Consider the following 288,358-nt stretch of genomic DNA (forward strand, 5'->3'; position numbering starts at 1 on the left):
GAGGAAAAGTTTCCACACACTAGGAAGCCCCTTCACTGGTAGACATGAGGGGTGGACGGCAGGGAAGCTTCGGAGCCACAGAGGAGAGCACAGCAACAGGAGTGCAGAGGGCAAAGTGGAGAGATTCCCACACAGAGGATGGGTGCCGACCAGCACTCACCAGCCCGAAAGGCTTGTCTGCTCACCCGCCGGGGCAGGCGGGGGCTGGGAGCTGAGACTCGGGCTTTGGAGGTCAGACCCCAGGGAGAGGACTGGGGTTGGCTGCATGAACACAGCCTGAAGGGGGCTAGTGCACCACGGCTAGCTGGGAGGGAGTCCGGGAAAAAGTCTGGACCTGCCTAAGAGGCAAGAGACCATTGTTTCGGGTTGCACGAGGAGAGGGGATTGAGAGCACTGCCTAAACGAGCTCCAGAGATGGGCGCGAGCCGGGGCTATCAGCGTGGACCCCAGAGATGGGCATGAGACGCTAAGACTGCTGCTGCAGCCACCAAGAAGCCTGTGTGCAAGCACAGGTCACTATCCACATGCCCCCCCAACCCCCCCACTGGGAGCTTTGCAGCCCGCCACCACCAGGGTCCCATGATCCAGGGACAACTTCCCCGGGAGAACACACGGTGCGCCTCACACAGTTGCAAAGTCACACCAGCCTCTGCTGCCGCAGGCTCACCCTGCATTCCAGTTATAACTACCTTACCCCTCCCTCCCCCTGGCCTGAGTGAACCAGAGCCCCCTAATCAGCCGCTGCTTTAACCCCGTCCTGTCTGGGCAAGAACAGACGCCTGAGGGCAACCTACACGCAGAGGCGGGGCCAAATCCAAAGCTGAACCGCAGGAGCTGTGCAAACAAAGAAGAGAAAAGGAAATTTCTCCGTGCAGCCCCAGGAGCAGCAGATTAAAAGCCCCACAAGCAACTTGATGTACCCTGCATCTGTGGAATACCTGAATAGACAACGAATCAACCCAAAATTGAGGCAGTGGACTTTGAGAGCAACTGTAGACTTGGGGTTTGCTGTCTGTGACTGACTTGTTTCTGATTTTTATATTTATCTTAGTATAGTTTTTAGCATTTGTTATCACTGGTGGATTTGTTTATTGATTTGGTTGCTCTCTTCTTTTCTTTTTTATTACTTTTTTATTTTAATAATTGTTTAAATTTTAAACTTTTAATTATTTTATTTTATTTCATTTTATTTATTTATTTTTCTTCCTTTTCTTCTAAGCCATGTGGCTGACAGAATCTTGGTGCTCCGGCCTGATGTTAGGCCTGAGCCTCTGAGGTGGGAGAGCCAAGTTCAGGACATTGGACCACCAGAGACCTTCCGGCCCCATGTAATATCAATCAGCAAGAGTTCTCCCAGAGATCTCCATCTCAATGCTAAGACTCAGCTCAACCCATTGGCCAGCAAGCTCCAGTGCTGGACGCCCCAGGCCAAACAACTAGCAAGACAGGAATGCAACCCTACGCATTAGAACAGAGGCTGCCTAAAGTCATACTAAGTTCACAAACACCCCAAAACACACCACCAGACACAGCCCTGCCCACCAGAAAGACAAGATCCAGCTCCACCCACCAGAATACAGGTACCAGTACCCTCCACCAGGAAGCCTACACTAGCCACTGAACCAACCATACCCATTGGGAGCAGACACCAAAAACAATGGGAACTACGAACCTGAGGCCTGCAAAAAGGAGATGCCAAACACAGTAGGTTAAGCAAAATGGGAAGACAGAGAAATATGCAACAGATGAGGGAGCAAGGTAAAAACCCACCAGACCAAACAAATGAGGAGGAAATAGGCAGTCTACCTGAAAAAGAATTCAGAGTAATGATAGTAAACATGAGCCAAAATCTAGGAAATAGTATGGAAAAAATACAAGAAGCGTTTAGCAAGGACTTAGAGGAACTAAAGAGCAAACAAACAATGACGAACAATACAATAAATGAAATTTTAAATTCTCTAGAAGGAATCAATAGCAGAATAACTGATGCAGAAGAATAGATAAGTGACCTGGAAGATAAAATAGTGGAAATATCTACCAAGGAGCAGAATAAAGAAAAAAGAAGAAAAGAATTGAAGACAGTCTCAGAGACATCTGGGACAACATTAAACACACCAACATTCGAATTATAGGGGTCCCAGAGGAGGAAGAGAGAACAAAGGGACGGAGAAAATATTTGAAGAGATTATAGTTGAAAACTTCCCTAACATGGGAAAGGAAATAGTCAGTCAAGTCCAGGAAGCACAGAGTCCCATACAGGAGAAACACACGAAGACACATATTAATCAAACTATCAAAAATTAATTACAAAGAAGAAATATTAAAAGCAGCAAGGGAAAAGCAACAAATACCACACAAGGGAATCCCCATAAGGTTAACAGCTAATCTTTCAGCAGAAACTCTGCAAGCCAGAAGGGAGTGGCAGGACATATTTAAAGTGATGAAAGGGAAAAACCTACAACCAAGATTACTCTACCCAGCAAGGATCTCATTCAGGTTCAACAGAGAAATTAAAACCTTTACAAATGAGCAAAAGTTAAGAGAATTCAGCACCACCAAACCAGCTCTACAACAAATGCTAAAGGAACTTCTCTAGGCAGGAAACACAAGAGAAGGAAAAGACTTACAATAACAAACCCAAAACAATTAAGAAAATGGTAATAGGAATATACATATTGATAATTACTTAAACGTGAATGGATTAAATGCTCCAATCAAAAGACATGGACTGGCTGAATGGATACAAAAACAAGACCCGTATATATGCTGTCTACAAGACACCCACTTCAGACCTAGGGACACATACAGAGTGAAAGTGAGGGGACGGAAAAAGATATTCCATGCAAATGGAAATCAAAAGAAAGCTGGAGTAGCAATTCTCATATCAGACAAAATAGACTTTAAAATAAAGACTATTACAAGAGACAAAGAAGGACACTACATAATGATCAAAGGATCAATCAAGAAGAAGATATAACAATTGTAAATATTTATGCACCCAACATAGGAGCACCTCAATATATAAGGCAAATGCTAACAGTCATAAAAGGGGAAATCAACAGTAACACAATCATAGTAGGGGACATTAGCACCCCACTTTCACCAATGGACAGATCACCCAAAATGAAAATAAACAAGGAAACACAAGCTTTAAATGATACATTAAACAAGATGGACTTAATTTATATTTATAGGACATTCCATTCAAACACAACAGAATACACTTTCTTCTCAAGTGCTCATGGAACATTCTCCAGGATAGATCATATCTTGGGTCACAAATCAAGCCTTGGTAAATTTAAGAAAATTGAAATCATATCAAGTATGTTCCCCAATCACAATGCTATGAGACTAGATATCAATTACAGGAAAAAATCTGTAAAAAATACAAAAACATGGACGCTAAACAATACACTACTAAATAACCAAGAGATCACTGAAGAAATCAAAGAGGAAATCAAAAAATACCTAGAAACAAATGACAATGAAAACACGAAGACCCAAAACCTATGCGATGCAGCAACAGCAGTTCTAAGAGGGAAGTTTATAGCAATACAATCTTACCTCAAGAAACAAGAAACAACTCAAATAAACAACCTAAACTTACATCTAAAGCAATTAGAGAAAGAAGAACAAAAAAACCCCCAAAGTTAGCAGAAGGAAAGAAATCATAAAGATCAGATCAGATATCAAGGAAAAAGAAATGAAGGAAATGACAGCAAAGATCAATAAAACTAAAAGCTGGTTCTTTGGGAAGATAAACAAAATTGGTAAACCATTAGCCAGACTCATCAAGAAAAAAAGGGAGAAGACTCAAATCAACAGAATTAGAAATGAAAAAGGAAGAGTAACAACTGACACTGCAGAAATACAAAGGATCAGGAGAGATTGCTGTAAGCAACTATAGGCCAATAAAATGGACAACCTGGAAGAAATGGACAAATTCTTAGCAATGCACAACTTTCCAAGGCTGAACCAGAAAGAAATAGAAACTATAAACAGACTGATCACAAGCACTGAAATGGAGACTGTGATTAAAAATCTTCCAACAAGCAAAAGCCCAGGACCAGATGACTTCACAGGCAAATTCTATCAAACTTTTAGAGAAGAGCTAACACTATCCTTCTCAAACTCTTTCAAAATATAGCAGAGGGAGGAACCCTCCCAAACTCATTCTACAAGGCCACCATCACCCTGATACCAAAACCAGACAATGATCTCACAAGAAAAGAAAACTACAGGTCAATATCACTGATGAACATAGATGCAAAAATCCTTAACAAAATACTAGCAAACAGAATCCAGCAGCACATTAAAAGGATCATACAGCATGATCAAGTGAGGTTTATCGCAGGAATGCAAGGATTCTTCAATATACGCAAATCAATCAATGTGATACACCATATTCACAAATTGAAGGAGAAAAACCATATGATCATCTCAATAGGTGTAGAAAAAGCTTTCGACAAAATTCAACACCCATTTATGATAAAAACCCTCTAGAAAGTACGCATAGAGGGAACTTACCTCAAAATAATAAAGGCCATATATGACAAACCCAAAGCCAACATCATTCTTAATGGTGAAAAACTGAAACCATTTCCACTAAGATCAGGAACAATACAAGGTTGTCCACTCTCATCACTATTATTCAGCATAGTTTTGGAAGTTTTAGCCACAGCAATCAGAGAAGAAAAAGAAATCCAAAGAATCCAAATCGGAAAAGAAGAAGTAAAGCTGTCACTGTTTGCAGATAACATGGTACTATACATAGAGAATCCTAAAGATGCCACCAGAAAACTACTAGAGCTAATCAATGAATCTGTTAAAGTAGCAGGATACAAAATTAATGCACAGAAATCTCTTGCATTCCTATACACTAATGATGAAAAATCTGAAAGAGAAATTAAGGAAACACTCCCGTTTACCATTGCAACAAAAAGAATAAAATACTTAGGAATAAACCTACCTAAGGAGACAAAGACCTGTATGCAGAAAACTATCAGACACTGATGAAAGAAATTAAAGATAATACAAACAGATGGAGAGCTCTACCATGTTCTCGGATTGCAAGAATCAACATTGTGAAAATGACTATACTACCCAAAGCAATCTACAGATTCAGTGCAATCTCTGTCAAACTACCAATGACATTTTTCAGAGAACTAGAACAAAAAATTTCACAATTTGTATGGAAACACAGAAGACTCCAAATAGCCAAAGCGATCTTGAGAAAGAAAAACAGAGCAGGAGGAATCAGGCTCCCTGACTTCAGACTAACTACAAAGCTACAGTAATCAAGATGGTATGGTACTGGCACAAAAACATAAATATAGATCAATGGAACAGGAGAGAAAGCCCAGAGATAAACCCACGCACATATGTTCACCTTATTTTTGATAAAGGAGGCAAGCATTTACAATGGGGAAAAGACAGCCTCTTCAATAAGTGGTGCTGGGAAAACTGGACAGCTACATGTAAAAGAATGAATGAAATTAGAACACTCCCTAACACCATACACAAAAATAAACTCAAAATGGATCAAAGACCTAAATGTAAGGCCAGACACTATCAATCTCTTAGAGGAAAACATAGGCAGAACACTCTATGACATAAATCACAACAAGATCCTTTTTGACCCACCTCCTAGAGAAATGGAAATAAAAACAAAAATAAACAAATGGGACCTAATGAAACTTAAAAGCTTTTGCACAGCAAAGGAAACCATAAACAAGACAAAAAGACAACACTCAGGTTGGGGGCAAATATTTGAAAATGAAGCAACTGACAAAGGATTAATCTCCAAATTTTACAAGCAGCTCATGCAGCTCAATATCCAAAAAACAAACAACCCCATCGAAAAATGGGCAGAAGACCTAAATAGACATTTCTCCAAAGAAGGTATAGAGATTGCCAACAAACACATAAAAGGATGCTCAACATTACTAATCATTAGAGCAATGTAAATCAAAACTACAATGAGATATCATCTCACACCGGTCAGAATGGCCATCAACAAAAAATCTACAAACAATAAATGCTGGAGAGGGTGTGGAGAAAAGGGAACCCTCCTGCACTGTTGGTAGGAATGTAAATTGATACAGCCACTATGGAGAACAGTATGGAGGTTCCTCAAAAAACTAAAAATAGAACTACCATATGACCCAGCAATCCCACTACTGAACATATACCCTGAGAAAACCATAATTCAAAAAGAGACATGTACCACAATGTTCACTGAGGCACTATTTACAGTAGCCAGGACATGGAAGCAACTCAAGTGTTCATCAACAGATGAATGGATAAAGAAGATGTAGCACATATATACAATGAGATATTACTCAGCCAGTAAAAGAAACAAAATTGAGTTATTTGTAGTGAGGTGGATGGACCTAGAGTCTGTCGTACAGAGTGTAGTAAGTCAGAAAGAGAAAAACAAATACTGTATACTAACACACATATATTGAATGTAAAAAAAAAAAAAGGTTCTGAAGAACCTAGGGGCAGGACAGGAATAAAGACACAGTCGTAGAGAATGGACTTGAGGACATGGGGAGGGGAAAGGGTAAGCTGGGACGAAGTGAGAGAGTAGCATTGACATATATACACTACTAACTGTAAAATAGATAGCTTGGGAAGCAGGTGCATCACATGGGGAGATCAGCTCAGTGCTTTGTGACTACCTAGAGGGGTGGGATAGGGAGGGTGGTAGGGAGATGCAAGAGGGAGGGGATATGGGCATATATGTATACATATAGTTGACTCACTTTGTTATACAGTTGAAACTAACACAATATTGTAAAGCAATTATACTCCAATAAAGATGTTAAAAAATATGTATGATTTTATATAATGCACTAGGGACTTCAATGAAAACTGATTAATTCTGGAGAGTGGATGGGGATGTCACAGCAAACTACAGAGAAGAGGTGTGTATTAGTTTGTTTGGTTTGCTGTAACAAACTACCACAAACTGAGTGGCACAAACAATAGAATCTTACTGTCTCACAGTTCTGGAGGTAAGAAGTTTGAGATCAAAGTGTTGGTCGTATTGGTTCCTTCTGAGGGCTCTGAGGGATATATCTGTTCTATACCTTTCTCCTAGCTTCCGGTGGTTGTGGCATTTCTTGGCGTGTAGATCTCTGCCTTCATCTTTACATGACATTTTCCATGTGTGGGTGCCTATTTCCAAATTCCTCCACTAACCCTTTTTAAAAAATTTTTATTGGAGTAGAGTTGACTTACAATGTTCTGTTAGTTTCAGGTACACAGCAAAGTGAATCCCCTTTGGTAACCATAAGTTTGATTTTGAGATCTGGGAGTTGGTTTCTGTTTTGTAAATAAGTTCATTTGTATCATTTTTTATTAGATTCTGCATATAAGTGATATCATATAATATTTGTCTTTCTCTAAATTTCCCCTTTTTATAAAGACACCAGTCATTTTGGATTAGGGGCCCACCCTATTCCAGCATGACCTCATCTTACTAATTACATCTGCAATGACTCTATTTCCAAATAGGGTCACATTCTAAGGTACTGGGAATTAGGACTTCAACATATAATTTGGGGAGGACACAGTTCAACCCATAAGAAGATGGTACATTTGAGCTGGACCTCAAATCTTCAGTAGGAATTTGCCAGGCTGACAGTGGAGAGCTGAGATTATACACATCATGAATGACACATGGGTGCATGGAGCTTTGGAAATGTCTGGTTAATTTTAGGGAAGACCAGAATCTAGCATGGCTGGATAGTAGGGCTTGTTCAAGGCAGGGAGGAACTGACTGGAGATGATTGTGGCAAAGAGGTTGGAGGCTTCATGTGTCCCGATGAGGAGATGGTCCTTTATTCTGTAGTCTGTTGGAAGCTACCCAATGTTTGTTAAAGATTACTTCTGTTACTTCTTCTTAATTATAGAAGCAACTGGTGTGTGTAACTGACATGTCAGCTGGGACTTCCCTGCCACTTGGAGGGTTTAACATGGCTTGACCCCCAAGTTTACCACCTGTTAGAATCCTGGGCTTCCCCTACTGCCTCCCCAGCAACTTTATAATTCTCTTCATGGGGTGTTGCTTCCTACTACATCAATCTAGATGAGAAGCCCTGTTTCTCTAGTTTCCAATAAAAAAGACAACGACTAACATTCCAGTGTTTAGAAACTTTGAGAGGCTTTGGAGAGGGTTGCATGGCAAAACTTGCAGCTTTGCCACTTCTCCGACTTCATTCCTTCCTTATCTTCCTGGAGCAACAAATCGTTTCTCATTCCTCACGAGGAACAGTTCTGCCTACATTCAAATCCTTTGGGATCTCATTTTCTGTGCCAAGCACGCATTCGAGTATTTTTTCCCAAACAAATATAATTCTCTTCCCATCTCAGAAATAAAATTCTCTCATCTCATTACATGTATGTTTTAAAGAGCTTAGAAAACACACCAATAAAAGTGTAAAAATTACCCATCATATTATAAAACTGTTAATATTTGGTATCTTTTGTTTTAGCTATTAATATATTCTATAACTGGGCTCATTCTGTATATATTAATACATTTTTGTAACTGGATTTTAAAAAATTTTTATATTACATTACGGGAAATTTCCAATGTTGCCAAAATGTATTTGAAAACCTAATTTTCAATGGTTTTATAATATTTTTCATATGGGCTGAATCAATTTACTTAGAGTTTTCCCTATGGTTGGACAGTTAGGTTTCCTGATTTTTTTTTTTAATTAATTTATTTATTTTTGTCTGCTTTGCGTCTTTGTTGCTGTGCTCGGGCTTTCTCTAGTTGTGGCGAGTGGGGGCTACTCTTCATTGCGGTACGCGAGCTTCTCACTGCGGTGGCTTCTCTTGTTGTGGAGCACGGGCTCTAGGCACGCGGGCTTCAGTAGTTGTGGCTCGTGGGCTCAGTAGTTGTGGCTTGCGGGCTCTAGAGCGCAGGCTGGGTAGTTGTGGCGCATGTGGGATCTTCCCGTACCAGGGCTCAAACACGTGTCCCCTGCATTGGCAGGCGGATTCTTAACGACTGTGCCACCAGGGAAGTCCCAGGTTTCCTGATTTTTATTGTTGTAAATTATGCCATGGTAAATGTTTTGATACATGAATCTTGATCTGCATTTTTAATTATTACATTATGACAGATAACTAGATGAGAAATTATTGAGTCAAAGGATAAGAATATTTCAAGGCTCAAGATGCCTTCATTGTTTCTCGAAAAGTTTCTTGAAACAGGAGTGGCATGATCAGATACATGATCTTTATAGATAACTCGGGTTGCAGAATCTTGGGAAAAGATAATTAGAAGTTGAATGGCAAATGGAGATTGGGAGGGTGTAGATATAGAGATGCATTTTAGGGATATTTGTAAAATAGAGTCAAAAGGGCTTGCTGATTATGGAGGTGAGAAACCAAAGAAAACTGCCTTGCTTTCCAACCTGCCTAACAGGGGGAATACTGAAGTTGCTAATACAGAAAGAGAAGATGGCAAGGTATGTAGATGTGTAGAAGAGGATAATTTGGTTTGAGACTTTTTTTTTTACATGAATTATACACCTATTTTTAATGGCTTTAAGTGGAATCAATTAGGCATCTGGAAATATGTTTACTGGTGGGGAACATCTGTAATTTTTGCCTCCCCTAAATATGGAACTAACTTTAGAATTTTTTTAAGAGGAGGGCATTGGGGTGACAAGCTGGTGAGAAGAAGTTTTGTCTTAAAGCTGCATTTTTTTTTAGCAAACTCCTGTTTTTTGTTTTAATTTAGATAGCATGTGTATTTAGTTATGTAAATGGAGACTGGAGAACACTAAAGATTGTAAGTCAGCCCTGGATAGCCACCGCTGGCATCCATTCCTTCTCATTCTGGTAATACCACTTCAGTTTTCCTTGGGAGAATCACCCCTCTCCCACCCCCGCTTCCTGTGGTTTTAGCGCACCTGGCGCTACTCTAAGGATCCAAGGATGGGCATGTATCTCAAGTCAGCCAATCAGAGTCCATGGGGTTGAAGTCAAGGAGTTTCCAGGGGAACTGCTGAAATACTCTTTCCACAGGGATTGCTGAGAGAATAAGATGGTAGAACTGGAGCTGTTAGCAGCTATTTTGCTGGTCTGGCAATGGAGTCAACCCAAAGGAAAACAGAACTGAGTTAATTCTGATGACCTGGTTCTGATGTTATCTCTTGAGCCCTAGGATCCAAGTGCATAGTTACCAGTTCTAGTAGCAGTCCTTTTTGGCATTAAAATTCCATTTTTATCTTAAGCCATTTTGAGTGGGTTTCTGTAACATACAACTAAAAAAGTCCTGACTAATACAGTATTGAAGATCAGAAAAATGTTCAAGTTTTCAAAAGTTTCAACTATTCAAAATAAAACTAAGAGGAAACCTATTTTGACTACACATGCATTCTCTTTTATATTTAATGGTTGACAAATACGTATGGAACATTTACTGTATGGCCAGGCACTATGTTATGCTCTGTACATAAAACAGGTTAATTAAAGGTATGGTTACAGAAACATTTTTATGGACAGCATATTAAAAAATCATTATAATTCATAAGTTGGCTGAATTAGCTAGCTAGAATTAATAGCATGAATTTTGGCTTTTATGCTTTATATACTTTGCTTTTCATTTCTTTTGTAAAGACCTGAGGGTAGCTAAAACTAGTAGCCAGCAAAAAATTTATTTGCTTGAATTTTAATATTTCAAATGTTCGGAATATAAAACTCCATACTAGGAACTCAAGTTTCAAGATATAGATTACCGATGGGTATTGTAGCTTATATTTAAAATGCCTAAGGGAATTCCCTAGCAGTCCAGTGGTTAGGACTCCGTGCTTCCACTTCTGGGGCCAGGGGTTCCATCCCTGGTGGGGGAACTAAGATCCCACAAGCCACATCGTGTGGCAATAAAATAAAATAAAATAAAATGACTAAAAAATGCCCACCTGTTGATATGTAGAATTTGGGGGTCTTTCTCCTACATCCTTATTTGCATTACTTTCAAAAGGTACAGATGGTGAAATCACATCTAGTAATAAAAGCTTGATTAAGCTTTCTGATGTGACATTAGTAATAACAGATTATATATAAAGTTGTAGGGGTAAGAACTAATCAGGGTTTTTATTTTCCTCTCTAATATTCATGAATGTTTTACTTTTTAGCCACCCTTGTGCCTCAGGTGTCTCTTTTGGTCTCGAGTTGTCAGTTGAGGATGGTTTAATTAAAAATGTTTTTCCTTCACACTCCACCCTTGGGTCATTAAAAATTGCAATGGAAAATATGATAATGGAAAAATAAATTATTTCAATCTGTTATTAATGAGTACTACTTAAATATATATCATGGGATCCATAAGATAGTGTACTGAAAAAGCCTGAAACATAGAGAAAAGTATTTCTTATTCCTCACTATCCTACATCTCATAAAATTTACATGTAACCAGCAATTAATGTACCACAGTTGTACAGCAACAAAATATTTCATCTTTTCTAAGTTCACTGCTTAAATTTGAATAAGCAACAACGTTTTCTTTTTCTCACTAGGGGTTTTCAAGGAACTCAGTAGTGAGTTAGAAAACATATTCTTATTAAAAAACAAATACATGTGACAGAGAGAAATTGTATGTGCCTTTGTCCAGGGAACCCCACACAGGCCTTTCTATGGCTTCAGAGACACTTCTCAAGCCTGAGTTCTTTCTTTCTTCCCAGCAGGTGCCAGAAGCCTAATCTGCATTCCTCTTCTCTTTCTGCTAAGATTCTTGTTACCCAAAGCCAAAGACAAGCGGTTGAGTGTGGCACATTTCCCCAGTCTTGCTCTCCACCCCCTTCTAATTTTTGGCTGCCCTCATTACAAGAGTTTTGATGGAAGAAATTTTCACATACTGAGGTATGTGGAAGTCATTCTGGCTCATACATGATTTAACTTAAACCTTATGCTAACTAGAACAGTCTGTTTTGTGGCCTATTAAGCATGCATTGTACATCTGCTTCAACCATTAAAGAAAAGAATGCATTTAAAAATCAAAATGGAAAAACTGTGGTTCAGGCATCCCAAATGGAGCTGGGTGGCCATTGTGGATGTGGTTTCAGATATGTTGTGCATCACTTAGAACTTCTTAGAACTTGAATTTTCTGAACAGTATCAGCCTCAAGGACACTACCAGCCGTTCTCAAAACAATTATCTGCTAGCAGCTGCCAGCCACAGTCTTAGGGTCCCAAGGTCTCCCCTTGTAACTCTGCAATCATTTCGGACCCCAAAAAATTCTTGCTTAACAAGCACCCTTACTTCTTGCCAGATCCAATCCTAATTCTTGACAAACAACTTATGTAATTTTATGGTTTTTGCCTTTATAAGCCACCCCCTTTTTGTAGTCCAGCGGAACACAATTCAGATGCTTCTTGAATCTGTGTATCCCAGGCTATAGCCCTCAGTTCAGCTCAAATAAAACTGTTTTCTATTTCTATCATAGATTGGTTTATTGATTATTTCTATTGACAGTTTTATAGCTAATCACTCTGGGAATAGCAAAAATAATAAACTTTTTAAAATGTCTGAAAGCTTGGAAATTGCATAAAGCTCTTACAGTCAGTTTTTTCTGCATCATAGTTCCTCACTACCCTGTTAGATGATTATTCTGAACTACACCGGATTGGATTTCTACTTTCAGCCTTCCTGGTGGAGCTCACCAAATCTACTCACTCCTTCAGAATTTACTTTTCATGACATTTATGCAAATTCCTTCCTCTGAAATGGCCCTTCTTTCCTGCATGTAGACTAGAAGTCATAACTAAAACTGAAAAGGTATCCTCTTGTCTCAGATTGGTAATTTGCATCTTTGAGGAAGCAGAGATTGGGCAACATCCATTGCAAGGTATGGGTACCATCTGGGAATCATCACCTCTGTGCAGTCACATTTCTTAAAAGGATGCTGGTTTATTCTAGCTTTTCTCAGATTTCTAAGTTTTGGTGTTTCCCAGGGAAATCAAAACGGATTTTTTTTAGACATGAAAGATTCATATTTGTATTTTATAAGTTATTATTTCTCGTTGTAAACCTTATGGCTATCATTCTGCATTTAAAACCTTTTAAAATATGGATTTCAAATTATTTTACAGGTATTGGTAAATCCTGTGAGAGAGGGGGCACTTAGAAAACTGAGTAGGAGGGGAAGTGACAGAGGAAGTCGTCGCTCCCAGTACTTATGTTTACAGGCTCGTTCTCCAGAATTATGACTCAAGACATTTTCAACAACACTACAATGAAAGAAGTATCGAGTTCATTGGTGTTCAAAACAGTAATTTAAAAAAATCAGGTACCACTGCTATTTCTTAAGAAATTGGATCTGGCGTGTCATTTTACGATTTAAATTCTATGTTAAGCTTTGAGGTCACGTATACAAATAAGAAAATGTGCCCTTAGGAAGTCAGGTTTTATTCCCACTCAATGTCTGGTATAGTGAGCACTATGAAGCAGCTAGAAAACACACGCACACAAGGTATCAGGAAAAAAAAAAATGAGGTTAACATCCTAGTGTTGATTCTTCCATGCATAAGCGTAGCCCTGGCCGGGTACAGGGGCCTTGTGAGACAGGCGCTTCCCGGGCGAGACCTCCCAGCAGCAGGGGACGAGGGTGGCCCAGAGTCCCCCCGGGGCCTGAGCGGGACGCGGTCAGGGCGGCTGGGGTCGCTCGTCCTGGCCGAGGATAGCGGGACTAGACGTTAGGTGACAGCGAGAGCACGGGAACCGCTACCCGCAGACAGTACCCAAGGAGCTCCCGACGCCTCCGTGCTCCCCCGCTGGGCGGGGCGGGGCTGGGCGGGGCGAGCGCGGGCGTTGGCTGCGACGGCGGCGAGGGGGCGGAGCCGCGCGAGGCCGCGCGCTCGCCGTTTTCCTGCGCTCGGGGGCGCGCGGCGCGGGTCCACCGGGCTGTGGGACGAGGCCGCGGCGGGACGTGAACGCCGCAGGTGACCCGGGCGAGGAGCTGGGTGCCCGGGCGGTAGCGGAGGCGTGGAGGCGGGAGGCGGGCCCTCGCTCGGCTCGGCTCGGCTCAAGGCTTGGGCGCTGCGGGCTGAGGAGACAAGGCGACCGAGGTGGGCGAAGAGAGGGCGCGCGGCACCCTCTTGACGGCCGGCGGCGCCCGCGGCCCTCAGCATGTTCCGCGAGGCGAGGGTTTTCCTCCCGCCCGTGGGCTGAGGCGGGGCCGGCGGCGGCCAGGAGAAGCGACATGCACCTGCCAGGCGCGGCTTAGAGGACGCGGCAGGCGGCGAGTCCCGGCCGCCCGCGGGAGGGCTTGTTTCGCCCGGACGCCGCCGCCTCCCGTCTCGCGCCGCCGCCGCCGCGGGCCCGAGCGGAACGGCGGGGTGGGCGCCCCGACATGGCGGCCCGGAGCGCCCCGAGCTGCCACCTGCGGCTCGAGTGGGTGTACGGCTACCGGGGCCACCAGTGCCGCAACAACCTCTACTACACGGCGGCCAAGGAGATCGTGTACTTCGTGGCGGGCGTCGGCGTGGTGTACAGCCCGCGGGAACACCGGCAGAAGTTCTACCGGGGCCACAGCGACGACATCATCAGGTACGGAGGGGCGGGGGCGGCCGCCGTCCCCATGAGACCCGCGCGCCGAGTTTGCACTTGCCGGTCCTTCTGGGTGCCCGTGACCCGCTCCTTCAGGGCGCATCGCCCGGGAGAGAAACCCGCAGCCATCTGGTCCCGAATCCGCCCTGTTAACACCGGAGAAAAGCTTTTCCCCATCTTCGCGTTCTAGAGTCTCTCCCTCTCCGTCGGTGCGGTGACACCAAGTCCGCGGATCCACTGGGCGCTCGGTTTTCTGGCTGTGTACCCTTCTTCTTCCATCAAATTTGTGAAATGTACAAAAGGTTATTTTGGTAGCATTTTACTCCTTTAAATCCCTTCGTTGATTTCTTATTCAACGAATTCTTAAAGCGCCCGAGGGAAGTCCTTTACTTAGTAGAGGACTGATAAAAGTCCCCTAAGCTCTAGGCTGGTCCTGGGGAGCGCGCCCAGGATGGCATCCTGGAGGGCTCTCATCTCTTGGCCATAATGATTAGTTGAGGTTTCACTGCCTGCTGTTATCAGCAGATGGAAAAGAAACCCTGGCAACCTTCAGGCAATTCATTGGACTTTAAAATGTGCACACCTATAGGCAGTTTGGGGATAGGTTTGATTCGAAGAAGGTGCTAAAAATAATTCTGATTTCCAGTTCTGTTTCCTTTTCAATAAAGCAATGCTAAATAAATTTACTTTTGTATTTTTAACTTAAATCACAGTTTTGTCTTCATTTTAATTTTTTTGTGGGCGGCATCTTAAAGTTGGTCTCAGTGCTTGTTTACATTTCTTTAGTGAGGGGTGTATTTGAGATGTAATTTTCAATCAGTGTCTCAGCAGAACTTTTGTGGCAAATAAAGTTAAAAGCTGCAGAAATTATTCTAGGCCATTGATTATTGTCTCAAGCACAACATATTTGTCGTTGATGATGGAGAATGTGTTTTAAAACATTTTGAGACTGTGTGTGTGTGTGTGTGGGCACGCACTCACGCTTGCTTCTTCTGGGTTTTTTAAAAGAGATTCTATGATTGGACTTGGTTACTCAGTTTTATCCCCATGTCTATTTTCCACAGGATTTAAATTGTGCATTTCAAATCCAGTATCATGGTTTGATGTCTTGTAGGCAAAAAGCTCTGGCACTTAAATTCTGTAAATAAAGAAGATCTTCTATTTTGCATGTCTGTACATTTATGCTCTGTAAGAGGGAAAAGGAGGCCTAGGACAAACAATAGGTAGGGCAAGATGGAGTAAAGATAAGGAGACCAGAAACTGAGATTGTGGAGTAGGAAATGAGACAGTGTTTTGGGTTCATTTGTTTGTTGTTATTCACCCCAAGAGTAGAATTTACCCCAGTTCTTTGTCTTTTTCCCTGATCCTTTCCAGTTTCTCTCTTCCTTTCCATGTGTTAGTTCTCCGACAGTTCAGGGGATAGTAGCCTTATATAGTTGAAGCAGCCGTGACTGAAGCCCTCCTCCAGATATTTAGTCTCTTAGGTTCGATTCAGTAGGTGGGGTAGGTAGGTGTGAAGGATTTTGAGGTACACTTCTATTGTTTTTACTACTGGATAGTTGAGAGCAGTATGGTATGAAGATCTTCTGAAACTGGATATGATTTATTTGATGGGGTAAATGATGTTTTGTTTATTCTTCCAGCAGTAATTTGAAGCTATATTATGTCACACTGCTTGAATTTTTATAATTGTGTTTCAGTAAACTGTAAGGAGGTGATGCTTTTGCCTTCCTTTGGTATATACACATAGTTGCACAACCATATATGTAGTATCTCAAAGTGTTTCAAAAGTGAGATTACTCTAATTTTTGCCATAATTGGATACTTGCTTATGATTTTATGCAAAGGATTCACCCTTAAAATAATTTATAACAATAAAAAGTTTTCTTGAAAATTTCAATGGGGTAGTAAAATCTGAATATATAGCATCCTGAAATTGTGGGACAAATTTAGTACAGTACTAAGACTATAACTTAGAAATCGCTCAAAGTGTTTTGAAAATTTTGTTTCAAATATGGTAGAGATCATTCTTGTTTGTGAAATAGATCAGGAAAATGTTCAAAGCTTTCAAATTTGTTTCAATTCAATGTTTGAAATACAAATATAGTTACTACTCCAGTAATTTTTCAATTCTGTCACAGCAGAAAATGTAATATTCATAAATGTGATGGCATGGTGGAAAACTGTTGCTGTAATGTTAGCCTTATTAGTAAAAAGTATAGTTTTTATCATCTGTTTTGTTTTCATATTTGCTTGAAACTTAGGTAAAACATATTAATTGAATATAACTTAGTCCGAAGCTAAGACTATACCAGAATGAGCAAGTCGTTGTCTTTAGGTTTTGAAAGTGTAGGTGCCATATTGGTTGTAGACTAAATAATGATCAGTTGCCTACCAGTTCTGTCATCTTACTACATCTAGCATTGCCAATGGTGGTGCCACATGACTTTATCATTTTGTCTGTGTTGCGTGTAGTTGTCTTACTTCTTTTTATTAGGTATGTATATATATAGTAATTTGTCCTTTAGTTATATTTATTTCAGTATTACTGACCTATGTAGAAATTAGTTTCACTGTCAGAAATAACACAGGAATTTTAGAGTCACTTTTTCTTTCTTAATGGTTTTTTTTTCCTGTGTCCCAAGTTATATTGACAGAATTCTCTAGTTATTAAGTGTTTATTACAGGCTTAAGACTAAGTTATATAATAGACTACTAGTAGTTTTAATATACGATGAACATCTGTAGCTTGGTCTATATTTTGAAACTTTTGCCAGCTGTCTTCCCGAAGGATACAATAGCTTTTAAAATTAATTTTTCTAGATACTACCCATCAACACATTTTTGATAAGTTTGTGCTTGAAGTAGTGAATGTTATTGATAGTTTTCAAGTCATATATCACCAGTGAAGACCGTTGATGGAATGTAGTTAGCTTGGTGCATTTTGTTACTACTTTTTTTTCCTTTAGACAAAATGAAAGGTGTAGTAGCTCTTCAATTGTGGTAGGTGGTGTTTTTAAGAAAGAAAACTGATTGAGCTTCATCATAATCTAGTAAAAGTGGTTTTTAACAGCTCTGTATTTATAGTATGGAAATTTCATTTATTCAACACAAGTCAAAATTGCCTTGAAAAAGCGTTTCAGAATGTAAGATGTCTCCATGGTGGATCAGTATTTTTTGTGTTTATGGGTTGAGGGTAGCAACTTTTTAAGGTCTGGCAGGAATTGCTGCAAACCTACTTGTTGTCTACTTAATGTTTCCAGATATATGGTCAATATTTCCCAAACTTGACTGATCAACAGAATCATTTAAGGAGCTTTTTGCCAGTTTCTAGCCTTTTCATCAAATGCGCTAAGCTAGAATCCTCTAGAGCTGGATCCCAGAAATTTGTTTTTCAAACAGTGCCCCAGATGATTCTGTTTAGAAAACATGTTGCCAATCTGTATCCCAAAACATGCATGCATAGAATTCTTAAATAAGCAGTTTGAGAAATGGGTAGAAACCCTCCCCTCAAACCTGATACCAGAATTTTCTTAAGCATTGTGAAATATCTAGAAGCAATACTTCAGAAAGTATTAGATAACATACAGATTTAGTAAAATGTCCCTGTGTTTAAGTAACTAGAATTGGTGACCTGAACTTTCACAGACTATTTAATAATTCTGTTCTGTAAGATTTCACTTTATGTACTTGGATATCAAAATATTTATGGTTGTTTTTCAAATACTGCATAGTTTAAGAGATAAAATTAACATGTTTTCAGGCAAAGGTTGGAATTATCCAGAATAATAGTTCAAATTGTCATAAATGTACATTAAATGTGTCTTTATTATTTGGGGAAAATACAAATTTTAGGTTTGTGTTGTAATAACTATTTTCCTTTATTATTTTATACTCTCTAATATATAGATAACTAATAAAATATATTTGGATATAAATTAAGGAAAACATGGTAAATAAATAAATTCTTTGAAGCTATTAAGAAATAAGAATAGTTTCTTAGAAACGATTAAGAAATAAGAATAGTTTCTTAGAAACTATTAACTTACTGTTCTTTCAAGGTCTTTTCACTCATCAAAGAAATATTTATTGAACATCTTTGTGCAAGGATCTCAGCTTTAAGGTATTAGGAGTTTAAGAGACTATCAGTCAAGTAAAGAATCACTTAGAATACTATGTGTACTAGGGATAGCGGTATGTACATGGGCACATAACAGTTGCAGTGATGTTACCTAGTGAATAGAATACCTAAGCTGTCTGGATCTGTAAGGAAAACAGAGAAGTAGTCATCAGAAGAAATGAGTGAAGACATAGCATTTTGAGAAGAGGTAACATCATATGCAATCGTCTTATGTTAAGAAAAGATATCTGAAAAAGTTGTTTGTACTCACTATCTTCAGTTCTTTTTCTCCCATTCAGTCTTAGCTCTATTCTATTTCACCCTAGCAACTCTTGTCAAGGTCACCAGTGACCTCCACAGTGCTATATCCAGTGGTCAATTCTCTGTTCTAATCTTATTTGATTTATCCTCATCAATTGCCACAATTGGTTACACCCACCTTCTTATGAAACTTTTCTTTCTAAGATTTTTTTTTAATGTGGACCATTTTTAAAATCTTTGTTGAATTTGTTGCAATATCGCTTCTGTTTTCTGTTTTGGTTTTTTGGCCCCGAGGCATGTGGGATCTTAGCTCCCTGACCAGGCGTTGAACCTGCACCCCCTGCATTGGAAAGCGAAGACGTAACCACTGGACTGCCAGGGAAGTCCCTTAAGACACTTTCTTAATTGGTGTCTGGGACACATCTTAGTGTAAAAATAGGTATTTCTTGCTTTACTTATTCTTTCAACAAATATTTATTGAGCACCTATTAGTATTTACCAGGGACTATTTTTAGCACTAGAGTTACAGTGGTGAACCAAGCAGGTGAAATTCCCAACCCTCATGGAACCTATATCTACTGGGGGGAGATAATAAACAAGGTAAATTTCATATTTATATACATATATAAATATGTATATAGTGTGTACATATACATGTTATCTATTATTTTTGTATATATAGTGTGTATATCTATCTATATCTATATAGTATGTAAGGGCTAAGAAAAAAACAGGAATGTGAGATAGAGACTACTGGGAAGAGTTTAGATAGGTGTTTGGATAGGGTAGCCAGTAACGCCTCACTGTAAAGTATAAATTTAACACTTGAGTAGAGACTTGGAGGTGAGGGAATGTGCTATGTGGCTATCTGAGGGAAGGACATTTCAGTTAAAGGGACTGTCAAGTTCAAAAGCCCTGAAATGGAATGCCTCATGTGCTTGAGGAACAATATGAAAGAGTGGCTGGAGTGCAGTGAATTCACATGAAAGTAGTAAAGAAATGAGGTCTGATGAAGTACTGGTGGTGGGGGGGCAGATTGTGTACGACCTTACAGGCTTTTGAGAGGATTTTAGCCTTCCCATCTGAGGGAGATTAGAAGCCATTGGAGCAATTTAATCAAATTAGTGACATAATTTGAGTTAATGGTTTAACAAGGTCACTCTGGCTCCTATTTTGATGACAGACTGAGGGAGAGGGATAGGATGGAAGCAGAGAGACCACTTAGGGGACTGTTCTAAGACATATTGGTGGCTTGAACCAGAGTGGTTACAATGGAAGCAGTGAGAAAGGATTAGATATATTTTGAAGATAGAGGCAACATGATTTACTGATGGACCAGGTATAAATTGTGACAGAAAAGAAAGGTCAATGGTGATCACAGTTTTTGGCCAGAACACCTGAAAGAATAGAGTTGCCAATTACTGAATTAGCAAAGACTGTGGCAGAAGCAAATTTTCTGTTTTGGGAGAAAGGGAAGATCATGAGCTGTTTTAGAAGTGTTTTGTTTTAGATGCCAATAGACAACCAAATGGGGTTGTACATTAGGCAGTTGAACATACATAATCCAGGGAAGCATTCTGGGCTTTGAGTGTTATCAGCATCTAGATAGTATTTAAAGCCATGAGCCTGGAAGAGACTACTGAAGGAGTGAGTATAGATAAAGAATCTGAAAAATGGATTCCCACGGCCCTCTAACATTTAAATATAGGGGAGATGAAAAAGAACTGACAAAAAAGTGGCTAGAGGGTTTCCCTGGTGGCGCGGTGGTTGAGAGTCTGCCTGCCAATGCAGGGGACACGGGTTCGAGCCCTGGTCTGGGAAGATCCCACATGCCGCAGAGCAACTGGGCCCGTGAGCCACAGTTGCTGAGCCTGCTCGTCTGGAGCCTGTGCTCTGCAACAAGAGAGGCCGCGATAGTGAGAGGCCCGCGCACCGCGATGAAGAGTGGCCCCCACTTGCCGCAACTAGAGAAAGCCCATGCACAGAAACGAAGACCCAACACAGCCATAAATAAACAAATAAATAAACAAAAATTTAAAAAAAGAAAGAAAAAAAAAAAGCCAGTCACAAAAGACCACATATCATGATTCCATTTAAAAAAAAAAAAAAAGTGGTTAGAGAGGCAGGAGGAAGACCAAGAGAGTGTGGGGTCATGGAAGTCAAGTAAAAAGAGTTTTTCAGGGAGAAGGAAGTGATCAGCTGTATCAAGTAAGGTGAGTAGAGCTTCACATTAGTGGAGATGTTGGCTGTTTTGCAATAATTACATTGTAATCACAAGACTGTCCAGGAGACTGTGTATGTTCAGGTGATCAGGGAACAAAGAAAGAAGTCATCAAAATGAGTCATGTCATTATTAGTATGCAAAACTGGCCTCCTTGAAGATTTGCTCCAGCAGCTTCTAGTTTGCTTGGTTATTTAAAAAATGGCACATGGCTGGCAGCTCTAGATCCCTGCTGTTCAAAGATGTGGTCCTTATACCAGCAACTTCAGCATCACTTGGTAGCTTGTTAGAAATGCAGGTCTCAAACCCTACCCCAGGCCTACTGGATTAGACTCTGAATTTTAACAACGTTCTCAGGTAATGTTTTGGGTTTAAAATATTAAAGTTGTGGGTTTTAATATCAAAGTTTGAAAAGCACACTCTCGATCAGTGGTTTTCAAAGTGTGGTCCTTTAACCAGCAGCATTAGCATCACCTGCTAATGCTAGCATTAGCACCTAACTAGGTGTTAGAAATGCAAATTTTTGAGCTTCACCCCAGACCAAATCAGAAAATCTAGATGGGGGCCCAGCAATCTACTTTAATCACCTACATGTGATATTGATGTATTCTAAAGTTTGAAAACCATTGCTCTAGATTCTTGATTTTCAACCCTGGCTGCATATTAGAATCACTTGGAGAGTTAAAGCAAACATAATAAAACCACCAAGGGCTGAGTCTCATCCCTAGAAATTACAATTTAATTTATTTAGGGCGGGTCTCAGGTATAGTTTCTTTGTTGCTGTTTACTTCTGTTTTTAAGCTTCCTAGCTGATTCCAATAAGCAGCCAGTGTGGAAAACCACTGCTCTAGATATAGAAGTAATCCATGGTAGTGGGCTGGGAAGTCAAACTCAAAAAACTCAGGGCCTGCCCAAATTTATTCATTTACTATTATGCATTATATCACAATATTGATCATTTGCCAAGTATTGAGACCCCTTTAAAAATTTGGGCCTATTACCTAAGGTCCATTTGGAGATTTTTTATCAAAAAAAGCAACCCTTTGTATTGTTTTCCATTAGTGGATCTGCCCAGTGTCATCAGTGGCTGAAAACATGAAAAGACAGATACCTTGCATCATCAGTCCAGAAAAATGCTTACTCATTGGGGACTTGGAAGATTCACTTAATGGGCAAAATTATGTGCATCCTGGATGGTACCAACTGAGGTGTAACCCCATGCCCCAGGTGTTGATTTCAGCAGACTCATGGATCAGTTGTAGTGGGTTTGGGTCAATGATTTGGACCATGGAAAGCCCAAGATTGTCCATTAATAAATTTCCATTTTGGAGCCAGGATCTGCAGTCAGAAATAGACCAAATATCCAATATGTTAATATTTGAAGAAGCATCTAAATGCCCCTCAGAAGGACAGATCATCCCCCCTCTATGAAATTCTAAAGTGGACATATTCACAAGGACAGTCAAAATAACACCCTAGATTCATGTCCAATGAGGGCAAGGTAGCTGAGACTGCATGTTGCCACTGACAGCTGACTGGCTTCTCTTTAGGCCAGCAAGTGTCCTCCATTGTGTCTTCAGTATGAATCAGTATTCTGAAACAGTATAAGGACTGGCAAGGGGTTACACCTAGCCAGTGTGAACAAGCTGCCTTGGCTGCAGTGGTATCTATTCTAATTATAAGGTGGCACATGGTATCACCATATTGGCCAAAGACAGCAAGAACTTGTATGAAAGCGTTAATAGCTCCTGGATTTCCTGTCTACAATATCACCCACTGTTGATTAATGTAATTTTAAAATGTATTGGATTATTAAAAGATCAAGGGAAATATATTGCCCACCTTACAACGCTGGCATGCATATCCATCTGAATTAGTAAGCATGGCGGAAAAATACTAAAAGATTCTTGGACTGAGGGGATAGGCAATGGGACTGAAGATGGACATTGGACCCTGGATCTAGCTGTTTTTGAGACCACAGGCAGGCTCAATTAATCATAACACCACTAAATTCTAAAAAATGTTTTGTTTTGGGATGGGTGGCTCATAATGCTGGATTGGCTAATAAGAGGTTGTGATGGTAGGAGGTGTGAACTCATTTCACTCTAAAAGTTACCTTGTTCTTCACAATCAGGGAGAGATACCTGATTTTACTTTAATACAGAGGCTGGGGATATAGAGACAAAGCAAAGAGGTTGGATGTGAGGTGAGAATTCTGGATTGTATCATTGCCAAGGTATAGATGGGTGTTCAGCCTCTTAATGGAGCCCAAGAAAGGGAGAGGTCATAGTCATGGGTGCTGGAAACATGGAATGTGTGGCAGAACAGGAGGACCAAATTGAACTTAAAGGCCCAGAAATAAATTTTTGTTAAGAGAAGTGTATATAACCTGTTCCTCAAATCAGTTAGAAGAACTGAGACGCACGGTTGCCATAGGTCTCTTTGTTGAAGAAATCCTGCTGCTCTTTCTGTTTCTGGGAATCACGTACCTATTTCACCTCCCAACCAAAGAGGACATTCATTCTTTATCTTTTTTTCATTACTGTGAGAGGACTTTCTTTCCTGGTCAGGAATACAGTACTAGACACTACTGCCTCTGGTGTGGAAGCTCACATTACATATTCATTTCAATCTATGGAGAGTAATGACAATTGCCACAGGCAGTTACTCCTAAGAATTTTGCAATTTTTACTCAGTATGATGTTGCTTGTGATAATATTAAATTAGCCACAAGATGATGATGTAACCAGGTCTAACCACCTCAGTGTCCATATTTTTACAGATATTAAGGTTGATGAGGAAGCAGGGCATAATTCCCAATTAGGAGTGGAAAGTAGAAGGCTATTTTAAGTCTTAGAACAGAGGTGATAACTAATTACAGAGTCCACAGACTGGTCATCATTACCTGGTTGCAGTGTGACTTTTCTAATTATTAGTTAACCCGTGGACAATGTATATAACACACAAAGCACCATAGAGGGTGGCACTACTAACATGGTAAGAAGTTTTACCTGGAGTCTGGGTATTAGATTTAGATTGCAAGTTGACATGCACCTGCAAAAGACAATTTTTGCAGCATACAAAGAGACTATGTAGGAGTCTGAAATTGACATAATAGGGAATATGAGAGGTTTGGTAGGCCCCCTCTTAGAGGGTGGTTATTATATTTTAAAAATTATTGATACATATTTAGATTAGAAAATAGAAAAAGTAGAAAAATATTTACCCACAGTCTTGTAATCTAGAGATATTACTATTGTGTTTTAGATTATTTCTTTTGAACTCTTTATGATACATGTATCATAAGACTTTAAGACTTTATTTTTTTAGAGCAGTTTTAGGTTTACAGCAAAATTGAGAGGAAGGTACAGATTTCCTATATTCTGCTGCCCCCACACATGCATTGCCTCCCCCATTATCAACATCATTCACCAGAATGGTACATTTTATCCAAAGATGAACCTATATTGACACATCATAATCACTCAAAGTTTATAGTTTACCTTAGGGTTCACTCTTGGTGTTGTACATTCTATGGGATTGAACAAATGTTTAATGACATATATCCATCATTATCGTATCATACAGAGTATTTTCACTGCCCTAAAAATCCTCTGCTCTGCCTGTTCACATACTGCCCCTCCCTGCAACAACTGATGTTTTTTTTCCTTTTTTTAATTGGAGTGTAATTGCTTTACAATGTTGTATTAGTTTCTGCTCTACACTGAAGTGAATCAGCTATATGTATACATATATCCCCTGCCTCTTGGACCTCCCTCCCACCCCCGCATTCCACCTATCTAGGTCATCACAGAGCACTGAGCAGAGCTTCCTGTGCTTTATAGCAAGTTCCCACTAGCTATCTATTTTACGCACAGTAGTGTATATAATTACTGACTCTGTAGTTTTGCCTCTTCCAGAATGTCATATGGTTGGAGTCATATAGTATGTAGCCTTTTCAGATGGCCTTCTCTCACTTAGTAATATGTATTTATGGTTCCTCCATGCCTTTTCGTGGCTTGATAGCTCATTTCTTTAGTGCTGAATAATATTGTATTGTCTGGATTGACAATTGTCTTTGACATTGTCTTTCACAGAGCAGAAGTTTTTTATTTTAATGAAGCCCGCTTATCAGTTGTTTCTTTCATGGATCCCGTGTTTGATGTTATAACTAAAAAGGCATCACCAAAAGCAAGGTCATCTAGGTTTTCTCCTATGTTTTCCAGGAATTTTATAGTTTTACATTTAGGTCTCTGATTCATTTTGAGTTAATTTTTGTGAAAGGTATAAGGTCTCTGTCTAGATTCACTTTTTACATGTAGATGTCCAGTTGTTCCAGCACTGTTTGTTGAAGGAGACTATCTTTGCTCCATTGTATTGCCTTTGCTCCTTTGTCAAAGATCAGTTGATTATATTTATAGGGGTTTATTTCTGGGCTCTGTATTCTGTTCCATTGATATATTTTGTCTACTCTTTTGCAAATACCATATTGTCTTTTTTTTCCTTCTAATTTTATTAAGTTTTATTTATCTTATAAGTGGAAGTTTGTGTCTTTTGATCACCTTCATCCAATTCCCCCCCTACCCCACCCCCCGCCTCTGGTAACCAGAAATTTGATCTCTTTTTCTGTGAGTTTGTTTGTTTTTGAAGTATAATTGACCTGCAATACTATGTTAGTTCCTATTACACAACATAGTGATTTGATATTTCTATACATTTCAGAATGATCACCATGATAAGTCTAGTTAATATGTGTCACCATACAAAGATACTACATAGTTATTGACTATATTCCCCACACTGTACATAGCATTCTATGCATGTGTGTGTGCACGTGTGTGTGTATGTATGATTACTTGAAGTTACTGATCTCTTAAGTTCAAACTCATTTTAACAAACCTGCATTTTTACCCTCCCCCCACGTTTACTGTTTTTGACATCATATTTTACATCTTTTGTTTTATATCTTTTGTGTATCCCTTAACTACTTATTGCAGATATAGATGATTTTGACTTTTGACTTTTAATCTTCTTACTATGGCTGATTTACTACCTTTACTGTATATTTGTCTTTACCAGTGAGATTTTTTCCTTTCACAATTTTCATGTTTCTAGCTGTAGCCTTTTCTTTCTCACTTAGAGTTGTCCCTTTAACATTTCTTGTAAAGCTGGTTTAGTGGTGCGGAACTCTTTTAGCTTTTGCTTGTCCATAAAACTTTTGGTCTCTCCATAAAATCTGAATGCAAGCTTTACCAGGTCGAGTATTCTTGGTTGTAGATTTATCCCTTTTATCACTTTAAATATATCATGCCACTCTCTCCTGGCCTACAGAGTTTCTGCTGAAAGGTCGGCTGATAGCCTTATGGGAGTTCCCTTGTACATAATTTGCTACTTTTCCCATGCTTCTTTTAACATTCTCTATCTTTAATTTTTATGTCTTGGTGTGGTCCTCTTTGGGTTGATTCTCTGTGGGACTCTCTGTGCTTCCTGGACCTGGATGTCTGTTTCCTTCTCAAGGTTAGGGAAGTTTTCAACTATTATATCTTCAAATATGTTCCCTGCCACTTTCTCTCTTCTCCTTCTGGGACCCCTATAATTCAAGTGTTGGTATGCTTGATGTCTCAGAGGTCTCTTAAGCTGTCCTCATTTCTTTTTATTCTTTCTTCTGTTCAGCTTAAGTGATTTCCACTACTTTGTCTGCCAGCTCACAGATCCATTCCACTGTATCATTTAATCTACTGTTGATTCCTTTGAGTGTATTTTTCCATTTCAGTTACTGTATTCTTCAGCTCTGCTTGGTTTTTCTTTATATTTTTAAACTCTTTGTTAGAAACTTATAACTTCTCACTCTGTTCACCCAGTCTTCTCCCAAGTTCTTTGAACATTTTTTTACAGTCACTACTTTGAACTCTGTATAAAGTAAATTGCCTATGTCCCGTCACTTAGTTCTTCTGCACTCCAACAGCACAATCCCCCCTGGTCACCAGAGCTGTATGCTGTAGGGGTGCCTGCTGTGTGGGCTGTGTGGGTCCTTGTCTTGTGGCACGCTGACTACTATGGGAGTCTGGTAGGTGTGGCTGGCCCACACTCCAGTTAGTTGCCAGGCACTGCCTTGTGTAGAGGATGCTGGCCACTGGTGGGCAGGGCTGGGTCATGAGGCTGCTGACTGTGGCCCGGTGGTCCTGGGGCTAGTGCTAGCTCACTGGTGGTTGGAGCTGGGTTCTGGAGTGGGTATGGTGCTGGGGTCTTCCAGATATAGTGTTGGCCTGCAGGTGGGTGGGGCCAGTTCCAGACATAGCTGGCTGCAGGGTCTGGGGTGTCCCAGAGCTTGTGTTGGCCCACTGGTGAGAGGAGCTAGATCCTGGGGCAGCTGGCTGAGGGGTCCAGAGTGTCTTGGAGCTGGTATCAGTCAGCTGGTGGCAAGGCTAGGTCCTGGGGTCTCTGGCTGCAAGGCCTAGGGGTTGCAGAGCTGGTGTCGGCCTGCTGGTGGGTGGGGCAGAGGCCCAGGGGATTCCATGGCTAGTGCCTGTTTCCTGGTGGGCAGAGCTGGGGGTCCCAGAGTTTGTGTTTCTGCCCACTGGTGGCTGGGGCCGGGGCCCAGGGTATCCTGGGACTGTTGCCTATCCTCCAGTGGGTGAGGCTGGTTCTGGGGCTAGTGCTGCCCACTGGTGTGCATGGCCGGGTCCCGGGCCCTCTGGTGAGCAGGGTTGGGTCCCAGGGTGACTGTGGCTTAGGGGACCTTAAGGCAGCAAGCCTGCTGGTGGATGGGACTGTGTCTCCTCTCAGCTAGTTACTTGGCCTGAGGCATTCCAGTACTGGTGCTGAAAGGCTAGTGGGTAGAGTTGGGTCCTGGCACTAATAAGCTAGAAGTAGGGTTCAGAAATGGCGTTTGCCAGCACCAGTGTCCATGTAGTAGAACAAGCTCCCCCAAATGACTGCTACCTGTGTCTTGTCCCCAGGATAAGCTCCAGTTGCCTTCTGCCTCTCTGGGAGGCTCTCCAAGATCAGTAGGTCAATCTGACCCAGGCTTCTTTCAAATTATTGTTTGTGCCCTGGGTCCTCCTGAAGTGTGTGCGATTTTGTATGTGCCCTTTAAGAGTGGAGTCTCTTCCCACAGCCCTCTGGCTCTCCCAAAAGTAAGCCTCACTAGCCTTCAAAGCCAACGTTCTGGGGGCTCATCTTCCCAGTGCAGAAGCCCTTAGGCTGGGGAGTCTGATATGGTGCTCAGACCACTGGCTCCTTGGGCTGAACCTCTACAGTTGTAATTATCCCCCTGTTTGTGGGTCATCCACCTGGGAGTGTGGATCTTGACTATGCCACATCTCCACCCTTCCTACTCATCTCGTTGTGGTTCCTTCATTATATATTTAGTTGTAGAAGATCTTTTCTGCTAGTATTCCAGTTTTTCTTATCAATAGTTTCTGCGTAAATAGTTGTAATTTTGGTGTGCCATGGGAGGAGGTGAGCTCAGGGTCTCCTGACTCTGCCATCTTGGCCACTCCCCCAGTACCATACTGTCTTGATTACTATAGCTTCATAGTAAGTCTTGAAGTTGGGTAGTGTCAAGTCTTCCAACTTTGTTCTTCCTCTTCAATATTGTGTTGGCTTTTCTGGGTCTTTTGCCTCTCCATGTCAACTTCAGAATCAGTTTGTTGATATCCATAAAATAACTTGCTGGGATTTTGATTGAGATTGCATTGTTGGTTCACAACCTCAGGAGTTCCCTGAGTGAAATTCTAAATGAGCCCCCATACATAGAGGGCAAGGAGGGACTGAAGAAAGGCAGACCACTCCAGATTGGAAGGTGGCAGTTTTAATAAACAAGGGAACTTACATACAAGGCATGTCTTGGGCAGCTGCATGACAAGTAGATCTCTGTACCCACCCACCAGAATCTTAAGCATTTATCTAGAGACCTTAATGGGGTTCAGTCATGTTTATAGTCCAGATGGTCTCAATAGCACATTACTTTCTCAAGGCTGTGTCCTTGAAGTGGCTCCTTGTATGAGAACAGTGGGCAGAATGAACATCCCACGGAGAGGGTAAGGAGCCTCTGATTGCCTGGGTCCATTTCTCAGGTCAACTAGTGGTCATGTCCTCTCAATGACCTCCTCCAACATGCAGATAAGTTGGGAAGAACTGAGATCTTGGTAGTACTGAGTCTTCCTATCCATGAACATAGAATATCTCTTCATTTATTTGGTTCTTCTTTGACTTCATTCATCAGAGTTTTGTGGTTTTCCTCATATAGGTTTTGTATCCATTTTGTTAGATTTATACCTAAGTATTTCAATTTTTGGTGCTAATGTAATGGTGTTGCATTTTTAAACATTTGTTTATTTTTTATATAGCAGGATCTTATTAGTTATCTACTTCATACATATTAGTGTATATATATCAATCCCAGTCTCACAATTCATCCCACCACCATGACCACCACCACCTCCACTTCCCCCCCTTGGTGTCCATACGTTTGTTCTCTACATCTGTGTCTCCATTTCTGCCTTGCAAACTGGTTCATCTGTACCATTTTTCTAGATTCCACACATATGCGTTAATATACGATATTTGTTTTTCTCTTTCTGACTGACTTCACCCTGTATGACAGTCTCTAGGTCCATCCACGTATCTACAAATGACTCAATTTTGTTCCTTTTTATGGCTGAGTAATACTCCACTGTATATATGTACCACATCTTCTTTATCCATTCATCTGTTGATGAGCATTTAGGTTGCTTCTATGACCTGACTATTGTAAATAGTGCTGCAATGAACATTGGGGTGCATGTGTCTTTTTGAATTATGGTTTTCTCTGGGTATATGCCCAGTAGTGGGATTGCTGGGTCATATGGTAATTCTATTTTTAGTTTTTTAAGGAACCTCCATACTGTTCTCCATAGTGGCTGTATCAGTTTACATTCCCACAAACACTGCAAGAGGCTTCCCTTTCCTTCACACCCTCTCCAGCATTTGTTGTTTGTAGATTTTCTGATGATGCCCATTCTAACCAGTGTGAGTTGATACCTCATTGTAGTTTTGATTTGCATTTCTCTAATAATTAGTGATGTTGAGCAGCTTTTCATGTGCCTCTTGGCCATCTGTATGTCTTCTTTGGAAAGATGTCTATTTAGGTCTTCCGCCCATTTTTGGATTGGGTTGTTTGTTTTCTAATATTGAGCTGCATGAGCTGTTTACATATTTTGGAGATTAATCCTTTGTCCGTTGATTCATTTGCAAATATTTTCTCCCATTCTGAGGGTTGTCTTTTAGTCTTGTTTACGGTTTCCTTTGCTGTGCAAAAGCTTTTAAGTTTCATTAAGTCCCATTTGTTTGTTTGTTTTTATTTCCATTACTCTCGGAGGTGGGTCAAAAAAGATCTTGCTGTGATTTATGTCAAAGAGTGTTCTTTCTATGTTTTCCTCAAAGAATTTTATAGTGTCTCGTCTTACATTTAGGTCTTTAATCCATTTTGAGTTTATTTTTGTGTATGGTGTTAAGGAGTGTTCTAATTTCATTCTTTTACATGTAGCTGTCCAGTTTTCCCAGCACCGCTTATTGAAGAGACTGTCTTTTCTCCATTGTAACTCCTTGCCTCCTTTGTCATAGATTAGTTGACCATATGTGCGTGGGTTTACCTCTGGGCTTTCTATCCTGTTTCATTGATCTATGTTTCTATTTTTGTGCCAGTACCATACTGTCTTGATTACTGTAATTTTGTAGTATAGCCTGAAATCAGGGAGTCTGATTCCTCAAGCTCTTTTTTTTCCCTCAAGATTGCTTTTGCTATTCGGGGTCTTTTGTGTCTCCATACAAATTTTAAGATTTTTTGCTCTAGTTCCGTAAAAAATGCCATTGGTTATTTGATAGGGATTGCATTGAATCTGTAGATTGCTTTGGGTAGTATAGTCATTTTCACAATATTGATTCTTCCAATCCAAGAACATGGTGTATCTCTTCATCTGTTTGTGTCATCTTTGATTTCTTTCATCAGTGTCTTATAGTTTTCTTAGTACAGGCCTTTTACCTCCTTAGGTAGGTTTATTCCTAGGTTATTTTATTCTTTTTGTTACAGTGGTGAATGGGATTGTTTCTTTAATTTCTCTTTCTAATCTTTCATTGTTAGTGTATAGGAATGCAAGAGATTTCTGTGCATTAATTTTGTATCCTGCAAGTTTACCAAATTCATTGATTAGCTCTAGTTGTTTTCTGGTGGCATCTTTAGGATTCTCTATGTATAGCATCATGTCATCTGCAAACAGTGGCAGTTTTACTTCTTCTTTTCCAATTTATATTCCTTTTATTTCTTTTTCTTCGCTGATTGCTGTGGCTAGGACTTCCAAAACTGTGTTGAATAATAGTGGTGAGAGTGGACATCCTTGTCTCATTCCTGATCTTAGAGGAAATGCTTTCAGTTTTTCACCATTGAGAATGATGTTTGCTATGGGTTTGTTATATATGGCCTTTATTATGTTGAGGTATGTTCCCTCTATACCCACTGTCTGGAGAGTTTTTATCATAAATTGGTGTTGAATTTTGTTAAAAGTTTTTCTGCATCTATTGAGATGATCCTATGGTTTTTATTCTTCAATTTGTTAATATGGTGTATCACTTTGATTGATTTGCCTATATTGAAGAATCCTTGCATCCCTGGGATAAATCCCACTTGATCATGGTGTATGATCCTTTTAATGTATTGTTGGATTCTGTTTGCTAGTATTTTGTTGAGGATTTTTGCGTCCATATTCATCAGTGATATTGGTCTGTAATTTTCTTTTTTTGTAGCATCTCTGTCTGGTTTTGGTATCAGGGTGATGGTGGCTTTGTAGAATAAGTTTGGGGGTGTTCCTGCCTCTGCAGTTTTTTGGAAGAGTTTGAGAAAGATGGGTGTTAGCTCTTCTCTAAATGTTTGATAGAATTCACCTGTGAAGCCATCTGGTCCTGGACTTTTGTTTGTTGGAAGATTTTTAATCACAGTTTCAATTCCATTACTTGTGATTGGTCTTTTCATATTTTCTGTTTCTTCCTGGTTCAGCCTTGGTAGGTTCTACCTTTCTAAGAATTTGTCCATTTCTTCCAGGTTGTCCATTTGATTGGCATAGAGTTGCTTGTAGTAGTCTCTTAGGATGCTTTGTATTTCTGTGGTGTCCGTTGTAACTTCTCCTTTTTCATTTCTACTTTTATTGATTTGAGTCCTCTCCCTCTTTTTCTTGATGAGTCTGGTTAAAGTTTTATCAATTTTGTTTATGTTCTCAAAGAACCAGCTTTTAGTTTTATTGACCTTTGCTATTGTTTCCTTCACTTCTTTTTCATTTATTTCTGACCTAATCTTTATGATTTCTTTCCTTCTGTTGGCTTTGGGGTTTTTTTGTTCTTCTTTCTCTAATTGCTTTAGGTGCAAGGTTAGGTTGTTTATTCGAGATGTTTCCTGTTTCTTGAGGTAGGCTTGTATTGCTATAAACTTCCTTCTTAGCACTGCTTTTGCTGCGTCCCATAGGTTTTGGGTCGTCGTATCTCCATTGTCATTTGTCTCTAGGTATTTTTTTATTTCCTCTTTGATTTCTTCAGTGATCTCTTGGTTATTTAGTAATGTAGTGTTTAGCCTTCATGTGTTTGTGTTTTTTACGTTTTTTTCCGAGTAATTAATTTCTAATCTCATAGCATTGTGGTCAAAAAAGATGCTTGATATGATTTCTGTTTTCTTAAATTTACTGAGGCTTGATTTGTGACCCAAGATGTGATCTATCCTGGAATGTGCCGTGTGCACTTGAGAGGAAAGTGTAATCGGTTTTTGGATGGACTGGCCTATAATTATCAGTTAAATCTATTTAGTCTATTGTGTCATTTAAAGTTTGTGTTTCCTTATTAATTTTCATTTTGGATGATCTGTCCATTGGTGTAAGTGAGGTGTTAAAGTCCCCTACTATTATTGTGTTACTGTCGATTTCCTCTTTTATAGCTGTTAGCAGTTGCCTTATGTATTGAGGTGCTCCTATGTTGGGTGCATATATATTTATAATTGTTATATCTTCTCCTTGGATTGATCCCTTGATCATTATGTAGTGTCCTTCCTTGTCTCTTGTAACATTCTTTATTTTAAAGTCTATTTTATCTGATATGAGTATTGCTACTCCAGCTTTCTTTTGATTTCCATTTGCATGGAATATCTTTTTCCATCCCCTCACTTTCAGTCTGTATGTGTCCCTAGGTCTGAAGTGGGTCTCTTTTAGACAGCACATATACGGGTCTCGTTTTTGTATCCATTCAGCAAGCCTGTGTCTTTTGGTTGGAGCATTTAGTCCATTTACGTTTAAGGTAATTATCGACATGTATGTTCCTATTACCATTTTCTTAATTGTTTCGGGTTTGTTTTTGTAGGTCCTTTTCTTCTCTTGTGTTTCCCCCTTAGAGGAGAGGTTCCTTTAGCATTTGTTGTAGAGCTGGTTTGGTGGTGCTGAATTTTCGTAGCTTTTGCTTGTCTGTAAAGCCTTTGATTTCTCTGTTGAATCTGAATGAGATCCTTGCCAGGTACAGTAATCTTGCTTGTAGGTTCTTCCCTTTCATCATTTTAGATAAATCATGCCACTCCCTTCTGGCTTGTAGAGTTTCTGCTGAGAAATAAACTGTTGTATGTTATTTGTCATTTTTATATGACAAATGTTTGTTTGTATGTTGTTTGTCATATGTTGTACGTTATTGTATGTTATTTGTCATTTTTCCCTTGTTGCTTTTAATAATTTTTCTTTGTCTTTAATTTTTGTCAGTTTGATTAACGTGTGTCTCGGCTTGTTTCTCCTTGGGTTTATCCTGCCTGGGACTCTCTGCGCTTCCTGGACTTGGGTGGCTATTTCCTTTCCCATGTTAGGGAAGTTTTCAACTGTAATCTCTTCAGATATTTTCTCTGGTTCTTTCTCTCTCTCTTCTCCTTCTGGGGCCCCTATAATGTGAATGTTGGTGCATTTAATGTTGTCCCAGAGGTCTCTTAGGCTGTCTTCATTTCTTTTTATTCTTTTTTCTTTATCCTCTTCCAGGGCAGTGAATTCCACCATTCTGTCTTCCAGGTCACTTATCCGTTCTGCCTCAGTTATTCTGCTATTGATTCCTTCTAGTGCATTTTTCATTTCAGTTATTGTTCATCTCTGATTGTTTGTTCTTTAATTCTTCTAGGTGTTTGTTCTTTAATTCTTCTAGGTCTTTGTTAAACATTTCTTGCATCTTCTCGGCCTTTGCCTCCATTCTTTTTCCGAGGTCCTGGATCATCTTCACTGTCATTATTCTGAATTGTTTTTCCGGAAGGTTGCCTGTCTCCACTTCATTTAGTTGTTTTTCTGGGGTTTTATCTTGTTCCTTCATCTGGGACATAGTCCTCTGCCTTTTCATTTTGTCTGTCTTTCTGTGATTGTGGTTTTCGTTCCACAGGCTGCAGAATTGTAGTTCTTCTTGCTTCTGCTGTCTGCCTTCTGGTGGATGAGGCTATCTAAGAGGCTTGTTCAAGCTTCCTGATGGGAGGGGTGTTGATGGGTAGAGCTGGCTGTTGATCTGGTGGGCAGAGCTCAGTAAAACTTTAATCCGCTTGTCTGCTGATGGGTGTGGCTGGGTTCCCTCCCTGTTGGTTGTTTGGCCTGAGGCGACCCAGCCCTGGAGCCTACCCACTCTTTGGTGGGGCTAATGGCGGACTCTGGGCGGGCTCACGCCCAGGAGTACTTCCCAGAACTTATGCTGCCAGTGTCCTTGTCCCTGCAGTGAGCCACAGCCGCCCCCCACCTCTGCAGGAGACCCTCCAACGCTAGAAAGTAGGTCCGGTTCAGTCTCTCATGGGGTCACCGGTCCCTTCTCTGGGTCCTGATGCACACACTACTTTGTGTGTGTCCTCTAAGAGTGGAGTCCCTGCTTCCCCCAGTCCTGTCGAAGTCCTGCAATCAAATCCCACCAGCCTTCAAAGTCTGATTCTCTAGGAATTCCCCCTCCTGTTGCCAGACCCCCAGGTTGGGAAGCCTGACATGGGGCTCAGAACCTTCACTACAGTGGGTGGACCTCTGTGGTATAAGTGTTCTCCATTTTGTGAGTCATCCACCTAGCAGCCATGGGATTTGATTTTATTGTGGTTGCGCCCCTCCTACCATCTCATTGTGGCTTCTCCCCTGTCCTTGGATGTGGGGCATGTTTTTCATGAATTCCAGTGTCCTCCTGTTGATGATTGTTCAGCAGTTAGTTGTGATTCCAGTGCTCTCGCAAGAGGGAGTCTGGTATTGCATTTTAAATTTCAAATTCCATTTGTTCACTCTCAGTATATAGGATAGCAGTTAACTTTGTATATTAACTTTGTATCCTGCAACCGTGCTATAGTTGCTTTTTAGTTCCAGAAATTCTTTTGGCCGATCCTTTTGGATTTTTTTTACATAGATGATCATGTCATCTGCAAACAAAGACTGTTTTATTTTTCCTTCCCAGTCTGTATACGTTTTATTTCCTTTTCTTGCATTATTGCATTAACAAGGCCTTCTAGCACAGTATTGAAAAGGAGTGGTAAAAGGGGGCATTCATGACTTGCACCTGATCTTTGTGGGAAAGAGTTTCTCACCATGAAATATGATGTTAGCTGTAGGGTTTTTGTAAATACTCTTTATAAGGTTGATGCGAAGTTCTCCTGTATTCCTGGTTTCCCTTGAGTTTTTATCATGAATGGGTATTGGCATTTGTCAGATGCCTTTTCTGCATCTGTTGATATGATTGTGTGATTTTTATTTTAGTCCATCGATATGATGGACCACATCAATTGATTTTTTAATCATACCTGGGATAAATTCCACATAGTTGTGGTGTATAATTCTTTTTATACTTTATAAAATTCGACTTGCTAATATTTTGTTGAAGATTTTTGCATCTATGTTTATGAGAGATATTAATGTGTAGTTTTCTTTTCTTGTGATGTCTTTATCTGGTTTTAGTATTAGGGTAATGCTGGCCACATAAAATGAGTTAGGAAGCATTCCCTCTACTTCTGTCCTCTGAAAGAGATTATAGAGAATTGGTATAAATGTTTGGTAGGATTTACCAGTGAACCCATCTGAGGCTGATGCTTTCTGTTTTAAAGGTTATTAATTATTGATTCAACTTATTTATTAGATACAGGCCTATTCAGATCATCGATTTCTTCTTGTGTGAGTTTGGCAGATTGTGCCTGATACATGTATTCTAAAGTAATTAAGGTTACGTTATATTTAACTCTTGGATTCTGTGCTTTTTATTTAACATTATAGCATAACTTTTCTCCAGTACTGTGAAAAATCACATTTTTAATGACTGCATGAGAGTCCATCCTGTGATTGTACCATAATTTTTTAACCATTTCTAAATGTTGGACATTTAGGTGGTTTTCAGGTTTTTACTATTATAAATAAGGATTCAGGAACAAAAAAGCTATACGTAAAGATTTTTCTGTATTGAGGATTATTTCATTTTTTTAAATTTCTTTTAACACTAGCAGCTTCTTTGGAAATTCAGTTAACAAATACTGATTGAATACCTGCTGTGTGCTCATTATTGTTCTAGGCGCTTAGGGTATAATATGAAGAAAAAGGGGAAGCCTCTGTCCTAATGAAATACACATTCTAGTGGAGAAGAGTAAGATAATAAGTGCACAATAGTAATTTTAGACAGTGATAACTACTACATATAAAATAGGGTAATGGAGTAGAATATGTTAGGATGACTAGGAAGGCTTCTCTAAGCATGTTACATTGACCTGAAGCATGAATGATATGAATGAAGCAAGATTTGGGAGATCATTCTAGACAAAGACCTAGCGAGTATAATGAGTTTGGCCTTTTCAAGGGACAGAAAGGCCAGTGTGGCTGGAGTGTGGTGAACAAAAGGGAGAATAGTAGAAGTTGAAGTTCGAGAAGTAGGTGAGGGTATACCTTGTAGAGCCTTGTAAGTGCCAAGTTAGATAGTTTGGATTTTAGTCTAATTGTAATAGGAAGCTGTTGGGGATTTTAACTAGGTGAAATTTATATTGTTTTAAAAGATCACTCTGGCTATGTTAAGAAGGCCCTAAAGGGGAGCAATAGAGGAAGAAGGGCAGGTGGCTCAGATTAGGGTTGTAGCAGAGAAGATGAGGGTGATGATAGAGTCAGTAGGACAGGCTAATAGGTGTGTGTGATGAATAAGAAAGAGAGAAGTGGTGAGGATTAAATTTAGATTATTAGTCTGAGCAACTGAGCAGATAGTGATGCCATTTACTAAGATGAGAAGTGGATTGGGGGGTAATTAAGGAGGAAAAGAAAGCTGGATGTGTTAAATGTGAGTTGCCCGTGACACATCTATTGCTCTTGGCTGGAGATATAGATTTGGGTGTTATCACTATATGTGTGCTTTTAAAGACATGGGATTGGATGAAATCAGCTGGGAAAGGAAGGGAAGACAGCCAAGACAAGGCCCTCAGATGCTTTAGCATTGAGAGGTTGGGTGTGGAAGATAGGGCCTAGCAAATGAGACAGAGAAGGATGGGTTAATAGATTATGGAATCAGGAAAGCCTAGAGAGGAAAGTGTTTCTAAAAAAGAAAGAGTGGTCATTTGTGTTAAATACCATTGAAAAGTGTTGGAAAATAAGGACATACAATTGACTATTAGATTTGACAGGGTCACACATGACCTTGAAAACAACTATTTTAGTGAAGGAGAAGCGGTGGAAGCTTAGTTGGAATATGTGGAGAAAGTAAAGGGAGTGGAAAAATTGAGACAACTCTTTTGAGGAGTTTTACTCTGAAGGGTCAAGGGAGTGTTTTTCACTAAGTATATCTGAGTGTTAATAGGAATGACTCAGTAGTGAGGAAGCAATAATTCCAGAAAACATAGTTCTAGGAATAAAGTAAATAAGTTTCCTTTACTTGAAAGTAAAGGGAACGGGATCCAGAGCACAAGTGCAGAGTGTGTGGGTTAGAGACGTTTCTTCCATTTTACAAGAGGGAGGGCAGAGTCAGCTGTAACAGTTGCACTGAGGTTAGTGAATTTGTTGAGGGCAAAGTAATCTTCTCTAATTCCATCTATATTTATTCATTGAGTACAAGGCAGCCTCATCAGCTGCAAAGGAGGAAGTTGATGGTGGAGGACTGTGCTCATGAGGAGCTTGGAGGTTGAGAGGAAGAACGCAAAATTTATCAGCTAAGGGTTTAAAAGGATTATGTTATAGTGTAAAAATGCACATTTAAGATTTGTGAGCATAAATTTAAAGAAACACTGATGCACAATTGTATATAAGAAGGGAAATATATGAAGATAACTGCCTTGAAGGAGACAGCCCCCTTTATGTTTGTTTATTGTGTTACTACTTTATAGTTATGATAAATTTAGAGATTAAATGCTTAAAATAACTTATGTGATTGTCGGATCTGATGACAGTGCTCTTACCTAATTTCTAATATCCAGGAATAGTAATAGAAAAGGAACTTAAAAGAGAATCTGTTTTTTCCACGTATTTCAAATGATGATGTCACAATATGGATGGGTAGTCACCTAGTTAAATGTTTTAGGATAGGAATACGCCTTGAAATGGTTACTTCTGTCATCTTTCTCCCAAATCAATCTGTAACATTGTTGAGTACCCCTATATGTTCTGCAATTTAGTAGGCAGTATGTGGGATAAAACTTAACTATAAGATACTAAGTTAACTTCAAGAATATTGGAAAAACACTCATGCTTTCTTTCTCATTAAGAAACTTGGAGCTATCAGAAGAGAACTTTCAGATTCCACCCACCCATCAGCAATACATCCAGCTCCTTTCTCACATTAATCCCTCCACTTGTGCACAAATCCCACCCTTTTTTTCCCTGTTCCAGAAATTCTCCCTGTCTCCTGTATCAATATTTTTGATGATTTTTCTACTGGATGATTTCTGTGAGCATATAAAATATGCTCAAAAAATAGTCTTTTCAACAAGTAATGTTGAAAACAACTAAATATCCATATGTGGAACAAAATGAACCTTAGCTATATTTCAGCATATACAGAATTTAACTCAAATTGAGTCATATATCTTAAATGTAAAAGCTAACACTATAATATTTCTGGGAAGAAGTATAGGAAATAGGGCATAAAAAGCGTGACTTCCAAAAAGGAAAATTATGAATTGAGCCTCATTAAATTCAAAACTTTTCAAACTTCCAGGTAACTGAGGACAGAGGCAGGTATGTAGTAACCTCGCAGAATCTCTTCCCTAAACAATGCAGAATTCACTTCACAGCTATGTTGTTTCAATGCAAAACCCTAGTCTCACCATTATTTAAACAGAGAATACCAAAACTGAAAAAATAACTATAAGTAAAAATAGAAAAACAAATTCCAACCACAGTTTCACAAGCTTTCTCCTCTCCAGTGCTGGGCTTTACAGGGAGAAGCTTAACCTAAAAATCTGAAACAATATCTTGACTGGATACTGTAAGAATAAAGACAAAGATAACTGTAGATAATGTTATAATCTGGTTAGTTAAAATTGTTTCTCACAGGGCTAGCAATTCTGAAACAGCTTTATATATACTAAAATTAAATAAATAGACTTTAGATTATGAGAGCCTAATAAGCCTTCCACTCTTGGAGGAAGAAATTATACAGGCATACCTCAGAGATATTGCAAGTTCAGTTCCAGACCACTGCTAAAGCAAAAACAGCAACAGAGTTGAGTCATACGAATTTTTTAGTCCCCAGTGCATATAAAAGTTATGTTTATACTATACTGTAGTCTAAGTCTGTGATAGCATATGTCTAAAGAGACAATGTACATACCTTAATTTAAAAATAATTTATTGCTAAAAAACGCTAACCATTGTCTGAGTCTTCAGTGAGTCATAGTAGTAATATCAAAGATTGCTGGTCACAGCCCACCATAACAAATATAATAATAATGAAAAAGTTTGAAATATTATGAGAATTGATAAAATGTGATACAGAGACACAAAGAGAGCAAATGCTGTTGGAAAAGTGGCACTGATAGACTTAACATGATGCAGGGTTGCCACAAACCTTCAATGTGTAAAAAATGCACTATTGATGAAGCACAGTACAACAAGGTATGCCTGTAAATAAGGAAAGGAGAAGTCTTAAATGAACCCTGTGGTTTTGGATTAAAATCGGAGGTATTGAGATATCATCTCACACCAGTCAGAATGGCCATCATCAAAAAATCTACAAACAATAAATGCTGGAGAGGGTGTGGAGAAAAGGGAACCCTCTTGCACTGTTGGTGGGAATGTAAATTGATACAGCCACTATGGAGAACAGTATGGAGGTTCCTTAGAAAACTACAAATAGAACTACCATACGACCCAGCAATCCCACTACTGGGCATATACCCTGAGAAAACCATAATTCAAAAAGAGTCATGTACCACAATGTTCATTGCAGCTCTATTTACAATAGCCAGGACATGGAAGCAACCTAAGTGTCCATCAACAGATGAATGGATAAAGAAGATGTGGCACATATATACAATGGAATATTACTCAGCCATAAAAAGGAACGAAACTGAGTTATATGTAGTGAGGTGGATGGACCTAGAGACTGTCATACAGAGTAAAGTAAGTCAGAAAGAGAAATACAAATACCGTATGCTAACACGTATATATGGAATCTAAAAAAAGAAAAAAAAAATGGTCAGAAGAACCGAGACGCAAGACGGGAATAAAGACGCAGACCTACTAGAGAATGGACTTGAGGATACGGGGAGGGGGAAGGGTAAGCTGGGACAAAGTGAGAGAGTGGCATGCACATATATACACTACCAAACGTAAAATAGATAGCTAGTGGGAAGCAGCCGCATAGCACAGGGAGATTAGCTCCATGCTTTGTGACCACCTAGAGGGGTGGGATAGGGAGGGTGGGAGGGAGGGAGATGCAAGAGGGAAGAGACATGGGGACATACGTATATGTATAACTGATTCACTTTGTTATAAAGTAGAAACTAACACATTATTGTAAAGCAATTATACTCTTATAAAGATGTTAAAAAAAAATAAAATAAAATCGGAGGTATCAATATGAACTCACGGGTTTTTGTTTTTAAAGGTTATATTCTATAGTTATTATAAAACATTGACTATATTCCCCATGTCTTGTAGCTTATTTTATACCCAATAGTTTGTACCTTTTAATCCCCAACCCCTATATTCCCCCTCCCCACCTCCCTCTCTCCTCTGGTAACCACTAGTTTGTTCTCTGTATCTGTGAGTCTGTTTCTTTTTTGTTATACTCACTAGTTTGTTGTATTTTTTAGATTCCACATGTAAATGATATTATACAGTATTTGTCTTTCTTTGTCTGACTTATTTCTCTTAGCAAAATGCCCTCCAAGTCCATCCATGTTGCTGCAAGTGGCAAAATTTCACTCTGTTCTATGGCTGAGTAGTATTCCATTGTGTGTGTGTGTGTGTGTGTGTGTGTGTGTGTGTGTGTGTGTGTAAAACACCTCTTCTGTTGATGGACACTTAGGTTGCTTCCATATATTGGCATTTGTAAATAACGCTGCTATGTGAACATTGGGGTACATGTATCTTTTTGAATTAATGTTTTTGGTTTTTTTAGATATATACCCAGGAGAAGAATTGCTGAGTCATACAGTAGTTTCTTTGTAGTTTTTTGAGAAACCACCAAACTGTTTTCCACAGTGGCTGCACCAATTTACATTCTGACCCACAGTGTACAAGGGTTCCCTTTGCTCCACATCCTTGCCAATATTTGTTGTGTTGTTTTTGATGATAGCCATTCTGACCAGTATGAGGTGATACCTCACTATGGTTTTAATTTGCATTTCTCTGATGATTAACAGTGTTGAGCATCTTTTCATGTGTCTGTTGGCCATCTGAATGTCTTCTTTGGAAAAATGTCTATTCATGTCTTCTGCCCATTTTTTGATGGGGTTGTTTGTATTTTTTAATGTTAAGTTTATATATTTTGGATATTATCCCCTTATCAGTCATATAATTTGCAAATAATTTCACCCATTCAGTAGGTTGTCTTTTTGTTTTGTCAGTGGTTTCCTGTGCTGTGCAAAAGCTTTTTAGTTTAATTAGGTTCCTTTTTCTCTTTAATTTAAAAAATAAATTTTTATTGAGTACAGTTGATTTACAATGTTGTGTTAGTTTCAGGTGTACAGTCCATTTATTTATTTTTGGTTTTATTTCCTTTGTTTTAGGAGACGGATCCAAAAATATACTGCTGTGATTTATGTCAGAGTGTTCTGCCTATGTTTTCCTCTAGGAGTTTTATGGTATCTGGTCTTACATTTAGGTCTTTAATCCATTTTCAGTTTATTTTTGTATATGGTGTTAGAGAATGTTCTAATTTCATTCTTTTACATGCAGCTGTCCAGTTTTTCCTAGCACCACTTATTGAAGAGACTGTCTTTTCTCCATTGTATATTCTTGCCTCCTTTGTCATAGATTAACTGAGTATAAGTGCATGCGTTTTTTTCTGGGTTCTCTATTCTGTTCCATTGATCTGTATGTCTGTTTTTGTGCCAGTACCATAATGATTTGATTACTTTAGCTTTGTACTATAGTTTTGAGTCAGGGAGCCTGACTCCTCCAGCTCTATTCTTCTTTCTCAAGATTGTTTTGGTTATTTGGGGTCTTTTGTGTCTCCATACAAATTTTAAAATTATTTGTTCTAGTTCTGTGAAAAATGCCATTGGTATTTTGATAGGGATTGCATTAAATCTGTGGAATGCCTTGGATAGTATAATCATTTTAACAATATTGATTTTTCCAGTCCATGAACATGGTATCTCTTTCCATCTGTTTGTGTCATCTTCAATTTCTTTCATCACTGTTTTATAGTTCTGAGTACAGGTTTTTTACCTACTTAGGTTTATTCCTAGGTATTTTATTCTTTTTGATGCGATGATGAATGGGATTGTTTCCTTAATTTCTCTTTCTGATACTTCGTTGTTAGTGTATAGAAATGCAACAGGTTTCTGTATGTTAATTTGTATCCTGCAACTTTACCAAATTCATTGATGAGCTCTAGTAGTTTTCTGGTAGCATCTTTAGTATTTTCCATGTATAGTATCATGTCATCTGCAAACAGTGAAGTTTTACTTCTTCTTTTCCAATTTGGATTCCTTTTATTTCTTTTTCTTGTCTGAGTGCTGTGGCTAGGATTTCCATCACTATGTTGAATAAAAGTGGTGAGAGTGGGCATCCTTGTCTTGTTCCTGATCTTAGGGGAAATGCTTTCTTTCAGCTTTTACTATTGAGTATAATATTATCTGTCAGTTTGTCATATCTGGCCTTTATTACGTTGAGGTATGTTCTCTCTATGCCCACTTTCTGGAGTTTTTGTCATAAATGAATGTTCAATTTTGTCAAAAGCTTTTTCTGCATCTATTGAGATGATCATATGGGTTTTGTCCTTCATTTTGTTAATGTGGTGTATCACACTGATTGATTTGCAGATATTTAAAAATCCTTGCATCGCTGGGATAAATCCCACTTGATCATGGTTTGCTAATATTTTGTTAAGGATTTTTTGCATCTATGCTTATCAGTGATATTGAGCTGTAATTTTCTTGTTTAGTCATATCTTTGTCTGGTTTTGCTATCAGGGTGATGCTGGCCTCATAGAATGGGTTCAGGAAGTATTCCTTCCTCTTCGATTCTTTGGAATAGCTTGATAAGGATAGGTGTTAACTCTTGTCTAAATGTTTGGTAGAAGTCACCTGTGAAGCTATCTGGTGATGGACTTTTGCTTGTTGGGAGTTTCATTATTGGTAATTTCCTTGGGGGAAATGTTTATTCAGATCCTTTGTCCACTTAAAAAATTAGGTTGTTTGTGGTTTTTGTTGTTGAGTGGTTTTCTTTTTTTTTGTATTCTGGATGCAAGTCCCTTATCAGATATATGCTTTGCAAATATTTTCTCCCATTCTGTGGGTTGTGTTTTTATGTTCTTGATGGTAGTCCTTTGAAGCACAAAAGTTTTTAATTTTAATGAAGTCCATGTTATCTGTTTTTTCTTTTATCACTTCTGCTTTTGGTGTCAGATCTAAGGACACCTTTGTTTCATCCAAGTTAAGTAAGATTTATGCCTATGTTTTAGCTCTTATATTTTGAGTAGATTTTTGTATATGGTTTGAGGTATGGGTCCAGATTCATTCTTTTGCATGTAGATATTCAGATGTCCAGCACCATCTATTGAAAAGACCTTTCTTATTAATGGAAAGGCAATTGACCATAAATATATCAGTTTACTTTTGGACGCTCAATTCTGTTCCATTGATCAACATGTCTGTTTTTATGCCAGTGCCATACTGTCTTGATTACTGTGGTTTTGTAGTAAGTTTTGAAATTGGTATGTGTGACTCTTCCAATTTTGTTCTTTCGCAAGATTGTTTTTACTGTTCTGAGTTTTAGAATCAGCTTGTCAGTTTCTTCAAGAAAGGCAACTAGTATTTTGGCAGGGATTGTGTTGACTCTGTAGATCAGTTTAGAAAGTAATATCATCTTAACAATATTGCCCTCCAAGAACACGAGATGTCTTTCCATTTATTTAGATCTCTTAACATTTCTTTAATGGTATTGTGTAGTTTTTAGTGTATAAGTCTTGTACTTTTTTGTTTAATTTATTCCTAAGTGTTTTGTTCTTTTTGATGCTGTTATAACTGGAATTGTTTTCTTGATTTAATTTTTAGATTGTTGCTAGTGTATAAAAATACCATTTGTATTTTTATATTGATCTTATATCCTTCAGCCTTGCTGAACTCATTTATTAGCCATACTTGGGATTTATTCTGTTGTTGTTTGTGGATTCCTTAGGGTTTCCTATGTATGAGGTTATGTCATTTGCAAGTAGAGATAGTTTTACTTCTCTCTTTTATTTCTTTTCCTTGCCTAATTGTCCTGGCTAAAATATCCAGTATCATGTTGAAGGGAAGTGGCAAGAGCTGACATCCTTGTCTTGTTCCTGTACTTATAGGGGGAACTTTCAGGCTTTCACCATTAAATGTGATATTAGCTGTGCATTTTCATAGATGCCCTTTATCAGGTTGAGGAAATTCTCTTCAATTCCTAGTTTGTTGTGTTTTTTATTATGAAAGAGGTTGGATTTTTGTCAAATGCTTTTTCTGCATCTATTGAGATGAACACGTGTGGGGGTTTGGGTGTTATTATTAATATGATATACTTATTACATTGGTTGATTTTAATATGTTGAGCCAACCTTCCATTCCCGCTTACCTTTTCTCTCCGTAATTTCTCACTGAGTATTCCCTGACTTGATGATACCACTCCAGGCCATCCAGATGCCCAAGCCAAAAAACCCAAGAGTCATCTTAGACTGTTACCTTTCTGTTACTCTGTACATCAAATCTGTTAATTCTGTTTTAATGCCCTCCTAACTTTTCCCTCTTTCAGTTCATCTTCCACCCTGATGCTGGGAGTGATTTTTTTTTCTCCCAAAGGAGAAGTGATCATCTAAATATACTTGTGGAAAAATTTATATTCATTCCTTGCCTTCTACTGATGTACATAAACCATTACCAACTGTTTGGTATTTGTCTTGTTTTTAAAGACTTAGAGACTACTTTCTGTGAATTATGGGTGACCTTTCTGTTTTTTTAAATGGGATTTGTAATTTAATATTAATGTTATAATAGGAGGGCTACTCAATGCTATTTTTGGACACTAACATTTGGTCTAACTTTATACAATAAAAGAGTAAATGGGAGAGAGGGCTTAAAACAGATGAGATGAATACCAAATGAGAAGATGGCACGTGGTAGGGTTGCTACTAATTCATTGCTGTGGTTCAGTTGACCACTTGTGAAAATTCTTTTTTTGAGACGTTTACACACACTACATCATATTACAAGATTATGAAGTCTATCATAACTGTTTATTACATATACCATTGAAGTAGTAACTCTTAGCATGGATTTTTATAGAAGTTATTTTAAGGCCAAATTATTTTAAGTAAATAAGTAACTGAAGTCTAATTTTCACATTGATAATAACAGCTCTGTAAGCAGTTTTAAATATGTTTATTTATTTATTTATTTTGCAGCCTTGCATTGCATCCTGAACGAGTATTGGTGGCAACAGGACAAGTTGGGAAAGAGCCTTATATCTGTGTTTGGGATTCATACACTGTGCAGACCATATCAGTTCTAAAGGATGTTCATACACATGGTATAGCTTGCTTAGCATTTGACTTAGATGGACAGGTATGTGATAATTTTTTTTCTTTTTCTAAACTGTGTTTTTAAAGTGTGTACTATAAGAAATTATTATAAATCTGTAAATATTAAATTGGAAAGCATTTGACAAAAAGCATTTATTCAAGGTGAAGGTGGGTAGAGGGGGTGGGTGGTAGATATATATAAGAAAAATAAGAATAATAATGAGTTTTTATTTCATTGTGTCAAGAACTTTTCAGTTGAATTAATTACTACTATTAGAGCCAAAGTGATTCTGACTCGGTGGAACATTACCTGGTTGTTCTCGAAAATTTTACATATAACTCTTTTCCAGGTATCCTATGTTAATAGGAAAGATGGAAGATATCTTAGGAAAATTCACTTTCTCTAAGTAGCGCTGTAAACATTTTAATTTTTAGTTATTTTAAAGGTTTCTTTTAAAATTATATTTTTAATTGAAAATAATGAGGCAGTTTTTATAATATGAGCTATTTTATATAAAATCAAAGTTCATAACAAAAGATGTAATCTTTGTTCCACTTACTAATCAATTCCCAAATTATTATTTACTTCTAGTCATCAATTTTTAAAAAATTAAGCCAACAGCTCTTTTGTGGTGCTTTCATGAAACTTGTTGTACCGAAAACATATTTAAGAAGTGATAAGAAGTTGGGTTTTGCAGATTTAGTTAATTTATAGTCTTTAAAAGTTTTATAGTGAAATTAGACTTTAAAAATTATTTTAACTTTTAGAAGAATTTTAGTTGTCTGCTTTTTAATTCTTAAAATTAATTTTGTAGATCTATATTTTACAGAAACAGATTACATTTTGTTCTAGTCACTTGAAAATGATAGCCAGTAGATGTTTTATTTACAACTCTGAGAAATAGCTTCTTTGAGTAGCATAGATTAATATACTTTCTGATTAGTGTCTGGTAAGAGATCTATAAAGATGTAACTCGAACTTCTCATTTGGGGAAAAAATGTGTTTCTAGGTTTAGAACCACTGTGTAGCAGTGATCGGCAATTCCAAAACCTTAATTCATTTCCCATTTTTGCTGTTATTTTTCAAGTCCCTTAATGTCCTCATATCAAAATTTCATTTTCCTTTTTAAAAGGAAGAGAATAATACTCTATACTTACTTCACGGGAAATTATATTTTATGAAACAAACTAACAAAGTTGTTTTTTAAAATTATTTACCAAAGGTATTATGATATCAATGTCTGTATACTTTAAATATAGATGTTTTCTTCTTAATTTTAAAATTGCCCTTTCTAAATGCAGTGTATTGCATGGCTGAGGAAATTCTCTTATATACAAGGAGAAATCATGCCCATAGCTTTTACTAGTTGAAGCTTTTAATTTTGCTTACTTTAAGCAACATATAAGAAAAGTCTTGGGTACATGCATTTTATTGTCACATATCTTCATAAGAATGTGCTACTTTAAAATGTAAGCTTATAAAAACAGAATAGCTAAAAGTTATTGAGCACATACTAAGTGCCAGGCATTGTGCTAAGCCTACATTATCTCATTTAATCCTCACAACAACCCTATGAAATAGATACTATTATTATCTCTATTTTACAGATAAAGAAACTGAGACTTAGAGAGGTTAAATAACTTGCCCCAGGTTATACAGCTAGTAAATGGAGCCAGAGCGGGAACCCAGGTCAGTCACACTCCAAAGCTCATGTTTTTAACCACAATGCTCTACTGCTTCCCAAACATGGAACTTAGGAGGTGGTTATTTATATTTCAGAAGGAATTCATCCATCTTAAGTACAGTTAAAACTTGTAAGGAACTGCTGCCAATTGAAGATTAAGTTAAGAGTATTTCTGAAATTATGTTAATGAGAAGATGCTTTAGTTAAGAAATATATTTGGGAACATTTATATTTATTCACTAATATCTATAAACTGTTTATGAAATACCAATTAGGAAATACTGTATAATTTTTGCATTTTCTACTAAATTTGAAACTGTAAATGATCAATTAAGCTTTATCCAATGAATGAGTCTCCCTGTTGGTAGTATGCTGAATTTTCTTTCCTCAGAGGGTTTCTTCTAAATGGATTGACTATCCATGCTAATACTGGAAGTCTACCTCTTTGAGAATAATTAGGGCATGAAAAGGCTATATAAATCCACATCAAACAGAGATTAAAATTTCATAGTAAATGGTAGAGAGTGGGTAGGAGGAGGAGAATTTGATACTTTATCTTGAAAACACAACCATAATTTATAAAAACACATTCCCATATTTAACAAAATCTAAGTTATAGTTAAAACTCTGCTAATTTATAGAATGAACTAAGAATAAAATGTTAATTTTTTAGCCTAATTTTGTCAATTATATGCTGGTACATAATTATGAAGAGTCGTATTTGCAAAAATATTAAAGGAGTTCACTGATTTTTCCAAGGACCTTTTAGTAATCTCTTGATATCTAGACATATCTCAAGTGCCTGTTGTATTATTTTTGAGTTTTCATCTCTTCCATTGCTCTGCCAGATCCTAATTTCTGATGGCTTTCTGTACGAATTGACCACTATTTACTACATTAAGTCCTGGATATTTTGCAAAATTTGTGATTTTTACTTTGTAACATTTGGAACAACTAGTCCTCACTTAATAAATACTGAGATCACAAGGACCCTTCACCCCCATATTGGAATCTTTTATGTTTGTCTATTATTTGAATATGTTTCACACTTGCAGGAACTCATGGAATGCATCTAGTTGTGCCTATTAAGATACTTTTCTCATTTATGTATTTAGTGTGCTAGAACTTTTTAATAAATGCAGTTGACCTTTGAACAACGCAGGGGTTAATCTGCATATAACTTATAGTCGGCCCTCCATATTCACGGTTCCTCTACATCTGTGGATTCAACCAACCGTGAACCTGTAGTACCGTAGTATTTACTGTTGGAAAATATCTGTGGGTAAGGGGACCCAGGAAGTTCAAATCTACGTTGTTCAAGGTCAGCTGTACTTCGGTTTAATTAATGGACACAACCCAGATTTTGTTTGGGAATAGGATCAGGGAGGAATTTGGGAAGCTGGATAGAGGCTTCTTTATCTGGTTTTCTTTCTCCCTATCTGACTGTTAGTTCTTAGTTATCTTGAAAGGAGCTGTTCCTTCTGTCTGCTTCTTAAATGTCAGTGTTCCTAGGAGTCTGTAGCCTTCCTTCCCCCAGCCCTCCTCACTTCACTTATTCTCTTTAGGTGATTACTAGATCCATGACTTTAACTCCTGTATCAGTTAACAGTGGCCTCGGCTTCTCTCCTCAACTCCATATATTCTCCTTGAATGTCGTATAGACATACCATTTATTCCATGTTTAAAACTGAATTCTCTCTTTATTCTAACTCATTAAAAAACAAAGCTTATTCTTTCTCCTGTTTCTGGCCTACCTCTCCAGTCTTGTCTCCTGCCACTTCCCCGTTGGCAACTCCTCGCTTCAGCCACACCAAAGTACTAGCTCTTTCCTGAAAGCACCATGAGCTGTCTGATCTTGGTATCCTTTGGTCTTAAATGCATTTTCTCTTATTTTTCTACCCGACTGTCTCTATCTTCTAAGATATGGTTCCAGCATTACTTTCACTGGAAAACTTTCTTTATGCTCTTCCTCACCTGTGAGAAAGGATGATGAAGTAAAAAATGATAGAAAGCTAAGAGAGGGGGTAGTATTTGCTTGGTTATTTTTATCTTTTCCTCTCTGCTGTTACTTAACCTGTGGTTAGGGAGGTTGATTTTGGCCATGATATGTTTATCAGGGGTACAGAGGAAGTGCTCCCAGGTCTATTTTGTTACTGCCTGTACAGAGCCAGATGCTCTGGGGCTCTACTGGGGTATATGGAGTTTTAAAGCTTTTGGCCAGTTGTGGTTCACTTTGTGTGTGATGAACTTAGCCAGAGAGAAGAGGCATTGATAGAAAGGGCAGTGCCTCTCTGACTATTCCTCACTTTATATTTGTCTTGTGAAATTTTAATCTCTACATAGTATACTATAGCAAGAGGTAGATATCTTTGTTTTAGCTAGATATTTGCTGATTACTCTCTAGTTCCCAAATATTAAAGACTCTTAGGAGGAGCAAATCATCTCCTCTAGTTCATTTGGGCTTTCTGCAAGTGTGACTTGATGGAGAGCCAGATACAAAATATATTCTGTATCTTTTTATGTAAGCCATTCATTCTACCCATTTGGGGACTTAAATAGTAATTTTACTTCGTAGAAACTTTCTAGCTAGGTACTAAATGACATTTCTCATTCAGATGGGTGGAGGGCATGGGTTCTTAAAGTTAATTATGGTTATGGGAACATAATAATAATGATGATGATAACAAACATTTATATAACATTAAGGATATGCCAAGCACTCTTCTAATTCCTTTATATATGTTAACCCTATGAGGTTTTTTTTTATTATTCCTACTTAGGAGGTGAGGAACCTAAGGTACAGAGAGGCTAAATAATTGCCTAAAGTCATCCAGTTAGTGAGAGATGGAGCTGGTGTTTAAACCTAGGCAGTCTGGTACCAGAATCTGTGCTGTAAACCAGAGATTGGCAGAACTTTCTACAACATGTCAGATAGTAAATATTTTAGGCTTGTGAGCCATGCAGTCTCTGTCACAGCTACTCCAGCTCTGCATTGTAGTGTGAAAACAGTCATAGGCAGCTTATAAAGGAATAGGTGTGGCTGTGTTCCAGTAGAACTTTATTTACAAAAAACAGGGTACAGGCCTGAGGGTTGTAATTTGCCTGCCCCTGCTTCTAAACCAGTGCTTTTCAAAGTATGTGTTGTGGGTGGGTCCTTGTGATTTCTTCTTTAACTCTGTCGTTACTTAGAATTGTACTGATAGTTGCCAGATATTTGGAGGATTTTCTGCATAACTTTCTGTTATTCTGATTTAATTCTGTCTTTGTCAGAGAACATACTCTGTATTTTAATTTTTAAAAATTTGTTTAGGTTTATTTTGTAATTCACAATTTTGTGATCTTCATGAGGTTTCCTGTGCACTTTGAAAAAATATGGGAAAATATGTATTCTGCTATTTCTTTTTTCTCCTCCTGTTTGTTGTGCTATTGTTGTCATTCATTTTACTTCTTTCATTTTCATTCATTTTACATGCTTTGTAAACTCCATTATAACTTGTGATTTTTCCTTAAACAGTTAGTTTTCAAAGAAAATTAAAAGTAAGAAAAGTCTTATTTACATATTTACCATTTGGGTACTCTTCATTGATATGTGTAAATTAAGTCTCTCTTTGGTATTATTTTCCTTCTGCCTGAAGAAACTTCTGGTATCGTATCTTATAGTGATGATTTGTTGTTGATGAATTTTCTCATCTTTTGTTTATTTGAAAAAGACTTAATTTGGCCCAGTTTTCAAAAGATATTTTTTGGTAAGTATATAATTCTGTGTTGACTTTTTTTCCCCTCAGCACTTTAGAGAGGTTATTCATTGTTATCTGATATGCATAGCTTCAGATGAGAAGCCCGGGATTATTTTTAAATCTTTGTCCTTACACACCAAAATTCTCTCTCTTTTTTGGCCACTTTTAAGGTTTTCATCTTTAGCACTGGTTTCAGCAGTTTGATGCCTATGTGTGTGGATGTGTTTTTTCTTTGTGTGTGATTTATCCTGCTTGAAGTTTATTGAGCATCTTAGATTTGTGGGTTTATGTTTTTTATCAAACTGAGAAATTTTTGGCCATTATTTCTTCAGTTTTGTTTTTCTTTTCTTCCATCTTTCTTTTCCTTTTGGAATCACAATTACCTGTACATTAGACCACTTGAAATTTTTCTAAAGGTAACTGAGGCTCTGCTAATTTTGTTCCCTTTTTCCTTCTATGCTTTATTTTTGATAGCTTCTGTTGCTATGCCTTCAAGTTCATTTATTTTTTCTTCATTGTCTAAGCTGCTGGTAATCCTTTGGAGTGAATTTTCATTTCAGATAATTTAACATTTATATTTAAAGTTCAACATGTTTTTCTTTTATATCTTCCATTTCTCTTTTTATTCTTTATGTGTTTGTTTTAAAATAATTCTGGAGCATCTTGAACATTTCCATCTTAACAGCCAGTGTCTTCTAATTTTAATCATTTCTGTGATTCCTGGGTCTATTTCTAGTAACTGATTTTTCTCCTGGGTATTGGTCACATTTTCTTCTTTTTTAACATGTTCAGTAATTTTTTTTATTGGATGCTGGACATTGTGTATATTACATTCTGAATGCTGGATTTTGTTGTATCCCTTTAAAGCATGTTGGACATTGTTTTTATAGGTAGTTAAGTTCCTTGTGGATCAGTTTGGTCCTTTTGAAAAGCTTGCTTTCAAGCTTTTTTTGGTCAAGGCTAGAGTAGCTTTTCCTCTAGGACTACTGGTTTAACTTCACTACTATGGTGTGACCCTCCTGGAATCTCTACTGAATACACAGTGAATTCGAGGATATACCTCCATTCTTGCTATTGGGAATTTGAGTGATCCTGACCCTTTATGATCTCTGGGAATTGTTTGGCTTTAGCTCCCCAGTAATTGTTCTTTTTTCAGAATTTGTTCTTTGCATGGCCTCATGGATTTCACCCTATACTTGCAAACATAGGTGTTCTCAAGGGGACCCGTAAACAGATTTTCTAGAGTTCTTTCTCTGCTCTGCAAATTCTAGCCATCTTGGCCTCTCTGAACTCCAGGCTCTATCTTCTCAAATCAGCAAGTCTTCTGGGCTCTGTTTGGATTCCACCTTTCTGTGCTATAGTCTGGAAAATGCCACCTAAATGAAGGCTGGGGCAATTGCAGAACTTACCTTGTTTGCTTCCCCCTCATTCAGGGTTTACAGTGCTTCACTTCCTGTTAAAAATGTCCAAAAATATTTGTTTTATATATTTTGTACAGTTTTCTAGTTGTTTATGGCAGGGGGGCAAGTTCAGACCCTGATACTCCTTCATGACCAAAGGCCATCTTTCATGTTTCCTAACCTCTCTCATACTTCCCATCTCACTGTCCCCTCTTTTCAGCTCAGTCTCTTCATCTCCCTCTAATCTCCTATATAACTCTTCCAATGAGGATTTTTTTTCTTTTTTCCACTGAGTTTTTAATTTCATTTATTTTTCATTTCTAGAAATTGTTTGCTTCCTTAAATTTGCTGGGATACTTTTTATAGTCTCCCATTCTTGTCTCATATGAAGATATTTTGAAGCCTTAATTTTATTTCTCTACTCACATTAAGCTTATTTTATATTATCTGATAATTCCAATGTCTGATGCTTTTCAAGACTGATTTTGTTGTTTGTGGTGACTTGCTGATTCTCACTCATGGTCCCTTATTTCCTCTGGTTATTAGGTGTGGGGGTTGTTTGTTTTAAGTTTATTTTTATTGACTTGCTACTTGTGGGAATTCTTCGAGGGATGGATTGATGTATCAGTCCTCCATATAGGATTTATATTTGCCTGTGCCACATAGTTGAAAATGCTTGAAAACTCTGCAACCCTTAGGACCACTCTGAATGAAATTTTTCATTTGAAGGATTCATGATTCATGTGGATATAGGCCCTACAACCATGTGAAGGTTGTTTGTGGCTACATATTTTCAGGAGGGTTTTTTCCCCCTTCATGCATCACTGCCCCTTTCTTTGAAAAGGCATGGTTTCTTGTTCTCCCTTACTCTGAGGAGTTACTGCTTTAGTCAAATGTCTGCAATTCAAATCCCTACCTTGGGCAGGCCCTAAACTTTATCTCCTATTCCTCTTCAGCCTGAAGAACAAAAATCAGGCTTACCAGGAGTTAGCTGATACCTTTAGAGTAAAGTGGGTATAGGAGCTCTCTTACTTCCAGGATTCCCATAGGAAATCACTTTGTTTTTGTTCTCATATTTCTTAATTCCTTGACAGCTCAACAGTGCATTTAAAAAGATGTTTTTTCATTTTATCTAGCATTTTTAGTTTTTGGCAGGAGAGATGTTTAGGGTGTTCTGTCAATCCTACTGTTAGAAATGGAAGTCTTCTTTTTCTCATATGAAGAACTACACATATATGCAAATATTAACAAGATGAAATACATCCAGCCTTTCTCTATGAGGCCTATAAAATATAAGTGTGTAAGTTTTGATGTTTATAATACCCATGAGTAGAATTTGTTTGCCATTTATAATTTGGTTCCTTTTTTATTTGTTTACTTTTTTATTCCCCCTGCTCCCTGGTCTTCTTGGACATAATTCAGCGCTTGGTTTCAGTTGGACTTGATTCAAAGAATGCAGTTTGCGTTTGGGATTGGAAAAGGGGAAAAATGTTATCTATGGCTCCAGGTCACACAGATAGAGTAAGTATTCTCCTTTGGAGTTTCTAATGGGTACTGTGTGGGAAAAAGGCAGAGAAGAGTCAGGGGATTTTATGTTTCTGTGTTTTGTTATTGCCAATTGCTCATGTGTAATTAAAAATTTTAAAAGCAGTTATAAATACTCATAAAATTTTAGAATGCATATATGTATTGTAGTACTCAAAAACATGACTTGATATGTATAGTTTTAGCATAAAACCTTTAACCCAGTGTTTGCTTTGGCAAAAATGATGAGTTTTAAGTTATTCAAATCTAAATTTAAAAATTGAATGGTTCATGCCTAGGCTCTATTTATTATTCAGTTTGATTTATCACTGATTTATTACATATGCATCATAGTTAAGGTGAATACTGTTGCACGTATGAATTTGAAATTATGTTAGAGACCTAACATTTTTCACTTTGGAAACTTGTTAAAAATACATTCCTTATTCCAAGTTGTATGAAATTAATATAACGAATACTTTGTCTTAAACTCTTTAAAATGTCTGATTTTTTGGTGTATCTGCTGTATTCTGCTATCTGGTAGTCTTTACCATGTTTCTTTGACACCTGTCTGCATAATCACCTAACCTGAACCAGCACAGGAGCTATAGTCGTTGATTCTATTTGGGGAAAATCTATGAATCTGTAAGAGTTGTATAAAAATTTTTAATGTATTTGCATTTTGGAAAATAAACTTGGTTTTCAGCAGATTCTCAGAGGGGCCTGTTATACGCAAACACAATTTAGATAATTATTAAAGTGTTAGGTACACTTTATTAGACAGTTGTGTATTCTGACTTACTTAGATCAAAGCATTTCACACATTAGTACTTTGGACTTAGTAAGTAGACTGATTACTGTGAAAAATGGTACTGTCATTGGAATTTTTGAAAAGTATTTTTGTGGTTAGTATTTTAAAGGTGCATCAGTATGTTTTTCATTTAATCTGTATTATGGTGAGTTGTGAAACATTAATTTATAAGATGTATTCTTTCTTCATTATCACTAAAGACTATCACTTGGTAAATTTTTAGAGGTAGTAGGCATATTAGGTGATTATGCAGGCAGATGTCAAAGAAACATGGTAAAGACTACCAGATAGCAGAATTGTTTTTTATCTGTTATGAGATTATTTTTCAAATATTAATTTTTCTTTCATTTATTATTAAAGTATATATTTCTGATGCATATTTTATTTCAGCTGGGTTTTTTCTTGTTTGATTTTGTAACAAAAATTGTTCGTGTATTTATAATTTATGGAATCTTAGAAAAAAATGAAGCCTGGGGATCTCCAAAATGTAAGTTAGTTTTGTTTGACCCATAAACAATTAAAAAAACCTGAAGACTAGAAACAGAGTTTTTACTGTGAAATAAATGTTTGGATCTTTTATGTAAGTAATTCTGTGTGATAGAAAGCTACAAAAATGTTCTCTATTTCTGGCTGTATAAGTGTTGTGTATGTTCTATTCATTATCTTTCCTCTTTAGAAATTACGCACTTACCTGCCTCATTCCCTGCTTCTGTTGAATCATTCTTGTTATTTATAGACCAAATTTTTTTTTTTAATTAGAAAGAGGTGTTGATTTTCACTCCACTAGTTGCTTCATATGGTTCATAGAAACTAAGAAATAGTTTTTATTCCTTATCATTTACATACTTTATTTCTCATATGATCTTGAAGTGTAGGATTCTGATTATTATTTATTGAGGAATATTGTTTTATGATATGTAGGTTTTGGGGCTATTTGGGCTTTTGGACAGGATTCTTAAATGATTCTGAAAATAAGTATTTTAATCATGAATCTGATTTGTTTACAGATATTTGATATTTCTTGGGATTTGTACCAGCCAAATAAACTGGTCAGCTGTGGTGTAAAACATATCAAGGTACTAGAAGGGTCTTGCTTTATAATAGTCATGATTACTTATTCTCTGCCACTAAGCACATATCATACTACAATTTAGGATATATATATATATATATATATATGTATATACACATACACACATACATACACACACACATATTTGTGTGTGTGTATATATACGTGCATGGGTATATATATATGTATAGAGAGAGAGACAGAGTGAGAGAGAGACACAGAGTGAGAGAGAGACAGAGAGAGAGGGAGAGAGAGACAGAGAAAGAGGTAGATGAAAAAAAGATCAGTATGTTGCTCTCTAATATTTTTGAAGCTGAGCAATTCCTTTACTCGTAAAGCTTAAAAATAAGAGAGATACACATTTGGAATGATTTGTTCATTTTTGGAAGAAGATAGGGAAGTCAAACATAAATCTTCATGATGAGGGTTTTTGTTCTTTTATGTGGATTCAGGTAAATTTAATGTTTGCAGAAAGAAAGAAATGAATATGGGACAGGGCAGGAGTATACACATTAAATAGTTCTGCATAAAGAAATTAGGCCCAGAGAATAAGTTCAACTTTATAATAAGTAAATTACCACTTAAAATAATATAATTTATTAATATTATGTACTTAAAAGATCTTACCTGATCTTCAAGATCTTATTCTAAGACCTAAAGATCTAAGTTTAAAATCTGAAGCCTCAAAGAACTAAAAATGATCACTTACCCATTCAAATAGCTCATGAATGCTTTAATCAATGTATGATTTTTAAATTTAAAAATCTCTGTGATTTCTGTGCATAGGTATAGCTGGTTCTCTTCCTTTCAGTAAGTCCCAATTTCAGTCTATTTTTTTCTTCTAAATCAGTGATTCTCAACTTTGGCTGCATATTAAAATCATCTGGGGGAAGTTAATGACACAGTATACCTGAACCCCCACTGAAATAAATTGAGACAGAATCTCTGGAGAGTGAAGCCCAGGTATCCAAATGATTTTTATGCTCAGCAGGAGTTAAGAACCATTGTTCTAGAATCCAGATCAGTGCTGTCCCATAGAGTAACCACTAGGTAGATGTGGCTCTTGAGCATTTGAAATGTGACTGCCAGTGTGACTGAAGAAATGAATATTAGTTTCATTTTCATTGCTAACCCTTCCCAACTTTTTAATCTGTCTAAAAGATTATGTAGTTTTTTTTTCAGAAACCTAAGGGAAACAGCATATTTTTAAAATAGTTTAGTTCAACCCCCCCTTATTCTTACAGTAAGGATTGAAACAGTGATTTATCTGCTGTAACATAGCTAATGACAACACTAGGATGAGGATGCGACCATTGAACGCTATTGTATCATAAGGGAGTTTCTTAGGTAATTTCTAGTCTGCTGCTCTAATATAGCATCAAAGTATTGGAAATGTTTTTGGTTATATTATGAGCATTCTTTGGTAATTCGATTATACTATGTACTTTTTAGTTCTGGAGTTTATGTGGAAATGCTCTGACCCCAAAACGAGGGGTCTTTGGTAAGACTGGTGACCTTCAGACGATATTGTGCCTGGCCTGTGCAAGGGATGAATTAACATATTCTGGTGCACTCAATGGGGATATATATGTTTGGAAAGGAATTAATCTTATACGAACAATACAAGGAGCTCATACTGTAAGTATATTTAAATATTTTAAACACTTTTAGGTATTAATTACTTACCTTCTTGTCTTAGAACAAAAGGTTCCATAATATAGCAGACTTTCTGTTCAATTCAGTAACTTGAAAACTACTATTACAATTGAATTAATTTGTCTGTTTGTTTTCAAGATTTCAATGAAGAAACATTATGCAATTAAATTAGTATAATTATTATTTTGTTCAAACCATTGCTTTAGTATGGTGTCTTTTTCATTGTTGAAAAAAAGCTTGTTAAGTTTAACCTGAAAGTATCCTAGATTAACCACATTAGAATAAAACTAGTGCTTTTTTAGCCAATTTACCAGTGGGAAATTTGGGGATAGCTCTAGGATAAAATTAACTTTTTAATTTTAATATCATTGATTCATTAAGTGAGTGGCAAAGGAATTTAATTTTTGTACTTCATGAGATTTTCATATAAATAAGTTATCAGGAAAAAAAAAAAAAGCTGTTGTTGAAGGCTTTTAGTGTTTTTAGGGACTTCCCTGGCTGTCCCAGGTTCGATCCCTGGTCGGGGAACTAAGATCCCACATGCCATGTGGTATGGCCAAAAATAGTTTAAAAAACAAACAAACAAACAAAAATCTTTTAGTGTTTTTTGATTTGGGCTTTTTTAGCAGTTGAGTCCCTCACATAGTGAGGGGAGCTAGAAAGCACAGAGCTGCCATATTGGTAGCAGGACAATCTCAAGTAGAAAAGCGATTGCATATATTAATATGAATCACTATTAAATATATATTACATATTAAGTATATTAAAGAACCACTTAGAGCAGGACTTGCTTTAAGCAAAATGCCTAAAGACCAGAAATAGCAGACTCTAACAAAGGTTGTGGCAATTCACATTTTCACCATCAATATATAAAAATACCAGTTTCTTCCTCATACTCATCAGCACAGGTTGTGTCCACTATTGTAAATTTTTGCCTGTCTTCTGGGTGAAAAATAATAACTATTTGTTTTAGTTTTCTTTCCTGTCTATTTGTGAAATTTCATGTATTTATTGACTAGAGTTGACCCTTGAACAACATGGGTTTGAACTACAAGGGTCCACTTGTATGCAAATTATTTTCAATAGCAAATACTGTAGTACTACACAATTTGTGGTTGGTTGAATCCATGGATACCGCAGAACTTGCAGATATGGAGAACTTTGGATGTGGAGGTCCAATTCTAAGTTTTACTAGAATTTTCGACTACACAAAGGTCGGCACCCCTAACACCTGCATTGTTCAAGGGTCAACTGTACTTGAATTTCCTTTTCTATTAATTGGCTTTTCTTATCCTGTACTCTTTTTTTGTTACTGTTGTTGTTGGATTTTCTTTCCTTTATTCGTTTGTATATTAGGGATATTAACCTTTAAACAGTCATACACATTGCAAATATTTCCCCAGTCTGTTTTTTTTTAACTTACGATATCTTTTCTCATATGAAAAATTGAAAATTTTTCCTTTATGCCTTGGTGGGTAACCTGCCATGCTTAAAAAGTTCTCTCACAGCCCAAAGTTACATAAGTGTTCTGACTCTTCTAATATATTTGTTTCATTTTTCACATTTAGAATTTGGTCTTTATGTTTTTGTTTTTGTGTAATTCATTTCTATATATGGTATAAGGTTTGACTGAATTTTCTTTTATGTTATGCCCATATCATTAAATACCACCTTGGTCATATACTGAGTTCCTATATATGCATAGATTTGTTTCTAGATTATCATTTGTGTTTTCTGATGTATTTGATTATTCCTATGCCATATCAAAAAAATTTTAAGTGGATTTCTACCATCATATATAGTGTATTTTCTTAAAAAGTATATATTGTTAAATTATTTTATTCCCTCTTCTAGGCAGGAATTTTTAGCATGAATGCTTGTGAAGAAGGCTTTGCTACTGGTGGCAGAGATGGCTGTATTCGTCTTTGGGATTTAACTTTTAAACCAATAACTGTGATTGATCTCAGGGAGACAGACCAGGGGTACAAAGGTAATAACAGAACAAATATCTCATTACTAGCCAAATTCTAAATGTACCAAGGGTTGTCGGTTTCTTTCACTAAACTTAAAAGTATATTTTGTAAAATAAATGAGACTTATATTTGCTCCTTCATACTGTATACATTTTAATTAAAATCCTTCTGCTGAAGAGGGGAAATTTTGCCTGAAGACCATCTAGGTTTACTGTTGCGACAGAGATTCTTTTCATGTCTAATGCCTGTTTTAATGGGACCCACAGAGAGATTTGATAGGTACTTACTTTGGTAACCTTAAATTTTGAAAATATATTACTATTAGAACGCTAAATGTAACTGTTTAGCAAATAAACTGTTGAAAATAGTGTGTTGAGAGCTAGGGGAACTTTTGTTTAGGATTATTTAAATTCATGTATATGTGTTTTTCCTTCATCCAGATTTGTCAGCAATCAGGATATAATTTTTCCTTTGGGGGGGGTTTAAAAATTGATGTAATAAAACAGAATCTTTTACTATAAAATTAAACGTATTATCCACTAGTGTGGTATTATAAGAGTAGGATTGGAAGTTACACAAGTCTATGTTTAAGCCATATTTCAGTCACTTATTAGATGTGTGACCTTGAGCTGCATACCTCATCTGTAAAATGAGAATAAGAGTAACTATTTCATAGAATTAAATGAGCTAATATATGTAAAATATTTAGAAGAGTGTCTGGCACATAACTATCATCCAGTAAGTGTTAACTGTTATACTGTTTTCATTAGTTTTGCTGAGCATTATTGTACTTTAAAGTTTACAAAATAATTTGACACTTTTTCTTATTTGATTCTTACATTGTAAGTTACACAGCAGCTTAATGTTGACCATACTATATAGATGAGAAAACTGAGAAAAACACTAGCTTTCCTGAGGTTACAAAAGGAATTGTATATAAAAAAAAGTAGAAGTCTCTCTTCTTAATGATTTTATGAGCACATTGAATAAATGAAATATAAACACGAGAAAAGTCAGATTATTATAAGAGAAAAATAATACAGTTCTTGAATTGTGAATAATTTCTCTGTGGATGATGCACACTATTGTTATAAGCCTTTGGCTGAAGAAGTGATCAGACTATGACTGATGTTGTCCAATAAGGAAGAAGAGTGTATGCCCTGAAGAATGGGTAGAAATTAGGTATATAAAAATAGAAATAGTCCACATAGAAAACAGTACAGATAAATGAAGAAAATGTGTGGATCCAAGACTTTCAGATTCCTTTTATCTTATATCTAAGGTATAAAAAATAACAGTGGTTTAGGCAGATTGGCATTCTGTTATTACAGTACTGATCTTAAATACAATTCAATTTGACTAGGTTTGTCTGTAAGGAGTGTTTGTTGGCGAGGTGACCACATTCTAGTTGGAACACAGGACAGCGAAATTTTTGAAATTGTGGTGCATGAAAGAAACAAACCTTTCCTAATTATGCAAGGGCATTGTGAAGGTGAACTTTGGGCACTTGCCGTCCATCCTACTAAACCTTTGGCCGTGACTGGAAGTGATGATCGTTCAGTCAGGTAAGCAATTCATAAAGTAATTGCATAGGCTGGAATTTGAATTTGTCCTTAGAGAAGCATAAGAAAAACTTAAAAAGAAACCCTTAGTTTTAAATTTTATCTGCTTATGGTATAACAAATGAACATAATGGGTGCTTAAAATTAATAGAATTAACAACTATTTATAAGATTTGGGTTTTTCTCTTAAAAACCTAAGTTGGAGTTTGTTGCATATCAAAATGTACAGAATTACCTTTTTAACAGCTATATAATATTCCACTGTGTATTGTAACTTATTCAATTAATCTATCATTGATGGGAGTTTAGGTTCTTCCAGTTTTGTGCTTCTAAATACACTGCTTGCAGCGAATGTCTTTATACCTTTGCCATTTCGTACATGTGTAAATATGAATATTTCTATGGTAAATTCTTAGCAGTGTTCAAAAGACATATGCATTTAAAATTTTGATAGATAATGCCTTACACAGAGGCAATAACAATTTACATACCTTACAGCAATGTGTGACAGTGCCTGTTTTCCCACACCCTTGCCAGCACTAATTATTATCCCAAAAGGTGAAAAATGATATCTTGTTATGTTTTGAAAACATGCTTTTCTCTCATACTGAGGGGTCTTGAGTATGTTTTCATACGTTTGGAGGACATTTGTATTTTCTTTTCTTTGACCTGTCTGTTCAAGCTCTTTGCGTATTTTCCATTAGTACACTGGTCTTTTTCTAATTATTTTAATATAGGATCTAATACCTGTCTACATATGAAAGCAGCAATTAGCCTTTTGTCTATGACAGTGGTTTTTAAAGTGTGATTCCTGGACCAGCAGCATCAGCATTACAGGGGAACTTGTAAGAAATGCAGATTATCGTGCATTATACAGGACCTTGTATCAGAAATCCACCAATTTGGGGTTTTCCAGGTAGCTGTGATGTACACTAAAGTTTGGGAACTACTGGTCAGTGATGTGAGTTGAGATATTTTTTCCACTTCGATGTCTTTGTTACTTGCTTTTTTACTATGTTTAGGTTTTTTGCTATGAAGAAGTTTTTGTTGTTATTTTGTTTTATGCAGCTGAATTTATCAGCATTTTCTTTTATGACTTCTGAGTTTTCTAGCATAGAGAAATCCTCCCTAAAGTTAAAAAGTTTTCCAGTATATTCTTCTAGTACATTAGTGGGTTTATTTTTTATGTTTAACTCCTAATCTGTGTAAAGTTTACTTTAGTATAAGAAGTGAGGTGGGGATGCAACCTAATTCTTTCCAGATAACTACTGATATTTTAAATGGTATGTTAGTCAATCATGCCATTTACTATCTCTGTGTTACTTAGTTTTATGTAGGTGGGAGATGCTATAGCTCTGGGTTCACGTAGGAACTCGCTGTGGGGCTACACTTCACACACATGGTTTGCTAGGAACTATTGTTTAGTTTCTTGCATTTTAGGAGGACTGTTGTCATTAGCTGCTGCATAACTATGAAAAAAGGACAACTGGTCCTTTAAAAAGTAATTGTGTTACCTGTAAACTGGGTTCACCTCTTGGTGGGTGTCGAACCAAAAGACACAATCAAGCCAAAGATTGGGAGAAGGATTTATATTACTTGAAGCAAGTAAGGAGAACACCAGGGATCTTTCCCAAACCAGTGTCTCCCCAGTAGCAAAACTGGGGAGGTTTTCAGCTAAGGGCATATATTCATGAAGGGGCTTGGGCAGAAGAGAATTCAGCATAGAATTAGGGCAAAAGTCAACAGTCCAAGCTTTAGTTGATTGAAATCACAAGGGTCAGAAAAGGTCAAAATCATCATCCATTAGGTTCCAGTTGATCTGGTAGTTGAGTACTTCTGGCTAATCTTTACCACTGAAACAGAACTGGGAGATTTTACAATTGATTTATTATCTTTGCTATTGATAACAATCATTTGATTCTGCATCCTTTTGTTTCCTTAAGGTCATTAATTACTGAGACCTGTACAAGGACAAGTGGTGTGGCCAGGCTTAGATCACAAAATGACCTAGGCCAAAAAATGACTTCTGTCAAGAAAGCCATGCCTGGTTCTCTTTCTCTGGAGGCTCCCTACTCTATCTGCTTACAATTGCTCAGACTTCTGTTTCTATTACTGGTGGGCAAGTTATTCAGAAAGAACTCTTCCATTGAAAACAACTAAAAATGCTGGTTAAAATGTAAATCACCTTTAAACTGTTCTTTGAACAGTTTAAAGGAACTATCAGACACATTGCGAAAAAAAATGGGAATTTAGGAGCAGTTGTGGGCCAAAGCCACTTTTGCACTGAGGGCATTTTTCTTCCATTGATTAAACTTGGGCTCTTTATGGCTTTCTACTGGGGCATAGGGGCAGAAGTCAAGACCAGGGCTTGCCCAAGGGGAGTAGTCCAAAACACCATGCTAGAACTATAGATTAAGCTATGAAAAAATATCCCCTGCAAATTTATGTGGGGATGGAGATCTTGCTTCTTGTTTCAAGTTTTGATAGCACAGGAAGTATATAAAGCAGCTTGATGTTATTATTCAAACAACATTAATAGTTCCAATAACTTTACCACAGTGTTGTTTACAAAACAGAATTCAGCTGAGTTAATTTGAAGACCTAAATGGCTTTATCAAATGATTCATGAATTGGGCAGCATCCCATCTAGAAAGTAGAAAAGTGCTCTGAGGAGCTGTACAAAATGAGAGGTTTTTAAAGGCAGAAAAGGAGTGGAACAAGAAAGTCAAAAACAAAAGAAAGGATTATTTCAGGCAAGGTCACCTTCCTTTGAGGGAAGGGTAGGGGAGGTGGTCCATCAATCTGTCATGCAGATTACCTCATTACTGTGGATCGGAAATTTCAGAATGATTGGTTTAAAATTCCACTCCTGGGAGAAGCTGAAACTGCAGTTAGGTTAGTTATTAAGTTTTGGTTTGTTGATGTGAGGCTTAGCACAAGTGACTCCATTTTGGGCCTGTTGTTTCTTTTCTTTTCTCCCTTCCTCCCTTTCTCCCTTCGTTCCTTCCAACAGTTTCAAATTAGTTCTGCTTTTGCCTTATAATTTTAGGTTCAATTTATTAAGAAACAGTATCAAATCTGCAGCAAAAGCTAATTTCTAAAGCTCTTCAGTGTTTAATAATGGTAGTTGAGGGAGTTCCCTGGCAATCCAGTGGTTAAGACTCTGTGCTCCTGATGCAGGGGGCACAGGTTTGATCCCTGGTCAGGGAACTAAGATCCCGCATGCCACGCAGCACAGCCAAAATAATAATAATAATAATAATAATGGTAGTTGAGGGCAATTTTGATCTGGAAAGATTTCAGTCTTGGCTCAGAGCAAAATATCATAATAAAACTTTACCATTGCTAAGCCATTAACCTGCTGTGTAGTAGGGCAAGTCAAGATTTTTAGCTACTGTTCCTGATAAAAACTCAGAACCAGTAATGGGTAAATCCACTGGAGAAAATGAAGTTCACCTTTAACACTATTGGTTCTAAAACACATGATTCAAGTGTGTGTGGGTGTGTGTGCGCAAAATACTTGCAAAAGAATAATACAGTGAATACTCATAGGCTTTAAACAACTTACATTTTCAAGTAAATTTGTAAATTTGTCTAAGCCATTTTTCCCCATACATATTTTTATACCCCAATGTGATTCTACTTTGCATTGTATTGGATTACTGTTTTCTCACTAATGTCTTTGAAAATACTCTAGCCTGTAGTTGTTTCATGCAAACTATTTGTAGAAGCTAATTCTTTATCACTTCAAACTTGCCATTGACTCCTCAAATAAACAACTGAGTAGTATTAGTAACATCTGTTGACTTATCAAGACTCAAGGAAAACCACTCAAAAGTATTTGCCTTGTTTTTAATTAACTGTTGAGGTTGTTCCCAACACACTCAACTCTTTAAGCAACTGTTCTTGCCAAAAGGCTAATTGTCTTAAATTTATTTTTTCTGGACACATTTCTTCAGCTACTGCAATGTAAAATTATTTAGTTAATCCATTACGAATAGATAGCTTTCTTTGCTTGTCTAACAAATGAGCCACTCGAAAACTTACTTGTGTAAGTAAAACCTCATTCTGCTGTAATTTTAAATTTCTGATTTTTCTGACCATTGCTTTCCTGTGAGTTGAAAATATTGTGATGAGTGCTTAGTCTGGTAATGTTAATGTATCTTTGTATTCTGTCATTGCATAATAAACATAATGCATTACCATCTAATTCAATAGCAGTGTAATCCACACTCTACTGTGCCTTAAAAACGCAACATTCGAAGTTCACTTTTCTCTTGTTTTGACATGATGGGTATCTGCTGGAAATAAAAAATAATAAAATGCCATGATGTGACAATACACATAGGACTCGAGATTCTATCAGGTTATAATTGTGTCACTGCAATTTGTAGTGCACCAAAATAGTGCAAGGTGATCTGTGTCACATACCATCTACTATCTGTTTTGCAGGCACTCAAGTCCACCTCTGTAGTATGAAAGCAGCCATAGACAATATGAAAACAAACCGGTGTGGCTGTGTTCCCATAAAAATTGATCTGTGGACACTGAAATTTGAATTTCATATAATTTTCTCATGTCTCAAAATGTTATTCTTTGAAAAATTTTTTCAACCGTTTAAAAATGTAAAAGCAAGGAGGGGGATCAAGATGGCAGAGTAGGAAGACATGGAGCTCACCTTCCCCCACAAACACGTCAAAAATACATCTACATGTGGAGTAATTCTCATGGGAAACTAACTGGAAACTGACAGAAGAACTCCTATACAACCAAAGCTGCAAGAAATATTTTCATATAACTGGGTAGGATGGAAAAAAAAGATATCAGGTCAGGACCTGCACCCCTGGGAAGGATCTGAAAGGAGAAGGTCTGCATGGAAGGACCCTTGCCCTGGAGAGCAAGCAGCTTGAGCTACAATCTGGGCATCCCAGTCCTAGGATCCTACGCAGAGGAGACAAGCTCCCTTACCTTCTGGGAGAACCACTGGGACAGACAGAAGGGCTAGAGCAGCCTAGACTCTACTTGCAAGGAGCGTGCACATGCTGACTTGCCAATACTCAGGGTGGAGAGAGCCCTGCACTGGTGGCTGCCACCTCACCATACTCCCCAGTCTGAATGGGGGAAACACCCTGGCCCCGCTCACTCCATACCACAGCCTGACATGAGATCTGGGCCAACCAGGCCCTGGGAAAAGACGCAGAGACAGACCGTGGGCCTGGGGTGGCGGTGACCCTTGTCAGCACACACAGGAGCATGCAGCAGTTGGTCTCCCAGTGAGAGTGCCCTGTTCCTACTCACTGCACACTGCAGATTAGCGTTAGATCTGGGGCAGACAAGTCCTGGGAGAAGACTGCCAGAGAGATAGCCCAGGTCTCTGGCAGCAGTGCAGCCTCAATTCCTGCAGCCACAGTACCCTGACCCCCAGCCCCAGCCTACTCCACACTACAGCCTTGTGCTAGATCTGGGACAAACACAACAGAGGAAGGGATGCAACCTCGGCCTGCTTCTAAGTGGAGCCGCAGATGCCTACACAGGTGGCATGTAGGTCCTCTGTGAGTGCACAGGCCTCATTTGCTTCAGCACTCACTTCCTTTGGGGCAGGGCACACACTCAAGGGCAACAGAGCCTGGTCAAGCCCGACCCTCAGGGCTTCTACTCCAACAACTGAGGAGCAGACCCTGTCCCTGACAGGGTGGCAGTAGCCATGGAGCAGAGAGGGAGTCCTGCCTTACGCCCTGAACAGGCTTTAGATCCTCCAACACCAACTGCCACCCCCCTCCCCACCACCACCAACCCCTCCCGATCAAGAGGATAATGGCCAGCATACCCTGAGGAAAGATGTGGCTGGCATTCACACCAAAACCAGCCCTTGCACCAAAGGCATTGGACACACATAGTCTGCACAGGGACACTCCCACATAAAAACATCCCTATAAGACTGTAGTCAATAACAGTCTCTCCTAAATTCATAGAGACAGAGAAAGTTAAGTAAAATGAAAAGGCAGAGGAACTACTCCCAATTGAAAGAACAAGAGCAATTCCCTGAAAGAACAAATAATGAAAGAGAGCTCACCAGTCTACCAGACCCCAAGTTCAAAAAGGTGATAATAAAAATGCTAACTGAATTAAGAAGGATTATTGATAGGAAAGCAGATCGCTGTAACAAGGAACTAGAAACCATAAAGATGAACCAGTCAAAAATAGACAATTCAAAAAAAACAATAGATAATTGCTGAGGTAAAAACCAATTTAGAAGCAACGAATAGCCAACTAAATGACACAGAAGAATGAATAAGTGATCTGAAAGATAGAATAATGGACATCACCCAATCAGAACAGCAGACAGAAAGACAAATGAAAAAAAAAAGCAATATATGAGACCTATGGGATAATATAAAATGTGCCAACCTATGCATAATAGGAATTCCAGAAGGAGAAACGGGAGAGAAGGGGATCGAAAATGTATTTGAAGAAATTATAGCTGAAAACTTCCCAAACCTAAAGAAGGAAACAGATATACAGGTACAGGAAGCACAGAGGGTCCCAAACAAGATGAACCCAAACAGACCCACATCTAGACATATCATAATTGAAATGGTAAAAGTTAAAGAGAGGGTTCTAAATACAGCAAGAGAAAAACAAAGAGTCCGTTACAAGGGAACTTCCATAAAGATAACAGCTGATTTCTCTGCAGAAACTTTGCAGGCCAGAATGGAATGACATGATATATTGAAAGTCCTGAAAGAGAAAAACCTGCAACCTAGGATACTCTACCCAGCAAGATTGTCATTTAGTATAGAAGGAGGGATAAAGAATTTCTCAGACAAGCAAAAATTAGAAGATTTCAGCAATACTACACCTACCCTGAAAGAAATATTGAAGGATCTTCTCTAAATAGAAGAGAAGCAAGAATCTATAGGAAAGGGAAAAATCACAATAGGAAAGGCAATATATAGTAAGGATTAAAGGTCACTTAAATTAGCCAGATGTAGATGAAAAAACAGTAAAAAAAAAAATTATATAAGTGATTATGATTACAATAAACGGTAAAAGAATAAGCATGAAGATGTAAAATAGAACATCAAAATTACAAAATGTGGGGGAGGGGAACATAAAATGTAGATCTTGTAGAATGTGTTTGAACTTGAATGACTGTCAGTTTAAAGCAAGTTGATATAGTTATGAGTCAACATACTAGAACTCTGTGGTAACCACAAATCAAAAACACATAATAGGGGGACTTCCCTGGCAGTCGAGTGGTTAAGACTTCACCTTCCAATGCAGGGGGCCCGGGTTCGATCCCTGGTCAGGGAACTAGATCCCACATGCATGCCACAACTAAGAGTTCACATGCCACAACTAAGGAGGCTGCATGCCACAACTAAGGAGCTGTCGAGCTACAACTAAGGAGCTGTCGAGCTGCAACTAAGGAGCCGGCAAGCCGCAACTAAGGAGCCCACCTGCTGCAACTAAGTAGCCCACGTGCTGCAACCAAGGACCAGGCAAGCTGCAACTAAGGAGCCTGCCTGCTGCAACTAAGACCCTGTGCAACCAAATAAATAAAAAGAAAGAAAGATAAAGAAGGGCATTGTACAGGGATAAAGGAATCAATACAAGAGGAGAATATTATACTCGTTAACATACATGCTCCCAATATAGGAGCACCTACCTATATAAAACAAATACAGACATAAAGGGAGAAATTGACAACACAATAATAGTAGGAGACTTTAACACTCCACTGACATGAATGGACAGATCTTCCAGACAGAAAATTAATAAGGCAACAGAGGTTCTAAATGACATAGTAGATTAGTTGGACTTAATTAATATCTACAGGACACTACATCTAAAAAAACAGAGTACGCTTTCTAGTTGTGCATGGAATGTTCTCTAGGATGGACCACATATTAGGTCAGAAAACAAGCCTCAGTAAATTTAAGAGAATAGAAATTATTTCAAGCATCTTTTCTGACCACAACAGTATGAAACTAGAAATCAACCACAGAATGAAAAACAGGAAAAGAACAACCACTTGGAGACTAAACAACATGCTACTAAATAACCAATGCATCAATGATGAAATCAAAGAAGAAATCATAAAATACCTAGAGACAAACAAAAATGAAAACACAACTTTACAAAATCTATGGATGCAGCAAAAACAGTTCTAGGAGGGAAGTTCATGGTGATACAGGCCTTATTCAAGAAACAAGAAAAATCTCAAACAACCTAACCTACCAACTAAAAGAATTGGAAAAAGAACAAACAAAACCCAAAGTCAGCAGAAGGAAGGAAATAATAAAGATCAGAGAGGAAATAAATAGAGATCAAAAAAACAATAGATCAATAAACCCAAGAGCTGATATTTTGAAAAGTTGAACAAAATTGACAAACCTCTAGGCAGACTCACCAAGAAAAGAGGATCCAAGTAAACAAAATAAGAAATGAAAGAGGAGAAATAACAACTGACACCACAGAAATACTAAAAAATCATAAGAGCATATACTATGAACAGTTACATGCCAACAAATTGGACAACCTAGAATAAATGGACAAGTTTCTAGAAGCATAACTGCTATAACTGAATTAAGAAGAAACACATAATTTGAACATACCAATCACTAGACGTGAGATAGGATCTGTAGTAAAAACAAAAACAAAAACAAAAAAACAACCTCCCTGCAAACCAAAGTCTAGGACCAGACGGCTTCACTGGGGAATTCTACCAAACATACAAAGAATTTATACCTGTCCTCAAACTATTCCAAAAAATTGAAGAGGAGGGAACATTCCCAAATTAATTCTGTGGGGCAACCATCACCCAGATACCAAAACCAGACAGAGACACTACAGAAAAAAAATTACCAGTCAATAATCTTTGATGAATACAGATGCAAAAATCCTCAACAAAATATTAGCAAACCGAATCCAGCAATACATTAAGAGGATCATACACCATGATCAAATTGGATTCATTCCAGGGTCACAAGGATAGTTCAGCATACTCAAATTAATCATTGTGATGCACTATGTTAACAAAAGAAAGGACAAAAACCACGTGATCAACTCAATAGATGCAGAAAAAGCATTTTAAAAAATTCAGTATCCATTCATGATAAAAACTCTCACCAAAGTGGGTATAGAGGGAACACATCTCAACATAATAAAAGCTGCTTATGACAAGCCTACAGCCAACATAATACTCAACAGTGAAAAGCTAAATGCTTTCCCACTAAATTCAAAATCAAGACAAGGATGCCCAATCTCACCACTTCTATTCAACATAGTATTGGAAGTCCTAGCCACAGAAATCAGACAAGAAAAAGAAATAAGAGGTATCCAGATTATAAAGGAAGAGATAAAACTGTAACTATTTGGAAATGACATGATACTCTACATAGAGAACCCTGAAGTCTTCACACAAAAACTATTAGAACTAATAAATGACTTTATCATGGTAGCAGGATACAACATTAATATACAGAAATCTGTTCCATTTCTTTATACTAATAATGAAATATCAGAAAGAGAAAATTTTTTTTTAAATTCCATTTAAAATCACATCAAAGAAAAAATAACTAGGAATAAACTTAACAGAGGAGGTGAAAGACCTATGCACTGAAAACTACAAAATACTGAAAGAGGAAATTGAAGATGATTCAAAGAAATGGAAAAATATACCACGTTCCTGGATTGGAAAAATTAATATTGTTAAAAATGTCCATACTACCCAAAGCAGTCTACAGATTAAATGCAATCCCTATCAAAATACCTATGACATTTTTCACAGAACTAGAACAAACAATCCTAAAATGTATATGGAACCACAAAAGACCCAGAATTAGCAAAGAAATTCTGAGAAAAAAAGAACAAAGCTGGAGGTATAATCTTTTCAGACTTCAGACTATACTACAAAGCTGCAGTACAGTACTGTACTACAAAACAGCATGCGACTGACACAAAAACAGACATATAGATCAATGGAATCGAATAGAGAACCCAGGAATAAACTCATGCACCTGCGGTCAATTAATCTACGACAAAGAAGGCAAGAATATACAATGGAGAAAAGATAATTTCTTCAACAGGTTATGTTAGGAAAGCTGGACAGCCACATGTAAATTAATAAAATTAGAACATTCCCTGACAACATATACAAAAATAAATTCAAAATGGTTTAACGACCTAAGTGTAAGACACGATACCATAAAACTTCTAGAAGAGAACATAGGCATAACATTCTCTGACATAAATCAGAGAATCTTATCTGTTTTCTACTGAGCCCGTGTGCCACGACTACTGAAGCCTGAGCACCTAGAGCCTGTGCTCCGCAGCAAGAGAAGCCAACGTGATGAGAAGGCCTTGCACCACAACGAAGAGCAGCCCCCACTCACTGCAACTAGAGAAAGCCCGCACACAGCAACAAAGACCCAATGCAGCCATAAATAAATAAATAAATAAATTTATTTATTTATTTATTTTAAAAAAAAGAAGAAAAGAAGCTTACAGTCACCAAAGCGGGTGGGGGAAAAATTAGGAGTATAGTATTAACACAAACCACTCTACATAAAATAAACAATAAGAATTTACTGTATAGCACCGGGAATTATATTCAATATCTTATAATAACCTATAATGGAATATAATCTGCAAAAAATAATAACTGAATCACTACGCTGTATACCTGAAACTAACACAATATTGTAAATCAACTATACTTCAATTAAAAAAATGCAAAACCCATTCTTAGCTTGTAGACTATACAAAGACAGGCAATGGACCCAGTGTGGCCCACAATCTGTGGGCATAGAAAGTCATCAGGAAGTATCATGTTTAATGTTGAAACACTGAAAGTTTTTCTTTAGAATGAGGAAGAAGAAAATGGTGCCCACTTTCACCATTATATTTTTCATTATTATATTCCTCACCATTATATTCAGCTACAGACTAGAAGTGTTTGTCAGCGCAGTGATCCCAAATATATATATATATATATATATATATATGTATGTATGTATATATGTGTGTGTATATATATATGTATATATGTGTGTGTATATATGTATATATTTTCAATAGATGTATATATAGAGAGAGATTTTTGAATAGAAAGGAAGAAACAACTCATTTGCAGGTGTTATAATTGTATATGTAGAGAAGTAAAAGGAAAATACAGAGAAATTATTGGAATTAAAAAGAGAATTTAGCAAATTTCCTGGATATAGAAACAATATACAAAATCATAGAAAACAGCAAAAACAAACAATTTTTTAAAATAAGATACTGCTATAAAACATTTAAAAATATACTTAGTTTTGCTGATCTTTTCCTAACCTTTTAGAGTAGATGCTGGTTCATTAAGTTGTAGCCTTTATTTTGATAATATCTGGATTTAAATTTCTCCCTAAGTGCTGTCTCAGCTATACCCCACAAGTTTTGATATGAAATACTTCTGTTATAATTTACTTCGAAAATGTTACTGGTTTTCATTAGAATTTTGGTCTTTGTCCTTTAGGTTATTTGGAAGTGTAATACTTAACTTTCAAACAATGGGCATTTTTTACTTCTTGTTACAGTTTTCCAACATTAGGGTCTGGAAAAGACTGAATTTGCATAATCTAAAGTGTTATTCTTAAATTAAAAGACTAAATATGGTGTATACCATACACCACTGTACTGTATATGTATCTCCCCTTTAATCAGGGTAGAAATCATCCACCTAAAATAAATGATTGGAAAAAATTAATGTTATTACATCGTCTTAAAAATAAAAGATTCTGATATTCTGCCCACCGCTCCCACAGTAGGAGCTGGTTCCAAGGACTCGCCTTTAGAGAGTAATGTGTTGTTGAGACCACCTGGACCGGAGACTCTGCTTCATTATCTTCAAGGCAAGAAGAGGCAGCATGACAGTGGCCCTGTTGGTAGAGGACTTGATTTGGCACCTGAGTCTGCTTCTTACTACCTGTGTACCTGGGGCAAGTTTTCTGGTCGCTGTCAACTTCAGTTTCCTCATCTGGCTAATTGGGAGTACAGGGCCCTGGCTCATCCTCCCACAGCCCCCAGTGAGGAAGGCAGAACATTCCTAGAGCTGGGGAGAGAGCAACGTTCTCCAGAGCCAGGCAGCTCAGAAACAGTCAAACTTTTCTCTAGGCCAAAAGGTCAGAATCAGAAAAGTCTGAATGAAAAATTCTGGAGCAGAAATTCTGAGGTGGAGCCCAGCAGCCTGTGTTTTCACAAGCCCTCCAAGTGGTTCTGATGCCCTAAAAATTGAGAGTCACTGATCCACTCCATTCTGTTGCTTTGCTCCATATTCGGCTGAGTCCAAAATAGCCATATGACTGACAAGGTCTTGGTGCTCTGACTGGCTGTCAGACCTGAGCCTCGGAGGTGGGAGAGCTGAGTTCAGGACATTGGACCACCAGAGACCTCCCGGCCCCGTGTAATATCATTTGGCAAGAGCTCTCCCAGAGATCTCTGTCTCAACAATAAGACCCAGCTCCACCCAACGACCAGCAAGCTACAGTGCTGGACACCCCATGCCAAACAACTAGCAAAACAGGAACACAACCCCACCCATTAGCAGAGAGGCTGCCTAAAACTGTAAGTTCACAGACACCCCAGAAGACACCACCAGACACAGCCCTGCCCACCAGAAAGACAAGATCCAGCCTCATCCACCAGAACACAGGCACCAGTCCACTTCACCAGGAAGCCTACACAAGCCACTGAACCATCCTTACCCATTGGGGGCAGACACCAAAAACAACGGGAACTACGAACCTGCAGCCTGCGAAAAGGAGACCCCAAACACAGTAAGTTAAGCAAAATGAGAAGACAGAGAAATATACAGCAGATGAAGGAGCAAGGTAAAAACCCACCAGACCAAACAACTGAAGAGGAAATAGGCAGTCTACCTGAAAAAGAAATCAGAGTAATGATAGTAAAAATGATCCAAAATCTTGGAAATAGAATGGAGAAAATACAAGAAACATTTAACAAGGACCTAGAAGAACTAAAGAGCAAACAAACAATGATGAACAACACAATAAATGAAATTAAAAATTCTCTAGAAGGAATCAATAGCAGAATAACTGAGGCAGAAGAATGGGTAAGTGACCTGGAAGATAAAATAGTGGAAATAACTACTGCAGAGCAGAATAAAGAAAAAAGAATGAAAAGAAATGAGGACAGTCTCAGAGACCTCTGGGACAACATTAAATGCACCAACATTCGAATTATAGGGGTCCCAGAAGAAGAAGAGAAAAAGAAAGGGACTGAGAAAATATTTAAAGAGATTATAGTTGAAAACTTCCCTAATATGGGAAAGGAAATAGTCAATCAAGTCCAAGAGGTGCAGTGAGTCCCATACAGGATAAATCCAAGGAGAAACATGCCAAGAAACAAATTAATCAAATTATCAAAAATTAAATACAAAGACAAATTAAAAGCAGCAAGGGAAAAGCAATAATTAACATACAAGGGAATCCCCATAAGGTTAACAGCTGATCTTTCAGCAGAAACTCTGCAAGCCAGAACAGACTGGCAGGGTATATTTAAAGTGACAAAAGGGAAAAACCTACAACCAAGATTACTCTGCGCAGCAAGGATCTCATTCAGGTTTGACGGAGAAGTTAAAACCTTTACAGACAAGCAAAAGCTAAGAGAATTCAGCACCACAAAACCAGCTCTACAACAAATGCTAAAGGAACTTCTCTAGGCAGGAAACACAAGAGAAGTAAAAGACTTACAATAACAAACCCAAAACAATTAAGAAAATGGTAATAGGAACATACATATCAATAATTACCTTAAATGTAAATGGATTAAATGCTCCAACCAAAAGACATAGACTGGCTGAATGGATACAAAAACAAGGCCCGTATATATGCTGTCTACAAGAGACCCACTTCAGACCTAGGGACACATACAGACTGAAAGTGAGGGGATGGAAAAAGATGTTCCATGCAAATGGAAATCAAAAGAAAGCTGTAGTAGCAATTCTCATATCAGACAAAATAGACTTTAAAATAAAGACGATCACAAGAGACAAGGACACTACATAATGACAAAGGGATCAATCCAAGAAGAAGATATAACAATTGTAAATATTTACGCACCCAACATAGGAGCACCTCAATACATAAGGCAAATGCTAACAGCCATAAAAGGGGAAATCAACAATAACACAATAATAGTAGGGGACTTTAACACCCCACTTTCACCAATGGACAGATCATCCAAAATGAAAATAAATAAGGAAACACAAGCTTTAAATGATACATTAACCAAGATGGATTTAATTGATATTTATAGGACATTCCATCCAAAAACAGCAGATTACACTTTCCTCTCAAGTGATCATGGAACATTCTCCAGTATAGATCATATCTTGGGTCACAAGTCCAGCCTTGGTAAATTTAAGAAAATTGAAATTGTATCAAGTATCTTTTCCGACCGCAACGCTATGAGACTGCATATCAATTACAGGAAAATATCTGTAAAAAATACAAACACGTGGAGGCTAAACAATACACTACTGAATAACCAAGAGATCACTGAAGAAATCAGAGGAAATCAAAAAATACCTAGACACAAATGACAATGAAAACACGACAACCCAAAACCTATGGGATGCACCAAAAACAGTTCTAAGAGGGAAGTTTATAGCAATATAATCCTACCTCAAGGAACAAGAAAAATCTCCAACAACCTAACCTTACACCTAAAGCAATTAGAGAAAGAAGACAAAAAAACCCCAAAGTTAGCAGAAGGAAAGAAATCATAAAGATCAGATCAGAAATAAATGAGAAAGAAATGAAGGAAATGACAGCAAAGATCAATAAAACTAAAAGCTGGTTCTTTGAGAAGATAAACAAAATTGGTAAACCATTAGCCAGACTCATCAAGAAAAAAAGGGAGAAGACTCAAATGAACAGAATTAGAAATGAAAAAGGAGAAGTAACAACTGACACTGCAGAAATAAAAAGGATCATGAGAGATTACTACAAGCAACTATAGGCCAATAAAATGGGCAACCTGGAGGAAATGGACAAATTCTTAGAAAAGCACACTCTTCTGAAGCTGAACCAGGAAGAAATAGAAAATATAAACAGACCAATCACAAGCACTGAAATTGAAACGGTGATTAAAAATCTTACAACAAACCAAAGCCCAGGACAAGATGGCTTCACAGGAGAATTCTATCAAACATTTAGAGAAGAGCTAACACCTATCCTTCTCAAACTCTTCCAAAATATAGCAGAGGGAGGAACACTCCCAAACTCATTCTATGAGGCCACCATCACCCTGATACCAAAACCACACAAAGATGGCACAAAAAAAGAAAACTACAGGCCCGTATCACTGATGAACATAGATGCAAAAATCCTCAACAAAATACTAGCAAACAGAATCCAGCAGCACATTAAAAGGATCATACACCATGATCAAGTGGGGTTTATCCCAGGAATGCAAGGATTCTTCATTATAAGCAAATCAATCAGTGTGATACACCATATTCACAAATGGAAGGAGGAAAACCATATGATCATCTCAGTAGGTGCAGAAAAAGCTTTCGACATAATTCAACACCCATTTATGATAAAAACTCTCCAGAAAGTACGCATAGAGGGAACTTACCTGAACATAATAAAGGCCATATATGACAGACCCACAGCCAACATCGTTCTCAACAGTGAAAAACTGAAACCATTTCCACTAAGATCTGGAATAAGACAAGGTTGCCCACTCTCACCACTAATATTCAACATAGTTTTGGAAGTTTTAGCCTAGCAATCAGAGACAAAAAATAAATAAAAGGAATCCAAATCGGAAAAAGAAGAAGTAAAGCTGTCACTGTTTGCAGATGACATGATACTGTACATAGAGAATCCTAAAGATACTACCAGAAAACTACTAGAGCTAATCAATGAATTTGGTAAAGTAGCAGGATACAAACTTAATGCACAGAAATTTCTTGCATTCCTATACACTAATGATGAAAAATCTGGAAGAGAAATTAAGGAAACACTCCCATTTACCCTTGCAACAAAAAGAATAAAATACCTAGGAATAAACCTACCTAAGGAGACAAAAGACCTGTATGCCAAAAACTATAAGGTACTGATGAAAGAAATTAAAGGCGATACAAACAGATGGAGACATACCATGTTCTTGGATTGGAAGAATCAGTATTGTGAAAATGACTGTACTACCGAAATCAATCTACAGATTCAATGCAATCCCTATCAAACTACCAATGGCATTTTTCACAGAATAAGAACAAAAATTTCACAATTTCTGTGGAAACACAGAAGACCCCGAATAGCCAAAGCAATCTTGAGGTAGAAAAACAGAGCAGGAGGAATCAGGCTCCCTGACTTCAGACTGACTACAAAGCTACAGTAATCAAGACAGTATGGTACTGGCACAAAAATAGAAACATAGATCAATGGAACAGGATAGAAAGCCCAGAGATAAAGCCATGCACATATGGTCACCTTATCTTTGATTAAGGAGGCAAGAATACACAATGGCAAATGACAGCCTCTTCAATAAGTGGTGCTGGCACAACTGGACAGCTACATGTAAAAGAATGAAATTAGAACACTCCCTAGCACCATACACAACAATAAACTCAAAATGGATTAAAGACCTAAATGTAAGGCCAGGCACTATCAAACTCTTAGAGGAAAACATAGGCAGAACACTCTATGACATAAATCACAGCAAGATCCTTTTTGACTGACTTCCTGGAGAAATGGAAGTAAAAACGAACATAAACAAATGGGACCTAATGAAACTTAAAAGCTTTTGCACAGCAAAAGTAACCATAAACAAGACGAAAACACCACCCTCAAAATGGGATAAAATATTTACAAACGAAGCAACTTACAAAGCCTTAATCTCCAAAATATACAAGCAGCTCATGTAGCTCATTCTCAAAAAAACAAACAACCCAATTGGAAAATGGGCAGAAGACCTAAATAGACATTTCTCCAAAGAAGATAAACAGATTGCCAACAAACACATGAAAGGATGCTCAACATCATTAATCATTAGAGAAATGCAAATCAAAACCACAATGAGGTATCACCTCACCCCGGTCAGAATGGCCATCATCAAAAAATCTACAAACAATAAATGCTGGAGAGGGTGTGGAGAAAAGGGAACCCTCTTGCACTGTTGGTAGGAATGTAAATTGATACATCCACTATGGAGAACAGTATGGAGGTTCCTCAAAAAACTAAAAATAGAACTAGCATACGACCCAGCAATCCCACTACTGGGCATATACCCTGAGAAAACCATAATTCGAAGAGAGTCATGTACCACAATATTCATTGAAGCTCTATTTACAATAGCCAGGACATGGAAGCAACCTAAGTGTCCATCGACAGATGAATGGATAAAGAAGATGTGGCACATATATACAATGGAATATTACTCAGCCATAAAAAGAAACGAAATTGAGTTATTTGCAGTGAGGTGGATGGACCTAGAGTCTGTCATACAGAGTGAAGTAGGTCAGAAAGAGAAAAACAAATACAATATGCTAACACATATATATGGAATCTAAAAAAAGAAAATGGCTCTGAAGAACCTAGGGGCAGGACAGGAATAAAGCTGCAGACGTAGAAAATGGACTTGAGGACACGGGGAGAGGGAAGGGTAAACTGGGACGAAGTGAGAGAGTGGCATTGACATATATACACTACCAAATGTAAAATAGATAGCTAGTGGGAAGCAGCCGCATAGCACAGGGAGATCAGCTCAGTGCTTTGTGACCACCTAGAGGGGTGGGATAGGGAGGGTGGGCGGGAGATGCAAGAGGGAGGGGATATGGGGATATATGTATATGTGTAGCTGATTCACTTTGTTATTCAGCAGAAACTAACACAACAATGTAAACAATTATGCTCCAATAAAGATGTTTAAATGAATAAATAAAAAATAAAAGATTCTATTAACCCTTGTCATTTTAAGCATTAAGAATACTTCTGTTTCGTAGATAAGAATTCCCGGCCACAAGCATACAGTTAAAAATATAGGTTTATCTTGCCTCCTTAAAATGAAATTATTATTTTAACCAACAGTTTTTTCATAGAGTCTATCATTTTTTAAGTGTATGTTTGTTAACTATTCTTTTATTTTAATTAAATATTACAGGATATGGAGCCTAGTTGATCATGCACTAATAGCAAGGTGTAATATGGAAGAACCAATTCGTTGTGCAGCTGTAAATGTAGATGGGATCCATCTTGCCCTTGGAATGAAGGATGGCTCATTCACTGTACTTAGAGTAAGGTATGTATTAGGGTAGAAGTAGAAAGAGAGTAAATTTCTGTTAAGTGAGATAGAGTGCATAGTACTTATTTTTATCTATTTCCTTTCTCCCTCCCTTCTTATTAATATATATTTTTTCAGATATTAGTTTCATTAAGTATAAAAAATATGTTTATAAAAATGGCTTTGTCAGAAAATTAACTCAAAAACCTTGGTTTGGGGGATCAAGAATGCTTAGTAGAATAATGACTAAAATTTTGAGTTAAATTTGGGTCTTGATTTCCATTTCTTGGTAGTATTGATTTTCAGTAATGATCTTCTGACATGGAAGAGAGAGAAGGAGACCTTGAAACTGTTAAAAATGAGTGAATGGTTTTGTTGTTATTTGCAGATTTATGCTTTGAAGAAAATGCCTGCGTCTCTTCCTTTGTTTGGGTAATTAGAAAAGTTTAAAGAATTTGTTAAAGCAGTTAACATCTTTTGTTGGATTATGGATATGTTGGATTATTGTGTTCAGCTGAATTCTATACAGCCATTTAAAAATTTGCTGTAGATCCACACGTGTTCACGAGGACAAGTGTCTATGAAATTTTTCACATCTAGTTTAATGAATCGTAGGACCATCCACCCAGTTGCCCAATCCAGAAACCATTGATTCATTTCTCTCCTTTGCCTCTCATGTCTAGTTAATCACTAAATTCTGGAGAACCTAATTCCTAAATAGCTCTCAAATTAATCTACTTCCTTCCACTCTCACCATTGTACTCTTGTATAAACTTTTGCCATGTCTTACCTGGATTGGTGGAATAGCATCTCAGCTGGTCTCCTTACCTCCTATTTTGCTTCCTCAAGTCCTTTTTACACTCTACAGTTATAGTGATGCCTTTTAAAACACATTTGTTTGCATCCCTCCTCTTTCTAAAGTATGATAAAAGCATCGCACTGTCCTTAGGATGAAGTTCATAATTCTTAACATAGCGTATCCTGCCCATATCTCTAGCCTATTTCTTTCTACCGCAATCTCTTTCTTTTAGCATGTATAAAACATCTTTCACTTTTTCAGATACATCATGTTCTCTTGTACTTCTGAGCTGCTATAGATATGACTCTTCTTTCTGGGACAGGTTTCTATAATGAGATACACTGAGATTTTTCTCTTAATCTAATTTTTTTATTGTGATAAAACATACATAATATAAAATTTACCATTTTAAACATTTTTAAGTGTAAAATTCAGTGTCATTAAGTACATTTGGGTTGGTTTACAACCAAGAATTTAAGATGCATGTAAAACACCTGAGAATTTCTATCAGATAGTTGGTATGCATTAAAAATAGTGATTGTTATTTTTTCGTTTGTACATTTACTTGTCCTTTCAATTATTGTATGCAAGAAACTGGGTGAATAAGTTATCTCTAATAAGTCAATATTTTAGCAACTCAAAAATATTCTTTTTTTGGGGTAAGGGAGGCATGCGTCGCACAGCTTGCGCGATCTCAGTTCCCTGACCAGGGATTGAACTCTGGGCCGTGGCAGTGAAAGCCTGGAATCCTAACCAATAGGCCACCAAGGAGCTCCCTCAAAGATATTCCTAATCCTTCTTAATTTACCTGGTCACTGTTTCTTCTTGGTTCACTGTGTATATTCTCCGTATCATAGAGCAGAATTCGTAAGTATAGCAGTAGCAAAGTACCCTCACAGGAGTGGTTATGTTATGATTAGAGGAACATAGCATAGATTAGAAACTAACACACTGATTCTTAAATTGGGGTACAAGGTGATATGCCAGGGCAAAATCATATAACTTCTTAGAACATCTCTTTTCCTTGTTACAAAAATGTTAATTTTATACTAAAAGAAACACTAATATCATGGAATCAAATGAAAAATTGCAAATATTTTTCAAATTAGAAGATATATATGAATATATATAAAACTTTGACTCATGGTGGGCTGCATGGTATTATCAACATCAAACTCTTCCAAGGCGCTAATTCATTCTCATAAGTAATTAGGGAGACTTCAGTGGAAGAGCCTGGTGAGCATGGTTAATAAATTATGCTGAAGATGGAGTAAGGTTTCCTGCAGTGTATGGGGTAGACTTTAGTTGTGAAAACATTAACGTTGCCATTTTAGATTCTACCAGTCGCTAGCCAGTTGTCTTTTCTGACAGTGTCACTGCTGAGTTATATCAACTTTAAAAGGATTAGGACAGTTTTCCACCTAACTAATCACACATTCATTTAAAATTTTTTTCAACATATTTATATTTTGTCTGCCTCATTTCATGGGAGTAATAAGTTCTGAAAGTTGTTTCCTGGCTTTCAAAAAGTAACTCTTTGTATATGTCCATTACTTTTTCACATCAAAGTTTTTTTTATCTCTCTGCCCCCACCAAGAGCACTATTAAAAACATGCTCAAATATGTCTTATCTTAAAATTCCTACCTCGAGCCTGAGGCCCTCTTTGGTTATATCACATCTCTACTCTCTTCTCTTTCACAGTAAAAATCTCAAAAAACTGCCTATTTTACTATCTCTCTTTCCTTCCAATTAACTTATCAACTTTCTACCCCTATTCCAATATAGCTTTTGCCTTCATCTTTAAATTGGAAAACCTTCACTAATAGTGCCCTGTAACTAAAACCAGGAGATATTTTTCAGTTCTCATCTAAATTGATTCTCAGCAGTAAATTTGACCCCTTTAACAACTTGCTCCTTCTCAAAACATTCTCTTCCCTGGCTTTAGATGTTAATTCTTTCTCTTTTCAGCCTCTGGCTCCATTTTCTTTGTAGGCTAATTATCTTCTGCCTACCCAGTAAAATTGAAGTGCCTCAAAGCTCAGATTCTAGGCTTTCTGCTCTTTTTGACTCTATTATCTTCCTAGGTAATCTCATCCTGCCTCTAGCTTCAGTTACTACCCATAGCCTGATGATCCCGGATGCATAGTTCTAGCCCTGTTATCACCTCTAAACTCCAGTCATGCATATCCAGTTGCTTATTTAACATCACTTGGGTATCTCAAAGATGTCTGCAATTCAGCATGTCCAAAGCTGAACCCAGCATCCCCCGTCCCAAACTGATCTTCTGTCTCTGGGCCCTATTCTGTCCATGTTCTTGTATAAGCCAAAAACCTAGGCATTATCACTGATACCTCTCTCTCTCTCTAACCACCATTTCTTTTTTTTTTTTTTTTTTTTTTACATCTTTATTGGAGTATAATTGCTTTACAATGTTGTGTTAGTTTCTGCTGTATAACAAAGTGAATCAGCTATATGTATACATATATTATCATATCCCCTCCTTCTTGAGCCTCCCTCCCACCCTCCCTATCCCACCCCGCTAGGTGGTCACAAAGCACTGAGCTGATCTCCCTGTGCTATGCATCTGCTTCCCACTAGCTATCTATTTTACATTTGGTAGTGTATATATGTCAATGCTACTGTCTCACTTCATCCCAGCTTCCCCTTCTCCCCTCCCCTGTGTCCTCAAGTCCATTCTCTACGACTGTGTCTTTATTCCTGTCCTGCCCCTAGGTTCATCAGAACCTTTTTTTTTTTTTTTTTTACATTCCATATACATGTGTTAGCATATTTTTTCTCTTTTTGACTTACTTCACTCTGTATGACAGACTCTAGGTCCATCCACCTCACTATAAGTAACTCAATTTCGTTTCTTTTTGTGGCTGAGTAATATTCCATTGTATATATGTGCCACATCTTCTTTATCCATTCATCTGTCGATAGACACTTAGGTTGCTTCCATGTCCTGGCTATTGTAAATAGTGCTGTAGTGAACACTGTGGTACATGTCTCTTTTTGAATTATGGTTTTCTCAGGGTATATGCCCAGTAGTGGGATTGCTGGGTCATATAGTAGTTCTATTTTTAGTTTTTTGAGGAACCTTTCTCCCTTGCTGCCTCCCTCTTCTCCGCCTCTCCACCAACTCCACATGTTTGGAAACTCAGTAGTGTTTAACTAAGTGTTTACCCATTTTTATATAATACCCTGTTATTATTCTGGAAAATCAGTTATAAGGCATCATTAAAAAAAATATTTAACTTTGCTGGCTGACATGGTCACTAATTGGGAAGAATTTATATTCTATTAAAAAAGGTCAAAGAGATTGAAATAAAAGTAACTAGTGGTATCTATATAAAGATATACATTCAAATGTATTACTGAAATAATACAAATCAATTTCTCCTTTCTTTATTTCCTGGATGCAATTTTGTACATTTGCTTCATTACAAAAATTTAATTTGAAAATCATGGCTTTTATAATTAAGCATTTTTCATAAACTCAGTACTTATAAGGAACTTCATCATAAAAATCCATGACTTTATTTCCTTTATTGTATGACTCCAGAAATTTAGTATGAATCTCTGAACTACTTAAAATTGAGTAATTTAGGAACTGAAATTTAGCATTTTTCTCTACTTCCAGCATATATTGTCCTCATATATTTCTGTTCAGCAAAATTATTCCTGAGTTAATACTACTTGTCTCATTTACATTTGTTTTATGGTTTATAAATACTTGATATAGCCTCATAGTCATTTTAGACACATTTGAAAACTGAACTAATTCTGTAGTGACTTCTTTGCGTATGGTCTCATTTTTTTTCTCTTTACAGAGATATGACGGAAGTTGTACATATTAAAGATCGGAAGGAGGCAATTCATGAGTTAAAATATTCACCAGATGGAACTTACCTTGCTGTTGGATGCAATGACAACTCAGTTGATATTTATGGAGTTTCTCAGCGTTATAAAAAATTTGGAGAATGTGTTGGATCGCTTAGTTTCATCACTCACTTGGACTGGTCCTCAGACAGTAGATATTTACAAACAAATGATGGGAATGGTAAAAGACTTTTTTATAGGATGCCAGGTAAAAATTTCCTATAAATTATTTATAATTTGTAGATTTTTAGTTCCTTTAAAATATCTTAGAATTTCACTAGAGGCAGAGTGTAAGTTACATTTGATTATAGGAAATCAAAGACGATACAAGCTAATATTTCAGCCATTGTGATCTTTTCTCTATGGCTGCCTTATCATTTGAAATCCTTTTGGTTCTTAATTAAAACTTAATTGCTTGGAGGATCTAAGGCAGACTTATTTTATGTTGAAGTCCATGCCATATGAGTAGTATATGGTAAAGTCCTAGTGCATATTAGAAAGTCAAAATGCCATTTTTAATGGGTGCAACTAATTAACTAAATACAACTGATACAAATGTCTGACTATAAATTGTTTGGGTTTTTGTTGTTATCTCAGACTTTGCATAATATTAATAATATAGCTAACAAACTAATTTTGAAAAACAGAATTTTTATCAAAGATTTAAAAAGAGAAGAATAAAAACAGAACCATCAAAATATTATCTCTCAGCCCTTTATTTGGTATGATGCTTAGTGAATTAGTCACTATATTAAAATAACTTATTTAAGAAGAGTAGCTGCATATTTAAATTAATGCATCTCTCCAAAAGTTTTCATTAACAATCTGTATGTAATGAAGATTGACTGAATACTGAAGTCCTGTTACCTAACATAAATGTATTCCTTGTCACTCATCCTTCTTTTGTGATCCTTTCAGTTATCTTTCTCAACCGTGTATCTTCTTCGGTTTCTTTTTCAATACCTGATTTGCCACTTTCTTATAGCTTTTACTTTTCCTTCTAACTTACCCCATTGTGACTGATCTGTAGCATGATTTTAATAGGGTTCAGTTTTACTGTCCATATGGACGAACCTGCTAAGCTACATCATCATCAAATCTATATGTCTCTGAGTCAGCATAATTTTGGTAGTGGCTTTTTAACAACTCCTTACACTTAATTTTCTCCTTTCCTTACTATATTCACCTACCTATTCATGTCTTCTCCTTTAACAGGATGGAGAAGATATTTAAGTTTTGGAGTTTACCATGTTATCAGTACAGTTTATGCTTGAGTAAAAATCAAAGGAAATAACTTCTTAAATTAATACTATGATTTATTTTTAGGAGGAAAAGAAGTGACAAATAAAGAAGAAATAAAAGGTGTTCATTGGGCTTCATGGACATGTGTTTCAGGCCTTGAAGTAAATGGAATTTGGCCCAAGTATTCAGATATCAATGATATAAACTCAGTAGATGGAAACTATATTGGCCAAGTTTTAGTTACAGCTGATGACTATGGAATTATAAAATTATTTCGATATCCTTGTTTAAGAAAAGGTATCTTTTCTTTCAAAATATTATTAATTAACCTCTGTCTTTTAAAAGACTTCTAAGTTCTTACAGAAAATTAGTCTTAAGATAAATAAGAGGGTTTATACTTTTTAAAATATGTGTGCTGTTGGTTTGGTGAAGGATTTCATGAAAATGAATAGAATTAGTTATAGTATTTTGATAATTCAGAAATTATTGTCATATGTTACATTTATTTTTGAATATGAAGTTTGTATTAGAAAATTATTTTTGAATTCATATATTATGAATGGGCTAGTACTTTACCTCTTTCTTTTTAAAGAATCATTTTTCTCCCCACTTCCAGAATTGCTTCATATAGTTGGGATATACAATGATAGTTATACTTTTCTTATGGCTTATTATCTTTAATCATTTAACTTGTTGAACATATATCTTTTAGGAGACATTTTTCTTATGTCATTTTCTCAAGAATTCTGATGAAGTAGTCAGCTGTGCAAGTGCAGGTCACAGTTTGGAATCTATTGGTTTGTTTGTTGGTTTTTATCTGAGAGTGTGTTTTTGCTTAAAATCCTTAGCATGTATTGTTTTGACATTTATTTTTCATAACTGGGGGTGGGAGAAAAATAAGGGGTCTTATCACTGGTTATTTTCTATATATAATATGTATCACCTCTTTTTCTTGGATCTTTTTTTTTTTAATTAATTAATTTATTTATTTATTTATATTTGGCTGTGTTGGGTCTTCGTTTCTGTGCGAGGGCTTTCTCTAGTTGCGGCAAGCGGGGGCCACTCTTCATCGCGGTGCGCAGGCCTCTCACTATCGCGGCCTCTCTTGTTGCAGAGAACAGGCTCCAGACGCGCAGGCTCAGTAATTGTGGCTCACGGGCGCAGTTGCTCCGCGGCATGTGGGATCTTCCCAGACCAGGGCTCGAACCCGTGTCCCCTGCATTAGCAGGCAGATTCTCAACCACTGCGCCACCAGGGAATTCCCCGGATCTCTTTTAAAGTGATGATATTAATCATTCTGTTAATAGACCTGAGAATAATTAAATGAAATGCTCTATTAGTCATTTATTTGTTCCATGCCTTGTTCCAGAAAGTATTTGAGTCAGCTTATAACAAGTCCATAAGTACTAAAATAATTATATGAGTAAAGAATTCATACCAGGGGAAGTATAAATAGAAATACTATATTAAAATCAGGTAAAGAAAATGTTTGACATTTTCTTCTTCAGTAGTCAAACATCAAAATTGAATCTGAGCTTCCTGGAAACCAAAAATAAAATAAAGCAGGGCACAAAATAATTTTCACTTTAGCTATTAAAAAAAAAAAAAAAAAAGCATACCTACTACTCAGAGAAAGCCAAGTTTCTTCTGAGATTTAATTTTCAAAGAACTCTCCCTTATAATATAGGGCCTTATATTAGGTGCAGTGAGTGTATTCATAGAGTATCAACATCTATAGCAGATGCAGTCATGATTTTCACCCGCTTGTTAATAAAAGCTGTCGGACAAATGTTAAAATGCAATTTAGTAAAAAGGTAATTTTGGAAACAGTAGAAATAGTTTTATTCAAATAGTTTAGGTAGTCCCCTTGATGTTAAACTTAAGGGCCCAAGTTTCCCAGAAGTCTAGACTGGTAATTGCTATACCTCTACAGTAAAGTAGTGAGTTCCAGATCCTGCCAGCTATGCCATGTTGTCAGTTCCTGCCTGCAACATGTCAGCTTCCTAGGTGCATGTGGAAGTGCCTCCATACGTAATGCTAAGGGTGTTAATAAAGGCTAACTAAATCTCTAGCAATTGAAGTACGGTATTTCTGGATCCCACCACATAGCCAGGACATGAGAGTCACCAGGCACAACAAATTTTATTGTGACACAAAATGATACTTGCCTAGTTAGAAGGTGTGAGATTTAGTAAGATTAATCATGGTGTTATTAATCTTAGACTTTGCTTCTACTCACTGTTTCATACACTGACCTCTCTGCAGAAAAAAAGTAATTTTCTGAGTTTTCTTAATCAAATGAATGGGAGTTACTCACAAGCTTTATCTTCTGCAACAGGGAAGACAATATTTTTGTTGCTCAATAATTTTGTTTCATTTATAAAATGTGCAGTAGTCTTCTGAATTGCTGTAGGAATATTTTACCAAAGTCTTTAAGAAAAGTTAGTCTTGTTCAGTTACTACTTCAAGAATATAAATTGTTTTTCTTATTTTCTGTTTTTTTTAGATTTTTGTTAGACATTTATTTTATGATAAGGGTTTTTATTTCTTGTGAGTCAGCTTGAGACTATGGGTAGGTAATCGGGAGAGAAGAAGACAAAGGTTAGGAGAAGTATTTTAAGATTCTGTATTTATTGAATTTACATACTTGCATAAAGCTAGTAGTATTACTGGAAAAACTCTCTTTTAGATTAGTTATGAAGTTGTACATTTTTTCATTACAGTAAGTTGTACTATTGATCCAACTTAAGTTTGGGAAAAGATTGTGTCTGATGTATTAATGTATTTTTGATATCCACTTAAGTAATATCCATAAGTGAAGCTTTTACAAAATGTGGAAAGAAGTTAAATAATAGAAGTAGCTTACGTTATAGAATCATTGTAATTGCAGCACAAAATGTGTGAGGTTAGCCCAGAATGTTCCTCTTCCACATTTAGCCCCCTCAAATCCCAGGCCAAAGGAGCATTACTCTTCTTTTTTTTTTTTCTTTGTTCATTGTTATCCTCTTTCTCTCTAGATTCTCCTGCTCTTGACCATAATCTCTCTCAAATAATCAGACTGTTCCCAGGCAGCAGCACAGAGGCTATGGTGGTGGGTGAGAAGGCGGGGTGGGGGAGGATGGAGAGGTGAGGGCATGGTTGCTTTAATCTGACACCTTCATCACTGTTAATAATTGCCAAGACTCTTTCAGTACTTATTGACAAATGAACATTTCTATTTGGTAAAAATAGTTTTTAGATTCCATAAGAAAATTCATTGGAAAAACAAATATCAAACAATAAAACAGATTTGTGATGGGGACTTATTCAACACCGCTTTTCTAAGATTCTGAGATTTCTAAGATATTGTTGCATGTAGCTCTAGTGTATTTGTTTTTCATTGCTGTAAAATACTTGTGAAAATGTGATACAGTTCATGTGTTTATTCTTCTGTCAGTGGACATTTGGGTTCTTTTCAGTCTTTTGCTATGATATACAAGTTTCCAAAGATGTATACTTAGGAGTGAAATTGCTGGGTCATAGAGAATTTATAAGAAAATGCCAAATTGTTTTCCACAATGGTTATACCATTTTACAAACCCCGTTGATCTACATCCTCTTCAGCACTTGGCATTGCCACACTTTTTGTTTTTGTAAATCTAGTTGGTGTAAATGGTGTCACCTTGCCTTAATTTACATTTGTCTAACTACTAATAAGATTGACCATCTTTTCCAATATTTTTTGATTTTCTGCATTTCCTCTTCTATCAAACACAAGTTCATATCTTTTGCCTATTTTTTAGAGTTGTTTCTTTTATTGTTTTATGAAAATAATTTCATATACTCTAGATACAAATGATTTGTAATTTTTATGGATTACAGATGCCTTTTTTTGAGTTTGTGAGTTATTTTCCTAATGATGTCTTTTGTTGACTAGTTTTTATTTCAGTGTAGTCAAATCAGTTTCTCTTTTTTTTTTTTCTGAACAATGCTGTTTTATGTATTAAGGAATTCTACTTTTTACTAGGGTCAAAAAAGATATTCTCATATATTTTATATCTAGAAGTTTTAAGGTCATCAAAACATTGTTAAATGGGAAATAAATCTTTTGTCATATTGCTACAATTTATTGAAGAGATTTAGCTCATATTAACTTTCTGTTAAAGTATACCCTAAAATAAATTAGAAAAGACATGGGATCATTGAAACATAAATATTTCAGTCTATTGCTTTATCCTCACCAAGAATTATCATTCTGTTCTCATTTAAATTAGGAAAGCTTCTATGACCATTCTAGCTTGCTTTGATAAATCTTTTGTCTGAGATGTTAGTCCTAATTGATGACAGACTGTTTAGGCCTTAACTGTTCTTTTATCATTTCCTATCATATGTCAGTTTTTAATAATGAAGGGACTTTGAGAGCTTATAATCCAATTTATACTAAAATGGAAATGGAGTCTAAGAGAGGTTAACTGATGTGCTCAAGCTCCTGTGCTATTAAGTAGTCAAGATGACACTCAAACTCTAGTCTTTTGATTTCAACTCTAATATTCTTTACATCAGACTTTTTGTCCCCTTTAATGAATTGTAAGCGTTGGAGTTCATGCCCTCTCAGTCTCCTTCACTACTCTTCTTCCCTCCTGTACAGTCTAGCATTTCAACTCAAGTGTATAGGCAGAGTGAGGGAAAATATGATCTTTCTTTTTTTTTTTTCCTTTCTTTCTCTTTCTTCAAATACCTAATGAATGTTTGCTATGTATCAGGCATTAGGGATGTATGGTAAACAAGATACAATCCTGTCCTCAGGGAGCTTATAGTTTATTAGAGGAGTTAACAAGTAAATAGACTATTACATTTGAGTGTTATAATCACATGGGGTAATAACAGGGAATTCTGGAAGCATGATAAGAGGATATGGTTGGTCTTGGTGAGTCATGGTCACTTCTTAAAAGATGTGATATCTAGGTTTACTTTTAAGATAAACTGTTTATCATAGTTAGATAAACAGTGCTGGTTATTGAATAATTATTAATAAAGTCACTTTGATTAGAAATAACTGGCTTCCCTTAGACTTATTCCATAGCTTTCTTGTTGAATTGCCTTGGTTCTTCCAGAGGAATTGATCTTTGAAAAGTCACAGAAAAAAATCATTTGGAAGGCCTTACAGGATTATCTACACCTCTCTTGGAGCTATCACCCAATATAGTCAATTAGAATAGGTACTCAGATAACTCTTCTTCATTTGCTCTAAACATAACAAAATTAGTACACCTTAAAAACTTGGAATTTTATTTGCTGAAATTTCTGGTTTTACCTTGTAAGTCTCTCTGTTGCCTAAGAGTATGTACAGGGTCCCATCAAAGGAAGTAATAGCCAGAGTCCTCTTGACAGGCAAATAATGCATTCTCTTATAAGAGGGATGGGACTAAATCTTACCTTATTGGACTTGTGGAGTGAATTGTGGCAAGTTACCCATCTAGAAAGTTACTGACTTCTGTTAAGCTACATAAAAAATTGATTCTTAAAAAAATAACATTACTGTCAGGTAGCAGTAAATTGTAATTTATATAGTTTGGGTCAAATCTTTTATGCTTTGATTAGATGGCTATCCCTAAATTCATGGCCAAGGTGAAGGTTTTTCTCCAGTTTGTAACTGATGGATCTTTGCCATCCTGAAATACAAGCCTTCTGTAACTTCAAATAAAACTTCTAAAACATTATCAAAATGAAGCCAAACATTATTGTGTTTAGTGTACTCTAACAGGAACATATACATGTTGCCAAATATCAAGTTTATCTAAGCAGGATATAGAAAATGTATTCTGAACTTAGAACCACAAAAATGGTTCCTATCATTGCACAGATTTTTTAAAAATTAGGCAGAAAGTTAAACAAATCCTTTACAGTTGGGGAAGTCTAGTATATAACACCTTAACCAAATGCTGCTACTTAACATCACTAGTGATAGAACTGTGGTGCCCCTTAAAATGATGTATCCAAAAGGACACAACATTGCCTGTGCAAAAAACACATCTGAATCTAATCATGAAGAAACATCAGACAAACCCACATTGAAGGACATTATACCAAATATATAGGTTTAAAAAAATGACTATAAAAGATAGTTGTTGGGACAACTGGATGTATTTTATTTTGGTTAGTATGATTGATTTTTGTATATTGAACCAACCTTGCATTCCTGGCATAAATCCCATTTGGTTATGGTGTGTAGTCCTTTTTATATGTTGCTAATATTTTGTTGATGGCTTGAGCTTTCAAAGGATCTTCGGAGCTAGGGCTGAGAATAGTGGGGGGAGGAGATTGGTCAATGTCACTTAAGATCAAAGGCGTCAGGCCAAAACATTCAAATATCTGAATATAAAAACAATTGATCCCCTTGTAGCTGCAGGCTTTTCTCAAAGCAATAAGATAATGCTTCACAGCTCGAGGTTCTTACCAAATTATATTGTGAATCAGTAGAGCAAAGATTTACATCCCTTGATGTACACTCATTCATTTGCTCACTCAGTGAATTTTTGAATTAACATTTTTCCCCTTTGATCATAAGGTAATAGAAGTAGGATGCATTGGTTCAGGTAAAGATATTGTTGTTTATAGTGTTTTTTTTGTGTGTGTATTGGCATTTGTTTATCAACATAAAGGTATATTTTTGTTATAGGGGCCAAGTTTAAAAAATACATTGGCCATTCAGCTCATGTAACTAATGTCAGATGGTCACATGATTATCAGTGGGTTATTTCTATTGGTGGAGCAGATCACTCTGTCTTTCAGTGGAAATTTATTCCTGAAAGAAAACTAAAAGATGCTCTTCACATAGCACCCCAAGGTGAGTAACACACACTGTCTCAACAATTTCTCTGTCAAATAACTCTTCAGTAACCCCCAAATAACAATTTTACTATTGAAACATACACAAACCTCGTATGTTAACAGTATAAATTATTATTATTAGTGGAAATTTTAAATAAAATATTAGGTCTATATGTTTAAACTCAGATGTCACAGAGCATGGACTACAAAGTACTTTTGGTTACACTTTATCAAATGATGAGTAAAAAACATGCATTAGTAAAACAAACATTTAATGTATTCTCTGGGAGATGGGTATCTAGGTTTCAGTATGGTTTTTTTGACAAAGAAAAATTATCTAATGTCAGTTCATCTGTTGCATATAGTATTTTCTAGCTATTTTTCATGTTAATTATAGGTTATATTCACTTATATTTGCACAGACATTTAAATTTGATGTAGCGGTCATTGGGGAGCCAGTGAAGGGATTTAAAGGAACTGTTGAGTTTGCAGTGAGTGGAGAGGAAGATAATCTGTAGTACAGTTTACTGACATCTGTGTCACTTGAATAGGTAATTTCATTTGCTTGTTTTATGGCTTGTCTCCATGTCAGTTGGCACAGTCAGCTCTTAATCATTAATTTTATTGTGCTGTTTTGAAAATGAATCATCTTTAAACAGGTAATGTTTCATTTTTTTAAATTACAGAAAATCTGGCTGACTCTAATAGTGATGAATCAGATTCAGATCTGTCTGATGTTCCAGAACTGGACTCTGAAATTGAACAAGAGACACAGCTCACCTACCGTCGGCAGGTAATTTTTATTACCACATGATTTTTTCCTGAAAAATTCTAGTTTCTTCTTTATCTTGCTCCCTGTTGTTTACTCATCTATTGTTACCTTTTGCAGTTTTTAATTTTCCAAGAAATGTATGGCTGCTTCCCCCTTTAAGATTTAAAGTATACTTGTGTAAAATGTTATTTATATTAAGTGCTTGATATACTAACTGTGCCTGTATTGTATTTTATTATATATTATATGTGCTTTTTGTCGCAGTACACTTCCATTTATTTCCTTTAAAATACTCTCTTACGAAGTATACAAATTTCATGGAAACTAAATATGTATTTGTCAGTGTGATACTTAGAAAATGTAAATACGTTTGTCTTTCCAAGGAAGTAAATTTCATAAAGAATCTTCCTATTGAAGACAGTTGTTAAAACTTTAGCGATCTTAGTAACCACAGTGTCTGAAGTTACATTAGGAATCTATAACACCTTTATTAATTTATGTTCTAAGAATATTTCTACTTATGTACATTATTTAAAGGTTTACACGGAAGATCTACCTCAGCTTAAAGAACAATACAAAGAGAAACAAAAAAGTGGTACTTCTAAAAGAAGAGAGCGGGCTCCAGGAAATAGTATTCGATTACACTTTGTTCACGGGTACAAAACGACTACTTTTCATTTATGTGTTTGAATTTTGGTTCCCATTTACTAGCTATGTGACTTTGAGCAAGTCACTTAACCTCTCTGTGTTTCTGTTTTACCATCTGTAAAATGGAGATAACAGTACTTTACTTCATAGGGTTCTGGTGAGGAGTAAATAAGTCAATACTTGTGGTGACTTAGAATGTTGTCTGGCGCTATAAGAGTTTATTAAATAAAAAATTAATTTGTCTTATGAAAATTGTGTTATATTTATAGAAATGGATCTCTTTAAACAAAAAAACTAAGTGAAATGTAAGAGATTATTATCTCCCCTAAATATGTCTAATTTGTAATGATATTGTGGCTTGTTTTGGCCTAAGCATTTTGGCCTATATATAATTTCAATAAAATACAGTTTCTGGATTCTCTTAGAATATCTGGCAATACAGGGCTCACATTTTATCCCGGGACAACAGAGTCTCCAGTCCAGCTCTTTCCTTCCCCTAACCTAGTAATCATTGTCTTACCTGGCTTATAATGTTTTCAAGAATTTGAAAAAAACCAGATTTATTTAGTAAAAATATTTTTCCTCCAGTGTTAAAATAGACAGTATTTCTTTTTGTTTTTTTGTTTGGAAGCATTTTTTTTGTGTGTGTGTGTTTTTAATTGGAGTATAGTTGATTTACAATGTTGTGTTAGTTTCAGGTGGATAGCAAAGTGAATCAGTTGTACATATACATATATCCACTCTTTTTTAGATTCTTTTCCCATATAGGCCATTACAGAGTATTGAGTAGTGTTCCCTGTGCTGCTATTCAGTAGGTCCTTATTAGTTATCTATTTTATTTATATTGATCATTTTTGAGAGGATTTGACTACTTGTTTTCTGGATGTGTATAATATTTTTAAATTGTTTAAACTTATTTTTGTAATATATATTGATATATTTTATTCTCATGGTTGAACAATGTGTATAAAAGGATACACTCTGAAAATCTTCTTCCCACCTCTGCCCTCCCAGCCATCATTTCCCCCCTACCCAAAGGGAATCACTGTTACCTAGTTTCAGAAATATTTATGTATAATATAGTACAAACAAATACAAATATATATTCTTTTCTATACCCTTTCACTAGTAAAAAAGCAACTTTTTGCTTTATAGTATACGAATTTAGTATTATGCAAATATTAGTGTACAATATACACTTTTCTGCACCTTTTTTCATTGAGTGTTGTAGCTTGGATTTAGCTATTTGTAATCAGAGCAGTTCACAAAAGTTTATGGGATCTGAGATATTTGTATTTTTTAAAATTGTTCAGTATCTTGTAAAACTGGAAATTGAATGTCCTCTGTATAGTCCATATTTATCAGTAAAAGGCCAAAGTTAATGTTATATGATTTTTCTATATTTAGTTACAGAGGTTATGACTGTCGAAGTAATCTGTTTTATACTCAAATTGGTGAAATTGTGTACCATGTGGCAGCAGTGGGTGTCATTTATAATCGACAGCAGAACACACAGCGCTTTTACCTGGGTCATGATGATGATATTCTCTGCCTGGCTATTCATCCTGTGAAAGACTATGTGGCAACAGGCCAGGTAGGTCCTTTGAAAGACTATGCAACAACAGGCCAGATAGGTTAGACCTTCGTTTGGGTTTAAAGTTAAGTTAGTCCATTTTTTTCCTTATCTTTTGTATTCTAGGAAATGAAGAATTCTTTAGAAGGGGATTTTATTTTCATATTACAAATGAAACATTTTTCTTATAGTTTTCCTTAGAGTTTTATTGTTTTACTTATTGTAATTTGAATTTGGAACTATGAGCTCTGGCTTGACACCTTTCTGTCACGATAATATTAATTTTTTAAATTTATGAGTAAAAATTACAAAAACCGTAAAGACTAGAAATCTGGTTTTTAAATTATTTAAAATAATATAAGTTATCTAAGAAATGTTCTGTGACAAACAGGATGACTATGTTTTTATTTTACAATCATGATAGTAACATATTCGGGTTTACCAAAGTGGAAAACACAGAGAAAAGTCATAACTGATACCTCTCTATATGGATGTTCTTAGAGAAGGAAGGGAAAGGGTGATATTTATAAATTCTCACTGTGTGTAAGCACTTTACTAGGTTCTTAATGTATATTATTTTATTCTCACCTCACCTCTATGAGAGTGAAACCATTTCCCCCAGTTTATAAATGAGGAAGTTTAGGTTTAAAGAAATTAGATAATTTTCTCAAAGATCTCTCAGCTAATAAGTGGTAAAGCCTAAAGCCCTTAGTCTGTTTGGCTTTAAATACTGGGTAAGTATACCTTCTGGGATATACTGAGGGTGGGAGTAGGAAACTAGCATCATCCTATGTAGCTTCCCTGAAAGGAGAGAAAGCTCTTCCCTTTTTCTTTCTCCCATCTTCCCTCCCTCTGTTTGTACCTCCTCTGACTCTTTCCTTTTCTCCTTCCTTTCCTTCCCTCCTTTTCTCCCTCCTTTCTTCTATTCATTCAAAAACATTCATAGAGCATGTGCTGTGTACCAGGAAAGACTCTGGGAATATAAATAAAACATCTTGCCATGGTAAAACATTCATACTCTGTGGGGGAAGACAAACACGCAAGAAAATTGTGATACAGTGTCATAAGTATAGATCAGGGCTTCTTACCTTGGCACCGTTGACATTTTGGGCCAGATAATTCTTTGTTGTAAAGATAGTTGCATTTTTGTGTATAATGCCATCCTGTGCATTGTAGGATGTTTAGCAGCATCTCTGGCCTCTACGGACTAGAGGCCAGTAACACCACCCATCCCAGCTGTGACAACCAAAAATGTCTCCAGACAGCATTTGGGAGGCAAGTCACCCGCTGCTGAGAACCACTAGGCTAGAGATATGTATAAAGCGCTCTTGAAATATTATAAAGGACTGATATATCGTGCCTAATGGAATCAGGGAAACCCTCATAGAGATGATGACATTTGAGCTGAGTAGTTTACCTGACAGAGGGGAGGTTGGGGAATGTATTTCAAGTGTGTCATATCACGTGTAACAGTAGGGAAAAAAATTAAAAAATAAAAATACAACTTCTTTAAATAACTGTGAGCAGCGCAAAGTATTCAAATCTTAGAGTGCATGATGGACATTAGCGGAAGAACTAATTAAATGGGTTGGCAGGGGCCTCAGGGGCACCATTTACTTTCACCTTTAGTTTATATAAATGGTTCCTCTTAAAACAGAATTATGTACCCATTGTGCTGTGGCAAGGAGTTTGGACATTATTCTGCTACTACTGGAATGAAAACTGTAAAAACTGGTCATTTACTACCATAATTCTGGAATTTTAGGGAGTTTGGGCCAAATTAAACTAAAAGTCAGTATGCCCACAGGACATCCCTGGATACCCAATGACCTCTTCCTCTGCTAGGCTTTTAGCCTGAACTCTAACAGAAAGACAGATTAGGGGAATTCTCTGGTGGTCCAGTGGTTGGGACTCTGCGCTTCCACTGCAGGGGACCCGGGTTCGATCCCTGGTTGGGGAACTAAGATCCTGCAATCCATGAGGCACAGCCAAAGGAAAAAAAAAAACAGATTAACAAGAGAAAAACAAAAAGTTTATTAATGGGTGCAATTCATATCACCTGGGAGAAACCTACACCAAAAGTAACTCAAAATGGTGGTTTAGAACTCCAGCTTATATAGAAAACAGTAGATCTGTAGAGAAATGACAGGACAGAGGAAAGCAGTTAATAACTTAGTGAAATGTTGACTGATTGCAGTATTGTTTTTTGTTATGTCTTTATATAAAACCAATCTCAAAATTAACAGTAATTGGCAGCTATAATTAGTTATTTCAGGAGTTGCCTTCATAGGCAAAGTTATTATATCTCTTAATCTGTATAAAGAAAGTGATTACTTGGGGGCTTCCCTGGTGGCGCAGTGATTGAGAATCTGCCTGCCAATGCAGGGGACATGGGTTCGAGCCCTGGTCTGGGAAGATCCCACATGCCGCGGAGCAACTACGCCCGTGAGCCACAATTACTGAGCCTGCGCGTCTGGAGCCTGTGCTCCGCAACAAGAGAGGCCGCGATAGTGAGAGGCCCGCGCACCGCAATGAAGAGTGGCCCCCACTTGCCGCAACTAGAGAAAGCCCTCGCACAGAAACGAAGACCCAACACAGCCATAAATAAATAAAATAAATAAATAAATAAATAAATAATTTTTTAAAAAAAGAAGTGATTACTTGAGTCTAGAGGAATAATTAAGAATTAAGTCTTGTTAACCTGCTTGGTGCTTTAACCCCTCTGTATCTTGTTTACACCATTATCCTAGCCTAGAATATACTTGCTTGCTTCTGTTTTTATCTAAGACCTACACTTTTTGAAGGCCCGCGTCAAGTAGCATCTCTTCCATGAAGATTTTCTCTACAGCCTTTTCATCCCCATTAAGCATGTATTACCAGATGTTCTTATTTTAATGGAAAATATCTCGTTTTCCCAATGAGTTTGCAAAATTTGTCTAATTGTCTTAGTGCTCATTGTACCTAGCATAGTAACGCTGCCAATAATAGATGCTTGGTAAGCATTATCTTTATTGATGAAGTATAGGATGAGGTTTAGGAGCTACGTAGTTGTAGAACATTCCTAGAAACACTGAGCCTAGTCTCATTAGCTTTTCAACAAATGTAAGGGAAAAGTGTTGATCACATATACAGTCTGCTTTATACTTTTTATTTGATAAATATTTATAGCAAATATGACAAAGGCTGTTAAATCTCCTGTTTTATTTCCTTTTATAGATATGAAAATAAACAATTTAATTGCATAAAATGACTTTTATAATTCTTTCTATTTTAGGTAGGTAGGGATCCCTCAGTTCACATATGGGACACAGAGACCATTAAACCATTGTCAATATTAAAGGGCTACCACCAATATGGTGTCTGTGCTGTTGATTTCTCAGGTAAGGCAGTTTTCTATCTCAGTAAGAATGATCCAAATGCAGAGGCAATACATAGCATTTTAGTCTAAATTAGTTTTGCCTAAACTTGTCATTTAATAGTGACCTTCACGATTTTTAATCAAATGTGCATACTGTTGTCCTAACCAATCAAGGCTCTGAAAGTGTGGGTTTGCTAGCTGGTTTATAATAATAACTTAATGAGTGTAATTTTAATACCCATTATTATAAAGATGTTTCTATTAAAATAAAAAATGTTTGTCTACATAACCTCTGAAACTGTCTCAGTTACCACTAGTGGTATGTATTTCCCACCTTGGGCAAACCCTGGTCTCATTTAATGTTTTGCAGCCACAGAGTAAACTTTGAAAATGTTTAGGGTGAAAGCTAAGAAAGAGGTGAGAACTGAAATATTTGTTGTATAACATTTCTATGAAGTGACAATTCCAATCTGTCTTATCAAAATAATTTCAGATCACGTTAACTCTTTGCTACATATATAAAAGTTTAACAACTACAGATAGATCTACAGTGAAAGCTGGGGTATGGATTGGGAAGAGTGGGGAAATACCATTAATAGAGAATTTTATATTAAGAAACAGTAAATTTGTGCTTTCTGCTGCTCTGACTGAAGTGATAGTGAATTGCTATAGTTTGTGGGGGGAAATGTATATACACATACTAATATCTGCCAAAGGTGAAGAAACTGAATGGTAAAGGAGTCAACAAGAAAAATACCACTGGTAGCGATAACAAACTAATTGAGGTTTGCAAAAAGTGTGGCAGAGTGGCAAATGTTTTATTATAGATTGCCTTTACAACCTATAAACATATGCACACCTGCCAGCATGACTGACTTAGCGCAATCTCTTGTCTAATAGTCATTACTTGTTGCTTGATGGTAGTAACAACTAGAATAATTGACCTTCACTACAGTCATATTAAACAGCAATATGTATTTGTAACCTATGTCTTTTGCATTTGATTCACTTTTTGTAATCCCTATGACTTCTTACATCACAGTAGAGTTCCTATGGTGAAATTCATTGGTGTATATCACTTCTTCCTTCCTTCTTTCTTAGTTTTCCCTTTCCTTCTCATCTTTTAAATATCTTTTTTCTACTTTTCTTATCTTCCTCCTTTCCCCTATCTTAAGCTGGTAGAAGATGAGGTAAGTGAAGTCAGAGGAAGAAGTCAGCAGATAGGTTTAGATGCATTGAGAAACTATTCTTCCCCCTCCTCATAAATTCTGCTTTTTGTTTCATAGCTGTATGTGTGCCTAACATTTAACAATATTTTATAAAATTTTAAATATAGTGTTGTGGTATCAGAATATGTACTGAGTGTTTTTTATCTTCTGAATGTTAATGATCAGTCTGTCTCTGTGATTAATTTTCATAGCGGATGGGAAACGTTTGGCTTCAGTTGGAATAGATGATAGCCACACTGTTGTGCTGTGGGACTGGAAAAAAGGAGAGAAACTTTCGATAGCAAGGTAGGGAAAAAACTTGATATCACATTGGCAAAATACTGAAATTACCTTGGACTTAAAATTTTTTTTTTACTTATAACAGTTTTGAAATCAAGCAAATATAACTTTTTAAATTGTTGCCGTCTTTATTACCATTGAATAAATAGTATAATCGTGGTTAAAAAGACAAATGATTTCATGATTCATTTGTAGGTTTATCCCTTGTGAACACACTTTTTAATGTAACTGTAATATGATATTCAAAGTAGTGATTATCAAAAATCTCCATTTATAGGTAGAGTGAATTCCACTGTAAGATAAGCTATTCTGTAGTCATTGAAAACATTATAAAATACTCATTTTATATATTTGAGTGAAAGGAGATACATACACACATGTATCACAAAGAAGTTATAGATTATTTTTATTTTCTCTGTTATAGTTTTCATTTTCTAAATTTTCTACAGTGAGCATTATTATTTCATAATAATAAAAAATATTAGCAATTGCTTTAAAGGAGGAAATAGTTAACAGTTTCAGAGACTTATTTTTTTAACTTCCTATTCCCTAAAGTGATACATAAAAGCACTTTTAAAATATAGATAAATGCTTTTTTCAGAGTATATAGACAGGACCCAAATAAAAGATAGTTTAAGAGGATTTTGTATTTGGAAAGACTATATTAAGCTGTAACAGAGTACTATAAAATTTTATTTTTCTTTAACTCATTCATGCCACAAATGGCATTCTCTATGTACAGTACTATAGTAGGTGCTATCCAAAAGAAGTTCAGTTCTCACTGTTCCTATCTTTTAAGATTCTGTTCAGAGAAGTTAATAAATTAAAATAATAACAAAATAACAAATGTACAAACGCATGATTATGTAGCCTAAACCTAAGAGACAAGTGGGCCAAGCATTTAGTAATGGAGTAATCAAGATAGGGTATGGATTAGGCAAAAGGTTATTACAGGAGAGATTTATCTTCAGAGTTAAAACATTTTGGTATTTATTTCAGAGGAAGTAAAGATAAGATTTTTGTTGTAAAGATGAACCCGTACGTGCCTGATAAATTAATTACAGCTGGAATTAAACACATGAAATTTTGGCGTAGAGCAGGTAAGGAAGTGCTTCTTTTTTGCTACTTTGAAATTTAAGAAACTATTACTTTTTTTTTTTTAACGTCTTTATTGGAGTATAATTGCTTTACAATGGTGTGTTAATTTCTGCTTTATAACAAAGTGAATCAGCTATACATATACATATATCCCCATATCTCCTCCCTCTTGCGTCTCCCTCCCACCCTCCCTTTCCCACCCCTCTAGGTGGTCACAAAGCACCGAGCTGATCTCCCTGTGCTATGCGGCTGCTTCCCACTAGCTAGCTATTTTACATTTGGTAGAAACTATTACTTTTAAAAGCGATTTGGTTAAGTACAGTGTGGTATCCTAAATTGGATCCTGGAACAGAAGTTTCATTAGTTGAAAAATAGGTGAAATCTGAATGAATTCTAGAGTTCAGTTAATAGTAATATATCAAATATGTCGGTTTTTTAGTTTTGACAAGTAGTCTGTAGTATTGTAACATGTTAATGTTATGGGAAACTGGGCGGGCGAGCAGTATATGAGAACACTCTGTGTTACTTTGCATCTTTTATGAAAATCTAAAATTCTCAAAAGTGAAAAGTTTATTTTTTTAAAAGAATGATTCACAGTTGTCTTGATACATTTTAAACAAAGTTAAGATTCATTTTATCATTATTTATTGGCTGCATTGATATAGTATTCATATTTGCAAAAGAATTTAACTTATGAGATTAATCAAGTGATGTCCAGACTTCATTCTTCTGTTGAAGACATGTTTTTTAGTCTAAACTAAAAATGAGAAATTGTGTCAAAATTCTTTATGTGCTATAAAATGATATAGAAATGGAATGTTATATTACTTTAGTCATTTAGTAAATTAGTGACTGTAGAAGTTCATATTTTAAAATTAAAAAGTCTCTTTTCCAAATCAAATAGCATACTTATAAATTCCAGCAATTTGACAAAGTCTTAGTACACTTAAACCTTTCAGATAAAATACATAGCTATAGAGAGAAGTGAGACATAGGTTAGAAAAGAATAGGCTTAGTGAAGATATTTCCCAAATTGAATTAGCTTTCAAATTGTAAACTACATAGGACATGAGTCGATTTTCAGACTTCTTTTAATACTTTATCACAGACTCATCAGATCATAGTGTATATACATTTACAAAGTAAAAAGAAGTATCTTCACATTTGTAATTTTCATTCGCATTCATTTAAACGAAACTTTTGAGTATCTTAGTCACTTGGAATTGCAAATACCCAGCAAGTAATGCTATTATTGCGGTTTTGAAAAAAAAAAAAAAACTATAAGTTTGTCTGAAATAAGAGACTTAAAGAAAGTAAATAGCCTTAAAATGAAAAGATTTACAATTGAATAACTTTTTTCCTTGATTTTGATTTGTCATAAAGTAGACCTGAAACTGAACCATAAAAGAATAAATGTTAAGACTTTAGTGCATTTCAGCATTCCTCACTTTGAGATTCTGATCCAGAGTTCAGTAGTCAACTGGGAAATAAGTACCCACTTTATTAATCTGAATAAATGCCATCTGTCTACCCTCTAAATGCATAGCTTTATGTAAACTAAGTTAAAGATGATGTAGGACTAAGGCTGAAAGGGAGCTTTGTACCTCCTATCCCAGATATAGGCTTTGAGAATTGCAAGTTATGAATTATTAATCTCTAAGGAATTTGAACTCTATTCCATGGCTGGTATGACCTTGTACAATACAAACATGTTATGCTGTGTGTATCAGAAAACTCAAAAATGATTATCTAAACCAGAGGGGAAAAACTCTGTAAATGGCCAAATAGTAAATATTTTAGACTTTCCAGACACAGAGACAAAATCAAGAATATTATATAGGTACTCAGAGAACAAGAGAGAAAACTCCTGCCTTGCCGTACCCAGTTTGCACCCAGTTGCCGTTAACTGGAGACATTCCATCCAAGATCAGACTGCTGCAGTGAACAGGACTTGCAGGTTGGGCTCGGGGGAGACCATAGTCAGCCTCACTCTGCCCTAGCAACACACTGATTCTAGTGTGTCTTCTCCTCCTGGAGAGCCCTACCTTCTCAACTTGGGCAGATGGCCAGAGGCCAGGCAACTCCTGGACTGTGATTTCACTGCTGGGTGCCCAACAGTTGCCATAGCAAAGTCCTCAACTTGTGGATGGTGACCAGCTCGGGCCCTAGGCGGCTGCTACTTGGCAGCCAAAAGTCAGGGAGGCAGGCTCTGGGAGCAGAGAAGAGAACCGACATAGCCACTGCAGCTGTGCTCCAGTGGGCATTGAACAAAAACAGGTGATGGCAGGATTTGGCCTACAGCCCATAGTTCGCTGACCCTGCTCTGCATGGATAATCTGTGCTCTAGTGAAACCCAGTCCCCTCCACTTGTGCACTAGATCCCATCTCTCACCTATTCAAGGACATCATTCCAACTCTTCTTCCCTTTCTCTCTTGCATTATCAGTTTTCCCTCTCTACCAACTCTTTTCCTTCAGTATATAAATGTGGTGTTATTTCTCCATCTTAAGTAAGTAAAACCAAACAAAAACGCTCTTTGAGCTCTACCCTCCAGTTGCTAATCAATTTCTCTTCTTACCTATGCACTAAAACACATCCACACAGTTGTTTACACTTTAAATTTGTGAGTTATCTTCTCCTTCTTTTGAGAGAAGTCTAACCTGTTTTTTCCCCTTCACCACTTGACTTAACTGCCCTTCCAAGTGCACTAACAACTCTGGCTGATATGTTAAAAGACAGTCTTCTGAATACATTTGGAATATGACTCCTTTTCATCATCTTCTATGTTATCACCAGACCCATGTCACCCTTATCATTTGCCCAGATGATTGAAATAGCCTTCTAACTCTTTTCATCCTTGCCGCTATTCAAATTACCCTCAACCCAGAAATCACAATGAACCTGGTAATAAGTGATATGCCAAGTCTTGTCATTCCACCACCCAAATGTTTTTCATCTCATAAAGAGTAAAAGTTAAATCCTTACAATGGCCTGTAGTGCTGCCTTTGACCTCTCTGACCCCATCTCCCATTACTGCCTCCCTTACTTTCTTTGCTACTCCATACTGGCCTCCCTAGTTGTTCCTTGAAGATTCTTGTCACATTCCTGCCTTGGGGCCTTTGCGTTTGCTGATTGCTCTGTCTTGAACGCTCTTTTTGCATGGCTTGCTCTTGCTACCTCCTTCAGGTCTTCATGCAGATACCACCTTCTCAATGAGCCCTTTCTTAACCACTCTTCTTAAAATGGACCCCTCTCATTTCTTATCTCCCTTTTATGCTTACATTTTCTCCATAGCACCCGTCATCATCTAACATCCTGCACATTTTACTTATTTGTCATATTTATTGACTGTCTCTCACCAGGAAGCTCCATGAAAGCAGGGAATTTTGTTGTCTTGTCTGTTTTGTTCATAGCTCTGCCCCCATTGCCTTAAATAGTGTCTGGTATCTATATATATTTCTTGAATAAATGAATGAATGAATGAGTTCATTTGGAAAAATGGGCAAAAGATATCAATAGATAATGAATGACCAATAAAAATAGGAAAAGATGATAAAGCTCATGAATAATTGGAGAAATGCAAATTAAAACCACAATAAAATTCGGTTGATATTTCACATCCCCCAGTCTGATAATACCAAGTGTTCTGAAAGGTGGGAAACAACAGGAACTCCTTTCACTATTAATGGGAATATATGTTGGTGTATCGACTTTAGAGGACAGTTTGGTCACAGAGCTGATACCTCTCATCTACATGCTGTTCTTTTGCAAATACCCTATGACCATTCCTAGGCATTCCTAGAGAATCTCTTGCACTTTTATAGAAGAGGCCCTTGCAGGAGTGTTTAAAGCAGCATTGTTTTCAATAGCAAAATCTTGGAAGCAACTTTATTAAGTCCCCGTTAATAGGAAAATGTTGTATTTATATAATGGAATGCTATATAGTCGGGAAAATGAGTTTTCTAGGGGTACAAATCAACATGTATAAAACTCCACAACAAATTGTTGGTGAAAAAAGCAGGTTGCAAAAGAATACATATAGGATATGTATTTATAGAAAATTTTAAACATGAAAAATAATGACATGTTACCTAAGAATTCAAAAATAAGTAGTAAAATATGTATAAGGGAATGTGTGAGAATAATCAAGATCACATTCAGAATAGTAGCAGGTGAAGAAGGGAGATGGGATTGGCATATGTTTTGATTGTTTAGTAATTTTATGTAAGTTGATAATGGATATAGAAGAGCTTATTGTATTTTTTTTACTTTTTGTATTAAATATGTCATAATATAATTTTTAAAATATTAATCAAAAGACTGATTTAAACTAACTTAGTACATATTTTTGTTTATCCAAAAAGCTATGACCTGAAAGCAGCCATGGGTATGCCTGCCGTAGCCAAGCAAGGTGTTGCCCAAGTCACTGACTGAGAGACCTTTAGTTTTCTTTTTAACTCTCCTTACTGTTACATGTCTTTCTCTTTAAACAAGAACAACAGCAGAAGAGAAATTTTATTGCTTTGAATTTTATACGTTTTGAAAGTGGTACTTTCATAATGTTTTTTATGAACCAGGGGGAGGATTGATTGGAAGAAAAGGCTACGTAGGCACACTGGGGAAAAATGACACAATGATGTGTGCAGTATATGGATGGACTGAAGAGATGGCTTTTTCTGGAACATCCACAGGAGATGTGTGTATCTGGAGAGACATCTTTCTTGTAAAGACAGTTAAAGCACATGATGGACCAGTGTTCAGTATGCATGCATTGGAAAAAGTAAGTAACCTAATAAATTTTAAGTTAAACATAGTTTGATCATGGAGTGCAGAACATTTTCACAAGTACAGGGACACTACCTTTCTACTTAGCTGAGCTACCCAATAATAATATGTGAGCTAGAGTCTTCCTGACCGTATTTTATTCCTCTTTTCAAACTCCTGAACCCAGAGTGAAATAGGTCTGCTGTTATTAAAAAAAAAAAGTTTAACTTAGTATTTATTAATCGCTTACTATGAGTCAGAGATTGTTTAAGTACTTTATATGTTATCACCATATCCTGTGAGGTAGCTATCATTTTTTCTTCAATAAACTTATTTGTTTTATTTGTTTATTTTTGGCTGTGTTGGGTCTTCGTTGCTGCGCACGGACTTTCTCTAGTTGTGGCGAGCGGGGGGCTACTCTTCGTTGCAGTGAGCAGGCTTCTTATTGTGGTGGCTTCTCTTGTTGCAGAGCACGGGCTCTAGGCGCGTGGGCTTCAGTAGTTGCAGCACGCAGGCTCAGTAGTTGTTGCTCACGGGCTCTGGAGCACAGGCTCAGTAGTTGTGGCACATGGGCTTAGTTGCTCCGCGGCATGTGGGATCTTCCCAGACCAGGGCTCGAACCCGTGTCGCCTGCATTGGCAGGCGGATTCTTAACCACTGAGCCACCAGGGAAGTCCCGTAGCTATTATTATCATCCCCTCTTTTTTTAAAGGATGAGATTATGAAGCCTCCAGGAGAAGGTGCTGAAAGTGGTAGAGCTACTTTATGGTTCCAAATTGCAAACTGTGTTTTTAAAGTCCTATTCTAAAAGTAGAATGTTTTGTGTCACTGTAAATATTTTTGCAAATTCCACGTTGATGTTTAAAAAAACATAATGGATTCTATGCTAATTTCTGTTTTTTACAAGCTGTAACTTTTGGCTATAAATATTCTTTCCTCTAGAGTTTTTCAATATAAAAGAAGGTTATTATTTTTTAAATATTTAGATCTTCATTAACTTAAAACTTTTACTTTTGTAGGGATTCGTAACTGGAGGGAAAGATGGGGTAGTAGCTCTTTGGGATGACTCCTTTGAAAGATGTCTCAAGACCTATGCTATAAAAAGAGCTGCTTTGGCCCCAGGATCTAAAGGTGATTTGAGATTTTGAGATATGTGGAAAAAAGATTAATTGCTTATTAACATGGTGGGCACTGAGGTGGAGCACCTGGGGTATATTTTTCCTTCTTTACTAGACTGGCATCAGAATTCACTAAGAGAAGCCGCTTAACTGGATGCCAGAATCATTGCTGTCCTTTCAAAATCTATTTTCAGTGATACACATAGTAAAATATAAACAAATACAAGATTATCAGTGTTAATTTTTAACATTTTTAATTTTTCAAAGAAAATCGCCATGTGAGTGTCACATTTACCACCAGTCAGGGAATTGTTTTCAAACTTGGCCTTTTGTTTCATCTTAGTGTTTTGTTGACCCTCCCTCTCTAGCCTTGCAGGCCCTTCTTCCTTTACCCTTTCTCATAGTGCGTTAAGGCACTACAGCGCTCTGTCTCTGACCTCCAGGCCTTCCTGTATGCTGTCACTTTTGCCTAGAATTTCCCCTTTCTCCTCCCTCCTGCTTCCTCCAGTTACCTGACCATATGCTTATTTTTCAGATCTCAAACACTGTTTCTTCTAGAATGATTCCTTACACTCCCATCCCCTCTCCCCCTCACAAAAGGTTAAATTCCCTTTTGTTCCGTTTTCAATATGCTCCTCACACAAGGTCTGTTTTCCTCTTTGTATGCTCTTTGAGGGCAGAAGCTTGGCTCTATCACGTTTACCAGTATATCTCTGAAGCCTGCCTAGGGTACAGTAAACATAAATGAATTAATCTTAAATCGAATTGAATTAAAATTACTAACCAGAATATTGTACATGCTCTAAGAGGGTCAGGAGGTGGATGAGGGGCAAATGTAAAAGGAAAAGAAACAGTTGTCAGACTGGTAGTAGGGGATCTGGAATAATATTGAATTATGGAATTGTAGTATATAAATGGTACTTACTTTTGAGATTAGTAAATTGAATGATTGGGGAAAATGTGGTACATTTATTAGAATACTTAAAATACAGGAGAAAACAACCGTGTAACGTGATTTGCATCGTCAAAATAGCATCATTGGCAGTATATACACCCTTGTATTATAGTAACTTCATACCTAGAAGAACATCTCTGTTTAACATTTTAGGTCTTCTCTTGGAAGATAACCCATCTATACGTGCCATATCATTAGGACATGGTCATCTTTTAGTTGGCACAAAGAATGGTGAAATACTAGAAGTGGATAAAAGTGGCCCAGTAACACTTCTGGTCCAGGTAATTTTAAATGTTAATATGCTTTCTTTTCCCTTTGTATACAGTTGATTCAATACATAAGAGCCAGAAGTTGGCAGTGGTGAAAAATAATGTTAAATTATTTAGGGAAATATTTGTTAATGTTAATATTTACAAAAACATAAATTTAATCATAGTTAAATGAGTAGTATCTGTAAATAATATGCGCATTATCATATAGAATAATTGCCAGTATTTTCAGTAATTTCTTATTGCAAAGCAAGAAACCAGTAGAAAGAAAAGCCAGTTGTAATTAATTTAACACAGTCCATTTATTTCATATTTAATTTTATTTCTTTGAAGTACATTTGTTGAACCTAAGGCAGTTGTTTTTCTATGAAACTCTTCAGTTTAGTTCATTCTTTCTAAGTTTCTAACTTAGAAAGGTAAAAAATGAATGTATGCTAAAATTTTACTGCTGAAAACATTTATCCATGAAAATATGTTAGTGATTTTGAAAATCCAGAAGTACAGACTTTGTGTGGTAGAAATATAACATGAAACAGCAGGATTAGCTAATCCTTAACATTTCCGTCAAGAATGCTGTATTAATTTTTCAGGTTTACATTTCCTATGTATATTATGGTTTTTGATACTATAAAACACAGCAGGTGAGGTAGTGTTTACTCTAATGAAAAATTGTCCTCATGCAACTCTGTATAGTAACACATTTTGGGTTTGCCTTTTACCCTGAAAAAGAATTATGTTCTTTCTTAATACAGACTGATTTCTTCACCAGCCCCCACTTCACTCCTGTTAAGACACCAAAGAGTACATGTAGATGAGAACACTGCACATGCTTTAAGGTTAACATAATATCCTGATGTAACAAGGAGAATTTGTAAGCAAATAACAAAACATTTTATATTAAATTAACTGTCAAACTTTCATGTCTTACTCTTTAATTTCAGTCACATGATATTCCTTTAAAGTAAAAAGATGTTAGAGTCATGGTGTTTAACGTATTTATGATCTCTTGGAAAATATAAACACAAATACACTTTTATAGATGAATCCATAGATGGACCTATTCAAAAATATATTTCATAATTGTAGGAAAAGATTTTTAGAAGTCATAAATAACATTATTTTTTTAATATTTATTATAAAGTTTAAGATTTCAAATATCTACTGTCTCCTAAATGTCAGGAACATGACAGGATACCAGGTCTCACCATTACTGTCCAATATTGTATGTGAGGTCTTAGCCAGTCCAGTAAAACAAAACAAAACAATTAAAGGTGTACATGTTGGAAGCAAATGGATGACACTGGATGGATATCAGTATTTGCGGATATTATAAACCTATGCCTTGAATATTCAAGAGAATAAACTGAAAAATTATTAGAACTAATTAAGGAGTCCTACAAATTGCATATATGCAAAGTCAACATGTAAAAGTCAGTAGTATTTCTACATATCAGCAATGACCAGCTAACACATATGACATAAAATGGTACTCACAAAGAAAACTATATAGTAACCAGAAATAAAGATGGCTAAAAATATGCAAGACGTGTATTAAGAAAACCGTAAAATTTTACTAAAGGCATAAAAGATGTAAATAAATTCTGTATGATCATAATCCATATCCTAATGAGATTTTTCACAAATTCTGGAAAGATTTTGTTTAATCATCTAGAAGAAAAGCTATTCAAAAATAGTCAAGAAATTTTTGAGAAGCTCTCTGTGCTAGAAATAAAGATAATATAAAACTATAGTAATTAAAAGTGCGGGAATGTATGTACACAGTAGAAGTGCATTCATGTATATACCAAAAAAAACCACGTACAACAATGTTTGTAGCAGCAGTATTCTGTGAATCAGTTTGGGGACTGGCGCCTCTTAACAATATTAAATCTTCTGATCCATGAACGTGGGTCTCTCCATTTATTTAGATCTTCTTTAACTTTTTTCAACAATGTTTTATAGTTTTCAGTGTACATGTCTTGTAGTTATTTTGTTAAAATAACTTACCTCATATATTACTTCTAATAGTTTTTTGGTGATTTTTTTAGGATTTTCTGTATACTGTAAGAGATTATGTCATCTGCAAATAAAGATAGTTTTACTTCTCCCTTTACAATCTGGATGCCTTTTATTTCCTTTTGTTACCTAATTATGCTGCCTGGAACTGCCAGTACTATGTTGAACACAAGTAATGAGAGTAAACATCCTTGTCTTGTTTCTAATTTTAGGGAGAAGGCATCCAGTCTTTTACCATTAAGTATAATGTTAACTGTGGATTTTTCATCTTTGCCCTTTATCAGGTTGAGGAATTACTCTTTTATCCCTAGTTTGTTGCTTATTTTTATCGTAAAAGATTGTGTCACATATATATGGAATCTAAAAAACAAAAATGGTTCTGAAGAACCTAGGGACAGGACAGGAGTAAAGAGGCAGACATGGAGAATGGACTTGAGGACACGGGGACAGGGAAGGGTAAGCTGGGACGAAGTGAGAGAGTGGCATGGACATATATACACTACCAAATGTAAAATAGATAGCTAGTGGGAAGCAGCCGCATAGCACAGGGAGATCAGCTCGGTGCTTTGTGTCCACCTAGAGGGGTGGGATAAGAAGGGTGGGAGGGAGACGCAAGAGGGAGGAGATATGGGGATATATGTATATGTATAGCTGATTCACTTTGTTATACAGCAGCAACTAACACAACAATGTAAAGCAATTATATACTCCAGTAAAGACGTTAAAAAAAAAAAAGATTGTGTCATTTGTCAACAGCAATTAGTATATTGCATTGATTGATTTTTGGATTTTAAAGCAACCTTTCATTCCTGGGATTAATCCCACTAGGTCATGGTATATAATTCTTTTTATATGTTGTTGGAATCAGTTTGCTAGTATTTTGTTGAGGATTTTAGCATCCATATTTATAAGGGATATTGGTCTGTAGTTTTTTGTGGTGTCTGTCTGGTTTTGGTATCAGGATAATATTGGCTCCATAAAATGATTTAGGAAGTATTCTGTCCTCTTTGATGGCCTCTTTCCCTAACCACATCCAGCTGTTAAACTCTATTAATTGCTCACTGATTACTCTATTGTTTTCAACATTTTCCTGGAGAATAAAGTCCTTCACAGGCTAAACCAGTCAAATTCAGGCTTCTTAAAAGGGACAGTTCCCTAGGTTACTGTTTGAGATTAGTCCTGAAGTTAAGCAGTCTCTTCCCATTGTCTATGAGATTTTCCTGTTTTTCCTAGACAGACTAGCTGGCCTTCATTTTAGCCATGTCCAGTTGAGTCTGTCAGTTGCCTCCCAATTAACTTTCATCACAACCTCCATTGTTTTCAAGAGCATCTTTAGGCTTCAACTTTTCCACATTGTAGTAAATGAAGTCAGTTGCTTTGAGAAGAGGCTAGGAGCTGTTTTATGGCTTGCTTCTCTCTCTCTCTGGGAAAAATTTCTGATCCAGGGCTCTGTAGTTGAGGGTGAAAACAGTGGAATGCTTCCTTTTTCTGAGTGTCCCTTGCTTTACATCTCAGTGCTCAGTTGGTGGGGAGGGAGCAAGTAGCCTCAGGTCTTCTTGAGTTGACATTGAGGCCCCAGTATTCTTACTGGCCACTGCACCTAAGATAGAGCCTCCATCTCAGAATAGGGGGTGGATAGAAGGAGGGAGCTCCCACCTCTCAGCAGCAATCACCAAGAATTTAGCCTCAATAGCAGGTAGCTGGGGGCAGGATGAGACATGCTGACCCCTGCCCCTTCTGGGAAGAAAGCTCCCCTAGTGGCTGGGGAGAGAGACAGCCCTTGTTCTTGGTTACATCAATCTGGTATGGAGTTTTCATGTCAGTGAGTGGGGAAGAGGGAGAAAAGGGGTGTCTCGGTTCAAATACAGCAAACTCACTGTTCTTACTGAATTTTAGCAGATTTTCTTGAGTAAATGTTTCTTAATTTGTTCTATTTCCTCGAAACCATTTCCAGAGACTTAATTTTTTTTAAATAATTTCTACCAGTTTCACTGGTGCACAGGTCTGCAGTACTCCCGTGCTCTGTCATGCAGGAAGTCCCTCCTGTATGGCAATTATTAGCATTCCAGGGCAGCCAATTCCTATTTTCTCCACATGAAATGTTGTAGGATTTTGAAGCTAATTTCAGTAGTAACTTGATTATATTGTAACTGTGGAGATAAAATTGTTACGAAGGTATTTTAAGGTATATTCCAAAGATAAAGAGAAAAGTTTTATTAGATTTATCTATTATTCATTATCCTATCATTATTATATATTATTGAATGTTGTCTTTAGTTTTCTTCTAAATACAAGTATCTTTAGGTTAAATTGATCTTAACTATGTTTTATTTACAGGGACACATGGAAGGAGAGGTGTGGGGTTTGGCTACACATCCTTATCTGCCCATCTGTGCTACTGTAAGTGATGATAAGACCTTAAGAATATGGGATCTCTCTCCTAGTCATTGTATGCTGGCTGTCCGGAAACTTAAAAAGGGTAAGTGCCTCTCAGACTTGAGCATAGATCAAATTGTCACAATTATTTAACCCTCACAAATGTAAGAAAGCAATAGTAAATATATAAAAAAGACTTAAAATATTTATTCTATGTCTACTTGCTCATGATAGTATATGAAGAAAATTAATTATACCCGGTCTTTGCTTTATGGGACCTACTATGATCATGCCTACCCTGAGTCAGTTTTTAATATCATTTTGGAAAAAAGAATATAGGATGAAAACAGAAGCTAAGTTTTCTACCCTTTATGACTATGGATTATGTATAATTCAGAATCAGAAACCAGGAAGGCCTTAACTTAAAAAGGGGTAGCAGAGTTGAGAGAAGGATATTTTAGGATGAAACAGAACTGAGCACATTTCTAGGAGGTAAATGAGGCTACCCTATCAATATAGAGCGACAAGAGCTTCAGTTGTTGGAACAAGACTGTTACTATTAACTTAGGCCAGATGAGGATATACAAATAGCTTCAAATTTCTTAGTAAGTGGTAGGGAATATTATTTTATAGCATGAGGATATTGTAGGAGGCGCTCTGGCTGAAAAAGTTGGGAATTGTGACTGAAAGAAATGTGATAGCTTAAGCAGATGAAAGTAAGAATTGCTAGCAATGTAAAGACCAAGTTGAAGTTAGGTAACATGTTATAATTCAATCAGTTGATTTATTTTTGCTTCCTTTTATTGACTTAAAAGTCAATAGAAGTCTGTTCTCTTTTTCTAGGGCTGTTGTTAAATATTTACCGTGTATGCTTAACTAAAACCCTGGAGTTAATCACAAGCTCCAGAACTCTAGAGCCCTAGTCACTGTCCTTCCCTTTTTTTTCTTTTTCTTTTTTCTTTTTTTTTTTTTTTTTTTGAGTTATTGATGTTCAGCATTTTCATTCTCTGGGGGTGTGTGTGTGTGTGTGTGTTGTACTCCTTTGTTTTTTTCTGAAAAACTGGAGAGAATTACCAGTGGTTTTGTACATGAGCTTTCGGTGTGAAGGGTTATAGTAAGATTTCAAAACCACAGTCACACCTCTTTGTGCACAGAAAACCACTGTGTCAAAAAATTCTTTCCTACCCAAGTCCATTGGAAGTCCTGACCAGTCAGATTTGGAACACACTTGTTTTTATTACCTATCAGATTTTCTTTCTTTTTTTAAATTGAAATATAATTGACATAGAACTTTACATTAGTTTCAGGTGCACAACATATTGATCCAATATTTGTAAATACTGTGAAATGATCACCATAATAACATCACTATACATACTTACAAATTTTTTTTTATTGTGAGAAGAACTTTTAAGATCTACTCTCTCAGCAGCTTCCAGGTATGCAATACTGTATTACTAACTGTAGTCACCATGCTGTACATTATATGTCTATGACTTCCTTACTTTATAGCTGGAAGTTTGTACCTCTTGACCCCCTTCACCCATTTGCCCACTCCCACCACTGGCAACCACCAGTCTGTTCTCTGTATCTTTGAGCTTTTTTTTTTTAGATTCCATATATAAGTGGGATATAGTATTTCTCTTTCTCTGTTTGATTTATTTCACTTAACATAATACCCTCAATGCCCATCCATGTTGTTGCAAATGGCAAGAGTTTATTCTTTTTTATGGCTGAGTAATCTTACAGTGTGTATGTATGCATATATATGTATATACATACAGACATATCTATACCACATTTTCTTTATCCATTCATCCATTCGTGGACACGTGGGTTGTTTCCATATCTTGGCTATTGTAAATAATGCTGCAGTGAACATGCAGGTTGATATACCTTTTGACTTAGTGTTTTTGTTTTCTTCGGATAAATACCCAGGAGTGTAATTTTTTTAGGATCTCTGTTTTTTTAAACCTCCCTTCAATTGGACATTATTATTGTTTCATGCAGTAAGTGTTTATTTAGATTTATCTATGCTTATGCATTTCTTTGTTCACCTTTTCTTCTTGTATCTCAAACTTTTTCTTTTGTCATTTTCTTCTAAAATACAGTTTTAGAATATCCATAGTAAGGACTTGTTAGAAATTCTCTCATCTTCCTCTGGTTGAACCAGTGGCATATAAGAATAGGACAGTGGGAGTGGTCTGTTTTGGCAGCAGAAATATTTTATCACTGACATTGCAATTCTTTAAAAGCAAAAAAATTTTTATTCAGTTTTATTATTGTTGTTTTAAAATTTTTGATTGGCAATATATTGCCCCTCAGGGGGAACTGTTTCCACTGCCCTGCCCTTGGTATACTACTAGTCTGAACATGTTTTCATTTTTTACTCTCATTCTTGAATGCTAATTTAACTGCTTCTAGAGTTCTTGATTCAGAATTATTATTCCTATTGTTTCCATTGTTCTCTTTTACATCGTTCTACAGTTCTGAGGTTTAATAACATTGTGCATGTATGTGGTTTATTATTTATTTATTCATTTAGGATTTGTTGTGTTTCCTGAATCTTTGGACTTATGTCTTATATCAGACCAGAAAAATTGTCTACCAGTATTACTGGCTCCTTCTAGGAGTAGATCTTTATATTAGGTTGTAGAGAAAAGTCATGATTCTGTATTTTTGTTTTTAAATATTCTTCTATACTCATTTCATTTTTACTTCATCATCATTAATTCAAGAGGAAGACAAGTGGATTTTCATAACCTTAAAGGGACACATGTATGGTTCATAACCTTAAAGGGACATACTGGTTGACGTAATTATAACAAAATACTGAAGTCATAGTGGTTTAAATATTATAAAACACAGTTATCTCTTTCAAACATTCAGTAAGTAAATACTTTTCTTCAGAAAATGAACATGCAAGTATTATGGTCCTGAGGCTTAACATTTTATAACTAAGTCATTATAGTTTTTTTTTTAATTAATTTATTTTATTTATTTATCTTTGGCTGCATTGGATCTTTGTTGCTACACGTGGGCTTTCTCTAGTTGTGGCGAGCGGGGGCTACTCTTCATTGTGGTGCTCAGGCTTCTCATCGTGGTAGCTTCTCTTGTTGCGGAGCACGGGCTCAAGGTGCGCGGGCTTCAGTAGTTGCGGCATGCGGGCTCTAGAGCGCAGGCTCAGTAGTTGTGGCACACGGGCTTAGTTGCTCCGCGGCATGTGGGATCCTCCCAGACAAGGGCTCGAACCCGTGTCCCCTGTATTGGCAGGCGGATTCTTAACCATTGCGCCACCAGGGAAGCCCTAAGTCATTATAGTTAATGTAAACTATCCTATGAAAATATTGCCAAATAATCCAATTTTATGGTAACTAGTTATAGAATAACCAAAGTATAAATATACAACATGAATTAATGTCTGTATTCTTAATGTATGTAAAGTCAGTATTTTCCAAATATTTGCCAGCCTTAGCACTTTTCTGTATAATGACATATTGGAAAATTCCTGTTAAAAACTCATATTTGTGGCTTTAGCTTTTAACTATAATCAAACCTGAATTTTTTCCTCCACCCCCACCCCCCACTACCCTCTTGCAACCACTAATCTGTTCTCTGTATCAGTTCATGTACCTTTTGGCCATTTGTATGTCTTCTTTGAAAAAATGTCAATTCAGATCTTTTGCTCATTTTTAAATCAATGTGGTTTTTTTGCTGTTGAGTGCTATGAGTTCTTTATTTATTTTGGATATTAGTCCCTTACCTGATATATGATTTGCAATTATTTTTCCAATTCAGTAGGTTGCCTTTTCATTTTGTTGATGGTTTTCTTTCCTGTGCAGAAGCTTTGTAGTTTGATGTAGTCCCACTTGTTTATTTTTGTTTTTGTTGTTCTTGCTTTTGCTGTCAGTCAAAAAATCATTGCCAAGATCTGTGTCAAGGAGCTTATTTAACACCTAAGTTTTCCTCTAGGAGTTCTGTGGTTTCATATCTTATATTCAAGTCTTCAGTCCATATTGAGTTAATTTTTGTGTGTGGTGTAAGATAGTGGTCCAGTTTCATTCTTTTGCATGTGGCTGTTCTTGTTTCCCAACACAATTTATTGAAGAAGCTCTCCTTTCCCCATTGTACATTCTTGATTTCTTTTGTAAGTTAATTGACCATATGCACGTGGGTTTATTTCTGGGCTCTCTATTCTGTTCCATTGATCTGTGCGTCTGTTTTTATGCCAATATCATGCTGTTTTGATTATTATGACTTTGTAATATAGTTTGAAATCAGGGAGTGCGACGCCTCCAATTTTGTTGTTCTTTCTCAAGATTGCTTTGGCTACTCGGGGTATTTTGTAGTGCCATACAAACTGTAAGATTATTAGTTCTGTATCTGAAAAATGCCAGTGGAATTTTGATAGGGATTACATCGAATCTCTAGATTGCTTAGGGTAGTGTAGATATTTTACTAATCCATGAGCATGGATTGTCACACACCTGTTGATAGACATTATAAATTTCCATAGGAATTGTGGGTTCAACTCTGTGCCTTCCAGGCCCTCAGCCTCTTTCTCCTCCAATGTAGTGTGTTTCAAAATAAGAAATCATCATCATACATATTTTTTTGTATTGTGTATGTCAAACCAAACTGTCAACCAGTTATTTTATCTTTTACAGCAAAATTGCCTCACAGTCAATTAGTTATGTACCAAAAATGTTTGCGGCAAAATGTCTATGGCAAAGAAGCTTACAGCAAAAATACTTGATATGATTAGATATAATAGTGAGAAGAACCACTCCCACCTCCATCTCTTGATTTCCAGACCCATGTATTCTGCCTGTGAGGTAGACAGCACCATATAATGGTCTATGCTGTGAAGCATATACCACATCCTGTAAGACAAAACTCTGGTCTTTCAGGATACTGTTTCCCAAAAGGTGCTATAAATTAGTTTTCAGTAAGCCATTCCATCATTCTGTTAGTAGCCCTCTGTGGGCGATGAGGGTATGTGATAAAACTTGTTAATTCCATGGGTACGAGCTGAATGCTGCATATCCTTCGCTCTGAAATGAGTTCCTTTATCAGAAACACAGAATTCGGTGATGGTGGATAAGGTATCCTGTGTGTCCACAGGTGGTGGTGCTAGCAGAAGCACTGTGAATAGGGAAGGTGAATCCAAAATTCATGTGTATTCCAGTGAGGATGACTCTTTGTCCCCTCCATAATGGAAGAGGTCCAATGTAATCAGCATGCCACCAGGTGTCTGGCTAGTCTCCCTGGGGAGTGGTGCCATATCAGAGGTTCAGTTGGTCTCTACTGTTAGCAGGTTGGACACTCAGCAGTAGTGGTAGCAAGATCAGCCTCTGTAAAGAAAAGTCCATGTTTTTTTAACCCAAGCATAGACTCTGTCCTTGCCACCTTTGGCTCACTAAGCAAGTGCTAGCTGGCTAGGAAAAGAGGCTGCCTGATGTCCATAGAGCATATTATTTTGTCTGTCTGATTATTGAGAGCCTCCTCTGCAGTGGATGCCCTTATTGGGCTTTCCCTAGGCCACAGAAATCTTCACAGCCTATGCCCTTTCTGAGAGTTTTACGCACAAATCTATTTTCTAGATTTCCTTGTCTCTGATCTTCCAATCCTGTTTCTTCCCTCCCTAACTGTTCATTCAAATAGTTAACAGTGGCTAATGAATCAGTGTAAATCTGTCTATCTAGTTGTCTCTCACTACAAAAGTGGTAAACCAGATGTACTGCTTGAAGGGCTGCCCACTGGGAAGTTTTACTTTTACTGCTGCCCTTCAGGGTCACCCCTGAGTGGGGCTATGATGCTTTCAGGCAGGTACCAACATATTGTGTAGGAACATCTGTAAGTCTGGCTCAAATTTTTTCTTCCTCAGTCAGCTGATCATAATGAACACCTATGAGGCCATAGGTGTAGATTGAGAGAGAGAAGAGGCCTTGCACTATAGGATTTATTGCTGGAGGATTCTGAGCCACCTGTTCATATAAATTACTTGTAACTTCCAGATCTCTCTAAGCCTGGTATTTTCTATTCTGTGTCCAGTTGATGATAGATTGCTGTTGTGCACACCCAGTCAGTGGCTAGGTTGGTCATGTAACTTTCAGTTCATGAAAGGAAGCTCAGGACATACAGTCACCTGATATCCCATAGTTAGGCATTTACTTACTGTCTAATAAGACCTAGTAGCAATCCAGAAACTACTTCTCAAAAGGAAAATAGTTATCTGTAAAGGAGGGCATGGAATTTCTCCCAGTCCGAAGTATGCTTCTTTGGTAGCTTTCCATAGGCTCCATACAGCATCCCTATTTACCATAGACACTTGGAGTGTCATTGAATCTGCTTGATCATAAGACCAAAGTGGAAGATCAGCTTGCCTTCTTTTGTTCTGGTCCCCACTGAAAGTTTATAAGTGGCTTGATAGATGGAGAGAGCAGCTCACTCAAATGTGGTACGTGTTGCTTCCCAAAAGGCCTACCAAGCATTCTGCTCCTTTTGTTCGTGGTAGGTGATGGGAGGTGTAGCAACTTGTCTTTCAGTTGGAGGGAATGTCTTGGCATATTCCAGATCATTGGATCCCCAGAAATTTCACTGAGGTGGCAGGGTTCCTGCATTTTTGTGGGAATTATCTGCCACTGTCTTGATTCACTTCTGTCTTACTAAGGCATCTAAAGTATTATGCTTGTTGCTTCCTGCTTCCCAGATCCATTCAGCATAATGTCATCAATGTAGTGGACCATTGAGATGTTTTATGGAATGTCAAGATGATCAGGATCTCTGTGGACTGTATTATGGCAAAGAACAGGAGAGTTGAAATAGCCCTGAGGCAAGGATTTGAAGGTGTCCACAGATACAAGCCAGGTAAAAGCAAACTGCTTCTGGTGGTCTTTACAAATTGGTATGGAGATAAAAGCATTAACCAGGGCAATAGCTGCAGCGAAATGCTAGGGACTGTGTTAATCTGTTCTAGTAAAGATCTGGAAGAGTAGCTTCAATTGGAATCATAACCTGATTAAATTTATTATCCAGAGTTATTAGCTAAAATCCATCTTATTTCAGCACAGACCAAACAAGCAAAGATGATGTGATAGGTATTCTTACCCCTGCATATTTCACGTCCTTGGTAATGTCACTGATTTTTGCAATTCTCAGGCTTATGGTTTTGTTTCTGGTTGTCTTAGTAGAGAGAGGAATTTCCAGGGCTTTTTACTTAGTTCTTCCTGTTGTAATAACCCTTACCCCATGGATCACAGAGCCAGCCGTAGAGCATTCTACAACTTGCCAAGTATATCTATTCAAATTCAGGAATTGGGTGGGGTCCACAGACCACCTGGGTCCACTATGATTCAAAATTGGACTTAGATTCCATCTATCACATGATCACCATAAGGCCCCACTTCTACTGCTTGTACAACAGCAGGTTTTAGTGTTCTTAAGAACTAGTGTCAGTTCAGAGCCCATGTCTAGTAATTCCTGAAAGTTTGGATCTTTCCTTTCCTTCAGTTCACAGTAATTCTACTAAGTGGCCACAGATCCTTGGAGAAAGATTTATGTTATGCACTTGTGACAGTGCTACAGGGTTCTTCCTCATTGGAACTTGGTCTGCCTTCAATCAGTGGGCTCTGAGTATATGAATTGGCTTAGGTCTGAAAACTGGTTGAGAAACTGTGACTCTCCATTGTGGTGATTTAAGTCAGGTGTTTTAGCCACCAGGTCTGGAGTTTTTCCTACTTATAGATCAAACACTAATCTAGTAAGTTACTTATTTCGTTCCTGGAGACACCATGATTAATTAGCCACTAACAGAAATCTCCACAGGCCAACATATTCTGATTATTAGTACATCCCTGCTGCCCTTTTTGGTAAAAGAATCTACCTTGTTTTTGTTGGTTAAGTGCTGCTGCTTGACCTCTGCTTCTCCAGGATTATCTTTTGAATCAGGGAGCCCATATTAATGGTGACATTTCCCATTCCTGACCTATATGGGAGGACAGTCACAGAGCTTTTCAGTGATGCAGGTGCTGCCCTTATTTAATGTATTTCTCAATGCTTTCATGAAGGGACTATTTTCTAGACTTTTTCAGGGGATGTAATTGATGGGAGGGTATGCAGTTTGCATGTGAAAAATTTACTCCAACATTCTTACCTCCCTAGGGTTTTGGATTTCTTCCTGTATATCAGAGGTCAGCGCATACATCAACTCCAGCCCACCTCCTGATTTTATAAATCAGGTTTTATCAGAACACAGCCATGCTCATTCTTTCATGTGTTGTCTAGGTCTGCTATTGCACTACAGTAGCAGAGTTGAGTAGTCTGCAAAGCTGAAAATATTTACCCTCTGGTCCTTTAAGAAGTTTGCCAACCTCTGCCTTAGGGCATGCTGAGACTTGATCCGAGTTAGGGGTCTAGTGACAGCAAAGGAATGATTGTGATGGTTCTTCAGAAGGTTAAGCATCCTCTGCAAGACATCTGTTTCAGAAGGTGAGTCTTCTCAGACACTGGAGAGGAAGCTATTTGCATTGGCCAGTGAAACTCCAAATAACTCAGAGGTTCAAGATTCTCAGTTTTGTCTGAGTCCAGCCAGATGCTCCCACTCCACGGTTAAGGGTTCTCTTCCCAGTCAGCGGCCTAACTTTCACACAAGAAAACTTGGTGAGTCTGTGAATTCACTTGACATTGTAAATTTTCAGCAGTATCAGCCCTGTCAGAAATTCTTTTAGGTTTGTCATGGAAGTTCTCTACTCAGACCATGACTCGTGCTGAGAGTTTAAAGAACCTGGGCTTGTTACTTCTTTCTGTAAATGCTCTGTGTATTCAGTGTAATCTTTTGTACAAACACAGAACTTGTGGTCACCATTATTGTTGTAATGGTCAAGGGCAGCAGCCTCTTGGACTCCCAAGGCACTCAGCTTCAGTGGATACTTCACAATCAACCACAGGAGATAGCTTAGTTCATTGTTATGCCAGTGCATACCTTGGATTGCTAGCATCCCATTTCCCATTGGCAAGGGCTCAGCACTATGCTCAAGCCCAAAGAAAGGCATGACTAAACCAGTTCTGCAAATCCCATCTTTAATGGTCTGTCTCCTGTGACCACTTCAGTACCACTTCAGTATCAATCAGAGACAGAAACCACCCCAGTAATTTGAACAGGGAAAATTTAATATGGAGTGTTAGCTAATGAAAGGTGATTTAACTACTAAAAGGTGTGAAAGAGGATTCTAAGGGGTGTAGAGGTAGCAGATGCAGAAAGCAGCTTCCACCCATAGGGCTAGTGGACAGAGATGAAGGAATGAACTTACAGGGCGGACCCTCCCCTCTTCCCCCAGGCTGAGATTCATATCTCTTTGGAGGGGGCGTAGGTGCCTCAGGAACATACAACCTGCCAGTGGAAAAGAAACTTGCCGGAGGGCTGATCTAGGAGATCTGCTGTGATGGCAGAGAAACCCCTCTGTTCCTGTCCCCTAATTGATCCACTGGTTACAGCACAACAGAAGGAAGGAAAGTCCCTTCCTTCTTCTTTGGCCTTGCAGGAACCCTCCAGCACCCTCTACTGGCCAAAACCAAGTCAACTGGCAATGGAAAAATGTCTATAGGGTCCTGCTCCAGTAATCATATAGCAGGAAAAAGAAGGATGGATTTGGAGCTGAGAGGCAATAAATTCATATCAGGCCTTCTCCAGTTTCATGGCTATAACTACTATCTGTGTGCTACTACCTCCCTTATGTATATCTCTAGCCTGTATATATCTTTTCCCTTGAACTCCAGAGAAGTATTAATGTATCAAACTGGCTCTTTGATGTCTTCATTTGAATTTCTCACAGGCGTTCATAACAGGTACAAACACTTGTACCTCCCCTAGTTTTTCCCTTCTCAGCAAATGACATCATCAATCAAACGAAAAAATAGCCTCTACTTTTCTCTTTTTTCCTACTTTACTCCCAGTTGGTCAAGGTCCTGCCATCTCTTTCTTCAAAATATATACAAATCCTACCATTTCTCGCTACCTCCACTACTGCTACCCTGCTTCAGGTCACCATCATCTCTTGACTCTTAAATATCAGAAATCACATCCTAGATTTCTAATGTATGCTTGATAATTACATGACTGCTTATTCTCAATTCATTCTATAACTTTTCATTCTATAACAGGTGTACCCTATCCCTCCCACTCCAAACTTTATGCAAGACTCCAAAAGCCTTAGGGCTTTGAATATGCCTGCTACATCCCTTGCCATCAAGTTAAGCCCATTTTTTGTGTTTGCCAATACAGCGTTCACCCTTATTTTTTTTAAATTAGTAATACTAACATCACTGTTTCTTCATGTATAGTTTTGAAACATGTATAGATCTTCCAAGCTTAAATTGATAATTGCCTATTGTCAGATTTTTTTTTAATTTGAAAGCGTTTTTATAAAGATGGCCTTATTTCTTAAATTTCTGATTTGTTGGATAGAAACTACTAAGGTAGCAAACTCCCCAAACAACAACAACATTTCCACATATATGATTGACTTTTTATGTTAGTCAAAATCTCTCATTCTTTTCATCAGCTTAATTCCTTTTAAGGTAAATATCAGTACTCACTTTTGTTACATTCAGAAAAGGAAATGGTTTGTATTAACTAATGCTTGGAATGCCATACCACTGATCTCAATAGAAAACTTTATTATCTGCATGTTTCTTTCTTTCTAATATTGATTAGAAGCCATAATAAATATAGGAATCCTCTTTGAAATTAAAGTTTCCTTAAGCATATACTTTTTTCTTTAATAAAAGAAAATTACCTGATACATGCTCTCTTTCTCTTTTAGGTGGGAGATGTTGCTGTTTTTCTCCTGATGGTAAAACTTTAGCTGTAGGTCTCAATGATGGAAGTTTCTTAATGGCAAATGCAGATACTCTGGAGGATCTTGTATCTTTCCACCACAGAAAAGACATTATTTCAGATATTCGATTTTCACCAGGTAAGATTTCATTGAAATCATATTTGATTATTAACTTGAGTATGGCAATGAATGTATCAATGTGTGATTTTTATTAACTGTTATTTTATCTCAGAATTTTAGTTTTTTACTAGAAGAGGCAGTATAGTGAGAGGTAAAAGCCCTATATTAGATCAGTGGCAAAATATCTGGCTTAGTGCCAATTCTGTCCCTAAATTTTCTGTGTGACTTGGACCAAGGCATTTCTTTGAGCTTCATTTTCCTCATTTGTAATATAAGACGGATTGAATAACTGTTTTCATTATATTCTTAATGCTTTTGAAATTACATTAATTTTGCTTCTTCAATTTCCATATAATCATTACCAATGACAAAACCTATAATACAGGATTACTACTGTTAAGGCAAAATTTACTTATGTTGGCTTACTTATATTTTTTCTAAATTTAGAGATTTTCTTTATTTTTCAGTTAAATGCAAAGAATATGAAAATTACTTTGTATATAATTTTTGATATTTTCTTTCCACTGAACTACCTCACTACATTAAAATTTTATTTCATTGTGTTAATTATAATATACATGAATATGTTACCATTTGTCGTTTGACTCGTATGTCTTGTTATAACTTAGGAAACACCTAAGAGTTCCTCCAAAAAAAAAATTAAGAAAATTGACTCTAGTTGTAGAGTGTAAAAAATATTTCTAAGGGTAGAAAATTTCAAGCAAATATGTTTCTATTACAGGTTCTGGGAAATATCTTGCTGTAGCATCACATGATAGCTTTATAGATATATACAACGTAATGAGTAGTAAACGAGTAGGAACATGCAAAGGCGCTACCAGTTACATAACCCATATTGATTGGGATGTTAGAGGTAAGACTCTAAATAACTTACTATTTGATAAAAGTTTCATTTGATTTAGTATAGCTATTTTAGAGAAACAAGTAATTCAACAGATGAGTTCAAAAGCATTGTGAAAAACAAACGTTATTCTCAAAATGATTTCCACTGCTTTATTTCACACCTAAAGATGAATGCTGTGAGTTTAGACTTTTCAATACTTCTTCTAATGTAATTCAAATGATAGTACAGTAAGTGATAAATTCTTTAATTTGTAAAGTAGTTTAAATATTGTACAAATTCTTTTTAGTCATTTGTCCTAGTTTTGTCAGATAAGCTTGATATAAATAGTAACTGAAATTTTGGAAAATAGTTATGTTAATGAGGATTTTTTTTTAATAATAGTATTTGCCCCCGCTTTTTTTTTGGCCTCGCCCCACAGCTTGCGGGATCTCAATTCCCCAACCAGGGATTGAACCCAGGCCACAGCAGTGAAAGCCTGGAATCCTAACCACTAGACCACCAGGGAACTCCCAGTTTTAATGTAATTTCCCCAGCATTCAATAAAATACATTCCCTAAAATTGTCATAGTTGTATAACATACAGAATTTAATGAGTATCTGTTTTTTAGCAGAATGCGTGGCATATGGCAGTGTTTAATACTTTAGATAAATGCTAAATATTTTAAATGCTCCATTTTAGGAATTTTTGTTTCAGATAGTCACCTATATAAATCTAGTATTGTAAATTACAATTTTTCCAAAAATAGTTTAACAAAATACTCTTTAAAAAAAGGTTTCAAATTTTATTTCTAGGATTTTTACAAATAGGAATATGCAAAGGCACTACCAATTACATAACCCATATTGATTGGGATGTATAACAACAGAAATAGTTCACATATACACACACATACACAAATTAAGCCATTTATGAATTTAATTACGTTATTATATATATGGTTGACTGCAGAGGAAAATGGTTTTTCTGTTTAAGCTTAATTTTTCCCATGAAAGTAAAACATCATACTAACTGTATATGTATTTATATTTTATATATGTGTATATTTTAAAATTTTTTTTTAAGGAAAGCTTTTACAGGTCAACACTGGTGCTAAAGAACAGTTATTCTTTGAAGCTCCCAGAGGGAAAAAACAAACCATCCCCAGTGGAGAGGTAGGAAGATAGTAGTGTTTGTAATGTTGATATGACTAAAAGTGGTTAGAAAGCTGATGCCTATCTGGGTAAAGGAAGAGATTCTATATTAAGAAAAGGAATAAATTGCTTGCTTGTATGTCTAGCTCTTCTCTAATTACTTTCCTCAAAGGATAAGAAGCATGCAATAGCATGTAAAAGACATGCCATCTAAGATTGGAGTACTGCATGTCTGTCAAATCTTTTGGAACCTGTGTGCCCAAGATGCTTATTGGCAAATTCCTGTTTAAGGGGGGAAAAAAAAAGAAAAAAATGTGTTTGGTTTTGTGGCTGACAATATTAGCAAAATTTTTTGACATGGTCAAGGAAGAGAAGCTAAACAAATATAACATGAAAGTAGCTTAATAAGGAGAGGGACTGTAAGTAAAATTCTTAATTTCCAGTAATGATTTATTGGAAAATATGCTTATAAACTATTAGTAGAAGTTTAGACATGAAGTGTAGGAATAAATTTCTTGATTATTCTAAAAGCAGAAAAAGTCTTATAGATTATCACTGTACGTTCCGCATCTAGAACACACAGTGGATATATAATAAATACATCTTGAATAATGTTATGTTAAAATTTTTCTGTAGGAACTAGTGGACTTGGGAAGGTACAAAACCAAGACAGCTAATAATTTGTTTAACTGTTTTTATTAAAATTTTAATTTTACTTGTGACATATATAATTACAAAGAAAAATATTCAGATTTTTTGTTGTTAATTTTTTAGGGTTAGATGTAATAACCTTAGAGCATTTTTTTTTTCTTTTTTAGGTAGAAAAAATTGGTTGGGCATCATGGACAAGTGTGCTTGGTTTATGTTGTGAGGGAATTTGGCCAGTAATTGGAGAAGTCACAGATGTAACTGCCTCTTGCCTCACCAGTGACAAAACAGTCCTAGCTACTGGGGATGATTTGGGATTTGTGAAGTTATTTAGATATCCTGCTAAAGTATGTGTTTTTCTTTAATTCTCCTAATGATCATAATTATAAAAATGGTTAAGGTAATGCCCTTTCACAGCATTTCTTTTTGTAATATGAATATTACACATGGAATACGTAATATAGTATGAAAGGTTCAGAATTACGTTTCCTATTCTTGACATCATATTTATAGCTTTTATGTAGAAGTAGTATTATAATTTATGATCCTATGCCTTAAGTTATATATTATATTGTACAGTTTCTCAGTATTGAGTAGTATCCATAGCCCTTTTAGAAGAAACATTCTTTTAGCTCTAATATTAAATAATTTTAGTATTCTTTTGATTAAATATATACCATTAACAGTAAATATAAACTTTTGATATTTACAGCTTTAACATTTAAAATGTTCTAACAAATTAAATACAAAATACTATAAATTACACTACCTATAAAATCAAAATAACTTTGGTTTAATGTGATGAGTGATGTTATTTTCCTAAAACTAAACTGTAGAGATTCTTTGGAATGTGCATGCCCATGCTACTGTGCGCTGTGTGATGACTAAATTCTTTTATTGCTTTCCTTTATTCAAACTATTGGGAAACATTAGGCTTTCACTTAGCACAAAAATAAAATTCATATATCAAGTATAGATGCATTCATTTCTTAATTGTCACAAATTCAGATATATGTTGTAATCTAGCATCAACGTGAATATAAATATAAATTTGAAATATGGCACTGAAATCATGATATTCAGTGCATGGTGGTCTTAATTAACTGCTCATATGAATATTTTTAGATCAACATCGAAATGAAAACACAAGTTTAAAAATCACCGTAGAGAACTCAGGCACCCAAGAAAATATTTCACAAATCCTTGTTTTAGATACACTTAAGTAGTAGTACCTTCTTGATAAGAATGTGTTCCAATAAAACATTTATTAGTCAGAAACTTCATTCTCAATATTCTAGATGGTATAGGAACCTTAAAAATATGTTCTAGGATATTGGTCTGCAGATTCCTTCTTCACCTTACTGTAGCAAGAACCACAAAATCTTAGGGAAGCTACCTTCTTACAGTGTTTTGATGACAGATTCCCCTTCTATTTCAGCTAATTTTTATTAAGAGTCTTCATTTCCAAAGAATTCACTGATTTAGCTAGTACTGTGTTTTGTATATTTAAGACATTTCTTATTTTAACACACTTGAAAAGATGTCCATCTAAAACCTGCTTATGATATGTTGATCTGAAATTTACTTATGAAATTTGGTAATGCTAGTGTTTAGATTTAAAAGTTGCCAGTATCTGTAACTTGGATTTTTCTTTATATTTACAAGAAAAATACATTCCTATGTGTAACACCTGCTTATAAACAAAAACACTAATGAACTACGATGAAAGATATTTACATGGGTATACACCGAAATGTTTGCTAGTTACTTTTTGTTAATATGGCCGTGCTGTATGTACATAGGCATTTATATCCTGATTTTCCCAGTTATTGTGTCTATTTCCAACAATATGTCTGCATAGCCATTGTTTTAACAGATATGTACTATTCCAAAGATATCCACCGTAATTAACTGTTGCTCTATTGAATATTTAAGGTATTTAAAATGTTTCACTGCTATAAGTAAATACTGTGGCAACTACTTTTTGCACAGAAAATGTCTTAGCATAGATCTCTTAAAGTGGGATTGGTGAGACAAAGGTCAGCATTTTCATGCTCTCAATGTAGAATGCCAAGTTGATTTCCAAAAAAGTTATGCCCATAGTACTAGCAATGTGCAAAACTACTAGTTTTATCCTGTCCTTGTCAGGTTTGGGAATTGTTATTTTTTATTTCAGTGAGTTTCAGTATTTTCTCTTTTTTTTTTTTACAAGGTGCCTTTGTAATGATTAATTTCCAATCATAGATTAAGAAAGAAATTCAAAATTATAACAATGTTTTCAAGTAATAAAATTTCTCAGAAAGATTTTTTGAATTTTTTTTTTACCTTTAGGGAAAATTTGGAAAGTTTAAGAGATATGTGGCCCATAGTACACATGTCACAAATGTGCGCTGGACTTTTGATGACAGCATGTTGGTTACCTTAGGAGGTACAGATATGTCTTTAATGGTTTGGACAAATGAAATGGAGGGCTATCGAGAAAAAAGGCCTTGTGATAGTGAAGAATCTGATATAGATTCTGAAGAAGATGGGGGTATGTCGTTTTAAAATATTTTAGTTTAACAAAAACATAGAAAAAATTTAGCACAACTGATTTAAACTGTGGAAGTTAAATAAGTAATAATAATGCTTGAATAATTGTGGTTTTAGTCCTTTCAGTCTATTTAACAGCAGAATTGGTTTTGTGAATCAAAAACAACAGGCTGTCATACACTAATAACTTAGATATTCTTCATTTACCAATGAATGATAATCATACTTTAAATTAGTACTGTTAAAATAAATTTATAGCATTGAGCCTCATACTTTAAAATAATTTTGTTTTTTTCCTAATATACCAGTAATACCAGCTCATTACAGAAAAATTAGAAAGTATGTTTTGCAATAAAAAATAAACACAGCATCCATAATTTGACCACTTGGAGGTAACCTCTGTTTAACATTTGGGGTATACCCGTAGGGGTATGTGTATTTATATACATTATATTTTTTTAACAAAAATGACATCATATTGAGTTTATTTTTTGTAGCTTGCTATTATCACTTAGCAATACTTTGAGAACTTTATCATTAAATATTCTTCTACATCATTTATACTGGCTGTATGTTATTGCATAATTTGATTATAACACAATGTATTAAACTTATTTCATATTGTTGAACATCCTTGTATCCAATTTTTAAGATCATAAGTGAGGTCCTCAGTTATAACATAGAGAATAATTCTTATATTTTGATGTTAGGCTATGACAGTGATGTCACAAGGGAGAATGAAATCAGTTACACCATCAGAGCCTTATCAACAAATATTCGCCCAGTGTTTGGAATCAAGCCTCATTTGCAACAAAAGGAACCCTCAATTGATGAGAGGTAACAATCAAGTTTAAAACTAGATGAAGAAAAAGATATTGGTATTAAAACTTGAATTGACTGTTTAACTGAATGAATTTTTGCAAAAACTCAGTAACAGTGGTACTCTTGCATTTTACAGTTCCCAGCACCTCTTAGAAGGCGTGTTTGTCCTTAAATACTTTTTGGTGATGACACTGTCTTTTGCAAGTAGCTTAGGGAATGATGCTACATATAAAGTCTATATGATTAAAGGAATCTTATTTGCTCACTTTTATAAATACATGTGATAGGGTTTCAAGAAGTAATACAAATTGAATCCAATACCTATTATATTTTAGGAAGCACATGAGCAGAGAGATGATTAAATTTTTAAAAGGCCTTTTTATCCATGTGCCTTTGATCAAGGATAGAAAGTCATTATTTTAAAATTTTTCCAAAAAGGCAGGTTGAAGTATAGCTTGTCTCTAATGGGAATTATTGGTCTTTGTATAGAATCAGCAAATCAAAAATAAGGCTATGTGCACTGCAGTTTTATGAGGAAAGAGAGAAACTGTGAGCCTGATGCTTTTGAAATCATTAGAGAAGATAGAAAGCAATAAAGAGGCATATGGATCAGTGAATGGCATGGATTTCAGAAATGAAGAGGTTTTAAGAAATGATAAAGGAAAAATTATTCAGAAACTACATTGAAGAACGAAGAAGCAGTGGGAGGTAGGAACAGCAGTGACCTCTTCTGTAGAAAGCTGTGATGAGGAAAACGTTATTTTAAAAAGTTAGTATTTGAGAGAGAAGCTAAAAATGAAAGGGAATTCATTCACAGTGAACAGAATTTGTGGAAAATTCAAGTGAATGTATAGTTAGTGAGGATAGTGCTAAAGACCATTGGAGCTCAGCTAGATAGAAATGATATTAAAAGAAAACATTGGCACAGGAATTTGAGTTTGCACCTATGGATTTAGTATTCAGGGAAAAGAATGAAGTTGGAAGGGTGAGATACATGTTATTGATGGAGAAGGGGAGAACTGGAGATGCTGTTGAACTGAAATTCTAGGTAGAATGTTGAGGTCATGATGCCTCCACAGCTCCTCTTCCAGGTGCCCCATTTGCTGATGGTGGTATACCTCAGATAATAGCAGTGGTGGGTCACCTTACAGAAAGAGGGTAGACAGTGATTATCCGTTTAGTCATCACTTATAAAGAGGCAAGTTATTAAACTAGAGGTGTGTTTTTTAAAAGCTGAGCAAGGTTGAAATGACTTGGTAGAAGGCTACATCATATAGTGCAACCGGCATGGTTTTTGGAGTCAGATAAATGGGTTAAAATATTCATTTTTATCATTTGCCAGTTGTGTGACCTTGAAAAACCATTCTCTCTAAGCCTCAGTTTCCACAAAGGTAAAATAAGCATTATAATCCCCAGTTTATGGAGTATTTCATGAAATGAAATAATGTATATAAGAATTTAAGTAGTAAGTCTTCACCCGCCCCTTCCTTGGAATAAAATACAAGGTAACCTAAGGAGATACCTGGTTAATACTGACACACTTCCTTTTTTTTGAATTTCATTTCATTTCATTTCAGGCCGCGCCGCATGGCTTGGGATTGAACCCAGGGCCACGGCAGTGAAAGCGGCAAGTCCTAACCACTGGACCACCAGGGAACTCTCTAACAATTTTTCTTTTTGGTACTGAAATTAAATATCCACAAAGTAATGAACACTACCTATATATTTATTAATCAGAAGAGTACATATCATTATGCAAATATAGATGTTCATAATTAGAATATTTGCAGTAGAGTACTTAATATTACCTAAAAGAAATTATACCTCACAGGTAATGAAAAATGTAATATAAGGAAGAAGGAACTCTAGACATTCCCATTAATCTTTTTCATTTATTATATTGATTTTTTAAAGAAAATATTATCACTTATCAGATAAATTTGGTATGTCAGAAAATGTGACCTAATTTTAATCTGTAGGCCATCTCTCATGGTAAAACACTTAAATTTCCTCCTTCATTGCTGAAGAGACTCGAGTTCTGATAGATGGAAACATTTTACTGCTCACAAAGAATGGTTGACACTGTCATAATTGTAATCTTTGCTGTCAGCTTGCATTTTTTATAGCTAACGTTCTCAAAATTATTTTTTATTTATTTTGCATTTTGTTCTCAAATTATTTTACAATTCAGCTCTACTAAATTCTTCTGAAAATGCCAATGCAGAAGAAGTCATTATTGTGATTCATAGTTAGGAGCCTTCATTTTCATAAAATGCAGGAATCAAAGGAGATAAAAATGAAGAGATATTTCTTTCATCAGCTTTGAATTTTTGTGAGGAGATAAAATGGTCTGTATACATAATTGTTTTCATGTTTTAAATAAAGTATATTGTCATATGCAAAACAAAGCACTTTTTAAACATTTAAAGCAAGTGCTTGTCAAATATCTTATCCACTTAAAAGGAAAATATTTCTTCTTTTTTTTTTTTAATTTATTTTTGGCTGTGTTGGGTCTTCGTTGATGCGCGCAGGCTTTCTCTAGTTGCAGCGAGCGGGGACTACTCTTCGTTGCGGTGCGTGGGCTTCTCATTGCAGTGGCTTCTCTTGTTGTGGAGCACAGGCTCTAGGCGCTTGGCCTTCAGTAGTTGTGGCGCAAGGGCTTCAGTAGTTGTGGCACATGAGCTCTAGAGCGCAGGCTCAGTAGTTGTGGCACACGGGCTTAGTTGCTCCGTGGCATGTGGGATCTTCCCGGACCAGGGATCGAACCTGTGTCCCCTGCATCGGCAGGCAGATTCTTATCCACTGCGCCACCAGGGAAGCCCAAGGAAAATATTTCTGATGACAATTTGACAACTTTATTTAGTTGACACTTTCGTGGAGTCTTTTTCCTAAATGACATTAATAATTTTATGTTTTTCTATAAATACTTTTATAACTAATCTTATGTATTTTAAGTAGTTACTTGTCAATCAAATTTCCAGTATTTTTGAATAAAAATATTCAAAACAATGTGACATAAAATTTAGGCCTTTTTGTATTTCATTAGAATTCTGTTGATATATTATCTTTATTCTGTTTAGTAAACTGCTACATTTTATTCATCATCAGTTTTCATGTATATCTCCTTACTTTTTTCCTCTTGCTCCTTTTGAAGGCAGGGAGTAGTAAGGTAAGTATTTTAGTAAAGAAAATACTTTACTCAAAAATTTATTCTTCTATTTTGGTCTTTGTGGTATTTTAAGGTTTCCTCCCCCCCCTATAAAACATTGAACTACATTTGTTGAGAAAGAACCAGAAAGTGAAATAGGACAAATCCTACAGAAGAGTTGCATTTATAGGTACAATATGTGGGTGTTGTTATGAGGGTCTTCATTATAATCAGTGTTTTTACAAATGACTTTTCACAAACTCCTATACTCTAATAGTTTTAGTTTTTCCTTAAATTTCAAAGACTCATAAAAACAGTCACACATATTTATCAGTGAAAACTTTTCCAGTTGATAACAAACCTGTTAGCCTCATTTAATGCTTGTTTAATGTATTCATTAATTTCAAAACATTCACATAAGGCAGTAATGATATTTGTATGTTTAATAAAATGATATGTGCAAGAAGGGACTCTTTGGAGTGCTTTTGTAGCTACCTTTAGTGAGATAAAAATGTCTTCAGACAGTTTCTGAAACAGGACAGTATGAAAAAGCCTAGTCTGTTTTAGAAGTAAAAAAGGTACCAGTAGGAAAATGCTGGCAGATAGGATGAAAAAGTAGATTTGAGATCAGATTGTGCAGAACATCAAATATTAGGCACTCCTTAATTAATTTGGCAGATAGCAGGAATTCATTATCTGTTTTAAGCAGGAGGTGATGTGTGCAAAGATATGAGTCCATACTGTGATGTGACTTCTAAAAAAGCCCTCATAATCTTATACTATTTTAAAAGAAATAAAACATTCAGACCTAACATCAGATCTGGAGTAGCTTATTCAGGACTGATCTCTGCATTTTAAAGGGACATTGACAGTTTACAGTGATCTAGAAGGAAACAGAGGGTAAAGGAATGTTGGGAGGCCACTTTACACAAAGAATAATTCATTGCTTTGGGAATCACTAGTTTCAAAAAAAGAAAACAAAGTGGAGATATAATTGCTGTCTTAGGTATGAATGACTTTTCTGTAGGAGTGACCTCCTTGTGACGAGCAGTGTTCATGCAGAGTTTAGTAAATGACCACTTGTCATCAGTGCTATGAAGGGATGTTCTAGACATGTAAAGACGATTCCTGGTTTCACTGGGAGGATGGGTAAGATTAACTTCTGTGATCCCTTCCAGTTCTGTTCAGTCATTATGTTGTTAAGGGGAATTTTTTTTCTTTTAAGTTACTTCCTTTGCTAGAAAGTCCCAAATCCAGCATGGTCCCGAGACTCACTCTGCCTGCTTGGTTAGACTGGCTGACTGGGAATCCCTCTTGGGTCAGAGGAGGGGGAGCTTAGTTAGGTTCCTTAGGCAGCCCTTAATAGCAGCGCCAGTGCTACCAGCCGTTTAAGTTAATAAACATTAAGTAAGCTTAAATATTTTGTTTGAAATTCAGATTGCACTGTGGAAAAATAAGAATGGCAAGCTTTAATGTTTACAACATAGAACATGTTGAATTCTTTTCTTTTTCATCTTCTTTCTTCTGATTTCCCTGCCATGAATGGAGTAGCCCTAAACCTAAGCCTTTACTTATATATAGCAGTAAATAAAAACAATAGCCCTTTACTATATACAATATAGTTTATCTGCATTAAACTTGTAAAAATATTTTATTACAGGAAATATTGTACTACTATTTTAAATGCAAATCTGTGTTGTAATCTTTTCCCTTTTTTATCTGCTGCTGGAAAGAGGTTCCAGGTAATCCTCTCTCTTTGCTATGCTCTATGTGGCCCAATTTTGTATCTTTGTTATCTTTCATATTTACCATTAATAATCTATGTTACTTGGTGTTCTTTACCTCTATTCAAAGTTTTCCATGTTTTTCTCCTTTAAAATCAGTATCCCTGAAATGACTACATCTTAATTATTGGATTCATACTATATAAGTAACTGCTTTACTAAAACTTTATTCATTCAACTTGTATAATTTTCCAAGTTGTAGAATTTCAAGCAATAATATATCTTACATAAATTATCTTTACAAAAATTAAAATGTGCTTAACCGTTATACAGGATTTATAGATAAAAATTATACATTTATTAAAGCTGTCAGACAATAACATTGAATAAAGTTCAACAAAACTGACTTGGAAGAAAAGCCAAAGCTGCTGTCATTCTTTAAAATGATTTTAGCAGAAATATTTTTAAATGTTAAATATTATAAAGTCAGTTATATTTATTACTTACAGATATTCCAAAAAGTATATGAAAAAGGTTTGAAACCAAAAATTTTTGTGATGATTTGAGAAGTTCTTCATAGAGTGTTGCAAGTGCATTTAATGTTTATGTCACCAGTCATGCTTCTATACTTCTACATACTGCTTCACATTATATATGAAAATACACATTTCTTTTATATTACATGTTCAAGATATAACACTTCATTTACTTTTTATAGATATATAACTTGAAAATCATTTTGAAAATGCAAATATATTGTAATGCCTTTAATTTTATGGATTTATTCAGAAATGTTGGAATTTTTTCCACTGGAAAGTTAATTTACATCATTTTCTGATTTAGTTGTTACAAAATTAATATTAAAATTTGAAAAAGGGAGTTGATATATGATTGATTTAGATTCAGGATTTAGGTTACTAAACATTTGAATAACGGCTCTCTGAGTTAAAACTAAACTAAATGATGTGTGGATTTTTAAAAAATTAAACAAAGGGGTTTTTTTTAGGGAAGAGTCTCCATGTTTAAATAATTCAAAATGGGAACTCTATACACCTAATGACACATTCATTATAAATAGATCCTGAACTAGTGATGGAAACAGAGAAGGAGAGGGATAGATTTGAGAGCTACTATGTAGGTAAAGTTGAAAAATATGTAGTTAATAGTGAGAATAATGGAAGAGAAGGAATTGGAGACAATAGTAATAACCTTTTACAGAGTGTTGTATGGTTTACAGTGCTTTGTAATGTGATGCCATAACCATACTAGGGACTTAAGAAGAAGAGAAGATAAAGGGCACAAAGGAGCAGGTAAAGAGTACAGGTTTGAACTCACACATGACTTAACGTTGCCAACAGTATGGAAAGTTTATAGAAATATTTTCAAAATTCAAGAAGAATATACTGAGTACCTGCCATGTGCAAGATACTGAGGTAGCTACTTTAGAGCAGTAATCTAGGCTTTGTTGATAATGTACCCCATCTAGAAGTTTTTGAGTGTGTAAAACTAACATTTGTATATTTTTATCATCAATCTGTTCTTGTGCTATTATATTAGTTACATTTATGAAACATACACCAAAGAAATTAAAAGAAAAATGAATAGAAGTTCTAGTATTTTCTTTCCACCTTTCTGCTTTAGAAGATATCAAGATACAGAGGGTGGAGTCTAGTGAGAAACACAGATTGGGTTCATTTTTGTGAAGGTGTGTCAGAGACATCTGCCTCTGGAGGGCAGGTGAGAGAAGCTCAGTGAAGGCACCCAGTGATGGGTTCCTTTCCTCTTTCCCACTTCCCTGTTTCAGGCCTCCTGTGAGCAGGGCCCCGCCACAGCCAGCAAAACTCCAGACCAACAATGTCGGCAAGAAAAAGAGACCCATAGAGGTGAGGAAAATCCCACTCCCCGGTGTTAATTGGTACCTTAAAATGTATCCAGGGTTTAGTTTGTTTCCTTTTTGGAAAACATCTAAATCTTGTCATTATTCTTTATGAAAATAAATGTACTGATGAATATTCTTTTTTGTTTGGTTGTAAAAATTGATTGCTTAACTGTCAAATCTGAGTCTTGGATTGATATCCTCTGTTCCTTTTTTTTATTAACCTTTCTTTTAGTTTTCTATGAATAATACCCTGAATTGAACTGTATCTCAGAGAACTCCTAAATGTAAATGTATGGAATGATCTGTGGTTTATGGAAGCATAGGCACTTTGGCACTGTCTTATACTTAGCAGTTTGAATTTATAAGTTAAAAGTTTAATACTTACACCAAATCAAGAACTTTTACTCCATGTGATGTATTCACTGTAGGGTTTAATGAAGGTTCTGCTTCCAAGCAAAGAAAACTTTGCACAATAATTGAGCAAAAAAGGAAGGCATTTCATAATCTCAGTATCAGCAGCAACAAGCAAACTGTGCTAAGTGAGGTCAAAAACAAGGCATAAAGCTGTGGGAGGGTGATTGTTGTACTTCCTACCCCACTCAGCCTCACAGGGTCAGTGAAAATGCACACTTTGAGTAGCAGAATTATCTGCTAGAACTTTAGCATGAGTTATCAGAGACGGCCTGCTTAGTGCACAAAGCTGATATACTGTCTGGATCCTTGAAAGTACATCACTTGGACATAAGTTATCCAGAGTTACGTATGCAGATCAAATATTTTGACTAACAGTTTAACACAAATCGAAATATTCTTCTTTTGGACACAAGAAATATCTCAATGTTTAACACATGAAATCTTAAGAACTAAAATTCTTGGAATCAGATGACCTTGTGGTTCTCCTTTCATTTTCATGACTTCATGTAGAAAAGTATGGAATGTGTGTTTCAGCTGCCCAAAATGGGTTACATAGAGAGGTATATCTAGGTTAATTTTGTGTTTGAAATTTATAAAACATCAAAAATGCATCCTCCATTTTGACTGAAGACACTAGTATTTAGACGTGAGGAATTGTATAATGGTTTTATCATTGTTATAGGACCTTGTGTTGGAGCTTGTTTTTGGCTATCGAGGCAGAGACTGTAGGAATAATGTTCATTATTTAAATGATGGTGATGATATAATTTATCACACTGCATCCGTGGGAATTCTGCACAACATTGCTACAGGTAGGAAACCCTGATTCTCCATTCCCCACTTTTTAAAATTTAGAATTTTTAATTTAGCATCTTAAAACTCTTTGTTAAAAATATAAATAACCAAAATATGTGAATCTAGAATGTAAATATGTCATACTGTAGAACTTTCTAGTAATATTTTAAGTAACAAATTTACAGTCTTGAAGACATTTAACACAGCAGAAAAGGATTTCATAACGCAAAGCGCTCAAAGATCTCGATGAGAAGTAAAGGATTACTGTATGTTGAAAGCACGTTTTATAGCGAAACCATTGGTAACTTTATTCTATTTCCCCATAACCTAAACGCGAAAGTGGATGGTTTGGATGGTTGTCTTTGATGGTTAGTGACTGAAAGCAGCACGTTGGATGAGTGATTGCTAGGGAGCGGGGTGGAGCGACAGTGTTCATACTGAGCCCTCGGAAAGCCAAGGAGGTTAACTAAGAAAGCTGCTTGCCTGTGCCTTGACTGATGATACCTTGTTAGATTCAAGAAAATGAGAAAATATTTCCTGATTTCTATTGAACTGATTGGATTGTTGAAAAGCAGAGAAAGTTCTCTGAGCATCATTTGATGACCAATGATGTGATAATTCTACTAGTAATACTCAGGATTAATTTTTAATTCTATTTTATTACATATAATTGTAAACTTCATGAAAGTCTAAAAGTCAGAAGTAAAGATATAGATTATCTAGTCCAAACATTTCTGGCTTTTTCCTCTGGTAGCTTCATTCTAATTAGGTAGAGTGGGTTATGTGAGTCATAATCCCCCAACCCCTGGTCAGTATTAATAATTAATATGATATTTCTGTTTTAGTTGCCCTAAGAAAAAGATTTATCAGTATTACACAAATCAGTGGCAATTTTCCATTTAATAATTTGGGTCATTTAAAAAAAATACCTCTTAGAAAGAAAATCCTCTTTGAGGCTTCACTTATCCTTCAAAGAGAATAGAGAAGATAACAAAAGACAAATTACATAGGGATGAAAGTATAAATACACTTTCATATTTATACTTGTAATTTTCTTTATTTTTAATTTCCTGATTTTTAATTAATCACCTTTCTAATGATGGGATGTAGAGAGAGATGGCAGAGGGAAGACTAAGCACCTGCTCCAGTTCTGGTTATTTGGCCTCTCACCATTATGGGGATACACTGCTATGTTTACAGTCTAAGAAGTCTTGACCTATTAGCTGATCTACTAATTTAGCCAACAGCACATATAATTACTTGTTTGTTCCTTTAACTGATCCCTCAGCCCTGGGAAATATGAAGCCCATTTCACTTCGAGAAGTTGTGTTTTTTTTTTGTTGTTGTTGTTGTTGTTTTTTTAAAGTTGTTTTTATTTATTTATTTATTTATTTATTTATTTATTTATTTATTTATTTATTTTTGGCTGTGTTGGGTCTTCGTTTCTGTGCGAGGGCTTTCTCTAGTTGCGGCGAGCGGGGACCACTCTTTATCACAGTGCGCGGGCCTCTCACTATCGTGTCCTCTCTTGTTGTGGAGCACGGGCTCCAGACGCGCAGGCTCAGTAGTTGTGGCTCACGGGCCTAGTTGCTCCACGGCATGTGGGATCTTCCCAGACCAGGGCTCGAACCCGTGTCCCCTGCATTAGCAGGCAGATTCTCAACCACTGCGCCACCAGGGAAGCCCTGAGAAGTTGTTTTAAAGTAATGTTAGATATGTTAAATGACATTTCTAAAATGTTTTCTTTGGTTTTGTTTCGCTTTTCGGAGGACCTAGTATTGATGGTACTCTATCATCTGGACCCAGTCTACCATCCTGACCTCACTTCCCACCTCTCCGTTTTACTTGCACAAGCCTACCTTTACTGCCTCCTGCACAGTCATAGTCTGCTAAGGTCTCTTCACTGTCACTACTGCTAGAGGAATCACATTACTTCTTTGATCAGGATTCTTCAGTACCTCCCCACTGACTACAGAATAAATATGAAATTTAATAATAGGCTTGTTTTCAAAATCCTCTGTAATTCTAGTTTCAATTTGCCTGCCCAACCTGTTTCTTACTTTTCTTTTTTGTTACCCTACACTTCAGCCAAATAAGCCATCTGTATGCATACCCAGTACTTTCCTGCCTTTGTACCTTTGCTTCAAGTATCCTTCTCCCTGGAAGACCCTTCCCCATTCACGTTCACATTTACAGAATCTGTCATGTCAGTCCAGAAGTGCCATCTGCTCGTAAGAAGAATCTGCTACAAATTCCCATAGCATTTTGATCTTTAACTCTCTTGTGGCACTTGATGTCTTCAATCTCGTATTACATGGTTTATGCCTTTCAGAGTTCTGTTACTTTAAGGATTTCTTGGTCATGTTTCCATCCTTAGGATGAAGTGTATATGTTGTGCTCAAAAAATATGTGTTGGGACTTTCCTGGCAGTCCAGTGGTTAAGACTTGGCGCTTCCACTGCAGGGGGCACAGGTTCAATCCCTGGTGGGGGAGCTAAGATCCTGCAAGCCGCACGGCACGGCCACAAAAAATATATACATGTATGTGTGTTAAATAAGCAAGTAAGTTAAAAACAGCAGTTTATTACTCTGTGTAAGTGCATTTGACTCTTTCACCTTAAAGTTTTCAGATTTAATTCTCAAATTCTTTTTTTTCTAGGGACTCAGAGTTTTTATCAGGAACATAATGATGATATTCTGTGCCTCACTGTAAATCAGCACCCCAAATTTATCAACATAGTGGCAACTGGCCAAGTAGGTATGTTTCTATATTTTAAAAAGAAACAATTTTAAGTAATTGTCTTGTTCAAATTAATTTAATATCTTAGGAAAAAAACTAAAATATATTTGTGTATTGTTCAAAATGCATTTATACCTAGAGCAGATACTCAGTTTTACCATACTATTTGCTTCCAGGTACCTTTCTCTCACTTGGGTTATCTGAGTTGGTTCAGATGGTTCAGAATTAAGAATAAGCTATTTTATGGCAGTTGAAATAGTTGGATTTAGTCCTTTAGCAGAAACTTCTGATGAGCAAAAAGTTTTAGTTCAATAGCATCTAAAGCAGAAAGGAAGAATTTGAGGAGGGAATGGTAAATAAGAGGAGCCGAAAAGTATCTAGACTGAGAGGGAGAGCACATCTGCCTCAGCAGGGCATAATCTAGAAAGAAGAGAGAAGCCGAGTCTGTTCCATGTTAGTAGAGCCCTTCTGCCCTTTTCTTTGGCAGTGATCTAATTTGCCAACTGTTTTTGAAATCCCCTATCTTGCTGTCTTCTTTCAACTCTATAGAAAACTTAAATGAAGGCTGTAACTCCACAAGCAAAATGTTGAGAGGATAGTAGGTCTCTTTAGGACATATCTACCAGTCATTGATCACTATGACTACTACATAATAGACACGGTCAGTCACATCTTCACAACCCTGGTATAATTTGTAAAAATGATCAAAATCATTGGGTTTATTGGATCTCAGTGGGCCTCAGTTGCTAAGCCAGCTTTCCGGATGTCTTTTTCTTCTTGAATAAGATAATTTATGCTTTTAATATCTCCATTTTTCATAAATTACTAAACTGATCAGTTAGAAACTTGTTCTCTGGATCAATTAGTTCTACAGTTATGCCACAAAGACCCTTGCAATCTTCCTTTCTGTAAAGTTTTCTACTTTTAAAAAGAAAGTAGACCAATACTTCACCTGTTATATACAAAATATTCTAATCTTTGAATATATATATATATATATTTTTTTTTATCAACATATAGTTGATTTACAATGTTGTGTTAGATTCTGGTGTACAGCAAAGTGATTCAGTTATATATAAATGTATGTATTCTTTTTCACATTCTTTTCCATTATGGTTTATCACAGGATATTGAATATAGTTCCCTGTGGTATACAGTAGGACCTTGTTGTTTATCTGTTTTATATATAGTAGTTTGTATCTGCTAATCCCAAACTCCTAATTTATCCCTCCCCCACCCCCTTTCTCCTTTGGTAACCGTAAGTTTGTTCTCTATGTCTGTGAGTCTGTTTCTGTTTCGTAAATAAATTCATTCGTGTCATATTTTAGATTCCACATGTGATATCATATGGTATTTGTCTTTCTCTTTCTGACTTACTTCACTTAGTGTGATAATCTCTAGATCCATCCATATTGCTGCAAATGACATTATTTCATTCTTTTTTATGGCTGAGTAGTATTCCATTGTGTATATATACGACATCTTCTTTATTCATTCATCTGTTGATGGACATTTAAGTTGCTTCCATGTCTTGGCTATTGTAAATAGTGCTACTGTGAACATTGGGGTGCATGTATCTTTCCGAATTAGAGTTTTCTCTGGATATATGCCCAGGAGTGGGATTGCTGGGTCATATGGCAACTCTATTTTTAGTTTCTTGAGGAACCTCCATACTGTTTTCCATAGTGGCTGCACCAATTTACATTCCCACCAGTAGTGTAGAAGGGTTCCCTTTTCTCCACATCCTCTCCAGCATTAATTATTGGTAGACTTTTTGATGATAGCCATTCTGACCAGAATCAGGTGATACCTCACTGTAGTCTTGATTTGCATTTCTCTGATAATTAGTGATGTTGAGCATCTTTTCATGTGCCTGTTGGCCATCTGTGTGTCTTCTTTGGAGAAATGTCTGTTCAGGTCTTCTGCCCAAGTTTTGATTGGGTTGTTCATTTTTTTGTTATTCAGTTATGTGAGCTCTTTATATATTTTGGAAGTTAAGCCCTGTTGGTCAAATCATTTGCAAATATTTTCTCACAGTCCATAGGTTGTCTTTTCATTTTATTTATGGTTTCCTTTGCTATGCAAAAGCTTATAAGTTTGCATAGGTCCCATTTGTTTATTTTTGCTTTTATTTCTATTGCCTTGGGAAACTGACCTAAGAAAACATTGGTACAATTTATGTCAGAGAATGTTTTGCCTGTGTTCTCTTCTAAGAGTTTTACAGTGTCATGTCTTATATTTAAGTTTTCAAGCTATTTTGAGTTTATTTTTGTGTATGGTGTGAGGATGTGCTCTAACTTCATTGATTTACATGCAGCTGCCCAGCTTTCCCAACACCACTTGCTGAAGAAACTGTCTTTTCTCCATTGTATATTCTTGTCTCCTTTTCTAAGATTAATTGACTGTAGGTGTGTGGGTTTATTTCTACACTCTCTGTTCTGTTCCATTGATCCATATGTCTCTTTTTTGTGCCAGTACCATGCTGTTTTGATTACTGTAGCTTTGTAGCATTGTCTGAAGTCTGGGAGGGTTATGCCTCCTGCTTTGTTCTTTTTCCTCAGGATTGCTTTGGCAATTCTGGGTCTTTTATGGTCACACATAAATGTTAGGATTATTTGTTCTAGTTCTGTGAAAAATGTTATGGGTAATTTGATAGCGATCACGTTAAATCTGTAGATTGCTTTGGGTAGTATGGCCATTTTAATGATATTAATTCTTCCAATCCAATGGCATGGTATATCTTTCAATTCTTTAAATCATCTTCAATTTCCTTTATCAGTGTGTTATAGTTCTCAGCATATAAGTCTTTCACCTCCTTGGTCAGGTTTATTCCTAAGTATTTTATTTTTTTTTGATGCGATTTTAAAAGAGAATGTGTGGGCTTCCCTGGTGTCGCAGTGGTTAAGAATCCACCTGCCAATGCAGGGGACATGGGTTCAAGCCCTGGTCCAGGAAGACCCCACATGCCGCAGAGCTACTAAGCCCATGCGTACAACTACTGAGCCTGTGCTCTAGAGCCCGCGAGCCACAACTACTGAGCCCGCACGCCTAGAGCCCATGCTCCACAACAAGAGAAGCCACCACAGTGAGAAGCCCACGCACCACAACGAAGAGTAGCCCCCGCTTGCTGCAACTAGAGAAAGCCCATGTGCAGTGACGAAGACCCAATGCAGCTATAAATAAATAAATATATAATTTTTTTAAAGTGTGTTTTTACTTTTCCTTTCTGATATTTCGTTGTTAATGTAAGAAATGCAACAGATTTCTGTATGTTAATCTTGTATCCTGCTACCTTGCTGAATTCATTTATCAGTTCTAGTAGTTTTGTTTAGAGTCTTCAGGGTTTTCTATATATATCATGTCATCTGCATATGACAGTTTTACCTCTTCTCTTCCAATTTGGATACCTTTTATTTCTTTTTCTTGTCTGATTGCTGTGGCTAGGACTTCCAATACTCTGTTGAATAGAAGTGATGAGAGTGGGCATCCTTGTCTTCTTCCAGATTTTAGCAGGAAGGCTTTCAGCTTTTCACCATTGAGTATTATGTTGGCTGTGGGCTTGTCATAAATAGCTTTTATTATGTTGAGATATGTTCCCTCTATACCCACTTTGGTGAGAGTTTTTATCATGAATGGATGTTGAAGCATCCAAAAGCATTTTATCAAATGCTTTTTCTGCATCTATTGAGGTGATCATGTAGTTCTTTTCTTTTCTTCTCTTTTCTTTTCTTTTCCTTTCCTTCCCTTCCCTTCTCTTTTTTCTTTTCTTTTCTTTTCTTGTTATGGTGTATCATGTTGATTGATTTGTGTATGTTGAACCATCCTTGTGACCCTGGGATGAATCCACTTGATCAAGGCCTATGATCTTTTTTATGTGTCGTTGGATTCAGTTTACTAATATTTTGTTGAGAATTTTTGTATCTATATTCATCAAGGATATTGGCCTGTCGTTTTCTTTTTTTGGTATTGTCTTTTTTTTTTTTTTTTTTTTTGGCTGCATTGGGTCTTGGTTGCTGCACACGGGCTTTCTATAGTTGCAATGAGCGGGGCCTACTCTTTGTTGCAGTGTGCGGGCTTCTCATTGCAGTGGCTTGTCTTGTTGCAGAGCACGGGCTCTAGGCATGCAGGCTTCAGTAGTTGCAAAATGCAGGCTCAGTAGTTGCAGTACACGGGCCTACACGCTGGCTTCAGTAGTTGTGGCATGTGGGCTCAGTAGTTGTGTCACATGTGTTCTAGGGCATGTGGGCTTCAGTAGTTGCAGCTTGCGGGCTCTAGAGCACAGGCTCAGTAGTTGTGGCACACGGGCTTAGTTGCTCCATGGCATGTGGGATCTTCCTGGACCAGTGATCGATCCTGTGTCCCCTGCATTGGCAGGCAGATTCTTAACAACTGCGCCACCAGGGAAGTCCCTTTGGTATTGTCTTTGTCTTGTTTTGTTATTAGGACAATGACAGCTTCATAGAATGGCTTTGGGAGTGTTCTCTCCTCTTCAGTCTTTTGGAAGGGATTGACAAGAATAAGTATAAATTCTTTGCATGTTTGGTAAAAGTCCCCAGTAAAGGCATCTGGTCCTGGACTTCAGTTTGCAGAAACTTGTTCTTCTAGGTTTTCCAATTTGTTGACATATAATTGTTCATAGTATTCTCTTATGGTTCTTTGTATTTCTGCAGTATTGGTTGTTATTTTTCCTCTTTCATTTCTTATTTTGTTTATTTGGGTCCTCTCTCTTTTCTTCTTGGTGAGCCTGGCCAGAGGCTTGTCGATTTTGCTTACCCTTTCAAAGAACCAGCTCTTGGTTTTATTGATTTTTTTTCAATTGTTTTTTAAAATCTCTATTGTATTTATTTCCTCCATGACCTTTATTATTTCCTTCCTTACACTGGCTTTAGGTTTTGTGTGTTCTTTTTCTAATTCTTTTAGGTGGTAGGTCAGGTTGTTTATTTGAGTTTTTTCTTGTTTTTTGAGGAAGGCCTGTATCGCTATGAACTTCCCTCTAAGAACTGCTTTTGCTGCATCCCATAGATTGTGTTTTCATTGTCATTTGTCTCAAGGTATTTTTTAATTTCCTCTTTCATTTCATCATTGATCCATTGTTTTTTTTTTTTTAATAACAAGGTCTCCTGTATCCATTCTTTTTTTTTTTTTTTTTTAATTTATTTATGTTTGGCTGCGTTGGGTCTTCATTTCTGTGCGAGGGCTTTCTCCAGTTGCAGCGAGCGGGGGCCACTCTTCATCGCGGTGCACGGGCCTCTCACTATCGTGTCCTCTCTTGTTGCGGAGCACAGGCTCCAGACACGCAGGCTCAGTAGTTGTGGCTCATGGGCTCAGTTGCTCCGCGGCATGTGGGATCCTCCCAGACCAGGGCTCGAACCCGTGTCCCCTGCATCGGCAGGCAGATTCTCAACCACTGCGCCACCAGGGAAGCCCCGATCCATTGGTTTTTTAGTAGCATGCTATTTAGTCTCCATGTAATCATTTTTTCTCGTTTCTCTTTCTGTGGTTGATTTCTAGTTTCATGCTGTTGTGGTCAGAAAAGATGGTTGAAGTAATTTCTATCCTCTTAGATTTGTTGAGGCTTGTTTTGTGTCCTAGTATGTGGTCAATCCTAGAGAATGTTCCATGTGCACTTGAAAAGAATGTGTATTCTGTTTGTTTGGATGTAATGTCCTAAAAATATCAATTAAATCCAATTGGTCTATTGTGTCATTTAGGATCTCCATTGCCTTATTGATTTTCTGTCTGGAAGATCTGTCCATTGATGTGAGTGGGATCTCCTACTATTATTGTACTCCTGTCAATTTCTCCCTTTATGTCTGTTAGTATTTGTTTTACGTATTTATGTGCTCCTATATTGGGTGCATATATGTTAACGAGTGTAATATCCTCCTCTTGTATTGATCTTTTTATCATTATATAGTGACCTTTTTTATCTTTTTTTATGGCCTTTGTTTTAAAGTCTATTTTGTCTGACGTGAATATTGCTATCCTCGCTTTCTTGTCATTTCTGTTTGCATGAAGTTTCTTTTTCCATCCCCTCACTTTCACTCTATGTGTACAGTAAGTCCCCTACATACGAACCTTCAAGTTGTGAACTTTCAAAGATGCAAACATGCATTCCATCAGCGTCAGGTGTGAGTGAAATTGCAGCTTGCCCTCCATCTCCTGTTGCTGACGATCCTTCAGCTCTACTGTCTCCCACCTCCTCTCTCTCCTCCAGTCAGTAACTCTTCTTGCCTGTTTACTCGATGTCAGCCCCTGTATGCCAGCTGTTGTACTGTACTACTGTACTTTTCAAGGTACTGTACTGTAAGATTAAAAATGTCTTCTTTATTTTTTGTGTTTGTTTGTTTTTTATGTATTATTTGTGTGAAAAGTATTATAAACCTATTACAGTACAGTACTATATAGCCAGTTGTGTTAGTTGGATACCTAGGCTAACTTTGTTGGACTTACGAACATGCTCTCAGAACAGAACTTGTTCGTATATAGGGGACTTATTGTATTCTTCACCCTAAAGTGGGTCTCTTGTAGGCAGCATACTGTAGGCTCTTGTTTTTTGTATGCAATCTACCATTCTGTGTCCTTTTTTTTTTTTTTTTTTTTTTTTTTAGTATCATGGAGACTTTTCTTATGTTTTTCACACTGTTTTAAGGCTTTGGGTGAGATTTTTCAGGCTTAGGAGCATAATTACTATTTACAGCTGTACTTGAGAGTACATATGATTTTCTTTTTTTTATTGAACTATTGATATAATTGATTTACAATGTTTTGTTAGTTTCAGGTACACAGCAGAGTGATTCAGTTATACATACACACATATCTATTTTTTTTCAAATTCTTTTCCCATATAGGTTATTATAAAATACTGAGTATAGTTCCCTGTGCTATACAGTAGGTCCTTGTTGGCTATTTCATATATAGTAGTGTATATATGTTAATCCCAAACTCCTAATTTATCCCCTCCCCACTGTGTCTTTTGTTTGGAGCATTTAGTTCATTACATTTAAGGTAATTATTGATAGATACGTATTTATTACCATTTTAAACCTTGTTTTGCAGTTGTTTTTGTATTCTTTGTTCTTTTTTCTTTTTGTTTTCTTTTTGTGGTTTGATGATTTTCTTTTGTATTATGCTTATGTTCTCTTCTTTTTGGTTTTTGTGACTCTGTTTTATGTTTTTGATTTGTGGTTACTCTGTTTTTCACTCTGTTTTTCAAGTATGTTAACTCATTACTATATCTTTTTGCTTTAGACTGGTAGTCCTATAGACTCAAACACATTCTAAAAAAAAAAAATCGGGAGTTCCCTTGTGGCCCAGTGGTTAGGACTCAGTGCTTTCACTGCCAGGGGCCTGGGTTTGATCTGTGGTCAGAGAACTAAGGTCCTGAAAGCTGTGCAGTGTGGCCACAAAAAAAAAAAAAAAAACCCACTTGACATGTCTCTAGCATTTCATAATAAAGAACGAGCAAAGGAATAAAGAGACTTTGAGACAAACAAACAAAAAATCTACAAAAAATCTACATTTCTTACTCTCCTCCCCCACATTATATGATTTTGATGTCATCTTTTACATCTTTGTGTTTATCCTTTTGATGTTCATTGTAGTTATTGCTTTCACAAATTTTTTTTTTATTTTTAAAAAATCTGTCTATTGGCTTATTTGATTTACTTTCCAATTGTGATTTTCTCTTTCCTGTAGATTCTTGCTTCTTTTCTATTTAGAGAAGACCTTTCAATATTTCTTTTAGGATAGGTTTAGCATTGCTGTATTCTTTTAGTTTTTGCTTGTCTGAGAAATTCTTTATCTCTCTTTCTATTCTAAGTGATAATATTGCTGGGTAGAGTATCCTGTTTTGCAGGTTTTTCCCTTTCAGGACTTTGAATATATCTTGCCACTCCCTTCTGGCCTGCAATGTTTCTGTGGAGAAATCAGCTGAGAGCCTTATGGGTGTCCCTTTGTCATTAACTCTTTATTTTCTCTTGCTGCCTTTAGAATCCTCCCTATGTCTTAAACTTTTGCCATTTTAGTCATAATATGTCTTGGTATAGGTCTGTTTGGGTTCATCTTGTTTGGGACCCTCTGTGCTTTCTGTACCTGGATATCTGTTTCCTTCTTTAGGTTTGGAAATTTTTTAGCCATAATTTCTTCAAATATATTTTCGATCCCCTTTTATTTTTCTTCTTCTTGGGATCCCTCTTATGCATAGATTGGGATGCTTTATATTATCCCATAGGTCTTGTATATTGCTTTCATTTTTTTTTCATTTGTCTTTCTGTCTGCTGATCTGATTGGATGATTTCCGTTATTCTGTCTTCCAGATCACTTATTCATTCTTCTGCATTATCCAGTTTGCTATTTATTGCCTTCAGCTCAGCTTTTGTCTTGGCAAATGAGTTTTCTAATTTTAATCGGCTCCTCTTTATAGTTTCTAATTGCTTTTTTTTTTTTTTTTTGGGATAAGGAAGCATTTTTCCCATGTATTAGCAGCCATCTTTTTTTTTTTTTTTTGGCTGTGTTGGGTCTTCGTTTCTGTGCGAGGGCTTTCTCCAGTTGGCGGCGAGCGGGGGCTACTCTTCATCGCGGTGAGCAGGCCTCTCACTGTCGCGGCCTCTCCCGTTGCGGAGCACAGGCTCCAGACGCGCAGGCTCAGTAGTTGTGGCTCATGGGCTTAGCTGCTCCGCGGCATGTGGGATCTTCCCAGACCAGGGCTCAAACCCATGTCCCCTGCATTGGCAGGCAGATTCTCAACCACTGCGCCACCAGGGAAGCCCCTCTAATTGCTTTTTATAGTAATCTGCATTTCTATCAATAGCCCTTCTTCATTCCTTCAGTATTTTCATTACTTCCTTCTTGAACTTGGGGTCTAGTAAACTGGAGAGGTCTGCTTCAATTTTTGTTCTTTCAGGGGAACTCTCTTGATCTTTAAATCGGGAGTGGTTCCTCTGCTTCTTCATTCGCCTCATATTTCTCTGACTTTATGAATTTAAGAGAAACAGTTATCTACTGTGGTCCTGAAGGGCTTTTTATGTGGAAGTGTCCCTGTGTATGCTCCATGAGTCTAATATTTTTAGTGCAAGGGCTGTTTTTACTATGGATACCTGCCACATCTTTCCTCAGTGTGTGTTGGCCATTATCCCCTTGATAGGGGGTGTAATTATTGTTGTGGTGACCAGAGCCTGCACTGGATGTTGAATGGGCCCTCCTCTTTGGTCTGTGCTTGTCACAGCCCTGTTGGGGGCAAGGTCTGCTCCCCACTTGTTGGAGTAGACACCCCCAGATCCGTTTCTGAACTGCAGTGTGAGGTAGGTGGGGCTGGAGCAGGGACAGGAGCCACTGAGTATTCCTTTGTAGGAGCTGTCCATCAGGAAGGGCACTCTGTGATGTTGCCTGTCACCCGTTGTGTGGATTCACAAAGGACACTGTTTTGGCACTGCCCTCGGCCCCACCTCAACCATGGGAATTCAGGCAGTTGTCCCGGGTGTCCCTCAGGTGCTGTGCTCACAAAGCCACTAGCACAGATCCCTTGGTACAGAACTGCTGAGATCAGGTACCGGGACTGCCAGAGTCTTGCACCTGGACCCATCGTAGAGCTACTGAGTCAGCCCAGACTGTGGCAAAGCCCACAGCCACTATCGCTGGACCCGCCCCATCCACGAGATCACCAGTAATCTGCTTGGATGTCCCACGGGCACTGAGTTTACAAAGTGCCTAAATTCACAGATCCCACAACCGCTGGGACACTCAGATTTCAGCCCTGCTTCCAAAGTCACATGGCCCCTGGGGATCGGTTTGGATTTCAGCCCTGCCTCCAAGTATGGACAATCCTCTGGTGCTTACACTCTCCCAGAGCTCACAGAGGCAGAGCTGCGCCCGCCATGAGCACTCCAAGAATAGGAGGCTGCTATGGCAGGGGCCCTGCCCCTCCCTTCAAGCATTAACAGTGGGACTTCAGTGGCAGACCCAAGCTCCTTCCTGCGCACACCCCTGATTGTGGCTTGGACCACACTTCAGCCCCTTCAAGTTGTCTCCACACAACCAACCCCAGTCCTCTCCCCAGATCTGTCCTCTGAAACCCAAGTTTCAGCGCCCAGCCCCCCCCCCACACACCAGCAAATGCGCATCTCAGGCTGGGGAGGGCAGGGAGGTGGCCAGGACCCTCTGTGTTGGTCTCTATCTGTTCCGCCTGCTGTAAACCGGCTGCTGTACTCTTCTCTGAGCCTCTGAAGCTCCCTTTCTGTCCCAGCTGATCTCACCACCAGTGAAGAGACTTCCCAGGGTGAGGGAATCTTTCCTCTTTCATAGCTCTCTACCAGGGGCACAGGTCCCGTCCTGATTCTTCTTTTTTTTTTTTTTTTTCTTTCATCCTACCTGGTTACGTGGTGATCTTTCTTGCAACTTTGGTTTTATGAGATCTGCCGGCGTTCAGCAGGTATTCTGTGAGAAGGGTTCCACATGTAGATGTAGTTCTGATGTATTTGTAGAAGGTGAGCTCCACATCCTTCTATTCTGCCTCTTGATCCAGCCTTTCTACTCTTTGAATATAAATACGTAGATCTAGCCCGTTTTCACACCAAGTTTTTGAAATTGAAGTCTTCTTTTCACTTTGCATGAGGAATAAGAGACCAAGTTACCATTTTGGTCATGAAAGCATCATGTTTAGTGCCTCTTGGCATATAGTTATTGATCAGTTAATTTTTATTAAGTTCATTTATTCAACAAATTTACTGAGTATCTGCCACGTGCAAGGTATTGTTCTTGGTGCTTGGTGCAGCTTACAAAAAAAAGACAAAATCTCTGTTAGTGGAATTTACATTCTATGAATAGAATCCTAGAAGGCATGGTTCCTCCATTTCCCAGCTTTGCTCCTTCTCCTTTTCTTTCCCCTTTTCTCCCTTTAAAAAAGCAACTTTGTTTAACATATTAGGGCTATAGTTTTCTCTTTTGATTAAGAAATATTGTGGTCACAAATTAATCTTTCATGAAATTTGACCTTCTCTACTTCTTTCCTTTTTTAAAATTGAGATATAATTGACATAAAATATTATGTTAGTTTCAAATGCATGATTTGATATTTTTTGTATTCTTTCCCTTTTGTTGAAAGGCAACACTATAGAGAATGTGGAATGGCTAATTATCTCCCCCTCTCTGTCCTTCCAAGTCAAAGTTCAGGCAGTACAGAGGTGGATTTTAGATCATGTATGTAGTTCTGTGCCTTGCCCTACTTGTACCATTCCACAAGACATAAAATTCTTTACTGATGACTAATTAAGTGTAAGAAAGACTCAAGAGAAGATCAAAGAGTAAGAGACTTTTTCTCTTCTGAACCTAAAGAAAACTGAATCAGTAGTTACTTTGCCTGCCAGGCTTGTTTAAAACCCACAAAGTATGAAAACACTTTATAAAATGTATATGGTTCTCTTTGTTAAAAAGTCATATAAATCATAGAGGTACTGAAATATTTGCTTTTGTGGTATTTTAGCCAGTTACATTCAAACTTTTCTTTTTTCTTGGAATCTCAGAGCCAAATATATCATTTTATCCATCCCTAGCTGTCTATCATTAGATGTTTGAATTTCCTTTGTTACATATTTGATTAAGGATCCTCCTACATGTGCTTGAACCCCATTATCACTTGATGCCTAACAGAGTAACCTAACCTCTCCTTAGGAAGCTCTGGTTTGTTTTTTTTAATAAACTTATTTATTTTTGGCTGCATTGGGTCTTTGTTGCTGCGCGCAGGCTTTCTCAAGTTGTGCCACTTTCTCGAGTGGCGAGCAGGGGCTGCTCTTCGTTGCGGTGCGTGGGTTCTAAGCACGCGGACTTCAGGAGTTGTGGCATGCGGACTCAGTAGTTGTGGCTTGTGGGCTCTAGAGTGCAGGCTCAGTAGTTGCGGCACACGGGCTTAGTTTTTCCATGGCATGTGAGATATTCCCAGACCAGGGTTCGAACCCGTGTCCCCTGCATTGGCAGGCAGATTCTTAACCACTGCGCCATGAGGGAAGCCCAGGAAGCTCTGTTATAAAGTGCTTCTTCATATAGAACCGAAATTTGTTTCTCTTTCATTGCAATTCACTGGTCCTCATTTTGGGGCACCCAGAATATTTAGACCTGTGATGTTTAGGTCTTTATCTGTACTCTTAATTGTCCCAGGCCCTGCAGATATTCTGGGATAAGCCTGATCGCCAAAACCAAACACCCTCAGTCTTTAAACCATTCTTCATGTGACATAGTGTCAAGTCCTCTCATCATTTGGTTGTTATCAGAGCATGTTCAAAACTAAAAGTGGTATATCCTGACTGGTCTGTTCAGCAGAGTCAAGTACTTCATTACCTTTTCTCTTGTATTCCAGGTCAGGATACGATAGGTCTACATATGTCATTGAAATAATTATTTCATAGGGATATAAAGCTCTACCAAAGCACAGAACAATCATCTATCTTGAAAAGATTCCTAAATTTTTCTGCTTTCTTTCTTGCAATAGACTATTGCTTCTAAAATTGTGGTTAATAAGTATTTCCACTGCAAATATAATGAGTTTTGTGTTTTCTTTTTTGGCAATCTTTTACTCATACAGAAAATGTTTAATTAAAAAAAAATAAGAAAGGGGTTAATTTGTGGCCTGAATTAAGAGCTTTTTTTTTTTCTTGAGTTACATGCTAACTTTTGCCATCATTTCTCTCAGAAGGTTTAGATCTAATTCTTCCCTGCATGTAGAGATCCATTAAAGCCCAAAGGATCTATTAACAGGGCATTTTTTAAACCAAAATAAAGTCAGATCAATTTTAAACCATATCAATATTATTTTAAGTTGTTATATTTAAAATTTCATGTAACTCACTATATATAAAGAAAATATTGATCCAAAGATTGAAAGGTCATATGCATAGAATGTTAATATGCATATATAATTGAAATTAGTGGCTTTACTTACAGTGTACTCAATTTTGCATAATAAAATTAATTTTGTATATAACAATTATTTAAATTACTTAAAATTATCATTTTATGATAATTGAGTTTTTACAAATTTTGCTTATAGTATTTATGGATAATTATTATTCTGCTATTTTTCCATTATAGGTGATTCAGCAGACATGTCAGGTAAGGAAATTAATCATTTTCTATTTCAGTCATATTGTTAAGTAATGATAGCCCAAATTTTTATAGAGTAATAAGATACTTGAACCTATTTTGGATTTTTTTAAAATTAAGAACACAGCATTTTAATGTCATGATGCTGAGCCCTGTCTGCAATAATAAGTTTTTTTTAAAAAAAGCTAATATATTTTGACCTTCTTAGTGTGCCCAACATTGTTGTAAGTCATCACAAGAATTCTTCATAGTAGATATTAACTCACCAATATCACATAGCTGGTAAGAATAAAGGTGGGGCTAAAACTCGATCTTAAATGTGAATCAATAAATTTTATTGCCTAGAAATAAAATTTTTTTTAAATTTATTATTTTTATGTAACCATCTTAATTATTGCACATACTAGATCAACAGAGCATTTAAAGATTTGAAAATAACTTTTTATTATTGATTTTGACCGTGGCTTTGTGAAGTTAAAAAGCTGTTAGATGAGCAATGCATGTCTGTTGTTTTTAGATATTATAATAACTAGGCTTTTCAACTGTATTTCAGTTTACCTAATATAGTAAGAATTAGCAGTTTGATAAGAAAACATTTATTTGATTTCTACCAATTTATGTGATTTGTATCCATTTCCCTCCCCTCTTCCAGGGTAAAGCATGATTTTGTGATTTGACTATTTAACTACAAATTTATTCAACACAGCAGGCAAGGTCCTTGCTCTCTTGGTCTATACTCAAGAGCAGGGGTTAGCAAACTACAGCCCTTGGGCCAAATCTAGTCCAGCACCTGTTTTTGTACAGCCCATGATTGAGTATAGTTTTTATTAATTTAAGTCGTTGGAAAATAACACGGGAAGAATAAAATTTCACAAAACATGAAATCAAGTATATGAAATTCAGATTTCAGTATCCATAGATAAAGTTTTATTGGACACAGCCATGCTCATTCAGTTACATATTGTCTATGGCAGCTTTTGTGCTTTAATGGCAGAGTTGAATAGTTGCAACAGAGACTGTTTATAACACTCTCATTGCTTTCCACTGCTGCTTAGCACACTACAAATTGCAGTGATTCTGTTTTAAAACTTGACAGGTTTTGAGTGCTGCGTGTATTGCTATTCCACAACATTTTTTTGTTGTTGAAGTATAGTTGATGTACAACATTATATTAGTTTCAGGTGTACAGCATTGTGATTCATTTTTTTACAGCTTATACTCCACTAAAAGTTATTACAAGATAATGGCTATAATTACCCTGTGCTATACAATATATCCTTACATATTTTATACAAAGCAGTTTGTATCTCTTAATATCGTACCCCTAATTTGCCCCTCCCCTCTTTCCTCTCTCCTTAGGTAACCACTGGTTTGTTTTCTATGTCTGTGAGTCTGTTTCTGTTTTACATATACATTCGTTTGTATTGTTTTTTAGATTCTACATATAGGTCATGTCATACCGTATTTGTCTTTCTCTATCTGACTTACTTCACTAAATATGCTATTCTCTAGGTCTATCCACATTGCTGCCATTTTTTTGTTTTTTAACCAGTGTATATCTATCATGTCAAAACAAGGGAGGGGAAAGGAAAATAGACTTTGAATGTCAAACTCAAAAGGCACAGTGAAGTGTGGATTATGTTGTTATGAAATTAGTTGGTAAAACATTGTGTTTATTATGCAATGTTACTATAACTGTGCTGAAAGAATACAATATATGTCAACATTTTCACACTAAACTTTATCACAGTATTCCCAGTTCACAGGAAAGCAAAAATCAGAAAAATTAGAAACTTTAAAACAATATCTCATCACAACAGAATTTCTTCAAAAAATAAATAAAATAAAATGTGGCTACATCCTAAGTAAGGTTCTGAATGACTCATTTGTTAGCTAATCAAGAAAAGCTGTTTATTACTGTGAGTTAATTAAATCACGTTTGATTGCAACGAACAAGTGTCCAGAGAAAATAAACTTAAGACTATTAGCTTTTTGGCAAAAAATCATTGCTAAAAGAACTGAGGACATTGGGAACAACATCAGTAGTCACTAAAAACAAGACCAAAAAAAGGCAGATGATTTTTAATGGTTTCCCTTGGCTCTTGATGGGTTGACAAATGTTGCCAGTTGTTTATTTGAGGAATCAGTGCAGACTTTTAAGTGACTGAAGTTTGCCTCTATGAATGGTGCCCATGGAACAACTACAAAAGATAATATTTTCAAATAAGTTAAGAAAACATGAATTCAGTACAACCTGAAGTGGAATCTGCTAAGATGTATTACAGCTGATGGTGGTAAAAATATCTGTGGAGCTAGAGCAGAAAAGGGGATAGGTGATTAAATTTAAAAGGCTTATAATCATTTAAGGCATTTATGGCTATTCATTGTATTATTTGTCAGCAGGTGGTTTGTGGAAAATATTTCAATCTATCATGTGTAATTGAACTTCAATATTTTGTTATTGAGAGTCAACAGTTAATTTTGTTAGCTCTCATAGACTTAACCATCATCAGTTCCGTTAATTTATGTTAGAAATAGAAGGTGAAAGTCCTGACTTGCCCTATCCCCACAGCAGTTCAGTGGTTTAGCAGTGGTAACATTTTGGATTTTTTTTTTTTTTTTTTTTGGCAATTTCTGTAGCTCAGAGCCAGGACTGAAATTTTTCTGAGTGAGAACTGCCCTCAGTCTCTGTTATGGAAAACTCAGTGGCTTTGGAAATTAGTTTTTGCTGCATACTTGATAATGTTTCTTAACGATTCAACCTGAAATTACAGGGAAATTACAATTACAACCTGAAATTTCAATTACAGTGCTTATATGTGAAACTTATACTGCAGGAAAGTCATTTGATGACAACTAATCTTTGAATCACAAGTAACGCCAAACTTCTCTATATACTTCTCATACTGTCAAAAATTAAGACAAGAAGTGAGATTCCCATTCCCACACAAATTTGCAGCAAATGTATTTTCTGGGCTCAAGTTACAGTTCCAGCAGCATTTTTTAGATCTTGATACAAGCATAGAGAAAATTTCCATATTTAAAAAATCTGTTTAACTGTACAATTGAGGAACTTCCACCTAACCTTCAATTTAAAGTTATTATTCTGCAATGTAATAAATGCTAAAAGGCAAATATCAAGATAAGACTCTAATAGAATTTTCTGAATGCCTTCCAAGTGATTAATATGCTCAATTAAAATCCTATGCTTTTGGATGATATTCATATTTGACAGTACCTATCTGTGTGAGACATTTTCACAGTTGAAAATTATTATAGATCATTATCAGATGGACATTTGTAATTTTTTTAAAAAAACAAACTCTGATTTTGAACCCCACTTAAGTGAATTATCCCCCCCAAAAAATTTCATTCTCATTAATAGATCTATATTATAAAAATTTTCACTCAATGAATTTCATCAATAAAAATTTTGTGAAAATTTGTTTTCTTTTATTACACAAGTACCTGCATAATACCTTGCATTTTGTCTCTTATCTGACCCTTTACAGTGAAAGTTGCTGACTTCTGCTTTAGAGGGAGACAGGCAATAAATAAGTACTTTGTTTTTAAATAACATGATCTAAGATGGTGATAAATGTGATAAAAACAACAAATAGGGCGATGGCAACAAAACAGAGTGTTTTTTCAGAGGTGGTAACATTTAGCTAGGCCAAGAATGATACAAAACAACGATACCTGAAGGGTGATCTGGGGGCTCTAGGCTGAGGCCTGGTTGGGAATCCTACGACCACCCACACATTCAGTGATTCACTAGAAGGAATCACAGGACCCAGAGATAGTTATGGTGCTGTAGCTTATTACAATGATCAGCAAGGGAAAAAGACACATCAGGTGGAGCCTAGAGGATCGAGGCACAGGCTTTCTATGTCTCTTCCAAAACACTCCTCCAGGGGTCACACAGAACCTGCTTCTTCTACCAGCAGCCAGATATATCAATGCAGGTGCAGTGTTTCTGCCCAGGGAAACCCACTGAAGACTCGGAGACCAAGGTTTTTACTGGGGGCTGGTCACATAGACACAAAGCCACAACTACTAAAATACCATAGTCCCAGAAGAAAGCAGGTATTCAGTGCCCCCCGTGGACAAAATAACCTTATCAACATAGGGAACATTTCAAAAGTCAAGTTCTTACACACTAGCAAGCAGGCCATTCTAGTGATAGTCACCTCAGTCCTGCTTCTGTTAACTCCCTCCTGGGGAGGCCCTAAAGCTGAATCGAGAAACAGGAAGGTCCGTGTGACTGCAGTAAGGCCTCTAAGTTGAACCTAGAGAGGGGCAGGAGTCGGTCACGTAGGGCTTTGCCAATCACGGAGAGGAGTTTGGATTCGTGCTAAGCACAGAGTCCATCATTGGAGAGTTTTAAGCAAGGGAGTTATGGGATCTAATTTTTATTTATTTTATTTTATTTATTTATTTATTTTTGGCTGCGTTGGGTCTTCATTGCTGCGCGCGGGCTTTTCTCTACTTGTGGCGAGCGGGGGCTAGTCTTCGTTGCGGTACGCGGGCTTCTCATTGCGGTGGCTTCTCATTGCGGAGCATGGGCTCTAGGCACGCGGGCTTCAGTAGTTGTGGTGTGTGGGCTCAGTAGTTGTGGCTCGTGGGCTCTAGAGCACAGGCTCAGTAGTTGTGGCGCACGGGCTTAGTTGCTCCATGGCACGTGGGATCTTCCGGGACCAGGGCTGGAACCCGTGTACCCTGCACTGGCAGGCGGATTCTCAACCACTGCGCCACCAGGGAAGCCCTGTGATCTAGTTTATCCTTTGAGGAAATCACTCTCTGCACTATTAGGAATATAAAGGGGAAAGAGCCTCAAGAAAACTAGGAGGCTATCATAGTAGTCCGAGCAAAAGACATTTTAAACTAGGGTGTTAGGAGTGAAAATGAAGAGAACTAGATAAATATGGACTGTATTTTAGAGGTAAATCCAGGTTTTTTTTGATAAATTGGATGAGGGGGCATGAGAGAAAGTAAGGAGTCAGGACTAAATTAATTTTTTGCTTGAGCAGCTGGCTAAATGAGATGGGGGAATACTTTGGAAGAAATAGATGGGCAGGGAGAAATTGCCTACAGTCATAAGGAATGAAGGGAGTGTAGGTTCAAATGCAAGAAAACTGGTAGATTTGGAGGTGGGAAAATAAGGAACCTCCTCTCTGATGGCTTTTATTTCATCAGCTGAGAGTGAGGAGATGGTGAAGTAGGTGGGGGAAGAGTTTTGGAATCATCACTTTGGAATGTGGGAGAGAAAATATATATATTAGAAAAGATATGGTATAATTACCATTTGAATACAGTAGATGTGTTTTGAGTAGACACTAAGGGAATATCTTTTGTCTCTGACAAAGTTTTTTCAGCCCACTCAAGACTGTGTCAGGAGGTAAGAATTTGACATTTTTGATCCTTAAAGCAACTCAAGGAGACCTCTCTCTGGTCTAGGTTACTATTTGTCCTGATAGGCAGTTGTCCATTAAGTGACTTTAGTGATCTTCCATGAGCCCTCTAATGACAGAAAATAAGGAAATTTACTATCACACAAGAGTGGAGTGGGAGGGCGGTCTCCTGCATTTGCTGATTCAGGAGCTCCACGGTGTGCTGCTTCCTATCTCTTCTGCTCTGCCATCCTCTCAGCATTGGCTTCACCCATAAGGCTGTGGTATTTGTGTTATAAAAGGGCTGCCAGTAGCAGTTGGAGTTACATGCTTCCTTGCTTTTTCATCAAGTGGGAAAGAGGATAAAAACTTCTTTCGAAACTATGACCTAAAATGAGTGCTTCCTTTTAGCCTGATTGAGTCATTTTAAGATGTGAGCAAAGCCCTGTACTAAGAAGACCCCGATCTGGGGATACTGTGTGCTCTTGGCTTGAATCTGGATTACTGAACTGAATCACTAATGTCAGGGGCGGGGGAATGGGAGGGTGAGGGTTGTGGGGTATGAGGGGGTGTTATCACAACGGGCTCAGACAGTTAGCTGAGCACGCAGTGTCTTTCCCCTGAATCACTTGCATTGCATGAGGAAGGCATGGATTCCTGAATAAAACTGGAGCTTTATTAAGAAGGAAGGAGGAATGGATGCTGGGTGTACAGAAAAGAGTTGTCCACTATAGGAACCAAAGGGCAAAATACAGTTGGCACACTTAATGGTCCATATTAAAACTTTGTTTTTAAAATATAGTGTTTTCTATGCCGCATCGAAGGCAAACTAAGGGATGAAAAAAGAATATCCTTTAAAACTTTGATTATTATGAGATCCATTTGTAATTTTAAGGGACCCTTATGGCATCTCTATACTGGAGACTAAGAGTCAAGAATGGTTATGAAAAGTTCGTGGGATTGATTTTCTGGAGACAGGTTGGTGTGGAAAGAGTGAGAATAGAACCTGGGTGCTGACAATAGCACACCTCTGCTGGCTCTGCCAGCTCTGAGTTGTGTGACCTAGGCCAAGTCACTTAACTTCTCTGAGCCTGAGTTCATAGGGAAACATAACTGCCTAGAAACAGGGATCAGAAAGAATGAGATGTCCCTGGTAACATGCCTTGCCCATGATGGGCAGTCCTGTCTGGTAGCCTACAGGAAGGCGAGAAATAAGAGTAGTATCTGTGTTACTCTAGCAATGACCACTTTCAAATTACAGGAGAAAATAAAATATACTTAATGAACATAATTCAGTCTTTCTTTAGTAAGTTAGGCCTTGAGAAGGTCCAGTAATTTAAATCTTAAATATTGTTACTGATGTAAGTTTTGGACACTCTAAATGTGTAACAATCCCATAACATTGTCATACCTATATGTTTTAAGATGTAAATTCTTGGTATAAGCTTCTTACCATCTCATTTGATTTTTTATAGAAGTTTGAAAAGCTCACTAATTCAGTTTACTTAAAATTACTTGCTATTTAAATTTTAGATAAATGTAATTCTTTGTAATTTGTGGAATATTAAATTTGGAGAATATTAAATAAGTGATATTTCTTGAAAATTCATTATCTACATCATCACATTTAGACAAATATAGTATATGGGTTGCCCAGAGGTTCTTTTTGTAAATATATAAAAATGTTTCTGTATTACAGAAGACCTATATAATATTTAGCACTGACAAAATATTATAGAATGATCTCCAGCACATATGTATATATATACATATTTTACATTTAAACCATCTGGCCTTCCTTACTGAATTAAGTTTACCCGTCCCTCATATCCTTTGACATTTATTGAATGAGGAACATTCTAATTTTAGTCCAGTGCTTTAATTATTGTGGTCAATTTTTCACACATAAATACTCTATTATATGGTAAATTTTTATGTCTATTTCCATGTAGTTTTGATTTTTTTTACAGTTGCATAAATCTTTGAATGATTTTTACTTAATGATACTTAAATTTAATTCCCTGAGTTAATATATCGTAACAACTTTGTTTGAAGAACTGTCAGATTTAATTTATCATGGTATACTATAAATTGTAGATGGTACATAATATAGTCTAAATTCATCAGAATATTTTCTTTAGAGACCACAATTTCTTTCTGCATCGAATGATTTTAAGGGGGCTGGCTCATCTTTTCGTAATATTTCTCTATTTTTGCAATATTTGTACCAGATTTATAATTTGAAGCAAATGCACTTCCATATTTTGATTATTTTACTAAAAGTACTTATGTTCTGAGACTGAATTAGCTGCTGAATTGACTTACCTATTCCTTTTTATAGGGTGCAATTCATGAAAAAAGGACAGTCCAAAGCTATGGTTTTTTAACGTAGGAAATACAGAGAACTGGGAAAACTTTTTAAGCAGTAGAAACAGGCTGGACAAGATAAATTTAAAAATCTAAAAAAGAAAAAAAACAACAAATATAATTTTTTTAAAAGATAGCAGTTTAATTTCTTCCATGAAATCCTGTTTAAAAAAAAAAAAAACTACTGTCTTATAAAGTGATATGAACTTATTAGTTTTTTACCAGATATATGCCTATCCAGTTGAAGATTTGCTTTGTGATCTATTCAGGTGGTTTCCTACCTATTGCCTTTCTCAGTTTGTATTTACTTTCTATCTCTCCTTCATATAACATAGGTAGTAAATATATCCTGGTATTTCATAAGTGTATAATGTTTGTATATTTCTGCACATAATTATATAAAGATTTAACGTGTATCTAAAACATGCATTATTTTTTGAAAAGTTCTTTAAAGTTGTGATTGCCTAATTTGCTTGTCTAAATGCTATTTTCTCAAAAGTGCAATTTGGACTATAGCCTGAGGAAGTAGTCTGTATTTTTCTCCCTTCCTTTCCTTTCTCTTCCCTTTTCTTTCTTTCTTTTTAATTCAGTCTTAGTTTTGAGCTACTTTTTATTAAGTACACTGTCTTTCTTTGGTACATATTTTTCCTGTGTTTCAGAGATGAGTATGCATCAGCCTTAGAAATGGAAACATTTGTAATAGGTGTGTTACAACTTTTGGATTTTATCTTTGTTTAGCTACAGCTCCTTCCATCCACATCTGGGATGCAGTGAACAAGCGGACTTTATCGATACTAAGATGCTACCATTCAAAGGGAGTGTGTTCAGTCAGTTTCAGTGCTACTGGTAAACTCTTGCTATCTGTGGGGCTAGACCCAGAACATACAGTTACCATTTGGAGATGGCAGGAAGGTAGGATTTTTTTTTCTTTGTAATTTTAAAAAATAAAAATGGGGTGATAGGAATTTTCTGTTTCATATTTGTGTTAACTTGGTGATTGAAACCATTATTCACTATTGAGCCCTACTCAATACCCATACACAGTTGTAGGTATGTTCCACTTTCAAAACCCAGTGAAATTGTAAACAAAGTATAAACTAATGAAAGTTATTAATATTATAAATGATTCACTGTTCTTTCCTTTCAGTAAGAAACTATGCATGTAAGTGTCTTGCTAATTATTATTTGGTTGGTTATAGAGGATCTTACTCAAGAATGCGATGAATTATATTGTTAAGTGATAATGGAACAGCAATAGGGTAATATTACTTTAACACATTTCGGACAAAACTTTTCGGTTACATAGCCATTATAAAAAGTGAAATTCATAGAACTACACAGAAAAAAATAAGATATGGTTTCTAAAATGCCCCTTAAATTATAATGAAGCTTTCCATAAATCACACATCACTTGCAAAAATATGTAAAAAGGACCCTCTACACTAGTAATTGTATGTCATGTGATTGCTAGGTAGCAGTGCAAGGGACATGCCCTCTCTCTTTTTTGGGGGCCGTGCCGGCGCAGCTTGTGGAATCTTAGTTCCCCGATCAGAGGGCCCTCAGCAGTGAAAGCGCTGAGTCTAACCACTGGACCGCCAGGGAATTCCCTGCTCTCTCTTTTTATAAGCATTTATTTTTTGAACTATATATTTTCAATAACTGTTTGATCCTGTAAAAATTAGCTTAGTTCTTATACTAACCTAGAAAATTTTGTTGTATCTTTTTTATCAGGTGCCAAAATTGCCAGCAGAGCTGGTCACAACCAACGTATTTTTGTGGCAGAATTCCGACCAGATTCAGATTCCCAGTTTGTCTCTGTGGGAGTAAAACATGTTAAGTTCTGGACATTGGCAGGAAGAGCTCTTCTTAGCAAAAAAGGGCTACTGAGCACACTGCAAGATGCCCGGATGCAGACCATGCTTGCTGTTGCATTTGGTGCAGTATGTTTCTTAAAATGCGTGTGGTAGTATAACTGTGAATTACCCAAATTGGACTAGTTTGAATTTTCTTGCCTTAGATAGATGAACCACATGAATGTTGTTTATATGGCACTCTAGTCCACTAATCCTTACATATGTCCTGGTCATGCATATATTTCATCTTTCAAATTCTGATACTTTCAGAAATCAGGGACTGGGAAAGAAAGTTAACGAGGGAGAAGGATTATAAAACATCTGAGTCCTTGGGCCACTGCCATTCTCAAAAGCCTTCATTAATTTTATAACTGTCACCCTAAATCTCCTAGGTTCTAATAATTTGTCAGAATGGGAGAAAGATAAGTCATGAAATGTGATTTTTCTAGTATTTAAGGTGGTACTTGGTTTAGGATTTCCTTTGCTTCCTATCTTCTTAACTCACTGCTTATTATGTAGTTGGAAGTGCTCTTGGCCAGTGTCTCTCATTAAAGGGAAGAAGTCGAGCACAGTTCCTGGTCTAGTTTACTAGGAAGAGTGTTCAAGAGCCATTTCCTCCCCTCCCCTCCCCCATTCCACCTGGGCTTGTGATTTACAAGACACATCTCTTTCCTTTAATACCTTGCCCTGGCCAGGCTTTTTAAATCCTTTGGTGCATCAAAAAACTAAGTCGGTTTTCTTACTAAAGTGTTTATGTGGGTATGTAATACTTGAAGGAAGAAAATTATAATTCTAGATTCTTAAAGAACACTTATATTTTTGAGACCATTGAAAGTGCTGGTTGTGCTATGTCGAACTTCAGTTAAATATTGTGGAGATTCTTAATACAAGACCAGTAATTCCTTTCCAGAAGAAAAACTTATGCATTCAAGTGTTTGACATTTAATATGCCCATGTACATTAACTTTCTTTGTGTATAAAATTCCTTATTTAGTCAATTGCCCATTCCCAATAGAAAATAAACTTGAAGATTAGACTGTTAGTCATATGTGAGGAGCCTTTAGAAATTATAAGTAAAAGAGTGATACTATTGCACGTTCATTGTTCTTTTGCCTAAATAAAAGCCTTCTCAATATTTTCATTAAAAAAAAGAATATTAGTCATAATTGACTTATGTTTGAAGCAACAGTGCAATCAGTGCGAATGTTTTGTCATATAACAAAATGGGTTGATGTTCAGTTTAAGCCTTTTTGAGCATCCTCTATGCTAGGGGCTATGAAAGGAGCAGGCGAAGTAAAATGTTAGTTTTTACATTCCAATCGCAGATAAGGCATGAATTAAAGATGCTCCTATATGACAAGTATTGAGTTGGCCAAAAGGTTCGTTCAGTTTTTCCTGTAAGATGGCTCTAGTAGCACTTAGCTGTCTTTAACTTCATTAGAAACAATTTTGTTAGATTGTATGTGACAGCTGTCATATCAGCGTGCATTTAAAAAAAGACTTATCAAAATTGGTGAATTTTTGTGTAGCCATTTTAATATTGAAGATGGAAGAAAAAAAGCAACATTTTCGGCCTATTATGCTTTATTATTTCAAGAAAGATAAAAACGCAACTGAAATGCAAAAAACAGATTTGTGCAGTGTATGGAGAAGGTGCTGTGACTGATTGAACATGTCAAAAGTGGTTTGTGAAGTTTTGTGCTGGAGATTTCTCACTGGACAGTGCTCCATGGTCGGGTAGACCAGTTGAAGTTGATAGCGATCAAATCAAGACATTAATTGAGAACAATCAACGTTATACCACGAGGAAGATAGCCGACATACTCAAAATATCCAAATCAAGTGTTGAAAATCATTTGCACCAGCTTGAATCGCTTTGATGTTTGGGTTCCACATAAGTTAAGCAAAAAAAAACCTTGACCGTACTTCTGCATGCGATTCTCTACTTAAACATAATGACAATGTTCCATTTTTTAAAATAAATTGTGATGGGCTATGAAAAGTGGATATTGTACAATAATGTGGAATGGAAGAGATCGTGGGACAGACGAAATGAACCACCACCAACTACACCAAAGGCCCGTCTTCATCCAAAGAAGGCAAGGTAATGTTGTGTATATGGTGGGATTGGAAGGGAGTCCTCTATTATGAGCTCCTTCAGGAAAACCAAACGATTAATTCCAACAAGTACTGCTCCCAGTTAGATCAACTGAAAGCAGCACTCAACGAAATGCATCCAGACTTAGTCAATAGAAAACACATAGTCTTCCATCAGGATAACACAAGACTGCATGTTTCTTTGATGACGAGGCAAAAACTGTTACAGCTTGGCTGGGAAGTTATGATTCATCTGCCGTATTCACCAGACATTGCACCTTCAGATTTCCATTTATTTAGGTATTTGCAAAATTCTCTTAATGGAAAAATTTCAATTCCCTGGAAGACTGTAAAAGGCACCTGGAACAGTTCTTTGCTCAAAAAGATAAAAAGTTTTGGGAAGATGGAATTATGAAGTTGCCTGAAAAATGGCAGAAGGTGGTGGAACAAAAAGGTGAATATGTTGTTCAGTAAAGTTCTTGGTGAAAATGAAAAATGTGTCTTTTATTTTTACTTAAAAACTGAAGGCACTTTTTGGCCAATCCAATATAATCACTGTTTTCCAAATATGAGATATAGAGATTAAGCATAAATGCTGAGGAATTTGAAGTAATATTAAATTGTAGGGAAATTAAGTGTACAAACTAGTATTCTCAGAAAGATTCAAGAAAATCTGTTTGTTTTTGATACAATCCAAAATCTTATTTTCTTATTGGTTCTTTCCATATTGTTTTTGGTGAAGGATCTTATACAAGTTGCTCTAAAAGTGAAGCTAAAATGAGACAAAAATAGCACATAATGCAGGATTTGATTTCTCCAGTTTTTGCATAAATGAACTATATATGAGGATTGCAATTCTCAAAGTCACCTAAATCATTCTTAAATTTTTGGTACCTTAACAGATTTATCTTATTTTGGATTCATTGCAGAAATGCATTAACTTTTGCTATTTTGATTTTAAGAAATCATGGCAAATATTAATTTTCATACACAATTTCTGAAAAACTACAACTTTGCTACAGATAATAGTTTTACTTTCCATGACAAAATACTTTATCAAACCTAATAAAAGTTATTTTCATTTCCTATTCCTATTCTTATTTTTAATCTCAGTTACTAATGACCTTTAAGTTATTTCTTGGGCAGCTAGAGGGAAGCAATCCAAAGAGATGATATAAACTAGAATTACAGCATTTTTGAATTGGAAGGGACCTTAGAGACCTTAGGGACTTAGAAATCCCTCATTTTACACTGAAAAAGTTGATACTCATAGAGGTTAAAAGTCTTGACCAAAGTTATTCCAGCTAATAAGCAAAAGATCTGGAAAAGGAAACGGCCCTAACAAAGCTAAGCCTTGAGTTCAGGTTTTCAGACTCTTGACTCTACTGTTTTCCCGCCATCCATGCTCTCTGTATCAAAAAGGTGACATAGCGCGACTCTCTCTCTGAGTCCACCCATGTGTCTCTCCACACGTACCCTTTTTCCTCCTAATAAACACTTTACTTGTTTCACTACCAAAAAAAAAAAAAAAGGCGACATAGGCTCACACTTACATAGAGAATTGCTGTTTGAACTCTATTTGAACTTTTCATGAGTTTATCTCCCCCTTCCCCACTCCTTTTCAGAATAACTTGACGTTTACAGGTACCATCAGTGGAGATGTCTGTGTGTGGAAAGACCACATATTGTGTAGAATCGTGGCCAGAGCTCACAACGGGCCTGTGTTTGCCATGTACACCACCCTTCGAGACGGACTTATTGTCACTGGTGGCAAGGAGAGGCCGTGAGTCCTCTTTCTTTTCACAGCCTTACTGAATATTCATGCGTTGTGATGCCTCTGGTTTGCAGTTAGTTATGTCTAGGCCACATGGATTATCCTCTGACCTTCCTCCTCATATGCGTCTCCTTTACTGCCTTTTATGCACCTTCTTGTTGATTTTTATTTCTGGTCTTAAATCCCTCCCAGTGTTTTTCACATTGTAGATAAGTCTAAACTCCAACGGGGTGATCATTTTTCTGAGGTATGGATAGGTAGCTATCCTGCAGGTTAGGAATTGATTTTCTTAATGTCTCTCTGCCTGTATAAATATTGGCTGAGTAGTAGGTGGTGATCTATGGGGGAATCTTTGCCATTGGACTCAGGATGCATCTCGACTGCCTGCTTTCTTTTTGGTTCAAACTGGATACTAAGGGATAAAATTCATACTGCTGCATTAGAAAAGGATGAGAGGATACTAGAAATAAACTTTGCCTTGTTTGCTTTTGCTTGAGGCAAACTTGTTAGATAAAATTAAGACCTCAAAATGTGTGCAGAGAGGCCTTTTTCTGAGTGGTTTTCAAATCTCCCAGTGGAAACCAGATACTTATCATTGATTTCCTACTAACATATTCATATGCATGTTAAAATGGAATGTATATGTGACCAGGAAGTAAGTACATTCCTATACAGCATTGAAAGAACCCACAGATATGCAGCAGCTTTTGCCTTTCACATAAAGGAAGACTGTATAAGAGAAAAAACCATAAATGGGCTATATTTATCTTTTGCATATTACTCTGACACTCGTGTTTCCACACCTCATCTAGTCTTGCACACTCCTACTCACTAGTAACCTACTAAACTGTTCAGTAGCATATTTAATAATAATGGTTGGAAAGAAATGTGCTGCTCTTTTGGCCCTGAAAATATATTCTGTAGCACAGCATCTGTAATCCTATTATCTAGCCTTGCATTTCCATTATCCTCTTAACATTAAGAATCATTTTGGGGACTTCCCTGGCAGTCCAGTGGTTAGGACTTGGCACTTTCACTTTTGTGGCCCAGGTTCAACCCCTGGTCGGAGAACTAAGATCCCACAAGCCACATGGCACAGCCAAAAAAAAAAAAAAATTCACTTTGCACGTTTCCTCAGTCAAGAAGTATTATGAGAGAGGATATATGATGTATGGGCAGGGGGCGGTGCTAAATAAACTTATGCTAATGTCAGAAAAATAAGTGTTCATAAAATAAAATTTGCTTAAACTGAATGTTTGAGACACTGTATCTTAAAATTACCATAGAAAGTTTATAAGAATATAAAGATTGGAGCTTCTTTTTCTGTTCTGCTTATAATTTAGTATTTGTTTATAATAAACATTATTTGTAATAGCCAATAATAAATGCTTCTTTTGGTTTGGGTTGTTATTTTCTTAGGTCAAAAGAAGGAGGAGCAGTCAAACTGTGGGATCAGGAACTGAGGCGATGCCGCGCCTTCAGGCTTGAGACAGGACAAGTCACAGATTGTGTCCGTTCTGTGTGCAGAGGCAGAGTAAGATGTTTCTTGAGGCATTACAGTGCAGCAGACAGTAGAAAACAGTTATTCCTGTGATTCTCTCACCTTTCGCAACTTGATGAATAATAACTTAAAGATGGACTTGCTTGCCAGTTTTCCTCTGCCTCTTCTCTGCTGCTTTCTTTGCAGAAAGACAGGAAGCTGTTCTCCTAAGCACTGTATCTAAACCTCCTTATTTTCTTGCATCTGCTAATTCAACTCTGGTAGACAGTTGAATTTATTTGCCAGTTGACTCGTTTTGATTAAAGCAGCTGTCTCCATTTGTTTAAAAAATACACATTGCTCTAAAAAATTTGACCATGCATGCACTCACAATAAGTGTATTTATAAATTACATACATGTATTATCCTGTCTGTGTATTAAATATTAGTTAAGCTTACTTTTATTTATAGTTATTTTTAACTAAAATCCGATACTTTCTTCCTGTATCCCAATGCACTTACACCTCTTTGGAGATCTTCAGACTAATATATCATAGTCAAAGTCAAAACTTTGATGACTGGAGAAGCGAGGTGTATTATCCTTAGCGTGGGCTCGCACATGCAGCCTGGCTCAGTGCTCTTGCAGATGCGCCTCTGGTCATAGAAAGCTTTGCATGAGCTAATGGCTGGCTTGCTACTAAATTAGTCAAAGCAAAAAATTCTCTGAAAGTATGTTATTTTGGTTTTGGACCCAAATCCAATGTGTGTATGTTGAGTTTGAGGGTGCTTCCCACACACCACCAAACAATTCTCCAACACCAGCAGCGTGTCCAAAAATTCAACTAAGTTCTGACAGTATCTACCAGAGAAGGCATTGGATTCCACAGGTTGAAGGTTCAATCCTACAAGACTGCTCCCCTCACCACCACGTCGGATGCCATGTTCTTACCTAGGCTTCTGACCAGCTGTAATTTGGAGTTCCCAGCAACTCCTCGTTGGACTTCAGACACCAGTCAGTTACCTGTCCTCTGACCCACTGCCTATAAGTTAGAGAGGGTTGTAGACCCCTCCTCAGGTTCAGTTATTTTGCTAGAGTGGCTTACAGAGCTCAGAGAAACACGTTACTTACTGGATCACCAGTTTATTGTAAAAGGATATAACTCATGAACTGCCAGATGTAGAACTGCACAGGGCAAGGTATATGGGAAGGGGAGAGGAGCTTCCATGACCACTCAGCCTGCATCTCCACGTGTGCACCAACCTGAAAGCTCTCCAAACCCTGACCTTTTGGGTTTTTATGGAGGCTTCTTATATAGTCATAATTGATTAAATCTTTCACTATTGGTAATTGATTCAACTTCTAGCCCCTCTCCCATCCCCGAGGTGGGGCGAGGAGAGAGTGAAACTGCCAGCCCCTAACCCCTAATCACATAGTAGGGTCTCCTGGCAACCAGCCCCCATCCTTTGGTGAGGTCCATAACAAAAGATACCCCTCTTTTGTTCATCACTTAGGAAATTCCAAGGGTTTTAGGAGCTTCATGCCAGTAAGCGGGGACAGACCAAATATATAGGCCATCCCCAAGTTAAAGTTTTTCGATTTTAAGATGGTGCAAAAATGATACAAATTCAGTAGAAACCATATTTCGAATTTTGAATTTTGATCTTGCCCTGGCTAGTGATGTGCGGTACAATCCTCTCTCGCGATGCTGGGCAGCGCAGCAAGCCACAGCTCCCGGTCAGCCGCAAGGGCCGACAATCAGTTCTCTTACAGCCATGCTGTCTGTACCGAGACGACCGCTGTGTTTTTCACCTTCAGGATAGTATTCAATAAACGACATGAGGTATCCAACACTTTATTATAAAATAGGCTTTGTGTTAGATGATTTTGCCCAACTGGAGGCTCAAGTAGGTGTCCTGAGCATGTTTAAGGTAGGCCAGGCGGTCATGTTTGATAGGTTAGGTGTGTCAAATGCACTTTTTACTTATGACATTTTCAACTTATGATGGACTTATCAGATGCAACCCCATCATAAGTTGAGGAAGATCTGTATATTTCTTACTCTTAAGTCACAGTATCACATAGGCCAGTAGGTCGTTCTCATATTATTAAGAAGAGCAACTGTGGTATCCCATTAAAATATATTGGCCCCACTTGTGTTTCAGGGCAAGATACTAGTAGGGACAAGGAATGCTGAAATAATTGAAGTTGGAGAGAAAAATGCAGCATGTAATATTTTAGTTAACGGTCATGTGGATGGACCTATATGGGGACTGGCGACACATCCTTCCAGGGATTTTTTCCTTTCTGCTGCAGAAGATGGGACAGTGAGACTCTGGGACATTGCTGATAAAGTAGGTATAATTTTTTTAAAAGATGTTACAATTTCTAAAAAGCAAAGTCCTAAATTGCTAGCACTTAAAGAACTATCTCAGCATTGTGTTGAGAATTTGGGGGAGAAACTGGTTTACTTTGTAAGTACTCTGCTTAATGTAGTTCTCTATGACTCTTTTGGTTCTTATGCAGAAGATGTTGAACAAAGTGAATTTGGGACATGCTGCTCGTACTGTGTGTTATAGCCCTGAAGGGGACATGGTGGCTATTGGAATGAAAAATGGAGAATTTATTATTTTACTTGTGAGCTCTCTAAAGATATGGGGAAAGAAGAGAGATAGACGATGTGCAATCCATGATATCAGGTTAGTCAACAAATGGAATGGTATGTCAAGGGTACTCTTTAAATGACCCAGCTTGCATTTGGAAAAAAGGTCCTTAGTGCCTGTAGCATTTCAACACATCATAAATTGTATTCTGAAATATGGCTGTTTGTATACTTATCTACTTCTCCTTACTAAATTATGAGTCCACTGGGCACCAGCCACAGTGCCTTATAATAGCAAGTATTCAGGGAATGTTTGATGAATAAGTATCACATTGGACATGTCCAGTAAGTTCATCCTGCCAAGAATTATCTTCCATCTTCCCTTAAAAGTCTGGAAAATTAGGGAGTTCCCTGGCAGTCCAGTGGTTAGGACTTGGCGCTTTCACTGCTGTGGCCCGGGTTCAATCCCTGGTCAGGGAATTAGGATACTGCAAGCCGCACGGCATGGCAAAAAAAAAAAAATCCTGGAAGGGCTTCCCTGGTGGTGCAGTGGTTAAGAATCCACCTGCCAATGCAGGGGACACGGGTTCGAGCCCTGGTCTGGGAAGATCCCACATGCCGCGGAGCAACTAAGCCCATGCGCCACAACTACTGAGCCTGCGCTCTAGAGCCCATGAGCCACAACTACCGAGCCCGTGTGCCTAGAGCGTGTGCTCCGCAACAAGAGAAGCCACCACAATGAGAAGCCCGCGCACCACAACGAAGAGTAGCCCCCGCTCGCCGCAACTAGAGAAAGCCCGCGTGCAGCAACGAAGACCCAACGCAGCCAAAAAAAAAAAAAAACCTGGAAAATTAAAGTTATAACCCCAAACATCTCTTAGAAAGCCTGAAAAATTAAACTTATAACCCCAAACGTCTTTTACTTCTCTTCATCTCCACTGAATATATAGTTCATTCATTTAATCCATAGTCATTGAACATCTATGCCCCAGATTATGAATTAATTAAAACTTTTCTTGAGCCTTTTTCAGTGCTTAAGCTTATATTAACAGTGGTTACCATTTACTGAGCACTTCTATGTGATCAAGATAGATTATTAAATCCAGGTCTGTCAAAAGCTTGCACTGTTTTCACCAGTAAAACCGTTTTTACAAATGAAACCTTCCTCAGATCTTCAGTATATAAAACAGTAATTATGGCTTCCCTCAGCTCTCCAGTTTCCCAAAGGTACATCAGCAAGACTTATGGAGCATTTTCAAAAAACTGAACTGTCCCATCCTGCTTTGCATCATCGATAGGCAAATAGTACTTTTATTATTTTAAAATAACTTCTTCAAGCTTCAAGTAGTATCACTTCATCTAATAACGTGGCATGCGTTAAGCTGGTCTGTGTCCCTTGCTATTAAGACATGATCTTTCCAGATGAAAGGCTCCTATCCTACTGAATTATGTAATTTAGGAATATATGTAAATAGTGGCTTTTTAAAAACTGAGCTATTTTTAAAGAAATTAGGAGATGAAAATTCAGGAACCACTTAATGTTGAAGTAAAATATAAACCTTTTGTTTTATGTAACACAGGCAAATATCAGTATACACAATCTGTTGTGCCTATCAGGTAAATCTGTTTGAGGCCATATCACACATTATTTATCTCAAATACTTATTTTTGAGAGCTGAAAAGTCAGTGGTCTTAAATGTTTATACTATTTCATGTGGTCTAATGCATCTTTTACATGTAATCTTTTGTTACATGTTCAGATTTAGTCCAGATTCCCGGTTTCTGGCAGTGGGTTCCAGTGAGAATTCAGTGGATTTTTATGACCTAACATTGGGTCCCACCCTTAACAGAATCAGCTACTGCAAAGACATCCCAAGCTTTGTCATTCAAATGGACTTCTCTGCAGATAGCAGACATCTCCAGGTACAGTACCAAGACTACGCGAATAGTTTTTTCATTTTGTTAGTGAATGCTTTTAAAACTCCTCCGTTCCAGAGCTTCTCAACTCTTGCCTTTTATTCACTACTATTCACTGTTTCTGCATAAATTCTTTACTATTCTTACCAGTCCTTTTCTTCATTTTTTTTGCTCACAGATTTTTGTGGTCATGTTTTAGTCTTAATAATGTTAGAAATGTAAATCAAGTAACACTATGCCAGTTTACTATAAACTACTTCTGGATTTTGCCTCTCACATGATGGAATTGTTCCATTTTAATATTATGAAAGGTCTCCACTGGTTGCTATAAACGGCATGTCTATGAAGTGCCTTCAGGAAAACATCTCATGGATCAGGCTGCCATTGACAGAATTACTTGGGCTACATGGACTAGGTAAATATTTCATGTGTCAGAAGGGAAGAGCTGACTGAAGGTCAGCTAGAACTGGAAAATCCTATTTCTGAACAGTTAGAGCCATTCCCACTAAGGAGCAGTAATTGAGTTTTAAGTTTTTGTTACCATCTTGAATTCTTCCTAAGAAGAGAATGATATACTTACTCATGCTGGGACCCCTTTTGATCAAATATATTTCTATGCTTTATCAGTTCTTTTAATTAAAGGAAATCAAAGTTGTGACTTTAAAAATGCCCTGATACTTCCTTAACATAAGTAGGTTTAATAACAGACAATGAAAACATGTATTGGGTACTGTTAGGCAACTGTATTATTTCCCTATCTAAAGGAATGCTATTGATAGCAGCTGTTAGAAATGAAACCTTATAAAATGGGTTCAGATTTGCTGGCTGTAGAACAGATAACCGTGCATAACCATCAATGAAAATGAAAAATGCCATCAACACTTTTAAAATAGTTCTATCAGTTATCATAAAGTATTAACTGACTTTTTAAAGGATTAATCTATAAACCCTTAAAATTATAGAAGTTCATTGAGAAAAGGTGTACTGGGAGTGAGGGAGTGCCGTCCCGGCAGGCTCAGGCTTCCAGGTAACACCTTGTCATAACTTACTCCTGTGTTTAAATAACGTAACTAGGTACTCAGAGGTTAATCACCAAGAAACTTTTTCAGTATGGTAAACCTATCTGTGCTATGGTGGATTTTTTTATTCCTTCTCTCTAGCATTCTAGGAGATGAAGTTATGGGAATCTGGTCCAGACATGCTGAGAAAGCCGATGTCACCTGTGCCTGCGTCTCTCATTCAGGAATCAGCCTTGTAACAGGAGATGACTTTGGCATGGTTAAGTTATTTGACTTCCCGTGTCCTGAAAAATTTGTAAGTTGACATTGGGTTTAGTATTTTATGTAACTTTACTCCTGATTTAGACTTCTGATCATTAGTACTCTTTCCCACATAATAGCTAAAATGTTATATTGTCTCATGATTTGAAAACACTTTTAAATTTGTGATTCTAAAATTTTCTCCAAACTTCCTAAATCCATTACTCTGAAATAAAAGCTATTAGAAATTGTCTCCCCTTGCCCCCAAGCCACGCCATCTTCGCAAACTGTCCTGTGATTAGTCTTTTATCAAACCTTTCATCAATCTGTTACCAAATTTCAAATGCTTTTCAATGAAGATCCATTACTAATTCTGAAAAAGCATTTCATCATTAGCTGTGCTCCAAACTGCTTTCTCTCTCCACAGCCCTCGTGATGGAGATAATGGTTCCCGATTAGGAACCTTTGACTTCTGTTTTCATCACACACCCTGAGCTCTGTTCTTGTTTTTTAGGCGAAGCACAAAAGGTTCTTGGGTCATTCACCCCATGTGACAAATATTCGATTTACCAGTGGTGATCGACATGTTATTAGTGCTGGAGGTGATGACTGCAGGTTGGTAACTTTCTCAGCCCAAGAAGAGCAGGACTATCTTTTACTAGTTGAGAGGTTATTACTATTTCTTCGACAGGTTCAGTTTATGGACTCAGCTAGTCATCATCATAAGGTAGCATAACCAGATGGCTCCTTGGAGTCGCATACTGTGTAAATACAGAATAAAAGGAGTTGCAAGAGTAAAGTTTTTACATATGTATGATTTGAAAGCTTAATTAAAAACATTATAAACTGTTCTGAAAATCTAGAAATATAATGCGCTCACTGCAGTCCTTTCTCTGATTGCAGTTTATTTGTCTGGAAGTGTGTACACGTGCCTCACTGAAAGACATGGATGCTGAGACGACTCCATAAAGTAACAGCCTCGAGAGACCAGCGCTGCGCACGAGGGAAGCCAGAACCGAACCCTGCGTGGTCGTGTGGTGCTAACTTAAGACTGTGACCGGGATTTATCCACGTTTGTCAAAATAGCAGAAAGATTGATAAGTTCAAAATATTTGTTAAGTGCACTAGATAACTGTCCATAATCCATACACTGCCAGGTAATCACATTTCAAGGAGGGACTGAATAAGTATTTGCTGGTAAAAGCCACCCCCCATTTTAGGGAGGATGCAGATTTGGCAGACTTCCTGGGGAGGTTTGGGAGACAGTGCTCCTCAAAAAAACGAACCAAAACCTTAAAAACCCAACTTGGATAATTTTCTTCCTCTTTTTAGCAAACCTTTTTCTTTTTAGAATTTATATTTTATTTTCAAGTTTCAGTTGTTTAATAAAATATTTTATCCTTGTGTTCACATAAGGAAATACACCATCACCCTAAAGGATCACAGGTTTTAAAAGGCAAACATAATTTTCCCTAAGAAAACACACACAGGCTTTACTGGAGAATATGATGCTTCTTAAGCATTAATAAAGTCCTGTTTATAAAGGACATTTTTCTCCTGGAAATTTTAAATTCAGGAACAAATCCAAAGTTAGTAGTGTATGATCGCTACATTTTCATTTTTGAGCTGTCAATCTTATGTTCAGAATTCATCTCTATAATTGAAAGAGTAAAATATGATCATGGCCTCATTAATGAAAAAGTAGTATGATGAACAATCATTTCCAATGGTGTACAGTTTAAGGTTTTATATAGCAATAGTATTTAACTGGCAGAGAATACTGAATATTTAAAGATGTACTCTAATAGAAACATTGTTTAACATGTAAACTAAAGCGTTAAGTTCACATTTACGAAGTTATACAATTTAGTAACTCTTGAAATAAAATTTTTATAGCCTTTTTTTTCTATTGGAAAAACTTGTTTAGTTAGATGTATGTCACCCCATCGGCTGACTTCCAAAAGGAATGAAGATAGGTCCACTTGTAAACTTGTCTATAAAAATTCCTTTTTGGTGGATTGGGGCTGAACTTAGATCTTTACTCCTATTCACTTTAAATGCTGCCAAAGATCAGTACTTGCCATTCAGGAACTTGCTGTTTAGCTTATCTGTAGTTTCCTGAAGACTGGAAGTTATGCAGACTGCTATTTAAAAATATATTTTTCTAAGTATGAAGAAGTTTAAGATGCTCTTTTGGTCCTATAATTTTTACTTTAATGTGTTAATTATCTTCGTAGCATAATAGACCCCTTCTTCAGGTTTCTGGAAATCTGTTTTCTATGTGCAACACCTTGTAAATATTAAAAACAGAAATGGCTGAGTTTTATCATGGAAAGCCTAAGCAGTGATTGATTGAACCCAGTCAGTTTTAAAGCTCTGAATAGCTGTGTCTGAAGGACTGATTGGGGTGTTTGTTAAGAAGCTTGAAACATTAAGATCATTTTTTCATTTTTCTTATCAAGGGATTCTACTAAACTAAGCCCAATTTGAGAAAACACTAATATTAAGTTTCTATTCATGTGTATTATAAAGGAGCAGCCAATAAATTAGAGCAAAAAAATCCCATGAACCACACTCTCCTCCTCTCCCCATATTTTTGAGGCTGTTGCAGTTTCAAATTTTCCTTCTGAGTCAAGTTCACCTGCTTTTGGCTAAAGAGAAATTCCAGTTCCTTTACAGTGTGGGGAGAAACTCTTAACTATAACCTTAAGCAAATAAACTATATAGGATAAAATTGCTTCCACTGCATTTTTGTTCTTCCCAGTGGCCAACCTGGTAAGCCAGCCTGAATCACTGTTGTCAGTTTCCCGATTAAAGGTCACGTTGATTTTAAGTAGTCATCCCACAGCCACCTTGCTTATAGGAGCCATCAACTAAGGGAAGGTGAATAACCACAACAGGCCATGTAGATTATGCCCTATGTTTTTTTAACCCAGAGAATTATTTTTGTGTGCAGTATTTGACTGAACTCCCGAATTTGTACCCCGAGCCTTCTCCTAGCACCTTTCGTCCTGCTGCTTTCTGGCAGATGCATGCCAAAGCACCCTCTGCACCCTGGTTCCATCATGGAATGCTAGCCACGTCTGTTCCCTTATTTTTGGTGATCTTTTTCGATGATGGTTCGTTTTGGACCAAGTTAGTTACCCAACAGATATTTTAGAGTCAACCTTAGCTTGCCCATAAACCATAGCAACTCAAGGAAAAAACTCTTAAATGTGTCTCCAGGCTGTGTCTATTAAATAGCAAAAAACAATCTGATTTCAGCATGTTATTATTTCCCTGTAAAATGGCTGAACTGAAACCACTTGAAGCTCTTGTTTGTTTCCCAGTTACGTTTTTACAGTGAAATGATGAGAATGCAACTATACTCCACTTACAAGTAATGATACTAAAAAGTCTGTTTAAATTTCTGGAAATACAATTTAAAACAAATTTCTTCTGCACAGATGTAAAGCATCTCAAGTAAGTTAACACTGGAATGAAAAAATACCTTCAGTTCAATGAAGAAAACTGTTTAGAATGAAGTGGAATTGTCATTCATTTCACCCAAGCCTCACTAACTACATGATAGCTTTATGCATGCTCTTGCGGCACTGTCTTTTTCTAATGTTTCAAGTCTTGTAAGCACAGCAAAGTGCAACTTAAAAGATGGTTTAATAACTGGATAATTCTTTCTTCTCTCAATGGAAAAGAGATGGCCACAAGGCTGCTGGTTTTAGGCTCTGAAACGTGGACTTTTACACACGTAGTTTTATTATCCCTTGGGTATATGACTAAGCAAGTCAATGAACTTTTTTTTTGATAGTTTAATTTGGTCCTGAGAATATTTTGAGTCTTTACTATCCCTTTTGCATTAACTCTTTTCTAACCAACTTTTAGCTTTACTTTTTAAAAAAACTACATCGTCTTTAAAATCAGTGATCCGTTATTTAATTCTAAAGCATTGGACACTTCTTGCCTTAACAATTTTAAAACCACATACACAAAACCCTATTTTCATGCAGTATTCCAAAAGTTTAGTCCTATTTTGCAGTTTACCCATCTGATCTCTGTAATTATAGTCTGTCATTTTAAAAAATCTAACTTCTTTTACATTAAAAAAGTTATCTTCAATAATAACTATATTTTCTGTGGAGTTAGTTACTTCTGAGAATGTGATTTTTCAGAATGTGAAAATATATATGTATAGCTATAATCTTGTGAGTTTAAAGTTTGTTCTGATACCTTATGTATATACTTGTAAAAAAATTTTGTATAATTTTGTGATAATGTAGATCCCAAAATATTTATTTAAAAAACATATGTTAACAGTAAATGAAGGCATTTTAAGGAACTGTTCCTATTTTTTGCCCTTGCCATTCCAACTGTTTCACCCTACACGCCCCACCTCACTCATCCTTTCTTAGAAAGCAAGGGACTGAGATTTGGGAACGATTTACCAAAGCAGCACTCAACCCAAGAAGCTTGTATTATCATGTTTTTGAAACTAACTTCACTTTAAAAGTAGGACTGAATAACTGTTTTAAGCCACCTCAACACTTTGGGCCACTCCTGTTTTCAGAGTTGAAGAAAACAGCAATCCAACTTTTGGAATAAGGACACTCCCCTCATACATCTCTCCACACACACAGCAACGCTGTAGCCTGAAACTGGATTATCAGTACTAACAATGATATCACCAACATTGTAAATGCTGATACTTGAACACAGCAGTTTCACACACAAACATGCCTCAAATGTTTTAATAGAATTCGGCTTCTCCTGAAACTATCTTTCCATAGTCAAAACAAAACAACAAAAAAACACCCAATGTTAAAATCACTTAATAAACGTACAAACTTGAAAAATTAGACACTTCAGATAGATAGGCAATAAACTTCATTATTATGAAAGCAATATATTCCAAGTTTCAAAGATTTGACAAATTCTGTAGAATGTCTGTCTTTCTTTCATCAGTAATGGAAACTTTCAAACTTCATAGTCTTCTGCCAGGTAGCACTGGGTGTCATTCACTGAATAAACAAAACCAAACATTTTTTCAATTAACTGCTTTAATTAACATCAGTTAAGAGAAGTTGAGTATTTTCAGACAATGAATATTTGGTTCTAATACTAACATATGCATTTAAATTTACAGGCCACAGTAAAAATATTTTGAAATTTACTTTCAGTGTTTTACAATTACTAATGTCTAAGAAAACTGATGTGAGATTTGTAAGCAGTATAACTTTTGAAGGCCTTAAGTTTATGTTCACATAGTATGTTCAGAAGTTAAAGAAAAATCTGATGTGGAGATGATCTAGGTAAACAAGCAATTGCTGAATGAAACAAAATTTGGTTTATGTAGTCGATTATTTTTCCAAAGGACCCTTAATTGAACAGCAGAGAAAAACCAAAGTGATTAAGTTTCCCCCGAATTTGTATGCTTATAAATTTAAGAAACTAGATACTAGAAAAGCATTTGAAATGACATTAGAAAAACTGATTTTAACCTTTACCTGGTTTGAGGTCGAATCCATTTCAAGGCATGTCGTGGTGGTACAGTAATGGTGGGATGATAAAATGTACAGTCAGGTCTTGTACACTGAGTGTTAAATCTACAGTGCTAAAGAGAGAGAACAGTTTCAACATCTGCAAAGCTAATACAAAAAACCACAGCAATCTGAGATGACAGTAACCAGCCCACCATGAGGTTAATGGGGCAGCAGAGATGATCTGCAACTTCCGCTTTAATACACCACTGAAGCCCTGAAAAACGGACCCCCACCAAGACACAAAATCCTAATGAAAGAATAACAGCAAGTTAAGTTTCAAAAGGGACTTCAGTATGTAATACAAACTGCCTCTAATCAATGTACTAACCACCTTGCACATACTGCCCAACATCCCTTATTTTTTACCCTCATCTATGCCCAACTGCAGTTGGGGAAGTAAAGGCCTTTCGTACGGTTTCCAGGCTGCTATTTCAAAGAGAAGATGATTCATGCTGAGCAACTAAACAGCTGGAGACACATCAACCAATCTTTAGTACCGAGACAATTAAAACCATGGTACAAGTATGGATGGTACCATTAGGTACTACTGGATTTCATCATCTCAGTTCTGGCATGAGGGCTGCGGGGGGGGGGGGGGGGGGGGGGGGGGACACACGCAGGGGCAAAGAAGAATGGAAAGTGACCGGCGAAAGTGAGCTTCATTCTCCTAAGCGATTAGGCTACTGACATTAAATCAGTTCAGACAGCTTGGCCTAATGGGCCAGACGTGGGCTCAGGGACAACTAAGGAATAACTTAAAGATCTTAAAAACCATAACATGAACTCTAACAAAAAAGTTAAACTTGGGGGGTGGGGGAAGGAAGACAGTATAGTTTGCTAGTGACCTTACAACCTCAGAAGTGAGAAGTTACCACTAAATTCATTTTTGGGAAAATGAAAGTTCTTACTTTTGGATGATAGAAGGGACATTCCATTTTCTTACAAGCAGGGAAGTAACGGCAGAGCTGACTACTAGAAGGTGGTGCTGGTGTTGTAACTGCTGACAAAAATAAGGACAAAGGTGAAATTTATTTGGCAAAATAATTTTTAATGCAGTCTGCTGATATTTTTATGGGACCCACTTTTAAGTTAAAACACAAGGAGATTTATATATTCATTAGTCAAAATAAAATACTTTAGAATACTATAGGATGGGTACACTTGTTCTTTAAAGATTAGTTAGAATAACTGATGATGGCACAATGATTTCTGAAACTATTCCTTGTTTTTCTTTTTAATTCAGTTTATAATCACAGAATGTCATTTTTTCATTTTTCACCCAAATGTAGTAGGGCACAAAGTCACCAACCTGGTTTTGGAGGCAGTACTGGAATTCTTCTACTCATATGAGTGAAGGGACACTCTGGTTTAGTACATTTTGCATCGTATTTACAATTTGGATGAACAAACAAACATTTTTCAGCGAATTTACAATTGGGGAAGGCTCTATAAGACAAAAGGACATATTACTCACATTTAGTCTCCTCAATGCATTACTAGTTTTTTGTAGAGAGGGTCCATTATACTCCTAATTTCATCACTACTTGTTTTGAGATACACAGAAGTAACAGAAAAAAAAGGAAACTCCATTTCTAAGTGATGCCAGATATCAAAACAGGACACAACTGTCCATTCCAAAGCCTGGGGTAATAGCAGACTTTCAACTCAAGCCAAGCCACCATGAAAGGTAGAAGGGTTTTCTGTGATAATAAGAAACACCACTTACTCCCTAATTAAGGTCTACGTCTGTAACACTGTATGGTGTAAACTCTATGTGAGCACAACATGTATGCGAGGCACCATACTATGAGGAAAAAAAAAAATGAGACTGATCCTATGGTCTCCCTCTACATGCACATCCATAAAATTCTCACATCAAAATTTCCTTAAAGTTAAAACATGAAGAGATTCCACCTACAGGACCAAAAAAAAAAAATTCGTCTCTCAAAGCTCACTCCACAGAACCAGCCAGCTAGCAAGGAAAAATTATACTGAAGTCCAGAATATTTTCTCATTACCTATAAACTAATTTTTTCCCCAAAGTCTTAAAGTCTGTGTGTGAACACAATGCATACAAACTGGGGCGGTTACCATATACCCATCTCCTTAAATGTACAGAATCCTCAAAGAAACCCAGAAATTTCAGTATCTCAAGGCATGAGGCACAAAGAAGCCTCCTCCTACCTCCCCCCCGCCCCCAAACACACACAGACACAAGTGAATGCTGTCCTGGGAGCACCAGAGTTAAGTATCACTGCTGCATTTAGTTGTAAAACTCAAACGTGTCCACAGAAAAGAACAAACTTAAGCTGTATCTAGAATTAACCTGAAAACCAGAATCAGAGCGCTGCTACTCATCTAGAATCGACCTGAAAACCAGAATCAGAAGCTGCTACTCACCTGCAAGGTGACACAGGATGATGGTAAGCACACTCATCCCCATGTTTACAGGCAGGCCAGTACTTGCAGCGCTCCAGAAGTTTTTCTGGTTTCTGTGCCACACTCAGTTCACTCATCTCAGCTACAAAGGGAAACAAATTAAAAGTATCTCATTAATTATGATCAATTCAGGACATGGCACCTTTAATAAATTTCCCTCAAAACCCAGTCTTACAATCCTATGTTCTTCTACGTCTATACGTTACACAGAATCAATGAGTCCGATCACTCTGCTGAACACGGACGGACACTAGACTCCTGTAAGAGATGACCAGGAAGCAGGCTACGGCGTTCACTGTGGGGAGTAAAGCGGACAGTGACGCTGCAACCAGAGCCAAGTCCTCACCGAAAACTTCCAACTCTCAAAATTAGTTCAGCTGAATTAAGTAGAAAACAGAGGAAAGAATGTCAAGCAGGGAGCCACAAAAATGAAATGAGAACTGAACACACCAGGTGATAAAAAATGTGAACTAATTCTCATATTCAGGTTAAGATGATGAGTGTCTCAATCCAAGCATTCCCACTCGCTGAGGTATGTGCAGTTTTCTAAGTCCAGGTGATAACCTCACATCAATGTACAAAGAGAAGAAAAGATTTGTGCTTAAAATGAGTCACAAATGTCATAACCTACAGGGACCTGGCAGATCCCCTAACAGAGTGAGGCTGGCTGGGTGCAAGGTGATCAAATGGCAGAAAGCCTCTTGGAGGAAACAAAGGTTCGGAAGAGCAGCCCAAAGAGTAAGCGTGTGGCCACCCACGGCGCTCCCTGCCGCTCCACTCAGGAGGCCACATCCCAATTACCACGTCAACTACTGTGACGTGGGAAATGGAACTAGTGTTGCCAGACTGCCTCCCAATTCAGGAAGCCAAAGACCTTTTTATATGATATCTAAATTTTATTTTATTTTATTTTATAACACAGGCTGTGCTGTGCGGCATTCAGGATCTTAGTTCCCCAACCAGGGATCGAACCCATGCCCCCCTGCAGTGGAAGTGCAGACTCCTAACCACCAGACTGCCAGGAAATTCCCCTATGAGATCTAAATTTTAAATGCTAGCAACTAATTGAAACTTAAAACACAGAATAAACCAAATAAAATTACACCTGAAGGCCATAATGAGCTGCCAGGTTCTGGCCCAAGACACCCTAGCCAAAAAAAAAAAAGCATCAAGGGTGTTACATATTATGGTTCACATTCATGTTTATCAGAGCAAACAGCACTTCAACCACATCACCTAGTCCTCCTGCAGTTGCAATCTGGCTCTGTCACTTACTGGCTGAGCTAGACACTTTGGGCATGTGTTATCCAACATCTCTGAACTTCTGTTTCCTCATCTATACCAAGAGAAAATAATGTCTTGCTTAAGAGTTTCATGATTTAATGGAAAGAAGAGTGTAAAACAGGCAACCAATCAAAACCAAACAATGCAACAGCCAGTATCAGGAGTACTTATTGTTCTAGTGACCCAACCTCAGTCGTCATGAAGGAGAACAAGGCACACAAATCCAGTCCTGAAGCCCAGCGAGGCGCATAATGAGACCGCTATCAGGACTGTGCCTGACCCATTTTCCGTGCTACTTTAAAAAGAGTAAAATTTATTATTTAGCTCCAGGATATAAAAGTATCCAATATGATAGTCTGGAAGAAGGAGTTTTCTCCACTTTTAAATTTTTTTCTGTGTAACTCCTGCAGAGAAAATGTTTTACCCTCCCCTCCTAAAGAACATACTTTAAACCCAGGTATATACACGAGAACGCAGACCATGTGAAAGAAGTTAAGAGAATACCCAAGAGCAGGTTGGCTGGAAAATGGAGTAAAGTAGCTAGATCTCATGAGCAATATTAAAGAAGTTAAACACTTTACAAGGAAACTTTATCTTTCTGATGAAAAAATTACATCATATATACACAAAGGCCACAATGCTGGTTTTCCCTAACATTTACTTCATAAGCTATTAAAACTCTTCCTATTTAAGTTTTAAGAGGCAAATTCACTTTTTATTGCAAGCTATAAAATCTGTGCTGCCATACAAGGCCAGTGGGAGTGGCTTAAAACATATGCTGCTGTTGGTGGCATCCTTGAAACACTCAACAGGAAGCCACCAAAAGCAGTTACCAAGTTTCAAACTCCCTACTTGGAGGGGGAGAGCAAGAGAGACCAGAGCCTCTTTGTGGAGTCTTTCCAGCCTCACTTATGTCCTAACTACCATTACAAAGCTTCTTCATCTTTGAGCAGCCGTGAAAAATTGAGAGTCCCAGATCAAAGCAATGGTAAAGGAGGCTCGCCACTCACCACAGTTGTCTCCATAATGGCCACAGCACTTGTGTAACCCAGGCAAGAATTTCTACTAACATGTTATTTAGAGTGTCACTGCTATGACACGTATACCAATAAAGCCTAACATGGACATCTACATTTAAACAAAATTAGACCCTAACACACCAAAAATTAAACTACCAAACTGAAAACCAAAGTACTAAAAACACCAGAATCTTCTCTTATTTTAGACAAAAATATACAAGATCAAGAAATCTGGACTGCCTGATTACTGTAGTTCTTACCACCTTTGTTAACATTTACAATTTTTCTTCCTTTCAAAGAAAGGTCAAATTTTTCAACTCCCTCCACCAATCAAAACCATGACACTACATTACTGACTCACAGCAGAAAAAGCCCTCAGTTCAAGATTACAGCACTAAAAAAAAAAAAAAAAAAAAAGATTACAGCACTATCTCCTTCGCTCAGTCATGATCTCCCCCTAAAGGCTATTTTTAGTGACTGAAAAAGGTATTTGGTACATTTTCATATCCTACCAAGAAGAGGATTACTTTGGAAAAATTTCAAAACCCATTATTGTTTTTTCTTTGATACTCTTCATATTTAAGATTCAGTAACTGTCTCCCCTGCCAATAAAGGTGTCCCTAAAATTTTTACAAGCTATGAGGAGCATGATTATCATTCTCTAACATGAATGAAAATGCTCAGTGGCACTGCACCTGCCACTGGTATCCAGTGAGAGAAGCACTGATAAGAAATGCCTAAAAGCATGCTGCTATCTGAACTGAGTTCACCTGATTTCCAGTAACTACCACGCCTCTATATTAATTAATTTAAACATAAGGTCTTTTCTAAACTTCCAAGAAGTATTTTGACAGATTAGGTGAGGAACTCCTTTCAAAGGAATTTCACTGAGGTAGAAATAGCATCGAAACCCAAATTGACTTTTCTGTCAAGTTAATTACGAGAGAGACTACTGCTGGTTCAAGTGGAAAGTAACAAGTATAGCTTCTAAATGGGAAAAAAAAGGTAAAGCAAGGCACCAAGAACGATGGTTCATCCTTTAACAAGTATAATGAAGAGGTATTTTTTGGCTTCCATGGCTGAACTCCATTTTAGCACTGGAATAACACCCCACTTATGGAACACATAAGGGACAAACAGTCTCAAATTTAACTGGTCGTTTTGTCTGAGAGAAGGAAAAAGGCCACTGCTGAATTCTAAATAAAAGCAAGGTCTACAACCAATATTCATTCAAGGTTGAGAAACATGTCAAAGACATCCTTCACAATGACAGCACCCTGAGAAGGGAAAGTCTGAGCTCCCAACACACCGTTTGAAAAGCTACCATCTGGGTCCTCAAGCTGCCTGCTCAGCAACTGCAACTGCTGTGGGTGGAGGAGACCCGCGAGTCCCTCGTGTGAGGCTGCAGTGTGGTGTGCGGGTCTCATTCCTTCAAAGCACATGTCCTCCTCTTGATCTGACATGTATCCTGGGGGGCTGGGGACACCATCCAGCGTCACTATAAACTTGGGACTTGCAGGTTTATCTGGTTGTACAAGATCTCTGCCAGACAGATAGAAAATACCATAGAATTAGGGAAACACGCACAAAAAGCCAAGCCTCCTAAAGTGCTCTTCAACAGAACTATCAGTCCCTTCCTTGGTTTGCGGTTTCTTCATTAACAAAAAAGACTTGGTAGGACTTACAGGTACAGCATCAGTGGATTCCTGCTAACACACAATGACTATAGCCAATCACTGCAGCATCAACACCAGCGACCCTTCAGGCTGCTCTCAGGACAATCTCCCCTCAACCCTGACCCCTGGCATCCGTTTGACCCACATAGGGTCAAATGGAAATAAACGGAGAAATCAGCATCTATGCTCAGAACACAGAGCCAGCAGTTCTATATTTACACTGATTTTATTAACTGTTTGTTTCTTTACAGAACATTCAGTCCATTATCTAAGGCAATAATTAACCCAACCCAATCTGCTAACTCTCTGGTTAGACTTCCTGATTTTGATCACCTGGCTTTTTAAATTTCATTTCCTGGATGTGCATAAAGAAAAGAATCTCTTAAGATTCTTAAGAATCTCTTAAGAGCTAAATCATATACTGACTTATTTGCAGGATAATGGATTTCTGAATAAGAAAGATGAACTGGAGTTTTTGAAAACTGGATGTGCCTTATGATACGTGGCCTAACTACAGAATCAATAAAGCACTCTACACTGGGGGCTAGGATGGGGAGGAGGGAAGCTGGGAACTAATGGTTAACCTCCACTTCTAATCAACACAAATTAGCTACACAAGAAAAAGAAACCATCTACCGTGTCTGCATAAGGTGTCCTGAAAGTACCCGAAGGGTATCTGCAGTCTTCATCCCCGACTCTTGGTTTGGTGCCACTACTATTTCCTCAGACAGCTTTGGCTTCTTCAGAATAAATGATCTTGTGTCTGCATGGACCATGGATTCCATGTCATAGTAATCTGAGCCAAAAAAATTGGCCACAAATGTTTACTTCTGAATATACCTTGCATTCCCAACATCACACACGTGAGAAGAATGTCAATCTTTTATATATTTGTAATTATTTTCAAAGGAAAATTACAATGGTTCTACTCAGGAATAAGGCTGCAATTCTATGCCAAACGTCTTTTCAAAGAAGTCAAGTTTTCCTTTCCTCTTACAGCATATTACCAAGGCATTCTAATGAACACTTCCTGCCTACAGTATAGAAAGGTTCTTCCATGAGGCATCTAATGGGATATTATTAACAATAAAACTTACTTTAAGTACAACAATATTTTCTAAAAACATAAAGAATAAAGAGTCTTAATGCGCCCTAGAATGATACCAAGGCTGTTTTAAAAAAACAATCTTTCTAAAATCTGTTTTGTTCATTTTGCACACTTACAAAGCAGAACATACCCTGATGAAAAGAATACAACTGGCATAATTTCTGCCTGGTTGTAGATAGACTACTTTGAAAGGGAATTCTAAGATAAACGGACATTGATAAAAATAGAGCAAGGAAAACTGACCTTTAATGTAAGTACTCACAGATCACATCATCTACGATATGATTTTTAAGCTAAACTACTTTATAAAATATACCAAGACCTGGAGCCCAGGATGGAGTTGGTTCACCTATCAATAGGCAATCAACTGAATGAAGTTAGTAAGTCGCAATTCTCTTAAAATTACCAGGCAAATAACAGAAACCAAAATTCACAGGATATTTATTCATGTTCATTCACTGAACAAACTGAACATGTGAGAGTACTGTGCTAGGTACACAAAGAAAAAATAGAAAAATAGATGTATACATAGTTTCAGAACAGCATGCCCCAAAAGGTGATCCAAAAGAGGTATGAACAAAGTGTTGGGAGAATACAAAGTAACCTACTCTGGCTGGGAAATCAAGGAAAAGCTTACAGAGAAAAAAAAAAAAAGCTTACAGAGGATGAACATTTGAAGCAGGTATCAAAGGAATGAGCAGGAATAAACTAAGAGGGAGAGAGAACTGGAGAAGAGAGCATTTCAGGTAGAGTCACTGGAGAAAGGCAGGGGCTCTCCTAGGGCACAAGGAACTGAAGACACGGTGAGAAACACGGTGTGACTGGAGGGGTGTGTGGAGGGCTGAGTAGGTAAGTGGCAAGAAGGGTGAGGCGTAAAGGATCTTGTATGTGCCAATGAGTTTGGATTCTGGTCCAGAAGAAGTAAGTAATCCAGAGAGTTTTCTAAGTAGGGAAGTGACATGAGCAAGTTGGTTTTTGGAAAAACACACAGTGGTAGGAATGGACTGGAGTCCCAGATCTCAGCTATGAGGCTGCTTCCCAAGAGAGATGGAGAGACTCCGAAATGCCAGATTCTCACCCCTTGTCCTCTCCTCACACACGTCGGAGAAAGAGGAGACACATTCCACACTCGAACCAGCACTAGACGTCACAGCAGATGCATTTTCAACTACTGTCCCAGGAAGGAGGCACACCTGCCTTCCCCTGCAAGGGCAGTAGACACAGTAAAGCAAGTGTAGGAGAGGCTTGTCCTTGAGTCAGGACAGGAGAAAGAGCAGATTTAAAAGAGGGCAAAGATAAATTTCAATTTTAGATTTCTTTAGTTTGAGGTTTTTTTGGGACACTCAGGTGTTTAGAAAGAAGTTGAAAATTCAGATTTGACTATCAGGAGGGGGAGAGAAATAAGAGAAGCAGAGTCGAAGCTGAAGGTGAAATGAGAACATTTAATAAATTGTACATAGTCAGTGCTGCTGTCTTCTCACTGAATCCTCACAGGGAGCCTAGGAAGCAGATTTTCCTCCCATGTTACAGATGACCGATTTGCAATTCAAGTTCCTAAATGATTCACTGAGCCCCCAGAGCTACAGCAACAGGAGGGCCCGCAGTTTAGTCCAGGGCTGTCGCTCCTTCTCACCGCCCTGCTCTTTCTGAGGCACAGCAGTTCTACTCGTCTGCATCTTGGGAGAATACAGTAGAGATGAAAATAATGCTGAGGGCAGGACAAAGGATAAAGTTAACATTTTAAGGGGCAGTAGCGGAGAAGGGGAGTTGAAGGAGAATGAAAAGGAATTAGTAGAAAAACAGAGAGAGGGTGAAGTCCTGGAAGCCAAAGGATCAAGGATGGAAGAAAACATTGGAACGCAAGTGCCACACACCACAGAGTTTAGAGAATTGTGCACAGAAAAGAGAGCTATACACTCCACACGAGCCACTGGTCACCTCTGCAAGACTCACGAGAGCAGCCTGGGTCAAGTAGGGCAGACAGATGGGAGAGTTAGTGACATCTTCTGGGTAAAGACCACAGGCTGAACCCACGCATTGTTTCCTCCTGAAACTCTAATAAAATGTCAATTAAAGGGTTAATTTTTTTAAAAACTCACAAAGAAAATAATTGTAAAAGAAGAGATAACCACATTTTGAAAGTAGAAAACTAACTTAGTAGATCTCGAAAAGCAGAATCTTAAGCCAATAATGAAGCAATCTAATGTGGATCCCAAGATTCTTCAAAGGCTAAGAAAGTGGCAGCACAGGGGACCCTGGGAAAGGGTTGGGAGAAAACAGGGCACAACAGAAGTGGGTTCAAGTGTCCATTTCTCTTTTATTTATCTGTTTTCTTCTTTTCTGATCCTTACCACACCTATTGCCCTAACCTTTATATTAAAGATACTTGGAATAATTGGAGACGTGCTTTCCCATCGATCATTGCTAGATAAGCTTATGGATGAAGCATCATGGTCTCTGACAGAAAGGTGCCACAATAAAATTAACTAAACGTATAGACTATTAGTTTTAAAAAGCAGTTAGATTTCCTGGTAACCTTTGACCACTTCTCTCTTGGAGAAAATGGAGCTTTAGACTCCTGAAACGGTAAAAACAGAGAGGGTTTCTGGACCAATGAATGCCAGCCATGTTGAAAGAAGTACGATTCTGAAAACGTGTGTGTTAAGTAAACATGACATAGTAGTTAATGTTGAGGTGCGTCCCTCAGCCCCGTCCCCACTTAGCTCCCAGAACCCTGGCAGCCATTCCATTTCTTGAAAGATCTTTCTTTGGAGAAGCTTACCAACCTGATAGAAAAGACCCAAAGACACAGACATCACAGTGCCCCCGAAGTAAACAGGCAAGACAAATCACTCTCCACTGCAGGGTCTACATTCAAGTCAAAACCCCCTACCTCATCCCCCAATTAATGAACCCAAAACACCAACCAGCTTTTTAAGTGCCCCACTCTTAAATGTAAGTCAACCAAGGATCCTCAGACATCTGAGAACCTGTCATGAAAGACAGTGATCAAAACCAACAACCTGGAGAAAACAAGACCAAGGAGGGAGGGGAGGAAAATGTCCAGAACTGCCTTTAATATCTTCAGAGAAATAAGAGAAAGTATTGCATACATGAAATAAAATCAGTATGTTAAAAAATAAATTAAAGGAATATGCAGAAACAAAAGGGCTCTCAGAAATAAAAAACGTGATAGGAGGTAAGCAAAGGATATACTCATTCATAAGCCTTGTAGAACTGCATGATGCTTCAAACTGTATATGCATCATGGATAAAAATAAAGGAAACAAAAAAATGTTTAAGAGCTGATGATGCAAATACAACATACACAGACCTTAGCTGCCAAACATTTTGAAAATACTCTTATGTAGAAAGCAGGATGGAATGTGGGGAGATGAGGGGGCAACATCAAGGATGGAGAATATCTCAACACTTTTATAGACAGAAGGGAGAAGCCAGAAGAGAGGTACAGCCTAAAGCTACAGAAGTGTGGCGACACCAGAATGTTCGTCAGCTGAGTAGGATCTGGCATCTGGGTGAAAGGTAACCCTTAGAGACAATGAGCACACCTTTCTAAGACAGAGGCCAGGAAGGGTCAGGGAATACAGTTGCTGACTGTGGAATCCTGAACACAGGTGAAGAAAATTAAGTTAGAAGCCGACAGGGAGGGGTCAAGGGACCACAGCTTCCAACACTGGGCAGGTTTAGAGGAAACGGATGCAGGAGAAAACAGGATCTGAATTAACGACTCCAGGGATTGAATGGCTCCTTTCATTTATTCAGCAGACAGTTATTAGGCACTTACACACATCTGGCAGGGGCCAGGCACTGAGGACACAAAGATAAATAAGGCACTCACCCCAGTCCTGAGGTAGCGCATGGTATTTCTGTCTGTGTGCTGGGGGTCAGGGAGACAGGTAAACAAGTTACAGTGGCTCTAAGAATGATAAGCTCTAGGTATAGCCCTGGCCATGAGATTCTAAAGTGAAGCACAAGTAAGGAGATAAGGTTGAACATGCCAGAGGGCACTAAAGCAGCTCAGGGCAATGGCAAAATTTGGACGGAGAGTAGGGTGAGGGACTCAAGTGGTCCCTAAAGCAGGGGCATGAGCAGCCAACAGTTTCCAGGGACCTGGGTGAAATGGCATCAAAGGAAGAAAGTTTCTGCCTGAGGTGAAAAATACAAACACCACAAAGCATGAAGAAAATGCAGATCTTATCTCCTGGCCCTAAAATATTTTCACAGATCTTAATATAGCACCTTAGGCCAGGATCTAAGACATACAAGATACATTAAATGAGGTGTAAGGAATGGAAATAGCAACTGAAAAATGCTAGATTACAATGAAAATTTAAGATTATTACCAACCTTGACTGATCTGCAGAGTTTCTGCCATTACTGGGTCAATTTGCAGTCGGGATAACAATTGCCTCTGCTGAGTTCCTAGAATATAAATTTTAAAACTTCACTAAACTTAAAAAACAAACAATACCAGCACGTGTGCTTCCCAGAAATTAAGACCAAAATAATCTTTCTGGGTTCTTAATTGAAAGTCTTTAAAATAGTTTAAAGCTTCAACAATACAATTTAATAATATTTATAGACCAAAGGTCTGTAAGACAAAAACCTGTACTCAGGTTAAGTCAAAAATGGCAATGGTTCTCCCTGTCCAGAAGCTGGTTTCCTTGGATTGGAGATAAAGCCTGGTGATAAAGATAAAGGGGGTGCAAAAGCCAGGGGGAGGTGTGCACGGACCCTCAGCTTGCACCCTGGGAGACAGGCAACAGCCAACTGCAAGATCAACATGAGAAGTGTTTCCCTCCATCACCTGGGCTCTCACCATTATAAGTCAATCCCCCACCCACAGAAGGGCAAAACAACACCCCAGAGTTATCTGATCAGAGTTCCCAAAGGACAAACTACAGGCCTGGACGGATACAAAAAGAATAATGAACAAGTAAGTAGACACTCAGAGCTCTACAGTCCGGGTCCTACACCAGCAAAGCATGTAAACAATCACTTGAATCTCCTGTAAGAAAAGATGCTCAGCTAGAGTATGTATTATTTCTTAAACATAGTTAACACTGCAAAATGAAATAAAACAGAGACACAGAATTGATTTTTCTATCTTCAGTTTGAGTGATGGGAGAATATCATACTTCTCCAAACCTCCCCAGTCCAGTGCTCAGCAGATACTAGGTACTCACTTGCTGATTTAAAACAGAAATGTTACAGTACGGTGTACGAGGGAATGTAATTGACAGGGTTCCAAATACTGAAATCTCAGTAAGATGCACGTAGGCTAATTCTTAGTGAATCTATTACTGTCAGTTTCACAAGGACAGTCTGCTCGCTCAGGGCCAACATGTAAGTTGGCAACTGTTTGCCAACTATCATGTTTCATTAAAATTCAACTTCAGTAAAAATTTTAAAACCTACCAAAGTTTCATCAGCTATTTTCTTTTAAAACATGTTATATTACATTACTTTTTAGTGGTTGCAAAAAAAAAAAAAAAAGTTAATTCCTTTCAAAATTATCATGGTTAAAAACACAGTAAATCTTGAGGAGCTGACCTGAAACACAGATATTATTTGGTCAAATTGTATTCCTGTAGGACAGCTTGGGAAACTGATGTGTAATTAGGTTACAGGAATTCAAATACTAACAACAGGTCTTTTTAACATAAACAGTGAACAATGGAAGAATTATACATTTTCAAGTAATTTCATAAGACAGATACATGAAACAGGACCATTCTCTGACATTTCAAGTTTTGCTTCATCTCTCTATACTCATCTACCTTTTCAAACCATCATTTTAGAGAGACCCACTAAAAAGGATGGAATTCTAAAGTCTAGGCTTCTAAGTTAAATCATGTAGAAGAGTCTGATTTTGTCATTAAAGGTCCATGAAAAATTCAAGTTCTCTGTGCCTTGCTGCCTCCATATGAAAACTACTACATGATGATATCACATACTAGGAATTTACCTTTCTCAATGTTTCTAAGGAAGCCAATTACTTTTACATCAGTAGTTCTTGACTGTGACTCAAAATCTACTACCTCTTGAAGATCTTCAAACTGTCTGTTGCATTCAGATGTTAACGTTGAATATTCATTCATTTTATCCTCCAAAGATGAAATTTTTGCTTCATTCTGTGACACTCTAACATTTAAATCAAAAAGATTTGCTTCCACTGTCAAAATTGCTGCTTTCATCCCTTTAATTTCACTGATATCAGTTGATATTTTCCTTAAAAGTTGGGAAATATTGTCTAGCTCACTCAGTGAACAAGAGGAACTTGTTACAGAACCTAAGTCAACTGGTCCAGGTGAAAAGAAAACCGGTAAAGATGGTGATGGAAACCTTGAAGACATTTTCATAAAATTCTCTTTCCTTCTCAGTATTTGGTAATTTTTCTTTCACAGCCCATTAAACTTTCATCAAAAATGAAAGCAATCATTAAGGCTGTTACTTTAAGAAGTATTAAAAGTAACATTTTAAAACCTATAAATTAAAAGATAGGACTGTACATTTCTGGAGTCAGAGCTCCAAAGTAAATCTGAAAATGCTAAACAAACCAATGTTCCCTTTGCCACAACTAAGAAGCCCTAATATGCAGGCCCCTGTATGCTGTTAAGTCTTACTTACAGCTCCTCTCTAAACAATAAACCCTATTATTACACACAAAATAATTCTGGCTTCTGATTGGCTGGAAGCAGACATGTGACACACAAAGAATTTTCTATTATTTACCTCATATGAGAAGGAGCACTGAAGATCTGAAGCATAAATTAAGCAATAAAACAGTATGACATACTTTATACCTGAATATGATGTGAACTTAATGTACTTTTGCCCCTTCATCAATTACCCATAATTTTCAAGCTTCAGATTATTTTTAAATTGTTTTATCTAGTATCGAGTTTCATTTCCCCTTGAAAATAGTAATAGGACAGTACTTGACACTTCCTTTCTAGGGAGAGGGCAGGGAGGGTAATTGGACCCATGATCACAGACAAATCTCTTTAAAAATGTATGTGGTGATGGGACTTCCCTGGTTGTCCAGTGGTTAAGATTTCACCTTCCAATGCAGGGGGTGTGGGTTCGATCCCTGGTCGGGGAGCTAAGATCCCACATGCCTCGTGGCCAAAAAACCAAAATATAAAAGACGCAGTATTGTAACAAATTCAATAAAGACTTTAAAAATGGTCCACATCAAAAAAATCTTTTAAAAAAAATGTATATATATATATGTGTGGTAATAATGGAATTCAACTGTACTGATATAAGATATGGTGGAAATTTAAAGATAGGGAAAATGAGGACTCGGCCTTGGTTTGATACTAGATCATTATTAGATATGTGATTTTCTCCCATTCTGTGGGTTGTCTTCTCTTTTTCTTGATAGTATCTTTTGAAATACAAAAGTTTTTAACTTTGATGAAGTGCAATTTAACTATTTTTTCTTTGGTTTCTTGTGATTCTGGGGCCATAAGAAACCACTGCCTAATCCAAGCTCATTTAGAGTTATACCTATTTTTTTCGCCTAAGAGTTTTATAATTTTAGTTCTTACATTTTGAGTTAATTTTTATATATGGTGTAAGGTAAGGGTCCAACTTCATTCTTTTGCAGGTGGATATCCAGTTGTCCAGCAACATTTTTTGAAAAAACTGCTCTTTCCCCAATGAATTGTCTGCATCCTTACTGAAATTCAAATTGATCATAAGTATACTGGTTCATTTCTGGATTCTCAATTTGATTCCATTGGTCTATATGTATACCCTTATGCCAGTGCCAGTCCTGATTACTGTAGATCTGTAGTAAGTTTTGAACTTGGGAAATGTAAGTCTGCCAATTTTATTATTTTTCAATAGTTATGGCTATTCCAAGTCCTTTTCATTTCTATGTGAATTTTAGAATCAGCTTGCCAACTTCTACAAAAAAGCCAGCAAAGATTTTAACAAAGATCAAGTTGAATTCAAGATCTATTTGGGGAGTATCACCATCTTAACAATATTAAAGTCTTCCAATCCAAGATCACAGATGTCTCTCGACGGCTTTAGTTTGAGAAAGGTTGTTTTTACTTTAGTTTACTCACCAAGCCAACAAATAAGCTGTGCAAAATATAAGGCTGCAAGATGGTAAACACAACTCCCCACAGCCTCTTTAACAGAATTCGTATAAAGAACTGTAGCCTTTGACTTTCCAGTTAAATAGATGTCATTCACAGTTACAGAACAGAGAAAAAGTGCTGAAATTTATACAAGAATCTTTATTCGTTTCTCCATTACATCTGTAAATTAACCTAACTCTTCAAAATCTTTATACAGAAAATAATTTTCAAAATTTACAAGGCTTCAGAGTCACGTGGAATTTTTTAAGAGCACCAGCTAAGAGAGGACATGTATAGTCAACATCAGGAAGAGGGGCACCTCCCCAGCCAAGCACCACCTGCAAATCAGCTGGGCAGCAAACACAACTTCAGTGAGCAAAGTAGAAAAGTGCTCTAACAGGGGATGGGTCACAAAGAAACAAAATGCCTAAAAAGAGGCCATTTGAGGCTTCAAAGCCTGGGCCCTTCAAAGTTGGGCCCAGCCCAACTTTAGAATGCAAAATAAGCAAAGATCCTTCCATAGATTCCAACATCAATATCCATCAACAGAGGAAGTTCACATATTCTTGCGAAACCAGAGCACAGAAAGGTGAAGGTCAGCTAGTGAGTGGCCGAGCCGGGTTTAACATGCGAACGGTCTGTCTCCCTGAGCCCGTATTCATAATCACTAGATTATTATACTTCTATGATACATTAAATGGAACAAAACCTGTTACAAAGAAAATCATGTGGTGTGATTCCTTTATATATACATACATATATGCATATAAAAATACAGATAATTCTACTCTATACAGAAAGGATGGACATGTACATACATATAAAAAACATGCCAAGACTACAGACGTACACCGGTCTGTAAATGCAGTGCTCACCTCTGAGGAAGGCAGTGGGCTGAACGAAGGGGGAATTTTCCTTGTTTTCTCTGAATATAAAAACTCCTCTTTACTAAGAGTCTTTCACAGTGATTCCAGTCCAACATGATATATTAAGTATATGCATTTACAGACTCTCCTGGAGAGTCCGTAAAAAGGAAGTAAAGAACTTAAAAATGGCACAAATCCTTAACAACATATAGCAGTGGATTCCAAATTGGGTCTCTAAGAGGATCATCCACTTCCTCCACTGAGGTGGAGGACGGAAATATCAGAAATTCTATTATATTAGAAATATTTTTATCTCTATACTCCTTAGAATTCTTTTTTTACATGTTCTAACATACATATAAATAAGAGCATTTGAGTGTGCATATGTAAACTAAATACATACATTTAGCGTACACAATGAAAAATAATTTTAGAATACAAAAAACTGTACGGTCAGAAATCTGGAGATCCCTGATTTAGAAATGGGGGTTAGGAAGGGGATCATAGGAGATGAGATTTCAACCACCTCTGGAAAATAGAAAATACATGCACAAATACTGACCAAGCAAAAAAGCCACAAACGAGACGCTGGGAGAACCACAAGTAAGATGCAAGGCAGGAGTGACACATTCATTAAGGCAACAAATATTTACTAAGCTCCTACCACATGCCAGGCACTGTTCTGGGTGCTCGATAACAGCAATGAACAACACACACAAATGCACACGCACACACACACAAACAACCCTGGTCAAAGAACTTATATTGTGGTGGTGAGGGGAAGGAGATGAGTCTCAAAAACAAACAAATAAAATACATTTTATGTTGATGATATTTAAAGCTCCAAGTCTGGATAAAAATATCCGAACTATGAAAATATAAAATATATATTAGATGGCAATAAGTGCTATGGAGAAAAATTAAGTTTTAGAAAAGGGGGCTGGGGGACTTCCCTGGCGCTCCAGTGGTTAGGGCTCCACGCTTCCACAGCAGGGGGCACAGGTTCCATCCCTGGTCGGGGAACTAAAATCTCACATGCCACATACCGCGGCCAAAAAAAAAGAAAAAGGAAAAGAAAAAAGGAAAAGTGTGGTAGGGAGTGTGGGGCTCGGGAAGGCCTCACAGAGCTGAGCAAGCTATGTGGACATCTGGAAGAAAACATCCCCAGGAGGGGGCAAAAGGGCCTCACACATGCTCTTGTCTGAATGCTCTGAAAGAGAAACACACCAAGTACGTCTGGGGAAGAGCAAGGAGAACAAAGCAGGGGATAGGTAATGAGATCAAGGAGGGCTTTTTTTACTTGGAGTGTAACAGAGGGTCAACAGAGGGTTCTGAGCAGGGGAGTGCTGTGATCTAATTTACAGCTTGAAAAGATCACTCTGCTGCTGTGTGGAACAGACAGCAGAAGGGGAAGTTTGAAAGACCAGTAAGACACTATTGCAATAATCAAGGCAGGTCATGGATGATGGCTTAGACTAGGATAATAGAGGCAGAGGTATAAGGGGTGAGTGAATTTTAATATATTCTGAAGGTAGATGATGATAGGATTTGCTAAAGGTGGAAGGAGGGAAGGGGGAAAAAAGAGGGGAGGAAGGAAAAAGGAGGGAATGAAGAAGGAAAGGAGAGAGAGAGAGAGAGGAAAAGAAAAATGGCAGTAAGTTTGAAAGAAAGAATAGCACAGGTTTCTGGCCTGAGCAACTGGAAAGGCTGAGCTGCCATTAACTAAAATGAGGAGGACTGCAGGAAAAACAAACTGGAAGGGAAGATGTTAGCAGTTCGCTTTTAGACAAGTTTAAAAGGATTTATTATACATCCAAGAAGAAATGTGAAGTAGTTGGATAGGAATTAGGAATTCAGGTACAAGGTCCAGGCTGGAGATAACTAATTTGGGAGTTGACAGTGCTGAGATAGAGGTATTTAATCTAGATGAAATGAACAAAGGGGCACCCAATGGTGAGAGGTTGGAGCAATGAGCAAAGATTTCAAAGGATGTGAAACAGAAAACAAGCTTTTCCAAATGGTATAGGCACAAACATTTAAAAGATAAAATTTTTTAATTTTTAAAAAAATACTCTTTTCTAAAGAAACTCAGCAAATGATATGGGGAGAATCTAGGCAGCTAGTGGGAATGTCTAAGTGCCCCCCAGGGAAATTCCTCTGCAATTTCAAGACCAATAAAGCAGCTCCTTATCTGCTTTATTTAAAACAAAACCTGCCCACGGTAAAGCTTACAGCCCATGCCACAACACTAGGTAAGTCTTCATACTGCCTTTTCTTACACTAGTAACCACGTGTCCAGACTTCTTAAAAAGAGCCTGCAAATGAAAGTGCAAAAACACCAAACAAACACTGATAGAAAACTATCCATTAGGGAACAAAAGAGAATTCTCTAAAAAAAAACCCCCAAAAAACTCTTATTATGTTCTTCAGACAAATTTGAAATGATCCTGTATTCACAAGATACTATGAAAAACAGAACAAGAGAGAGCTTGTGGAAATTTAAAAATATGCCTGTCTTAAAAAAGAAAAAATAGGGGGACTGAAGAGAAAGTCAAGAAAATATTCCAGAGTAGAACAAGATCAAGTTAAAATTGAGGAGAGAAAAGGGAGAAAAATCAAGGCAGGAAATTTATCATCCAACTAACAGAATTTCCAGAAGAAGAGAACAATGAAAAGAAAGAACGATTTTTTAATAGCAATAATATAAGAGAATTTCCCAGACTGAAAGCATGGATTTTCAAATTAAAAGGGTGCACAGGGTATCCAGCCCATAAGTAACTAACTAGTACCTAGACTTATCACAGTAGATTTCAGACATCAAGAACACGTAAGAGTAATAACCTATAATGGAAAAGAATCTGAAGAATGTGTGTGTGTGTGTGTGTGTGTGTGTGTGTGTATGTATATAAATCAATCACTTTGCTGTATACCTGAAACACTGTAAATCAACTATACGTCCATTAAAAAAAAAACAAAGACAAAAAAACAAAACACCACAGAGAAAATCCTAAATATCCCCAGAGGAAAAGCCCTAGTATTAATAATGGAATAAGAATCAGATGGGCTACCAACTTCTCAGCATAAACATTAGAAGCCTCAAGATAATGAAGTCACGCGTTCAAAGTTTTTTGAGGATCAGAAATCTGTACCTAGTTGAAGTATCAATCAAATACTTTCAATTTCTAAGGGCTCAAAAAATTTACCTCCCATAGTTTTTCTTAAGTTTCTTCATGATGTGGTGACAAAACAAAAGACTATACTGAGATCCAGGAAATGCAGAGCAAACTCGGGGGAGGAGTAAATCCTGGGATGACAGCCTTGAACCAGACCTAGAGAGCAACCAGTGGGAGAAGCAGAAGAGGACAGAGGCTCTAGGAGGAAGGTACCTAAGAAAAAATGGAAACCCAAAGATTTAATAGTATAAAATGATAGACCTTCAGACTATAATACAGGTAGGCAATGCAAGAAGGGGAAAAAAAAGAAGAATCAAAGAAAAACAAAACACTGTACGTAAGGAGAAAAATGTAAACAACTCTAGGGAACCCCTAAATGAAGAACTCTAGAAGATGATGTAAACTTGGCCCTGAGAAGTATTTTGAGTCTTAATGATTTAAACACTGCTTACTGGTTCTCTACTTTTACAGCGAACCTACAAAGCATGGTAACTGTAACTAGAAAAACAGAACAAAATGTAAATTAGATCTTCAGCAATATAAAAGTAAGGGTGACAGAATTTAGAAAGTGGGGGGATGAGAAAAGATGTATAAGAATTAAAGGACATAAATATCTTTCAGGAGTCAAAATATACTGATACAGTTAATCAGACAAGAAATAGGTGTATTACTTAAAATTATAAAAGTAATCAGTAGACAAACTAAAAATAGTGAATTTACTACATGGGCTTGGAGGCAAGGAAAAGTGAGAGTTTGATACTGACATACTGTAGCAAGAAATCAAAACATAACATCTATAGTTGGTGAATTAAGAAACAGTGGTATAAGCATATTATTACAGACATGAAGAAAATGAAAGAAAGTCATAAACAGAAGCATTTAAAAGTGGTGGCCTCCAGGAGAACCAGTGTGGAAAATAATGAAGCAAAGAATGTTACTTGTTATTTTAAATTGTCCTATACTACTTGATTATTTTCTAATCTATCAGCAGGTATTACAATGATTTGTTTTGTTTTTCCAAATTTTCTATGGTGAGCATATATTTCATAATGTACCATATTTTACTTTAAGTATAAAATTTTATTCAACATATACCAAATAGAAAAAATAGAAGGAAATCCATGCCTAGACACATTGTAGTGAAACTGCAGAACATCAAAAACAGAAGATCCTGAAAGCAGCCAGAAAAAGGACAGATCACCTACAAAGGAACAACAGACAATTAGAATAACAGAAGTCCACTCAACAACCATGGAAGCCAGAAGACAATGGAATAATATAAACAAGGTGCTGAGAGCAAATAACTCTTGTTAACCTAGATTTGTGTATGCAGTAAAGCTAGCTACTGCACACGAACAAGGAGAAATGAACACTCTGGTAGGTGAACAGACTCTTGGGGAAATTTACCACCAACAGACCTGTTCTTAAGAAACTCCCAAAGAATACACTTCAAAATACTTTAAAATATTGGAAAATGACAATCTCCAAATAACATTCAAGAGATATGAGGAAAAAAAAAAAACCAATAAATATGTAGGTAAATGTGAACAAACACTGCCTGGGTAAAATAATAATGGTGCCCAATCTATCCATTAAAAAAAGGACCAAAATGAAAACACTGGAAACATAATGTAAAGTCTGAGGGGGTAAAGACTGGAGCTAAGGTATTCTAAAATCCATTTACTGTTTGGGGATGGGGGCAGAATATTAACTTCTGGAATATTAAATCTGTATGGTAAAATTTCAGTGGTAACCAATAAAAGAACTGAAATAGAGTTTAAAACAGTACAAAATAAAGGAGAGCTGGGCAATCAACAACAATTACAATAGTGATTAATGAATCTTTAAAAAAGACAAAAAGGGTCAAAAAATGAAAGCAGGCAAATACAAACCAAAAAAGGTGACAGAAACTAGTCCAACTCCATCAATAATTCTCATATATGTGAATGGTTTAAACTCATATAAAAAGCAAGCTCAGACTGAATTTTAAAACAGTAATCTAGCTTTATGATAGTTAAGAGGTATGTATGCCTAACAAGGTCAGAGAAGACTGAAAAATGCATGAAGCACAGATATATGAGGCAAATACTAACTAAATAGCTATATTAATATCAGACAAAACTGAGTTGAAGATAAAAGCATCATTTAGTACATAAAGGATTATAGATACAGATAAAAGGTTCAATTCATCAGGAAGATGTACCTTCCTGATTCAATTCATCAGGATAATTTTAAGTATATATGCACCTAGTTTAATAGCCACAAAGTAAATGAAACAAAATCTACCAGAAGTACAGAGAAATTAAGACAAATTTGTCATCCTGACAGGCAATTTCAAAACCCTCTCAATCACTGATAAGTAGACCGAAAACTCAGCAAGGTCAAGATCTAAACAATATTAACTGTAGAGCTTTGTCTACTAAATGCAAAATTCTCAATTCAACAATTAGAGTCCACTTTCTTCCAAAATGCACATGAAAGATGTACAAAACTGACTACCTTAAGTCTTAACTATTCTCATAAGAATATGTATTATACAGATCACATTATCGGACCACAATGCAACTAAGTCCATAGTATATAATTAAAAAGATTAACAGACAAAACCCAAAACTTCCATATACTATGAATTAAAAACACTTTTAAATAACTTATAGGTCAAAGAAGAAGATCATAATGGGAATTAAAGATAATTAGAATGATAATGAAAAATGTACATATCAAAATTTGTGACATGCAGCAAAAATGGCATGTCAAGAGAAATTCATAGCTTAAATGCTTACATTTGCAAAATAAAAAGGACAGGCTAAGATAAATTAGTAAGAAAAAATATAGATGGGTATATTAAAAATAAGAGCACAAATCAATGAAACAGGAAACACACCAAAAGAGAATCAATAAAGCCAGAATTGTTGTCATGATAAATCTTTTGAGAAGACTGACAAAACACACTTCTAATGACAGATTAACCCAAGACAAAAAGAGAAAAAGCAAAATATTGTGAGGTGGCTAGCCCAGTAAAAATACAGAGGTCAGAAAGATGAGAGAACACTATCAACAACTCATGCCATCACATGTGCATAGATTTTTAAAAACCCGTCACAGGGCTTCCCTGGTGGCGCAGTGGTTAAGAATCCGCCTGCCAATGCAGGGGACACGGGTTCGAGCCCTGGGCAGGGAAGATCCCACATGCCGCGGAGCAACTAAGCCCGTGTGCCATAACTGCTAAGCCTGTGCTCTAGAGCCCACGAGCCACAACTACTGAGCCCGCGCACCACAACTACTGAAGCCCGCACGCCTAGAGCCTGTGCTCTGCACCAGGAGAAGCCACCACAATGAGCCGGCGCACTGCAACGAAGAGTAGTCCCCGCTCGCCACAACTAGAGAAAGCCCGTGCGTAGCAACGAAGACCCAATGCAGCCATAAATAAATAAATAAATAAATAAATTTATTAAAAAAAAAAAAAAACCTGTCACAGACAAAGCTACAAAACAGCGAGCAAGCACACTAATTAATGACTTCGCAGTGTGTCACTTCACGCTTGCAAACAAATGGTACCGGGAAGAGTATTAACAGCCCTCATCAGTAGACATACTTGATAGCTTTTCAGTTTTTTAACCTTTTACTTTAAAACAAAACGATGATACAGAAAGCCACACAAAAGTAAGGGTTTAACGAGTTCTTATAAGGCGAAACACCCTTATAACCACCATTCAGATCAAGAAAACAGACTATGTAAGCCACCCCACAAGCCTCCCTTCATGTACTCCAATATAATCAGTCCTATTCAAAAGTAACCACCATACACCTTTTATAGTAACATCTACAGTTTGTGGTTTTATCACACAAGTGTACGTACCTAGACACTATAGATTAATCTTGCCCCTTTTGTCTTTTAAGTCTTTTAATCTAGAATTCTCAGGCTGTTTGACCTATACAGTGCCCCAGAGAGGGTACTTTCCCTGTTGCACACTCATGGTGCAGCAATTAACATATTCCTCTGGCCTCTGTACTTCTTGCAAGCTGACTGCTGCATCAGAGGCTTGATCACTCAGGTTCAAATCCTCTGGCAAGACCAAGGGAGTGTTTTACTCTTTCATTGGAAGGCACAAAATGGCTGATTTTCACTTTAAAAACCATTTTAGTAGCCATTAATTATCAGTGCCTGGATTCATTAATTCACTGTTAGTTGGGAAAAACCACTGAATTTAATTCTATCATTATAATTCAGAATAATTTTAAAAGATGCTTCCTTCATCTACTATATCACAAGGGGTAGCAAACATTTTCTATTTTAAATTCTGTGGGCTTTATGGTCTGTTGCCAACTATTCAACCCTGTGGTTGTAGTATAAAAGCAGCCATAGACAATACATAAATAAATGGGCATAGTTTGCTTCCAATAAAACTTCACTTACAAAAACAAGTACTGGGCTTCCCTGGTGGCGCAGTGGTTGAGAATCTGCCTGCCAATGCAGGGGACACGGGTTCGAGCCCTGGTCTGGGAGGATCTCACATGCCGCGGAGCAACTGGGCCCGTGAGCCACAACTACTGAGCCTGCGCGTCTGGAGCTTGTGCTCCACAACAAGAGAGCCCGCGATAGTGAGAGGCCCACACACCGCGATGAAGAGTGGGTCTCACTCGCCATGACTAGAGAAAGCCCTCGCACAGAAACGAAGACCCAACACAGCCAAAAATAAATATAAATAAATAAATAAAAATTAAAAAAAAAAAAAAAAAAAAACAAGTACTAACTCCTATACTACTTTGATACCCAGTGTTACCATCCTTAAAGGAAAGACAGCATAAATGCTCAATTATTTTATTTCTCTGGTCTTCAAGACAATGAATTAGTATCTATTATCCTCCGAAAGGACCAATTAAGGGTTTACTAAAAAATGCCATCATGAAATCACAGATTCAAAACTGTCTGACAGACTTCAATTCACTGCAAATCCTTACTAAAGCTCCAATCCCAGTTTCCAACTACTCTTCACAAATTGGCCCAATTAGTGCCTACTGGCTACTTTAACGGTTTTCCCATTTTCAGGTCCATGATTTACTGGAACTGCACATAATGCTGACGGACCAAATTGCACACCATAGTCAAAGACTTCTTTTAAAAAAGAGAGAAGAGACAAATATAGGATGGAATCGTTAAGGCTTCACAAAACAAGTAAATCTGAGATGAACCTGGAACAATTTAAAGGACACAGCTGAGGAGGAATGAAAAAATGTATTCCAGCATTGTAAAAGTATTAAGTCATGATGAGCATAGTTTTGGTGGGGTTTTTTAATCAGATCTCAGTAGAAGAGGAAAAGAACTAGACTCTTTCCTGATGGGAACAGAAGAAACAGGTTGGAGAGCAGTAGAGAAGGGCTGGGCAGGCCCAGGGACCAGAAGCTGCCTAAAGGCCAAGCTGATGACATCAGCCCTGGATAATGCATAGTAGGGAGAGAAGCTATAAATGCTCTCACAGAGGAGTCACATGATCAGAGTCACACTTTAGACAGGAGAGTCTGTGCAAGAGTTGGGGGTGGGAGGTTGAGAGAAAGGAAGCAGAAAGATCAGCTGGAAGTATGTCAGGCACAAGGGGATAAAGCAGTATCACTGGGACAATAAGGCAGTTCTGGCAGGTCAGAGACAGGATGCTCAGAGAGGGGAGATTTAAATATTTCAAGTTCAACAGAAGAGGGGTAGGATTAACAAAAAGAAGAAAAGGAAGAATGTAGGTATCTATGTATCTTTAAGTAGAAGCTTTCTAAAGACTGACAATTATTAATGCTAGGTGACTGGGTTCATGGGAATTCATTGCACTATTCTCTCCACTTCTGAGAACACTAAAAATTTCCCTAATGATAAGATTTTTTAAATTCTAAAAAGTGTAGGTATAGACTTTCCTCATGGTCCCTTATTCTATTTGGGGGCCTATTAAACCCTTTTCTCATAGTATAACCAACATTTCATAAATACCCACTGGAAAATATTTAATGCCTCGTGAAAAAAGTGTAATAGGCAATGAAATATCATTTAAATTATTACCTTGACTTTTGTCTATATTATCTCCTTTTGTTTCCTCTTCTTTAATGGGGGAACTTATTCTGGGGGCCCTGCTTTGCCCCTGGACCATTTCTGCTAGCAATTCTTCTTGAGAAGTTCGAGTTCTGGGGGCAACTGGAAGTGTCTGTTTCTGTGAGACTTTTATATAAAAAGCAAAAAAGATGGAAATCCAAATGAAGTAGTATTTCAAAACTCAACAGTGAATATCATATTAAATATAAATGCCTCCTTGAGTTTAGAATACATGAGGAGTTAGAAACAGTTCATAGACACCTCATTTTTCCTTATAATATTCTATGACTTAGTTACCCATACTTATGTAAACAACATTTATACATTTTAAACTACATGCCATAAATACACTGCAGCACACATGTATTCATTTTTAACCAAATGCAGTCAGGGTTCTGCTTCATGGTTCTATAACAATTTCAAACTGTCATCTAGATAACCTAGGTGAAGAAAGAATTTCAATGCTCTCTCTCAAAAAACTTGGAATTATGAAAACTCTCCAATTACAAAAGCAGGAAATTAAGGTCACAGTGAGAAGTCTAAATTTCTCATCATTGTAAACACTCAATATTGCTGACAGACCAAAAAAGAGAATGTAAACAGATGAGTTGTTATGTCAAGTGTTGGCCTTTGCCTGATAATCCTTACCCTATAAGCCAAAAGCTGTTTATGTTCAGGGTTAAATTAGGGATGAGGAGAAGCAAGTGGACAGATGACTATCAGGCTCAAAGTTGCTAGCTTACAGTTTATTTCACTTTAGAAAGGGGTCACATAAAGAGATGCAAAGGAGAATAGAAAAGCAGAACAATGCGAAAAGAACAGTCATCAAATCCATAGCAAAAATAAAATTTAAAAATTTACAGTGGGTAATCATCACAGCTTATTAACAGAAAATTTTACGTATTGGCTATAGCATGTGGGGCACAGAGTAATGGGTTCTACCGAGAGGAAAGAAACCAAGCTTTTCATATACTAGACAAATTTTTCTAATTTCAGCCTCTTAATATTTTCCAATTTTGCTCCCTTTTAAATAACATAAATTCATATCTAATGTTGACTCTAATGCTATAAATATGAAAGTCTCACATTTATCAAAACTCCCTTTAAGATTTCCGTTATATATTTCACATACATTAGAAAGAGGGAGTAAAAGGCATTACAGTTGCTCAAAGAACTAAGTTCCACTGACAGTCGGGAAAGCTTCTCAAACTGGTCAAATCTCCTTTTAATCATTCTCTGAACCTCACCTTGGTCCTGACATCTGGCAGGCATCTTTATTTTATCACAACTTGAGGAGCAATCATCTATAGCTTACTCAAGACTTACAGAAATCTCTTACTTAATGTCAACATAATACATTTAAATTACCTGCAGAGTAGTTAGTTGTTTTTGTTACGGATTCTTGAGCTTCAGATATAGCCTTCAAAATTAGATTCTTGTTAGCTTGTTTGGAAGGTGGAAGTGAAGGTCTAAAAAAGTTAAGAAAGGTATTCTGATTAAATTTTAGATTTGAGTTCTTTACATGCTAGCCATCCATTATACCTTTACTACAGCCTTCTCTTAGGTTTGGAACAGACTAGCTGTAGTTTTTAGGAAATGCCAACTGGGTGAGAACCTTATAACTTTTTAAAATAATGAATTTGGATCAACCTTCCTCCCACCCATATTAGTTTTTAATATTCTTTGCAATCTTCTCCAATTTTAGGCAACTTTTCTTTCATTAATGTGTTTCTCAAAAACCAATGGAAAAGTCTTACATGGTATTAAATTTATATTTTCATGATACCCTCGTCAAGGAACCCAGAAGACAACACCAGGCGATGAAAGATTAATGTACAGACATGTTCAGGTACCTCCGTTCAGGTTTCGCTGGCACTGACACACTGCTGGAGATGCTTCCTGTACGGGACCCACAATCATCATCTTCCTCCTCCTCTTCTCCATCATGACTGAATTTTTTTACTTTAACAACTGAACTTACCACAGGCAACTTTCTCTTCCGAAAGTTTTCTTCCTGCAATCAGATAAATTTCCACTTACCTAGTCTCAGAAAATAAAATTCTACTACAGAATACTTTCTTCTTTTCAAGAAAAAGCCAAGCACATTAAGAATTCATGGGCTATTTCCCTGGTTTCTTATAAAAATACAAGTAATATCTCCAATAGCCAACCTTTAGCTAAAACAAAAACCAGTGCTTTACATTCATTTATAAACAGCAGCATGTAGCACTGTTGAGGAAACCGATAAAATGGAGTTACTCAATTGTTTACTAGCAGTTGCTGTGAAGGATCTAATATTGACCTAAAATCCTCGCGAAAGTATAAGGTAAGGTTAAAGCTATCTCAAATGTTAGCACCCGGGAAAGTAAACAAGGTGTAAAGTATCTGTAGAGGATACTGTGGAGAGGAAAATCTGACTGATGTATTATGTTGAGCAGCACAGAAATCAGTTTAAAACAAACTTGCAGTATGTGTTTAGTTATTCCATGTACAATTTAGTATTAAGAACTGACAATTTTCAGCCTCATGAGTCAGAATTTAAAAGTATATACAAACCTCAATGCTCATCTTTTCTGAGCTGTTTCTGAAGAAGGGACTATAAGTCTCTTCTAAGCTGTTAAGCACTTCTGGTTCACACAAACGTCCTGTTTCATATATCCGGCTAGTCTGAATATCAAGTTGCTTGGCAGCATGAATACTGTTTTGCTGCTGTTGAAACTGCAACCTGTTTAAATGACCACCACTGTCTGCATTTCGACTTGCAGGTGGTCGATAAATTTCAATAGAAGGGTGAGAAGAACCATACGTAAGTGTCACTGTAGGTTTTTTCTGAGATAAGGGATTCTCCTGCACAAAATTGAGGTCTTCATCGATGAGATCATCTGGTTCTGGCTTAATATCAATCACATCTTCAGAGGGTGCTGGCTCCCTCAAAGGTTTCACTGTTGACATTAGTCGGGTTGCAGCTCCATCATCGTAAGGCTGTCTGTTAAAAAATGAAAACAAAACCAAAAAGGGTGTGTTACCAATTTAGAGCAGTATCTTCAACTCTTCAAAGGATATTTAGATACATCTTAATGAAAAAGTATGGATAATCCCTTTGTGTAGTCCATTAAAAACTACTTTGAAATTGCATTTTTTTTTAACTTTGATTTACATTTTATATAAAAGGTAATCATACTTTGGTCTTATCCTTCATTATTTTATTCCAAAAAACTGCTCATGACCACCTCATTTCCAAAAATTTCTGAAAACAGCAATTTAAAGACATATTAACTAATGTAAATGTCAAATACACACACCCACCTGCCCACAGGTCTACACAAGACTCTTACCTGACATTAGTGGCTTTCTGCTCCTGTGAACTTGTAGAAACCTTAGATTCTCTTTTTTCAAGTCTAGTGCTAGAAACTGCAAGAGGTGGCACTGCAGCTTCATGCCTTCGCTCATCTCGACTGAAACTGCTCTTGTTTGAAGGTACATTACTATCAAAGATGTTGGTATCGGAAGACTTTAGACTAGAGGGGTCTAGAAAGAAAAACACATGGTCTCTTGAAGCTATTTTTATTACTCTGAACCTTCCCCTTCTTCACCACCAATTTTAAAGCAATAAATACGTGTTCTCCCACAACATTTTTAATGGATGAATATTATTCCATACATAGTGATATAATAATATACCTAATTTACTATTACTGGACTTTTAATTTTAAATTATAAAACACTGAAATATCCTTGAAGCTAAATCATTGCACACATCCACAATTATTTCCTTAGAATAAATTGCATACTTTCCCTTCCCTTGTTCAAATCATCTTCGAATTATATTAAGTTTATTGCTTTTAAATTCATAAATATGTGGGCGTCCTTAAAAACTTCAAATGAACTACCATTTTCAAATTTATGGGTTTTTTCCCCAAAGCAGTATAAATGACTTCAGAAAAATGATCACATGCTATAGCAAATTCCAAAAAAACCCAGACATCATCTTTATGAACCTTACCAGTTGTTACAGAACGAAGTTTATCTAATACACCATGAAGCCTAAAAGAAAAAACAAACCAAAAAAGTTAAAGCTTCTGTTAATCAAGAAACATTGGATTCCAACTGTCACTCTAAATTTGATGACATTTTAGATCTAGTCTTCAGATAAACACTGATAGATGGTACTGAATGGAATTTAATGGATAAATAGTATTAAAATTAAGTTTTACATTTTTTTAAAAAAGGCTGTACATGAATATTGTAGAATAATCAAAAATCTTATTTTTTCATCACTATTTTCAACATCTAGCATCTGTAAAAATAAGGGCAAGGATTATCATCTGACCACACAGCGCTGATCCACAAAGAATATCATTCTGTTTCAAAAGAACTAAAGATTCAAGGTAGATAAAAGGAGATAAAATACCATAAACGTAATGTAACATTATTAAAATTGTTTTAAGCACAGTTTAAATTTATTTTTTATCTGCATAGATGGTTTCTGGAAGAACTTAATCCTGAGAGGTGAAAAAACTTTAAAAATAATCTCAAAATATACTATATCACTTCACTATAACTACTGTTTTCAAAACTAATGCTGTAAACAAGCCACAATCTTAATTATAATATAACCTATTTTAGTAGTTATGTACAAGGCAAAATTGTCTTACAATCCTTCCAGGAGGCCAGGCATCCTAAAAACACCAGAAATATCTCATTACAATAATGTTTCACCCAGAACCCAGGCACATGCCACTACCCCCTGGGACACAGTTATTGCAGGGCTCCAAAGAATCAGAAGAGTCTGTCTGTGGCGGGTGTAAATGAGCACTTAAGAAAGCAAAGTGTCAAAACAGAGACACCATCACTTTCATCAGTAAAGAATTAAATTTATGGTAAGATGAAAGAGTTGAATTAATGTGATTTTAAATTCAAATTCAGTTGGCAGTCTGCTTATGTAAGAAATTTGTCTGAAGCACTCCCTCAAGTTATCTGAGAAAGGATCTACTAGGTCAATGTCCCATATTACGTTACTGGGACTCAAAGTGATCCAAATGTTGAACCAAAAGTCTAGTCATAAAAAATGTACGTGAAACAAAACAAGTACCTGGACTGCTGAAGGATTAAAAAAAAAAAAAAAAAAGGCAGTACTCTTGATAATGGTAATTTCCCCAGTCAAAAGCACCATGATCTCTCTTCTTTTGGTAAACTCTGGGGACAAACCATAATAAGTGGGTTAGGTCACCCACACTGCTGTAGGAGTGTATGTACCAAAACATTTAAGGGACAACCACTGCACTCAATGTTCTTCAAAAATGTGTAATATAAACCCAGAGAATTCTGTGTGGAATTTCAAGAAAGCTTCACCAGAGTTATAAAGGATACAGTTGCCCACTGGGGCCAAAATGCCTTTAAGACAAACTTTGGTTTAAAGGCAAGTTAACCAGTTTCATATCCCTCCTTATTGCCTATCTGGTCTCCCAGTCTCTCGCCATTCAAATTAAGCAGGCCACTCTGCTCATGTAACTTTTGCTCCATCTGTCAACTTGTGCTGCAACTGGTGGCTCCCAGTGAGGACCTTTACATGATCCTTCCGGCTCTATTCTCAGCCACATCATTACCCTCCCCCAGCTCTCACTCTACCTCAAACCTGGTACCAGAACCTGGCCTGCCTTCATAAATTAAATCTCATGCTTTTAGTCAGTATTCTCAACCAAAGGAATATGTGGTTTGAAAAAGGACACTGAAAATTAAAATACTGATTTATATTTGAACACAAAGTTGCCTATTTCAAAATTCCAAACTTCAAAAAGCTCCGAACTAAAAAAATGATTTGAAATTTTGTCAAAAAAACTTGCCTCTTAAGTTAGCTGACTGAAGAGAGCAATTCAGGAAGTCAACCCAGTCCAAAAAACATCTATAACTGGTTTTGGTGGAGGGAAAGGAATGATAACATGCTGAAGTTTACAAAAGAAACGTATTAACTACAGTCAACACATACTAAGGACTTGTTATGGGCCAGGCACAGCTGTGAGCACATTACATGTATTAGCTTATTTAACTTTCACAACCACCCTATAAAGGTGATTTACGATACCCATTTTGCAGATGGAGAAACCAAGGAAAGAGGTAGATCCAGGATTCAACCTTGGCAGTCTGGCTCCACAGGCTGTGCTCTCAACGCTCACAACCTGCCTCACAACACTGAATCTGACTCCCCTGTCAAGAACCTCTTTTCAGACAGAACACCTACTCTTGACTTGAGCCAAACTTTGGTCTGAGGGGTAAATATTCAGAAACATACCATACGGTGAATCGAATTGTGTTGTTCCCTAGAAACAGGGACAGGTCCTCTGTCATTTGGTCCTGACTTTTCTTGTTGGCCACCATCACCATAATGTAATCAGGAAGTTCTTCATCTATTTAAAAGGAAAAGTATATAAAAACTTTTTATGCTTTCCTTAATAGTTTCTTCTACTTGAAGCTGATGTGCTTGAAAATATAGATGTAGCTCTAAGAATGTCAGCTCTAGTGGAATTATGCTGGACAAAAAGTATAGCTTTCTTTCTCTTTATTCCATAAGTATTTCAATTACTAGAAGAACAGGAACTAGGAATAACTAATAAATATTTACACAACTAGATATTCTGAATTACAGTATCAAACTTGAGAGTGCATTCATTTCCTTTAAGCTTTTTTAATAATGCTCATTAACTTCAGAAAAGCTTCCAGAAAGCATACTGGACATTTCTCAAGAATAATACTGAGTTTTGTTCAGTTTTGTGCATGTTTGTTTCAAAATGACACTCATTTCTCAAGGAACACCTTTATCCTTGGTAAAGGCAGATTTTAATTAGGGTAACAAACTTGCAGCAACATCAAATAAACTAAAACCACCCCAAAATTATACATCATTTAAAAAATTTAATCTTAAGATTAGTTAAATGATTTCTACTCAACTCATTGTTTCATTCTTATGCCCTCCTAACAGTGAATTATGAGGGTGAGGTCTAGGACCAAAAACAAACCAAAAAACCCCAAAACCACCACAATAAAAAGATAAGAAAGCAAAAGCTATTTATCAGGAACTTTGATCCCTACCAAAAAAAATTCCTTTAGATTCTTTAATACCTTAAATATTCACAACATTTCTATGTAGGCAGAAAGGTTCATTTCAGAACTACTATCAGACATTTGTTTCAAGAAGAAATATCAAAAATCCAGTTCCAGAAAAGCACAAATACACTAAAGCCCTATCTACAAATGGAAACAGAGAAATCAGAATACTTGCTAGAAGCATGCAATTCAATGTGAGGAGATAAAACAACAAGTAACTGGTCATTTGTTATTTTCTTTGTAAAGTATCAAAAGGCTCCCACTGCTTTCTGGCAACTTTAGTAAATAAGCCTCATAGCTTATTTACACAAAGTGTCCCTACCATAGGCTGCCGTTGGTAACCCAGGAAAGGAAAACAAAGTTGGGGTGCTTTGGCATTCTTGACAGTTTTTCTCCCTCATAATGTCAGTAATGAAAACAAATAGGCTGTGCTTTCTGACACTACATATTAGTTTGCATTTTATAAAACTTTATGTAAATGAGATCAGCAGTTGCTCTGGTACAGGGTGGGGACAAGGACAGACGGTAGGGAAGGATACAAAAGAGCCCCAGGAAAACCCAAAAGGAAACTTTTGGAAGTGATGGATATGTTCATTAGCTTGATTATGGTGTAGATATATCAAGACACAGCAAACTATAAACAGGTGGAGTTTAATGTATAACAATTATATTTCAACAAGGCTGTTAGAAATTCATAACATCGTTCTCTCAGTAGACACAAAATGAGAAATAAGAATCTAATGAAAACTTAACGTGTTCCTGGGACTTCCTTGGCAGTCCAGTGGTTAGGACTCGGCGCTTCAATCCCTGGTTGGGAACTAAGATCCCGCAAGCCTTGTGGCATGGCCAAAAAATAAATAAAATAAAGTGTTCATGATACATTCCTACAGAATTCTAATAGCATTCTCAAGTTCATCTGAAATCTATGTACTGAAAAACAGTAAAATGTTGACGGTTCCTGCAAGTTCATACTTCCTAAAATGTGAATTTAAGACTGCTCTGAATTATAACTGCCATCTCACTAAAGTACTCCATTTTAAACAAACACACAAATGAAACCGTATCAACTCTTAAACAGTTGCTCATCTCTGTATCCCACTCAATGCCTGGAAAATAGATATTCAAATATGTACTAAAGGATTGTTTCCATAAAAAGGTTTCCAGTACTCCAGCACAAAGAAAGGGATTAGAAAGTCACCCTTTCCAGAAGGACCATGATACATATACATTCAAATAATTAGGGAGCTAACTGTAAACAAATAATGTATATTTCATATAGTCTAATGGTGATCCCTGTTTACCCACTTAATCAACATTTATGAAAAAATCTGGTGCTCTGCTAGGCCACTGGGACACAACCAATATGAAGTCTCTGCCCTCAAGAAACTTGCAGTCAAGAAGCAGAGGCAAACAAGTTGAGAAGCTGTGCTAATATGTTAACAGCTGGGACAGGTGAGTTCAAGAGGAGCATACAGGAGTGACTATCCTTCTGTTGGCTCACCAAGTTTCTATTATGAAGCAACCATAATAGAAACATCAAGGACCCAGAAGACCTGAGTTCTTGGGTCTTAAATCCGCTGCTGACCAGCTGGATTTAGCCCTCCCAAGACTCCATTTCTTTATTTGTAAAAAAGTAAATTACCTACCATCCCCACTCCAGCATTGTGTTCAGGTACAAATAGAACTCTATGAAAATATTTTGAAAACTATAAAATACATGATATCTTTACTACAATTACACTTCACACTGGACTACGTCAAGCTTGTAACCAGGTTTTTAATATTAATAGGCTCAAAATTCTTCATTTGAGGTTTCTGATAAATGATAGGAATCATCAGATTGAATTTAGACCCAATTAATATGTGTTTATGTTTTCATGTGCTAGAATTAAGAAAGTTCTCACTGTAGGTTCTCTGTGGATTTCTTTTTGACCCAAAACAAGTTCTTGGCACAAAGCTGGCATCCATTAAATGTTGAATGAATAAAAGAATAAACAATCCTGGTTCAGCTTCATCTTTAACCTGTGAGCCTCAATTTTCTTACCTGTTAAAGTCTTACAACAATCCTGACAACAAATAATTAGTATGTGGCAAACTATCATCTGGTCTCAGGCCCCCTTTACACTATTGAAAATTACTGATGATCCCAAACAGCTTTTATTCATGTGCGTATATCTACTGATATTTACCATACTAGAAACTGCAACTCAGAATTTTTAGATTTCTTAATTCATTTAAAATTAATACACCTATCCCATAAACAATAAACATGTTTTATGTTGTTCTAAAAAAAGAATGTGAAGAAAATCTGGTCTCACACAGGTATGCAACTGGAAAAGGGGTATTTTAATATCCTTTTCAGATAATGTGGATATTCTTCTGTGATACTACACCAAAACTCAACGAGTGGTAGTTTCTTGAAGGTAAGCAGCAATACTGAAACTAAAAACTGTATCAATGACCTTTTTGTACTCTGTTACATGAAAATCCATTGATCCATCCTGCACTCTTAATGGATCTTTCTTATCCCTGTACAATTTAAAAACATTCATGCATTGGTCATTTGAAAAAATACTGGTTCACTGAGCTATACAAACCACTGGCATACGGATACATTTCATTATACAATATAGAAGAACCATTTGCTAATATCACCACGCTGTCAAATTTATGGAGGAAGACACAAATTTTCCAAAATTCTGATTTTCATTTGAAAGCTCAACTTTGTCACTGGCAACGAACTCTACCAGTTCTTTACCTTTGCTCACTTTCAAGAAAATGTCTGCCAAAAACCCAAATTATGTAACTAGCCCATTAGTCTTTCTTAGAAGTTAAAAATGATGTTCCAAAGGGTAAAAGGGGGGAGGGGGATGGACAAATTAGGAGTATGTGATTAACAGATACAAATTACCATAATAAAATAGATATGCAACAAGGACTTACTGTATAGCAAAAAGAACTGTATTCAATACTTTGCAATAGCTTATAACGGAAAATAATCTGAAAAAAGTATATATATATATATATATATATATATATATATATATATATATAAAACTGAATCACTTTGCTGTACACTTAAAACTAACACAATATTGTAAATCAACTAAACTTTCAAAAATAGTTCCAAAAAAAAACAAAAGAAAAAAAAAATTCCATGAAAAAGATGGCTAGGTCAGTTCTCAACTCAATCACACAAATTCTTTGCCTTAAGACAACCCATCACGCTTCAGTATGGCAGAAGTACTATATGAGTACTTCCTATTTCCTAACACCACATATTAAAAAGATGTAGTCAGGGCCAGGGTTTAAAAAAATATTTTACTTCATCACTTACATTCATAAATGAAACCGGCCTCTTTTTTTTTTTTTTCTTTGTAATTGCAAGTGGAAGGGTAGTGAAGAATACGATAATTTCTTGTAAAGTTTGGTGTGAGATACTGACTCAGGCTAAGGTACCATCAGTTTTACTCACCACTTTTGCACAGTCCCAATGTCAGCATGGTGAAAATGGCAAACACCCTGTCCGTATTAATATGAAAATAGTTTTGACTTCAGAGACCCTTGGGGTCTCCCACACCTGGAGAACCACTATCATAAGTGGTAGCTATTATTTTTATAGGAGGCACCAGCTTTGGAGCCAAACAGACGCAGGTCTCAATCCATAAAACCTTGCTCAAGCCAAGCACCCAAAGCCTGTTTCCCTGCTTGTACAACTGGGGATATTACCACTTACCTTCCAGTGCTCTCCTGGGGATTATCATGACCTAATGCATATACGACAATAATTAAGCACAGTGCCTGGCCCAGAGTAAACACTCAAATTATAATTTATAAAAGAATAAAAAAAAAAAAGACACATTACCGTCGGGAGGTAAGAAAAAAGGGGCAGGAAAAATAAAGAGATCTGAAAATAAAACTCACTGAACCACGAGAGGCAAATGCCAGACAGCATCATTCATATGCAAAATAATTCTGAAAAATGAAGATCAAGAGGAAAGGAAAGAAAATAGGAAAAACAATAAAAATCAGACAAATATTAAGGAAAATATGACAGAGCCTCAACAGAGGAAGCTAAACAATTTCAAAACACCCTATTAGAAGGGGATTTGGAAAAAATAACAAAGGTTGCATATAAAGCTTTCAATGGAAAGATAGTACGGAAAAGAAGTAACCAGGGAGTATCAGATTTGAAGGTAAAAGGACGTCTCTCCAAAGTCAAAGGCATCACAGGAAAAAATGCATTCCTAAAATTAAATTCGCTGCAAACTCTTAAAGTCTATTAGGCTAACAGCAGAAGACTTACCAACGTAAGCTCCTAGTTCTTGCAATTTCCCCTTAATGGCACTCTGAGGGAAGAAAAAGACCATCGTGCGCGTGAGAAAGGCGGCCCTGAGAAAACAGACCGACTGCAGCGCAGAGGCAACTTCGCGAGCGCGCACACCTCCTGCCGCCCCGGCGCCAGAGTGGGGGTGGGGAGACGCCTCGGGCCCCCCAGCCCCACCCCGGAACCCCTCCTCCGCGGCGCCCCCTGCGGCGCCCCCTGCAGCTGCCCGCGCGGCTCTCGCCAGGACCCCAACGCCTCCCTCCGATTCCCAGGGGTTCCTTCTTCAGCCGTGAGCCCGCCCTCGGAGGCCACGGCTGCGCCCAGGCCCGAGGCGGCCTGGCTGAGAAGGCGCTGCTCGCCGACCCCGCGGCCAGTCAAGAGCGCCGGCGACGAGCAGGCCGCGGCGTCCAGGCAGGGCCCCACACCCCCCGTTACTCCTGACAACCGCGCGCCCGCCCGCCCGCCGAGGCCCGGCTTCCCGCCCCCGCCCGACGCGGGCCTCACCCGGATCTTGCGGCTGATCTCGGTGCCGATCTCCATGGCTCCGGGGCCGGCGGTGGGCTCAGCACCGCGAGGGGTTCCGCTCACTGGGAGCCGGAGTCCAGCTCCCAGCCCGCAGCCTCACCGCCTCCGCCACCGCCGCTCCCGGCCGCGCGCTCTGCGTGACCCGCCCCCACCGGCTCGAGCCAAGTCGAGCGCGCCTGCGCCTAAGCCTGCGCCTGCGCCTGCGCGCACTGGGGCCCGGGGAGCCTGCACTCTGGCGACCTCTGGTGGCCGCGAGGAGAACCGCGGTAAAACCTTAGAATCAAAGTAAGCGTAGAGAGAGGACTCCTCTCTCCCCATATCTGCTAGTTCCTGAAGTGGTCTCATTAGTTATTAATTGCTGCATGACAAATGACCGCACACATTTACCATCTTGTGGTTTCCATGGGTCTGGAATCTGAACACAACTTAGCTGGATTCTCCGCTCAGGGTCTCAAAAGGCTGCAGTTGAGGTGTCAGGAGGGCTGTGTTCTCGTCTGGAGGCTTCACTGGGGAAGAAGCCACCTTGAAGCTCATTTAGGTTGTAAGCGGAATTCATCTCCGTGCAGCTTTATGAGTGAGGGCCTCAGCTTTCTCCTGGCTGTTGTCTGGAGGCCACCCTCAGGTCACAGATGTTGCCCACACTTCCTTGCCACGGGCTCCACCAACATGGCTGCTCACTAAATCAAGCCCGGGAAGAGAGGATCTCAGCTTACGGAAGGCCCAGGCCTTCTTTTAAAGGCTTTCATTTGATTAAGCCAGGGCCTCCCAGGGCCTGACCCCCAAATCAACTGAGTTAGGGTCTTAATTACAAAATTAGATTGCAAAATCCTTCATCCGTGCATATTCATTAGCTACAAGCAAGTCACAGGTGCTGCCTGCACTCAAGGGGAGGGGATTACAAAGGGTGTAAACAGCAGCGGCAGAAATCTTGAGGCCACCTAGGGTCTGTCGGCCATACGGTCCTTCATCTCATAGAATCCTTTTTTTCTTCTGAATTACTGTAACATCTATGTGGGAGCTACTAGTATGACACAATATCCTTTCTGTAATGTTCTTCTCATTTGCGTGTATGTGTGTGTGCACGTGTGCATTTGTTCTCTCTAACAAAATTATGAACTCCTTGTAGGTCTGTATTTCTCCAGAATTTCTTTCGGGACGCTAGACACATAGTAAGCACTTATTAAATATTTGAAGGATAAAATAAATTAATGACCTAAATTACGAAAGCATTCCTCATGGATAAATCCAATGATCATGCACTCATTCAACATTGATGAGAGGCAGCAGAGCAGAGTGACTGAGAACAGGGACCCTGGAGCCAGACTGTCTGGGTTTGAATCCCAGCTCTGCTACCCCCTCTGAGACCTTAGGCAAGTTGCTTATCCCCTCTGCCTTAGTTTCCTCATCTGTGACATAAGTATGATACCAGTTTGTCTTTCATGGAGTTATTATGAGGATGAGGTAAGTTCATAGTTGGGAAGTATTTTGAACTGTGCTTGGCTCATTGCAGTACTATGGTTGTTGATTAAAAATTAAATGCCTACCCTGAGTCAGATGCTGTGCTAGGAGCCAGAACACAAAGATGAGTGAGACTGAGTCCCTGCATTCACAACACTCACAATCCAAAAGACAGGCACCTTATTTCTGTCTCTTTACCCACTCAGAACTAAGAATGCAAACACATGTTTTGCCTTTACCGCATACAAAATCCTTAGTCAATATTTAGATAATAGTGAAAGAACATTTTATGAAAAATAGAGACTGTTTTCATTAAAATGTATTCAGAATAGGGAAAACTTTTTTTTTAAATGTATTCAAGAAAGAGTCAACTTTCAAGACAATCCATTTAAAACTGCAGAAGGAGACTCTCAGGCTGCTTAAGAACTGGCATATTTAGATCTCAGGAGTGTGTCTGGATCACAGAGGGGATAACTCCACTAAACCGATGGTGTTCAGTGGTCTGACACTGTTACAGGTGCTTCCCTGTAAGATGCATCTTCATAAACCACATTGCATCCAGAGGAAGATGATCATAATGATACCTGAAAGAAACCATTAAAGGGACTAGTGGTATTCAACTTGAAAAAGACTAAGCAGGACAAGAATTATTTTCCAGCATGGAAGGGCTCTCCAGTTCAGGAGGAATGACATATTTTGCTCTAGCAGACAGAATGAGGACTAGATTTCAATGAATCCCAGTTGAGGGCTCTGGGCTGTTTTTCAAAGAGAGAAGATTACTAAAAAGAGCATTGGTTTTGAAGTCAAAGAGGTCTGAGTACTAACCCCAATTGCATGGAGCCCCTTGTCTTCTAACACCGGCCCCCTGGCATCTCCAGCCTCTTCTCAGGGCAGCCTTCCAACTGGGTGCTGCACATCATTTGCAAGTGTCGGGGGAGAGGAAGGCAGAAGAGAGGTGTTTGGGGGTGTCCTTCAGCCTGGGATGCTTTTCTCTTTTTTTCTTTGAATGCCTAATGAACTTTTTATTTGTCCTTCCAGACCCAGCCAGAAGCTGATCATAGTGATAAACTGGATATCACCACTCCACTTAGAATATCTACCTGTTAAGTATATTTGCCTACTAGAATTATATATTCACCTGTTCCTCACATGGTGAGTCTTTGAGAACAGGGCCATACATCTTATTTATCTTTCTCTTTGCAGCATTTGGCTTCCAAGAAATGAGGTTTGAATAGACAAGTTTTTTCATTAGTGAATATCTCATGGCATGTCTACCCTTGGATCAAAAGCCCTTAAGTGTTGGGAATTCCAGTCACAGCAATTGCTTTTGCTACTGAAGCTGACATACTTTTCTTCGTTTTCTTGTCCATTGAACAAATATATTGCCAGCATCATCATGTTAGTTTATATAGTGAGAGATAGTGGGTACTCACCAAGCTATCAAAGCAGATTAATTTCTTAACCCCTAAGAAAGTATCAGTCAGTGTACCACCAAAACCACAATTTCTTTCCCTTTTATTGAACATCTTTTTACTGTAGAAATTTAAAAATTTTTACTTTGTTTTAAAAAGAATTACCTTCACAGGAAGAAGAATGTATATCACTTCTGGGTAGCAAGAGGAGGTAAAGATACAGATATGTAATCGCTTATTCATCTACAGACTATCTCTAGACGGGTACATAGGATTATGGTAACACCAGTTACCCCCCAGGAGGAGAGCAGGCAAGGTAAGAAGGAGACTTTTCACTTGCACCGTTTTGTATCTTTTGGGGTTGAACCATATAAATTATTTCACTTCCTTCCATACAAACAGAAGCCAATAATAATTTCATGCCGAACACTTTGAAGGCTTTGTTCAAGTGGCTTGTCATGGGGCTGTCACTATCAAATTAACATGGTTGCAGGAAAATAGAGCTTAAGGACTTGGTCAGCAAGTGGCACTTGTGGACTGTGAGGGAGGAAGTGCAGCTCAGTGTATAACATCGCTTGGGTTTTACAATCATTTTCTATTTTTAAAAATCTTTTATTTTCTTCCCGATTCAATTAACAAGTTTTTATTTAGTGCCTACCCTCTGCCCAGTAGTGTCCTAGGAATTCTAGGAGATATAAAAGAAGCCTACATGAAACAGTTTTTAACCTTCTTGCCAAGTGTGGGGATCACTGTGGAATGGGGTGGCTAGCAAGTTGTCTTGGAAGCAGAGCCTTGAATTGAGGCTTGGAAAGCAACGGAAGGCTTAGACAAAGGGAAGGGGGGCAGGAGGTGCTCTGGGCCAGGAGAAACGGTTTGATGGGGGCAGGAGGGGAGAAGAGAGGAGTAAGGATGGTCATAAGAGGCTGAGGCCGATTTAGAAAGGCCCTAAAGGTCAGGCAGAACAGCTTAGCCTTAGGGGTCCATTGGGAGTGATAAACCCCAAGGAGAGGTAAGCCTGGTATTCACATGGAAAGAAGAGAGAGCAGAAACCAGAGGCATGGAGACCGCCCTTGTTGCAATAAGCCAGATGTAAAATGATGAGGGATGAAGGTTTGGATTAGAATGGTGGGGGAGGGGGGCATTCAGGAACAAAGAGGAAAGAAAGCATTCATGAGACATTTCAAAGGAGGAAGTGGCAGGTCTTGATGATAGGCTGGAGATGGAGAAGACTCACACATAATTTCAGTTTTTCTATTTTGGGAGACCAGAGAGCCACTCATTTTCTCTTTTCTTTCTTCGCGCACGAATTGACCCCCTCATGGTGTCCAGTTGAAATTCAATTATAAGCAGAATTGATTGATTTTCTTCTGTACAGAAACACATGTAATCCTATTTGCCTTGAGCTCCATTACCCAAGCTGAGTCCTGCCTGGGGTTTGTTCTCCCATAGCACTCCTACTTCCAGGATGGCGCTTTCCACTTAGGCCTTGTTTGTCATGTGTATGTGCGGTGTGTAGGTTTATTACCCACTAGACTAGAAGTCCTTTGTGAGCAGGGACCATGAGTAAGTACTCAATAAGTGTCTGTTAACTGTTGAAGAAAATGAGATCTAAATGAAATGTAACATAAGAAAGCTTTCCAGAAACAAACATATTAAAAAAAAAATCATTTAAATAAAATTTACATAATAAAAATTTCTCTGCTCCAATCACTCAAACCATATGCCAAGTAAAGGCGAAACACCCTATTGTGATGGTGTTAGGGCCACACAGTTTTATTCCTTGGCTTAAGTGTTGCCATGCAGTAATAAAAATAATAATGCAGTGTAATAATACCATGTAATAATAAAAATTGCTAATAGGGCTTAGAATGAAACATTTCACACAAGTGACTGGATAATGATTATTATTATTATTATTATTTTACAGGAGATGAGCAGGCACCAGAAAGGTAAAGAAATTCGCACAAGGTGACCCAGCTAAGCAAGCGTTGGCGCTGAGATTTGAACCCAGACAATTTGACCCTGGAGTTCCCCATCTTTAAGAGCTCTACTTTGTACTGCATTAAGCATACAGCTCTTTTGAAGACCTACAGGTTATTTGAGGCATAACAACCTTTTTCAGGGGAAGGGGACTTTGCCACCCTGTACCAATCAGTGTTTTTCCTTTTTTTATGGGCTATATCCTTAGACGTAAGCATGGGAGGAAGAAATAGAATGTTTGAACTGTTTTCAGAAATGTGTAAGAGTAAACGAACAACTCCAGCAATAATAGAATTTTACAGAACACCTAAGAACAACACGGGAATAAAACCCTTTACATGGTACCGAAATAATATCCCCCTCCTCTCATTTTTATTAAAAGCCTTGCTTTATTTGGAAACTCTTAAGTGGTCATAGGATTAAAAAAAGCCGCGGCGCGCCCCCTCCCCGGCGGCCGGGCGCAGCTGTCCGCGCCTCCCCCGCCCGCATTCCAACTCTCTGAGGTCACGGGTAGCCACCGCCTCCCCGGATCCGCCCGCCCGGCCCAGGGGGAGGGACGCCCGGCCCCGGCCGCTCCGCTGCTCCGGCCGCGCGTCTTGTGCCCGTCCGCCCGCCTTCCTGCTGCCCCGGCCCCCGCCCGGTTTCTTTGTGCGGCGCTGCCGCCCGGCCTGTCCCACCTCCGGGCCTCTCCCCTCGCCGCGGCCGCCGCGGGACCCTACGCGGGGGAATGCTCTGCGGGCCGAGTTCGGGGAGACAGGAAGTGAGGCGTGCGAGCCCCATGAGCGCGCCGCGGCGCGGGCTGGCGTGCAGGCGCGGCTGCGGCGGCCGCGCGGCGGGGCCCCGGGAGGCGGGCCGCTGAACGGGGCGCGCGGCCCCGAGGATGCGGGAGCGGGAGCAGGTGAGGGCGCGGGGTCCGGGCCAGCAGGCGGCGGGCGGCGGGCGGGCGGGCGTGGGGCCGAGCGCTGGCGTGTGTCCGCGAGCCGGGACCCCGGAGCGCGTCGGCCGGCCCCGGAGTCCTGGAAGATGGGTCCCTGCTCCCAGACCTAAGGGAGGAGCGTAACAAAGAAAAAAGTCTTTCTTTTCCAGGTTCTCTCTGATCTACCTGGGTAATTTCCAAAGGGGTCTTGAACTTGTATTCTTAACTCCTCGGCTGATTGTAGCGGCTTAATTCTGGATCCGGGTTTTAGACGTTTTAGGCATATTTGTGCCTCTCAGACTATTAAGTGGGAGATTTGCTAGGTAACTTTGGCGAGAAGGCGAGTAGGGAAGGACTGTTTCGTGGTGATGACTTGTTTTGGTTTTGGAGTAAAGATTGTTTACTCTGGAAAAAAGAATTCTTGGGTCTGCAAATTCCGACTTGTGATTTCTGCAAATCCTGATTAGATTGGCCGCTCTTGGCATGCCCGTCTTAATTTTCTTTTTTGCTGAGAAAGCCTTATAATAATAGCGTATGCTCGCAAACACGTTCAAAACACTCCGTGTGCTCCAGGTGACAACCGCTGTATGCCTAATGGTTGCTGACAGATTTTTTTTTAAGTTTGGGATATGATAGAAATTTTACTCTGAAAGTAGTTGTCTGCTGTTCCTAGCACATTTTATTCTCGAGTTCTACGCATAAATGTTTTGTTCAGGAGAAACATGCGTTTGATTTAATGCTATAGATCTGTATATTATTCTAAAAATGTCATATACTCATTTAGTGATTGTTTTATTTGAAAGCATCATTAGCAAAATTACGTGTAGTGAGGACTTTTGCAACAAGGCGGGAAACTACAGGATTCAGAATTAAACTGTATTTGAGAAACTTCTGAAAGGTGATGTAAAAACATTAAAATGAATTCATAAATATCTCGGACTGCCTTTTGGAAACTTGAACAGAATTTAATATATACTTGTTTTTTATTTCATAACAAAGTGATTTTGTAGAGAAACAAAATATCTCCTAGTATTTTCCTTCAAAAGCTAATTATGAATTTTGTTTACTTAAGTAGTTAGATAAATTAGAATTCCAGCTCCAACTACCTTTCAAGTTGTTTCATATTATTTTACACCCGAAACAGACATCCCCCCAAAGCATCTTAAATTTCTACTCCTCTATTCAAACATTCCTAACTTTATGACATCATTTGGTAGCAAATACTGCACATAACTGAAAATTAAATGTGTCAATTGTTAATTTTGTAAATTATTAAGCAGAACATTATTTTAACACGTCTTAATAAACAAAAAGCAAGCTATTCTTATGGATAGATCTTGGGGAAAAAATGCATCTGATACACACACACACCCCTCAGCTTTTTCAGTTACCTTATAACATCTACCAAAATAAAAAAGAGAAAACATTGGCATTTCTTTATCCCTGATGCAGTAAAACATTTCAAACTCAGGGACAACTGAAAGTTTTACTGTTTGCTTCATCAGAGCTTAAGTTAATGATTAAGTTATATAGTGTAGTAATCTACTGCCTTCAAGGCATAGTTTTATATAGTGTAGTATCTACTGCCTTCAAGGCATAGTGAAGAGAATACCATATTTGAACACCCCCCCAATGCAAATTTTCATCTTTCCCTCTGTACGACTTAATCTGTCCTCTTTCCAGTTACCATAATTTCCATGTAAAATTTAAATTCACCATCTCATCACTTGAAAGGGTATTTAGTATATATGATATGTATATATAATCTTTTAAAATTTATACAAACACTCATAACTTATCAGGCAATTTTCTAGTTGAAAGCTTATTATTTAAAGTTCTCGTTTCTCGATTTTTTTTTCTTTCATTTTGCCTCAGCTATCTATTTGGTTTATACCCTGACATAGAAAAGAGCATTGAAAACTGCATGTCTTTTCGTAATATCTATTTTCTATTCCCCCCTTTAGTATGGTGCTTTTACCTTCCAAAGGTACACAACAAATGTTAATTAACACAGTTCTTTATGTAGTTCTAGTTTTCTTTTTTTCCTCTGGCCTTCTTCCTCTATTCCTCGTTTTTAACTTTTATTTTTCTTACTATCTGGAGATAACCAGAGCTCAAATACAAAACAAAATCCAAACAACAAAAACAAACAGAAAATCGTGGTTGGGTCCTTATTAGAGATACAGCCATGTATGTAATTATAGCATGCTTGTAATCTCCTTAAGAGCAAGGACGGCTTATTAGGACTCGTCTTAGATTTCTCTAAAGGGCCACTACACTGCCTTGTACTCAGAGACGCAATACACTTTTGTGGAATGGAATTATAAAATGTTAAGTTTGGCAAAGCCTAGTGTAATAGCTAAACTATATACTCTAGCTCTGCCACCCCCCAGCCCTGAGTGCCCATCACCTCTGGGGCTGAGACGCAGTAGAAAAAGCGGAAAAGAGCAGAGGGCTGGGAATGAGGAATCTGGGATCGGTTCCCAACTCAGCCCGTCCTAGTGTGAGGCTGAGAAAGCCGCTTCTCCCGAGGCCTGGGTCCTGTGTCCGGCAGATGAGAGGGTTGGGGGCTGCCCTTGCCCCTCCGCGCGGTTCCCGTCCCAAGTTCAGGGTAACCAGCTGCGGCCGAGCCTTGCCAAACGATTCATCCTCGGCGGAAGCCTCTGTTCAGAAGATAACGGAGGGTGGGAACCGTCCCGGGATTCTGGAACTATCCGGGATTTTGCCGACTCGTTTAGGGGGAAAAAAATCCAGCCAATGTAAAAGTTCCAAGCTGCCGCTCAAGGCCAGTTTGCTTCCGCCCAGGAAGTACCACCAACGGGTGTTGTTTAGAAAAGTTTTAAGTCGCGTGTTTTTGGCGGGGGTCCTGAAGCTCCAAATCGGCATTCAAATGGACCCCGCCCAGACCTCCTCCTCGCCTCTGGGGCTCTAGCCGGGTCCTTTAAGTGTTCCCTCCGGCATCAGCGGGAGCCTGTACTCTCCTAGAGCATCCGTCCGGAAACGCGGCCGCAGGCGGAGGGTTCCGGAGCCTCTGAGGCTGTGGGTTGCTCGGACAACGCCGCCTGCTTTTCTGTGGGGGGAGGACGAGGGAGGAGGCGGAGCTATCCTTTGTCCTCTTGGCCTCACGGGCGTGTTGAGCAGCGTCCTCCCCGCATTAACTCGGGAGGGCGTTTAAGGGCCTCGCCCCTCTCCTTTTCTGGGCTGCGGCCCCGCTTAGGTGAAGGCTCACCGCCTCTTTAGGCGTCCCCATCCGGAGAGGGGCCGGGGCCAGGGCTACGCTTTTCACAACTTCCACGCGTCCGGTGGTAATCCGATAACAAGCATTTGTAGGGTCTTTTATAATTTGTTTATAAATAAATCGATTTGGTGACGTAAATATTTATAAACCAGAGAGTTCTACAAATGCTTGTTAAGTGTTCACCTCGTTTGAACCTCACAGCTGCCATGTGTTACAGGGGATTATTCCATTCGTGTTCAGGGTTAATTTGCCTAATTGGGACTGAGACTTGAACGTAGCTCTTTTGGAGGTTTTTTGCAATTATCTCACTTAAGGACTAAAGAACCCTAACATTTGGAGTATCGGGGAGCCAAAAAGAGTTAACTATGAAAAAACAAAACTTTATCTAAAATAGAAAGAGGACCACTAATGCCAGCTACTAAATTTGGGGTTATAGTAGTGTCAGCCATTATCTCATTTAATCCTGAAGTTAGCCACACGTTGTCACCACTATCTGTGGGATTGAGTGAGGGGTGGAATCTGACCCAGGGCGTAACACAGCTCTGATGATAAACTTCCCCACTGCCTCCCAGATCCTGCTAATGCCTTATTTTTCCAGAAGAAAGGGAAAGCTTAGATACAGCTTTATTGATTTTTATTTTTGAAAACGAAGCCCAGAGTTGCTATTGCCTGTGTAACCGGTGTTCCTCTTTCCCCAGCACTGGCGTGGGTGCTCCCATCACCTGGTCTTTGGAGACTCAGTTGCTTTTTAATGGCGGCAGCAGCTGCTGGGTGAGCAGCCGGAGACTGTACAGTACTCCTCCCTTCAGGACAGGATCGCTTTCTCTCGCCATTGCCACCACTGGATTGGTGGCGGTGCTTTTCCCTTTTCACCCCTCCAACTCTTGAAGGGAGAAGAAGATGCCACTGCCATTTGGATTGAAACTAAAACGCACCCGGCGCTACACGGTATCCAGCAAGAGCTGCCTGGTTGCCCGGATCCAGCTGCTCAACAATGAGTTTGTAGAGTTCACGCTGTCCGTGGAGAGCACTGGCCAGGAGAGCCTGGAGGCTGTGGCCCAGAGACTGGAGCTGCGGGAGGTAAGCCCCAGGAAAGGCTGCAGGCTTCTCTGGGCGGGCTTTGTTCCTTACTTCCCAGCTACTGTCGTGCACGCTGGCTGTGTCTTCTCAAAGTATGAGCCTGTAAGCCCTTCTCCCCACCAGGAAGGAATAATACAGAGCAAAGAGGTCTTTCCTTGGGTGTGCCCCGTAAGAGAATTACCAATGCCTGAGTTTTGAAAATGTTTATATGTTCCCCCAAAATGTTATCCAGAATGAGATAGGAATGCATTTTGGAATCTGAGTGAAGAAGCCGTCTTGGAAATGGATCCTTTCAGCCCCCAGCCATCCAGCTGACACTCAGCCAAGTCATTCCCAAATTCCTGACCCACAGAATTGTGAGCAAAATAAAATGGTTGTTTTAAGCCACGTTAAAAAAAAAAAAAAAAAAAAGGAATGCATTTTGGATTATCCAAGTAGTTCTGGTCTTCTGGTGTAATCCCACGTGGGTCGTCCTGATCTAGTACAGTTTACTGACTTCATTCATTCATTCAACATTCATTGATTGTTTTGCACAGGCCAAGCCAAAATTCGAGAGACGTATTGCCTCGGTTTGAATTCTGGTTTCTTCATCAATTAGTTGTTTAACATTACGTGAGTTATGTGACCTGTCTGAGCTCTGGTTCCTTCATCTGAACCATGGGATAGCAGTGGTGCCTGTGGTTGTGATTTAATGTGCATGTAAAGCCATAGCTCTAATAACTATAGTCTGTTACAGTAATCATAGGGAAGTTTGCCCTGGAAAACCCCTAATCCAGTCTGTAGGAAGTTGTGAAGTCCTCAAGTGTCCATATAGTGTCTTAAATTTAAAATGCTGTGTAAGGCCTGTGAAGAAAAGGGCTCTAATTAAACCCAGGTCCCTTCCAGTCTTTGGCTGCCTGGTTCTGGGGTAAGAGAAAGATGGAAAAACGGGTTATTTCACTTAAATGCCTATGTTGTAGTCTTGACTGGAGATCCTGCTAATGTTGTAGTTCATAAAAAGTCAGGAATAGATAAACTGTGCCCCTGGTGAACATCCAATCATTTGATCAGTCTTTATTAAAGACTTATTAAGTGCCAAGCTCATATGTATTAGGAGCTCACCCTACTGTTGATACCAGTAAGAAAGCAGGCATGATGCATGCGATGATGGGGGAAGTAGAGGGTGCTATAGACAGCAGGGAGAGGCAGCAAAGGGAAGGCTTCCCAGGGTGAGTGATGTCTGAGCTGGGACCTGAAGATGGGGCAGGGTGGTCCTCTCAAGGACTGGAAAAGACTATGCCAGTAGCACAAGGCCCAAGACACAGGCAGAGGAAAGGTTGTAGAGCAGGGGCCACCTAATGCGGGGTTCTTGTTAAAGGGTTTGGGCTTGTCCTGAAAGTAATGGGGAAGTTAGTGAAGAGTTTTTAAATAGGCGTGTGGTGTGATTGTTTTTATGAAGCGTGAACCCTCTGGAGAATGACTAGAAAGGAGTAGAGTTGTGGTGCAGATGGTAGTCACTTGGGTTTGGATGGGGCTGGAGAGAAGTGAGTGGCATCTGGAGATATTCAGGACCTACCTATCAGGTAATGGGGAGGGACTAGCCGGGGTCCAGGTGGATCCTAAGGCTTCCAGTAAATGGTGGGGACTGTATAACTGAGGGAAGACACACAAAAGGAAGAGCAGGTTTGAGGGGAGCTGGGAGAGGTGTGTGGTGAGTTCAGTTTCAGACGTACTGAGTTTGAGGTGCCACCTGGGGACATTGAGCAGGCAGAGTATGTGCAGGTCTGGAGTGCAGGTGAGAGATCCAGGCTGGAGGAAAGAGATTTGGGAATCCTCAGCCTAGGCCAGTTAACCTGGGAGAGGGTATGAGAGAAGAAGAAGATGTAGCATACCCCTTGGGGTTGAACAGAGGGAGAACCTTAGAAGGAAACTGAAATGGAGAGGCCCAAGGAGAAAATAAACCAGGAGCGCCGACCTCAGTGACTGGTCCTGCTGACTTGCATTCATTCCATCTTTTTTGCTTCCTTCACCCATTTTTCCTTTTTTCCTATTTTGGTTTCTTTTTCCTATAATTTCTTCCTCATGCACCAGGTCTGCCTACAACCACTAGAGTCAACTGCTTGAGGAACTGTGGTTAATTTATTTTTGTACCCAAAGTACTAGACGTGGAATGGGCTTAATAAATACAGGTTGAACTGAACCCACAGGCATTGCTTTGCTTCTCTGTTAGTCAAGAAGCCCAGAGAAGTTGCCATCCCTTGTTTGAGGTTATCAGACTCAGGAACAAGCAACTTCATACAGCTATGGGTATATAATGAGACTGATTTTTAACAGAAGGGAAGAGTGCTCTAAATGGGAACAGGTGTGGTCCCTAGAAAATATCTTGCCCCTGGACAGGCCTTCCCACTGTTGCCAACATTTAAGGACAGTCATGGTTAGAAGCTCTGCTCTGTAGCATGTAAACAGATGGCTTAGGCCCAGGCCTAATCTGGCCCAATGACTGTTTAGAAATCATCTGAGTCAGGGCAACACCTGTTCTTAGTTTGTGTCCATACATCACTTAGGAGATTCATACCAAGAGAGAGTGGTATGTTATCTTGCAATGTTCTCCCGTCAAGAAAACTCAGAATTATCATAGCATGTAGATTTGGCTGATAAGCTTTGCTACTGCCCAAATTTAAGCTGGGGGGAAAAATCTTTACTTTCCTTGCTTCGTTGAATAACATTTCACTTCTATTATGACAATTACAAGGGCTATACGATAATACCATTGTAATGCTGTACCCGGCAGCTTCAACTATATGGGTAATATTTTATTGCTTAAGCTGAATGTGTGGTTAAATGATGCTTGTCAGTCTTCATTGTTTTTTGACTGTGTGAGGTATTTGATAATACATTAAGGAACTAAAAACAAAAAGGTTAATATATTTGTATCCAATATAGTTAACTTAGATTGTCAACTTTTTTCTAAACCCACCATATTTGAACTGTGGAAAGTGGCTTTTAAAAATGGGGCGAAAAAAATGATTGCTGCAGGGAAATATTGCTGGTCATTACAGCACCGTCCTCTCAGAGCTGTTGAAATTCCTTGCATATCATTCATTGAGTTTCATAACACTTTTTCAAGAGAAGCTATGGGAGTCTTTACAGAATTTAAGGGGAATTAGAAAACTTTCTAATTTTGAAAGTATATGTTAGAGAGGTTTGATGGAGGTGGTGAGAGAGGAGTGTATCAGCGGGGCACAACTACTCCCATGGGGCAGTGTGTCCTTGAAAGAATATCACAATCTAGAATGAGGTGGTCAGCCTTAAGAACCTGTTTCAGAGAGTAAGACCTGCGTTACCCCAGCTCTTTGGGAATTTGTAAAACCAGGTTGCAAGTTCAGTAATTTACGATGAGATTTGGAACTACCAGGGGCCCCAAGAATGTGTGCCCTCTGGCCAGGCCATGATCTCCCTTTAGGCAGGCCATGTGGGAGCTGGAGCAAACCAGAAATTGCTTGGTGAGCATGGAATCAGAGAAGGGAAATTGCCCAGAAAACCTTCCATATCTTCATAAGGGGAGTAGTACTGCCTCACGGACCAGACAAGTTCCTCTGTGTATCCTTTCTGGGCTGTGCTAGGGTGGGCACTGCCTCTACCGGCCTCTTGAGAAGGCTGTTTAATAGAGTGGTGAAGACATTTGCCAGTTGGATTAGAAACACCTGGGTTTGGATCCCAGCTGCCGCTTACCAGTTGTGTGACGTTGCGCACCTTACTTAATTCCCCAAGTCCAATGGTTTTTCATCTGTAAATTGGGCATGATAATAATGTCTATTTGACAGTGGTTGTGAGGATACAATCTTAAATGTAAAACATTTAAGAGAGGACCTAGTATTTAGGAAACTCAGTAAGTGTTATTCTTCGGCACTGTTATTGTTATTTGTGACTCCCATTTCCACATTGTGGTGACTGACCTCTTCAAATTGACTCTTTTCTTGCTTTTGTAAATATCTTTGTTTCTTCCTTTTACTAAGAGAATACATGCTTGTTTTATAAAACTTATTTCTTATAGTACAAATAAGTATAGCAGCCACTGGTAATTGCACTTCTTACATTGCTAAACTTAAAATTTTAGTATACCATTGTAATTTAGCAGTCATATTTGAACCTCTATTTTCATGCCAGCTGAAATTAATTTGTACAATGTCACTGCCTCATTGCCTTCAAATAGAGCTTCAGTAGGTTTTTACTTCTCTGATAGGTTTTACTTCTCTGTTTCTTCCCTCTTGCCCTCAACCTAACCCCTAGGATTTAAACAAAAAAAAAATTTTTAATGAGATTTTGGATTAAGGTTTATATTTTTTCTTTAGGGTATGTCTTTTTCAAGAATTCTTTTTAAATCTTATATTACATTTGATAATCACATTTTAATCATGCTGTCATGGGTTTTAATTAGATTCATTGTAAAATATTATTTCTTATATATCTTAATCTTTATCTTAATGTCCTTATTCAGCTTAAATTTACATTTGGTTGGAGTTTTTATTTTAAGTTTTAAAACCTCCAGTTAGGAAACAGGGACGTTTTAAAAATCCTGGAAACCTTTTGGGGAATTCCCTGACAGTCCAGTGGTTAGGACTCGGCACTTTCACTGCGGTGGCCTGGGTTCGACCCCTGGTTGGGGAACTAAGATCCTGTAAGCCATATGGCGTGGCCAAAAAAAAAAAAAAAAAATCCTGGAAACCTTTTGAAGGTAACTTTTTCGTGCTTCTGCTATGATATGATAACACACACATTATGTGTTAGTTTTATAACTTAAATTTTAGAGGGCAGTTTTCTTTCAGCTATTTCTGAGTGTTTTGTGTAGAGGGGAAGGAGGGTCCTCATTGTTGTCTGCATGTATGGCATACATACGTAACTTTTTCAAATAACAGGTTTGAAATTGAGATTGATCCTAAGCCACCCCTAAGATTACCTCCAAAGCATTTTGATGAATAAGTTGAAAAGTCTAACAAAACTTAGAAGTTCTTACTTTGGCCTCTCATTTTAAGATTATAATTATAGGCTTTGATATTTGGTTACTCTGTTGTGGTTTATCACAGATATTCAGAAAATGTTTTTAAAATTGTATTTGAAGTACATCACACATATGTCAAGTTTTTATCCTTTGGAATGTAAACTCCATCAGAGCAGGACTGTGGTATCACCAGCGTCTGGAATAGTGCCTTGTACCTCATAGTACATGGTTGCTGAATCAGTGCCTACTTGGTTTAAAAATTAAGGTTCTTGTTTTGAATTTAGACTGATAAGCACAGACTGCAGTTCAGTTAAGTCAGCCTTTATTTGCTGTATGATTTTTATTTCCTGGAGAGAGTTGAACATTTACCAACTTTGAACAGAGGTAGAAAAGAACCTTTCTTTGTTAGATTTTATTTCTTTTTCATTTTGGGCCTTCTTCTGAAATACTTAGAAAAAGGGTTTTAGAGACTCTCTGAGGTAAGATTGCTCTATCAGGGGAGTGTCAACTTCTCTGCTGAACTTTGAACAGGTTCTTATAATGTTTTCTGACGAATGGAGAAACTTTTTGGCTAAGGGATTTGTTGGAATAGAGAGGAATCAAGCACTTAATACAAACCATTACTCTCAAGCACAACTTTAGAAAGTGTTCTTGGCCCTCAGAGTGTTTTATTTTAAATCAGTGTCTTAGGTATTCCAAATATCCACTGACCTATCTTGACTGTTATCTGAGCAGACCTCAAGAATTTCATGTGCATTTCCTTCTGTACTAGCTGTTTTCATTTGGACTCTAAAAATAGCTGAAATATGTGTAAGGGAAGAGTATAATACCTGCAAACTTTTTAACCTTTGGGCTGAGTAGTTATTCATTCAGGTATGTATGTTATAAACAGGTAAGATTGACGTATAGACAAGGATCAGTAAATAGTTTGGTTAGATCTATTGGACCATCTGAAGCAAATGTAAATCTTAGATTGGCCTCTCTACCTAGATAAAGAAAGCTTTCCAAAGTCCAAACCTGATTATAAATGAGCAAGAATTTTTCTTGATTTTAGATTTTCTGTTACTTGTCTTACTTGGTCTAGATAATTAATAACTAGTCATATAAATAAGTAGAGGGGTTATACATATAAACATGGAGATATTATGCATTTTAGAATAATGTATTATCACATCAGTTATTACAGAATTTGGACACCTGTTTACTTAAAGAAATGGAATATTCAACCTTCACTTAATTTCTAATAAATTTAAGGGATAATAGTCTGAGATGTTTTTCTCCCAGTGCTGGATTTTTCACCTAAGAGACATTGGAGATGTCCTTGAATGTCTGTCACCAATGGTCTGTCATAATAGTGTGGTCTCATGACCATATGGAATTGAGAGAAATTTGCTCATATGGGGAGGTTTGTGAGTTGTTACAAAATGGCAGACATGGGGAACTGATGGTGTTTTAGGGGCTCTGTCTAAGTTCTGTCATTGTTCTTGGTGTATATGGTTTCAGATCTAATTCCTTATAATGCCAGACGCTCTAACAGCTTTCTGCTGTCCTCCTTGTGGGTGGATGAACATTGTCATGCTGGAAGCTTGACATGCCTTATCTCATTTAATCCTCACAATGAGTTGGGCATTATCTTTTCCATTTTAAAAGGAGGAAACTGAAGTTCTGAAAAATTGGGAGATTTGCTGTGCAAATCTGGGCAATCATACAGCTAATACGCAGAAGAGCCAGAATTTGAGTATTTATCTGTCACACTTCTGCTTGAACTTTAACTTTTAAAATTATAAATGACATGGACCCCTTTGAGACTCTGATCAAAATGCAGAATTTTGCATACAACCTCCGGTGGGTCTTGGATACATCCCTCTTTCAGTCTGTGAGCTCAGGCTGTGGGCCTAGAAGCCTCTTGCATGAGGCAATCTTACCCCTTCTCTCGGCTTAACAGGATCTTTCTTCCCTAATCTTTCTTTTCTCCAGAGTGAAGGTGGTGGTAGGATGGAAAATTTGTGAAAAATTCAAGACCTTCATATTTTTAAGAAAAGAATTTGCCTCTGAAGTATCACTCCTCCCCCACTTCCCCTGCAAATGCCTGTTTTGAATGGCCTTTATCTTTAGATCTCAAGAAAGGCCATATGGGGTATTCATTTCCTCACTTGGACAATTAATGTTAAGGAAAAAAAATCTCCCTTCAAGGAGGAAAGGGAGGAGGTTGTGAATGGTAGTTCCTTTATTGTACCTCTGAGGGTAGATCCAAGTCTGTCTTCCCTACCAAACAGCACCTTTGTGCCCACCTAGGCAGTAAGTATGTGACAGTTCTCCAGTGAATGAATGGATGACTCATATTTCCTTCATGCATTAACCAAATCCCCCCGGCCAGGTGTTGAGCGCTGTACTTCATTGGTCTTGTCAGATACACACCCTACCTGAACATGGCATTTTCTTTTCTGTTAACAAAGCCTTTGCTCATATCACTGTCTTAACAATATGTTGGTTTAGCAAATATTTTCCTATTTGGTTCTCCAAGCAGTTTGTTCATAAATAAATGTCACTTGGATTTATCTTTTAATGAACTGACAGGATACCCAGAGGCAATTTAAATTCTTAAGAATCAGTTTAAGATGTTAATTTCAAAAAAAAAAAAAAAAGAAAGAAAAAGAAAAGATGTTAATTTCACTAGACAAAACATGCATGTCACAAATCCTATATGAGAAGTAGCAACATGTTACAGAAATAACTTCTATCAAGGGTCTGTGCCACCTTATATAGATCATCCAAATGAAATCACTAACAGGTGTGCAGAGTTTTTATTTATAAATAGGACAGAGTAATTGTGTTATTTTGAACAAGCTTTAACTGAGCAGGCTAAGAAGATACACAATTTCATGCTGGGTGGAAACAGCTCATTTCCTTGTGAATATAAAAACAACTTGTCTGCTCAGTCATGTTACAGTTGTTTAGACGGCTCAGACTTTGACTTAACAAACTAATTTCGATATCAAGTGGATTTTTAGCAGATTGAACTTTGTACCAACCATCAAATTCAACTGCAGTTGGCAAAGCAAGGGGTTTTGTAGGCAACAAGGTGGAGTTTTGGTGCTAGTTGAATATGGGTTCAAATCCCTGTATACTACCTGTGCGGCCCAAGGAAACCAACTTAACTTCTCTGGATTTTGTTTCTTTCATATATGATACGGGATAGTAACAATAGCTTTCTGTTGGGTACTGACAAGGTGCCTAGCACTGTAGTAGATGCTTTACGTATATTTAATTTAATCCTGAGTTAATTGACTTCCTTCCTCCTCCCACCAGCTCAGAGATGGAGTGGACCAAAGATGGGCAGTGTCCAGACCAAGGGGAGGTCCTGATGCAGGACACTTGTTGTAGTATAGAGTTATTTTTCTTTAGTCATTTCCGTTTTCTTTTTCATCATGTAAATTTGTTCATTGGTTGGAATAATTTACGGAGAAAGATGGATTGGAGAAAAATGACTCAAGGTGTTGTTACTAAGTCAGCCAATTAAGTTCACAGCTATACCACTGAAAATAAAGATATTCCTTATAATACCCTTTCTCTTCCTCCCAGAGTTTGGAGTGAATCATCTAGAAAATAACCTTAATTCTCACCCATATTTTGCAAATGCATATTTGTTTGTACTTTTATTTCTGGCACGTATTTTGAAGTCAGATTTATGTTTGAATGGTGACTTAAGGAAAAGAACACTTCTAAATTCTATATTGCAGTAGGATAACAGAAAGAAAAATGAAGCATGTTTAATAATGAAGACTATATCTAAAACTCCATATTATTATTTGTACAATATGTGTGACCCATTGCTAGAGTGCAGACTTCACTGTCCATTACAGTACCCCCTGGGCCTGGCTGGGGCAACTAGCAAGTGACAGCCCCCAGCTAGAGTTCAGGTCTTTCAGCTGCAGGTTTAACACTTTTCCCTCAACGACACTCTACTTTTCCTTTGAGCCATTGCCATTTTCCTAAAGAAAAGCAATCCAATTGTTGTATTTTTTTAAATAATTTATTTTAAAAGGAAAGAAAGAGAAAGAAAAATTGCCAAAGAGAAAGCCCCATTAGTGAAGGAAGCATTTAAGTGTAGAATTTTCTGTACTACAGAAGATGTAATATGAAATTTTATACTGTTTAAGGGGACTTAAACTCTGATAATAAGAGTTAATATTACTTGAGCACTTATTGTGTATGAAACATTGTTTTAAGCGCTTTTCATGTTTTTGCTTATTTTGATCCCCAACAATCCTATGAGTGAGGTACTCGTATCCATCTTAATTTTACAGATGGTGAACAGAGACAAAGAGTTGTTAAGTAACTTGCTCATGGTTATGTGGCAGAGACCACAACGGGACTAGTTCTTCTGCCTTCTTGATCAGCATCTTTCCTCCCAGTATGTGACCTTGGGCCAGTGACAGGTGGCCTGCCACAGAGCACGTGCCCTTAAGGACAGCCTGGCACAGTGCAGCCTCCCAAATCTGATGGAGATTGTTTAAAGTACTCTTGAGATTTGTTATCTTTTATTTTAATTACTACTACAATTTATTTTGTTTAAAATATGTTTTTGAAGTCACATCAGGCAAAGAAAGATAAGTCTGAGAAGGAACATGAATCGTGATTAGGCCACAAGACACGGCTGGGAATGTCTGAAGTGCTGAGGGCAGAGCTGTTTGATAGGAAGCCTTTTGCGAGCTTGTTCCCTGGCAGAGTTGGAAGTAGCAGTCTGATGAAATACACCCCAGGAGAGCTCCCTGCTGAGAGATTTTCCAAAGCAAGATCTGGTTGCACTGCTGTTGGATGAACTTGGGGGCTTCTGGAGTCAGAATCTGCATCCAGACAAGAAAAAGTGGTAGAACCAGTGAGCCTGTTGAAGCGCTTGCTGCCTTTATTGATAGAGCTGGATCACTGCGATTTAGCTGCTGTGCACACAGGTATTATTTCCACCTGTTACAGCAGTTCACACCACCCAAGTGTTTCCGTTCTACCATCTGTGAATTATGAGCATGGGGACAGGGCCACTATAAATTGTTATTCCACTTTTAATTCCTCTTCTGCAAGTCATGATTCTATCATTTAACCTTTGCATCTGTTTTTTTTAATTGAGACTTTTATCATTATATCCCTTGAATATAGGGTAATTGGATATAGGATAATAGAGAATAATTTCTATTACCCTTGATAGCACATACATATTAATGGTAGTTCATCCTCTTCTACTTTTAAGTGTAATGAAAATATCTTATGTATTTTTAAGTAGAACTTCTAATAAAATATAACTGGTGTTATGGTACTTAAACAATTAAAAAATATCAAGTGTATGTTTTTGAGTTATGTACCTCCAACCCCCCACCCCATTCCTTGATCCTCAATGAGGAACATGTAAAAGGGAATCCATTAGAGCCTTAAGTGTGGCCTTTATTAAATGGAACTTTATATTATTGACAAAAAAGAGAAGTAGCTTTTTTATATTAAAAAGGGAAACAGTTTTACTCTTTTCTTGGAGTATTTGTGTATATGGAAGAAGTATTTGCTATAAGTAGAAAACCACCTCATAAATATGTGGGGTAAAAAGTTATTTCTTGTATGATGAAACCATGATTTGCAAATTTTGGTTAATGAAGAAAAAACAAATACAGCTTTTAGTATCAGAAGTCTATGAGTTTCTTCATGTGTATCTGTGTAGGATTTTAACCACGAAAGTAATTTCCCTGATTTTATCATCCTCAGCTTTTTCATGGTAATACCATTGAGAACAGTGGAGCTGCTATACATATATTTTTTTAAGGCAATGGAAAATATGTTGGGTAATATTCTTTAAGACAATAGATATTAAATGTGACTAGATTCTTTCTTAAAATGTATAAGGCCCATATTCATTTATAGTTTTGGGGGGGGGTTATAATTTTTTTTTTTTTTTTTTTTTGGCCACACTGTGCAGCATGTGCGGTCTGGGATCTTAGTTCCCCGACGAGGGATCGAACCTGTGCCCCCTGCAGTGGAAGTGCGGCTTAACCACTGGACTGCCGGAGAAGTCCTCACTTAGAGTTTTAAAATCCTTTCTAATTCCCTTTATCTCTCTGTGGCCCTCCTCCCCCAACATCATAACCATTTCTTTTTTCTTTTTTTTTCGCCGAGGCATGTGGGATCTTATTGTAGTTCCCTGACCAGGGATTGAACCTGTGCCCCCTGCAGTGGAAGTACAGAGTCCTGACCACTGAGGCACCAGGGAATTCCCCATAACCATTTCTATATAACATAAAACAGCTATAATTTTAACCTGAGAGAAGTGAATGTCAGAAAAATAAGCAGCTATTCCTAAATATACCCATTTCAGCCCTTCTTTTCATTTTTACATTGTGTGGTTACAACTTCTAAAAATATTGCTCACACTACTAACTGTCTATGGTGAGACAAGATAGAAGGAATAACTAAGACTTGAGTTCAAGAAAACATGAAAAAAATTTTTTTCCTGTGACTTAATTGAAATATAAAAACTGGAATATGGGCCAAATTAGACTGAGGTTATCTGTTTTTTTCACTGTCCTCTCAATAAAAAGAGAACAGCTACTATTTATTCATTGCCCTAAAACACAGGCATTTGTGAATTAAGCTAATAAGCAAGCCCCAAAAGGCCCAAATTTAGGAGATTTGAACAAAAAGAAATCTATCTAATTCATTTCTTGGAATGGCATATAAGAAATGATCCTGCAATATAACAAACTAGTTAACTAAAATGATTGAAGAATGGGAGGCTCTGTTTTACCCTCAGTTTCGTGGGTCCTAAAACAAAGTGACCTTGTACGTGGTAGTACAAATAGAGAACATCAGCCTTTGATGTTGAAAGTGTGTGCGGTAACATCTGTTATTTCTGTCATTTTTGTGTAGTAAAATGTTGTATGTACTAAATTTTCCTGTTTAATTCTAGCTTACTCTTTAAAAACGTGTTTGACATTTTAATTTTATAATTGAATAACTTCTCAGATAATTTTGCTTGTCTTTCTCCTCCTACTGGAATGTAAGTTACTTGAGAGCAGGAATTGTGTTCTTTTGTTCAGTGCTGTATCCCTACCACCCAGAACAGTGTTTGACTCACAGTAGGCATTCAATCAATATTCATTGAATGAAAAGATGAATCTTTCTAAGACTTTAGTCCATTTTTCTTAGAAAGTATATTTTTTGAAGAATGATCTTATTGTGTTTCAGGATCATTGTTTCTTCATAGCATCTTATTGTCCAGGATGGTAAGCAGAAAAGCTGTGAGCAGTCCTCTATGTAAATAGTGATCCCAATTCATGTCCTGGACTTTCTTTCAAGAAATTCGCTTACCGTTTTACTTTTTTCCTGAAAGTTAAATGCTCCAATAACAACAACAAAATCTGGTCATTTGAGGACTTCAGTTACTTGGGCTTCAGTTTAATAAGTTTCAGTATAATTTCAAGACTAAGATGTACTGTTGATTGTCATCTTCTTGAATCCTCATATGTGTAGAGTACAGTGATACTGTATATTGTAACCTTGACTGTCAAATAGGTAATGTATTGTTTAACCAATGATAGAAGAAAATGGATTGAAATTAAACAGAAAAGAAAAAAAAATATTGTCTGCTTTGAGGCATTGTGACCATCACACTATCTGTCAAAAGGAAGAAGTGCAGTGCTTCATTATTTATGGCACACACCGTGTAGAGGTAAGCTCTAGACTTGAATTAGGTTAATACTCGTTAACTGCCCTTGTTAGATGATCTCTGCCAGGGATAGACTTTATCTAGTGCTGTCTCCTCTCATCTCCCTCCTGATGAAAAGTCTTCTGACTTCTGCCTAGTCTAAGAAAAGCATCAGGATAGAATTATAGTTGCAATTTTATATGGGATTAACTTTTATCAAACTCAATGCATCAGTGGCTTAAAAAACCCTTTGGCTAATTTGTATGTCCCTGTACTTTAAAAATAGTACAACTAAAAAGACTCTTAAAATAATTAGACAAGAAATGACTTGTTTTTGGAAAGAGTTTACATTCTGACAGGATTTGGACCTGCTTATAATAGCTGGTGTCTCTTTAAATGACTGTGATTTGGGGCACTGCACCTTTTATCCAAGCTCTAAGATTTGTAAACTGTCTTTTCATCTGAACAGAAAGCTGAATCATCAAAGTCACCTTGTTCTCAGAGTAAATGTTAGTTCTTTTAAAGTAAGTCAACTATGTTGTGTCTGGAAAGAAGCCAAGTTTTGTAGCTGTGCAACTTTTGTTTTTATTGTAGTTTGCATAGCAGGCACAGTTATCTGTACAATTTTAGGGAAGTAGCTATGAAACATTTAAACAGCTATGGAAAAATCATTGAATAACTATGAAAACTCCTGATATGTTTGTTCAGAACAAAATAGGAAAGGGTGAATATAAACATGACAGTGAGGAAGTTTCACAAAAATTATTCGGTGATAATTGAGGATTGATCTAGAGGATGCTAGAAGACTCAGATATTTAGAGGCTTCAATTGGAATGAGTTTCCCACAGGTCAAGTCAGCTTGCTTTGATCACAGTGGGAGTAGAGAGAGCTGTGAGAAAGAGAAGCCAAATGGAGGTAAAGTTTCTTATTGGGAAAGGTACTGGGTAGTTAGGAGTGGTGGTAGGCATGAACCAAAAACCATTTTTAAAAAATTATTTAAATATTCATTTATTTTAAATATTTATTTTAATATTTATATTAAATATAAATATGTATTGATGTTTATCTTAATTTTAAAAAATATTTATTTATTTTTGCTGGGTCTTAGTTGTGGCACGTGGGATCTTCGTTGCAGCATGTGAACTCTTAGTTGCGGCATGCATGTGGGATCTAGTTCCCCGACCAGGGATCAAACCCGGGCCCCCTGCATTGGGAGCGCAGAGTCTTACCCACTGGACCACCAGGGAAATCCCCCAAAAGCCAATTATTAAACGCTGGTTTATGGGGAAATTTTTATTACAATTAAACCAAGCCCATAAACAATACAGGATGTGCGTAACCCCAAAAATTTGGACTCAAGGAAGCGAAAACATGATTCTGAGGAAATATCTAGATCAAGTAATGACTGGTAATAGTTGAAATTTAAGGCACACAGGGAGCCTGTCTGTACCAAAGTTTTTGTATTTAAAAAATAAATAAGTAAAAGGTCCCGGTAACTTTAAATAAAAGGAAGACATTAGTTTGACTATTATTTGGACATTTTTATTTTCATGGAAGAAGCATAATTGACTCAAGTTTTGTTCTGCTTTCTCAGACACACCTAAAGAGATCCTATCTGCTAAATTTAATGTACTCACAGCAAATGTTCTGAGTGCTTTTAAGTCTTATCAGCACAATTAAAACTTGCAAAGTACTTTACCACAACTTTTTGAGGAAGGCAGGGTCCGTGTTATTTTCCCTATGGATAAGCTGAGACTCAGTGAGGAAGTGACTTGCTCAAGAGCTGGTGAATGGTGGAGCCAGGATTCAGAAGCCAAGCCTTTGGACCATCAGTCTGTGCTCTTGGCACTACACCGTGCTAGTGGCAGCTATGGGAATTGCAATAGTCCCCTGGAGGAAATATCAATAGAAATAACAGCAGTTCCCCAAACAGCAAAAAATTGAAATATCTTTTATGGCTTTGGAAAATATGGTTGAACTTACAAGTGAAGTAATGAAACCACAGTTGGCTCAAGTACTGTTAAGCTGTATATAAAATAAGTTATTTTTCTAACTATATTTGGGAAATGAAGTAACTAACTTTGGCTTATAACTAAGGAGAACTCTTTGGTCCAGACTTTTTTTTTTTTCTTAATTTATTTATTTTATTTTTCGCTGGGATGGGTCTTCATTGCCGTGCGCGGGCATTCTCCAGTTGCGGTGCGCAAGGGCTACTCTTTGTTGCGGTGCGCGGGCTTCTCATTGCGGTGGCTTCTCGTTGCGGAGCACGGGCTCCAGGTGCACAGGCTTCAGTAGTTGTGGCTAGTGGGTTCTAGAGCGCGGGCTCAGTAGTTGTGGTGCACGGGCTTAGTTGCTCCGCAGCATGTGGGAACCTTCCGGACCAGGGCTCGAACCCGTGTCCCCTGCGTTGGCAGGTGGATTCTTAACCACTGCGCCAACAGGGAAGCCCGCATTTTTAATACATTTATTTTATTTTTCAAACTATTTTTAATGCCAATTTTTAGAAAGCTTTATAAACTTCTCTACCCCTCAGTGTCTACAAAAGGACACTGACTAATTTTTAGCAACAATGGTTGTTATTAAATACATGACTAATTAATGTTTAGAGTTATTTGTTCCTTTGAAAAATAACTCCAGGCTACTTTGCCTTTGTAATTCTTTATAACTTCCTTTGAAAGGGTTTTTGTTTGTATGTGGTCTCTCTTGGTGAAACAGTGTTACCCATCACTTCCTGCTGCTGCCAACATGCTATTTAACAAGTCTTCCCTTTTGTCTTTTTTTTTGGCTGCACTGCAGGCTTGTGGGATCTTAGTTCCTCAACCAGGGATCGAACCCAGGCCCAGGGCAGTGAAAGTACATAGAATCCTAAACACTGGACTGCCAGGGAATTTCCATAATTTGTCAACTTTTAATCTGCTTTTAATTGGATAACCAGATTACTAAACTCATTACAAGTATGTGTAAAAAAAAAGAAAAAAAAGTTCCGTAAAAGAGGAAGGAGAAAGTTCTTCTTTGTCAAGGGCATATACTTTATTGCTTTGATTTTGACAAATTTTTCATTACTCAAACACATTTTTGCTTATTCAGTGTTTTTCATTTATGTTCAGATAGTTGAGTTTGCCAGGTATTTGTCAAACTGTACAAAATCTTGACCTAAGTATAGATATTAGAAAATAGAAAATATAATTAACCCATAGCTAGGTTCATCTATTTCTGGTTCATTTTTTTCCCCTTAGACTTTTTCAAATACACTGAATATGATGTATTTAAACATTTAAAAATAAAGTTTTAAAATTCTGTATTTGATTTTGAGTGGTTCTGATCTTCAAAAATATCTTTTTTGAGATGAAATTCACACAACAGAAAGTTAACCATTTCAAAGTAAACAATTCAATGGCATTTAGTACATTCACAATACTACCTCTATCTAGTTCCAAAACAGTTTTATTACCCTAAATGGAAATCCTCTACCTATTAAGCAGTTACTCCCCATTCCTCCCTACTTCCACACCTCACAACCACCAGTCTACTGTCTGTCTCTGTGGATGTATCTATTCTGGACATTTCCTTTAAATGGAGTTATACAACATGTGACCTTTTGTGACTGTCTTCTTTCACTTAGCATAATGTTTCTGAAGTCCATCCATGTTGTAACATGTGTCTACTTTTTTAAAAAATGATTGAATAATGTTCCATTGTATGTATATTCCGTAATTATCTTTTCATCTACTGATGGACATTTGGCTTGTTTCCACCTTTTGGCTATTGCAAATAGTCCTGCTATAAACATGTGTTTACATGTATTTGTTTGAGTACTTGTTTTTAGTTCTTTCAGGAAAATATATAGGAGTGGAATTGCTGTGTCACATGGTAATTATATGTTTAATTTTTTGAGGAGCTGCTAAATTGTTTTCCATAGCAGGTGAACCACTTTACATTCGTACCAGCAATATACAAGGGTTCCAATTTCTCCACTTCCTCAGCAAGACTTATTTTCTATTTTAAGTTATAGCCATCCTAATGGGTGTGGAGTGGTATCTCATTGTGGTTCTGGGTTGGTTTTCACTAATGGTGATTGAGCATTTTTTCATGTGTTTCTTGGCCATTTGTATATGTTCTTTGGAGAAATATCTATTGAAGTCCTTCGCCTGTTTTTAAAAATGAGTTGTTTGTCTTTTTGTTGTTGTGTGAGTTCTTTATATATTCTAGATTCTAGACCCTTATCAAATATATGATTTGGAAATATTTTCTCCCATTCTGCAGGTTGTCTTTTTGCTTTCTTGATTTGGTTCTTTGATGCACACAGTTTTAAATTTTGATGAAGTCAAATATATCTGTTTTTCCCTTTGTTGCTCATACTTTTGGCATCATATCTAAGAATCTATTTCCAAATTCAGGGTCATGAAGGTTTACTCCTATGTTTTCTTCTCAAGAGTTTTATGGTTTAGTTCTTACATTTAGGTCATTGATCCAGATTGAGTTAATTTTTGTATATGGTGTGAGGTCAGGGTCTAGCTTCATTCTCTTGATTGCAGATCTTTAATTGTCCCAGAACCATTTGTTGAAGAGACTGTTTTTTTCTCCACTGAATAGTCTTGGTACTCTTGTTGAAAATCAGTTGACCATAGATACATGGATTTATTTCTGGACTCAGTTCCATATCACTGATCTAAACGTCTCTCCTTATACTGGTATCTCACTGTTTTGATTATGGTAGCTTAGTAGTAAGTTTTAAAATTAGCAAGTGTGAGTGTCCCAACTTTGTTCTTTTTTGATATTGTTTTGCCTATTTGGGTCCCCTTGCAGTTCACATGAATCTGAGGATTGGCTTTTCCATTTCTGTGAAAAAGACTCTTGGAAGTTTGATAGGGATTGCATTTGAACCTGTAGGTCACTTTAGGTAGTGTTGCCATCTTAACAATATTAAGTGTTCCAATCCGTGAACACAGAATATCTTTCCATTTAATTTCTTTCAGCAATGTTTTGTATTGTTCAGTATACACATCTTTTCACCTCCTTGGTTAAATTTATTTCTAGGTATTTTATTCTTTTGGATGCTATTATAAATGGAATTGTTTTCTTAATTTCCTTTTTGAATTTTCTGTTGCTGGTATGTGGAATCCATACTGATTTCTGCATGTTGATCTTGAACCTTGCAACTTTGCTGAGTTTATTGGCTCTAGTAGTTTTGTTGTTGTTGTTTGTTTTTTTGGTAGGGGCTTTTTTGGGATTTTTAAAAATATAGGATCATGTCATCTGTGCATGGAGATGGTTTTACTTCTTCCTTTCCAGTTTGGATGCTTTTATTTCGTTTTCTTACCTAATTGCTTTGGCTAGAATTTCCAGTACAGTGTTGACTAGTGGTCTTGAACATGGGCATACTTGTCTTGTTCCTGATCTTAGGGGAAAAGCTTTCAATCTTTTACCATTCAGTGTGATGTTAGCTGGGGATTTTCATAAATGCTTTCAAGAAGTTCTCTTGTATTCCTAGTTTGAGTATTTTCATCATGAAAGAGTGTTGGGTTTTGTCAAACGCTTTTTCTGTGTCAATTGAGATGGTTTTTTTTTCCCTTCGTATCAATAATATGTCACATTGATTGTTTTTTTTATGTTGCACTCCTGGGTTGAGTCCCACTTGGTCATGATGTATAATCTTTTCAGTATGCTGTTGGATTCAGTTTGCTAGTATTTTGTTGAGGATTTTTGCACCTATAGTTATAAGGGATATTGGTCTATAGATTTCTTTTCTGGTGGTGTCTTTTGTCTGGCTTTGGTATCAGGGTAATGCTGGCCTATAGAATGAGAAAGGAAATGTTCTCTGCTTGTCTTTGATTCCCCCTCCCCCTTTGTTTTCTTTATGGATAGGTTTAAATTTTTTTGCGGGGGGAGGGAATTAATTATCCGGCTTCTCAAGGTTGTCATCCAAGACAAATACCCCAAAGTGGACTTATACAGAAAATTCTATGCCTGACGAAATTTAATCACAACATTTTATTGCTCAAACTCTACGTACTCATCTTAGAAACAAACCATATTATATTATAAAATCTCTGGAATCAGACGTTGTTATTTCAGTATGTATGTGTAGAAATTCTAAGAAAGCATTGAATCCAAGGGTTCTAATATTATGAGATTTTTAGTTACTCATATGCATATAAACATTTCTTGGAGCAATTTTAGAAATATGATACCTCCTTGGAAGTATTTACAAGATATAAACTTTATTTTGGCTAGCCTGAACTACTACTTAAGAGAGAACTTGAACACAGGGACAGGTACCAAAGCAAATACTTTACTACAACATAAAGTGGGTTAATGTTCAAATGTCTAAAATCTTAGACTTTCCTATGACTAAAATAGCTAATCAATAAATAATTTGCTAAATCTATATTCAGCTGTTTGCACAAAGTTCTTGCTACTCCTTTATAAGGTATATAATTTGTAAATAAAAAAGCTAATTATAATGCAGTTTTACAAATGTACTTCTTGATTTTCTATGCATATGTGGCATAATAAATGCATTGCTAAAATAAATAAACTTAGCAGATTTTTAAGAGTTTATTTCTTCTAGAATGTGCTTATTTTTAGAATGCCAGCAGATTATTCAGATATTTTTGTATATCATGATCAGTTCACAAAAGGTGCAGCCACAAATTATATAATAAACCTATAGTTTTATAATTCTATTTAAATTTTTGTGTTTGGAGGATTCAGATCCAACTAGATTTAAAGGGAAAAGTAATGTTTACAAAGAGTATTTTTAAGACCTTTTAATTTTGATTAAAAGTGATATGCCGTTATGACCAAAAGTTTTAGATTCTAAAGAATGCCCAGTCTTCTGTGTTTATGGCAAAAAATAAATATTTATAGAATTAAGTGCATAGCAGTGGTATGTTTTATAGACCAATCATGGTACATGCAGTCTAGTTCTAAAATAGAACACAAACCATAAATACAATGAACAGAAATGTATTGTGTTGTAATCAGTCCAAATAAATGTAATTAGAAAGCTTTTTTTGGCAGGGTCTTTAATCGATTTTGTTGGTGTTTAGCAGAGTGGGTGAAACTAAATAATCTTTTATAAATATAGTGGTTTTCTAGTGGCAAAATGCATTCATATGTGTTTCACATTTAGGTCTCATGATGGAGTTATGAGGGAGGTATACCTTATTTTACACTTGAGAAAACCGAATTGTACTGATTGACTTTTCCACTTCACAGTGAGCAAGTATTGGAAATTAAACCCAGGACTTTGGACTTTTAGCAACATCTTTCTGTTACCAGATTTTTATTTTTTGTAAGTTGCAGTTCTGAAGAAAGAAGGAATAGAAATAGTACCTGTTTTCCAAAAATGTGACACTGTTCTTTTCCTACAGCTAACATATTTATTTTATAAACATAATCATAACTTCAGAAAATAACAACAGTAGGACTCAGACTTTGTGCTGTATTAAAGTGTGTTTGGATCTTCGAAAATAATGATTTCCACGCAGCTTTTCGAGGATAGGTTGTTCATATGACTATCTCCTACATAACATTGGAGGGGGGTGGTGTGCTGTAGTGCAATGATTTTCAAACTTTAACGGGTACGAGAATTACTTGAGAGTTTAATAGCTCTGTAGGGCTCACTGCTCTCCAGGTAATTCTGGTAGAGGTGGTCCAAGGACAGCACTTGGAGAAACACTGGTTTTAGAGTTTAACACACACAACAAGTATCTATTTGATAAGGTAACGGGGGGTGATTTAATCTATGATATTGTTCTAGTTCTTGGAACAGAACCTGGTCCAACATAGTAGATGTTCAAAATATTCCATTCGTATGTGATGACTTGGGTGGCAACTGAGAAGCAGGAGAATATTCATTCTTTCATTCAAAATTTACTGAATTCCTGCACTATTCTAGCCGTTTGGGTATAAAGGGAAAATGGATACATTTCTCACTCTTGTTGAGTTTCTTTGATTAATAGACTCATTTTAAAGGTATGGTTCTTCCTTTGTAAAAAATTGTAAGATAAAATTATTAATATTGAGGACATGTTTTAATATTGAGGTCACTTTTTCTCTGTAAATTAAAAACTCATTTTTTGAGGATTACAGGTTAAAGAGATGGCCTGAGTGTTAGTTCTTGTTTTATTGTTGCTCTAAAGCTATATTATCCAGTATAATGGCCACTAGATGTTTGCGGTTATTTAAGTCAGTTAAAATTAAGTAACATTGGGAATTTGGTGCCTCAGCTGCACTAGCCACATTTCAAGTCCCCAGTAGCCACATGTGTGTTACACTGGAGAGTGCAGATACAGAGGAGTCCCATCATCTAGGAAGTTCTATTTGACAGTGTTACTCTAAGAATCTAGAACAAAGCAGTGATTTTTCCATTGCCTTGATCTGTAAATGGATTTTTGAGGTAAATATTAGCAGTGGCCTGAGGCTGTCATTTCAGCCCTTAAGTGCATTAGCACTTTTCAGGTTGACGAGGCCCAGGGTTAGGATTGATTTACCACAACAGTTTATTACACAGCAACTAAGATTTGAATGCTCATATCTGGGCATTTTTCTTAAACCTCCGAGTAAGACACTTAAGTTATTTTACTGCTTTAGGTATATAGCTTTTCTCGTGGTGTATGTGTATGTGTGTGTGTGTGTGTGTGTATGTGTGTATTTACCTCCTTGGCATTACAGTTGCTTAAATTTGTATCTAGTGAACTTTGCAGGGGGCAAAGAAAAGTTGCAATTACATCTTTATTACTAGAATTTTTGGTATTTACATGAAATAATTTATTCATAGATGCCAAATTTGAACGTAGTGACAAGTTGGATTAACGCTAGTCCGAATTCAACTAGGTCAAACCCCAGTTATGCTTATTATAAAATATTAATTACGGTAATGTAGTATTTTGATAATTTAAAAACTAAACATTTTACGTTTTTTTGTTGAACTTATGTAAAATCCTCTAGCACCTGCTGCATTCTGATGTCTAGACATTTTTCTATGCAGTGTTCAAGAAATAGTCTGCAAGCATAACTGACTTTTCGCCTCTATTTCCTGAATGAGTATCTAGATAGAGATAGGTCTTGCCTCCTTTTTTTTTTTTCCCCTTCAGGTTTTGCTGTGGTCCCTTTCTGAGAAGAGAAGCTATAGGAGACTGTCACTTGGTCCCAGGTCATGGATTAGAGCAATTAAATCCTTTTGTACATTTCTGCTTCCTTCAGTGATTCTCCCTCTTTCCAGATCACTTACTTCAGCCTCTGGTACTACAACAAGCAAAACCAGCGCCGGTGGGTAGATTTGGAAAAACCTCTAAAGAAGCAGCTGGATAAATATGCATTGGAACCTACCGTCTATTTTGGAGTGGTGTTTTATGTGCCTTCAGTTTCACAGCTGCAGCAGGAGATTACCAGGTAAGAAATAATGTGCTGTTTTGTTTCTAGGAAATCCAGTGAAATTAAAAAGGTGAAATTAAGGTTGGAGTCAGGAGATAAGGCTAAACTTTGCCCTCTTGCCCCTGCATTTTTAGCCTCAGTATTACGTGGAGGTGCTGGTATGTGGTGTGTCACAGTGCTTTACTGCATGTTGCATGAGTTATGGGTTCACTGGGCACGAAGGAATGATTAAAAGGAAAAATGATGTTTTTACCCTGGCTGTGAACTCTTCTTGTAGTGATGTCACCTTTAATGTTTTTGTTGAGTTGTTTCTGACCTTTGTAACAATGAAATGAGAGAGGAGATTTTAAAAAATTGTCACAAAATCTGTGTTTACTCCTCAAGGAAATGTGTAGAAGGGTCCTTCTAATTCTGACACCAGTAGCCATAGTATTCTGTACATAGGTGTGGGGCGAAGGGGGAGGTGGGGGAGGTGTTTGAGATCAGAAAAGTTTGGCTAGTAAGTGCACTTAAAAGGGACAAAGGCAGCAAGGGTAGAGTGTATTAAGGAGTGGGATAGAGGAACTAAATGTTCTTTTTTTTCTTGACAATAACAAAAGAAAAAAACAAGGGATCAAATTTGGATTCTTTTTTTTTTAATTGAAGTATAGTTGATTTACAGTGTTGTGTTAATTACTGCTGTACAGCAAAGTGATTCAGTTATACATATATATATATACATTGTTTTTTTTAATATTCTTTTCCATTATGGTTTATCATAGGATATTGAATATAGTTTTCTGTGCTATACAGTAGGACCTTTTTGTTTATACCGAATTTGGATTCTTGAGCCTGCCTTTCACATTCTTCAAAATCCACCACTACCTTATCTTTTTAACCCTGTTTAACATTACTTTCGAGCCAAGCTGGACTACTTCTAGTGTGCTGAACATGCTGCATGCCTTTTCACCTTTGTGTCCTAGACCTTTCTTTCATAAATATGTACTGGAATCCTGTTCATCTGATTTTAGTTCAAAAGGCACCTCCTCCATAAAGCTTCTGTGGTCCCTCAGGCTGGAATGAGTTTTGCCTTCTCCAGACTATTCTAGAATTTGCTTGTACTTACGATGGCAGTTGTCACAGCCTTTCACTACAGTTATTGGTGTACGTATCTTTTCCTTAGATTTTAAACCCATGTTTTCTTTAATTTTGCCTTTCGCATAATATCTAACACAATGCCTTGCAGATAGTAAGAACCTGGTACTGCCCTGTGTTTGTGGAATATTCTTTTTAAGTACTGAGTTCAGAGTTAATTTTTGGAAGAAGGTGAATAACCAAAGAAGCTAGAATCAGGTTGTAGGGATAAGCATGAACTGGCTATAAAACAGATCTGAGACATAAATATTGAAGAGAGAAGTAGAAGCCAGGAGGAATAAACAGCGACTGACCACTTTGACTCATTTATTTAAACATTTATTGAAGATATAATATGGTATGTGAGAATTATATTGGTTACTGTGGGAGATGAATATACAAATGGATATGCTTTACTCTTACTCTGGAGGAGTTGCTCACAATCTGGTAGAACTGACAGTCTATGTAAATGAACAATTACAGTATATTATGATAATACATGCTTTAATTAAAGCACTAGGGGTGGGATGTGGGGAACATGAACAGGGTGTAAAGAAGTTGACTTTTCACTTGACTTTACAAGGAATTTTCTAGTTAGAGGGAGTAGCTTGTGCAAAGTAGGGGGATAGTAAAAGCAACTGATGTTTTCAGGGAATTTCAGACATTACTTCGAGGGGAGAACAGAGACTTGAGAAAAGGAATGTCCTAGTCGTAAAGTCATAGATCAATAGGGGCAGACATTTTTGAATTTTAATGGATGGGAACGATGAAATGTGCATTTTACAAAGACCACCCATCATGGAAGGTAGATTATAGGTGGCAAGACTATAGGCAGGAGACCAGTTAGGAATGTATATGCCATAATCTAGGCATTAGTCTAGAGTGTGGACCTGCTTTCCAGTGATTTGATTTAAGGAAAGAACCAAGAGTATTTAGAGTGGAATATGTGGACAGCATATTCAATAGATAGACTTCTTTAGGTCTTTGAAAGGAGCTGCCTGGGAGAATGTTTCAAGGTTTCTTCTTTGACAAGATCTCAGAGCTACCAGCATTCTATTTGCTGATTGAGGGAAGTCTGTGGGTTCTACTAGCAGGTGGAAGGGGATAAGTGGGATCTAAATCCTTGTTCAAAAGGATGGTGTTCTGGTCAAGTTTTTTGGTAACAAAGAATGGAAACCTCAAAGGTAGCTAAAATAGGATGATGTAAGGACATATGAAATGATTAAAAGGGTGGGCTCTCAGGGGAATTCAAATGTGAACTGTAAGTGGGTTGAACTTCACAGACGTCAAACCTGGAAGAGATTCTGGATTCAAGATGGTTCTATAGACCGTATTGGCAGAGTTGCTGGATCTTCGTTCAACACCGTATCCCCAGCATCTAGAACAATGCTTGATGCATAGTAGGCCCTAGTAATTACCTAAGTGAAAAAATAAGAGGAAGGCAGAATAAATCTTCACTATAGAGCTTATCAAAATGGAGAAGTGATACAGATGAAATACTGCTGACTGGCTGAAAGTAGATGATTGCTGATAATAATAACAGTTGTTTATTAAGTACCAACTATGTTCTAGTATTATGCTAAGAGCTTTATATATATTCCTTGATATGTTCAGCCTTGTGAAGGGGTGATAGTGCCCTCATTTTACTAGAGATAACTTAAACCCACAGATTATGACTTGCCCAAGTTCATGCGAAATGCTAAATCAGAGATCTGGAATTTAACCTAGGTCTGCTTGACTAAAGCTTGTGCTGGTAACTAATACCTTATATATTGAAAGCATAAACAGAAGTAAACCCACATCACAAGAATATTAAGAAAGAATTTAGCACCTATTCTTTTTGGTATTTCATCAAAGAATATTTTAATATAAGGCTGGTCTGAAATGTCAGGAACCATTTTCTTCTGGCTTTACTGTCCAGGGCTAGGAAAGTCTTACATCACCAAGTTACTAGTCAGAGTTTCTAAAGTAAAGATTGGCCATTGATTCTCTGTGTCTCCGACGAAAAAGGACAAAACTTAGAGACTTTTACAGGGTATAAGACAGATGACCAGCTGTCTTCTAGATGGTTGTAGCTTGTAGCTTTCACATAACTACAGTTAAGGATAAGTGGCTCAATAAATTGATTATATTGTGTGTGTGTGTGTGTGTGTTTGTTTGTCGGTATAGATATGGTCAAGGATATTCCTGTCGTTCTTCAAAATCGTCTGAGCTTAAGGTTTTGGCTAGTTTATGCTCCTCTACCAAATTATGATAAAATGCATTGTGTCTCAAGTAGAGGTAATACTGATATTGACTTTTAAAAATTGACCTTTTTTTATAGGTATCAGTATTATCTGCAGCTGAAGAAAGATATCTTGGAAGGAAACATTCCTTGTACGTTAGAACAAGCAATTCAGCTAGCAGGCTTAGCTGTTCAAGGTAAATAATGGCAATTGATAATAGATCTATCAGATTAAAATGTATGTTAAACAGAAACAGCAAGGGATTCTTAAAGTAACTGACTTTATAGAAAATAACTACTATAAAGTAGTTTTTTATATTAGTGAAATATTCTGTTATCTAAGGGGCTTCCTTGTAGGGAAAAAAATGAGTTTGGATTACTTCAGTGAAATACGAGACTTCTGGAAGGTTAAGCATGTTATGTCAACAGAGCACACAGACCAAAAATAGAGAGGAAATACACACATATGCACACACATGTATAGCATTTAATATGCTCTGTATTCCTCTAGTTCAGGGACTTGATCTGCTGCTAGCGAGTATTTTCAGAAGAAAGATCAGCCAAACAATGTGGTTGATGAGGTTACATTTGCTTGTACTTTAAGCGTACGTCATTTGTTTGGTTTCTCAGTTGTCCTAGGTTATAGGACATCGTCAATCATAATAGATAGTTTTGCATTTCACAAGTATTTTTGAATTAACTGTCATTTTTCACATGTCTAATCTATATGTATTTACATGTATGTAATGTACTTTGGAAAGACTTCTGATGGGGCATTATTTCAAATGATAACTGGCATTTAATCTTGGGAATTGAAATTTAATCAGAAGAATCATAAATAAAGTTCCATCAGATATTAGCAGGCATGGAGACATATATCATTTCTAGACAAATAAATGCCTGATACACATGGAGCCACATTCCTTTTCAAGGTACTTTGAAGCTTCCTAAGTGTCATCTTTGGCTTTAAGAGTTAGTTTTTCCTAAACTTTTTGCTGAACTATCAATTTTTTGAACAATTAAAAATTTCTAAACAGATACATCTTGCTGTAATGTATTCAGATGATCTAATTCCTCTTCCTAGAGATAATCACTACCATGAATGGTTTGGTTTCTTCCTGACATTTTTCTGTGCATAAGTAAGCATACTTGATTACAAAGTAGGTTTTGTTTGTTTTTCAATGACAAAAAAAGAGATGGTTTATATATAGTTTGTAACTTGGTTTTTTTCAGTTTATTAAAAGGCATTTTTTCCAAGTCAAGACACATGAATCTACCTAATTAATATTTTTAAAAGGGTATTTTAAAAGTATACACTTTATAAGCTATAAGGCAAATTTGACATCTAAATCATAAGCACACCATCTGTATACTGCATATTGAATTTAGTTCTGCATGTTTTGCTTCCAGTTAAGCATAATTGACATGTGAATATTTGTCATTTTATATAGCTGATTTTGGTGACTTTGATCAGTATGAATCCCAGGACTTTCTTCAGAAATTTGCCTTGCTTCCTGTGGTAAGAATGCTTTTGACATTGGGCCTTTTTAAAAACAATTTATTTCCATACCCTTAATATTCCCTGAAATGAAGTCCATATAGTAGACTTACTAGGCAGGAATAGAGTTTAAAAAATCAATTTCCTCTTATAAACAGCTCAAGTGTAAATGCTTTCCCTGTTATAGTCTTCTGGTCCTTGTAAACCCACAGAAACAGAAGGGTCTGTGGTCATTGGACTGCAGCCAGAGAAATTCATTTTGTGTTTGGATGTGAGTCTAAAGAGAGGGACAGATTTCCAGCTTCTGAGGAATCACATAGAGGTTTTGCTTTTAACTGAAGGCTCAAAACCTGACAGAGTTATGTTGAAATGGATTTGGTTTCTCATCCGCAAATTAAGGAGTAGATGACAAAAAGACACTGCCTTCTACATTTTAAAGTCACCACTGATGGAATTGACAGGGAAACTGTGTGTTGGAACAGCTACGGGAGGTGGTACGCTCTTCCGAGTGTCTACACAACCAGCCAGGGAATGCACAAGGTGTTACGTGCTGGGCTTGGAACTGGCTGATGATGTTACCAAACTGAAATAACTCATCTGAAACTTTCTCTGGGATGAATTGAGAAGGCAGGGCAAGTGTTTTGGCTCCTGAGCAGAAGCCACGTAATTCCTTAGAAAGATCATGATTATGTCCTTAAGCAAAGCTCGCACACATTAACACTAGCCCTAGTTTTGCCTGCTGGTGGCAAGAGTCAGTAACAGTCAGTAGCACGGATTCCTTCTAAGAAATTTGGGTGATTTGTTTACATACTTAACTGCAGTATGTTTTTTCCAGGAGTGGTTACAAGATGAAAAAGTATTGGAGGAAGCAACCCAAAAAGTGGCCTTACTGCATCAGAAATACAGGTAACGCTGAGAAGTGGAAATAGTTCAGAACTAATACCTGTTTGAATTTGAACCATGCATTGACACCATTAAATGTGGAACTTTACTACTGCTGGCTGCTACTACTGCTAGTTACCAGGAGCCAACCTCTGCAGAGCTCTCACCGCGTACCAAGTGCTCTTATGAGCACTTACCCGTATTAACTCATGTATTATTCATTTTTTTATCGTTGATGAAACTGAGAAAGTTGAAAGCTGCTGTCACTGAAGGATGACAGTTCTTCATCCCATGTCTTAAAGGTTTTGGTGGTGACTCGGTCCTGTGTAGGTTAATGCAAGATTAGGGAGACATGTTTTCTTTTGTGATGTTTTCTTTTGTGTGTGCCCCCCTAGTCCCCCCCTTACACCTTTGGAAGCTGTGTCTCTGTCCTCTGGGGGAGCTGTGCTGAGAGCTGTGGTGCTTATTGCCCTGACCCCTGCTTCTGGGCAGAGAGTGACTTTCTTTGAGAGTGAATCTGTATGTGTTGTCCAAAAACCCTGTCCTAGAGAATGCTAGCTTTTATTCTAAACCAAATACCACACAGTTCCAAGTACTTTATATATCATTAAATTCTTACAACCATTCTTTAAGGTAAATGTTACTATCTCCTTACAGATTGGGAAAATCAACCTCACAAAGACAAAATAACTTGCCCAAAGTTACATGTGGTAGAGGTGGGATTTGAACCCAGGTCTGTCTAATTATAACCTATTATTCACCCCCTCCCATTAAAAATAACCTTTTGCCTTTAATCTGTCCCCACTCAAATCCATACAGTCACTCACAAAAGATTAGTCTTCCTAAAATATCACTTTTGACTTGTCTCCCCTCTTCTCCTCAAATGTTCATGAATCTCTTCTTGCTTTCCACCAGCCTAAGTTCATTACCCCTGGGATTAAAGGCTTCCCACAAGTTGGTTAAATCCTGCCATTCCAGCTTTACCTTCTGCTGTCCAAATGAACCTTTTTTTTTTTCAGCATAATTAATCCCTCAGGCACACATCACTCTATCTTTTGTTATTTTCACTCATTCATTTGTGCACCTCCTTAAAAGAGAGTTTAGTGCTGTTATTCTGTATGAGGCAGAGTGCTCAATGCTGTGGCACAAAGATAAATAGAACAATGATCTGCCATCAAAGGATGTACTCCCTGCTTTGGCATCTTAAGGGATAGGCAGGACAGCCCATTGTAATAGTAATAGTAATACTGATAATGGGTACGGGGGAGAGGTGTGCACAGAATGTGGTGGTTCTACACAGAGCAAGGGCATCTGACTTAGACTCAGGGCAGTCACAGAAGGTGACAAAGAAGGAGTGATATGTAGGCTGAGTCTTGAAGGGTATTAGGGATTGACCAGGTACGCAAGTGGGTGATAGGTATACCAGGAAGCGGGATTAGCATGTACAAAGGCCCGGAGGCACGAGGGAATGTGGTATATTCAAAGAAATGCTGCGTTTGGGATGGTCGCAGTGTGGGGTGCCTTGTGGGTGTGGGAGAGCAGCAGAAGATGAGGCTGGAGAGGCACGTGTCCGTGCAGTTGAGTGCCTTCCTACCTGCACACCCATTCTTGTAATTCTGTCACCTGAGCTGAAAAGGATTTCCATCTTCTAACCCTTACCTGCAGCACTTACCGTTTGCAATTTAGCACACAGTGCTTAGTATTGCCTGATACTTTGGTGGTTTAGAAAGAATTCTAGCTTTCCCTGAAGTTTTTTTAGGGGGTGGTTTTATTTCCTGCCTTTCCCCTTACCTGCCTAAAGTACAAGGGGTAGAATCTTACATAACTAACCCTCAGCGTTCAGCACAGTGCTTTTGCATGCAGTTGGTTTTCAGTAAATACTGATGCATTGATATAACTAATCACAGATGGTTAGAAACTTGAAATGTTTCTAATGTTTTTTGACAAATTGATATGTAGTTTTTTTAGAAAAGCTTTTCATAAAAAATTTTTTTAGTTTTGTGAACAATCTAACTTCTTTTGGGTTGCAGAGGGCTGACAGCTCCTGATGCTGAAATGCTGTACATGCAGGAGATAGAGAGAATGGACGGCTATGGAGAAGAGAGCTACCCTGCCAAGGTAAGCGTGGCACGAAGACTGGGCTCGCCAAAGGCATCTTAGTAATTCTGCCAGGAGAGCGGGGAAGCCCAGGGATGCCCTGCTGTGCAAAGGCCAAAGAAACGTAAAAGCTGAGGTCCTTGTGACCAAAATTTTGTAGTAAAACACATTCCTGTTTTGTGCTTTGTTCTTGGAAGTGCTCTTGAAATAGAGTTCCTTAAGGAGCCCAACTCTGTTTTCATATGTATTTATAAGATGATACATTTATATCTTGCAGACTTTTTGCCTTCAGCATAGGTCTTCTGAACATTTCCTATCTGGGACACAAGAGTAGGGAAGTAGGTGTGGTCATTGTGGTTCTTATGCATCTGCTGCCCGAGTGTTTCCTTTTTCGCTTTCTCCTCTTAGGATAGCCAAGGCAGCGACATATCCATCGGAGCGTGTCTCGAAGGTATCTTTGTGAAACATAAGAATGGAAGGCCTCCTGTGATATTTAGGTATTTTTCTTACATCTTTCTGTGCACTTTCTGTGGCTCCTGTTGGTGATATTTTTTAGTACCTGTGCTAGTTATATCGCTCACAAGTAAATCTCTCCCAAGGCCTCACTAGAAAATGGCAATATGCCCTTCCTAGAATAAAATACCACCTGACTGCAATGGTTCTTTTTATAAGATACTTTCTTCAAACCAAATTGTAGAAAATAGTGCTTGTAACGATGGCCTGCTTATGAAATGCTTAAAAATGTGTGACCCTTTTCTTACCATATGAAGGTCATTCTTTGTCTTGGTGTGAATTTTTCATTTGAGCTCTGGTTTCCAGGGCTATTTCTTGTGGAAACTCTAGGCCTTTCTCTGATTCTAGTTTGTACCAAAATTCCTAAAATACCAACATCTAAAAAAATTTCAATTACTTCTTATAATGTTGATTTTTCTTTTCTTGATTATAAAAAAGTGATACTATCCATTTGTGGAAATCTTGGAATGTATCTAGTAAGAAGGACAGAAAGGATATATAGCAATGTGCTAACAGTGGCTGGCTCTGAACAATGAGATTTCAGGTGATTTAAATTTCCTTTTCAGTATTCTTTGTCCCTTCATTTCCTTTGCTTTACTATCTTTTGGGCCCTGAATTCTCCATGGTGATTAGGACCACAGAGCGTGTACCCGGCTTGGGGAGTAGATCCCCACTCCTAGGCTGTACTGCACTGGGTCAGGTGGCTCCCATTTGGCAATTGCTCTCATGTCCCCAGGCTGCTCATTGTCCTCCGGACATGCTGAGCTGCGGGGTAGGGGGTGGAAATGGATCTGGCCTGCACCGGAACGGCAGGACCCTGACATTGGGAGACATCCCACCGGCTTCCTTTATCTCACTGGATAGGAGAGTCTAAAATTGCCTTCTTTAATATGATGCTAATAATCTTTAGGTTTAACAATTAAGCACCTAATTACTACAAATGAATTTTATTTAATTAAATAAATTTAAATAAATCTAATATAATGGAGAAGGATAAAGAGGGATAGATTTTGTTTTTCCAGACCTATTTTTCCCTTTTATAAAATTATACAGTTACGTAATAAAATAAAATATTAATATATAAAATCTGAACGTGGTAAAATAGAGTTAGAAAGTTCCAAATCGGAGTTTGAATCCTGGTGAACACACCCAGAATAGTTCACTCTTTGGATTGGAACTTTATCTTCACCCTGCTCCACCAGCTTTTCAGAGCAGCTCTCCTCTAGTTTTGTGCCTTATTTTGCCCTGTATACATGCAGAACTTAACAGTATTTGTCTGCTTCTGTGTTCTCTATCAGCCCCACCCTCCATCTGTGCCCCTTTGAGGGAAGCACTGTCCTTTACTGATCTTAGTATCCTAGGACCTAACACAATTTCTGGTATTATCATAGTGGGTATCCTTTAAAATGTTTGTTGAATGAATGAAGGAGGCATTGACAACCAGCTGAGAGTGGGATATTTGATCAAACTAGTGCAGCAAATGAGGATAGATTTTACATTTTTAAATACTCTGCCTTCATTTTAGTATACATGCTTTTACTTCTTGCCACTAGCTGTTGTCACTTCAATTAGAAAATGCACGCGAGCTGATTCAAACCACTGTTTTCTTTCTAAAATGATAAACAAATAGTAGCTTATATATTAAGCTCAAAAAGGAAAAACTCATATATTCTATCTCTTAGTAAAAAACCTGAGCACTCACATTGCCGTTTGCTGTTTGTTGTTCTTTAGGTGGCATGATATTGCTAACATGTCCCACAATAAGTCCTTTTTTGCATTAGAGCTGTCAAATAAAGAGGAGACCATCCAGTTTCAGACTGTGAGTAAACATTAGGAATCTGTATGTAATGTTTTTCCTGAAAATTAACACTTCCGTGTGTATGTGTGTTTGGGGAGGGGGGTAGCATTAAAATTATAGTATTTCATAGTTTTATAAAACATAAAATTTTATAATACTTCATAACGTTTTGTATAGTAGTACTTAGCAAAAATTAGTTGCTCAGTAAATACTGTTGAATGAATGAATGAGTCTTTGGATAAATACTATCTGATTATGATCTCTAAATTTTTTTTTTTTTTTAAATAAATTTATTTATTTATTTTATTTTTTGGCTGCATTGGGTCTTCGTTACTGTGCGCGGGCTTTCTCTAGTTGCAGTGAGCGGGGGCTACTCTTTGTTGCGGTGCGCTGGCTTCTCATTGCGGTGGCTTCTCTTGTTGGGGAGCACAGGCTCTAGGCGCGCGGGCTCAGTGGTTGTGGCTTGCAGGCTCTAGAGCGCAGGCTCAGTAGTTGTGGCGCACGGGCCCAGCTGCTCCGCGGCATGTGGGATCCTCCCGGACCAGGGCTCGAACCCGTGTCCCCTGCATTGGCAGGCGGACTCCTAACCACTGCGCCACCGGGGAAGTCCCTCTAAATTAAATTTAAGGGACTATTAAGTATGGGAGAGGGTAAACACTGGTATCTTAACTTCCGCTGATAAGTGAACAGCTCTTTAGAAGTGCCATTTCACAGTTACTTTTACTCTCTTGACAAAAGCAATGAGTCACTGAGTCATTTTGTTTAAAAATGTCTTTAAGTATCTAGTCGTCAGTAATAAAAACGTTTTATTTAAAAATGTCTGAGTATCTAGCTGTCAGTAGTAAAAGTGGACATTTTCATAATTTTAGAATTTCTAAGTCATTTTGAAACTGTTTAATATAAGAATGACACTGTGTAGCAGCTTTTTGTTTGTCTTCATAATCTGAGTCCTAATTACAACATTCATAGGAGGGGTGCAATTTTAGAAAATGAGAGAATCCCAATGTGTGGAAAGTGACTTTGAAATAATATGTCATGCAATTCTGTCTTGTTCTCAGGTAAGCTCTGTATCAAGTTGTAGATGTGCTTTTGTTTACTTTGTGCATATTTTGTTTGCTAGGAAGACATGGAAACAGCAAAATACGTGTGGAGACTCTGTGTTGCGCGACACAAGTTTTACAGACTGAATCAGTGCAGCCTGTAAGTATACCCTGCTCACAGAAACTGTGGGAGGTGATGAGCTTAGAAGTTTTCATCTCGAACTATAGTATATCATCTAGAAAGGCAAATTTTTAAAAAAAAGATAACATTTTAATAACATTTTTATAATAATCTCTACTTTTGGATGTCAAAATTTTATTTCTCAGTTTTAGCTTTGGACCAACCTCTAATAACTACAGATATGCCTCTAAGATTTCTTTCAGCTAGTAACTAGAATTATTCTAATTCACGAAAGCTAAAATGGAATTTTTTTTTTTTAATCAACATTTTGAGTAAAAAAAGGTTATTCAGCTTTTCAAGCCTTTTGAAGAATTTATGCCCCTTCTTCCTAAATGTACGTTTTCCTCAGCCTACATGGGTTTCCCCCTTTCTGCTGGATCATTCCCATCAGGTTACAAACATGCTGTAATATTTTACCTCTTAAAACTTTTCCTTCGTTCCACATGCCCTCTAGCCACGGTGCCGTATCTCTCTTCTCTTTTACAGCTGATTTCTTCAAAAGAGTTGTATAATCTTGCTCTTTCGCCTTCCTTCCACCCCGTTTCCCCTAAGCTGCCACGCCACTGATGCTGCTTGTCAGAGTGACAGTGACCTTCACCCAGTGGTCATTTCAGGAGTTCTTGCACTTGACTCCCGGGCAGCACCGCACCTCTGCTCATCCCTTCCCCCCTGCACCCTGCTCTTCCTTGGCTGCCAGGACCCCACCCTCTCCTGCTTCTTCTCTTTCTAAGCCTATTTCTTCTCAGTCGGCTTTGCTGATATAATCCTCGGACCTCTTCTCATCTACACTCATTCTCTAGGGGATTTGGCTTGACCCCAGGCTTCAAAGCAGCATCTATATACTAAAGTGCACCTGACTTCATTTCTAGTCCTGTCTTCCCCCTGAGCACTTGACTTGCACACCCTACTGACATCTCTCCTTGGGTGCCTAACAGGCTTCTCAAATTTGATACGCCTAAAACCAAACGCTCGATTTGCTCCTCTTCCTGCCCCAGAGTCTGCTTCTTCCTACTGTCCCCCATTTCGACAGATGGCGGCACACCATAGTCACTCAGGCCCCAAACCTAGAAGTCCTACTTAATTCCTGTTTCTCTTTCATCCCACATCCAATTTGTCAGTATGCTTTGCAAATTCTGCCTTCAAAACATATCTAAATCTGACCATTTATACAACTCTTTCAGCTGATGACTTAGTGCTGGCTGCCATAGTTCTCATCTGGAATACTGCTGAAGCCGCCTTTTTTTTCTTTTTTTGGCCGCGTTGGGTCTTCGTTGCTGCGCACAGACTTTCTATAATTGCGGAGAGCGGGGGCTACTCTTTGTTGCGGTGCGTGGCTTTTTATTGTGGTGGCTTCTCTTGTTGCAGAGCACGGGCTCTAGGCACGCGGGCTTCAGTAGTTATGGCACGCAGGCTCAGTAGTTGTGGCACACGAGCTTAGTTGCTCCGCGGCATGTGGAATCTTCCCGGACCAGGGCTCGAACCCGTGTCCCCTGCATTGGCAGGCGGATTCTTAACCACTGCACTACCAGGGAAGTCCAATAACTTTAAATTTTATGGTCATTTCTTTTAAGGCTCTCAATCCAGACTGTGCTTAGTCACATTTAAAGTGATAATGATTCTGAAGTATTGATAGACTCGTTCTCATGGTCCAGATGGGCATTTAACGAAACCGCAGCAGGCCTGGAACTGGGCATTGAATTCTGGACATCAGGTTCAGGCTGGGGCGACCAGTGGCTCAGGAGATGAACTCTGCTTGCGTAGAAAGGAGGACTTTGCTCCTGAGTGTCCCCTTCCCCGCTCCTCAGTCCTGATACATTGTCTAATGGTGCTTGGGATGGCCTTATGTGAGTCCTCTAACCTTGACCTAGGTGACTCTATTTTAGAATTTATAGAATGGCGTGATCCATCTTCAGTCTTGCTCTCTCCACTTTCAAAGTACTTTAGGTAACAGAATCACCTTTTTTATGTCACCCAAGCCTTAAAAATGCTAGATAACAACAATCTCTTTGCTTTTTAATTTATAAAATGGGGATAATGGGGCTTTTACTTAACATTTCTTTAGGGTTGGAATAGGAATTAAATGAGGTAATGTCAGTCTCTTAGGTGAAACGACTTCTCTCCCCCTCTTCCCCACCCCAAGCCCCAGAACTGGACCTCCTGAATTTATATGAGAAGAGCCTGGAAGGGAAAAGGACTCTCGAGAGGGGTCTTGGTATGGGAGGCTTTTCTCTCTCCTCTCGGGGGGGAGCGGGGGAAGGGGAGGTTGGTATCCCCCAACCTGCAAAGCCAAGTGCTAGAAGTTTCCACAGACTTTCTCTAGAGGTGGGAGTTGGATTTCTGTCACCAGTGGGCTGCTTGCTGAGCCTTGTCAGAGGGTTGGTCTGTGTTCCCTGCAGTTTAGGTGTAAACTAAATGTGGGTGAATACAGCAGCTGGTCTCTGTCCTGGAGACTTTTGTGATCCAGAGATTGACTGGAAGGGGATGGGGTTGCCCCACTTCTTCGAGGCCTACTGCAGGGTTTGAAGAGACTGCGAGAGGCTTGGCAGAAGAGAGTAACCCCTATCGCGTTAAAGGAAAGTCATTGAGATCAACATTTTCTAGGTATTTCCACCATCCAACATATTTTTTGTTCATCCAAAGCTCACTCCTCTAGCACTAGCTAGAAATGTATAAGAAAGGAAGCTCACAAAGCGAAAGTCGGACGACTCTTAGCAATTCACAGCCTTTACAGCTCAACTGTAAATGCTTAGCCATGAGCATCAACTTCAGTCCTCACTCACTATTTCATTCATTTATTCAACAAACATTTGGCACCTTCCTTGTGTGCCAGGCACCAGTGGTACCATGGTGTGTCGTTTGCCTCCATGGAGCCTACGAATCTGTTGAGGTTGGGAGCGGGTGAGACAGATAGTCAGCTGTTAGGGGCATGTGCTCAGGAGTCTGACAGACCTGCCTGGTTCAAGTGCCAGTTCTGCTTATTTGCCACAAGGCCAGGAGCAATTTACTTAATCTCAGGATCAGTTTCCGCATCTGTAAAATCAGGATAATAACTGGCCTCGTTTATGGGGTTGGTGTTAGTATCCCATGAGGTAATCAGATATAGCCTTTAGCACTGTTTTCAGTAAGTAATATCATTTGTTTTACTTGGGCTAGCAGCCTTTTCTTATTTTGTCATCTCCAGTACATGCATTCCAGTGGTTTTCTTTTTTTTTTTCCTAAGTTCTTCAGCTGCCTCATCTTTAGCAGCACCCATCAGCATCGTAACTGCCCCAAAACACAACCAGCAGTTACACCATTTTCTCTCGTATACTAAGTTTAGGATAGCTGATCTCAGAGCAAACTGCCTTTATAAGAATACTGGCAGGAAGAAAGAGGAGGTTAGAATATTAGAACTGATGGCGCGGCTGCCTGCGTCAAACAGTTTGGCAGGCGGAACACGTACTAGTTTGTGTTCAGCAGAAGTGGCCTCTCCAGGGGGCAGTGTCGCCTCCATCCCGGGTGCCGCCAGCAAGGTGCCCAAATAGATCCCGAGTGTGGGAGTTGCCGCCTGTGCTGCTAAGCTCTGCACCCTTGGATTTTGGGTTTAACACGCTTAAGTTTATTCTTGTTCACGCTGGGCAATCCTGGACATGGCGTTGGAGGTTTCTATCAGCAACCTTTCTCCCCATCTCTGAATTTTGAATTTATAGTACTTTAAAAGTTTGGTCAGTTTACTGAGTCTCTGGACTAAATATAAACTTCAAAGGACCCAGTTGGCCTAAACCTAGTCCTAACAATGGAGAATAAAGGGAAAGAAAATTTCAAGGCTACAAAATGCAGTATCTTCAAATTCTGGACACGAATTTTAAGAATATATTAATGTGCAGTTAAGGAGTGCTTAAAAAAAAAAAAAAAAAAGGCCCAGACACACCCTCCTGACTTGTTCCACTAATGAGGCCTCCTCTTCTACTAATATATAATGCTTTACCAATTGATGCAGGTATTTTTGCAGTCTAATGGAATTAACATCCAGTTTATTATTGTTAAGTAATAATTACTGGCAGAATGGGCAACATCCTTTGGGAAAGAGACATCTATTCTTTTTTTTTTTTTCTGAGACATCTATTCTTCATCAACAATCTTAATACTTTCCAGTGATAATAGAAGGATATTATTAAAGAAAGCATTTAATCAAAAAAAGTCAACTCTTAAAAGCAACTGTAGCTACTTGATAAGCTCCTAATAATCAGTAACTTTTTTTAAATCTCAAAAATCTTGTAAAAGTTAGCTAATATTTAGGGTTTGAATATAGGAAATTAGTTGTTAGAGTGCTAAGAATAATGTTAATTTATGAGACATGAGGCTTGATATTATGGTAAATTTACTGATTAAATGGAGCTAGTGTTTACTTTGTGGATTTTCTAGTAATTAGTCCTTAGAACACTATAACCAAGGGTCACAAAATATTTTTTTTTTAAATCTGTTATATTTTCAATTTTTAAACTGACAGGTAATTTAATTTAATTTATTTATTTATTTATTTATTATTTATTTATTTATTTATTTTTGGCTGTGTTGGGTCTTCGTTTCTGTGCGAGGGCTTTCTCTAGCTGCAGCAAGCGGGGGCCACTCTTCATCGCGGTGCGCAGGCCTTTCACTGTCGCGGCCTCTCTTGTTGCGGGGCACAGGCTCCAGATGCGCAGGCTCAGCAGTTGTGGCTCACGGGCCCAGCTGCTCCGCGGCACGTGGGATCTTCCCAGACCAGGGCTCGAACCCGTGTGCCCTGCATTGGCAGGCAGATTCTCAACCACTGCGCCACCAGGGAAGCCCCACAAAATATTTTTGTAATCAGTAATTATGTGTCACGTAAGCTCATGAGCTAGGAACAAATGGTCAAAGGTTTTTCAAAAAGTGCTTTGACAAAATTACATCATCAACAAAGCCAAGAATCCTATGTGTTTAGGTTCCTAGATCTTATTTGCAATATAACTGACCACACATAAGAACAAAACAAAAAAATGTCTACCTCTGTTTTAAAAAGATTGAATTACCAAAGGACTTTTCTGTCTCTTGTTTGTGAGCTACGTTTATTCAAAGATGGAGCTTGCTGTGAATATCTTAAAATCTCAGATTATCTGATAAATATTAGTCGGCACTCCTGAATATTCTCATTCCTTTTTAAAAAGTACACTTAAAACCAGAGAGAAGTTTCTTGCTAAGAAAGGTGAATGGATTTATCACAGGCCCACCAAACCAATTTTCCTACTGTTTTGCTTTCCCTACCTTAGTTCCTTAGAGGAAATATAGATCCTTAAGTTTCCAAAGTTATAACCTTATCTCTTCATGGAGGTGGTCAGTGCTGAGCCAGGCCTACAGGAGAGATGCACTGGCACTGAATCTTGCTTCCCTTGGGATGAGTTTGCGGCCCTCTGGCGTGGCCTGTTTTCCCCTCTGCTTCTGATCACTCCAGAGGTTCCACCCAAATGGACCAGGGAAAGTTATTCCTGTCCATCTCTCTGGTAGTCCAGGTGACTGACGCCCCATGAGGCTCAAACCCTGGAGTGTGGTCAGAGGGATCTGGGCATCAGGAGTGGGCCGAGGCCCCAGGTAAGGACAGAAAATTTCCTTTCTTTTCTCTAGTTTATGATTGGATTAGTTTGTCTTTTGCTTTAGAAGATTTATCGTTTTACCTTTTTATTAACTTATTTTGGTAGAATTAGGAAGGTTATGTGTATATGAGTATATATATATATATATGCTCTTCTCAAAGACATGTCTTATTTTACAGGCAAACTCAGACCGTCATAGTGAACCCAATTAGGAGGAGGTCTTCTTCGAGGATGTCTCTGGTAAGAAAGAAGGAAAAATACAATTGCTCTTTTTCTTTTAGTGATGTCATCTTCCTTAATAAAGTATGCTTTTAGCAGTGTTAATTTTTAGTTTGAACCACGAAAGTGTGCTGATATTTGACCAAAGAAATGGTGATTTTCCATAGCATAAGCCTAATATTTATATAATATATATAATATTTATTATATTATAATATTTAAATATTAGGTCCAACCTCATATTAAAAATTTTGACTATTAGCCAAGAGTAATCAGTAGATATTTAAAATACTAGATGATTTTGCCTAATAAGATTAAATATACTACATATAAGCTTCTTATGTTCAATTGTTTATATAAGAATTCAGGAAATTTTTGTCTATTCCTTCTTGCTCTTAACTTTTTGGATACAGCTTGTTTTCTTGTGCTGTCTGATGTCTGATATCAGCACATAGGGCTTATTTAGCATTGCCATTCTGGCACTGAAAATGAAACACTGAAATGATACACTGAAAATGAAACACTGAAATGAAACACTGAAAATGATAGATATGGTAAGAGCTATAGGGTCTTCATATTTATTTTTCATATATAATATGTTTGGCTGCTTTAGAAGTTTTTAATGGAGAGAAAGAAGCCAGCAGAAAATTACTTTACATGTATTACATAGGCAATGTGTTTTAATGCTGTTTCCAATTTTCCATTTCTTAGCCTAAACCCCAGCCCTATGTGATGCCTCCCCCACCCCAGCTGCATTATAATGGACATTATACAGAACCATACACTTCTTCCCAAGGTAAAGTACACTATTTCTGAAATGCCTTACAAAATTATTATGAATAAATTAATGAGGACTTGGAGATCTTGAAGCCAGGATAGTTTTTGGCTGAAGTTACATCCAAAATTGTTGTCATGATTATAGCCAACCTGGATTCAAAGAAGAAGCTGCCATTATAGTCAGTTTTTTGGAAATGGGTGGAAAATATTCAATATCAAATTTTGATGCTCTGATTTGGTCCCAAATTCGGCCCACGGGCACTCCTTCGAGGTGGCTCCCATGTCCTGTCAACACACCCCCAGTAGCCTTTGAGTGCTTCCTTGCTTTCCAGCCTGGGATGTCCCAAGCTCATTTTGTTTCTTCCTGCCTGAGACCTTCCCATTGTAAAGTATTAAACATTTTATTTGTATCTGTTTATGTTTATCTTTCACATGATGAGTATAGGGAGCTGTATTTAAACAGCGCCTCCGAAGCTAAATCTCCAGCATTCATTTTACAGACTCTGTCTACAGGGCTCTACTACAAAGGCCAAGGAGATTTATGCAGAGAGGTAATTCCATATCTTAAGAAGCTTGGAATCTAATAGTGGAGGATAAGACAAGTACACAAATAACTTAAATACAAAGAGAACATGATTGTTGTGATGAGAGAGAGCGAGCAATTGCTCATCATGTTGGAGAGACTTGAGAAAGGCTCTTTGGACCTCGAAAGATGGGTAGATTTCCACATGTAGAGAGAGGCGGGTTCCTGGTTGGGATTGCTGCTCCTGGTTTTGCGAGGAGGGGGTGGTGGATAGTGAATGCATTGGCACAAACAAGGAAGAGGGTGTCTGGACTCAGTCCCACAGGGAACTGGTAGAACATGGTGTGTGAAGGGACCAGAAGGTGGGTGGTGACGCATTGTTGGTGCCGGGCCTTGTGTGTAAGATGAGACTTCCTGTGCAGTGCGACGGGTGGGTGGCAGGGGATGAATTGGGCTCTGGGTTCCCAGAGTGTCCCCCTCAGGATGTTTTCACCTTCTTCACGGTCTTCTCCTCCTTGCACGCTGCCCTCCTTTGGTTTTGTGACCCCAGCTCCCACCCACTTCCGGGAAAAGGCTCTTCTCTCTGCACTGTTAGTGTTTCCTTGCTGTTCATCCCTTTTCCTCCATCTGCAAGCATCCTACTATTTTTCCTCTCTTCTCTCTCCAAACTGCAGTTTGAATTATTTTTTTCTTTCATTTTTCACCCCACTTCTGAGAGTAACACCTGTGTGCTCCTTCTGCCTACTGGTCACCCCTTTACTCCTCCTACCTTTGCTACTCTGTTCAAGCTGACCTCTCACAGGTCCCCAGAGCCCCGCACCTTCTCCTTCCCATCCGATTCCAGCAGTCTAGCCTCTTGACAAACCTCTCTTCCCTGCGCTGGGTCCTCCCTCCTCCTGTACCATCGGCGTTCACTGCTCCGAAAGTCTGCCCAGGGCCTCCTCTCCCTCCGCAGGCTTCCGCAGCGCCCTCGTTTCATCCATGGTTCGGGTTTCGGCGAGGATGACTGTCTGTGCTTCCCACCCTGTCATCACTGCTGTGCTCCAGCCCCACATTTCATCTGTCTGACAGCTGTTGGGGCAGTGAAGGGAGCTACTGCATGTGAGCCCTCAGCGGGCTACCCGACTGAGTGGGAAGCACTCGGTGAATATTATCCACCATTACAGCTTGCTGAAGACTGACATCCTGCATTTGAGCCCATCACTCTACTCCACAAGTCCCTTTGCCCAAGTTCCTTACTTCTTTATGACGAAGTCACCCTCCTGGTTACTTGGATTCCAAACTGCATGTAATTTTTCTTTTCTCTTTTTGCCTTCAGTACCCAGACAGTTGCAGATCCTGTTGCCTCTGATTAACTTCACGTAACATCTCTTCCGTATCCCCTTCGCCCCCTTCGCCCTGTCCCTCTGCTCCTGCCAATCCAGTTCTTTTTTTTAAACGTCTCATTAGTTATTGCATCATAGGAGCTGATATCTTCAGTCTTCAATCCCCACCCTCCCTGGTTCATCTGACACTCAGCAGCCAGGCTCATCTTACCCCATCTCCCTGACGATCGTTCCTTTGTCTAGTGTTCAGCGTTCTCTGTGATGTTTCTTCATGCTGCTCTTCCAGTCTTATTCCCCACTGTTCTGTACCCTCTCCGGCTACCTGGTACTCCAGCCAGCCCGAGCACGCCCTCCATGCCTCGTCTCCCGGCTTTGCCCGCACCGCTCTGTCACCCGCAAGGGTCCTTATCCCACGCACCCTCCTGCCCACGTGCCTCCGCCCAGTCAGGACGGGCTAGGCTGCGGTGTGGGAACAAATTCTAAGCTCTTAGTGGCTTACACGGGAAAGCTTACTTCTTTCTCAGGTGACCCGTCCATCGTGCCCTGGCAGGCGGGCTCTGCTCCACGTCAGCCTGCCCCAGGGACTCGGGCCGGGGTCCCTTTCCATCTGGAATGTTGGGCACGGTGGCAAGGAGAGGGGAGCGTGGGGAGCGTGGAGATTGCTTCTGTAGCCTCTGCTCACTTTCCCTTGACTGTCACTCGTCACGTGGCTGTGCCTGCCCTCCAGAGGTGAGGAGGAGGGATCCGAGCGATACGCGTGCACTCAGAGGTAGAGAGCCCGGCTACTGATGAAACCCCACCCCCATACCCCAAGGCCCCTTGAGGGCTGTATCCCCTGGGAGGTTGTTCTTGGTCTTCTCCTCCCTGTCCCATCAGCCTGGCCCAAGCTGGAAGCGATCCTTCCCTCCTCCGGACTCCTGTAACGCTTGTCTCCTTTAATTGTCACGCTTCTTCCTTGGATTCTGGTGATTTTTGTACACACCTTTCCCTTTATGTTTATCTGGATTCCAGTCATTTTCCCCCCGTTAGTTCCTAGCATAGTCTTTTACACATACAGACGCATAAATGAATGGTTCGTGGGGTACCCAGAGGAGCCTGGAGATGGGGAGGCCGGGTCGGCGGGTATTGTGCTAGTCTAGACGGGCTTGAATGAGGCTGAGCTGCGACAGCAGTGAGTAGAGGGGACTCCGTAGACGCAGATCGCAGAGTGTTCCAGATACGGGAAATGGACAGGAACAAGGAAGCATTGTGTGTCCACAGGAAGAAACAGGTGCGTTTGAGGCCCATTCCTTTGTGGCTGTATGTGCCACACACGAGACAGTGACATGTTCACTTTGATAATCATTTGGCACTTAAACTGCCAAGAGGCTTTTGAATGGAAAAAAGAATGCTTTTCGATGGCAGCTGTTCTCTGATGGTCTTTCTGTTGAAGTGTTAGAAATCACCCTCACTAGTTTTCCAGGTGAACTACAGATTGGACTGAAGAAACATGCCTCCTATCAGCCCCGAACAGGTGCACACACAGCCTCTGTGGATTAGATGAAGCTCCCGATTCTGCTAGCTTGGACCCCAGTCTTACTGAAGCTTGGGGGCTGGAGCAGGGGGCAGGTGTGGCTGTCTTAGCAAGGGTCTTCTTGGCTTCTGGCCCCTAGTGAGGTATACAGCTACTGGTGACACTGTTGGACCTGCAGAGGCTCAGATCCTGCTGAACTATTGCCCTTTTGTCTTCACTGTGGAAGAATCTATACGGCCCACCTAGAGTTTCATTTAAGGAACTGTTTACAGACTGCTGGTGCTTGAACTAGCTCAGCATCATCAAGGCCACATCTCCAGTGAGGGGAGAAAGCAGAGTCAGGGACCCAAAGCCTTGAACAGTATCTCTGCCTGCAGTTCCCCAGAGTTCCAGAAAGTCTGCTTTGTGTCTCCAGTAAAACACGTTTTTGACTTTCAGAGAAAGACAATGTTTTGTGGCACAGCTGTACTCTTTTTTTTTTTACAGCTGTACTCTTAATATTGGACTTGGATTTGGCTGCTCCTTATTGGGTGTCAAATCCTGAGTACCACCCTCAGAGTAGGCAGGGCCATCCCCATTCTCTAGGTGAGGAGGCGAGGCTCCCAGAAACCCCCTGTCCAGGGCCACTCAGACTTGTGGCTAGAGCCAGGTCACTTCAGGGTGGTGTTTCATAAGGTACACTGAGAATGTCCTCGGCATTCGGGGCCTGTCTCAGTATTTGTCTAGAGTCATTGATCTACTTTTGTACATTTAGAAAATCTCATTTTAAAATACACATTTTAAATGTTTTGTTTTTCCCCCCAGATAACCTGTTTGTGACCAACCAGAATGGATACTACTGTCACTCTCAGACAAGTTTGGATCGAGCCCAGATTGACCTGAATGGTCGCCTCCGCAACGGCAGTGTCTACAGTGCACACAGCACCAGCTCCTTAAATAACCCCCAGCCCTACTTGCAGCCCTCACCCATGTCCTCGAACCCGAGCATCACTGGGAGTGACATCATGAGGCCTGACTACGTCCCGTCGCACCGGCACAGCGCCCTGATCCCCCCGTCTTACCGCCCGACCCCCGACTATGAGACGGTGATGAAGCAGCTCCACAGAGGCCTGGCGCCCGCCGAGAGGCAGAGCCGCTCGCTGAGAAACCTCAACATCGGCAGCTCGTACGCGTACAGCAGGCCCGATGCGCTGGTCTACAGCCAGCCCGAGATCCGGGAGCACGCGCACTTCAGCTCCCCCCCATCGGCCCACTACCCGTTCAACCTGAATTACAGCTTCCACAGCCAGGCCCCTTACCCGTACCCCGCAGAGAGGCGGCCGGTGGTGGGTGCCGTCAGCGTGCCCGAGCTGACCAACGTGCAGCTCCAGGCCCGGGACTACCCAGCCCCCAACATCATGAGGACACAGGTGTACCGCCCACCGCCCCCCTACCCGTACCCCAGGCCCGCCAACAGCACCCCTGACCTGTCCCGCCACCTCTACATCAGCAGCAGCAACCCCGATCTCATCACCCGGCGGGTCCATCACTCGGTCCAGACGTTCCAGGAGGACAGCTTGCCGGTGGCGCATTCCCTGCAGGAGGTCAGCGAGCCCCTGACCTCGGCCCGGCACGCCCAGCTCCAGAAGAGGAACAGCATTGAGATCGCCGGGCTGACCCACGGCTTTGAGGGCCTGCGGCTCAAGGAGAGGACCATGTCGGCGTCGGCGGCGGACGTGGCTCCGCGGGCCGTCTCCGCGGGCTCCCAGCCAAACGTCGTCACGGAAAGGACAAAGCGAGAAGAGGAGGACGAGCAGGAGAGCCTGAGATACGGTCACAAAAAGTCTCTTTCAGACGCCACCATGCTGATACACAGCAGCGAGGAGGAGGAGGAGGACTTGGAGGAGGAGCGCGGGGCGCGGGCGCAGCCCTCTCCCCGGGCGCGGGAGCCCCGGGGCAGCTACTCCCAGGAAGCCCCGCTGAGCGGCCCCCACACACCCGGCCCCCCGGCCGCCGGCCCCTTGCACATCCTTGAGCCCAAGGTCCACGTCACTGAGGCCGAGAGGAAGGGGAGGGACGGCAGCCCCGTGCCTACGCCCGGGGAAGGCCCGCGGCCCAGGAGGGACGGGCTGCTGACGCCCTCCATGTCCGAGTCCGACCTCACCACGTCGGGGAGGTACCGCGCCAGGAGGGACTCTCTGAAGAAGAGGCCGGTGTCAGATCTCCTCTCCGGAAAGAAGAACGTCGTGGAAGGGCTTCCGCCGTTAGGGGTGAGCCATTCAGTGTGCACGGGGTGGGGGGGCCTCACCCAACCCAGCACGGTGCCCTGTACACCTGACTTTTCTCAACACCTGCCCTCTATCCATCTTTCCTTTCACTCATTACTTCTGATGTTTTTCAGCTTTTTTCCTTTTAAGTTGTTTCAAACCACCCCCCCCCCAGCCAACACATATTTTACCCAGTTTTTGTCTTATTTTGTAATACTTTGAGTTTGATTATCTATGGAAATAATGGGGAGGGATTGGAATTTTCGTGGTTTTGCTGGAGGTAATAGGTGGAGGGAAAGGTAAATGTAGGAGACTCTGTGGAATGGAAGAAAAAGAATGAATGGGAAGTTTTAGTAATGCAGTGTGACGGAAAAGGAAGTAAAGGTTTCATGACTTTAGCCAAGATTGCTTTGTTAGCTACCCGTAAAAATACCCCGCTGTGATGCAGGGTCCAGGGCTGCTCTTGTTCAGTTTGCTTGTTTGGGGTCTGAGGGAAGCGTCCCCCGAAGTGTCCCTAATGTATTCCTTATGTCGCGGTCCGTGTGGGTACAGCTTGAACTGCTGGGCTGTGATCTCTGAGGGCTGGAGGGTGATTCTGGAGCTGGGAAGGTGGCACTTTGTCAAGACAAAAAACCCAAGAGCTCCAGGTCTCTTTATTTATTCTTCATATTTTTATTGGAGTATAATTGCTTAACAATGTTGTGCTAGTTTCTGTTGTACAACAAAGTGAATCAGCTGTAAGTATACATATTCCCCATATCTCCTCCCTCTTGAACCTCCCTCCCACCCTCCCTATCCCACCCCTCTAGGTGGTCACACAGCACCGAGCTGATCTCCCTGTGCTGTGCAGCAGCTTCCCACTAGCCATCCATGTGACATTTGGTAGTGTATATATGTCAGTGCTACTCTCTCACTTCGTCCCAGCTCCCCCTTCCCACCCCCCACCCCCCGCCCCATGTCCTCAAGTCTGTTCTCTACATCTCCGTCTTTATTCCTGCCCTGCCACTAAGTTCATCAGTACCATTTTTTTAGTTTCCATATATGTGCGTTAGCATACGGCATTTGTTTTTCTCTTTCTGACTTACTTCACTCTGTATGACAGACTCTAGGTCCATCCATCTCATTACAAATAATTCAATTTTGTTCCTTTTTATGGCTGAGTAATATTCCATTGTATATATGTGCCACACCTTCTTTATCCATTCATCTGTCGATGGACATTTAGGTCGCTTCCATGTCCTGGCAGCTGTAAATAGTGCTCCAGTGAACATTGTGGTACATGACTCTTTTTGAATTATGGTTTTCTCAGGGTATATGCCCAGTAGTGGGATTGCTGGGTCATATGGTAGTTCTATTTTTAGTTTTTTAAGGACCCTCCATACTGTTCTCCATAGTGGCTGCACCAATTTACATTCCCACCTCCAGGTCTCTTTAAAAGAGAGATTGAGTGAACTGAGAACCCAAGGAAGGTCCCTTGTAGAAAATGCAGCTCCTTAGTATTCAGCATGATAAATAACCTTGGTTTAAGCACTTTTTATCCACTTGAGGCAAAATATAAAAGAGCATAACATCATCCCTAGCTGCCATTCCCAGAGCATTTACCGTGTGCTGAGCAGGCCATCTGCTTTACCATGTCCAGTTTACAACAGGCCTATTGTTTCTACAGATGAGAAAATAGACCCTGAGATATTAAGTAACTTTCCCAAGGTCACACAGCTAGTGAGTGACCAAACTGAAATTTTAAACCCATATTTATCTCTGCAACCGATTCTCCTATCTTCTATGTTGTTCTGCATCGAAGTATATTGTATATTTTATTAAGTAATAATTGCTTGTCTAAGCTTTGCTGTTCTCTGTCTTTCCACTGAAACCTTTTAAGTCTGAGTTCCTCAGCTTTGCCCAGGCATCTGTGGCGTTGTCATGTCAGCGTGTCCACTCTGAGTCATCTGGCGTCCTTGCCCAGGCCTCCATTCCCTGTGCCCTGCGCTCCTGCCAAGTGAAAGTGCTTAATTAGCCTATGCATTCTGTCTCCCAGTTGCTCCCAGTGTCCTGGCAGCTAGGGACTCCTCCCCCCATTTTTGCTGGTGGGCATATTCAGACCTGAGGGCGCGTCACAAATGTGGTTCTGCCCTAGTGTATTATTAGATCTTCTAAGATGCTACAGACATCTTCATAAGCAGGAGAAAAGTTCACACAATATTATAGTGGTTATGAAATAGATCAGTATACATAGACTCAAACTACTTACAGTAGTGCCGTGAATTTAAACGTGTTTTCTTTTAATGGGTTTGAATTGTAAGTTTATTTTTAATTTTTCTTGGGAGTACATTCTTACTCATCTGTCTGACAGTAAAGGCCAATGTCTCAGGTCGGCTGAAGCAGAGGGCATGGGCTCACAATCAGTGATTCAGGGCAGGACAGAGTGTGGACGTGTCTCCCGAAGTAACTCTGCCTGAGTCCTGAGCCAGCTGGACGGGGCCCTCTCATAGTTGACACTCTTCACTGATTACATCACGAACATAGTTTTTATGTGTGACCTGAGTCTTTCCCCAAATGATACTTGTTTTGAGTAGAGTCCAGTATTCAAGCCTATTGTCCCTGTAGTTTTGAATGGCCCAGCAAATTCTGCTAAATCTGAGGACTTTTATCGGTTTGGTTCTCTAAAAATACATAATTTCCCCCTCATTGACTTTTAGACCTATAGTATTAGTGAGGTTATGTGATTGGATTATCCTTTTTCACCCTTTCTTTTCGCATAAGGGATCTCCTTACTTAAGGAATGTGAATGGCAGCTGTGGCCCGGGAAAAGGTACAGGACCTAAGAGTGGAAAACTTGGGTCTGAGTCTAGATCCTGCCATTCATTAGTTCTCTGCCCAGTGGGCCGGGCCCTTCACACACCAGAGCCTCAGCTTCTCCATCCGTAACACAGGACGGTCACCCCTCCTCTGTCTGCTGTGGCGTTGTGTTAGGTCCCACATAGGGTTAGGCATGAAAAGTGCTTTCTAAATTCTGTGATTCAGCATAACTGATTTTAATGCACGGTTTTTACTGTGTTGACCCTATTTGCCATGTATAAAGAGGCAGCTGTGTGACATTGGGCAAACAACTTAATCTCTCTGACTCCCATTTTCTCATTTGTAACTGAGATGACCCCAGAGAGTTGTTGGGGGAAAATGCTCAGTCAAGTTTAACTTATTACTCTGAGGTGGCATCATACATTTAACTTACTGGCTTCCCAAGAGCTGAAGAGTCCAACCCCCTGCTAATCCTCTGACCCCCTTCATAGTAACTCAGGGTGGCCATTATTTTAATTGTTACAACAAGCGAATATACTAGTGTGAATTATGGTTCTAGAGGTTTAGTATTAAAAACAGTGAAATAAATTGCAGATAAGCAGGAACATTTTAGAATTCTCCACCCATCTCTACCTATGGCGACTTGATTGCTATCTGGAAAAGGTAGACTGGTTTGAGTGCTTGTGCATCTACATAAAGAGTTTTTGTTTCACCCTTAGTCTTATGTGGTGGTTCTGACATGAGAAATCACTGTACGGGTTGTACATTTAAAACCATGCTCTTGTACTCTGAGGCCTAAGTAAGGGGTATTTGAAGTGAGTTTTGACTATAAGCCCCTTTCTTCAAATGCTGGCTTTAGGGCTTCCCTGGAGGTGCGGTGGTTAGGAATCCGCCTGCCAATGCAGGGGACACGGGTTCAAGCCCTGGTCCGGGAAGATCCCACATGCTGCGGAGCAACTAAGCCCGTGCGCCACAGCTACTGAGCCTGCGCACCTAGAGCCCGTGCTCCGCAACAAGAGAAGCCACCGCAATGAGAAGCCGGCGTGCTGCAACTAGAGAAAGCCCGCGCGCAGCAACGAAGACCCAGCACAGCCAAAAATAAATAAAATAAAATTAATTTTAAAAAAATTTTAAAATCCTGGCTTTAGAACTGACCTTACCCATCATCCAGCACATGTGTGCTGGGGCCTTTTGAGTCATTTTCAGGCCAAGCAGTGCTGGAGCCACCTCTGCTGGCTGGTGGGAGCCGAGTGTTAAGTTTTCAGGCTCTTGTGAGGCCGTTGATGTTACACTGGCAGATTAAAGTTAGCTGTGATGCAAGTATTTGTACCGTGGAACCTGGCAAGCTTCACACATCCGAACTGTTCCCACTCCCCCGCCACAAAGTCCATTGTTAAACATTTACCTGCTTTCTGCACACCACTGTTTTCTGCACGCATGAGAATCATGACATTTTAGCCTAAGCAGGAACTTTTTAGTCTGTGTAGCCTCCCTCTCTCTCTGTCCAAGGCTGACAGAGCTGCAGTAAAGTTGATTTCATTTATGAGACAGAAGAGAGCTGTTGATTTCATTTATGAGAGAACTGAGAAAACCATTTCTGTCAAATTAGGGCTACAGTCGTGATAATTACTGTGGCTTCCAAGGAGGTGTAGACTATTGAAGAAGACTTGGCATTCTTGGGCTCGTTTGCCTCAGAGAGCAAAATCATTGGCTTTAATAATAACTTTAGGAAACACCAGTTTTCAGGAGACAGAATTCAGTCTATGCCCTCTCTTGGTATAATGATGGAGATTTCAGCCCTGACGTTCTCCTCATTTAAAAATGTGGTGGTTCTAACTGTATTTACCAGAGGTGTGGTGAGCTAACCCAGGTCACACAAGTCTGCAACAGAATGTAGAATACAATAGAGCCACCAGAGAAGACACTGAAAAAGAATGAATTTGTATTTTTTTTAAATGTATAAAAGCTTATTGCAATGAGGTGACTACATTTAAAACCCTCTTTGTGGATTGCAGCTGATTTTTGTGTGTGTCACGGTTTGATATTCAGGAGTCCTGTGAAGGAATGCTGTCTGCTTGGAGCCTCACCTTTCATTACAACAGAACCCTGAAACCAGTTGCATTTCAAAACCTTATATCTGGAAGACTTGTCAGGGCTTTGGCCTTAAAAGGAATGTCTTCCTCCTAATCTTTGTGAAACAAACGTGTGTGTGTGTGTGTGTGTGTGTGGAGTGTAAGCTCTCCTGTGGTTGTTGGTTTAGGAGAACCCTCCCTCTGTTAACTGTCTTCAGTCCATTGAAATCTCTTTTCAAAGGGATTGTATTTGTGTATATTTGATATATACATATAAATATTTTTGTAGGGAATGAAAAAGAGCCGAGTAGATGCAAAAAAAATTGGTCCTCTCAAACTGGCTGCCCTAAATGGACTCTCCCTGTCTCGACTGCCTCTGCCTGATGAAGGAAGGGAGGTGCCTGCCAGAGCCACGAATGATGAGAGGGTACGTACCAGACCACAGGTCTGCACGCCTGCCCTGGAACAGCGGATACAGTGCTGCAGAACTGCCTTCTGGAGATTTTACTGAATTTTCTAACACATTTGATAATTATAAATGAGTGTTAGGAATTTTGTCATCTGGCCTTCAAAACTGGGGCAAATTTATAGCTAATGTCTTAATAGGTAATTTCAGCCTAAATGTTGATTTTTGTCTGTTGGTTTCTGAATACTGTTCTTTACCTTCTCCTGGCCATGAAGTTAGAGGAAATGTGCAAATGCATATGAGTACACATAGGAAGGAAAAAAGGTACCGACTGCTTTCATTACATCGAAAACTTAACAGTGAACGGTTACTGAATTTTTCAAAACTTTGTGACTGAGATGCATTTGCTATGAGGTCCTATTATATCAGAATTAGACAGGCATGAATTATGCTAAGCAAAAATTAATTTGCTTACAACTGGATCCTGGAGATAGTTTCCAATAATGTTTTCCGTTTTTTATATATATTATAAAATTGAAGCATTTGTTCATAGAGGTTGGAATTGATTATCCTACTTTAGGATTTACTGTTCTCCAGGAGAATTTTCCATTCTTAGGGGGGGTCACATAATTGACTATAGATTTAGAGAAGATGAATTCAATGAATTGCTTTAGGCCAAGTTTACACAGAACTTTGCATCATGTTTCTCACCAATAAGATTATTTCATTTGTTCTTTTGTTGTTTTGACTTGTTAAATTTAACTTTGGTTTCATCTAGAATTTTCAATATTAGATAACACTGGACTTGAAGCAGAAAACAAGATTTCAAGTGTACGGTCAAAATGCAGCTGTGGCATGGGACTGTATTCATATTATTCCTCACTTTCTATTTTTCAGTGTAAAATTCTGGAACAGCGGTTAGAACAAGGAATGGTATTCACAGAATATGAAAGAATTCTTAAAAAACGGCTAGTTGATGGGGAGTGCTCAACAGCACGACTCCCTGAAAATGCAGAAAGAAATCGGTTCCAAGATGTTCTTCCCTATGACGATGCCAGAGTGGAACTGGTCCCAACCAAAGAAAACAATACCGGTTACATCAACGCGTCACATATCAAGGTGAGGGGAATGTTTAGAGTGATATACAGGATGTGAAGTTTCCAGTTAAATTACGAGAATGGTAAGAATTGTATTCATGTCTATTTTCTAAAAACATCCTAGTTTTGAACCGTTGGGACAAACTGTACTATAAGTTGGGAAATCCATACACCAAGGCTGGACACGCAGTGTTTGCTCCCTCCATGTGTTGAATCCCTCTGCGCCCAGCATTGTTACCAGGACCCCGGGACCACTCATTTGTCTGACTTGAGAACTTTGTGCTTCTAAATCTGAAGACCTCTTTATAGCTCATAAATTCTCTCAAGAGCAGCTGAATTGCTAGTTTTTCCTAATCACATACCTACATGCATTTTTATGTAAAAGAAGTGTCTGGTGTTTACCAAAGCTTTCCTTATGGTGGTGCCATCTGTACTCTTTGCATACCCTCTTAGTCATTTTTTTTTTTTTTTTTTAAGATTGTTAAAAGTTTAAGTACTTCCGTGCCTCCAGCCTTTCTAACATTCTCCCAGTTTTAAATTTATTAATTTATTTATTTTTATTTTTTAGGCCACGTCGGGTCTTAGTTGCGGCACGAGGGATCTTCACTGAGGCATGTGGGATCTTTTGTTGTGGTGCACCGGCTCTTCATTGCGGCGCGTGGGCTTCTCTCTAGTTGTGGCGTGCGGGTTTTCTCTTCTCTAGTTGTGGCGCGCAAGCTCCAGGGCGTGTGGGCTCTGTAGTTGTGGCGCGTGGGCTTAGTTGTCCCGCAGCATGTGGGATCTTAGTTCCCCGACCAGGGATCAAGCCCGCGTCCCCTGCATTGGAAGGCGGATTCTTTACCACTGGACCACCAGGGAAGTCCCTCTTAATCATTTATTTTCTTTTGTAGCCATTAAATATTTTATAAGAACAATTTTTTTAAATTAATTAATTTATTTTTGGCTGTGTTGGGTCCTCGTTGCTGCGCGCAGGCTTTTCTCTAGTTGCGGCGAGCAGGGGCTACTCTTCGTTGCGGTGCGCGGGCTTCTCACTGCGGTGGCTTCTCTTGTTGCGGAGCAAAGGCTCTAGGCGTGCGGGCTACAGTAGTTGTGGCACGTGGGCTCTAGAGCACAGGCTCAGTAGTTGTGGCACATGGGCTTAGTTGCTCCACAGCATATGGGATCTTCCTGGACCAGGGATCAAACCCATGTCCCCTGCATTGGCAGGCAGATTCTTAACCACTGCACCACCAGGGAGGTCCCCCTTTTAATCATTTTTAAACATCATTTTGTTCTTAAGCAGTGCTGCTTTTTCCCTGGAAACAGTATAATGCCATTTAACTGGGGTAACGTTATACCCATTAAAATGGAAAAAGTGATGATTCACAACAGGAAGGTGAAAAAAGCCAGATGCTCTGTCTTCTCCATGCTGGCTGGAGAGTCAGTTCGTTGTTTTGGGAAGAAGAAATTTCCTTATAGTGAGTGAATGAGTAAGTGTCTATGGGCAGGTGTTATTTTCCTTCTTTCCCACATTTTATTTAGTTTGCAAGTGATGTTTGATGAGAGCCGTTTCACACTTAAGACTTTCTAGAGGCCCAGCAGTCTGCCTGTGAAAGCCAGTACCCTTGATGGTCTTTGGGAATTTGTGCACAAGCTTTTTAAACATGGACATAAGTTATTTAAAAACTGAGCATCTCTTTGGAATAGCTTAGCCAGTCTCCCGTGACTGGGTGGATGAGGGTTGAATAACATTGTGGTTCTGTGGTGGTATTTCAGAATCTTCAGAGACAGCCCGAAGAACAGTGGAAAGAGTCTGACTTCAGAATTCATGGATCGACCACTTAGCAGTGTGGGACCTCGTTGTACTTATCTCTGAATAAGGAAGTGCTGACCTCTCCCCATTATGCTCCCCATCAGATCCTTCCTCCCTGGTTCTTGTTCGCTGTGGTGCCCGGTGCCCCCCACCACGGGCCCAGAGGGAGGATGGGGGTGTGACTCAGGCTGCAGCCTTAAATGGGGGCATGAGTGGAAGGGTGCGTGGCCCAGGGTTTACACTCGGGGCACTCAGAAAGCGGTTCTGGCTGTCACTCAGCAGTGGGGGAGCCGAGATTTAACCCAGATTTCCTGACTACAAATCCTGTAATTATTATATTAGACTGTTTTCAAAGAGGTTAAATCCTAAGTGGAAATTTAGTATAGAGGGTAATCCTGACTCAGAAGTTCAGAGGTGAACTCCTTATGTAGGAAGACTTTTTTCCCCTAGAAATTTGATGTTTAACTTAGGTTTTGACTTAATTGCTAGTACTTGATCCAGTGTGTGTAGTACTTCACGAGGGAAAATTGTGTTTGAAATTTGGGCTGTGATGACGTTGATATTATTTTTATGAGAGGAACCTAACAGCAGCAATAACAGTCGTTTATTAAGGACCTGTCACGTGCAGGGCACCATACATATTGGCTTGCTTAATCCCGACAACATGAGGGTAGGGAGTATCTTTATTGTGTAGATGAAAATTGAGATTTGGAGAGCTTAAGGAAATTGCCCTAGGTCACATAGGTATTACGTGAATTCAGAGCACATATGTTTATAAAGATATCAGTAATGGAAATGGCACTAATAAGGAAAAAGAATAAGATACAAGTCTTTCATTATTCTGCTGAATATTTCAGTTTGCTTTTTCCATATTACCATGAACAAATGTATACACATGTATTATACACATACATATTAATGTTTTTTGAAACCTTTTCTAATTTCAGGTCTCTGTCAGTGGAATTGAATGGGATTATATTGCCACTCAGGGACCATTACAAAATACCTGTCAGGACTTTTGGCAGATGGTGTGGGAACAGGGAATTGCAATCATAGCAATGGTGACAGCAGAAGAGGTAAGTACTCATTTCCCTTAATTGATTTTCTCAGCCTCAGAAAAACAGTTAATGTTGATCATGTGTAATCTTGACTTTTAGAGAAAAGGGCAGGGTAAGGTTGCAGTTCTGAGTTTCAGACATACTGTCTGTGAGGGGCATCCTTTGCTGGCTCTTGTGTTTTAACTGCACTTGTCTCTAACAGGAGGGTGGAAGGGAGAAGAGCTTTAGGTATTGGCCACGCCTTGGTTCCAGGCACAACACTGTCACCTATGGAAGGTTTAAGGTCACCACCCGGTTCCGCACAGACTCTGGCTGCTACGCCACCACGGGCTTGAAGATGAAGCACCTTCTCACGGGACAGGAGAGGACGGTGTGGCATCTCCAGTACACAGACTGGCCTGAGCATGGCTGTCCAGAGGACCTCAAGGGGTTTTTATGTAAGTATCTTCATTCCCAACACGGCCTTTGCCAGAGCTGTTAAATCCACCACAGAGAGGAAGACTTAAGTTCCTGAAACATTTCCTTTATTTCCTTTATGTTGTCCCATGTAAGCTGTGGGCTCGTTTTTAAAATGAAAATTTCAAGTGTTTAGGGGAGGCTTAACAGAAGAGGTTTTAAAGCATAATTTGGTAATGAGTAGAATGCCATTACTGACTCCTAGAGAGTTTCTCCTTTTCATTTTGTAGATGAGAAAACGGAAGCCCAGGAGGAGTCAGGGGACTTGCCCAAGATCACACTGTCAGTTAATAGTTGGGGTTGGTTAATTGGCACCTGGTGCTCTGTATCTGGAGTTTTCTCAATCAGTGGAGATGATCTGAAAATTGTCAATTTGATAGGCCTTAATCCCTTTGTATTTTTCTGTTTCATTGATATTTCACAGCATACCTTGAAGAGATCCAGTCTGTCCGACGCCATACAAATAGTACAAGTGAACCAAAAAGCCCCAACCCTCCGTTACTGGTCCACTGCAGTGCCGGCGTGGGACGGACTGGCGTCGTTATTTTGTCAGAGATCATGATTGCCTGCCTGGAACACAACGAGGTGCTTATTTCCTCTGCTGATGAGGGAAGAGGTGGGCTGGGCACAAGGCCAGGGAAGAGAGGGACCTAGTGACCTGACAGCTCTTTCTGAACAAATGTCCTCGGGGATTCCCTATTGAAGATGCTAAGGTAGAAAAGAGCCTGTCTGCTTGAAGCCAGATTTCTGCCAGGACGCTCGCTCCCCGCCCAGGGTGTGCGTTACTTCATCACTGCTTCTCTCAATCTAGGTGCTGGACATCCCACGGGTGCTGGACATGCTGAGGCAACAGAGAATGATGATGGTGCAGACGCTCTGCCAGTACACGTTCGTATACCGAGTTCTCATTCAGTTCCTGAAAAGCTCAAGGCTCATATAAGCTCCCACAACTTCCTACGGGGACCCGATCATGTGAAGCGTTTACAGCGGAAAAAAATAGTGCTTGCGGAACTCATGCTCTCTACTCCACTCGATGCACGCGGAGCGCTACATCAGGACGTAAGTGACGGGCTGAATGATGGCACATGGAAGGAAGTATGCAGAGCACAAGGCTGAAGAGGGGGTTTAACCTGGGAAAGATGCCGAAGAGGAAGGACTTGGTTCTGAGGGCGTTGCCCTGCTCCGATCTGTCCGATTTGCAGTACTTGCACACATTTGGAGATTGTATTTTCTAGATAATTCTCTATTTCGCTGAAGCTACGCTGGGCAATTCTGGCAATCACTAAGGCGTATAGGTTTCTATCTTAAACTAGTTTTTGATAATGGAATTTTCTGTTATGACTAAAATATTTGGGGTTTTCTTATTAAGAAACTGAACTTTCCATGGGGATGATCCACAGATGTGAGTAGTTCCTATATAACTTTGTATTTAAAACTACGTTATTATCTTTTGTTATTTTTAAAAAATCTTGGGTACTTAACAATGTAGTTACCAAACCCCAAACTACAAGAAGAATCTAAAAGTGTTATTTTGAAACATAGAAAACATTTTAATATTCAGAAAGTTTTTTATCCTAAAAATTCTATATATTTGTACCTTCTGTATTTTCCAAACAAGAGTTCAGCTCATTAAGGTACTGAGATGAGTCAGTTAATGTAAGTTAAAGTTGGGAATGAAGGCACATTATTTAAAACGTATGAAAATAATCAGATTCACTATTTTTTTTTTCAGTATTATTCACAAACCCAAATGAGTTTGATTTTATTGGTTGAAAATGAAGTGAAAAACAGTTGCATAAGATGGTTTTAAGCACTTTTTTTTGTTGAAAACAATAAATCTGAGTTTTTAATATATGTGTTGCTTTATAGGTGAAGCAGTAACAACGGACATATTGAAAGTGTTTTGGAAGAGATCAGGAATAAGAGTATGTAGGATGACTAGGACAAGAGTAAGTGCAGTGTAAATGCAAGATGGTAAATTCAAGCTGCCTTTGTCTTTACAAAAAATGCAGTGTTATCTATACTCAGACTGAGATGCTGGGATGGAGAGTGGGGGGCTTGGGAAGAGTCTGGGGGCTGACCCCCCGAGGAAGGTGTCCCCAGGAAGTTCAGGGCCCATCACTGGCAGTGACTCGCTCTGTTCTTCCACCTGTACCTCTCTTCTTTTTTTAACAAATCAGGTTTATATTATGATTAAAAGAAGCCTTGAAGAAGCTTTATTTTCTTTTGGTTGAAAGAAGGGAAGTGTTAGTAATAGTCTTACCTCATCTCCCAAAACCGCAGCCCGGACTTGCGGGGCCCCCAGAGATGACTGTGGTGTTCAAGATGTACCGGAACTTTGGCTCCTTAATCCTCTCACTTCACACCTGAGGTCAACTTTAGCTCCGCTCCCCCCAATCCCATTTAGGCCCATCCCAGGGGCCTGGTCGCAGTGGGAGCTGAGGAGGTAAGGAAGGACGAACTGGTCCGTTTAGCTGAGGAGCCGTCTCTTTCTTCCTTCTTGAGGATGCGTCTCCAAAACATAGAGCTTCTGAAATGTCAAATCCAGGATTATTTCCCCAAATTACAATATCCTAGGGATAGTTCTGATTCCCGTGTTAACTCCTAAAGCAGTTTAACTCATTATTGTCACCGCTAAGTGTGTGTTGTTAGCTGTAAGGCAGGATTTCCTTTATACAGTGTGTATATCTGCCGAACTCTGACCCAGAAACCAACCACTTGAGAGGAAAATTCAGACGATATTAATGAAAATGAATATTGAAAGTGGGCATGTTTCTCACTTGGGAACAAAGAACTGATTTTAAATCTAAAATTGTTTAAAGAACAATAGACCCAAGTGCAAATATTCAGGAAGAGCTCCCCAGGAGAATGGAATAAGAGTTTTTTATTGTAATATTTCCCATCTCCACACCATGTAGAGGACAGGAGTGTTTCTGATGCTTTTTTTCTTCCATGGTACGTTTTTTAAAAAATGCTTTTCTGTCAGGTTTAAACATTTTGAAGTGTCCCATTGACAAGAACATACTGTAAAACAAAATCTAAAGAGTAATATATGGTATGTTTGTGTTCCTGTTGTAATAATTTGATTATAAGAAAATTACTTATGAGGGCTAGATTACACTGTATAAACGTCACTCTTAAAACTCGCATGTTTGACGTAGCTTCTAAGACCCATGTAATTTTTTGTGTCCCTTTTGAATTTTTAAACTTTTAATTAACAGTCAGTGAATATGAAAGTATTTCTGAATAAAAATAAATCTACATTACTAGACTTTGAAGTAATGTGATGTTCAAGAGCAAACTGTAGAACACTGAGGTTTCCGTAGGCTCACCACGTCTGAGCTGAGGATATTCTGTCTGCCAAATTTACACAGTGCTTCCGTATTTTAGTGTCTTTTAGTTCGTTGATATTCTTAATTTCATATCAAAATTACCAAAATATACATTTTCACAAAAAGTAGGTTATAAACCAGTGTTTTCCACTGATCATTGTTGGCACCTCTGGCATCAGTTTTCCTGATTAGTGGACTCTTTTGATAAAATACTCTAGTTGGTAATTTTGAACACAGGAAGTATTCATTTTACAGTATCATTTGAAATGTTAATTGCCATCATTATTACATATATGCTTCTGGAACATCTACTGTGAAACATTCAGAAAACCCTAGAATTTAGCCTTTAAAAAACATTTTGGCAGGATTAAAACAGAAGCTGTGCTTCCTTAGAAATGCCCAGAAAGACCAAGGTCTAGGCAGAAACCCAGAGGAGGAGTGTAGGACGGAGTGATGACAGCATGACATGGCCAACTTTTTTGTGAAGCTTTCATCATGAGAAGAGACATCATTTCAAATGGGTTGATAAGTTAATGTTCACAATATTAAGAAAATATAAATGTCCATATTATACATAATATGAAACTTTACATGTATTAAAATATAAAGAATTACTGTTTATTATAAATCATTTAAAAAATCAGATATTTTAAAGGAATTCTTTTAGATGTAAATTTAGGGAATTTGCTTTCCATCAGGATTTCATGTGGAATAAGCTAAACCATCTCTTTCCAGTTTAAAGTTTGTTAAAATAATCTAAATTGGAGGGGGCTCTATTTTTGAACTGAGGGATAGACATTTCAAAAATAGAGGACTAGATACTTTAGGAATTTGCCTGGGAAAACAATTCTCAAAAGAACATGAGTTTTTCAAATTCCTGAGATAAGGGCTCCATTTACCCTAAGTAGCTATAATTACTTATAAAAAATGAGGAAAAATCAGAAAGTCTGGTTGTTTAAGGTTTGCATGTGTTAGGGGTGGGTGCATAGAGGATTTCAGAACACATTTGAAGGGGTCCTTGGGTTGTTAAAGTGGCATAGTTTTCTATATAGTTCAGGTAGTTCCCAAATAAGAATTAATGCTCTAAAAGGTCAGATATATGTTAAATTATTGAGAGTATTGTTTACAAGGGGAAATATTGCTATAAGTGGGTATCAACTTTCTTGGTTTGCCCCCCCAAAGCTTATTTCACCCACAGGGGCTCTGAAAGGTAGACAGTGGTGGCCACCTCCCCGTCATCCGTACTCTAAGAAGAATACACAGCAGCTTTCCTCCCTGCCGCACCCTGCTGGTGAGAGCACAACGCATTCTCTCTGGGTCTGCCGGGCAGTGAGGACAGGGCCTCAGCAAGCAACTGGAGTCAGATTGATCAGTGTTCCATGAAAGAATTCCACATAACGTTCATGTCCCATCATTTGCCCCAGAAACCTGAGTGGCACAGGAAGAGTAAGGAACAGCATGGGATACATGATGAAGATGAGCAGAGCTGCTGCCTCTGAGCCCGCCTGTGAGGCGGGGTGGGGTGAAGGAGGATGAGTTGGCAATACCTCCCCGTACCTTTCCTGTTTCCGCTTACGTATCTACCTTTGGATTGTCACTGGCCTGAAATGGGAAGTAGAAGATGGGCCTGGATCAAGAAGGAAGTATAAGGTCTGCAGCACCCAGCTGAGGAAGCAGCAGTTCCAAGGCAAATATTCCCATGTAAAGAGTGTCTCTAGG

General features: G+C 38.1%; 3 protein-coding genes across 29 annotated transcripts in view; 2 read left to right on the top strand and 1 right to left on the bottom strand.

Moving 5' to 3' along the window:
* Positions 1–13,918: 13,918 nt before the first annotated feature.
* EML5 (EMAP like 5) lies at positions 13,919–176,049 on the top strand. Of its 14 annotated transcripts, none has more exons than XM_082383652.1 (42): positions 13,919–14,572; positions 46,222–46,381; positions 54,583–54,681; positions 56,503–56,571; positions 58,020–58,205; positions 60,078–60,213; positions 61,560–61,761; positions 79,933–80,070; positions 84,686–84,942; positions 86,061–86,273; positions 92,635–92,802; positions 93,473–93,579; positions 94,096–94,214; positions 95,614–95,800; positions 99,054–99,159; positions 100,558–100,651; positions 101,645–101,745; positions 106,320–106,522; positions 107,526–107,637; positions 108,733–108,860; positions 113,202–113,343; positions 124,064–124,216; positions 124,941–125,072; positions 126,127–126,215; positions 127,013–127,189; positions 129,174–129,375; positions 130,085–130,211; positions 136,834–136,951; positions 138,044–138,173; positions 140,815–140,913; positions 153,976–153,996; positions 162,483–162,656; positions 163,476–163,684; positions 167,320–167,477; positions 168,888–169,002; positions 171,112–171,300; positions 171,473–171,645; positions 173,309–173,471; positions 173,777–173,880; positions 174,626–174,779; positions 175,239–175,339; positions 175,628–176,049. In XM_082383652.1, exons 1-42 carry the CDS (start codon positions 14,376–14,378, stop codon positions 175,662–175,664), a joined length of 5,949 nt encoding a protein of 1,982 aa, XP_082239778.1. In that variant the 5' UTR covers positions 13,919–14,375; the 3' UTR covers positions 175,665–176,049. The 14 variants fall into 14 exon arrangements, 11 of the variants coding, with proteins under 11 accessions (XP_082239778.1, XP_082239781.1, XP_082239779.1 ...); XM_082383655.1 differs by having other exon boundaries at positions 136,873–136,951; XM_082383653.1 differs by lacking the exon at positions 175,628–176,049 and having other exon boundaries at positions 175,239–175,485.
* Positions 176,050–179,450: 3,401 nt separating this feature from the next.
* ZC3H14 (zinc finger CCCH-type containing 14) lies at positions 179,451–218,136 on the bottom strand. 12 transcript variants are annotated; one of them, XM_082383666.1, is made up of 17 exons: positions 217,946–218,136; positions 217,421–217,463; positions 212,303–212,417; positions 210,017–210,057; positions 209,349–209,541; positions 208,570–208,999; positions 207,867–208,027; positions 207,382–207,482; positions 205,984–206,139; positions 192,153–192,227; positions 187,313–187,472; positions 186,310–186,542; positions 182,659–182,779; positions 181,568–181,704; positions 181,167–181,255; positions 180,223–180,329; positions 179,451–179,736 (listed from the first exon to the last, which is right to left on the bottom strand). In XM_082383666.1, the coding sequence occupies exons 1-17, from the start codon at positions 217,979–217,981 to the stop codon at positions 179,730–179,732; spliced, it is 2,205 nt and encodes a 734-aa protein (XP_082239792.1). In that variant the 5' UTR covers positions 217,982–218,136; the 3' UTR covers positions 179,451–179,729. The 12 variants fall into 12 exon arrangements, with proteins under 12 accessions (XP_082239792.1, XP_082239788.1, XP_082239796.1 ...); XM_082383662.1 differs by having other exon boundaries at positions 181,167–181,258; positions 217,946–218,135; XM_082383670.1 differs by lacking the exon at positions 205,984–206,139 and having other exon boundaries at positions 181,167–181,258.
* A 5,208-nt stretch (positions 218,137–223,344) lies between these two features.
* Positions 223,345–288,358, top strand: part of PTPN21 (protein tyrosine phosphatase non-receptor type 21) — a 67,257-nt gene continuing 2,243 nt past the window's right edge. Inside the window, exons 1-20 of one of the 3 annotated variants that reach the window (XR_014242215.1) lie at positions 223,345–223,714; positions 227,669–228,050; positions 249,942–250,111; positions 253,530–253,627; positions 254,882–254,949; positions 255,764–255,834; positions 257,841–257,928; positions 258,316–258,404; positions 260,152–260,239; positions 261,339–261,418; positions 267,207–267,267; positions 267,958–268,042; positions 272,189–273,633; positions 278,788–278,925; positions 279,802–280,023; positions 282,741–282,869; positions 283,054–283,288; positions 283,732–283,892; positions 284,119–284,366; positions 288,064–288,358. The exon at positions 288,064–288,358 is cut by the window's right edge and continues 2,243 nt beyond it. Coding sequence is in view for 1 of the 3 variants with exons in the window: in XM_082383659.1 (XP_082239785.1) it covers positions 227,871–228,050; positions 249,942–250,111; positions 253,530–253,627; positions 254,882–254,949; positions 255,764–255,834; positions 257,841–257,928; positions 258,316–258,404; positions 260,152–260,239; positions 261,339–261,418; positions 267,207–267,267; positions 267,958–268,042; positions 272,189–273,633; positions 278,788–278,925; positions 279,802–280,023; positions 282,741–282,869; positions 283,054–283,288; positions 283,732–283,892; positions 284,119–284,247 (3,537 nt within the window). In the remaining 2 variants the exon portion in view is untranslated. Of the gene's footprint in view, positions 223,715–227,668; positions 228,051–249,941; positions 250,112–253,529; positions 253,628–254,881; positions 254,950–255,763; positions 255,835–257,840; positions 257,929–258,315; positions 258,405–260,151; positions 260,240–261,338; positions 261,419–267,206; positions 267,268–267,957; positions 268,043–272,188; positions 273,634–278,787; positions 278,926–279,801; positions 280,024–282,740; positions 282,870–283,053; positions 283,289–283,731; positions 283,893–284,118; positions 287,255–288,063 lie in introns of those variants that run through there. The other 2 variants (XR_014242216.1, XM_082383659.1) reach the window with 2 other exon arrangements.

This window comes from Balaenoptera borealis, assembly GCF_965194805.1.
Source record: "Balaenoptera borealis genome assembly, chromosome: 3".
Classification (NCBI taxonomy): Eukaryota; Metazoa; Chordata; class Mammalia; order Artiodactyla; family Balaenopteridae; genus Balaenoptera; species Balaenoptera borealis.

What these genes read in the sequence shown, in the direction of transcription:
- EML5 (XM_082383653.1), top strand. Translation starts at nt 14,376, where the DNA reads ATGGCGGCCCGGAGCGCCCCGAGCTGCCACCTGCGGCTCGAGTGGGTG. An exon ending in TTTGGCCCCAGGATCTAAAG is followed by an intron (nt 107,638 to 108,732) that starts GTGATTTGAGAT and finishes TTAACATTTTAG; the next exon opens with GTCTTCTCTTGGAAGATAAC. An exon ending in AGATATTCGATTTTCACCAG is followed by an intron (nt 124,217 to 124,940) that starts GTAAGATTTCAT and finishes TTTCTATTACAG; the next exon opens with GTTCTGGGAAATATCTTGCT.
- ZC3H14 (XM_082383662.1), bottom strand. Translation starts at nt 217,981, where the DNA reads ATGGAGATCGGCACCGAGATCAGCCGCAAGATCCGG. An exon ending in TAATATAGACAAAAGTCAAG is followed by an intron (nt 192,228 to 205,983) that starts GTAATAATTTAA and finishes TTTATATTCTAG; the next exon opens with GAACTCAGCAGAGGCAATTG. An exon ending in CATCCTGTGTCACCTTGCAG is followed by an intron (nt 181,705 to 182,658) that starts GTGAGTAGCAGC and finishes TTTGTCTTATAG; the next exon opens with AGCCTTCCCCAATTGTAAAT.